General features: G+C 40.4%; 10 protein-coding genes and 1 pseudogene across 24 annotated transcripts; 4 read left to right on the top strand and 7 right to left on the bottom strand.

Annotated features, from left to right (window-relative positions):
• Window positions 1-7,560: 7,560 nt before the first annotated feature.
• On the bottom strand, window positions 7,561-20,898 carry LOC115782015 (zinc finger protein 536-like). Its single transcript, XM_030731984.1, has 4 exons — window positions 20,890-20,898; window positions 18,828-20,511; window positions 12,908-13,849; window positions 7,561-7,977 (listed from the first exon to the last, which is right to left on the bottom strand). The coding sequence occupies exons 1-4, from the start codon at window positions 20,896-20,898 to the stop codon at window positions 7,742-7,744; spliced, it is 2,871 nt and encodes a 956-aa protein (XP_030587844.1). The 3' UTR covers window positions 7,561-7,741.
• Window positions 20,899-32,272: 11,374 nt separating this feature from the next.
• On the bottom strand, window positions 32,273-42,574 carry uri1 (URI1 prefoldin like chaperone). 2 transcript variants are annotated; one of them, XM_030732523.1, is made up of 11 exons: window positions 42,222-42,293; window positions 41,501-41,535; window positions 36,723-36,801; window positions 36,397-36,532; window positions 35,226-35,317; window positions 35,066-35,129; window positions 34,728-34,920; window positions 34,363-34,606; window positions 34,086-34,237; window positions 33,434-33,674; window positions 32,273-33,132 (listed from the first exon to the last, which is right to left on the bottom strand). In XM_030732523.1, the coding sequence occupies exons 1-11, from the start codon at window positions 42,291-42,293 to the stop codon at window positions 32,944-32,946; spliced, it is 1,497 nt and encodes a 498-aa protein (XP_030588383.1). In that variant the 3' UTR covers window positions 32,273-32,943. The 2 variants fall into 2 exon arrangements, with proteins under 2 accessions (XP_030588383.1, XP_030588384.1); XM_030732524.1 differs by lacking the exon at window positions 42,222-42,293 and adding an exon at window positions 42,481-42,574 and having other exon boundaries at window positions 32,277-33,132.
• Window positions 42,575-45,425: 2,851 nt separating this feature from the next.
• Window positions 45,426-48,944, top strand: LOC115781842 (protein C19orf12 homolog). Its single transcript, XM_030731722.1, has 3 exons — window positions 45,426-45,542; window positions 46,896-47,056; window positions 47,187-48,944. The coding sequence occupies exons 2-3, from the start codon at window positions 46,897-46,899 to the stop codon at window positions 47,450-47,452; spliced, it is 426 nt and encodes a 141-aa protein (XP_030587582.1). The 5' UTR covers window positions 45,426-45,542; window position 46,896; the 3' UTR covers window positions 47,453-48,944.
• Window positions 48,945-49,787: 843 nt separating this feature from the next.
• On the bottom strand, window positions 49,788-52,263 carry LOC115781833 (cytochrome b-c1 complex subunit Rieske, mitochondrial-like). Its single transcript, XM_030731708.1, has 2 exons — window positions 52,054-52,263; window positions 49,788-50,506 (listed from the first exon to the last, which is right to left on the bottom strand). Exons 1-2 carry the CDS (start codon window positions 52,163-52,165, stop codon window positions 49,896-49,898), a joined length of 723 nt encoding a protein of 240 aa, XP_030587568.1. The 5' UTR covers window positions 52,166-52,263; the 3' UTR covers window positions 49,788-49,895.
• A 202-nt stretch (window positions 52,264-52,465) lies between these two features.
• rxylt1 (ribitol xylosyltransferase 1) lies at window positions 52,466-56,945 on the top strand. Its single transcript, XM_030731706.1, is given in 8 exon segments — window positions 52,466-52,711; window positions 52,822-53,004; window positions 53,184-53,286; window positions 53,801-54,115; window positions 54,230-54,400; window positions 56,047-56,125; window positions 56,127-56,289; window positions 56,292-56,945. Coding segments are annotated over 8 exon segments (1,395 nt in total). The 5' UTR covers window positions 52,466-52,563; the 3' UTR covers window positions 56,525-56,945.
• An 813-nt stretch (window positions 56,946-57,758) lies between these two features.
• Window positions 57,759-133,054, top strand: srgap1a (SLIT-ROBO Rho GTPase activating protein 1a). Of its 5 annotated transcripts, none has more exons than XM_030730916.1 (22): window positions 57,759-58,339; window positions 84,361-84,556; window positions 93,028-93,190; window positions 98,227-98,289; window positions 100,980-101,159; window positions 101,879-102,007; window positions 104,952-105,173; window positions 105,625-105,726; window positions 110,183-110,380; window positions 110,882-110,966; window positions 111,972-111,999; window positions 112,974-113,079; window positions 114,971-115,031; window positions 115,725-115,802; window positions 115,952-116,086; window positions 118,131-118,236; window positions 118,392-118,616; window positions 119,675-119,754; window positions 124,280-124,460; window positions 126,294-126,431; window positions 129,152-129,533; window positions 130,330-133,054. In XM_030730916.1, exons 1-22 carry the CDS (start codon window positions 58,276-58,278, stop codon window positions 130,735-130,737), a joined length of 3,330 nt encoding a protein of 1,109 aa, XP_030586776.1. In that variant the 5' UTR covers window positions 57,759-58,275; the 3' UTR covers window positions 130,738-133,054. The 5 variants fall into 5 exon arrangements, with proteins under 5 accessions (XP_030586776.1, XP_030586777.1, XP_030586778.1 ...); XM_030730917.1 differs by having other exon boundaries at window positions 129,155-129,533; XM_030730918.1 differs by lacking the exon at window positions 112,974-113,079 and adding an exon at window positions 113,772-113,805.
• A 120-nt stretch (window positions 133,055-133,174) lies between these two features.
• cfap263 (cilia and flagella associated protein 263) lies at window positions 133,175-136,606 on the bottom strand. Its single transcript, XM_030730922.1, has 9 exons — window positions 136,480-136,606; window positions 136,028-136,163; window positions 135,597-135,758; window positions 135,346-135,495; window positions 134,870-134,980; window positions 134,574-134,672; window positions 134,384-134,491; window positions 134,154-134,309; window positions 133,175-134,070 (listed from the first exon to the last, which is right to left on the bottom strand). The coding sequence occupies exons 1-9, from the start codon at window positions 136,569-136,571 to the stop codon at window positions 133,963-133,965; spliced, it is 1,122 nt and encodes a 373-aa protein (XP_030586782.1). The 5' UTR covers window positions 136,572-136,606; the 3' UTR covers window positions 133,175-133,962.
• Window positions 136,607-136,975: 369 nt separating this feature from the next.
• parp12a (poly (ADP-ribose) polymerase family, member 12a) lies at window positions 136,976-142,175 on the top strand. Its single transcript, XM_030731764.1, has 11 exons — window positions 136,976-137,359; window positions 138,325-138,460; window positions 138,560-138,824; window positions 138,918-139,079; window positions 139,204-139,393; window positions 139,529-139,703; window positions 139,822-140,048; window positions 140,171-140,258; window positions 140,375-140,505; window positions 140,808-140,956; window positions 141,175-142,175. The coding sequence occupies exons 1-11, from the start codon at window positions 137,046-137,048 to the stop codon at window positions 141,429-141,431; spliced, it is 2,094 nt and encodes a 697-aa protein (XP_030587624.1). The 5' UTR covers window positions 136,976-137,045; the 3' UTR covers window positions 141,432-142,175.
• Window positions 142,176-143,827: 1,652 nt separating this feature from the next.
• On the bottom strand, window positions 143,828-158,818 carry LOC115781236 (thromboxane-A synthase-like). Of its 3 annotated transcripts, none has more exons than XM_030730766.1 (14): window positions 158,548-158,818; window positions 157,760-157,898; window positions 153,324-153,417; window positions 153,035-153,087; window positions 152,428-152,524; window positions 152,189-152,305; window positions 149,921-150,009; window positions 149,663-149,811; window positions 149,174-149,304; window positions 148,701-149,054; window positions 148,520-148,608; window positions 146,479-146,616; window positions 145,310-145,472; window positions 143,828-144,910 (listed from the first exon to the last, which is right to left on the bottom strand). In XM_030730766.1, exons 2-14 carry the CDS (start codon window positions 157,858-157,860, stop codon window positions 144,800-144,802), a joined length of 1,686 nt encoding a protein of 561 aa, XP_030586626.1. In that variant the 5' UTR covers window positions 157,861-157,898; window positions 158,548-158,818; the 3' UTR covers window positions 143,828-144,799. The 3 variants fall into 3 exon arrangements, with proteins under 3 accessions (XP_030586626.1, XP_030586627.1, XP_030586628.1); XM_030730767.1 differs by lacking the exon at window positions 158,548-158,818 and adding an exon at window positions 158,400-158,418; XM_030730768.1 differs by lacking the exons at window positions 157,760-157,898; window positions 158,548-158,818 and having other exon boundaries at window positions 152,428-152,540; window positions 153,324-153,406.
• Window positions 158,819-158,940: 122 nt separating this feature from the next.
• Window positions 158,941-183,298, bottom strand: LOC115781235 (thromboxane-A synthase-like). 8 transcript variants are annotated; one of them, XM_030730765.1, is made up of 14 exons: window positions 183,172-183,298; window positions 165,867-166,016; window positions 165,557-165,650; window positions 165,101-165,153; window positions 164,846-164,942; window positions 164,569-164,685; window positions 163,545-163,633; window positions 163,303-163,451; window positions 162,872-162,999; window positions 162,408-162,767; window positions 162,226-162,314; window positions 161,512-161,649; window positions 160,178-160,340; window positions 158,941-159,901 (listed from the first exon to the last, which is right to left on the bottom strand). In XM_030730765.1, the coding sequence occupies exons 2-14, from the start codon at window positions 165,965-165,967 to the stop codon at window positions 159,788-159,790; spliced, it is 1,692 nt and encodes a 563-aa protein (XP_030586625.1). In that variant the 5' UTR covers window positions 165,968-166,016; window positions 183,172-183,298; the 3' UTR covers window positions 158,941-159,787. The 8 variants fall into 8 exon arrangements, with proteins under 8 accessions (XP_030586625.1, XP_030586617.1, XP_030586621.1 ...); XM_030730757.1 differs by having other exon boundaries at window positions 162,872-163,002; XM_030730761.1 differs by lacking the exon at window positions 183,172-183,298 and adding an exon at window positions 181,873-182,047 and having other exon boundaries at window positions 162,872-163,002.
• A 553-nt stretch (window positions 183,299-183,851) lies between these two features.
• On the bottom strand, window positions 183,852-192,728 carry LOC115781954 (thromboxane-A synthase-like; annotated as a pseudogene).
• Window positions 192,729-232,758: the final 40,030 nt, after the last annotated feature.

Genomic DNA, 232,758 nt, shown 5'->3' on the forward strand with positions numbered 1-232,758 from the left:
CCATTCAAGCACCGACAATAGAATGTGTTAATATATGACTATATATATATATATAGTCCTGATCTTTGACTCGTGGCAGTATGACACTGTCACTAGCTTTTGCTTGACTATGAATAACAATATTTTCCTTTGATGTTTCGCAGTTCTAACAAAAGAGAACAATAGCTAACTATAGTTGAATCTAATTGAGCAGATAAATCATATTTTGGAGAAAAGATGATTTGTTTGACTGAATAGCATTTGAATGCTGGTATTGTACAACATGTTTTCCTCTGCCACACATCTCATAGTATTCTGCCTAATCCTCTTTTCCAGTCTAGTATGAAAAAGGCCTTTCACTCTGTGGCCTAAGGGACATGAATAATGTTGATACAGAGGCTGTTTCATAAACTCCTAACACAGTAATCACACTCTGACAGATGTAGGCCCACTACATGCACACACACACACACACACACACAGTTAACCCCCTCTTTCTTTTCCCAGTGACTCACTGCTCACACTGTATCAGCATAATGTCCGCAGACTGATCCCGCCCACAGGGTCTGAGGGTTGCAGAAAAACTGGGTTCTGAATAAACAATGAATGACGTAGAGAGAAGGAGCTGCATGTGGTTATAAATGTGTATTTCACAACAAAAAAGGGACACTCATAGCCCACAGACACTCACCATACTGTTCTAATGTAAAAACAGCCCTGCTGCCGGTAACTAGAAAATTATTCACATGAAAAGCTTTCAGTGTTTTTGATAGTCCTAGCTCAGATCTGTTCTCCCGCCCCCTAAAACTCCATTTTTCTGTTATTGCTGTGGATTATAAGACGAATGACATGTGACCAAATGCAGAACAATAGCCTGCGATCTAACCTTTTGTCCCCTTGCTAAGTGGTAGTATCCTGGTATAGATTCTGCCACGATGAAGCATGAATAGTAATTGTTTACCTGCAGTTGGTACAATGTCAACAGACTAATCCATCACATGAACACTGTCAACTTATTTATAGACAAGGGGGAATAAATCAGGGAAGTGGATGAAAGTTGAAAAGACAAATACAAGGACACAAATAGGAGCCCCATAGATAATTCTTTAAACATTTTTAATCAAGATGTCAGCAACAGGAAAGATGAATGAAGCATCTATCCATCTTTAATTAACTTGTGCATCATCATAATGTAGATATAATGTGATAAACAGCCCAGCGGTGATATACTGATACTAACAGTGCGGTAAATTTCATCATCACTTGAAGTTTGCATTGTAATACTGAAGGTAAATGATTTGAGCTACATTGCCATTATGGGTTTACATTGTAAAACTTGGTCTTGAATGATATGAACTACTGTATATCTTAACTTGGGCATAATGCAGTGTTGTGGATTGAAAGATTTTAATTGTTATGGGAAAGCCAGAGAAAAAGGCTTCTATAAATAAGGCAGATAATATTTCAGATTTCAAATACATCTGGATTTTTTTTTTTTTTTGAAAGGGTGTTACTGACAGTTTGAAAATAGTAATCTTTCTTTGTCGTCTGACCAATGGGAATCAACGTTTCACTAGAAAAAAGATAAAAAACCATAAAACACCACAGGTTCTGGCAGAAACAATAATCTCCTGGAGAATCTGTGCGCAATCTGTTTATCCTGTGATCGCTCCTTTAACAATATTCCTTTCAATTTTCACCCACCAGACGGCTATCCATCATTTGCTGCAAAAATCCCCCTCATTTGTTTATACACAATAGATAAGGAAACACTGAGTCTACTTATGAGGAAATTGAGCAAGCATCAATATTTTCCACATGAGCCTCATTTGAAATTTCAGAGAAATGTTCTGTGTCACTCTTTTTTTTTTTACGTCTCCCACACACTTTGGGATGTGCTGTCAGGAGGTGTTCTCTCTCCAGTGTCTGTTTCATCAATTTGAAAAAAGAGGAGATGGCAGCACACCTTCAGACAGTCAGACATACAGTATGATGGCTGGAGGAGAAATACAAAGAGACAGGAAAAACAAAAGAAAGCAAAACAAAACAAAAAAAAAAGCCCGCTCTTAATCTCTGCCAAGTGTGTTTTCTTTACTGTGAGATAGCGCAGATTTAAGCTGATGGGCCGGATTCTATCTGCTCCAGAAACTCCTGCTACAATGCTAACTTTCAATGTCATTGGATTTGTCTGCATGTTAGTAGAAGGGTGGTGCAGGGGAAGGGTGGGGTGGCGTAGGTGGAGGGCTGAGATTACAGTGAATGTCACCCTACCTCCTCTCTCAATCATCCACTTTCAATCCATCGCCATCCCAGGGTTTGTGAGACAGCTTGGCGATGATGCCAGTAAAATGGGATCAATAGCATAGGGAAAAACGGACCAGACAATCTCTTACCCCCTTGAACTTCTGTACCCATGATTGATTTGTCCCCTGCCACAGCACAGGAGACATTAGAGACAAGAAACATGTGTGTGACCGCACTGTGTGTGTGTGTGCCTGTGCACCTGCATACGTGTGTTGAAAGCATGTTTTTGTAAAAGTGTGTGTGTGTGTGTGTGTGTGTGTGTGTGTGTGTGTGTGTGTGTGTGTGTGTGTGTGTGTGTGTGTGTGTGCTCAGTGATTGATGATGTGAAGCACACACACATCATCAGCAAGGCATTTGCGAGGTGTGTGAGTCAGGAGCTGTCATCCCCCTCAGTCTCCCCAAGCAGAGGCCTCGTCTGCTGATTTATAGTAAATCATTAAAATCTGCTTATTATTGCAGCAGCTCATCCCCCCCCCCCTCCCTCAGTCCCCCATAACCAGGCCCCCTCCCCACTTAAAACTTGCCACACCACTGCAGAGGCACATTGAAATAGGACTATACACATAGAGTGATGGTCAGCAGATTCTGGCACATTAAATCCATTCTGACGCCTATTTGAAAATAAATATCCCAGATGTCTTGTTTCATAAACATCGGCTGAAGAAGCCAATGAAAGAATCTGGCCGTGTTCCTGTACAACAGCTGGAGCCGAGTGGACATATCTCTCCGCAAAAAAGGAAAAAAAAAGGAAAAAAAAAGAGATGGAGAAACTTTCTTATGGGTTCTCATGCTCATTTGTGCATAAATACACACACACACACACACATACATACACACGCACAAATCTGCACACCTCTACTGTCTTCTGTCTTTGAAACTGAAAATGTGATGTGACTTGAACAATGACAGGTGTGTTTGTCAAGGATGTGGCTGTCACTTCAAATCAATGGACGGGCGCATCTTCCCAGGGAGACTTTCCACTTCTTGGGGTTTGACTGGTTACACTGCGCTTCGGTGCAGATTGGAGAACAGTAAGTTGTCAAAGTGGCATTCAGGGAGCCTTGCTTGGATGTCATCAAATCAAATCAAATCAAATAAATAAATAAATGAGCCATTTTAGCTTTTAGTTCATCAGGAAACTGTGTATAGGTTCCATTGGCCATTATGTACTGAGTCATGTAGAGAAAAGGAAAATCATTATGCGGGTGTCTATCCATCTGAAGATCGTTAGCATGAGCAAATCTGAGAATCACTGTTTTAAAGATGTACTATTCAAGGAAGTTGTGTAGGGCACCGAATAAAATGATGATAATCATTTCCACTGAATAACTCAAGTGAGAATCACAGCTTGTCTATTGTCGCTTTGCGGTGCGTGGTTTGTCAAATGCGTTTCAATTACAGCCTTTAACTTGAGGCACTATCACATCCCCATGAAGTGATTTTAATAGAGTTTGGTGCAATTGTTTGTTATGCGAGACAGGTCTTTTCAGCAGAAAGTGAAGAAAAGAGAGAGAGAGAGAAAGAGAGAGAGAAGAGGCTTGAAACTCAGATCAACTTTTGGTGATAGCATGACATGAGCAGGGGAGCATCTATGGACTCAAATCTAGTCACTTTCTGTCATTAGTATTTAATTAAACACGTGTACTGCAGAGGTTTTGCTCCCTTGCATGTAAGCCTGAAATCCAAAATATGGGTGCTGGCATCTGATTAGCCAAATACAGTATTCTAGGGCTGGATTGCTACCTCCAACACCCCCAATCAGTCTGTCCTGTCCCACTTTTTCTCCTCCAATTCCCCCTCCCTCCTCCCCATCTTTTTTTTTTCCTCCCTCCGTGATACAGTATAACAGCCTCCTCTCCATTCTGTCTCTAAAGCTCCTGGATCCTCAAAGCACAGGTGCAGGCCTGCCGGGCTACAGCCCACAGGCCCTGGATGCTGAAACAGGAGAGGCAGGCCGGCACACATGCAGAATTACAACGCCTCCATTTCTCACACTGACATAATCCCCATGTTTTATTTGTCCCCTTGTAATTCTTTTTATATCTTGGGCTTATGTTCTTTGGCATCCATTCAATCCCAGCCTCGGGACACAGGGCTCTACCAGGCCCATATGTGTGCCTTGCTCCACTTAACGCATATTAGTTCCTTTGTAACTGTGACTAAACTGGCATGTCTCAGCTGGGAGATGTGCCGGCTTTGACTGACAGTCCATGTCTGGAGCCTGTACTTTGAGTCTCACGCAGACTTGTCAAACACGGGCTCTGTCAAAGCATCCTTCACTCTGCTGTCAAGCACAGGAACCATGGAGAGCTGCAGAAGGTTCACAGCTCCGACCACATCTCTCTGATTTACCTTGCATTCTATATGTGTGCGTCTGTGTGTGTGTGTGTGTGTGTGTGTGTGTGTGTGTGTGTGTGTGTGTGTGTGTGTGTGTGTGTGTGTGTGTGTGTGTGTGTGTGTGTGTGTGTGTGTGTGTGTGTGTGTGAGTAAGGCAGAGAATGAATATATTTCTCAGTGTTACTTTTACTAGAGCTAAATTTTAGAAGCATGTTCTTGGCATGTTCCCTCTTTCCCTTGGTAGGAAAAATCTGAGGGGGGAAAAGCAAAGTGAAACATTTTTCATGCTTGCATTTTGGCAAGATTGCCTGAGAAGGGAGAAAAAAAAAGCGAGACGTGTATACCCCAATCAGATCAGTCACTAAAATTACATCTAGAAAGCTTTTCCAATAACAGCTTGATATTAGGACTTCAGCGTGGTGTTGATGTATGTTATCAGCGGAGAAAATCTGTTAAGTCTGTGCCATGTGATGCCAACAGTCTTAAATATTGTTTTCACAACTGTGCAAGCTAATTACCTTTAATTTTTCATCTGTGCTCCAAGGGTTGTAAGAGATTGTGATTAGTGATTCATTACTTCTCATTACCTGGCCTGTCAAACTGTTTCCTTTACTTATTCAAGCTGATTAGCTGTACATGGCCCGCCTCTCTCAATGAGGCTGAGAAAGAGACCTCAGAAATGATCTGCAGATAAGCAACAGTAACTAGTAGTAATAAAAGGGTGGATAATAATGAGGATATGAGCAAAAAATTAAAGGAAAGCTAGATGAGTAGGAGCTGTTGGTGATAATTTTCATTGTGGAAAGAGAAGGAATAGAAAGAACAAAAGATTTGTTAGATATGTTTAACCCTGTTAAACATGTTTTAAAAATTAACATTCAGTCCAACACTTTAATTAAAAATCTCATGATTCTAACTTGAGGCTTTTTTTTTTTTTAGACAAACCCCACATCAACAGTCTGTGGGATGGCATGTCTTCCTTTTCTCCAGAGAACGGTTATTTATAGGTGTCAGAGAATGAGGATTGATTTACTGCACGTAAACAGGATGTCATTCTCAGCAAAAGGTCAAGGTGAGCCAAAGCTTAGTCAAATAAAAATACAGGAATTTGGCATCTCCGTATTTCACTTGTCTGTCAAGCCAATCATATGCAAACAGCCCTTTCAGATCAAGTGACAGCGGGGTCTAAAAATTGAGTGCAAATGTAAATCAACACTAAAAAAAAAAAAGACAGGGTTGTACTCGAGAAAAACAAGTCCTTACAAAGCACAAAAAACCCGAGCATGGTAGTGACAACGGTAGTGTGACATTAACTAAAACATTCATCACCATTAAGAGTAATTAACAAACTTCTCCAGCATTAATTAAAGTTCCTGCTTTAAGGGAAACTGTGCCTAATTAGGAGGTTTGACAGGATGAGGCTTTAGGGATGAACTATATCCAGAGGGCTGTTAGAGGGGTACAAGTTACTGAATTTTGCAGAAAACGTCTAGAGTTTTCCCTCCTCTTGTCACAAAACTCTGTGCCCTTGGTCAACTCAAAAGATGGTCAGGTCTGGCTTGGCACAGCCCTGAAAAAGTATTGACAGGTATGACAGGCCTCCGATTAGCCAGTCAGCTGGAGGCCCAGACCTTGTCACCTGTCAGGTAGAGAGATGAAGGGTGAATGAGCAGGGGAGGTGGAGAAGGATGGTGCACTGACAAACTTTAAAAAAAAAAAAAAAAAAAAAACCCGGGACGGGGGGAGAAAAAATTGGTGACATTCAGAGTTAACTGGGTACATGCAAGAGGCAGCTATAAAAAAACAAAAAAGCAAACACATGTATATCAAGCCTGAGTCACCTGCAGAAGTGTTTGTGAAGCACTCTATTACAAAAACCAGAGGGTTTGAGGATGACAAATGTGTACCCAAAGAATCTGTGATTGGATCGGGGATTAAGGGGCTGCCATGTCTCTGATGGGAAACAGGCAGGAGACAGACAGACAGTGAGTGGAAGAAAGAGAAGGAGATGGAAGGAAAAGAAGGGTGGAAGGAGGACAGTAAACGAATGTCAGACTGCCCAGGCAGGGAGACAGAGTGGCAGAGTGGGTGGGCTTTGACAGACACATCTCACACAAGCTGACAGCTCCGTCAATAGCCCCAGGATGGCCGCCCTGATTGACAGCTAGCAGGTGGCGCATGAATGGAGTTGTCAGGCCGACTGTCAGTCAAAGTCACATCGCTGTGGCTACAAGGCCCCGGCTGAACAGGCACACAGCTGCCCAAGGTGATCTCTGGGTATACAAGCAGACTTTTGGCACGGGAGGCTGAGGCAGCTTAGATCACGCTAAAATTACCATACATGGCCATAGCAGCACACAATAGCTCAGTTGATTGTGCCTGTGTTCCACTAGTGGATAGATTTGGCATAAACACACACGATTGGTTTGACTGAATTGAAAAAAGTAGGGGGGGAAAAAAAAAAAATCATTTGAATGTACTATCGATGAATCTCTCCAGTTTTTCCATTTCTTTGGTTCCCCTTAATTGAGCATTGTTCCAGCACGAGGGCATGAAGCATAGGAGTTAATGGGCAATAATTATATGTGAGAGAGGCTTTCTCCCTGGAGTGGAATCCAGAACAAATGGAAGCTCCGATGTGCAACATTCTACTTCATTACATCTGCCGCGATTAAAGCCTGAACATCTGGCACCATATCCTGACAGATAGACAAGACTTCTGGACTGGAAGGGAAATCGAGCGATATTTACAAAAATGTAACACAGGGTATTTACTGGATGAAAGAACAAGTGCTTTGGGCAGGCACGGTACACTCTCCCTATCAGACAAGTGCTGGACTGATAGATGCATGTAAACACAAGTAAATCGTTTGGACACTTTAGACAAAATGAACGACACTAAATACCCTAGCTACACATTCACATCACAATGGACTTTATTATTATAGGCAGCTTCTTTTGCTACAGATAAATACATACTGTGGCTCTTCAAGTAAACACTGGAATGTACATCAAAGTTGGCTGTTAACTTCTTTTTAACAATCTCCATCATCCTAACCCTTTTGAGGTGAAGCTAAAACAATAATCATAACTGTCTGTATGTGCTGTTAATATGATAACATCAAGTCCCACAGAGGGATGTCACGCCGATCTGGTCTCTCCCTGGCGAACGGTTGTCTCCCGCGATGCTCAGAGGCAATCTGGAGGGCATCTGGGGCGTGTGTGAACGTCGAAGGCGGCGGTCAGGGTAGAGACTGTTGTCAAAGGGCTTACGGTGGACACAGAGGACATGAGTCTTCAGGTTGCCCTTCTGGGAGGCGCTGTAGGGGCAGTAGCGGCACTGGAATGGTTTCCGAGCTGGAAAAAAATACACAGAAATGGAGGGGAGGGGGGGGTTAATACCGACAACAAGAAAATCAATCACAATCCCACTGGGCAATTTTTGAGATTATAATACATCGAGTATGTGCAAGCTGAACACGACATACTCAGCCAATAAAATCAAAGAAAAACAATTTCTCTGACAAAAACACACTCACTGTGTGACACAGAATATAGCTCTATTTAAGAAAAAGCTTTGAAAAAAGAACAGGATCGCCCTGATTTCTGTAAAGAATGCATATGGTATGTTTTTAGTTCTGGATATCAAATATTAGTCTTGGCAGGTCATTTTTCCAGTGCTCTAGAACAGATGTGGCCAGGTGAGATGTGAGGGAAATGGTGATATTTGTTATTGTGCACTGAAGCTGTTGTAGGGTTGCAGAAAAAAAACATGTAAAAATTAAAAAAAAAAAAACATTGACCTGGCATCACAAATAATAATTAACACTTTGGCACACAACCTATATCCTATAACACTCTGACAGGTTTTTATAAAAAGGCATGCAAGTTCTCACTCATTATAACACACTTCCTGCTCACAGCTCACATGTGCGCGCACACACACACAAAAATAAATAAACACACACACAAGTGTTGAGTTGAGGAATGACAGATGTCTGCAGCTGGGAGGCAAGGCATGCCAAAACTTCCTGTCTGTCCACCTCTTTAGCGCCCGCTGCATAGTTTCCCCATAAACAATGTGAACATACATGACACAGCACACAATGTACCCTTAAGATACAAACAACAAAGCTTAACATTAGTAGCTTCCAGATGTTTATCTAACCTCAATAAAAAGTCAGTATGATACCAAAGCCTTAGGTTTTGCTAAGATCAAAGCAAAAATGACTCATTTACCTTTCTACCTAGACAGCCATGTGCCCTTGTTCACCGCTGTGCTATTTTTGAGATGTTACCTCATATAATGACTTTCTCTTTTCCCCTCTGTCTAACACTTCAATGTGTTTTTCTGTGATTCATGGTTACAGTAAACCATTATGTGCTGATGTCATTTGACATCACTTCCCAAAAAGTGAGGGCTGTCTCAGCCTTTTCACCCCGCCCTCGCCTCTTCCACTCTATCATGCTCCTCATCAGAGCTGGGACAAGCTGTACACAGCTCAACGCTCGCTTTCACATCTACATAAAAAAGGTGTTTTTTTGGAGGGAAAAGTGGGAAAACTCGCAGAAGGTGTGAGCAATAAAAGGTAATGCTCCATCTGTTGCTGTATAATAACCTGATGGCCGTAAAGGACACACACACACACACATTTACAAACTAGGCCTGACACATCTGAATATCATCAGGATAGCACAGAAGGGTCTGTGTGTGTGTGTGTGTGTGTGTGTGTGTGAAAGAGAGAGAGAGACAGAAAGATAAGCTTTGTCAGACCCAGGTAGAGAGCAGTTTGTGGTGCATCTGAAACGCTGCCTGTCTCACTTAAGCTTCTCCTTGCCTCAATCTAAAGTGGAAAGACGGGAAAATGGGGTGGATTCCAAAAAATAAACATTCTCATTTTCCTTACTTTCACTTTCTCAGATTTCACACATTCACCTGTAACTTGATAAACTCAACAGATTTTCCTCAGTCTTATCAAATTCTTGTAAATGCACTCAGGCGCTGTGAACAATTCTGTAGCCTATTACACTTTAATAAAGTCTGTTAATAATAAGCCAAAAGGTCTTGGGCCTACATTAGTCGCTTGGTGCCCAGCTTGTCTTCCCCCTCTCTGCCTCTATTGCCTTGCTTTCTGTCCCTCCTCGTCTTCCTCAGTCTGCCGTTCTTTCAGTCCTCCCACCAGAGGAGAGGGGAGGTCCAAGAGAGGGCAACCTCCAAATAAGTTCCATTAATCACAGGCCAGAGTCTAATGTAACTAATATTTTACAATTAGAGGAGACAGCAGTGGGCTCTGAGCCATCCATCTCGTCGCCACATGATCCTCCATTCACAGGCTGCTCAAGCCACAGCTTCAGACCAGCTACTCACTCACAGAAATACACACACACATACATGTACTCCTATACATGCATAACAATGCATGGAGAGACTCAACAGGAAATGAGAGGGGTGGGAGAGCATGGTGTTGAGAGAAAGAGTGGAGCTCTGCCAAAAGTACAGAAACAGACAGAGTGATTACTGACTTTGAATCTGTATAATGTTGACACTGATATTAAAGGATAATCCCAGTTTGTTACAACTTTAGTCTTATTTTTTTAGTTTTTATTAACAATTACATGTACAGCGAGAATCAACAGGACAATAAACTTGAGCTTTCAGAAATGAGTCAGATTATAAACAAACCGACAGTTTAACCAGATCATCAGAATCACTTTATTTATTGTAAAACTGAAAATGAGTGCACTTAAAATTTCATCACACAGAAAATTATACAACATACTATACGTCAAGACAGTATGTTTAGATGTGTGAACACTGTTTATTATAGGAAGTATAGTTTTATATAAAGTTTTATTTTTGTACTACTACTCCACAGAGACTAGTATCAGAACAGGATATCCTGCTTTACCTTTGCATATTTACATGAGATTGTACACATGTATACGTTTGCACCTGCATGCATGCATTGATGTGTTTGTGTGTGTACAGCGAGAGTGTGTTGTGTGTCACAGGCTGAGATAATGACCATGATGACAGTGGCGGGGCCAACGGGGGCCAGAGGAGCTGAATGGTGACGGATGACACAGGCCTGAGCTCTGATGGCACACAGACAGTGAGTGATGACTGCACATCCTTCCCAGTGTTCCACCCTTCATTATCTCTATGGGGAGAAGCACGGCACAAAGGCAGGCCGCGCTGCCCTCTCACTGCCCTCAAACGACATCTGCTCATAGAGACAGCCACACTACTGCTCCTCTTTCACCTCGCTGTCGCTCCATCTATCTCCATCTATGGTGATCTTTCTCGCTCCTTTTCTCTCGCTCTCTGTCACCCTCTCCGCGGAGGGTATGCAGAGGTCAGACAATGAGATAATGACTCACCCCTTTCAACCTTTCAAATCAGGGCCTTTTCTTTCTCTCTGTCCTCCATGTTCTTTCATTCTTAATCCTTTCTTTATCGATCTTCTCATATTCACTTGTTCTCATGAGTCTGAGAGGGCTGATCTGATATCATTGAAGGAACAGTTGGCGTGGTTAACTCGTTAACTCTTTTAAAATTACCTCAAGGCATCCATTTGGCAATATGACAGCATTCTCAAAAATAGTTGTCCTAATTGTGCCTCTGAAATATGAATTCATGTCACACTACTTGGGAGTGAGATATTTACCACAGCTTAAACTGTTAGAGTGGTAAATGTTGCCATCTAGTGGTTCAGTCTAAGCAGCGCAGCGGTAAGAGGGTGCTTAAAACACAAGGGAGGGCTCAGTGAGACTAATGAGCATGCAGACAGGTTCAACCAGAGGTCACCATCTGGCCAATTACCACTGCTGGCACATTGGAGCCGACCTGAACTGTCATCACAAACACATCACTCCATGTCCAAACTGCCCAGCAATATGTCACCATGCCACTCGACGTGCCATACAGTATGGAGAGGATGGGGTCAACAGAAGACAGCCCCATGACAAAGCCACCTGGTCAGCACTGCAGACAGGACAGACTGCTGGGCCACCTGCTTTGATCAGTTTTAGAGGACACTCAACGAACTCTCAATGTCAGCCCCCCCCATCTCACTGTCCAGTTTGACTGACAGGTGTTTATTGTGCCTTTGACATCAACTTCCTGGGAGAGAAAATACGGAGGATCAATCTGCAGCAAGCAAAAGGCGAGGGATGCTTGAAATAGCTGCTTGCATTGATCCGGGTCACAGTTACAGTACAGTATGCAGTATGTGAGGAAAAGCTGTTTAATGATATAATTTCTTTCAGCTTTTTTAAAAGAAAGTAAAACAAAAAAAGAAAGAAAAGAAGAAAATCTATGTTTTTTAAATCCAAATGGCATTATACATAATAAAAGCAAGAAAGAAACATGAACAGTGTGACGGCTATGACAGGAGGTGAAGGGGAGGGGTGCTTTTCGGCGTATTATAATAACCATCTGTACAATCAAATAGAAAACTACATCTTGCTGTTAGAATCATAAAGAAAGGGAACAGATGTTAATCCCTAATGGAGTTGACAGGCACTTTCCTGTCTTTCACATGAACATATTGAGTTTCTGAATAAGAGGGGGGATCAGAGGGAAGGTGTATCATGTTGCACTCATAATACATGCATATCAAAGACCCCAGCTGTTGGATTCCCTCTCCTGAGAGACAGCATTATTAAATCTGCACTCAGCAAGCATATCACACCAGCACAAGAGCTTAAGCCTCTCCATCAGTGGGCTTCATTGGCTTGGCGATTTGTAACCTATCACACTAGGAGATTATATCACCCTTTAAAGTGTAGGGGTAATCAGTGCCACACACCTGTGTCTTCTTTAGCCCTTATTTGAGATCAGAGATAAGATCTGCAAGAAAAAAAAACTCAAGTGCTATAAGTATAAGGGAAGTGTGTTGTTCATAATTGGTGTGATTCACTCACACACTCACACTTGATCTTCACACTTCCTCTGTCAGTTGACAAGGGCTGAGAAACTTTTTTTTGGATTTCTACGGCAGAATCCTCATGCCAGACAATGTACAAAACCTAAAGCTTGCACCCCAGTCACCCAGTTATATATAGAACTTAGTCAATAATAATAATAATAATTTTGTTCTATTTCCATTTGCAGTGGTCTGTCACATGCATGGCAATAGTGTGGTTCAAAATGTAAGATGAGGACCTGCCATTGTTTGCCCACTAGGTGGCATTATATACCTTCAAATCTGCAGACAGTTCTGGCTACATCTTGATAACAGTGACAGCCGCATTCAGTGTGTATGATATATAAGCTTATGCTCACCTGATGCAACATCTTTCTCAATGTTCCCGCCACCGTTAAGACTGGCTTTGTGGACGCTAGCAGGTGTGCTGTTTAGGTTCCCCTGGGAACTGAGGAAGGAGAGCAGGCCGCTCTGGTGCTGGAGTGGATCCGACTGTCCCGGAGTTAAGCTCTCCAGAGAGGAAATGGGAGATTCAGCCACAGCTCTGACCCATTGTCCTAGCTTGTCTTGCTTCTTCTCAAAAGCACCGTCAAAGTCAGCACTGGCCTGTCCCGACTGTTTTGACTCAAGGACATTGTTTTTCAGTATTTTCCACTTGGCAGGACTGTCATTTTTATCCTCCCTCCTTTGCTCAGATTTCTCAAATTCACCTTCACCATCATGAACTGTAGAGCCTGCATTCTGTGTGTTCATCTCCTCCTTTGCTCCATGCACCAAGAGGTCACACTGAAATGCGGGTTTCACACTGAGTTCAGCTGGTGCGTTAGAGTAACTTTGTAGCTGGCGGGTAATGGAGGAGGACAGTCCATTACTAAAAATGCTGGACATCTGTACCAGCACAGCAGGAGACATAGCTGAATGAGATGTGACAGTATCCGGCCTGACAGACAAATCCAAAGGCTCGTACTGGGACTTCCGAGTTTGACCAGACAAGGAGCCATCTAGACCTGCATCTTTGTCTGTGAGGTTGGGCTGCTTGCTAATGAGCAGGGAATTTTCACTGTGGCTCTCCAGACCAAGGTAAGGACCTGCAGCTGGGCTCCAGTCCTCCCTGGATCTGGGTCTGAGCTTGGAGCTGGGGTTGGGGCTGGAGCTGCTGCTGCTGCTAGGTGGCAAAGGAGACGAAAGATCCCGATTGTTCTGCCAGTGGGTGAAGTGGTAGTGATCCAGATGGAAGCCGAGGGAGGCTGTCTGTGCAGCGGTGTAGTCATTTGAAGGTGGACACCTGTAGACTTTCTCACCTAACACAGACAATAACAGCAAAAACATAATACAAACCAAATCAAATTAGGAAACCATGTGTATATGAGACATACAGAGCATTTGGTTCTGAGTATATACCAACAACAGTTGTCTAAACATGAAAAATGTTGCAATCCCACACCAGGCTGAGTTGAATGATTTAAGTGCTGCCCTGCAGTAAATCAAGCTTGTAATCAGCTTTCAGCTCCAGTGATCCATCATTTTACAGTATGGACGCCACCACCATGTGCAATAAATACACCCAAAGACGTTAACACCAAACAAGATTCTTCCAGAAATAATAAACAGTGAGATTGTAAAGCAACTAGAACAAGGCAGATGTTGCAGACAAGAACCTCATTCCATCAAAACCAGTAAGTGGGTTTCCCAGTCAGAAATAACGAAGTCCAACATGTGAGCAGTTCTGATTAACCACACCATGCACTGTAGCTGAGTTTATTTTTGCTTCACACTTGAAAAATGGTGCAATGGAAGCATAATTCAAAAAGTACAAAGTGTATTATTGTGGAGAATGACAAAGGGTGATTTTTCTCCTTTTAGCCAGTGAATAATATCCATCTGGATACAAGATTTGATCTTGCACACCATAACTTTTAATTAAAGGTAATTTAAATGTCTTCTTCCCTCTGTTTACCTTCAGTTTAATCCTTATAGCTATCACAGAAACACCCTTCAGGGTTAAACACACTCCCTGTGACCATTTTGAGTTAGTGATTGTCTGAGACCTCAGCCTTGCACTGTCTTTAAACAGCCCAGCTGTTTCGCTGCCATTCCAATTACAGTAAAAGTCATCCGATGCCATTAAGCCACAAATATTGGCAGTTTATTGCCCAACACTCTCCTGGCATTTGAAGGTCAGGTCATACATTATACTGTGTCTTTTAGGGATGAGTCTGGGATAGGGAGATAAACCCACCACCATTAATTTAATTCTATGCATATTGATGCCTTATTGTTCTTCTTTAATGGACTAATATCTGAGTTACAACAGTGATTCATCCCCGCCAGAGAAATATCAATTTCATACACCTCGAGATCTGACCCTGAGGTAATTCTCTGAGGTAAATCTAAATCTAATGATCTGTAGTAGTTACTTTACTTTGTTTCCAACTTTAATAGAAAAACCTGCATTATGAGCTGAATCGTAGTAAAAAGAACGCTGTTTCTTACTATTACAATTTACAAAACCGTAAAATAACACCCACATATTAATTAAATCGAGCCCTACCAAATGAAATTGAAAAGTCAGAGCTGAAATGGAAAATTCATGTCCTTGAACTGAAGTCGCCTCCTTTTGTTTGCACTGCACTGTAAGTGTTTATATGTGAGTGTGTGTGTGTGTGTGTATATATAGCATGTTTGATTTAAAGTCTGCATAAGATTACATGTGTGTGGAGTGTGCAAGAGCGGGAAAGAGACTTCAACAGTGCCACACCCTTGTCTCCAGTAACAGACCAAAAAAAAACCATCCAAACAGCTTAATGGAACTCTTTCAGACACGCTATATATCTCAATTATTCTGTGGCTTAAATTACGATGACATTACCGGTCAGCTCCAAATGCAGAAAACACATATATCTGACCTCATCTCTCAGTGTGGACCTTCCTAAACCCATTTGCCAGCCTTCATGAAAGTGGTTAAAAACAACACAAAGACTGAAGACTCTGCCTTTTTTTTTCCTCTTCCTTTGGATGGGTGCCATCTTTGTGATTGCCTGGTTCATGCTAACTTAATCAGTTTAAGATTTACTTACAGTGCAGAGGCGCACATTATGTGAGGGGAGTAATTTTAGAGCTTAGATTTATCAACCAAAACTCCAATTACTGCATCATTACAAACCCCAGCCTCTCTCACCTAACACAGAGCATCTAATGAAGTGATGCGTATGAGTTATCCGCCCTTACTGAATGTGCAAGGCGGAGGAAAAAGGTAAATAAATAAATAAATACCTCAAGTGAGCCGTGTCTATGGAAAAAGCATGCAGCTGGGCTTGGACGAGTGATTCATTTCATATGGAAATAGGCTTTAAGATTTACGTCCATATATCACCGTCAATGCAATCACACACACACACACACACACTATATGCTTACACATGCATTTGGCAGTTATATTGTAGGTATCAAACTCTATATACAGTGGGGCTTTGGCTCTTTCTATATATGTAATCAAGCAGTGAAATGCAAAACAGAGATACATAGTGGCTGGTTTGGTTTAAGATGAAACAGTGAGAGTGAGAGTCACACACAAGACTGGTGAGAAAAACAGGGGCACCAGATGTTCTTTGATGTTTATAATAGCATATATTATTAATATTAATTAGACCACATAGTCAATGACGCATTTGGGACGTTTCCAAGTCAATTAAGCCAAATGGCATTCAGGAGACGGTGGAACAATATTTCAAGGCAGGTGTTCAGAACTCCCTGGGTAAATCTTTTTATCTGCATGCTAGGAAAACAAGCATTTTGAGCTTAATTTGAGCCTCATATCTGCAATAATAATTAAAAAGAGGATTAAAAGACAGAAGTGAGAGGGAAACGGAAAAGCCAACAGGTAATCAGTTTAGACAAACCAGTCAGACTGACTCTGATCTGTGAATAAGGGCTGAATTTGTTAAGCCAGGACAGAGTTAGATAAGGACCTATTTAGTAAAAAAGATGCTTTTTTTTTTTTTTTAACTTTCAACAATCACAAAGAATAGACGGATGTAAGTGGAACAGCCAAAGGAAAAGTGATAGTCTGCACAGCAGCCTGCTCTATCTGTGTTTCTGGGTAAACCACTGCTCATATTACCATTCACAGTTTTATAGACAGTTATCACTTCAGGCTCTCTTGGCTGTAACACTTACAGTAAAAGCAGCATAAAAGCAGGGAATAAGGGACAAAACACATGTGGGGACAACATCATTACATGGTGCCTGCTCACTGACCTTGAGGTTAAGAGTATTGAATGGGACTAATTAATAACTGTCAGAGCATTTTATATTTGTTAGGCATGTTTTTTTTTTATTCAGATCTGGGATCTAACTGGTCCAATGTAGGTCAGAGGCCTGCAGCATGTACCCTTTGTGAGTTTTAAGAAGAGTCGTTATTCTTAATCTCAAATTATAATTAAAGTTAAAGTGCATTTTCAAATCTGTCCTGATTAGATATTGAAAGAAGCGATTCATAACACGCCTCCTATTCAAATCAAAGTCAGCTTGCTCATTTATGATGTTGGGTATTTGTAGTTAAAAATCTAAATCAGGCACTGTATCTGGATGTAGCAAGCAAAGAACCTGTCTCCCACTCTGACAGCCGTGACTGTACTATATTTGCTATCCATATTGGGAGCATCAATAACTTCATGACCACCATAGGCTGACTATGAATAATGCAGCCAGTAATTCTGGACTAATCAATGTTCCTCAAGCTGAACATCTGGCAGTGGTAATTCTTCCTCAGCATCTCCGCTCTCCTGAATTAGAAAACACTCACTCTCTCCCTCTCTCTTCCTCCATGTCCAAGCATCGAGACAGACAGACTTGATCAGTTACAACCCCCCACCTCCGAAAAAACTTATCCCTGTTATTAAACCCTCATCAAGTGGTGCGTGTTCTCCATATGTGTAGGATTTACCTATCTGTCCCGCAGCAGACCTGTGCGTTGAGCCAGGGCCAGCAGCGTGTGATTGTGTTAATTAATCTGTCATTGTGAGCACAGGGAGCAGCTGCAGAGGTCTCTGGGATATATTGTCAGAGCTAAACAATGCGGTGCTAAGCCCCCAGAGTGAGTCTACCATTACACAGGACTAAGAACAGAGAGGAGAGGAGGAGAAGGGGAGAGAGAGCCTGCCGGATCCATCATTGACTAAAGCAATGACGCCTGACCTTTACAATGAATTAGTTTCCATGCTTAATATTGACTGAAATTAGAGTCTGATACTGAATGTGCCATCCCAGAACTGTGCACACTCAAATCCTCAGCTAGCCAACTATCATAAATGTTTCTGGAAGTGACACCGTATGGTCTTGGAGATAGGGGAGAAGAGGGAAAGTAGAAACAACAGAGCCTGAATATGTTTCTTAAAGAGCAACCAGAGAGGGATTTGGCTGTAAACTGTGAGCATTTACATGTAAATATGCAGATGCCAGTATGTGTGTACAATATGGAAACAAAACATCTAATGAGATTAGACCTGATCCATTTATCTCTGCTATACGGCCATCATTTAAGAGGATACTGGCCCAAATCCCACAGGAGCGCATCAGACTTAGATGCACATAAGTAGTTCTCTAACACTGGAAGAAAATAACCATAAGTATAAGCTGTGAGGAAAGCGAACAAAGTTTGGATTTATCTTTTCTTCTCGTCTCTTAATAACGCCGTTACAGCAGTAATTTAGACTCATGATAACATGTTAGCAGGATGCCATGATAAAGAAGGCATTTACCCATAGAGCCGAATCATCTAAATCACCAGGTGGAACAGAAGACTATCAATAAAAATACCAGGTGGTAGATCAAATCATAAAAATCACTGGGTGGTATATATCAAATCATTAAAAACACCAGATGGCATGCATTAACATCTTGTGCCCCTGTAGGCAAGGGGTGGGGATGTGACGGATATAAAATAGAGGGTACTAATTATCCCTACAATTCAACATGACGCCATTATCTTTAAAAGGAAGACAAAGTCCTTGTGGATGATACTATCTGTAGTTGTGCTGCTGACCCTGTGCTTCAGATCCACCTACTCTAAATGGGCAGATAGATAATGACGCAAAATTTTATTTCTGAAAAAAGAAAAAAAAATTAAATCACAAGATGCATTCATATAAAATATAAAAATCTGTAATAATTTGATCAGCTTCCTACAAGTCCACAAAACCACAAAAACATTATCTAGAGGCTCCTCATCTTCAAATAATTTTTAGGAATTGGAAAATTTATATTCCTTCACTGAATTACCTGTAGCTGGAGAAGAAGATCGTGGTCGATGGTCCACAGCACTGCCAGAGCGGGAGTTCCCTGTCTCACTGATCATCTCTGCTGGCCCGTGATGACTCATGCTGCCTGGGCTCCCAGGTCTGCTTATGGCTTTGGTTTCTGGGTCACCAAAGCACAGTTTCCCATCATCTGCAGGGAGACATCTCTCAGGCAGGAAGGTGGAGCACTGCTTCTGCTGCTGCTGCTGCTGCTGCTGCTGCTGGTCTTTAGGGCTGAACATATGCTGTTCGGTAGGCAACCCTGGCGTTATGATCTGCCAACCCGCATAGCTGCTGCTGTTGGTGATAGCATCTCTGTTAGCAATGACTTTGTGCAGATATTCCATGCTGGAGGAGCTCAGCGGAGGGTGGAGATGATTTAGACCCAGCAAAGAAGCGCTCTCAGGTTCTGTAACTGGACCAGGCCCCGAGGAAATCATTCTCCCTAACATCTCTCTGACCTTCATGTCGACACCTGCTGCAGCTATCATCTGGTTATAATCTGAGTGGTCCAGTCTCTCAGCTGTAAGGAACCTGTTGTGAATGCGGGAGATGTACTGGGAGTAGAGGTTGCTCTGATGGTCCTGTGTTAGGTTACTCATCTCAGTGAGGGAATCACGCTCAGCAGGGAGATTAGTCTTAGCAGCAAGCTTATTGAGGTGCACCTTCATGTGGTTCTTGAGAAACCAGGGTTCCTTGAAACGACGGCCACAGATTTGACAGCAGTGCTCAAAAGAGTCTTTGTGTTTCCTCATGTGACCCTTTAGGAACCAGGCCTGGCTGAAGGTCTGGCCGCACACCTCACAGGGGAATTCACCAACGGGCTTTCCCTGATCACCAGCCCCAGTTGCGGGCTTTTGTCCTGAGCCTGAATCAGCTGTTATATGTGTCATTTCAACATGACTGATGAGCTCCTCCTCGTGTGAGGCAGCAAACTCACACAGAGTGCATTTGTAGGGTTTGTGGAGGATTCTGATGTGGCGCTCGAGCTCTTGCTGCTTCCTGAACTTTCCCTTACAGAAAGAGCAGCGGAAGCCAGCGGTTTGGGGCTGGATGGGCTCATCGTGAATTGCAGTCACCTTAGGCGAGGTGGATCCACATGGCTGGCTGTCTGCTGCACTGGAGTTGTTTAAGAACTGAGGCTGTGTTGGAAAAGTCTGCGGAAGAGGCTTTTGATGATGGTTTATATTAGCTGCTTGCGGTTGGCTAACATGACCGGCTCTCATCTGCCTGTCTCTTAGTATCGCCCTTTCCTCAAGCTCATGAAGCAACCTGTTCTCCTCCCTAATCCTCCCACGGCCTTTGCCCAGAATACCTTGTTTGTGTGTACGTAGGTGTATCTTCAGGTTGCCCTTCTGTGCAGCCCTGTGGTCGCAGTATGGGCACTTGAACGGCTTCTCACCTGTATGAGTGCGCATGTGAAGGGAAAGGATGCTGTTGAAGCGGAAGCGTTTTCCACATAACGGGCAGGGATACTTCCTGTTTTTGCGGTTGTCATCCTGGGCAGAATTTACCTGGGAGACGATGCTTTGATTGGTGACTCTCAGGAACTGGGAAAGCTCTACCCTCCCATTCATGCTGCTGAGAATTCGTGCATCCATGATTTGATTGGCCAGAAGCGCCATCTGGCTCCTAATTGGGTGGGTGGACGGGGTAATGAAGCTGTCCTTTCAAGAACTGGGTGATGTTACAGTATGGTGGTCAGGGTTGTATATCTGAGACAGTCTGAAGATTAGCAGTAAAATAAAGTGCGTGCACTTATTGAGCTGAAACAGGATGTGGATTCATGTTGTTTTAGATGACGTGTCTGTGCTGCTTCTCTGACCTAAAGAGAGAACAAAAGGCACATTAAGTTATTTCAAAGTCTGCTATAGAGTAAACATATTATTTACTTGTTTTTAGAAACAACAACAAGAGCAGCTAAGTAAACTCTATATATGGGCATGTGCTGTCAACAAGGTGTAAATCTGTACTTTTGCAACTGCTGTATAATGCCAGTGATGCACCACAAATAGGTCAGGAAATAGTGCAAAGTAGGTTCTGACTCTCCTCATCCTGTCTTAAGTATAACTGTGGTTTTAGATTATTGTTGGAGACTGCGAAAACGCTGATTACGTAAAACCACAAAGGCTTCCTCAACAAATATCTCATCTTTACTAAAGGGTAGGTTGAAAATCTTTGTCTCGATCTCATTTTGTTGGTGACAAACAATACTAAGGCAGCAGAAACATCAAAGCTCGTCTGCTTCTGCTTGCCTTTCCTTCACATTTCACAAATCTTTGATATGCTTTAAACAGAAGATTAAAGTAAATAGTTAAGCTTTTTCAGCAGGTCTGCTGCATATTTGAATAAAACCGTTACTAGGATAATTGTGTCACAGGAGTACTGAGGAAAATAAACAACTTAATGATGGATGCGAAAAATTAAACTAAAGTTAAAGGAAGCATATCTGAATAAAAAGCCTTCCCTTCCCATCTCCCTTTTTTTATTCATCTGTAGCAGCAAAACAAAGCTTCAAATTCACATCATGCTACAATGGTAGAGGTCACACAAGCGAGCCCTGCACAGCTCTAGTGCAGTACCAAAGGGCACTGAACAAAGCCTGCACTGTCCACACTGAATTAACACAGGCTTACATCATCCTGGACTGCAACCTCAGTCAGTCACAAAAATGATGTACACAAAACCACACAGATAAAGTGCTGGCAGGCAGGGAGCAATGGTTCGTGTGACTGGCGCGTCTGCGCTAAGTCGTAGATCAGAAATCAATGTGACCATTATGGTACTGACTTAATCATATCTGACGAGAAAAGGTCTGTAAATTATATCTTTATATCACAGATCCACTTTACAGCTCTTGACCTGGTATTTGTTAACAGTCATCCCACAAAAGGAAGTGAATGGGAGGTTAGCCCCACTTCCCACGCATTTTCAAGAATGGCCATCACTTAGACTGCTCTTGGATTTGCCTTAATTAATGTTATTACCGTGCTATTGCTTTTATTGTATGGTGTATTAAATAGGAAGTCTGCAGCCAATCAATAATGAATGATTGAACTTAACTCTAAATAGCTCTGTCTACAGCGTCTTCTGAAACTACTTTGACAGTAGTTTAGTTTAGCACATGTGCATCTCTTCTTTTCTTCAACATTGCACATGTGCACTACCTGGCTGTTACATTTAACCATTTAAAGAAAGAATGAGATAAATAAGAGAACAATAAGAACAATCCTTTTTCAAACAGGGGTGCAAAGGTGGCCTAATGGTTCAGACCAAACAGACTTTGCTGTCATGTCTCCACACTTTCTGTGCCCTGCCACCCTACCACCAAAATCAAAACACTAAATGTCTTGGAAAGCTATTATTTACATGACATTTAGTGTATATTGTCATTTACAGAGCTGGTGTCTGCATTTTTAGATTACATATGGGATCATTTTGTGTAGGTAAAGGATGACCCCCCCCAAGAAAAAACAAAAACATTTGCCTATCATTTGTCAGTCTCAAACACGGCTTATCATTTGAAACATGTAAGCAGCCTAACATTAGCCACTTAGCATGGCTGTTCATTTTACTGTTAGACAGATCTTGACTTCTTCTTTCTGGGAAAAAATTCAAAATTAATATTACTTTTGCTGTTGTCATTAACAGACAGCTTGCTTCCTGTGTGGCCTTGTATATTTTAAAAACTTGTTGTTATGGTTTTGTATTTTTCTGTCATGTAATACAGCACTGACAATATTACTTATACAAATCTTCCTTGGTCCCCTAAAATACATATATTTAAATAATTAAATTAATATAATAAATGTGCAACAGGTAGTCAACTAATTGCTTGAACTAACGACTACTAGTCGAGGAGAAAAATCGAGCCCTAGTCCAACGCAACCCCAAACATCCATAAAAATGTTGCACATAAAACCACACAGATAAAGAGCTGCCTGCAGCCATGGCTGGTGTGAGCAGTGTGTCTGCAATGAGCTCAGATCAATGTAAGGATACGGGCCTGACCTAATCACATCTGACAGGGAGAAAGTGAGCGAATGATATTAGCATACACTAGATCCACTTCATATTTACTAAAGTGATATTTCTCTGATTAACTACGGATAGCAAGGCAGAAAACCGTTATTACTTGTGCGTGTGCACCGGGTTTGGTAGGAATCTGTGGAGATGGGAGCGGGGCCATCAGGTGTTTTCTCTGTCAGAGTGGATTAGGCTCTTTTAGTACAGATTGAGAGAGTGCTTGATTGTTATGAAGCATTGTGTCACTGTAGCGCCTCTTAGGTGTGGACGCACATATACGAACAAGGAGCAGGTGTGATTTAGCACAGGCAATAAAAGGGAAACAAAAATGTGACACATACATTACAACCAGCCATGAGAGCTGTGCGTTTGGGATGATTTTAGATGTGACAATATCAAACACTGCTATATTTACTTTCACTGCTTTCAGGCAAAAGGGATTCTATAAAGGATTTGACCTACAAGAGAGTGGAAATACAATCTTTTTACCTTGTATTATATTGCCATGTAGGATGGATGGATAGCTGTGTAAAGGCATAGAGTGATGGAAGTGGAATGAAGCACGTGAATGAAATTTATAGTGCAGAAGTGCATGCCATATGTTTCTTTTTAACAGCGGTTAAAATTAATAAAAAATCATTAATAATTTATGTGGATTGTTGAGCTAAAAACTACAATAAATGCACCACAAATGGCTTTAAAAGCCTTCACCCAACAGCTATAGTGAGCCCTCTAAGAAGCAGTACTAAAGATCATCTGATGTTAACATGATTGATAACACAGTTATTTCATGTGCCAATATACTGTAGCCACATGATTTTGGATTCTATGATACTGTGTGAAAATCTACATGGAGCACTCTGTTGTGTTTGCTAAAGCAGCCTGGGAACAGTTGTGTGCATGATACATGATAATAGATGTAATGCATGATAATAAAAACTCCACTCAATAGTCATTCATGCAATTAAAAATGAAACACATATGTAATTATACAGTTGGTTGCATACACTCGCGCCTCATATGAACAAATAAGGATACAAATAAGTCTGACATTTAATATGTCTGTTGATGCCCCAGATTCTTTGCAAAATGGTTCAGCCTACTTCAAAATTCCTGGAATTCCTGACTTCCCAGGCTGCACAAGACAACTGTTTATCACACATGAGCTTATGTAAAGACAGTAAAAGCTCCATGCTATGCTTTATTTCCCTTGTATCTCACTTCATCCACGTGCCCACCCACCAAATCAGCCAGCCAACACTCCTGTGGACTGCAATGTCAGGGGATGAACAGCATGCTCAAGGAAGAGGGCAGTGGTAACACAGCTGCCCACCATGACCCATACAAAAGATAGCACACATATACTTTCTGACAGCCAGATTAATGAAACCCTATAGGAGCTCCTCTGTAGGCCCCCCAAAAGCCTGACGGAGACAGAATAGTCTAACCAGCACCATTCATTACTGCAGGAGTACAGAGCACAGAAAGAGCACACACAGCACTGACTAACTCCTTGTGAGTAATAGCTAAAGAACTCATAAAAGAATACATACACATTTGTTGCGGGTGTTGAACGTAAATCTATGCCACTCCTTCTGACATTATCAAAAAAAAAACGTGACTTGTGTCCTTTAAAAATAAGCCTGGCATTCACGTGATGTAGCAGTGATGAGCAGTGCTTTGGGAATTTTGGGAATCGGCTATTTCATGTGTTCAGTGAAAGGTGGCTTTCGATTAATTTTGCTCGTCTCAGTCAGCAATGCAGATTAGCGGCCTTGAATGCACAGCAAAGGGAAAATAAGTTCCTCTGGCAACATACTAAAAGCCACAGGATATAGCACCTGGAAGTCAGGTTGAAAACAGCAGGTTTGCTTAGAGGCGACCAGCTGTGTTTGTAACTGTACGAGCTGGTGGCGTGTAAGTCTTTTCAGATGACAAACAGTTTCAATTTATGTGGAAGGGAAACGACATGAAAATGACATCAAGTATCCATAGGTACTCTGGTGGTACTCTGTCTGTGCATGTGTGTGTGTGTGTGTGTGTGTGTGTGTGTGTGTGTGTGTGTGTGTGTGTGTGTGTGTGTGTGTGTGTTGCATTCTGGATTCATGAAATTCCTCCATTGTTTTCATTAGCTCTCACACACATCGGAGTGAGGAAATATAAACTTCACTCTTCTTTGTCAGGCATTTGCAAAGACACCCACTCTCACATGCTCCCTCTCGCTCTCTCTCTCCCAGTAATACACACACACACACACACACACACAGAGACACATGCATATAGAATGTATTTAAGATCACTAATGTGTAAACAGTTGCTCTTGTTTGCACAGACCACCTGTTCTTTCTGGACACAAACAAAGCTTTGGCTTACGATGGGGTGTGTTAACAGTGTGGGGCGAGTAGGGGATGCCTCACAGAAGAGAAGCCTATCCACATGGTGTAGGCTGCATCAGATGGTTGGGCCCTGCATGACAGCAGTCAGCTCCAACATAACTCACACAGATCTCAAAGAACACAGCTTCTTCAGTCTGCAACAGACTGACATGTTTTGCTTTCTCGACAACTTCCCCTGGTGAATGCAAACTCCTGCTCACGATATCATTTAAGTTAGCAGCACTCCTGACTGTGAAAGGATCGATTTGTTTTTGTACTGTCACATCGGCCAATATTTGCAAACGTGAAAGAGAGACAAGAAAAAACTAGATCTAGTCTATTTTCAGTTGCGGGGAAAAAATAAAAAATAAAGCACTTGAAGGCACTAAAACAAAAGTCATTAAACGAGTCATCACAAAATCACAGCAGGAGTCTGGTAATGCCACTTACAGTATCTCATTAAGCTATGGCATCCACAGGAAAAAAAAACCTGACAAACAAAGAGCATAATCCAAGGCACATTAACTGGGCTGATAATTCAATGAACTCTCATTTGGCAGCCATCTTGCCCTTGTGATGGTCTTTTTTCAGCCGCAGCAGCAGAGCACAGACCCCTCATGAAGTTCCTCTCTCTCTCTCTCTCTCCTTCTCCCTCTCCCCATCAATCTATCTATCGCACACATACTGTATATTCCTCCTCCTCCTCTCCCTCCCTCTCTCTTTCCCTCTCTTACACACTCACACACGCACACACACACACACATGCTCTCTAAAACAACAAAACATCCACCATTAGACAACGGGGTACCAGCGTAATTAGAAAATGACTTCCTTTGCAATCCTAGCTAAGTAGTTTACACACTGTAATTACAGGGACAAAATCATCTTTTCATCATTTCACTGATTGAGCCCATCAACCCAGTGGGATCCCAGGACTGTGCTCAGGCAACATCTGGGCTAAGAGAATTAGCCCTTAGTTTAGCAGGCCTTACACAGTGGCAAGCAACACAGCATGACCACCGGACACGGTCGTGTCACACATCTCTAATTAAGACTTTTTTTTTTTTTTTTTGATAGTGTATTAAATTGGGTGTTGGATCAAGACTTATCAAACAGTCATCATTCAGAAGTGCATTCAAAATTTACCTATGTAAACACAATAGGGGACATTAGAGAAGGAGAGCACATTTCCCACACTTCCAAAAATGCCTTATCAAACTTTTAGTCCCCTGCAACACACTCCTGCAGTTGTTAAGTGAAGCATTGGAGATCGACCTTGGTACACAACAACATGCCTTTTCATGGAGAGCTCTGTTTACTCTAATTCTCTGTGTAACTTGAGCCTTGACTTTCTAACAAACACATGTGGTTCCTGGAGTTGAAGGTGAAGTGCTTTCGTTCGTCTCTGTCCTGTGGAAGGGCTCTGCCTCTGTGTGTTGGCAACAGAGGCAAGTGTTTAATGTGGCAGCTGTTAGCCTCGTGGATTTTCACTAATCACTCTCTCCTGATTACTCTGATGAGTGTATGATGCTCTTAAATAATCAACCCGCAATGAAAAAAAAAGAAAAATAATTATCATCATCTCCCTAAGTAGTGCAGCTGCACCCGCCTGCAATAATTACAACTAGAACAGGGCGCCTTCTCTCGTCACTTACAACCACTTATTATTAGAGATAACGCTAATTGGTGCAGTGGTGGGCGACAATTCTTCATGGGGTTCATCATAAAAAGCCAAACCTTGAAAGTTATGGCACATTAGAGGTCTTAAAGCCAAGGTACGGTATTAAACACTGCATGCTGAGACACGCCGATAATCTGAGCCAGGGGAGTAGTAGACGTCCTATCACTAGCCCCCTGGTTGCCTCACTACCTTGCCCTCACTCCACCCTTCCCCCATTCGTGGTATCAGCCTGGCAGACACAATTAACATTTTCATAAAAACAATTCCCTGCCTCCAATAGTCCAATGTAATTTGTTTTCCATCTCTGTTCATTAATCATTGTTTAAATCGGTGAGCCATCCCCTCCACTCTGCCATCTGCACTCAGCTGTGTTACAGATATGACACCTTCCCCCTTAATGGGAGCTGACAGCCAAGAGAGGAGGCCTGTGGAAAATAGCTTCCTGCATGTGCACTTCCACCTCACATACTGCCAGCAGGTGAGAGAGGGGTATTTAATGGGTTCTGATTAATCTCAAAGGCAAACAGCATTACACTACAACATTATACAGCATGCAAACAGCGTGCAATCCTACATTATATACAAGTATGGCACAGCAGTATAGAAAGTGTGAAAAGCAACAGTGGCTGGAATAACTAGACCGAAACTCACGCAGACATGCTTTATAACAATGGCAGAGCATTCCACATTTTGTCGAACTTTTTTTTTTTTCTCTCCTCTAGTTAAATTAGTGCAGTGTTCCTACAATATGCTATTGTTTTCCTGGAATTGGGAGCAAGGTTATTAATTATTCACTGTTGTGTTCTCATATGAGGGGGCTATGCTTTTCACTGTATTGCCTCATAGCTCAAATACTTAGGGCCATAGTACTCGGGCAAATTTCATGAGGCAACATCACAGAGATATTATCACAGTGCAGACACTTAGGAGATTAAAAGTTTCCTGAAGAGTTTGAATGACTGAAAAGGTTCTGATACTCTTTCAAAGTTCTAGGATTTCCTCACACTGCATTGGGAAAGACGAAATAAATAACTTTTGCATTGCTTTTTTCCCACCCCTTGAAGTGATTTTAAGCCTAAGTCTAAATAGCTTAGGCATTTTTGGGGGGAGAAAATCCTACTCAGTGTGGTAGTAAGAAGGTGCCAAAAAGTTCATCTGGCCTGTTGATTTCAGCATGGATTACAGATATTCAAATCATGTGCCTCATGTTCAAACAAGTGCTTCTATCAGGGGAGAAAGTTGCCAAGCAGAGCTTTGTCATGTAAGCTGCATGAATTTACCACAGCATAATGAGAAAACGGCTGTGGCGCTAAATTTAATACAGTTTCATCCACTCACCCTCCCTCCCTCAAATTTTCTCTCAGTTATAATGATAATAATTTTTGATACCCCTCTGGTGTTAGTGCAGTCTATAGTTTACCATTTAAGAAAAAAAAAACAAAAAAAAAAAAACAGGGTGCCACCTGAATATACTCTGCCCCAATTTTTCATCAGGAACTGTGCCGCAGCTCACGCACACTCTCAGTTACAAAACGCTTTAGACAAGCGGCCCAACTATTTTTCAGGGTGTTTCTAACAAGGGGAGCAGCAGCAGTATTAGTAAATGATGTGTATATTCAAAGCTGAATATTTCATGTTGATTGATCGCACTGACTGCCACCCACCTGCTCCTCCTCCTGTCCCACCGGAGCTGGCATGAGGAGAATTCAGTAATTGAGAAGAGCAGAGCATGGTCTCTCTTTGCTCACATATGACAGATGGGGCATCATCGCTTCAAAGGAGAGCATTTGGAAACAGGAGGAAGGAGAAGGAGGGGGCAGAGGGTGAGGGCGGCTTTAAAAGTAGCTGTGCCACTCTGTACAGGTGATGGTTAAGAAAAAAAAAAAAGGTTACAAAACCTAAAACGTGGCCTCTGAAAACTGTTGGAGGTGTAAAAGCTACAACTTTAGAACTGTGAATTCTTTTAGGCTGCTGGTTTACAAGCAAATTAGGGACAGTAATCCACAGCCACCTTGCATCATTCTTATTCATAACTACACAACTTATAGTATAAAATCTTCTCTTTTTTATGTTTCTAAATTATAATTTATATTCTGTGAAATAATAAATAATAATCACATGATGGAAGGTTGCAGTGAAATATGTTAATAATATGATGCTTATGATCTATCTGTACACAAATTACAAGCACAGTAAACACCTGAGAAATACACACATTTGGTGTTTTTTGCATTCTGTTGGATGACTCTCGACAAATTTTTATGATGAGCTGTAAAGAATTCCTTAGTCACCTTTCAGCCCTCGCCATTACTTCCTTTATATCAAGAAAGAAAGCCAACAGTGGCATCCCTAGGAAACGCGTGTCTATCAGAATCCGACTCGTCAGAAACTTTTCACAAATAACTTGGGTAAATCTTTAAGAGCGGCAGTGATTTCTCTTACCTGGCCAGTTCGAAGAGTCGCGGAGGACACGACGTGACAGCTGGAGTTCAGTGGAGAGTGATGTTGAATTGGATGACTGACTGCTGACTGACGGACTGTACGCTTTCACACGCTTTATCATAAACGCCCAGCACACAGTAGCGCACTGATTTCCTCCAATAACTCTCTTCTCCAGCTCTGTCTAAAATAAGCGTTTACAAGCTTTAACCAGACGAAGCCAGCAGTGCGTTTTGCCCTGTAGTATTTCCAGTTGAAGAAAGAGGTAATGAAATCTTATAAAAAAAAAAAAAAAAAAAAATTACTCGGGATACTTCGACATGTCCCGAAGCCGTATGTCTCCCTCATCTGGCCGCTGGTATGTAAGTGTAACAGACTGGCACCATGCGTAAAATGGGCACCGGAGTCTCCAGGACGCAGACTTCAGACATTAATTCTTTTTCCTTTTTTTTTTTTTTTTTTAAATGCATGTTTTTGAAAGTATTATGTTATATCATGCATGTCACATCAGTCACGGGGGATTACCTGCAAGAGTGGTACTTTTGCTTTTGTTTTCTTGAAAACTTCTGTGAAAGCATGAGGGATTTGTATGTAATTCTCATCTTTAAAAATTATACACATTTATTTCGGGATGATGTTATGCTGCAGCGGCTGCTGCTTATAGGTGGCAAATGGCTCTATTAAGAATGCTTAATTGGACGCTTGTAACATCTTTCACACTTCTATTATCCGCCTATTTGAAACAAGATAAGCCATCTTGTTTCAAATACATTCCAAACATAAATTTTATACTTACCTTACCTATACACACACACACACACAAAACAACAACAACAACAACAAAAGCTAACACAGCAACAGGTTCTTGACTTATAAGCCTTTTAAAGCGCTTAGGCTTTTGTTTTTTTCACGAGGTCCTCAGATTTTGATAATGATTATGGCTGTAACCATTGTTTGTTTCATGGTTATTCATTCTATATGTGATTCTGGAAATCAGTTACTTGAACTTTACAGTTTAATATAGAAAATGACCGTTGCAGAGCCCAAGATTTTGTCTGATCAAAAGTGCAAAATTTAAAAGTACTGAATTTATTCATACAAGACAAGCTGACAATGGCAATTAGCTGACAGCAGGTCACAGGTTTTCTCATTTTCTGTCAGTCAATTTATAAATTCACTAACAAAGTGGTTCAGCATTAATGATTCTTTAATAGTCTGTTGTAATCCCAAGTGATTTTATATATAGGTTTTAATGGGGGAAAAAGGTGACATTTGAGAGAAGATTGAGGATGGAAAGAGCAGTGCAAAGATCATGCCACAAAGCTGTTCCTGAACATTTGTTTCTCTCCTGTGATTTCCACCTGAGCTTCATTAGCGGAAAAAGAGAAGAACAGAAACCGCTTGCTCTTATAGGCCACGAGTGTAAACGATCCAAGTACAAGACTGTTGGATATTTAATATCATATGTTCAAACAGCAGAGAGGCCGATACACTGGATGCTGTTTAATCCATTCTTCTGTCATTTGGAACTAAAAGCTCCCCCTCTCAGACCCAAGCACCTGTCTGGACAACAATACCTGCAGAATCCCTAATCACACAACTCTTAAAATCCCTCATAATCCCTGAAATGTAGATCTTGAGTGTGTGTTCCACCTCATTACATAGATTGTATGCAAGTTTTCTTTGAAATGTAGTTCTGCTATGTTCCAGCGTATACCTACGCAGCTTAACCTACATAAGACCATTGATCTATGTCTCACCAACACAACTCTAGCATGTTAAGCATTGCCTAATCTGTCTCATGCTACCTGGATTTTCATATTGGAGAAATAATCCTGGAGGGGAGGAGGGTGAGGGGTGTCACCTCTGGACCTGTTTCAAAGCTTCTTATCAGAGACGTACACTCCCGCTATTTAACTAAAAAGGGAGTGATAGACCTTTTAACTCATAAGTCACAACTTTAATTAAAGCTGCATTTGGGCACAGATGAAGTGCGTGTGCATCAGCTGCTGTGCTAATAATCAATAGGTGTGAAGTTCAGCATTTTGACCTTTCAGCCCACTAAAAAAAGAGAATATTTTCTCTCATCTAACTCTGGTTCAGCTACGCTGAGGGTGAAAATTAAATGGATTTTTTTCTATGATTGTGATTTGTTTTGCACCTGGTAGTACATTTGTAGCATCACCGGAAGCCCTTTGCTTGATTTGCTACTTTCTACTTATTCAGCACTACATTTCAAAGGAAAAAAAAAAAGAACACACTTTATACTGTATTTATTCAGCAGTTATTTTTCAGATCAGGTGTTTATATTAAAATGAAAACAAGAGTATAAACAATTTTTTTTAGAAAGCACTTACAGAAAATTTATTTACATTTTGAAATATTTCGATCACTGTTCTCAGAGCTGCAGATTTCCCAACATTCATGCAGTGGTTTTATATTTGATCCTTTTTCCTAAGCTCATTTACTGCAACCATGAACCTCTGACTTTGATCTCTAAAACTTGCTTCTGGTCTTTAGCAGTGAAATGTTGGTGTTGCACCCAAAACATCCTTGATTTGTTTGGCTTGGGAATTCTTTCTCTTCCTTTAAGATGGAGTTTTTATTAACGGGAGGAGCGATTTCGCTTTCAATTAGCTTCCAAATTCGATGAAGCGTTATTGCTGCCTCAGAAAGTTTAATGGCGGATGGTGCTTTCCTGAGCTCTTCTAATTTCAGGAAAAACAGGAAATTCACTAGGAGTAACAATAATTCATAAAAGTCTTATCTCAGTGTCTGGTAACAGCTCTTTAAAAACTGAAACTATTTACACTAAGCATCAGGCACAAAGACCTAAAATATTATTACCCATTATTACTGTGCTGTGTGCAACAACTGGAGAAAACCGTTTTGGCCTAAGATATTCAGAAACACAATAAAGCTCTGTCAGCAGAACATAAATGAAATATAGATCCATCTCCTTCTGTAAGAGAGGAAGAATTATTTTCTCCTTTCTGGAACAAAAAGGAACCAAGATTTATAGTCAAAATCATTTATTTTTCTTTTACTTTCCATCAATATTTTTTTCTGTTTTACATAAATCTTGCCACAAAGGAATGCATACATTCAGTAGGCAGGTCAACAGAAGGTCAAATGAGAACTAGAAAGACCTGATTTTGTTTAATGATCAATACAGGGCGAAAAGAAAAAAAAAAACAAACAAGGCAACTCATCCTATACGGCAAAGCCTACAGTCTGACTTAACCTGGCAATATCACAGATCAACAGAAAAGTAGGCAGGTAAACTTATGACAGACAGCAAACTGCTTAAACAAGCCTAAAAGGAGAATGCCTTTTGTAGCAGATAAGCAAAAGAGACTGCATTAACCCACGTCTGCGGCTTGTTAAAAAGCAGTGTTACGCACAAGGTTGATTTGTTAAGTGTTCTACCTTACAGACACAAACAGAAAAACCCCATCAGTGGATGAAAGACGTGCAAAGAAATGAGCGTATGCTTTGTTTTTCGTTCGGTTACTAGAGAGAAACAAAGGCTTCACAAAAGATGTTAATATAAAAGCAGATTATTTACTCCTTAACAGTCATTTCTGCTGCAATCTGGCAGCTTTGAACTTCGACACCCTTTTTGGGGCCTGCTGGGGTGGGGCAACGTCAGGCGCCACCTCCTCCTGTTTCCTCTCCAGTATTGTTGGCAGAGCTGGAGGAGAGATAGTCAGATGGGGGACAGCTGAGGGCATCGGATCCTTTTCGATCACTGTACCTGAAAAAGCCTGAGGAAGAGAGAAAGAAATAACAGTAAGGAAACTGATGTTGATGTTATATCAATTGCATCTGAAGCTCAAATTTGATACTTTCATACATTTGTGCTCAGGTATACTGCAGAATCCTTCACACCAAAATGTGATTAAGAACTATACAAAGAAACACGACTGTGCATTCTTCAGGTAACGAGTAGTAAACAAACTACAACCCCTCTTCCATAATAACACAAGTACAATAACTTCAAATCATATAGACCACATATTTAATCAATATTAGTACAAAATCAACATGCTAAAATGAATCTTTCACCTCAAATCTGCTGGGAGGTTGCAGCAGTACTGCTGTGGGACTGTCCTCCTCTGTGATGCCATCGCTGGTGTCGCTGTGCGTTGCCTCGTCGTGGCTGAAGCTGCGTCCCATCATTCTACGCTCTTCAAAGTCCGCGGCGCTGCTCTCGCTTGTGTCGCTGCACACGCTGTTCTCTCGACTGCGTGACTTCAGGATGGACTTCCTAGGAATGGGTTCCCCATTCTTCACATCCACAAATAACCTGATAAAAAAAAAAAAACAAGAGTCCATTTCCTCCCGTCAAATAGGAGCATCTAAACATACACTATATGGATTAAAGTAAAGCGTAGGGTGCCCAGTGCATCTACAGAAGCTGCTTGGCCTTGTAAACCAATGCCATCAAGTTCCCAGTGCACAGTTTTTGTGTTGATGTTAATGCAAAAGGAAGTTTGGAACTCTGCCGTTAAGTCAGCACAGGATTGGCGACTTTTACGCACGTCAGCACTCAGCAACCCCGCTCTGTAACTCTTTGTGGCTGAGTTGATGTGGCTCCAAAATGCTTCCACGTGTAGCGTACGTGAAACCAGAATCTGTTTATGGCCAAATTTAAATTTAAACACACAAGATTCATCCTGTTAAATTCAATAAATTTGGCCTGCTGCATGATTTTTACCTGTAAATGTCTGCTGGTGTTGTGATTTTGTGAAGTTCGTGATGAGCATGTCCATTGTTGTGGCCGTTTTTCTTTTTCCTCTTCGAGTGTTCCTTCTGCTCTTTCCTCTCGCTAAACTTCAGCGTGGTGTTTTTGCCTGTATTTATTCTCACCTGAAACAAAAGGCAGACGCAGCAGAAGGTGAAGAGAAAACTGCCAAAACAGAAATTTCAAAACAAAACACAAACAAAATGGTCCCAAATGCATACAGATGTTCTAAATTATTCATCACGCTAACCTTCTTGGGTTCAACTGTGTGAGAAAAGTAGATAGTCGGCAAACAGTTGGCTTCTTCTTCCTCCTCCTCAAAGTCTTCTTCCTCTTTCCTGTCCTGTCTAAGTGGCGCTGTGCTGGAAGGCAGTGAGCTCCATCCTGGCTTCAAACTCAGCCCATTTACTGGAGTCGTAGCATCTGCCTCCTTCTCCTCCTCTGAGGAAGAGGATGATGTGTCCTCCCCATTCATGTCTCCATTATCAGATAATCTGAAGAGAGAGAGAAAAAAACAAAAAACAAAGACGAAATATTAACATCCTTCTTGGGAAAGAGCAGGATTGTTGATGCTTAAACGAACAAAAAAAAAAAAAAAAAAGTATCTTCATATACCTGTCCTGCTCATCTTGTAGTTCCTCCAGTTTCTCGAGTTCATCCAGTCTAGCCCACAGCTCCTCCTCACTCATAATGCCTTTCCCTCTCCCACCATCTCTGTCTTCTTCTTCATCCTCCTCATTATCTTTAAAATCAAAAACCACATCCAGTTTGGGCTTCGAGTTTGGTTTGTGAGCTATTCTCTGCTTTCCTGTTAAAGCATACAGAAAAAGACACCTTTAAACTATTTACATCTAAATATGCATTTTATTCTGGTGCAGAATTAAGCAATGGGCCTTCTCAAAGGCCATAGTGTACAAGTGAAATGAGGTCAGGAGAAAGGCTGACAAAGATACCTTTGGTGACAACAGAGTCATTGTTTCCAACCTCCTCTCTGATGTCAACATAGTCGCCTTTACTCTAAAGAACAAGAACAATGCAGTTAAGATGTTTGCCCCCATTTTTGACTTGCACAATAACTTATGCGTGAGACAACTTGTTGGTCATGAAACATACAGCAGAGATGGTTTCCAAATCCTTTGCAAACCCAACTTTGGCTTCAAAGTTTTTCATTGTCTTGGACAGACCATCTAGTTCATTCTTCACATCTGTAGACAGCAGATGCATTTTCATTAAAATGTGCATTTATGAAGGCAAGCTGGCAGCATCATATTTACCAAAAAAAGAAAAAGAGACAGAGACAGCAGGCAGATTTCAATAAATCATTTAACAGAAAGAAAAAAAAGGCAACCGGCTCTTAAAGAGTTAAAATCCTAAACAAGTTGTGAAGAGAAAAAAAAATGAAAAATGATGACACAAACAGTTCATAATATCTTCTGCCCTGAATACTACTCCGGATCATTAAATCTTCACAACAATTAAGCCCTTTCACTAATAGCAGCAGAGGGCCCTTGTTTCCATGGCAATCGGGAGCCCCTCCAGTCAGTGCATCAACTGGAAGTGAGGAAAGGTCAAACACAGAAGGCCTGACAACTCAGCCACTGTCTGACACATTTCAGCTAGCTATGTTTGTATTACAGCACTTAGCTCTGTAATAGCAGGGTGGGCAGGGTCAGGAGATGGGGGAGGACGAGGGGAGGGGGCTGCGGATGGGGCTGTGGCAGCACATTTCTGCTTCACTAAACATTCTAATAATGTTCACATCAGAGATCGTTACTCGGGCCCATTTGACTTGATATGAGATTTTCAGACCTAGAAATGAGCAGCAGGGTTAACACTCAGGGACGCGAAGCTGCACACAACTGATGTGAGATCAAACAAAGCTGCAGCAATAACAGGGCCTGATCGGACTGCAGGAGAGAGGAACAGGTAGGAACTGCTATTGCACGGTTCACGCCCTAGGCAGCAACAGTGCTGACCTGAATGAATGCAAGAGCAGCATAGCCAATGAGCCCTGCAAACCCTGCAGTTTGAAATAAAGGCACTTTACATGTGTCAGCAGCAGCTTATTACAAACGTCAACAGTTGCAGCATTTCTGCATAGGTATAACGCCTGTGGTGAATCACTGCATAGTTTAAAGTTTGTCACTCCACACTCTGCTCAGACCAGCTATGGAGATGTGATGCACTCACGCCCTCTGCTGGATGAAATGCAGCACTACTAGTTTACATTCACATTATACAAGAGAGGAGAGAAAAAAAAAAAAAGGGTTTCAAAAACACTCACACTTCATCCTGTGATCGACAATTTTTTGAGCTTGCTTGGCAGAGCACTTGGTGAACCAGTTATCGCCCAGCAACACTGTGACTTCATTGGTGTGCACCAGTTTTCCTGGCATAAAGGCCAAAGGGCCAAATGGCACCTGCACGTATCACAGCGTACGGGGGGGAAAAAGTGAAACAGGTCAAATAAAGCAGGTGGATGTGAAAGTAGGACAAAAAAAAGAAAAAAAAAAATCTTTCTGTGAAAGGTGTAAAAAACAAACAAAAAAAAAAACCCATATACAGGTGAGTTTCTGTGTAGTTTATCCCTATTTTAAGGTCACCACTCACCATGATGTCATACGACAGCTGATCTGGCAGAGTTTTGAGGCGGTCATCCAGGGCTTCATAGTCACCTGACACCTTCTTCCTGCAAACAGATCCAACATCTGCTCAAAAAAAACATGTTTCTCCCTTGAAACCACAGTTCTCCTCTGAAGCCATTCCTGCCCGATTTGGTGTGTTTGTCATATCTTGGGATAAGTCAAAATTTAAACAATGGGAAGCAGACAATGGAGTAATAGAGAAGTGTCTGATTTCCCATCAGGGGAGAAGACAAATGTGGCACGGCAGCTGAAGTGGCCTCAAGATGTCACTGTTTTTTATTTGTATTTATTTGTCGGGGTAATATATAATGTGAGTAATTATAGAAAGTGTGACTGGCAAAAAAAAAGCAACCATCCATCCATCATTCTCTTCCGCTGATCCTGTTAAGGAACCAGCTAATTAAAATGTCATATTTATACAAAGGACACAGATTTAGTTACTCTAAAACATAAGTGATTCAGTCTCTTTTTAATCAGAATAACATTAATTATCAAAAAAAAAAAAAATAGCCCATTCCCCCCACAGGACCAGTTTGTAAATGGACCACAGCTAGGAAAGCTTTATGCCAGCATCCCTAACATAAACTATGGAGGCTGGCTCAACTTCCAATGCTTTTTGCAGCAAGTGTTATATAGCCAGTTGAAAGCACAGTGCAGCCCCAAAAGCCCTTCATACTGAGTAATAAATCTCTTGCTCCAGTCATCTGTTGGAAGAGTGCTCTTCCCCTTTACTCTCTCCTTGTACATTCAAATGTTTGAAACCCATCTTTTTAATGACCACTTTAAAATCCAATTAGTAAGCAGCTACATCAATGCAGGCAGTAATACTTTTTTTGTAGCTTTTGTAATGTACATTTCAGTAGGATTTATAAACTTGTGTACAGTTACATTTGTAAGTAAGACAATTACTTTTTGGGGTTTGTTTTTGTTTTTTTGGTAACTTTGCCTCTGTACACGACCAGTGGATTTTAAAGTGCAGACCTTCAGCTTTAATTCACAGATTTTAACAAGCATCAACTGTCCAGGATTTACAGCCGTTTTTATACACAGTCGTCCATTTTCAGAAGCTTAGAAGTAATTAAGAAAAGAAAATTAACTGACGAGCAGTTTTATGGTTAGGTGAAGGCTGTTCCCTTATTATTTCATAACAAATTAAGCAGATAAAAGAACTTGAGTCGACTCCAAGTTTTGAACTTGCGTTTGGTAGCTCTTTGCTGAAACTCTCCACATGCCACAGGCAGGTGAAAACACACAAATGCACTGACCAGCTCAGCAACACCAAAAAGCATAAAGACCATAAAAGACAACCAAAGTGAATAATCACAGATTCTTTCCTTTAGTTATGAAACACATTTACAACATCTGGCCAAGTCCAGAACACTCGTATCATTGTCAAAGTCTACAGTCAATGAAAGTAAATACAGACAGTTTAACAAGGTGCAAACCACCTAAGAATGGGAAAGCCATATTAGACTTTCCCCAAAAACATTTTAAAGAGCCTGCAGACTTTTGAGAAATGTTTTTTGGACGGGTGAAACCAAGATTAACTTCTACCACAATGATGGGAAGCAAAAATACAGAGAAAAAGACCTTGATCTGAAGCACAACATCATCTGTCAAACATGGTGAAAGCCATGTTATGGTAAGGTCTTCTATGGCTGTCAGTGAAACAGCGGTATATATTATTAAGTGTACAGGGCTATACTCTCTGCTCAGATTCAGCCAAACGGTGCAAAACTGACCCGACGGTGCTTCACGGGGCAAATAGATGAGCAAACTGCAAAAGCAACCCAAGAGTTTTTCCAAAGGAAAGAGGTGGGATATTCTTCAATGGCCAAGCCAGTCAAAATGTGTGAATTTTACAATAAATCTTCTTCTGGGTGGTGCCTCAAGGGGCCACCACACTGGATCCATATTCATATGCCACGTAGCGTTGTGGGCGGTGCAGGTTTGAGTCCCTACCTGTCACCTATTTCCCACGTGTATTCCCCTGTGTCTCTCCTCCCAAATTCCTGTCACTCTATACTGCTAATAAAGTTGCTGTGGCCAAAAAAAAAAAAACTTGCCTAGCTTCATCTCCAATCCCAAAATAAATGATAATGATTAGCATTCATGCTTCCAAAAACTTAACATCTTCAATTCTGCCACCTCTGCCTTCTGTCTTTTTTCAGTACCACCATCTCCAAACCGTGTATCATAGCAAGTCTCACAACCATTTTGTAAAGCTTCCCTTTCACTCTTGCTGCTATCCTGCTGTCACAAATTACCCCTGACACTCGTCTCCACCCACTCCACCCTGCCTGCAATCTCTTCTGGTTGGTTCGGCCCAGGTATTTAAACTCATCCACCTTCACTACCTCTACTTCACTGTTAGACCTTTCTCCCTCTCATTCACACATATGTATTCTATCTTGCGTCTACTGACTTTCTTCTCTCCGGTGCATACCTCCACCTCTCCAGATTCTCTTCCACCTGCTCCCTCTCTCCAAGGCATCTCCTTACCTCCACATGTATGTCACCTGGATCAACCGCCTCTCAATTCTTCACTGCTCCTTGTTAATCCTCTGCACTTCTTGATTCACTACCTTTCCTCCCTCCAGCCATCCACCTCCCTCACGTTCTTCATTCATCAGCTCCTCACAGCACTCCTTTCAGCTTCTGAACACACTCGTTAGTGAGTTGAGAAGATGGAAAGAGTATTTTGAGGAGAAGCGAATTTTACAATTAATAAGGAATTTAAAGAGACAAACTGGTAAATACTGGACTTTTAGATTTTTTTTGCAAACAGACACACCCACACAAACATCTGCCAATATTCTGCCAAGTCAGACTTTTGTGTGAGCAATGCTACACTGAAAAGCACGTAACCGGACTGGATTAATCTACCAATAATAACAAAAGGGTGATTTATCTCACGCTTAACCGCTCCAGGAACTCTAATAGGAGAATGAGGTCTACACACGGCCACATACTCTTTACGAGAGCTCCAGTCAATGGAAGTGAAATCACCTGTGTGAGTCTGTCAAGAACTGGAGGACAATGTTTACACATCTGTTCAAAAAAATGATTCTATTGCCCTTTTACTGACAAGTACTTGCTTTCATTTTACACATAACGTAAAGTAAATGCAATAAAATAAAACCTACAAGTACCTTTCCTGGGTTAATCAATACTACTTCAAACACTGATGCTAACACCCCTGTTTAAAAATCAATGGAAATGCACTTACTGTAACAAATTTACCCATAGTAAAGCCCCTACGCGATCATGGTCTACTCACACAGGTGTTTTTATCTGTCTGTTAAGAGCTCTGCTATCTCTAAATGTCTGCGCACAAGATACATTTCAAGTCCCTTAAATGCATCAATATTTCTATCACTTGTCAATTCATTTCTTCTGAAGATGCAAAGAGAGAAAAGCAAGGAAAGGAAAAGATGCGAGAAGAGAAATGAAGAATTTTTTTTTTTACAGCAATGAGGCCTCCTTTCCTCCTATCTGTAGTATAATAAGGACATAAAAATAGACTACTACCACTGAAACAATGCAGTGACTTCCTCAAACATGATAAATGCCTGTGTGAAATACCAATTTCACATAAATGCCTTTACAAACATTTGTGAAAGAATAGGTCGTTCTAAAGCGCTCACTCAATTTGAGTATAAAAGGATGCCACTGTTGTGACAAGTCTGTTCATTAAACGTCTTCCCTCCTGGATATTCCACAATCAAGTTATATTAATGCAGAGTGGAAGTATTTAGGAACCACAGCGACTCATGTAAAGTTACAGAGTGAGGTCACAGAGTGCTGAAGTGCTGAACATAAAAGTTTCCATCACCCAGCGGACTCAGGGACTCCAGGGTTCCAAACCTCCTCTGGTATTAATATCAGCACAAAACCTGTGCACCGGGTGCTTCATGGCATTGAGTTTCTCTGGCTGAATGAGCTCCCACAGGTGTAATATGTAGGTGGCACAGTATTTTTATCCATATAGTGTATCTCTGCATGTTTCCCTTTCATAAACAACTTGACCTGCATCGGCACAGTCATTGAAATAAGCTGGTTTCTTTTTTCTTTTAATCAGCTGTGCTGCTGCAACAGATCCAATAATTTGCGTTAACAGATACATTTTGTAACAAATCAAATCTAAATTTGAAGTTGAATCTGTTACTTGTCCTTACATAAAATCAGCTGGGTTTTTTTTTGTTTTTTTTTTTTAAATCAAATCTGAAACTGCAGGAGGCCTGGTGTATCTGCTCAAGAGATTCCTCCCTGCTCATTAAGAACCTCATTAATAGCCTCACCTTCTGCCTTGAAGATGATGGACCACAACAAGCAAAGGCTGATGACTGATGAGGATCAAACAAGAGAAATGGGATGTACCCACCCTCCCTGACACATTACTTCTCCAATAATATTGAAATCACTAACTGAATTCTGTTAAGGTGTTTCAGTGTCACTGACCTGCTGTTTTGCATCACCATTACCGTTTACGGTTAAATATTCCAGGATTGTTGACAACATTAACACCTGGTACTCTCCTACAGTGACAAGTCAAAATGTGAGCTGTGAAATTTATTTAGGATTTAGACAGCACCGATGACCCTTTAAATAAACAAACCAATAACTGTGACACTGAGGGAAAAACAAAACATGAAGAAGTTGTACAGGGTACTAAATAAATGCAAGCAAATTTTTAAAACTACCAACTTTGTGCAACTGTTGAACAAGTCTTTTAATGCTTACCAGTGTTGAATCCGACTTTCGTAGTCTTTCACCACCTGTTTCAGGACAAATAATATTAGAATGAATCAGGCTGATAAATCTATGCAACTTATATGTAACATTTATGTGGCAATCTCAGCAATCATCAGCTATCACTGCCACATACAAGGCAGTAGGTCAGCAACACCAAGGAAGCAGGACAGGAAGTAGAATATAAAAATAAATAAACAAAATAAAAACAGTGTTTCAAACTTTTTATATAATATATATATATATATATATATATATATATATATATATATATATATATATATATATATGTGTGTGTGTGTGTGTGTGTGTGTGTGTGTGTGTGTGTGTATGAGTGAAATTCACTTCCCAAAGTTTTGCAGCAAACAGCACAAGTTAAAAAATAAATAAATAAAAAAAGCAGGAGAGCACAAAACAGCAAAGAAACGAAACTTTGAGCACGCCCTCCTGTAACATTTAAACTTGAACACGTGAGTGTGCAGAAGGAGGAAGCTCCTCGAAAACTTAAAGTCAAAGCAACAAACTGTCATCATGTCATCTATGAAACAACAACTGCACAGAAGTCTATATTGGCTGTAAAATGCACTTCAGAAGGTCCCACTCGTGGCTCAAAAGACCTTTCCTGAAGCACCATGTGGCCAGTGGCTGACGGTGGCTTGGCTAGCGTTACATACTAGCCAACAAAATGTTTCGCGACAACTACTAATATTACCTTTTCGTGCTCCTCTCGGAGCCTGAAAACTCCGCCGAGATGTTCTATATTCACTTGAACCTTTTCAGCCATTGTCAACCCACTTGCACAAAATGAATTTCTGCTATTTGGTGACCCCAAAACAAAGCTCAGGGGTTGCTGTGAGTCCTAAAGAAGTGTTTATGAATGCAGCAGTAGCTATTCCTGAGACCCGTTCTGCTCGTATTCATCAATGGGGCAGTGATAGTTATCCACACTTTCGGAAGTGATATCATCTCACACTCTCATTTCAGGATTTCTGCATGATCTCCAAAAATATCCACTGAATATCCGAAGATTAGCCACTGCTCCCCGTCACTCTCGCTGCGCCATGCACGTCAATCCAACTCGGCGAAAACAACTGCTGTGACAAGGCGGCATCCGGTTGGAACTTTCACAATAAACGACTTCAGTCGCCCCAGCATGCGGAAGTTACTCCTGGGGCTAAAAAGTACATTTGGATTAACACAAGGAGTTAAACTCATGTGGAAATCCCGCCCCATTTCAAACAAATGAATCAACACCTTAAGTGATGAAGGTCTTAAGAAGTAGATTTTGAGAAAGAGCCCTTCTTGCAGACAGGACCTCAAGATATATCAAAGAACACAATCTTTATAGAGGAATTTATCAGTTTATCAGACAAGTGACATGAGCTGCATAACCCTAAAAGTGCACAATAGTCACAAAAATCTGTCAAAAGTGTATGAGAGAGAAAGACTACACCTTGCCAGAACTCCTCTTGCCTTCTTCATGGCATTGATTCAGCAAGCTGCTGTAGCAGCCTCATGCAGTTGCTGCAGATTTGTCAGCTGCACATCCATGATGTAAATCTCCCATTAAAGTTGTGAGTGTGATATGTGAACTGTGTTTAAATGTTATCTGTGTCTGTATTATATTTTTCTTTAATTTGCTTGATTATCATGTTATTATTATTGTATTGTGTTCCCATCAGGGTAAAAACTTTTCAAATTGTGTAGTTCATCAGGGTGGAGAGGATTAAAATTCAGTAAAATATTGAGGGGAGTTTTATCTCTAATATTGTGTTGCGTTTCATAAGCAAACTGTTTAATAGATGTAATATTGTAAAAGCAAAGTAAATGGAAATGATCAATTAAAAATACATATAAATCAAAACAGTATTTATGTAAAGTCATGGTGAAAAGAAATTACATCATCTTTCAGTTCTAAGGTTTTACATGTTAGGGCATAATAAAATATTATCTAGTCCACGCTAGGTCTTCAAATTATTTAAATACAACCAGTAACTTGCAGAATCACCTTTAGCAATAATAACTTGAAATAATGAGTTTCTTTATGACTTTATCAGTCTCTCATGTCATTGTGGAGAAATTTTGGCCCACTCTTCTTTACAATGTTGCTTCAGTTCATTGAGGTTTGTGGGCATTTGTTTATGAACAGTGCTCTTAAGTTCCTGTCCATAAGGTTGAGGTCCTGACTTTGACTGGGCCATTGCAACACCTTCATTCTTTTCTTTTTCAGCCATTCTGTTATAGATTTACTGCTGTATTTGGGATCACTGTCCTGTCGCATGACCCAGTTTTGGTCAGGCATTAGCTGTCAGACAAATGTCCTCACTTTTGACTCTAGAATACTTTGGTATACAGAAGAGTTCATGGTTGACTAAATGAATGCAAGGTACCAGGTCTTGTGGCTGCAAAACAAGCCCAAACCATCAGCCCTGCACCACTAATTTCTCTGAACATTGCACTGTCTGACCTTAGGCTAAATTTGCTGGGACATCCACTCCTGTCACTGTCGTCAGCGTTTTCCACTTGTGAATAACTTGTGTACTCTTTCTCACTGTAGAATGATGGACTTCAAACTGTTTGGAAATGGCCTTTTAACTTTTTCCATATTGGTGGGCAGCAACAATTGCTTCTATAAAATCACTGCTGATGTCTTTCCCCCTTGACATTGTTTTAACACACACTTGAATGCTCTAGCAAACTTCTGCTTTTATACAGGTGGCCACATTTGGTGATGATCAATTAAGCAAGTGCATCTGATTAGCAGCACCTGGCTACTACTCCTTCTTATCCGTATTGGAAGCAGTAAGGGTGCACTTAATTTTCCCACTGTTTTTGCATTTTTGTTTAGTTTTTACTTTCTTTTTACCATGTCTGCATGAGTACTTAAACTTAAATTTTACCATTTAACACATCAGTTCAATTTCCGTTCTCATTTGATGCTTTTATTTGAAAATAAAACGTAGCCCTTTCCATTTTGCTTCCAAATGAAGCCACCTTGATGCACCTGCTCCTCCCAGTGTACTCTGGGTAAATATGACCGTCTGCACAGATGTAAACAGTCTGTAGCGACCCCCCCCCCCCCCCCCCCCCCCCCCCCACACACACACACACACACACACACAGATTTACAGCTTCAGGCGCTAGAAAAGCCACAGTAGGCGTAACCCTCCCCATGTTGAGTTTCCTAATGCTGCAAAAAAAAAATTGATGTAAAAATATTTATTTAAAATATATAAACATACCTCACATAAAAGTCTATAAAATCATAAGAAGAAACGAATGAACAAAACAGAGTAGTTGAATGAGTTTGTTTTAAAAATAGAAAAATTTAAAACATTTAAAAATTATAATAATAATATGATGCATCCTCAATCTTCCCACCTTCCTGTGTGTTAGGAATTAATCGTCTATTTTTGTTGCTTTTAATTGGTGAAGACAGTTATAAGCAAGGTGTACGTGAAAAACAAAGACCAGTCTTCCAAAAACAGGTAATAATTCTGGGTTTGCCCCTTAAAACATACTGAATGCAGATTATTTGTTAAGACAACCAAAGATCCTATTCAACTGACCGCTGATCTGAAAACAACTGATATTAAAACTGAAGATAATTTTCACCAAGTTAAGAAGAATTTATAATAATTGTAACTTGTCATCATCATCGTGCTTTTGGACTTGCCTTACTGCTGAAACATGTCATATTTGAAAGACCACCATATTGTTAAAATGAACAATTTATAAGAAAAAAGAAAAATACTCATTTCATTTTTTTAGCTTAAAAAATACTGCACATCTCTCTAGGCTGTATTGGCATCATGCTAGTTGATTCTTATTTCAAATGAATGCGATGTATACGTTTATAGCTTTCGGACTTGAATGCAACATCAGAGTTGTTCCCATCAGGCATTGCGGCAAGAGTCACACAGCAAGCTCAGATGTCATGAGGCGCATGCGGAGCCCGACTGAACTGATAATAATGATGACATAGTGAAAATAGGACCAGTAAATATCGTTAAGGATTTTAATACACAACAAGGTATGTTCCCAGCGGTACCGCGGATATTGTAGCAGCCACGGCTTCACTTTGAATTGGCAGAATTTTGTAGCGATAAATGACAAAACTGTACAGTCTGTGTTATATTGCTTTGGATTGCTTGGTCGCGTTAAAAATATGAAAGTATGCGGCAAAATATTCATTATAAGCAGCTTTTTTTTTTGTCCCATAACACAATAATACACCATCCAGAATTTATTAGGTATTAACAGCCCAAATCACCAGTTAGCGCTGTTAATTATCTTATTACTCATTTTCCGATTTCCTAAACTTCCAGCGTAATTGTCGTTTATTTAACCATTTACGTGCTTTTATTGCGACAAGAATAGCTGGTGTCATAACTGAATTTAATTGTTAGAGGCCACATCCTGTAAAAATTACTGTAAAAATAGCTGACAATAAAAAATATTTTCGTTATTAGTAAGTCAGACTTAATCAAAATCGAGTTCACGACTCAACCTGAGGGCGCATGCTCAGTAAAAGTGGGCCTGAACGTCAGCCCACCTGTCTGAGGTGTACAAAAAGGCAAAGCATTTTCAAAACAAAGATCTTTTAGCCTGGCTTTTTGAGATACCCGTCATTCATTCATTTATTTATTTTACTTAATTTTATAATTATACTATACTTAGACTATACTTAATATACCTAATTTTTAAAAATTATACCGTGTTTTATTTTAAGCTTTATATGTGTGTGTGTGTGTGTGTGTGTGTGTGTGTGTGTGTGTGTTTTGTTTTTTGTTGTTTGGTTTTTTTTTTTGGTAATTGTTTCAATTTCATTACATTTGCTCTTTCTTATTTTAACAATTTAATTTTTTAAATTTTTACTAACATTTTTAACATTTCAGTGTTTTATTGTTAACATTTAGGAAAATTGTATTTACTGTTATCTACATATAATCATAATCATCATTCTCATCATTGTTATTATTATTGTTGTCTGTGAAGCCCTCTGGCCTGCATGTAAATGAAGAATGCTATATAGTTTCAGCTGAATTAAATTATGTTGCTTGTTTTTTCATTCATTAATTTTTACATTTATTTTTAAATTTTTAAATTATCAGCTGCTTAAATGTTTGCAACTCTCTCACTTTTGTACATATACTTGGATTCGGCTGCTGTAGGCAACCCTGTGACGCTGCAGGTGTTTAATAAATTCAGAGGAAACACTCCTAACATCAGCTGTAAGCCACAAACACAACTTGAAAACCTTTCAACCTTCATGGGCCTCTGTTGCTGAAACATTAGAAAAAGCCTTTTGCCCTGTGCAGAAAAAATAATTTCAGCCTAACATTTTTAAATGGTGTGTTTTATGAATTGCAAATCTGATCCACAGGATGTCTCCTCGAATTGATGATGTTATGAAGCTGTGCTGTGAGTTATCTGCCAATCAGCAAATTAAGACTGCAGTAAAGGGTTCGGGGAAGGGAGCAGCAGCAGCTGGGGCACTGGCCTTTGCTGGAGGATTGGTTGGGGGTCCTCTTGGTATAGCTGTAGGTGAGTGTAAAAATGCAACAGCTTTCTAGCTTGCAGAAAAACATTTATAATCATATTGATTCATTATAAATACTGATGTACTGGAATGTTTGTTTTGGAGTGATCGGTATAATTTCTTTGTCTCTTGTAGGCGGGGCTGCCGGAGGTCTTCTAGGCTGCTGGCTGACCAGCGATCAATTCAAACCACTTCCACAGATCATAATGGAGCTCAGCCCTCAGGAGAAGCAGAAGCTTTATGATAATCTCATGGAAATCCTGGGAGACGTTCAGTGGACTGATATGGCTCAACTGATTGCTCTAGTGATGGGCAATGCAACCCTGAAGCAGCAACTTACAGCTGCTCTTCTTGGATACATCACAAAGGAGCTCCAGGCAGAGGTGCACTATGTCGATTAGTTGACACCGAGGCCTGAGTGCTCAGGAGGATGCTCTCTTTAAGATGAGTGTCAACTGCTTTTTTGACACTTCCAAGACTCTCAATCAAAGGCACAGTCGGTAATTTTTTGAGGTTAATAGTGTAATTACATCATCCAACAAATTGGATGATGTAATTACTCATAGAATTAATCCATTAAAAATACAGTATATTGCCAAAACTATTCACTCAGCCATCCAAATCAATGAATTTGGGTGTTCTGATCACTTCCATCGCCACAGGTGTATAAAACCAAACACATATTTGATGATGATCATTTCAGTCCATAGTTTGAGTTTTGTAAGAGTCCATCACCCATTACACTGTTCAGATTTTCTTTTTTTTTTTTAAACAGAATCAACATTTTAAGAATGAAAGGATGAGGAAATACAGTATATAGGAACAGGCACTGGTTTATGGAAGCTGCCATGTTCCCCCACCATATTTACATAAAGGAGCCAAGAAGGACATCTCCCTTTTGATTAATCGCGCTTTATGTGTATCAGCTGATTTGACATGTGACTCTCCCATCTCTGGACAGCTTATGAGCCGGCTAAACAACAACAACAACAGCTGGTTAACATTATGCCAGCTAATGTTAGGCTCAGATATCCTAAAAATCACACTTTCCCTCTGATAAACAGTTTAATTACATTCTCACATTATATGAGTTTATTTGTTAAGCCTCAAAGTCCAAGAAAGTCGCATCCCCTTCAAAGACAGTTTCACTAATGCCAGCGAGCAGCAGTGCTTACAACAGAAAAGTTCAGCAAATCCTCAACAACTCACCTCAGTATCGCTGTCATCAGTCAGAAGTGAGCTTCACTGACCCATCGACCCGTACTGGACTCCTTTCAAAGTTTTACAGCCACTTCCAGAGTAAATAAAAGTGGACGCATCTCACATGTGAGGTAAACAGTGGACTGACAGCCTTCCACAAATAGGGGAAAATCTCCGGGGCAGATCTGGTCCAAATAGTAGTAGGAAAAAACGCTAGTCGGCTGCAGCTGTTATAAGGGAGAGTCTAAATTTAAATGTATAATCATATATAGTAAAAATGTGAAGACTCCACAACAAGGCTGGAAAGGAAATAAACTGGTTAACAGAGGTACATGTGTAAAATGTGTTGATGAAAAGAGCTGTGTAACTGGGTAATTTATTTAGGTAAGTGCACTTACTGCCTATTGATTGTATTTATTTATTCTGTTCTAAATGGTCATCAAGTCTGGCTTTAAGTTACAGTTTAGTGAATTTAAGGGTTAACTGAGTTGTGCGGCTACTCTGTTTTTATACTCTGTCTTATTTACATAAAGATTATGAACTGATTGAGCCAAATTGCTGTTATGTAATAATTAGATTTCATATGCTTTTATGAAGTACCAGCCTTTTTACATTTTAGCATAGATTTGCCACCAGCTGTATACAGCATATTGGAAACTTTGAATAAAAAATAAAACCAGTGCAGACTTCTCAGATTCAGCATAGTTATCTTTATTCCTTGGCATTAAATCCACTTGGGTATTAATATTATAGATTTGGGTTTATTAAACTTGGCACTGACACACTCAAGCTAGCACGCTGGGGGTGGCTCAGGAGGTAGAGCGGGTCTTCTGCTAACGAGGTCTATGATGTGATCCCAGCTCCAGTCTGCATGTTGAAGTGTCCTTGGGCAAGATACTGAACCCTAAGCTGCCCTCAGTGCATCCATGAGCATTTTTGTGAGTGCAAGTGTGTAGTACTCAGGTGAAAACTACCTAAAGGCATAGTATACTGTGATGTATGAATAGGTGAATATGACTTATGGAGTTGTGGTTCGAGTGCTCAAAAAGAAGTACCAGTCCATTTAGCTTCCATTTTATGGTGATTCTGCTCTAGTTTATGGACAAGTACCATCTCTGTTATCAGCCTGAATGAAGTCCAGTAACCTTTAGAAAGTGCCTCTAGATTCCATTAAGGGAACTGGCTGTCATAATTAAATGCATAGGCCTAAGTACATACAGGTTAAAATTCAGGCTGGTGTAACAAGTTATTTTTTGAAGCATGTGATACAGATTTTTAAATATAGTTTTGTTCACCTGTTGCGGTTGTTGTTTTGGTTCTGTATTTTACATGGTTTCACTCCTGTATCAGCCATTTGCTTTTCTACTTTGTGTTATTGGCTCAGTACTATAGTAGTGAGGAATGGTATATTTATTTAAATGGACTAAGACTTCATTAGATTCAGTAGAAAACTGCAATGTTTTAATGGCATCAACATAAATGATGAATTAAAAAGAACCCCACTTATGACTGAAAAAAAGTCCATTAACTCAAAAATGCAGTTGGGTATAATATTCTTTATTAGTAAATACAGAACCCCAACTCTCTCACAGAGCCATCAGAAAATACATATTACAGAGAGGAACTGAGACAGAGCTCCAGTATTTATCCCACCACTACTGTTTCATCATCTGGGAATTCATAGTTGGGAACCTCTAGATTAAGAGGAGCCGGTCCCTTCCTTATTCTTCCTGAAGCATCATAGTGAGAACCATGGCAAGGACAATAGTAGCCTCCAAAGTCTCCGGCATTTGCGATGGGCACACAACCCAGATGGGTGCAGACACCAAGAACGATGACCCACTTGGGGTTGACCACTCTATCCTTGTCATGCTCTGGGTGACGCAGCTCTGCAAGATTTACAGCCTGCTCTGTGGCGATTTCCTTCTCTGTACGGTGACGGACAAACAAAGGCTTTCCTCTCCACTTGAAGGTCATGTTTTTGCCTTCTGGGATATCACTCAGCTTGATCTCTATCTTGGATAAGGCCAGAACATCAGCAGAAGCGCTCATGGAGGAGACAAACTGGGTGACGACCGTCTTGGCTGAGTAAACTCCCACCACAGTGGTAGCTCCAGTCATCAGGTAAGAGAATGCCTTTCTTGCATCACCGCTCTCTTTGGAGGACTTGTTGGGGTCCATAACTTCAGGTCGACGGTAATCTGAAAAGTCTGGAATCTTGATGTCTGTATGGGCAAGACGAACTCCTCCAGGACCTGGAGAAATACAGAAAGGTTTCAAAGAGACAGGCAGCAGATAAGTAAAGTAAGATAGTAAACTATGCAGTCTGTCAAACCTCAGCTTCTTCAAAAAAACTGTTAGAATCCATCTATGTGTTTGCTACGAGTGTGGATTAAATGAAAAATCAGATGACTGGTTGAGCAAAAACAAGTCTTCTACTTTTGGGCTCATCCTGTAAATCTATAACCATTCCTCCTGTATATAACTAAATACAGAGAAACCATCAAAAAAAAAAAAAAGTCTTTTTTTTTCTTTTTTCATACAAATGAGTCATTTGTTACCACACACAAAATTTGCAAGCATTTTGCACTTTGAAGCTGGACTACTGTAATTCATTATTATCTGGTGTTCTAAAAGCTCCCTAAAAAGTGTCCTGTTAATCCAAATAACTTTTTGGTAAAGCTTATAGTTAGAGCTGGGTCTGGTGACCCTGAGCCATTCCTTAGTTATACTACTATAGGATCAGGCTGCTGGAGGCCTTTCCATGATGCGCTGAGTATTTCTTTACTTCAGTCTTGTAGTGTGTGCTTTGTCCCGTCTCCCGATTCTCACATTTTTTCCTCTCTTCCCTTTCCCCTCATCCCACAACTTGTTGGTTCTTAAAGAGATTTCTTCCATTAAAACTGAGATTTTCCCTTCTCACTGTCACCAAGTGCTTGCTCATAGGAGTAGTGTCTGATTGTTGGGGTTTTCCCTCTAATACTGTAGGGTCCTTACTTACCATATAAAGTGCCTTGCGGCCACTCTTGTTGTGAATTGGCACTAATATAAATAAAATTCAGCTAAATTGAAATGAAAGTGAGACATCAAATCAGGTAAAGTGATACACTGGTTATGAAAAATTTGAGATATTGGGGTAAAAATACCTGTTTATAACACACATGATCACATTATAACAAATCTTGCGTTAGTTTTGCTTTTGAACAGCTGTGGTTCCAGACTCTCTGCAGCTCTCTACTCTTTTGAGTTTCACTGAGAATCTGATAAGTATACTCTATTATCAAGTTGTTTGGTTTATCTAGAATAAATCATTAAATCCCAGGTTGAAGTCTTCAAATCAGTTGCTTTGTCTGCTCAAACAAACAAACATTTTGCTATAAAACCAAGACAGCATAGCTCACATTTGACAAAGTGGGAAAGTGGGAACTGTGAAAATATGATCATTAAAAAAAAAAAAAAAACAACAACAAAACTTATTCTTAGAGATAAGCAGGAATTTCACCTGCGTGCTGAAGGAAACCTTTAAATGCATCCATATAGCCATATATTTCGATTTAAACTGGGGGACAGCAATTATGTTTCCTTATTCCTTTAGTCAGGTCAAAGATTTCCTACAATTCCTGCTAGCTACAGCAAATTGTTAACACATACGAAGCATCCTGAAATACTTGGCTTTCACATTCTACAGCATTCAGATGTTAAATAATAGATTAAGATGCTGGTGTGGCAGGTTTAATCGTCACATCATGCAGCTCATGAGCAACTCCGGCTAACATTCATAACGTCCGTCATTGGGCCTTACCAACAACAACCGCCACCTCGTTGGCTCCAGGAGACATCAGCGTTTTTACTGCGTGTTTTGTTGCCTGGAGGAAAGGGGAAAGCGCCCCGGAGCGAGCAGTTATGGACATCATCTTTGCCCACAATAAGAAATCTCAACCCCACGGTTGGGGACGCGACCTTGCGTGTGCAAGCTCCAATATGAATCTTGCGTGCAGCACTCTAATCTCCTGTACCGGAAACTGCCTCTGCCTTTAGAAAGTTCCGTGTTACATAAAATCCTTACCTAATTGTCGCTCTTTTTATGATTAACAGATTGCTTTATTAAATACTGCGTCACTTCTTCAACTTAATGTCAGTATTAATACATTACGATAATTTGACCCCAAATCCTAAAACCACAAATGTTTTAGTACAGGCGTTTCTCCAAGTCAGCTGAATCCAGGGGTCCTTGTGATGTAAACAAGGGTCCTCGCACAGAAACGGAGACGAGCTACATCATGGTAACCTGAGGAAAAAAAAGAGGAGAAAAATGAAAATACCAAAAAGAAAGCTGTTCCTCTTGCTCGTTTTTGCATATGTGGCGTTTTCACTCTATGCTGCATATAATGTTTTCTTCAGCACCAAAGTACTCTCCCGCGTTCACAGGGTGGTGAAGAAAGAGACGGGGGCACAATCGGGTAATTTCACGGAGCAAGACGGCCGCCTGAAAACGGAAATTTATAGTTTAAATATATTGCGTGTAGAATAAAAGTCAATCAAACAAAAAGATGTGTGTTGGGTTTTGCAGGTGGTGTCAGGGATGGCGGTGCTCCATATGTTGCTGATGAGTGGAATCCATGGGAGGATGAACAGGTGGAGTACAACTCTGCTCTGAACAAAAAGAGAGAGGCCTTCAAACAGTACCTGGGTAAAATTGACAAGAACAAACCCAAAAGATACAAGGTCCAAATCTGGGGGAAAGCTGCAATAGGTAGGTCATGATTTAATGAGATTTCATTAATGTGTCACAGAGGAGGGGATGTTGTGCTGTTATCTCAAAATGGCAATGCATTGCCCAGTGGCAGGGTGTTAGGGTTTTGCAAGAGTATATTATAAGTTTGAAGGCCTACAGCATAGCCATCATTCATCTATCTGTTATTTTTTTCACAGGGCTTTATCTTTGGGAACATATCTTAGAAGGACCCCTCAACCCTACTGACAAGGTAGCACAATGGAGAGAGGGGGAGCTGCAGTCAGGGAAGATTGATTTCAGGTAACAGATCAAAAATGAAAAAGTTTAAAAGGCCAAACATATAAGAAGATAAGAAATCCCTTTATTAGTCCCATGATGGGGAAATTCAATATAGCAGCAGCAAAGGTATAGTACAGAGCACAAAAAATAACTAAGATACAATAAAAATAACACAAAGTATAAGATACAATAAAAATAAAAACACAAAGTATAAGATACAATAAAAATAAAAACAAAGTATAAGATACAATAAAAATAAAAACACAAAGTATAAGAGTTAAAGCAGAACGTTAAACGTTAAAGCAGAACAGATTAAAAAAATCTGTATAAGCAATATGTATCAGTATAAATAATTTGTACATAATGGAGGACAGAATATATGACAGATTGTTACAAATACATTTTAATATCACACCTGTTTATTGCACTAAATAAATACCTAACCTATTTAAAATGAAGTATGTTGCATTTGAGCCTTCATGAAATACTCACTGAAGCAAAGATAACCCATCATTTTTAATCACTCTCCCTTTAGTTTCTACACAGGTCCTGCTGTGGTGCAGGGTCATGTCCCTCTAGACATGAACAGCCTGGTTTTGGTTCTCAATGGCCGTGAGCAGCAAAAGGTCACTTACTCCACACGATGGCTGGAGCATGTCCAAGCTCTGGTTCAGTCCAATACAGTGTCTCATGTGGCTGTGGTTCTGCTGGGCAATGAGCACTGCAACAATGACTGGATTGCCCCACACCTGAAGAGAAATGGTGGCTTTGTGGACCTGCTGTTTGTAGTGTATGACAGCCCATGGGTCAACGACAAGGATGTCTTCCAGTGGCCTCTTGGCGTTGCTACGTATGTCATTGCTAAGTAGTCTAAATTGTGCATATGTGTGTATATTTCACACAAACAACTGTGATGTTGCCTCCTTGAATTAGTCACATATGTTGTGTTTTTGTCTCTGTGTAGATACAGGCAGTTTCCAGTGATCAGGCCTAATGCCCAGTTGATTACCTCCAACCGGCCATACCTCTGCAATTTCTTAGGAACTGTTTACAAAAATTCTTCCAGAGAAACACTCATGCATATTCTGACACAGTCTGGCTTGGAGAAGGACTGCATCTCCACTGGCAGGGAAAAGTAAGTGGTTATTTAATATTTGTTCCATTGCCTTATATGAAAGAATAAAACCTTTTTGCTTTTTGTTTTAATGGCTGGTTATGTCATATAACAGGAGGACAAAAAGTCCAGATGTTTTGAATAGTATTAAGAATGTCGTCACCAAGACCATGAGGCAACTGTTTTTGGGATTTGGTGCTATATAAATAAAATTGAATTGAATTGAGGTGTGTATGTTTGTGAAACTATTGACTACTATCAGTATCAAGGTCAGGTGGTTTCAAGTTATTAAGTCTTGTGCAGTGAAATTCAAATAATTATTTAAGCTTTAGGGACTGAAATGACTTTGGTTAAATTTAGACATTACGGAGGCCTAAGCTTTTAATCCACATGCAAAGTACAGTTTGCTGATTGTGCAGTCAAAATGTCCTTAAAGAAAAAAAAAATCAATAAGAAGCATTATGCTAAGGAATCTCAAGGAGAATAACTGCAATGAGTCTGTACTGCTATTTAACTTGATTCCACTGCAGTATGTTTCATCATTAACATGTGCAGTGGTGCACAGCAGACAACTGGCAAGATAAAGGCTAATTTAAATGTTGTTGAATAATTTATGTGTATTTTTTTAATGTTTGTAGTATTTGCATTGGGGGAAATAATTATTTGATCCCCTGCTGAATTTGTAAGTTGTAAGTTTGTAAGTCACTTTACAAAGAACTGAACCGTCTCTAATTTTTATAATAGTTTCATTTTAATGGGGAGCAACAGAATATTAACCAAAAATCCAGAAAAAAAACACATTGCATAAAAGTTATAAATTGATTTGCATGTCACTGAGTGAAATAAGTTTTTGATCCCCAAACAAAACATATTAGGCAACTCCAAGCTTCAGCTTCCTCCACAGATTCTCTATAGGATTGAGGTCTGGAGACTGGCCAGGCCACTCCATTACTCCATGACCTTCTTCATGACCTGCTTCTTCTTCAGCCACTCCTTTGTTAGTCTGACGGTATGTTTTGGGACACTGTCATGCTGGAAGACCCATCAATGACCCATCTTCAATGTTCTGGTTGAGGGAAGGAGGTTCTTGTCCAAAATTTATAATACATGGCCCTGTCTATTTTTTCCTCAGTGCTGTGAAATCGTCTTACACCCTTAGCAGGAAAAAAACGCCCCAAAGCATGTTTTCATCAAATTTCTACCCAGACACACTTCAGGGCAGCTTATTGAAAACTTTGTAATCTGTTCTGTGAAATATAGGACAGTGGATATTTCTTTTGCTGATAGATTATATTTCACTTCTTATCTGGTAAGTAGTAGTTTTCAGAATGTCTCCCATTTCAGGATTTTAAGTATGATTTATGGTCTGTTACTAGTAACTGTCATTGTACCACATGTTTTAACTAATAAAAATGTCAAGCACACGCAAAATTACAGTACCTGGTAAAAATTGACAAGTAGTAGCTATATTTCACTTAGCATAAATTTAAAGTTTATTCTTCTGACTTGTTTCACAATAAATGAAGCTGAGGTGAGACAGCTTTGACTTTGAAACATAAATCCCATGGAACAGTTGTATAATATATCTTGCATCTTATATATCTTCTTGTTTATTAGAGTAGCTTAAATTGTTGGCTGAAACATCCCTTTCTCCTTACTTGCCTCAGGTGGCTCCCTCAGGAGACAGCAGACAGTCTGAGACGCTATCAGACAGCTGTGGCCCAAAGTGAGCTCACTCTCTGCCCGGGTCGGGATCAACACAGAGTCTTACCGCATCTACGAGGCCTGCTCTTATGGCTCAGTACCTGTGGTGGAAGATGTGATGACACCTGGGAGCTGTGCAGCAGGGCCCAGCTCCCGCGTACGCCTCCTAAAAGCTGCAGGGGCACCCTTCATCTTCATCAGCGACTGGAAGAGCTGCCGGCAATCTTGGACAGGGAGAGAAGGATGAGCCAGGAGCAGAGGGTGGACAGGAGGAGGAGGCTACTGGAGTGGTACTCCAGCTTCCGTCAGCAGATGAAGGAAAGGTTCACCGAGGTCATCGAAGAGACCTTCTTCAAAATGGCTGACTGTGGTGCTTCTAAATATCAATGGGCGACAGCTGAGATCGATTTGATTTCTTTTATGATTTGTGGAGAAATGTGATGTACTACTGGCATAGTGAATCTGGTGATGTTCTTTTAATATTCTGGTGCAGATTATTATAAAATAATTTATGTATGTAGTGAAGTTGTAAAGTTGCCATTACTAGACAGAAAGGGGCCTCATGATATTATGTATATTCATCATCTAAATGTTTACAACTGTGGAATGTAAAGGCAATTAGAGATATAGAATTATAAGCTGCCTTTGCCTTTTAAAAATTCCTTAACTTTACTGTAAGTATGTTTTATGTGTTTTTACATAATTAATATTGTGATTTTTTAGGAAACGCTAAACATGTAGAATGAGATTGTAATCTGTTTGCATCATTTTAACACCCTAATATAATTTTTTTTTTTTTTTACTTTGAGCTAATTGCAATGGATGTTGGAATGCAACGTTTTGCTGTTCTGTTAAAAAAAAAAAAAATCAGCTGTGTTCTATTATTTCAGTGCTGTGCTGCATGTGTGTGTTTTTTAGACAGTGCAGTAAAATAAAATGGAGCGTTGTCCTGAACAGAAATGCTTTTATTGTTCCTGCAGATGGCACTGTGGGCCAGTTAAATGTGAGTGGCTGCAACGATCGCCACTGAAATGTAAAGCAGAAGCCTTTGTGAAGTTGAGAAATTTTAAATGTGGGGAAACTTACTTTTCACCTAATCTCATAGACAGGATCCATGCCATATAAATGAGCAGAAACTTGTGGATGTCTGCCAAAGTACTGTCTTTAAGATACATGTAAATTAGATATAGGGTACACAATTATTTAGCTAGTAATATATTGATGAGTGGGTGTCAACCAGGAATTATAGGGTTCCTGGATGTATTTCAGCTACACCTGTGCGACCACATGTTTAGTCTACCCTTTAGAGCGCTTCATGTCTGTAAATAATAATAAAAAAAGATATCCATTTGTTTTGATTAAGGAAAGAAAATACTGACTGTAAAAATAATATAATGTGGTATCCATTACAAGTTAGGTATAAGTAGTGTGTCCCTAATAAGGAGAAAAGGCCTTCAGGTTTGACAGCAGGGGTGTCCGTCAGAGGGCTGGTGTCCAGTCGTGTGTGCAGATCCCTCCCTCCCTCTCCTTCCTTTCCCTTCCTACCTCCAGCTGCTGCGTGCTGCAGTCGGCCTGCCCTGTCTGCCTCTCCGCCTGCTGGGAGCTGAGTTGTTGGGGGGTGGGGGGACGAGAACCCGTCGAGGGAGAGTGAGCATAGGGGGGGGGAATCGTGTTCATGTTCGGGTTTCAAACTGGAAACGAACACCGACTTGAATGGGGGCAGACTAACCATTCAAGTCGACTTCCAAGCCCTTCGGACTTGCTGTTGACATTACTTCTGTAAAACCCGCCGGGGAGACCCTAAACTTGCGCGATTGTTGGTTTTTTTTTTTTTCCCCCTCGTCTTCTTCTTCTGTGGTAGCAGCAGTGCTGTTGCGCCGTGCCGACTGCTCACATAGTTGAGGGGATTCATTGGTTGGAGCAGGATTGCGCATTGGCCCTGCCGCGTATCCGCCGCTTATCCCGAGGGAAGAGGAACAATGAAGCGATAAACGTTTCCTTCTTGCTCCAAGTCCTGCTGCAGAGTTAATCCCGCTACGGTCATTTTTATCTCGCGCTCCCTCTTCCTCTGGCTTTCATTTTTCTTGTCCTGTGTGGGATGCGTCGGTTGCTCTAGGATCCCGCTTGTTGACAGTTTTGTTTTTCTTTATACAAGAAGTTCACAAGAAGTTTCTGGCATAGGAAGACGGAAAATGTCCACACCGAGGTTCAAAAAGGATAAAGAAATCATCACAGAGTACGAGAGTCAAGTCAAAGGTAAGGAGGGGGGGTTGAAATGTTTCTCTGGGAAATGTGCTTGTGGGAGCTGCTGGGAGCACTGAGAAAATACTAATTGGGACCAGGCTGGTTGAGTGAGTCGTAGGCCAGTGATGATTGTGCGGTTGATTTAAAAAAAAAAAAAAAAAAGTTGATATAAATGACCTCCTTTAGGGCTAGTCAAACGACGGACGTGTTTTTTTTTTTTTTTAAAGGCATCCAGTCCTCATGTAACTCGGATATCTGTAAAATGATTTAGAGCCTGCCACAGCTCAGTAATATTATGCCAGCATGACAAAGTGATGAATGTAATCAACAAAATAAAACATTAATAGCTGAGTTCAGTAAGGGCTTTTAGCCTTGTATAGATTTGAATGTCAAAAACCACTGAGAACGCTCAGCACATTGACCACTGGTCTAAAGAGCGATCGCTATCTTTCACATGGCTGCAGGCCTGTAGCCTTTTTAAACACTCTGTTATTTCAGACTGTGTGGCCACTCATAGTCTTTAACCACTGAGATGCTTTTAAACTATTCATACTTGGTCTGTTGCATTTTTAGTCGTGTTTGTGTGTTTTTAACAACCTGTTACTGTCAGAGCTCTTTTCCGCTCTAGTCGGTGTGAGACTTTTGCAGTTACTGCATTGTTCCCATAACATCACAGCAAGATTGTGCAACTGGAGAGTAGGGGTGAAAGCACAGGTTCAGGCATCACATACACATTAAGTTTCAGTGCGTCTAAGTGTTGCTCAGGGGCGCTTAAGAAGTACTGAATGCTCGTGCTTGGGATCTTTTTAGTATTCTGTGCCCTCTTTGCTTCCCGCTTAATGCCACACACACTTTAAAGCATAAAACTGCTTAGTACCCTGATGGAGGTATGTGATTTTTTAAAGGTGTGAAGGACACTTCACTGATGCCACCCTTAGCTTATCTTGTCTCCTTCCCCTGTTGGTTTATTCCCAGACAGGAAAAGAGGCAGTTGCTGCTCCAGGGTAACTATGGGGATTTGGTCCCCAGCCAACCAGCTCTGCTGTTCAGTGCTATTAGTTTGCAGAAATGCCACCTATTCATGTCCCGTATCCAGGCTTAATGTGGAGAAAAGGGGGACGTTAGTGGTGGTTGGTGGGGTTTTAAGAGGGGGTATAAAGAAAAAGAAGTGTCCAGTGCTGGTTGAGGAATTACAAGATTGCATGTGGCTGAAAACAAGCTCCCATTTGCTAAGGGTTATTCGGACCCCCCCCTCCCCCTGCAAGGATGACTAAGGGCTTTCAGCCAATAATAGAAAATGATGCACAGTCATAAGCAATGTCGAACAAGACATGCCTTCGCCTCCCATTTGTCGTGAGGAACTTAGTGTGTTAATAAAAAAGCACCTGATGCTGAGAATAGCTGCTGCATGACAGCACCACAGGAGCCTCAGTAAATCAAAGTTTAAGTGTATTGTTTTGTTGAATCTAATTCTGAGACTAATGCGCTGAAGCTGTCATGCATTGTAATATCCTCTAGATAGGATATTTTTTCTTCGGGGGTGTTAACATCACCGGCGGTGCTCAGCTATTTGCATAAAGTACTGTTCTGGTTCTTTTTGCATTGTAAATAACCCTTGGGTATTTCATATGTGATATGTATTATTTGTTCATCTTTCAAATGTATCTTCTGAAAAGAATGATTAAGTTTATCGTTAACTATAATTAACCACAGGTAAATATATATATATATATATATATATATATATATATATATATATATATATATATATATATATATATATATATATATATATATAATATAAAATTTTTTTTTTTCATTTTCAGAAGTACTGTCATCTTTCTAAGATGCATGTGTTTATGTTTCTGTCACACAAAGGAGTCTTTATTAGGTCACTGCTCTCCTGCAAAGGAAGACTGTTTTTTTTTTTTTTTTTTTGTTTGTTTTTTTTTTCTTTTCTTTTCTAGGTACCTGCTGGGCTCATTGGGATATAAGTAATTAGTATGAGAAGAAAATGCTTTGTATATATTAACATGGTATCTGCATTCAGAAGAGCAGCTCCTGATTCAGCGGTTGTAAAACCTTTTATATGTTAAGAGTTTGCGGTGGTAATGAGTAGGATCTCATCTGCAGTAGACCAGTGACAGCCAGAGGCAGAATCTGGTGAACAGACATTGATTACTCTAGAAGTAGAACAACAAGCATCCTAAAAATAAAAAAAAAAATCACAACTGGAGCCAGTGCTTTATCTTCTGGCCAGCATTCTCCCTGTCTCATGGCTTTAAAAAACGTGTCTAATTTTCACAATATTTTGACAGAGATCTGGCAACCACTTCTGCTGCATCTTACATAAGCGCACTGATCTGTAGACTCAAACCCTCTGCCCTGGATTTTGACAGGAGACTTGCATAGTTACACCAACAATACATTTTTTTTTTTTTTTTTTCCCCCTGAGAATCATCATTTTCATATTTGTGCTCAGCACTCTTGTGCTTAGTGGGATTGCTATTCAAGTCGATAAATGTGATGTATTTAAAGGAGCTTTCCATAGTGACTGAAATTTTTCCTACAATGGCTAACGCTATGTTCCCGGGCCTGACTTGTCATTCAACTGACATTCATTTCTTAAGTGTACTCCAATAGCATTTTTAAAAAAATCTCCTACAAGAAAGGTAAAGGAAGTCATTTTGGCAATTGAAGGCAATTATCTTTTTATTGACAATGCTCTGTTGCATGGGGATTTAATTTTTTCTAATTGCTAAGAGCTGGCATGTACATCAAGACTCAGCTTGATCTGGGAAAACAGAAACATTAAGGATATTAGGTTAAGACAGTAGAATTTGTTTGAACCTTATAACGTGCATCAGTTGCAGTCAATTAAGGTAATTGTAAACCAGCAAGGGAAGGTGATGGGCACATTTGCATTCTCTGTATGCCTCTGTTTCCGTGGACTGGTGGAACAGGGTAAAAGCAGCACTGCCTGCCATGTTTTCTTGTGGGCGAAGTGTTGGTTTGATGTCAGGCTCGAGCTTGCTGTTTGTGTCCTGGGGGTTGTGACTCAGATGGCAGAACCCTTTAAAACCTCCGACAGGGGTCCTCTCTGGATCATTATAAAGGCTGACCCTTGACCTGCCTTCACTGCTGTTTGAAATCAGAGCTCTGCCCCTCTGCATACAAAGAGAACGGTCCTTCCGTGTTTGTATGCAGGGGGGTTAAAGACAGGAACCTGTTGGGAGGTGGTATGGTGTTAATTATCTTTCAAATAGCTAAGTTTTGTCTTGTTATTTACAGTACAATTAGTTAATTTATTTTACTGTCAGCAGGAGTTAAAACTCTCCAAATGCATGTGGATGCTGATGATTGTCTATCATACATACCAGATGATGATCATGTGATATCAGGTTGTCATTTGGAGTGAAAAATTATTATTTTTTGCTTTAAATCTGCCTGACACCAAGTTTTAGCTTTAGCTTGTGATTTAATGGAGAGTCTGGTCAGGCAGAGGCTGCTTTTTTTTTTATTTAGAAAGATGCTTGAAGAAATATGGTAAGAAATAAAATGCTGGGAATGCTTCACAATACTTCAGAGTAGAGTGATTTCACGATGAACCCGAAATGTCTCCATGACTTTCTCACTTACTGACAAGTTATATTCATTATATTTTTGCAAGTTATATTTGCACAATGGAAGACAGCCAATAGCCAATTTTACGTCCTCAGGTAATTCATGTTTCCAGTATTAGTTATTATCAGTAACATAAGAATTTAATTTGATATGTAACTTAAGAAATGGATTACATTTGATCTAGTCTCTGATAGATTGATTGAACTGGTTAATTGACTGAACTTCAGGTTAATCCAAATAGAGCAGCTGTCTGAGCAGACTTCTATATCCCAGTGTCACCCTTGCCTCCTCCTTCAGTAAATATCGAGTTTGAAGGTGTGAATGGATCTGGGGCCAGCTGTCAGTATAACATGACTTTTTTTTTTTTTCTGCACTGGTCAGATTTTGTCCCATTAACACCGAGCTGGAGTCATGCCATTAAGGCTCTGATTCATCTCAACTTTCCTCTACATCACTTTTTGCCCACAGCCGATCAATTAACATAAAGAGCTATTTTACTAACAATTATGCAATTCCCACAGCAGTCAAGTTGTAACCAATACCGTGGTGTACATCAGTGGATCTGTAACACTCCGTCTTAGCAGAATCACAGAGGTGTTGATGGAGTTTAGAGGCTGAAAGACTAATGGAATTCTAACCCCTCCTGGAGCACTTCTTCACACTATCACACATCCATTCACACACTTATCATCTGTTTTTACTCCCCTCCCCAACTTCTATAATTCTGTGTGTGTAGTTGTAATGTTCTCGCATGCAGTGGTATGGTGCTGGGTGTTGTCTTTGTGCATGGGCGTGTGTTTGCATGGCTGGGTGAATTGTTATTGACAGCACCATCTGTGGCCATTCACCCTTTTTGTAGTTTTAATAGACTCTGCTGAGCACAAGCAGGGTTTCACATTCCTTGCTGTGCTCTTTATTGTAGCCACAAAGAGTACCAGGACATTACTGCAGCCCCCCATGCTGATCATCCAAAAAAAAAAGAGCCGAGCCAAACCAACCCTCATTCATATCTCTGTATTCCCAAAACTAAACAAACATATCGCCTGGTGTATTGCCTTCAGATCTATCCAACACTAGTTAATTCAGTTTCTTCCTAGAAATCCACCTTACTGCAGCGTGACTGTGACCGAGGCTGTTAAGACTGAATAGATTGAAAAGTAAAGTTTTTGACTAAATTGCTGCCTACGCCTTTTAATTTTTCTTTTTGCCTACTAGTTTTCCTGTCTCTGTTGGTGATGTTGGTGCATAAAGAAGAATCCATGTAAGCACCTAGTAATGAGCTGGATGAGATTCCGTGTGCTGCTGCATTGGATTACGCAGTATGAGGTGCAGGGTGTAAATGGAATAGGACCGTGATTGAAGAAAGTAAAGCAGCAATTAAAACTGAAAGGGGAAAGTTTAAAGTAAAAAAAAAAAAAAGGGGGTTAGTGGGGGATTTGGAGAGATTTTGGTTACTCTCTGGACAACTTTAATTTCTTTGAACCATGGCTGAGGTCCAACAGATGGACAGACAGGAAGGCAAAGAGACACAGTTTGACTGTCAGGCCACGCTGCTGTCTGCCACCCAGTAGGCCTGGATTAGGGTAAGAAGATTGGGGGATGGGAGAGGACAGTATAAGGCCAGGGCAGGAATAAGTGAAGGCGGAGGTCACAAGCTCTGACTTAGATGACTTGTTTTAAACTGTGTCTGTGTGTTCATCCGATTCATCTGTCGGCTGTAAGCTGTTTATGTGGTTAGCAGTTGTGAAACCTTTTTAGGATGAGTGCAAACATTCTATAAGTGAAGTCTTTCGTCGGCTCTTGTTCTGGGTTCCCTTAAATAATATGACATCTGCCACTTTGGCTACTTTTTTCTGTGTCAGTGGTTTGGCTGATGAGGACGAGGAAAGCTGTAGCTTCTTTGCTGAGGTAGTTTACTCATCAGCCACAGAGGGTGCCGCACTGAAAACCTCCTTGTTGGTTGCTAGCAGATTGTAGCAGTCCATTTGCATAGATGACACTGACTTGTCTGCAAATGCTCACCATTTATTTACACTCTAAGCTGTATTAAAACTTGAAAAAGTGCAATGCAAACCAGAGATGAAGAATGTTTGCCTTCAAAATAAAAGTTATGTTTTTTTTGCTGCAGTCAGCACATTTCAGAAGGTGCACCTTTTTATCATGAAGGCAAACATTCTTCATTTACCATTTGTCACCCTTTTGACTGTTTCACAGCTGGTTGGCGAATTGTTTGAGTGTTTGCAGGCAACTCAGCAACCTCCAAGCAAACTACTCATGACTGTGGCAATCTGCTAGTGATCAAAGGAATTGCAAGGAGGTTTTCAGTGCAGTAACGTATACCTCTTTGCAACCAATTTCACATTAGAGCCTACCAGCAACCACTTGCCAACCGGTTGTGGAATGCACGCTTTTCCCTCGCAACTGGTGGTTGCCAGATGGTCACTGACTTGTGTATAGGCCTGTGTGACTGGGGCCAGAAGGCCTGGACTTATTAAATAAAGTTATCTATCTTTCTTTCTCTAAGAAAGAGAAACTAAAAGCTTTTCTACTTTGTTGCACCCTTTGGCCTAAATATAGAATGTTTGTATAATATTTTGATTTAATTAAAACACTGAATCATAAACAGGCCAAGCCCAGAGTGATAAAAGATGTATTATTTAAAAAGTAAATGATATACAGTCTCTTATTGTGCTCACTTCTACTGATTCTGAGCCTTCATTTGTGCCTATTTGCTTATTTTTTTTTACCTGTCATTGCCTTTGGTTGTCAGCCTTCCTGAAATAATACAATTCAAAATGATCAAATGTGTGACAAGATTGACAAATAATAATTTGCTGGCATGTCGAGCCTTGTTGGTGTTCTTCACATAGTGAGTCATATTCCAAGCACCTGACAAAGTATAAATTACATTAGTGATTAACTGTATTGAAGAAATGTTTTTTTTTTTTTTTTTTATATATATAGTTCTTACAGTGTGCTTAAGTGAAGCATTTGTGTTTGAATGTTTGCATAATTTAAGACATGCCGAATCCTTGAACTCAACAGTCAAACTTCTTTGCTGACACCTCACATCATCTGGAACGTCCTCTTGCATAATGCTGTCTTAGTCAGTCAGACTGTGCATAACCTGGAAGAAAAAGAGGCATGCAAATCCTATAACTTTCTGCTGCTGCTGGGTCACAAAAAGAAATCTTGATGACAGGAAAATTCCTCATATAACCCCCCCATGTGTAACCTCCATTTTATTATGTTTTTAGCAATTTTCACACTTTTTGTGATACACGAGAAAATTAAGTTACAACCTTGGCAAAAACACCTTTTAAAATCCTGCTCTCTGTAATCACAAATAACCCAAATGCAAAAGTTTCTTTGGGTCTGATAAATGGGAGGCATGAAATGTAATTTGCATACAGTATAAATCTTTACCTCTCTCCAAAACAACTTTTTACTTCACCCTCTGCCATAAGCTCCCTTTCCCATTTTTACCCTTGACACTGATGAACAGAAATTTAATTTAGTGTTCCAATGGGTCCTCCTTGTCCCCTCCCTTATTTTTGCTTTGTTCTGCTTTGACCTCATGACCTGAGGAAAGCGAGCTCTGAGCCTGCTTCCCTCCTGATGTATAGCCAGAGACCACCCCTTGAGGTATGACTGCCATGTTGGGCTGCTGCCCTGAGGAGATGTTTGTAGGGGGTACGGTTATAAAATCTGGTCAATAAAATGTCAACTAAACCTTTCATCATCTTTGTATTTGTAGGGTCGATTGACTATCTTTCATTTGTCTATTATTTAAAAAATATAATGGCATACTGCTCTGCTCGGTGTTGGCTTTTATTAATGCGGGGAGGAACTGAAGAGAATTTCCCATGGTCTCAGCTCTCAGCTTATCAGCCTTACAATAAAGGATCATTGTTGGTTTGCAGCAGGAGGAGGTCCGAACTGAGTGTACAGCAGCCATCGCTAGTGTTTGAGCAGCCTCAGGCTGGTCTTATGAGCTCTAGCCTGAACTCTCCTCCACCCTCCCTAGGGATGGAAACTGGAGCAAAAGCTGTGGTTCCAGCCACAGATATGTGGGGTGCTTGGAAGGGGAGGGGAAAAAAAAAAAGCGCCATTTAGGGATAAAGGTCTGTCAGCCATGTTCCTCCCCTCCTCTTAGAGTCCTGCTTCCTGCAGTCACATGTGGACCAAGTACAAGTCAGTCCTCTTCAGGTTGTGTTTATATCCTTTTTCATTCACTCTGTTTCTAAGCCTCAAAGAGAGTTTCTCTCTAGATAACAGCTAGAATTAAACAGTTAAACACACTTAAGGGAATAGATGAAGCTGTGTATTTATCATCATAATCACCACAGAAAATTTTACTTTGCCTAAAAAACTTTCCTTGCTTCTGTTCAACACTGGTCAGCTTCCAGTTTCCAGAAATAACACAATTATTTTGTTGTTATGAGGCCTCATATCATGTGGTTATTATTATGCAATAGATGAAATGCCCAGTATTTCTTTGTAATTTCTTGCTTGCGTGTGGCTTAAAGTCAGATGAAAGTGAAAAAAAAAAAATCAGGCTGACTCATCAACTGTTTGCACATTTACTACTTCTCACCCAGAGAGCTGACTAATTCATTGTAAAAAATTATAATTGATATGTTTGGAACATGCTACTTACTGGTATTCAGTTTCTGTCGGTCTCCGTCTTGCCGTTTGTACTCACTGACCCTCTACTGGAAGCCTTCTGCCCGAGACAGCTTTGCCCTTTGCTCTCTGACCTGTATCCTTAAATCTCAGCTCTGCCACCTCTGTTCACTTGGTTGAGTGTATCTTTTGTGTAGATGATTATGGATTGTGGATCATCACTGGCCATTCGGAAGAATAATCAACAAATTTTAAGTCAGAGTTTTAATTTTGTGCAACTTAACTGCTCAGTTACGGGGCAAGTGACAAATTTAATCACAACACAAAGAGCAACTGAACCCCATTTACTGTGTCAAAATGCAGGTAAAATTCCTGAAAAGGTTTGTTGGTCAGTGAAAATTTCATTAATGAGCTATTGAGCCATGAGTTAGACTATTCTTTAGGCTAATAAGGCTATTTAAACCTTTTTCTACTTCATTTCTAATTGTTTTAATGTCTATATGAAAAAATGGTGCTGAATTGCAGGTAGCTGATTCTCAGTTCTTGAAAAACTCTCCTATATATTTCTTTTCTGGTGTATTTGAATTTATTTATTTAAGGTTATGGTGAAGTAGAGCATATTGCTATCTGCAAGACGTCCCTGCAAATTTCTGACATCCCACTTTATTACAGTTTAATAGGAATGGCGTGAGCCAAAGAAAAGTTAGTTTTTTAGATCAGTCTTAGTCTGTCCTGATGTGCCCTGTTTCTCTCAACCCAAAGTGGAACATGACACCAATCGTCGTGAAGAAAATAGTACACAGAACACTTTAAAAATAAATACACAAATAAATAAATAAAATATCCTCCTAAATTATAGATGGTGATATGCTAGAGCAGGATGACAGAATCTGCCAAAGCACCAGTATAGCTGAGGAATAAGATGGTTTAAGAAAAAGAAATTAAAAAATGTCAACACACTGTGTGTGTGTGTGTGTGTGTCTACATGCATGTGTGTAGACACTCACAGCAGGATCTCAAACACTGTGGACATGCCTCATATATCTTACTTTTTAATCAGGCAGTGTAGAGGAAGCTCCCATCTACCCTGGGGTTCTGTGATTTGTCCTGGTTAATGATGTGTCAGAGGGTAGTGATGCATCGTAACCTGGCTGGGTGTGTGTCACATGCATGGCTGTGCTGTGGTGTCTCATACAAAAAAAAAAGGGTGCCCTCCACGTTCTGACCCTGTGGGGAACAGAAAGAAAAATACCCAGTTTTGTTCACCATACTGTAAAAAAGACAAAGAGCAGTGAAACCTGATCTGTTTGTTCTTTTCTTCTTCCTCCCTCTTTGGCCTTTACTGGTGCACTCTTAGCAGCTGCCCTAAGGTAGATCACATTCTCTGGTATGTCTTTTGTTAATCCAAAAGTGCTCGGCTGATCCTGTTGGGGTCGCTTTCTGCAGGTAAACCTGGCGTTTGATTTGTCCAATCTTGACAAGTTTGTTTTCCACCATGGTAAAGGCTTTAATGAGATATTCTGATGGCCATTTTTCTGTACAAGATTGTGTCATCTTGGCCCCTGAGAGCAAGACTAAGAGCCTGCTCAGTCAGCCACGGGTGCTTTAAAAAGGACCGGCAGTTAATGCCTCCCTGAGGGTAGGTCTGAGGAGATAACAGAACGTAACTCTGTCACTTCCTCCATATTGGCTTCCACTATAATTATCTGGAAAAGAGGTCTTTGCGAAGCCTCCTCATTCTTTTGTTTTCTCTCCATGTATGCGTGCACAATTGGAGCCGATAGCGTTAGCCTGTCTTGCCCTCTGGTGCCCTTTGAGGTGTGGGTTGGGGGCATTGTGGACTTTTTTCCATTCTTGACAGATTTGCTTTCACCACCAGATGCCTTGTGAGAAATCAATCCCTGCTGCTCGTGACTGGGACTGTGACAAGGGGAGTGATTGGGCCTCAGGCTACAGTGAGGGCACTCTGTCTGAAACCTGAGTGAGGGCCAAGATTAGGATGTGATTTGAGCTACAGCAAATACTTTTTATTTATTTATTAAAGCCATGGTAGGATCAGAGAAAACACCTACACGGAGACCATCTTGTGACAGATTTACACCAGCTGTGACACCACTGAGTGCTCGGGCCACGCCCATTTTAAAACTCAGCTTTCGGTTTGCTACACAGCTGAGGTTGTAGTGCTACGATGTTGATGAAACCATCATTGTGATAGTTCCCGCTATCCTTAAGGTCTCTTTAGGATCACATTTTACCCCAATGACACTGACACACATTCGCCCCCCCTCGGGCATAGCTAACTTTGTCATCATGGATCTGACTATCTTGCAGGTGTTGAGTCGTAAATTCATAAGTTTCTGCCCTGATCAGGACACGAGCATGCCTCACTAAAATGAATGTCATTGTAATCATGCTGCATGAGGGAAAGCCATGGCATCACCAAATTCCCCGTCTGAGTACCATGGAGGAATGAACTGGCATAACAGATTTTCTCTTTATTAATTTGCTTGGTTCCATGTTTTATTGTCTTGTCGTCATTCCAACTGTTTCTTCCCAGTCTTTTTCTTTGTCAGGTGATGATCGCTTATAATTTAGGATGGGGGAATGTGTAGGAAATGTTTCTCTGATCCTCTAAATATCCTAACTCAGCTCTGCTGCAGGGAGATGTTTGAATCAAAGCAGCCTCATTATTATACCCTCACAGTGCAGTTTGGCCTTACACATTTTTGTTGCATCAGGCTGCAAGCAAAAAAATGAAATTCCTCTAGTATAGCATTCAGTTTCTTTTTACCCTCATAGTTTGCTTTTATCTGTCAGTTTGGTTAGCTACAGCTTGAGAAGGATCTGGTTCTACTGAATGCCTCTGAATTCTGGGAATGTTTTGAATCATTCATGATAAAATGATAATGATTGTAGGCTTCAGATGGACCTCTTTCTGCAGCTCTGATGATTCATTCACAGCCCTTTAAACAGCCTTTAAAAATACGTGTGTGTGTGTGTATTTGGTTGAAAATGAAAGTGCATCATATCAGCATAATTATCTCTTTGATTTTAGATTATGCTTTGCTTTGAAGTTTGGCTCTTGGCAAAAGTTCTCTGGCTTCAGGGAAGACCTCCCCCAAAAGCGTTCTGTTGGTGGGAACTGGCTTCAATATGCAATTCAGCTGGTTTCTTGGTTTTCATTCACTGTCATCGTCAACTGGGCTAGTTATAATACCTTCAAAGTTAACACTTATGTGTTTACTGCAGCCACTGTATTTCCTTAAATTAAAAAAAAAAAATTTATGCTGTCAACTATTTCAGGGGGTGTGGTCTATAAATGTAGGTATGGGGGAAAAACTATTTTGTCTTGTTACATTTGTTTTCCCTGCAAATGTTTGACAATAAGGCCAGTTAAGAAATTGAGTTTGCTTTTTTTTTTTTTTTACTGATTTGGAGTGATTATGAGGGTGACTGTGGCTCAGGTGGCAGAGTAGGTCATTTACTAATTGAAAGACTCCTCCAGTCCCCACATTGAAATATAGTTGGGCAAGATACTGAACCCCGAGTTGCCCCCAATGCATCCATCTGATTGAGTCTGTGTGTGAATTTTAGGAAAAGTGCTTTTTTTTTTTTTTTTTTTTTTTTTTTTTTTTTTTTTGGAGAAAAGCACTGTTTGTGAGTGAGTGTGTGTGAGAAATTTCAGTGTCTGCAGTAGCAAAATTTGTGGACATTAGCAAAGATTTTGTGCATATCCACCCTTTTCTCCACCCTTATCCAGGTCTGGGTCGTAGGGGCAGCAGTCTAAGCAAAGATGCCTCGGTCTCCCTCTTCCAAGCCACCGTTTTCCCCCTCTTCTGGGAGGACACTGTGATATTTCCAAGCCAACCAAGAAACATGATTTCTCCAACATGTCCTGGGGCTGCCCTGGGTCTCTTCCCAGTTGGTCACTGGGGAGGGGTTCAAAGGCAGTTGAGGTCATTCTAGCATCTGAGTAGGATGCCTTCTGGATGCCTCCTAGGTGAGGTGTTTCAAGCACGTCCAATTTAAGGAGATCCCGAGGCTTCTTACTGCGATATGACTTTTAATATTTAAGAGAATTAGAAATAGAAACCCGCCTCTAATATAAACCTATTTCAATAGAGATCTCTTAGCTTCTGCAGTCAAGGTAACTATGTGCCCAGAGTAATTGAGAAAAAAATGGGTGTATTTAAGGTTTGAGATCCTGTAATATTTTTTATTACGAGAAATCAGAGATCATTTAGGTCTGTGATGAAGTGGATTCTGTAGCAGAGGAGCCGTTTCCTTTTGTGTGGTGTCTGACATCATTCTTCTCCCAGTTTAAGCCCTATTTCTTAGGCAGAGTCACTATCTCACTATCCTCCACCTGCCCTTAAAATCTACCCCTCAGTGCCAGCTTTAGTGCACCCATGCATCTTATTACTCTAACCCCAACCTGCAGTCCTCAGCACCAACCCCTGTGCCCTCGATCCTCAGCCTGTGACCAGGCAATCTAAAGGTCATCAAACGGTGGTTTGATACAGTGCCAAGGGATTTGTTGTTGATTAGAAATAAATTCTAACGATTCAAGTTTGCTCTCCACAAATCACATGCAGCGTGGCAGCCTGGTTGGGGATTTGTTAATACTGCCCAAACTCTAGGGTTCTTTCTTCAAACATGCTGAAACATTGCATAGAATATCTGTAAACTTCTTAGACTATTTTGTTAGCTTGTCAAACCAAGGCAAATCTTCCCAAACTAATTTCTTGTCTTGTTAAAGAATGAATTGTACTAATGCAATGTAATATATTTCTGTATTCTAAAATACGTGAGATATTGTGTCATAACTGAGAATACCCTCAAGAGAGTGAAATGCATAGAGAGACAGACTTCATCTGACTCATGTGGTTTCCAGGACATCATCTCTCTAATCCTCCTCATGGGATGGCAGCTGTCCTGACATGTCAGATGTTTGATCTGCCCCTGCTCCCCATGCCCCACTGATGTGAAGTCATCCAGTGTGCACAGAAATCACCCCATAACCTGTAATTCATGTGTCCTTCCTGGGAAACAGTGTAGAAATATTCAGATTAGTACTTATGTTAGCTGCGCTCTTCTTCTTATGGCCAATATTTGTAGTTCTCTGAAGTACAGTTTGACACATTTTTAAAGTGTTCTCAGTTTCACTGTGACTCAGTAACAAAATAGGCATTCAAACACTCTGAGGAGTGTAATGCTTGAATGCGTGTATTTTAGCACTGCTGAAAGATAGCTCTTAAAATCTCTTAAATCACTCTACCCTCAATACATGACATCGGGCTCCACGCTCAAAGGAAGGCAGAATGTTAACGTTGAGCAGAAGGTGTCTGTGAAAAGATTGTTTCCACCTGGTGCTCGTGACACCCGAAAGATTTTTTTTTTTTTTTTTGTCAAGGGGGAAAACATTTACACTTTTTACTACTAAATATTAGTAGACTGTATATGTGTTCATATGCAGTGTACTTTCCCACTATAGAACTTCAGTCATGCTTTTTGACCAAATGTCCTCTCATTTGCTCACACAGAAGGGCTGAAAAGATGAAAGTTGCAGACAAATGGCACATAGACACAGAGCACATCACTACACAAACTTTCATACATCCCTGTTAGCACACAAGGAAGCTCTGTGCTACTTAGAGTCTAATTTAAAGGCATTACCCTAGTAATCAATACTGCCTGTGTGTAGACACAGAGGGGTTTGTAATAGTATTTTTAGAAAAGGCTGAATGGGCTTGTGTGTCTCTTCATCGTGTGTGTCTGTGCGCATATACAAACTTTTATTTGTGCTTTGTCCCAGCCAGCTGCTCATTTGCAGATAAGGCATGCTATCTGTTGTCTTTGACCTTGAAACTGGTTTTGTTTGTTACCCCATGAAGGTCTGAATAGGAAATTGAAGCTGATTATACTTCCAAAAGTATCCTTCATGGGATCCATCTTTGTGTTTTTGTTTAAATGTATACAGGGAGCACAGGGATATTAAAAACTTTTATTTTTAAGTAGGCATTTGGAGGACAAAAAGTCTACTCAACTGTTTTCAGATGAATTAAAAAGAGGACAACCGATGGATTGATTATGTGTAGTCATACAAACTGGCAAACATGCATTGATTTTTATTGTGGGTGTACATATAGGTAGTGCTAGGGCATCAGGTTCAGGGAAGTTAAAGCGCAGGAAGAGGAGGGGTGCTGGTTTTGTATTTAAATATAGCAACATGTAAAATTTATATTCCTGCCTTTTTGTCATATAGCAAGCTTTTCCAGTACTGCCTATCATTTGTACAGTTCCCTCTTATTTTTACTAAAATCACAAAAAAAAAAAAAAAAAAAACTGGCCTCATACCATTTTTGCCTTCCTTCTCCATTTCTTTTACTCTCTCCCCAGCAGACTTGCCACACATGTCCTTTCCTATGGAATTACAGGCCTAGTCATGAATAGCAGGGTTGTTGCTCCTCGGCCCCTCCAGCTCCTCTGCTGGCTTAACCCTACCAAAGGCCCAGAAACTGCACATCCTGCAAGGTGCTGTTTTTTTTTTTTTTTGTTTTTTTTTTGTAGTGGAGCAAAGGGAGGAGTGGAGGAAGGGTAGAAGGGAAATGGAGTGGAGGAAGACAGCGGTTTTTTTTTGTTTGTTTGTTTTTGTTTTTTAGTGTGTACTGTACAAACAATGATTTGGTTTAATTTTAGAATTTTTTTTTTTTTTTTTTTTTTTTTTGCTCACTGCCTAACATTTCTGAAATGGAGACAGAATCCACAATGCTTCATCCATGGCTGTATTGGGGTTTTGTCTGCTGTGTTTTCATTTAACTGAAAGATGAAATATTTGAACATGAGATGAAAAGGCAAGTCTGGTACAATTAAATAGATGTCCACAAAAAATTTCAGGAGGACCGCAGCCTTTCTTAAAAACCTGAAGGGGCACACTGAGGCAGGTGTTTGCAGAGATGTAGTTTGGAGCAAGTGGGGCCGAATGCTTTTAAGAGAGATCTCTGTGAGACAGGGACTAATCCAATCTCTGGATGCAGTTGGTAGTTTTTTTTCTGCAGCTTTTTATTTCCCAGCAGCATTCCCTTTTTGTTTTTTTGTTTTTATGGTTGATATATTGGCTGGGTAACCCACCTTGATCAGTGACAAAATAGCTCTTGCTGTGTACAGTCATCTCCTCTTCCACCCCATGCTTTCTTCTGGTGTCGTGGTGCCACACTGTCCTGACTGTGTTGTCAGCCTGAGCTGGCTGGCTTAAATACTTGGATCTGCTGCCCCTGTCCACCTCTGATGTCTCCACATTGCAAAAGCAACATCTCAAAAGAACAGGTCTTTAAAATTGGATTGCACGATCTATGAAGGAAGGCAGATGTACAAACACAGCGGGTGAATAGACAGCTGGACAGGAGGGAAAGACAGAGGGACAGATGGCTTGGGAAGCCAGCTATGTAGCTCATCTGAAACAAAAAAACAGATGGATGGACAACAGAGGCTAACCGTGTGAAGACAAACATTCACACAATCAGGGAAGCTCCACTTAAAGGTGGATATTAAGGCTGATGATAGTGTTGTAATGTGTTAACAATTTAACACTAACTAGAAGCCCACCATGTAACATTTTAGTAATTTATTAGTTGATACATTCACCATCAGTAAACATACTTTTACAATTTAGTAATTAATTTATTATTTGTAGGGTCTTCAGAGAGTCATCTGTCCCACTGAAAATTTCCTTGTAGTCTTATATCTATACCTGCGGTATAATTGACCAAACCCCATACAGGTGCAAGTCCTCACCTTCTCCTCCCCACCTCCTTGGGGCCCAAGAGAGGGAAATCTCCTTTAAAAACAATCCCTCCTTCATCACCGTAGGCCACATAACTGCCCTGCCATTCTTTAGGTTCATCTTACAGACATTGTATTATTAAAGTCTTTGCCAGCATGCTAAAGTTTACTGTTCACTGTGAATTAGAGCAAATACTCCAGTAGATAAAAGCTTATGCACATCCGTTCCAGCTGTTCCTCATGCTGCACCCTCTTCAGCCGTCCAACCACACAATTTTCATAGTATTGTTGCCCCAAACAAACATCCAAACTGTAAGAGTTGTAGGCATGCCCAGCCAAGTTTTTACCCCCTTAAGGCAGCTTTGTTAAAAATGACTGTTTGCCTTGACATATGAGCTTTAGCCCCTTCATCTCTACCTCCACTAATTATACCAAGACAAAAGCTCAAAGACATACCAAATGCAAGGTGAGGAGGAGGTTTTTTTTTTTTTTGTTTGTTTTTGTCTTGACAAAATGTAAAAAGTTAGAACTTGTGACATATATATTTTGTGTCCAATGCAGTTTTCCTTTAAATTTAAATTAGCCTCTTTTTTTCCTGTGTATATACAGATTATCTACATACCTCTTTCTTTCACACAAAAGAGCCCACACTGGTCGCTTTAGGGCAGCAGCGAGAACAGCTGGGTATATTCAAGAGATGAATGAGGAAAAAGTGGGCGAGTGCAGGCCAAGATACGGAAGAGATTCTTATTTGTCTGATGTTGAGCCACACAGATGAAACGGTTCTTCTCCTTTTCTTGCTTTAGTTTAACATGTCATGTCAAAGCATGTCCTAATCAACCTTCAGTTTGGGATACTTCACAGAAAGGTTTTGACTATCACATAGTTACCCACCTCCAAACCCCACCACCACCACCGCCGCCACCCCCGAAGGCTTGAAAGGTCCCTCTGAAAAGTTTGTAGCTTGTTTCTTTGCAGAGTGTCGCAACGGCAGTGAGCTCTGATTCACAGCAGTTACAAAAGGATTCCAATGGTACAATAGTGACCAGAGTCACAGCAAAAACAAAATGCCCATAGAAAGCTTTCAAACAGCTTCTGTATGGAGGTCTAGTTATACCAGCATCTAAGACTGTGGAATCTGGAAAATCTGTGGAGTCATTCAGGGAGGAAAATATGTTTGCACACTTTATTCAGACCAAGGTAAACTATGGTGAACTTTTTTTTTTTTTTTTTTTTTTTTTTTTAATTGGGCCACTGACTTTAGAGATGGGTAATTAATGCTTATCAACTGTGTGGCATCATGCGCTTTTATTTAATTTTCCAATACAGTGCAGCTATAGTAGATGGACACAACAGGAGTTATTAGCATTAATGCATCTTTTGAATTAAGCAACCACACTCATTTAATAGTTTGCTGACGGTGACAGTATCTGTAACATTTCCCTGCAAGTAATCCCTGCATCAACAAGCAATTTAAAAAAAAAACAAAAAAAAAACCTCTCATACTTTGTGGTTTGAGACATGCAGGTGAATTTCACCACAGCCCTTTTTGGCTTGAGCAGGCTCCAATCCATTTCTCTGCCTTTGATCCAGAGGATTAATATGTGATAAAATATGCTCTGATAATAAATTACAAATTATGAGAGAGCCATAACCCAACAAGGCATGTATAGTACGATGACGACGATAAAACTTTATAACTTTGCTGTTAAAGATGATACATGAATAAAGTGGTCTAAAACATAAAACAAGATTAATAAGAAGCACAACTTCAGACAAAATAATTTATAGAATAACTACCTTTTTAGTTAAGAAAACGCGTTATGATAAAACTTAGTTTAAAGAAGAGATTCAAAAGAGGACACTGTAGAATGAAAACAAATAAAGCTAGGCATTTATTATATCATATTACCTTCAGCTGTTACTTGTACACTGAATAGTCACGGATTATGGAAGGCTAAAGCATTGTTTATAACTGCGGTAATGCCTGACTTTGATCATGCTAGATGTGGACGAGGTCTCAGTTCAGCCTACTGTTTTACACTGGTGATGTCATGTGTTCCCATGATTATTTGACACTTTTTGTTGTCACTCTGGTTTGCCATTGCAGTCCGTCGTTAAACAAAACATTCTCAAGCACAAAATGCCACAAGCAGGCATTCACAATTTCATCTGACACACTGACACACCAGACCGGTGTCCAGATCAGTGTCTGGATGTTAACCAGCAGCTGAACAAATATCTTTGGCTCTAAAATAGGCTCACTTCATTCATTCAGTATTTGTATCCTTGCACTCTTATTTTATTTTTTTGGATGATAATGATGATCCTCGAAGGCCACCATAAAGTCAGCAGTGATTGATCTCTTGCCTGCCTGCTGTAAGCCTCTAGTCTGTAAAGGTGTTGCCTTAGCAACTGTGCCTTTTGACTCATGAGCCACTTAGCAGAGCTGAATCTAATTAGCATAGATTATTAGATTTCAGTTATTGAGATTACACATTTAAATATTACCTTGTTGAATGGATCTGACATAGATTGAAGTGTTTATTTTGTGCAGTTAGAATCTTCTAGCTTTTTTTTTTTTTTTTTTTTTTAAAGCTCCTAGTGTGTTTTGTTTGAACAGTACACAGAGCTATCCACCATGACTGAGCGGTTTCTGAGTCAGACTGTAAAAACCAGAGTGCAGGAAGGAACCTGAACTCTTTGAGTCTGCTGCCCACAATAATCCTGGGCCCAAGAGGAAAACACAAGAATTCATATCACAGTTACTACTGAATTTCCTGTGTGTGTGTGTGTGTGTTGGAGTTATAAAGTAAAGTAGCTGGTTTGTTGGTCACTGCTGCCAATGTGAAGAAGCTGCTGTAAGTCCCCTTAAATGAAGACAGTTCATGCTCGATGACAAAATATCTCAAAGGAAGTAGTTTGAGCTTGCAGTGTTTGAAAGAATTGGAGGATTATAGGCTAGGCTCTTTTTCCATTCTAATTTAGCAGCCATTCTCTGGATCACAGTAGCCTACAGTACTTGCACTGGAAGCCTCTCTGCGGTTTTGGAAGCTGTTAACATGTCAGTCAGATGTTGTAATGTGGACCGCGTTGCCAGTTCTGCAATATTTTGAGATAAAATCCTTTAGCAAAGCTGCCAGTGCGCTGTGTGTAATTTGGCTGTGCTTTAGGCAAATGGAGGGAATCCGTTCAGCCTTTTTGGCAAGCCTCTGTGACTTTAGACCAACATGACTACTCTTCAAGTTAAAACGGTCTCCCTGACAGGCTTATGTCATCCAAAAAATTGCCTTGGTGCCTTTTCAGTTCTTTCTTTTATCTCAGACAGAGGATATATGACACATGTAGAGGAGGCTTGCATATTAGTAATGCGATCTAGGGAGTGATGCAATCTTAGATAACACATTAACATACTCCAGCTGTATGCCCAGATGTAAGATAGATCTTTGCTTGGTCTGGCATACCAAGCAAAGTTTCACCAACATAATCAAGTAATTTCTCACATTACCACATGACCTGTAGATTTAGTGACCACACAAGATTTTTTTTAGGGATATTGTGTGTAACACTGTGGGTTATGAGCTTTTGTCCTGATGAGTCAGGATGTGAAATACAGAAATCTCTGCCATTTTTTAAAGACTTTTAAATATGCTCGTGTGGCTCAAGTGACCGGTGGGCTTCTTTGGGTTTCTTTTTCACAGCAAAGCTCTTCTGTTCTACTGAAATATCATATTCTTTGCAGCCAGTAATGTAATTGAGTACCTGGAAAAGCAAAATGTGTTTAATTATTAGAAGGTAAAAGACATTTAAATGAAAAGTCACAGCTTCTGACAACTCGCAGCATAGTGAGTCAAGCTTGGTCAAAATTAGCACATTGATAGACACATCTTTTATCAGTCTGATTGCTTGGATAGAACTACTTGTGTATAATTTTAGAGACATGGTATGTGTTTATTGAGGCAGCAGCAACATGATAGTACTGTTACAATCAAATATGGCAGCGTGCTCTTGTTGGATTATCCAAATAATGAAAAATGTGAGAAACACGAGGCATAGATGGGGTTTTCTAGAATGTGATCCCATCCCAGTTGTAATTGAAAGCCTGTTCTCTGTTAAAAACTGATCGGCCATTTTGTAATTACCTTTGATGATATTTATCCTGTCTTGTATCCAGCCTCTAGAAGAAGCATGGACAACTCCCCCAGTCCCATAACCCTAGATCTGAAGCAGATGGTGGGGCCGAGCACACTCCTTTATAGTCCCTCCCCAGGCCTTGGCCGCTATTTCAGGTGCTGCTGATGAGCCACTCTGCATGTGAAAATGCAGCCATGGGACTGATGTGGTACAGCATGTCCCAGATAGCTGCTGGTGGAAACTGTAATCAACTTGGAGCAACTGTAGAAACTCTCTAAAAGTTTAAAGTCTTTTATAGTTCCCACAGAGGAGAAAAATGTTGCACTCATAAGTAACAGATGTATTACAGAAAGATTGATTCACAACAAAGTTAATTGGCAGCATCATGGGAGAGCATATTGTTGAGAGGGAGAGAGAAAGAAAGAAAAGTTATCTCTGTGGCCACCTGACAGTAGCTGAGTTGTTTTTACTGGAGCCCAGTTTTTCTCTCAGAGGGTCAGCACTGTGGGTCAGTACCCATCCTGCTTACAGGGCACTATCTGTGACAATAGAACAAGCCTATCTGGCAAATCAGATCAGCTATTCTGAACTGCAACTTTGGAGATATTTGTTGCCATGAATGGGGTTATGTGAAGTATGTGATGTGCTCTCCAAAGAGCAATTGGATAACGTCCAGTTCAGAAACAAAAGGGCCTTGGTCCTACTGATCACCACAAAGACCAAACGGCATTCTCTCATTGTCCATATCAACACCATCAACACCATGTGCATTCTGGGTAACACTGACTGGATGTCCATCAGTGAGCTGGATTTGTTGCTGACATATTTATATATGTGCTTTAATTCTGCAAGCTACTACTCCCTCCTGCCCAAATACACCCAGATATGGCTGTGAAAGCTTGCGTAGCTCTCATTTCAACTGAACTCTTTATCTTGTGTGTGTGTTTGTGTTAGGTTAGGGATGAGGTGCACCCCCCCCCCCCCCACACACACACACACATACACACACGCAAACACACAAACACAGACCTCTACACGTTTACCATACAGATGAGCTTAGAGTGGCAGAAAGGAATGCACCATGTAATAGTAGATCAGCACTCCTTACCCCAGTAAGATGGTCCCAGCTTGAGGAAAAACTTTGGATTACAGTGGCGTGACTTTGAAAGCATTCAAGGTCCCAAGTGAGAGCCTCTGTTGGTTGTTAGCTTTTTAAGAAATGAGTCAGACAGCAGATGCTGTCCTTAGTACGGGCTTCAGATAAAGCATCAGTATGATCAAAGGAAGACTGACCTCAAACACCAAAGTAATTGAGTGTTTCATTTCAAATATTTACACATGGGGTTAGATACCTTTCTCCCTTTTTATATAAATGTAAAATCATAACTTGACTTTGTGCCCTCTAAATGGTACATAAACATGAAAACTTTTACAAGTGGTGAAACACTTTTCCTGTCACTCGTTTTGTGGGTTTGCAGATACTTGCTTTACTCTGCTTTATTCTGTTTGGTTTCTGACACCTCCACTGATAGTTACTGTATTATTAGACACACAGTTTAGTTGTCCTGAGTGGTACACTGCAGTTTAGTCTTTACATAACTGGACGAGTATATATTCTCGTTTGATCATGGCTCATAAATAACTAGTTGCTGTAATAAAAGATAACTAGAATCACTGCATCAGTATTAAGTCATCTGAGAAAATGCATTCATTACACCTACGAGAGCTGCTTGGCCATGAAAACTCGTGGTGCCTAGTTTTTGTGCTGATGCAAATGCCAGAGAAGGTTTGGAACTAACTGCAGTCACCAAGTCAGCGGAGTTCGGGCACTCTAGCTTGCGACATACATGTTGGGTTTATTGGTGATTCCAAATTGACCATGGCTGGATGGATGGCTGTCTGTCTCTGTGTCGGCTCTGAGATAGACCGGAGACATGTCTGAGGTGTAACCCGCCGAATAGGCTCTGAATTGGATAACCAGATGAGAAAATGCATGGATGGCTGGACTATACTGAAATGGAAAATCAGCAGTTGGAGTTATGTAGTTATTAAAATGTTTCCTTCTTAACATGTGGGTGGCCAGTATTTGGAAAGTAAATTTGAAGGATATGACTTTAGGCTGGGAAAACAGCAGTTACGTGTGGCCAAAACTGAGGAAAAACATATGTATTTTCTGATTTATTATGACGATAGACTTTCCATGACTTTGTTTTCACTGCTGACTTTTTTTTAATTTATTTATTTATTTTTTTTAGCTAAAATCTCAATTTGCAAAGCAGGTCCTAGTTTTTAGGCAGCACCTGACCTATAGTCTTGTCTGACAGGTGGGTTGCTTTATAGCATTAATTTCCCAATTTGTCATTTTGGTCCTACAGCATCAGTGGCCAATACTTGACTTGGAAAATGAATGATTTAATGAGTTTCTGTGTGCAGTCATGAGTGTAATTGTGTTAAATGATCCAGTACAGTCCTTTGTGTAAATGCCATGGTAGCTTTGTTTTAATCCCCACGCCCTCTGGAGATGGAGGCAAATGCAAGGTTTACCCATTCATCAGAAAGCCTGGTGTACTTTATTAAAGTCACATTCAAACGTAAACCTTTTCTTAGTGCTCACTGCTGGCCTGCCATGTTTGTTGATGGCCTGATGTTCTTTACGTCGAAGTTAAGAGTTCTCGATTGTGGTCAAACCTCCTCTTTGTTCTTAAAATGCCAGTGTCTGCATTAATGTTGTTTCTGGTTCACAAGAGTTTAACAGCCGTGGTAAGCATTCATTCAGATTTAGTATCGATGTGTCCCATCTGCCTCTGAGTGGCTTATTTGCTCATGAGTGCCAGAAGGAAGTAGATGTGAGAATGCAAAAATAATCAGTTTTTAGACCCAGTGTAAATGTTTAATTTATCAGGATTGTGAGCATATTTAGCGTTGATGAGTGGAGCAGAGCCCAGGAGTTAGAGCGGGAACTCTTCTGATCCGAAGGTTGGTGTTTCAATCCCTGGCTGCTCCTGCCTGCATAACAAAGTATCCTTGGGCAAGATGCTGAACCCCAAGTTGCTTCTGATGCACTCATGGGCAAATGTTAGATAGAAAGCACTTAGATGTAGAAGTGTAGAAAGAAGTGCTGTATGAATGTGTGTGTGTGTGAATGGGTGAATAAACGTGTTGTATAAAGCGCTTTGCGTGCTCGAGTAGAAAAGCGCTAAATAAGAACCAGTCCATTTGCCATTTAATTGATTACTGCATCATAGGCATCTGTCTGTGTACACACACACACACACACACACCTCTCACCCATCTTTTGACTAGAGGCTTTCTAAATTAGTCAGCAGCTGATTGGCCATTAATTGAACTATTGATTTATTTCTGTAAAGATTCTAGCTCTTAGGGATCTTTTGTCTTCTTTGCCAAGATATGTATTCCTGTGTAATTGTATCATCAAATACTTATCTTTTAAGATTTTGTGTGCTTTCTTTCCACATTAATTACTGTATTCACTAAGCAGCAGTTTGGCCAGATTCAAACTCCATTCAGTATTGCTGCTCCTTTAGGTCTGGGTTATGTTGGTTTCTGGTTCATGGGATGAGTCCTGCAACAAATAAGCTGCAAAAATGCAGAAAATTTTCTCTTCTGACTTATTTGTTGTCATTGAGCATTGCACCGGGACAATTAAATAGCTTCATGAACAACTGTTTTTAAAGCTGCATTTAATTCAGTGAATCACAATTTCAGACACTGATACACAAACATGTACAGTCAGTTGGAAATAAATCGGGTAGCTAAATAATGTTCCGGAAAAACAGTCCAATATGAAAAAGCCAAAACTTTTCAACAGGAACTGACACACACTAAACATGACTAATAGAAAAGAAACTGATTCACTGTGAGATTCAGAAAGAAGATGTTGCTTAAGTGCTGTTCTGGTATTCATAATGGGCAGAACTGTATAATCTGCAAGACTGTTCCACAGTGATTCCCACCCAGGTGTGCTTATGCTTTCCCTTGAATATAGTAAAATACAGTAAAAGAAGCTGCCTAGTGTGCAGTATAGCACATAACTTCCATTCCTGAACAGAAAACTTACTATTAGTGGTTGAATGTTATGCTTAATTCATTTCTGACTTCTCAGAGAAGTCCATTATGCAGCAAATTTTGACCTAGATCATTGTACACATTGTTCATGGCTTCATTAAATATGCTAAAGTTAGGGTGCAAAAAATATCAGCTGATTCTGTCAGGTTCAAGCTTGTTTTAGATTTGACTATTTTTTTTTTATGCCTAATAATCCAGAATGATCGCAATTTTTTTTAAACCACCCAGGCTGGATTGTATTTTTATTTGTTGTCCAATATCAGGGGGGGTTTAAAACCACCATCTGGTTGGGGGCTTTCTGTGTGTTCTCCCCATGTCTGCGTGGGTTCTCTGAGTACTCTGGCTTCCTCACACAGTCCAAAGACATGCAATTAGTGGGGTTAGGTTAATTGGTGATTCTAAATTCCCCATAGGTGTGAATATGAAAGTGAATGGTTGCTGTGTTAGCCCTGTGACAGCCTGGCGACCTGTCCAGAGTGTACCCCGCCTTTTGCACAGTGGTAGCTGGGATAGGCTCCAGCCCCCCCCAGAACCCTGAATTGGATAAGCAGCAGAAAATGGATGGATGGGCCATTATCATATTACATGTTTCAGAACAAGTAACGTACTGGGGAATAAACTCATCCTGACACAATTCTTCGTTTAGGTGTCCAGTATATTTTCTTTTTTTTTTTTTTTTTTTTTTAAGTGTACCAAGACACTTGTAAGGCATTATAATTTGTCAACTATTGCAGTGAAGTTTTGTTGCAGCTTAGTGTCTTCTGCCCTTAAAATTAGGGATCATTCCATACCTCTCTCCGGTGGTGTCTGCTTTAAATCACCTCATTAATCTGTTTCCTCTGCTGAAGATGTCTGGCCAGGCTACCTTCCATTAGGCTAAATCCATTATACACGGCCCTGGTGAGATGGAGAACACAGAGGAAACAATTTGTGTGAGGATGTGTTCATGTAAGTGTGTGTGTGTGTGTGTGTGCGCACACACAGTCACCCTGTTGGGCATTTAAATTTAAATGAGGGGCGCTCTGACAGACATGATTCCTCAGAAAAGACCTTAGAGGGTCATTTACCTGCATGTACAACTTGCTTATGTGAGGCCTGCTGTTGTCCCTCTGCTTTCTTAAGTGGATTTTCACTCACGAGCACTGATGAGCATGAATGCATCTGTGTTTGTGTGTGTGTGTGTGTGTGTGTGCACGCTTGCATTCTCAGGTCTGTGCTATAACCTGCGTATGACGTAAATCAGGTTCCATTCATCCTGGAGTTATTTTCAGCCTTAATGAAACACCTGAGACCAGTGCCAACCTCATATTGTTACAAGCATTCATAAAATCCATAACTAAGGGATAATAAGCTTCACTGGGCCATTCTGTTGCGCTCCTGTGCACATGTAGTGTAATGTAATTGCTCGCATTGCTGATCATTTGTCGTCCCCCCCCCCATCAATACATTTCAGATGCATTATGTTTACTTACCCAGTTGTAAAACCTGGCCGTGCACCTTCAAAGTTGATGTTTTTCAAGATTTTAATGATTTAAGAGTGTGTAGCTTTAAAAATAAAAGAGCAAACACATGTGATTGCTGCAGTAATAACAGCAGCAAAACAAAATTTAATCACGTAGCTAGTTTATCTTAATGACTTCACAAGGCTAAAACAGTCTTGAATAGTCTTCTTTGATTGGCTTCGTATAATAGCGTCTTCATTAGAGTACCAATGTTTGTGTGGTTCTTTCTCATCCTTTCAAACTGTGGCTCCTAATCTGCTTTTTTGTGTGTCTTTTTAGAGATCAGGGCCCAGTTGGTGGAGCAGCAGAAATGTCTGGACCAGCAGACAGAAATGCGGGTCCAGCTGCTGCAGGACCTCCAGGATTTCTTCAGGAAGAAGGCAGAGATTGAGATGGAATACTCCAGAAACCTAGAGAAACTGGCTGAACGCTTCATGGCAAAGACTCGCAGCACTAAAGATCACCAGCAATACAAGTGAGAGGAAACTGTCTTGATGTTTGTCTGTACTCAATGTTTTTCTTATGTACTATGGGCCCAATAATGGTCTTCAGCTGTTGCACTGCAGCTCAAAACTTTTCTAGACTTTAGCTGACAGATATGCATAGGAGAACACAACTGTCTGAAGCAATCAGATCTTTTCCCCCGCTAGCTCTAACTAGGCAGCTCAGTCACTTCAACCAAGTAGAGTATTTCCAGTAGTGCCAGCAGGCTTCATTCACTATTTTGTGTCTAGAAATGTTTATATAAAAGAAGTCCAAAATAATCAGGTATGTACTGGCCAATTTTGTTCCTACCACTTTGCATATATTGGCAAATCAGACTCATTCTAAATTGACAGGCTGATAAACATTTACCTTAAGGTGCAGTAGTGAGGTTGTTTTAAGAGAGAAATCTAAGCTGTTAAAGCAAAAAAAGTAAGCGAAAGTCTGACTGAAGAAAAGGAAACCATAGTGTCTGAGGAGGAATCATGAAAAGGTGTGTCTTTGCAGTGTGTGATGATTTAAATAAAAAAAAAAAAAAAATTTATTAGGTTCAGGTTGCAATGATGGTGGTGAATGCTGTGTCCCTGAGACAGGAATATGGCTCAGGTAAAAAGAGAAAAATTGATGTGAAAAAGAATAGCAGGAGATGGTGGGAGAAATGGATGGAGGTCAAGGAGCACCTGATCTTTCAGCCCAAGATGAGAAACTTACTAGAGTTATCGGGGGAAAAAGTATCTTTAATATGTGGATATGTTAAGTTCACAAGGAGTGTTTTTGTTTGGTATCTACCCTTTAAGAAAAATGCCAAATAATCGCAGGAAGAAAAACTGTTTGCTTCTTCCACTGTATTCACCGTGCAGCAGTTTGTCTGAGTTATTTAATCGATTTTGACACAGTTAAGTATGGTGCCGTTTTTAGCCTTATTACATCGTAGGAGTCTGCTCATGGAAAAAGCAGACATTAGCATATTGTTTGAACTTGTGGTGGAACAAAAATAAAATGTATGTTTGTCCTCGCTGTCTGCAAATAGCCCCTGCTCTCTGTCTGAAGCTCCAATGGCTCTAGCAGCTGTGTGTGCCCAAGTTTGTAACTGGTAAGAAGACTCTGGTATGGCGCTCTGTGGTTTTCATTGTATGATGTACAGTCTGGTCACTTCATTCACAGGGTAAACATTTGGCAACTGCCTAGGAGCATATTTCTTAAGTAAATAAAAGACGTTTGAATAACATTAAAAATCCTCCTGTGGGTTTTAAATCATGTGGCCCATATTTTTGTATTCACATAAACACACGTAGAGTAAGGCCCCAGTGTTCTCCAGGCTGTTTTCATTGGACAAATTTGTCTGTGGTGTGAAAATGTGTTTTTGTTCTCTCTGTAGCTTTAAGCCAGTTTTTATTAGAAATGCACTGGTCCAGTTTCTCCAAGTTCTGTTATCCATAGTCAAGGTATTGATACTGTATCTGCCAACACTGACATCGGTGTTAATCCATAAGCCCTATCCCTTATTCTGAGGAAGGAACTGGGGATCATTGTTCATATGTCAGGCAACATCAGGCTCAACTTAAACACTGCTAACTTTGTAACAAATAAATGCATCCAAAAACAACTAATTTACTGAATTAGTATTAGTTGTTCTGATTAAATAAAATAAAAATTAATATTTATGTAATTTACCTAAATTATTTGCACTACTCACATTTCAGTTCAGTGTGAGAGTCATTGGGCTGCTGCATGCTACTGTCTTTTACAGCTGTGCTAGTTTTATATTGTCCTGCTTTCAGTGTGAGTGCAGATTTTCTGTCTCGGTAACTCACTTGACCACCATTTGCGCTAATTTAAAAAAAATAAAACTCTTGCAGACATACAAAGTAAAGCTGTGGTTGTCAAGTGTGAAATGTTTCCAAACTGCTGTCCCTTTGCTGTTTGCTTCCTCCATGTTGTTAGCTCTACTGCACAAAATGACATAGAAATGAACTGATGGCCCCATAGATTTGACCTTTTGTTATGGATACCCAATCCAGCTCTTTGAGTCAGGATCGTACAGATATCCAAATATTGGTTTGGTGCTACCTAGTTTTAAAACGTGGTCTTCTTGGGCAGGCAGAAAAATGGTAAAACTGAGCAGTGACTTAGTCAAGGCCTTACAGGCTGGTTAGTGAAACCAGAAATGGAGACTGTTTGCTTTCAGAAAAGTTACACCTTTTGAAATGTGCTGATTGCAGCGGTACGGCACAATCTTTAATTTGAAAGCGAACCTTGTCCATTTTCAGTTTGTGCTTCATTTGTCACAGTTTCACTACAGCTCAGAGCATAAATGCAAGTGTTTGCAGACAAATTGGCATCTTTTGTGCAAACTACAGGTGACCTCGGCAACCCGCTAGTGACCACAGCAATCGCAGGGATGTTTTTGGTCCAACATCTTTGTTACCAGTCTTACCTAGTTCAGGTTGACACAGCCCACGGCTATTGTAATTGGCCTGTTCAGGACTGTAGATTCCTACTGTGCATTTCTGGCTACTTTTTTTTTGCAACAGATTTTGAATTTATCAGAGTGAGAATAACAATCATCATCTATTTAGAAGAAATAATAATCATAGCCTCAATATGAAGACTCACAAATGTCAGCAAACTCCTGGATGGAGATTACTGAAACTATTGGAATGGACATGAGGGAATGTATAAACAAGTGGAAAAACTAGAGGGACAAATAATGTTTACTCCTGAAAACAAAAATAAATAAATAAAATTGACCACAACAAAAAGTGAGGACCTAAGAGGGGGTAAAAAGTCAGAGCATTTTATTTGTTTATTGGCATCGCATGTAAAACACAAGCGCATGACTACAAGTTAACACACAACGCACAAGCATAAATGTTGGCAAAAGTGTCAGCCACTTATGCACTTACGTAGGTTAGGTCCTAGGCTCTATATTCAAAAGTTTAAATCAGGCCTAAGGCAGGCTATGAAGTGGAGCTCAGCCACAATGGCATATCAGCTGATCTACACATATACTTTGCAAATCTCATACAGGGTGCAGTATTTAAGTTACTTTAGCTTCCCTACAGTTTCTGCAAACCAGCAAACCACTTCATAAGTCAACTCGGCTCCACCTCTTATGCTGTGTATGACATAATCAGTACCATGTCTTTATCTGCCTCTCCTTTCTGAGCTGCTGATCCCATGAATCCTGCTTCTTGAGATGGAAATGACAGTCTTACTGACAATATTGCTCCTCTTTTTTTTTTTTTTTAATCAGCAGTTAAATCTAGTAACTGGTAAGGACCAGCTATATTTACAAATGGGCTGGCAATGAAGCGGCATTGCTGAGTCTGGTTTGCGTGACTGATTTTGAGATAAGCTGACAAGATGCCATTCTTTTTAGTTAAAAGTGCATTAATATGCAGCATTTTTGACATATTCAGTTTGTTGGGAAAGTTCCCTTGTAGATGGCTTCATGCTTTATCTCATGGGTATTTGTTTTAGCTGCCTCTAGGAAATGGGGCAAAGCACAGGTGGAGGTTGACGCCATCCTTCTGCGATCCCATACCCTCTTCATATAAACCATGTTTCTAGTGAAGCTACAAAGACGTGATGTCACAGTTTCCTTCCACCAGTCTGCAAACATTGCCATGTGTGATTGTGTTTGACAAGGCTAAACCTAGTTTTCTGCTGTTGGAAGACAGATATGTTGTTCTTGAACCATTCATGTGTTACCATAAAGTTCTTAAGCTATTCCAAGCTAGGAAAAAGTTTTGACACTGTAGGAGTTCAGTCTTTCTCAGGGGGGGGTGAAATGAAGCTTGCGTGCATCTGAAAGCGCAGACTTTTGTGCGACCTGTGGGAGGATTGCGGTTGCTCACTGCGGGAGAGGAATGCTTCTTGCTTCAGGGGTGCCCTGCGCTGAGCTGAGCTGTACCTGTGGAGTCTGGAGAGACTTGAAGTAGAGGTCTGCTGAACTCTAAAGTAAAGGTTTTCTTAAGATTGTAGCTGCATTTTAAAACAACCTAACACAAAATAAGTCATATTTTTAAAGTAATTGTGCTTGTTTCTGAATGGTGACTGTAGCTCCATCTGGGAGCTTAAAACACTTCACTATAATAGAGAGGTAAACATCCTGCTTGTCACATAAGAGGTAATAATAAACGTGTAAATGCAATTTCTTATAGGCATCATCACTTTTGAGGAGTCTATAGTTTAGTGTCTTTGTAAGCTACTGCCTGTTCTGCTGCAGGGTTGGTTTGTGTACAGAGACTCTTGTTGCGCCTTCCTTTAAGTTAGTTTTTTCCTTTTGTTTCACACTTAACTGTAAAGAGAACCTTGTGTAGTTTTTGTTTTAGGTTTTGTTCTTTATCCTTTCATTACAGAAGTAAATGCAGTGCACAGTAATGGAAAAAGCTGTCCCAATTAAATGTAATGATTAGCTGCTATAAAGTCAAATTAGGAAACTGTAGAGAACACATGCTGTTCAGCATGTTGTTTTTATGTTGGTCTAAGCAAAAATGTAAAAGATCCAAAAACTCTCAGAGCTTTAAGCGTTCAGGATGCTGCAGCGAAACAGACAGCAGCAACTTCTGATTGTGGCGGACGCATCAGTACCGAGACTAAGCGGTCATTAAGAGAGTTCAGAGCCACCAGTGTGTTTCTTTTTTCCTCCTTGAAAGAAAACAAAACAGGCCAACTTTCCAGTGTTCAATCCACAGAGGCGCTCTGTGGGAGAGCCATCCATTTGTGTTTCAGTGGCTGTTTGCAGAACACACACAAATGAACAAATATGGGCAAACACACTCTCCTCTCCCCCTCGCTCTCTTTCTCTCACTCCTTCTTAAACACGCACACATGCAAACAACCAGATACTGTATTATGCAGAGTTTGTTCAGGGAGGGACAAGGAAATGGAGAGCAAAAGAACAACTGAAATATTTATGCTGCACAAGCCACAACTGGGATTGTCTTAAATATGCTGCTTTTATCTAGAATTAAGCTGCTGGTTAAAGGACTTCCTCACTTTTTTCTCAGAGGATTTGCACAAGGTGTGGGGAAAAAAAAAAAATGTTGTCTGCTTGGTGTGTGTATAATGCCGCGTGTAACTACCCGCTGTCTCGGGAAAATTGCTGACACATTCTCATTTGATTAAACTCAACTTTGTTAGGACTCTTACAGCACCAGTGATGCACGGATGGAAGAAAATTGTGCATTTCCGCTGGTCATTGAGTCTTTGGCATAATGTTGCTTCCTTTGAAAATGTAAATGTGTACTGGAAGTGATCACATTGCTCCAGTAACAGCTGTAAGGCCACACAGCATGTCCTCTTCAGCTGGTACTGCAGTTTATAAGTGAAAGGTTTTATCAGCGTGCCACTATAGGACTTTGCTATTTTGCCTTTCCTTTGATAAGACCTTCTGTTTGAACACTGTGCGCACCAAAATTGGTATCCTTAACTTTTTAGCATCATCTTACTGTATGAGTGCAAGTATGGTGAGATTATGCCTCTGTTCTTCCTTCTTGTTTATACCTGTGTTTGGGGTCCTGTCATTTAGTCTGTCTGACCCAGTTCCTGCCCTGACTGAGAGGGAAATGATGACAGTGAGAGATTTTCCTGCTATTATATGTGGGGTAAGCAACTCCCAGAGGGGGTTATGTTGTCATGGCCTGTGTAGGTCTCCCACTTGTTTTCTAGTCTGTCCTCTTTATGCTGTGATTTAGTAGGTCAACCCTTTCACAAAAAATTTAACTTTTTCTTTAACTATTTCAAGATGTTTTTATAATTTGACAGCATATGCTACACTGTGTATTATTCTTTGACTAATTCTTGGATTTCATGTGAAAGAGTGGTGCTTTAGTAGTTGGATGCCCTGAATTTTATAAGCCATGTGCACATGCCTTATCAATTTATTTTTGGGATTGAATTAGGTTAAACTTTTCATGGGTAGGAGTGCTGCTGCCCTACTTGGGACAGTAGGGTAATTTTTTATTTTTTTTGTCTTTTCAGGCTAAGGACTACATTTTTGTATGTTAAAGTTAATGTAAATGTTTACTGTAAGCTTCCTGTCAAAAGGCTGCTCTTAATTGAGCTGTTTGGCATTGGGAAAAAAAGGGGTCACACATGGGATGAGTGTTGTAAACTGATTCTTTAGTAGCTTATGGCGTTTTATGCCCCGCTTCTTGTCAGTGACCTGCAGCACTGCATTTACTTCTGTAACGAAGGATGCAGAACAAAACCTAAAACAGAACTACACCTGGTTCTCTTTATAGTCTTTTCCATTGTTCATGGACCTGAAAACATGAGAATGAATTTAAGAAAGACAATTATGTGCTGTTCCTGCATTTCTAGATTGAGTGCTGTTGAATGGCTCTGATAAATACTATAGAAATCATTTCTGCATTAATTGCTCTTTGACAGAGTGAGTGATGGCGCCCAGCAGAGTTGCTCCTGGAATATATTTTGTTTTATTTTATTTTTCCTTGCAATAAGTTGTTGATACACAAGAACAGAATATTAACTTTTTTTTTTTTATTAAAACATGCAGACATGCTAAATGGCTAATTTGACTCAACAGACACCACTCCATAGCTTCACATAATGCTCTTAAGTGAAGGAGGGTAAAGTGAACTAAAGTCAACCAGCATGCGATGAAGGGCACATTCACAGGGCGAACAGCCGAGACGGCCGAGGGAAGTTAAATCAGAGCTCTAATGTATTAAAATGATATGTCACTGCATTGTGATGTCACCATTATCACAGGAAATGTATTGTGACATGGTAGTCTTGTGATTTCCCATCCATACTGGACATGTGTCATCAGTATACTGATTACTGGTAGTTTATTTTATTCAGTTTATCCGCTTTCTTTGAAAAATGAATCCTCTTAGATGTTTTTCATGTCTGCGTGCTTGTCTTCCTGTTTTTGCTTAGCCTCAGGAAACATTTCAGCTGTTTGGAATGTTTGCATCAGTTACGCATTTGCTTAATTTTTGCTCACCCAGCAGATGTGGTGCCGGTGCTGAAGGGTAGGTCAGGGCTGGGTCACTTGCCAAGTGCAGAGTTTTACCTGTTGCGTTGACAAGTGTTGCCTGGCTTTGCAAACTGAGAGGGGTGCAGAGGCGAGTCTCCATATGGTTCCTGAAAGACTTGACCAAGACCCAGCTGTCAAACCTTTTCAAAACACACGCACGTGCACAGGCACGCACACTTATTCTGTGCCACTTTTTTTGCAGGCAAGAGGAATGTTATAGATTAACCCAGAGGAAGTCTGCTTGCAGGCCAGTGCTTACACAGGGCCCCAGCTCACTCTGGCCTGGACAATGTCCTACAGTTAGTCTGGTTGTAGCCGGCACACAGTGCAGGAAACACCTCTCCGACTCCTGTATTTTTACTTTAATTCTTTTCTATTCTTATCCTTTATTCCGCAGTTTCTCTTCCCTTCTTCTTGTTCTTTAACAGTTTGATTCTACTCTTTAAGTTCACCCACAATATATACATGGCTTCTTTAACACCAGTCCACAGTGTGTATTTATAGTGTTAAGCACACTCTTCTCTGGTTGTAGAAAATCATCTTTGCTCAGAGCATTGTAGCTCTGCCCTAGAAATGTCACTGATATTTCCAAGTTAACTGTGTAGTCCTTGTAATATTTGGAGGAGCTTTTAGGCCCAGAGCCAGAGGTACATGGGACGTTTAACACCATGGGACGTCTATGATGAGTCTGTCTTCTGCTTTAGTGACAAGCACCGGTGCTCTTGAGGTTTTTATGGGTGCACTTGAGGTTTTTGTAAACATCCTGCTTGTCTCGATCTCCTGGATTTTAATAAAAAGGGAAATACTGTCTAAATCAGCTCTCAACAGGAAAATGTTCACATGAATGCATACAGGTATTTTATACAGGCCTGCAAGACTGTTTTTAAAATACTGCTGAACTATGAAATTGGTTTAAAGGGAACATATAGCTTTTTTTTTTTTTTAAACAAATAATTGTCCCTTTTAGCCCCTGAATTTTAACTTAATGCTCAAAATGCCACACAGATAATCACTTGCACCATGCTCATGGTTTTAGCTCTGCTGTTTCAGTGCTAGTAACTTTAAGTCCAGATGACCTTTTGCTGCTCGTTCACCTCTCGGGAAGAAGTGGAATGAGTGACAGTGACAATGGAAGCAGCACAGCACATGCAGTTTTGTGCACTTGCAGGGTGACAGATGCAGAAGAGAGAGACAGTCTTTGTTTCTAAATTAACATTTTATATATTAAAAATGGCAATTTCGTTGCACTGTGGGCAAAAAAAAGTTTAAGTTGCACTAATTGTATTTAAAAACAATGGAAAAGTACAAATAATACATCCTATCCAATTCTATGAAATGTTGAATTTTACTGCATGATACATACAGTCTGAAACAAAATCTGTCCAAGAAATGCCTCCTCGAAACATTACTTTTTGTTCCCTAACTCATCTGACACCTGTTTCCACTTTCAGAAAAGACCAGAATCTGCTGTCACCGGTCAACTGTTGGTATCTGCTGCTGAACCAGGTGAGGAGGGAGAGTAAGGACCATGCAACTCTGAGTGACATCTACCTCAACAACGTCATCATGAGGTTCATGCAGATCAGCGAGGACTCCACGCGGCTACTGAAGAAGGTGAGGGCTGAAAATACAATGTAGATTTTTGGACTGCAGCTAATTAAGTGTTGAGGTGGTGTACACACACACACACACACACACACACACACACACACTACAGAATGAAATAAAGTGGCAACTCCACAACTAAAAATTACTTTGTTAATGGAACAATTATTCTTTTCATTTGTCCCATGAGAATCACAGCAGGGACTGTTCATTTTGCTTTCATTCATTTCCTTTATGGTTTAACACTCATGTGCCTAATGTTTAATACAGAATTCCTTTTATAAGTGCATAAATTAGCTACCTTCATGGTGTCAACATTTCCTTGTCTAAACTCCTGAAGTCTCATTTTGATTGCTTTTAAAGTCCCCCCCCCCCCCCCCCCACACACACACACACACACACACACACACACACACAGTACTGATGTTTGACCTCTGCTAAAAAATTGGTCACATGTGCTTTTTTGTCTTTGATCAACAAAACACTCAAAGTCACCACTAACGCGATCCAGATTTTTCATAGCGGTCACATTGGGCAGCAGTATCTCCATGGCCCTCATGTTATATAAACAATCTTTCACTTTTAATGCATCCATTCATTTGACAACAGTGTATATTTAGTTGCATGATATGCGGGATATATATTCAGCATTGCGTTTGATGGTATGATGCGGTGTGGGGCTCCTGTGGTTTAGTTTTCTGAATTAAGAGTAATGCACTGGGAACCTGGTCACCACTCTTTTAGATTCAGTATGCCTTCAGTCTCCCATGGTTTTATGACCAAAACCAATCTGCTGCCTTTTCCACCACAAAGCTGACGACTCCCTAACAGATTATGAGCTCCTATGTTGCAGGAGTCACATGAAGTCACCGCAGACCTAAATTACAAAGTGTCTTTTCTTTAGAGGAGTGCCTTTGTGTCAATTTAGCTTGCACAACCTTTGCTCCACTTTCCTGCAAACTTATTTAACATCATATTGATATAAAAAGTAAAAGTGTTTTCTATTTTTTTTTTTTTTTTTTTTTTTTAATTTGTTCTTTAGAGTACCATTGCTTGGGCTTTTGAATGCTTGTCTCAAACCCCCAGCACACAAACAGGAAGCTGCAACAGTCCATTTCCTTTTAAAGGATTACTAACGAGGGCAGATGTGAAGCAGACGCTTGGTTCTCAGAGTTTAGTCTTGTTGCTTCTCCTGACTTAACATACTTTCATGAGCGTAATGATAGACTACTTTCAATCCTGATTTATATTTTTAGTTCAGGTCAGAAGGCAATAGTATAGTCCTGTCATTACTCCACCTGCACCCCCATTACTGCTGTGGAATCTGCAGTATCTAACCACTTTTATAGACTGTCCTTTTAAAGTTGGCATTTACTTTGTGTATCCAGGTGACATTGTGCAGACAAACAGCAGTCTGATGGGAGGTCCCTGCTCATCGGAGACCCGAGACACAGCTCACACTCTAATTAAAGCTTCCCTGAGCCTTTGATCTCTGCAGAGCTTCAATAATGAGGCACAAACAACAGAGAAGTCCCCTATGTTACGTGGGCTCCCTCACAGCTTTGAGGAGACAGCTGTACTGTTGTCATCCTTCCACCACATCAAAGACCCATGTTTATATTTCCTTGTATGTTCAGGTTTCATGCTGCGAGGTGCAGCGGCAGAGAAGGGACCCCATAGTGGTCGTATTGTCTCGGTCAACATCCTCCGGTTGAATGGTTTTGCTGTTTTGGTGCACGCATTTATTTCTTTAGTTCTGCACTGCGGTCACTTAAAAAGAAGCCACAACTTTCTTTAGAAGCACCACATACTTCCCCTTTTTGTTTGAATGCAAGAGTCGAGAAGCGGGACTCTCCTTCTCTCTTTATGCTTGGAAAGATCTTCTCACATGTATCCAGTTTTCATTATTCATACAACTGGCTCTTTGTTTTGCTCTGCCCTGTTTTATTCATGAAAGTCATATTCTGTGGCAGCAGCTACACGGTGGATTTCCTAGAGCTGGAGGCAGGTTTGAACTTTCCCAGCAGTGAAAGGTCATTTAAAAAAGGCACAGGTGTAAATATTAAATGTAATTTAAAGCTGAATCTATTTAACTGCACATTATTTTTGATAAATAAAAATAACAAATTACAGTTGTACTGCAAAATACATTACTTGCATTCCTGAACAGAAAAAGTTTTCAGTGGTAAAAGTAGTTTTAGTGGTTGAACGTTATGAATGATTAATTTCTGACTTCTCAGAGAAGTTCAATGTGCTGGTTCAAATATGGGTATAAAAATGTTAATTCAGCTTATTGCCCTAATAAATAACAATAGAATTTTTAGTTTGAAACACATTTTAAAACTTTTTTTTTTTTTTTTGGTGGCCTAATTAATTTGTTAAGCACTGTGGTGTTCCTGTTCTGCTATAATACTGCTAAATTTTGATGCTCCCTCAAAATGGGTTTTGGTTAAATTCCAAGTTAAAGTGGCAAGGCACTCTGATCTACACACGGGCCCTGCAGGATATGCAACTGCCATCTCTATACCATGATTAATGTCAGTGGCAATATGAGACCCACCACTCCCTAAATGCCGCCATGGTTTCTCCTCTCTGGGTTTGTTTCATCTTTCTAATGTGGTTGGAATACAGATGGTATGAAGTTAAAAGGGAAAACCCATTTGTAGGATCCTTTTAATGAATTAGACTGAATTGGAAACCCCCCAGCTGAGATTCCTGTAAGCAGAAAGGGGAAAAAGTTGTGCAAATTAAATCAGCAACATGGGTTACACAGCACAGCATTTGGTAAACAACCATTGTTGCTTTGAATTTAGGTTTGAAAGGCCTGATCATTTCCAAAATACAAAACCTCGTGCTACATGTAGCTTTTTCTGATAAAAAGCACTCTTGAATGTAATAGCCATTTACTGTCACCTCAGTATTTGTCTCTGTCTCACATGTGTACACACACGCGCACACACATGCACACACATTCTTTCTTGCAGATCTTGTGATCTCTGAGAAGGCTTTTCATTGCGCTCTGGATCACTTCCCAGCCTTCTCAATGGGGAAGAACTGATGTGTGTTAGATCTGACAGATAGTCAAAGGTCCTGTCCACTGACCTGATGCTTGCTAATGGATTTTCCCACAGGGCAAAGTCTGTGTCTTTACGAGCTTGTGAATCTACATTTAAGAGGCAGTTTACTCAGGATTGATAAACCCAAGGACTAGGTCATCCTTTAACTCACCAAAAACTCAAGAGTGCTTAATAACTCCCTTATCTACATTCAAGTGTCAAACATGCCTCAGGTTACCTCTTGCTCAGTCTGTTGCTTCTGGTTATCTGGCCTCAGCGGCCAATTGCTCTTGATTAAGTAAAGAGATACAAACCAAGGAAATGACAGAGCAGGTGGCGATTAGGTAGGTGTTGCTGATCGGCCATGCCACCTAGCGTGACTCTCTAATTTCAGACACCAGCCTGGCAGCCAGTGACTGAGAGTGTAATCCTCTTTGCTGTCTGTTCATATCCTTGGATACTGTACAGCCTTTACCTGTGTGCAACTTGTAAAGAACAAGAGTGAGAGACTGTGAAAACCTGTGTACAAGTACAAGTCAGGTCAGTTGCATATGCAGAGTTCAGCAGATGCCCTTTTTATAGCCAAAAACTGGTGTTATTTTGTGGAAGGATGATCATATCTGAGAACTCACTTGGATCATTGAGGTGTTTAACCACAACGGGTCACTTGAGTCATTAGTAATAAACAACTGCAATGCAATACATTTCAGTGTAGCAAATTAATTGGCACCGTTAGTTTGCTACAGCTTATCTCTTTATGAATTGGATCTTGCAGCTAAAACTGGCTGATTGGCTACTTTCAATTTCTTATGTTGTAGAATATAAAAACAGTGCTTTAAGATGATTTACAATCTCTTGTGCTTAGAAACACACATCCATGATTTCTGTCAAACAGGTTTAGCTATGTAGCTACAGTACTTTGCTTGGCAACAGCTGTTGCCACTGCAACAGTCTGAAGCCAGTGGCAGGAATGTGCATTTTGTTGCTCGTGTACTCATAAAAAATGCAGCTGCACTCCTAAAAACATTGCTCCACAGTGCTACATAGTGTCAAAAATTCCACAAGGCACCTTTTAAAAAAATACTGGCTGCACATTTAAATAAAATTTTGTGTTTACTTGATCATTATGGCTCTGCATCTTTATCAGAAGTGAATCACTAGTCAGTCCTACTACAGGAGGTGACTTGATTCCCGCTCAGAAAGCATGTGCGTCCTATCGCTGTGAGCGGCTCCCAGAATGAGTTTTGTCTGAGGATAATTGGGTTAGACATAGACCTGGTGCGCAGGCCAAGGCTGTAACATCATCCAGGTAGCAGCGCTATAGTGGGGAGATCAAAAATTCATTGTCATGACTCATAATCTTATAAACATCTGATACAGTATATGAGTCAATGTGAAAGAAATATGGAAGCTCCACTGTTAAATTAATAGTAAAGGCCTCTCTAAATCCATCACACTAGCACTGTTAAGCTGTATCCCACAACCATGAGATACATTAATGTGGGTGTGTGAATGATAGTATTACTAAGTCAGCCTTGTGGCATGGCTGATTGAGTTAACATATTTGGAAGAAATCTTTTACATTCAGGCGTAGAGGCCAGCTAATATGTTAAGCATGTGGACGGTGAAACTCTAGCTGTGTTCGATCATTTAAGTGGAAAAGCTAGACGTATGACACTGACACCACTTTCACACACAAAACCCTGTATTTGACACAGGATTATAAATGCACTCCTCCGTTTTTGTGTGCGTGCCATTAAAAGTAGGGAACAGTGTCTGGTCACTTATATTAAACTTGATATAGAGTGAACGGTCAGCATTTGCTGAAGAGATTTGTGAAGTTGCAGTTTATTAATGGTGGTTCCCACAGTGATTATAATGTGTTGCTTTGAAAGGGGTACTTACTAGATAGAACATGCATTTCTTGTGTCATAATGGTGATTTCTTTGTATTGCTCTTATTGTTTTTCCTTCTGTGTTTCTTTTACAGAGTAAAGAAATAGCCTTTCAGCTCCAGGAAGACTTAATGAAAGTCCTCAATGAGCTATACACAGTAAGTAGTAATGACTGCCTTTTCTCACTAATGCATTTTTCACTAGTACATTCATCTTGACTGTGGTTGAGACTGTTATAGTACTGAGCGCAGTCATTCCTTCCTATCTGTAACAACCTGACATCTTTGACCCTGAAACCGGGAGATGTCTGAGGGATTCTAAATTAAACATTCAAGCAAATGCATTGCAAACAAAGTACAGGAAAAGTCAAATTTCTTTGCACCACAGAAGCATAAAACTGTCCCCTTTACTCTCGTAAATCAGCTATTCAAAGCTGCAAAGTTTCGTCTTCATGTTTGCTTGACTCATTACAGTTCATATTCTGTTTTTTAATGGCTTTCTTCAGCTGTGTTTTCTTGCTCTTGAGAACAACTCATGCAAAGCCGCACTGGGAGGTCGGAGCCAAACAGCAACTTGCTCTACAGATTTTCTTTATTTCTTTCAATAGCTGACATCAGAGAGAGACAGAAAACTCAGGAAAAGCCCAGGTTTCATTACATGCATCAAAGGTCTGCAGTCAAAATAAGAGCCATTGTTATTATGCTGTATATGCCCAAGACTACTAGTTTACAGGTTGGCACTCTGTATGTATTTTAATTTGGTTACTTAAGCCATGAATCAATAGCCAGCTCCACTGCCTCAACTACCACATCAGCTCTGCTCGACTATTATGCTTAATGCCTCACACAAGCCATGGATTTGCAGACTCCAACAAATTCTTAAAAAATAAGATGAAAGGATGCAGTTAAGGTTTGATTTTTAAGTATTGTGTAGCTCATATAATGTACCATGTGGTTTGTATATCTATGGTGTCACATAATCTTGATGGGCTTTATAGGCAGTGGGATTTCAAAAATAACAAACCTGAAGTTTAAAAGAATGTAACGAAATGGAATTCAGCCATACTGTTCATGTCCCTCTATAGTAAGTCTTCAGTTACTCACTATAAAAGGGACGTTACACTCTCCCCGTCACTGCCCTTGCTGCTCCAAACACAACGTGTTACTCCAAAACCCTAATGTGTGTCACTCTCACCACAGTCCACGCTCTAGATTTGACCTGCTTTAACTCGACTGGGAGGAGACGACACACACACACACACACACACACACACACACACACACACACACACACACACACACACACACACACACAGGGTAGCTATTGCATCAGACAGCCACAGTCCCAATGTCAGCCACCACCAATGAAATAACAGGTCTCATCCATCTCTAAATGTGTCCCTCTAAAAAAAGCGGTAAAGTAAACACAGCAGTAGCAGACTCCAGACCATTAAGTGAGGAGTACACGGCCCAAGGTCAGTCACCCATCTCTAAACTGGTTCCAGTTAAGCCAAACCCCACCAAAGACGAAGGGCTCCAGACAAACCAGGCTTTGCTCTGTTGTTCCACTTGTACAGAAATAACTCACTTTGGGGGAAAGATGTTTAGACTTTGAATGGGTGAGTCTCTATTTGTACTGAAGCTGAGGTTTTGTGCAGACAAGTGTATTTCATACACAGGTTCCGGAGCTGTAATTTGCTGGAGTCGGTTCATTCCAGGTTAAGCCACTCTATGCTGTATATCGCCGCCTTCTCCTGGGCGTTTGAATGCAATTTTTGCCCTTCTACTTAGTTCAGTACATTTGGCCTACTGCCACGAACCATCAGCTCAGATCTCATTTCCTTTCCTCTTCATTTTCACCTGTTTTGGTTCTTCTTCAGCCCTCTTTCCTCCCTCTGCTTTCCTCCCCTAATTTCTTCATTTTCATGGATCTGTGGCGATGAGTAGCCTCTTCTACTTTTAGAGTAGTTGCATGTTGACATCATGAATTAGCTTTAATTTTCCTCTCACAGCCAGTGATTCATCAGTATTTTCCTATGAGCCCCATTTCTGTTTATCATCTGCTTTAATAAGACTTTTATCATTTCTCAGCTCTCTTGTAGAGCTCATTATTTGTATTTTGTAGTTCACCTGCTACTTGTAACTGAGTCACTGCCTAATGGATCCATGGAGTAGTATGAGTAACGCATGGCTTCTTCTGAGGAGGATGATTCAGGCTTTAGGAAGTGGCTCTAATGAGCAGCTCACTGTCAGTGTAATAAAATTCTGCTGCATTAGGTAGTTACAGCAAACTGGTAGGTGGGTTCCTCTTATATTTGATTGTGGCTTTTAGAAGTTTATGCTACATGTTAAATGGACATGAAAAAAAGCCAAATACCAGCTCAGTAAAAAGAAGACGAGCTGAACAGTCAAAGCTTAAAAGGAGTTGGCTTCCCTCTGGATAACTTCCTGAGTACATCTTTTTTCCCCCAAACATTAAGCAGTGAAGGCAGCCTGTTGGACACGAGATTAGACATGTGATTTATGGTTGTTGTAGTTATATAAGCGCCTCATTAAAACAAGCAAACAAAAAAAGACTGTCTTTGATTTGTGGTTTAGCGAGAGATGAACTGTGTGAGATGAGTGCTTTTGACCTGAGTTGAATCAATGGGTGATAAATGAACGAGTCAGAAGATGGAAGCCTTAGTTGTGGGTTATAAAAGGTCAGGTCATGATCACAAAGATGGATTATTCTGACCTTTGACCCCACCGGAACTAATCCAGCACCCAACATGTTTTACCTAATGATGGCACAGATTCAGACTATGGTCTTGAAATAAAAATAATGACCGACTTTTCTTTGTATCCAGGTGATGAAGACGTATCACATGTACCACTCGGAGAGCATCAGCGCCGAGAGCAAGCTGAAAGAGGCTGAGAAACAAGAGGAGAAGCAGATTGGCAGGGGTGATCCTGTCTTCAGCATTCGAATGGAGGAAAAATACCAGAGGCGCAGCTCTGTGAAGAAAATTGAGAAGATGAAAGAGAAGGTGAGATGCCAGGTGTTTGGATTCATTTAATTTATTTTAAACTAGGAGTCAGTAGTCACGCCTTTGGTCTAAAGACACCACATAGTTCAGAGAGTTCCCACATTTACATTTTATAATGATGCCGTCACAAAAACATGCGTGGTTTAGGCTTTTCCAGTTGAGGCTCTGGAAGTATTGTCACAGTCAGGAGAACAAGCTTTGTATTCCCAGAACGGGCCTGCTGTCATCTGTTAAATTTCTGTGGCAAATGATTAAATTCCAGGGAATGGATTTTTCTGACACAAATTTTCCAGGAATGCATTTGGGAAGTGTTAAAATGTGGATGATCTGGAGTGTGTGAATCAGAGCCCAGTGCAGTGATCAGTACATGTTGACTAACAGCCTCATGGTTTTCTGCTGAAGAGGAAGTGTAAGTTCAAATCTTATGGCTCACACTGAGGTGTCTGGGGGGGTGGGGGGGGGTTAGTTTTTTCCATACTTGTTCCCTTTTTTTTAAAAATGTTGTTTATAACGGAATTTAACTTATTTCTCCTCTGAAGTGTTTCCTGAAAATGTTGTTTTGACACTAATCCGGTCCCAGCAATGTGACTCGCAGTGCGTGCAGAGACATGAAAACATAATCATTTGTCAAACGGCAACTCTCCACTCATTAAATTCAGCCTCTCTTGCTTGCTCTGTTGTTGTCTGTCTCTCATTCTTGCTTCTAATTCTCTCATCAGCGTCAAGCCAAGTACTCGGAGAACAAGCTGAAGTCGATCAAAGCGCGAAACGAGTACCTGCTGACGCTGGAAGCGTCAAACTCATCCGTTTACAAATACTACATCCACGACTTGTCGGACTTAATTGATGTAAGTATGAAACAACAGGATTTTGTTGCTTGTGTTGTGAGACAGCTTCTTCTTCAGCACAGACTTGTTTGCCTGAGGTGCGACTGGGTAAAGTTTTTTTTTTTTTTCCTGAGGACCTTAAATAAGCAGAATATTGACACTTTTTTTAAAAACACGGGTTTTTTGAATCTCCAGTGTAGATTTTTTTTTTTTTTTTTTTTTTTTAAAAGAGATTGATATTGGTTGGTACACAATACATTATATATTATATTATTAATCATAAAGCATTGTTCCACAACAATAGGGTGGGTCTCTTCACAATTAACTTTGCATTTTGGCTTGTCAACCAAGGCTGAGGGATATGATGGTTAAAAAAAAATCCTTTTAAGATGTTACCTGTAAATGTAGCTCAAATTGTAGTGAGACCCATTTTTTTATGTGTTTATTTGTTTTTTTTACTGCCCTCCTGAAATATTCTTTGGCTGATGCTGATTAAAATGCTACAGTGACATTTAGCCTATTGATTTATTGTCCAACCAATCTTTTGGTTGTGCTGATAGACACTGTCAGGAATTGATAGTGGTCAGAGGGATTGACATTAGCTTGCCAATCAAGGCAGCGCAATGCTTCTTTTTTTTTTTTTTTTTTTTTTTTTTTTCCAATAAAGCATCAAATCAGTATTATCATCAAATTAGTAATAAATGTGCTTCATTACAGTAAACACTGTGTGCACTTTAGTGTCATTTTATGGCTTTACATGACACTTACATTCACAATACATGCCTGCTGTTATGTTATTTTATGATACCAGGCTGCAGTAGGACAATTAGACTATGGAGACAATCTCCCAACCCTAATCACTGCCCCCCCCCCCCCCCCCCCCCCCCCCAATCCAAAAAGAGATTTTCTTATATTTCGTTGTGCTTCTTATGCAGAAGACCAATTACCAATTACTCTGACCTTTAGAAGAGATTTAAAATTATAATCAGCAGAGAGACTGATGACTTTAGCAGCTGTGCTTAATACAAGTGTTTTGGACACCAGACTGTAGGATGGAAATTACAGTGCAGGACAGAATTAAAGCAGCTTTATTAACTTTGGTCACGAAAGCTATTCTTTCCTTCTACCATACTCTGTGCCTTTATTGAAATCCTATTTAAAATATTCAGTTATACATTATGTAACAGTGTTTTGTTTTTTGTTTTTTTCACATTTCAGATTGGTTGAATGAAAGAGGGAATAGCCCTGACCCTGAAAATACTTTTTTATATTAAATTTGATTGCCTTGTAAGCAGATCATGTTTTGGTTTTTGTTTTTTTTAGCCATACTGATATACATGACCTCCAATCTCATTGTACATCCTGTATAATGACAATAAAGGCATTCTATTCTATGACTTATTCACAGTATATCATGGCTCACCTGGGTCCTTATTTCTTTTTTTGAGAGATAAACTTACTGCACCACTTTCTGTCGCGTTTCTAAGGAAACAGGAGAAGACTGGGATTTTGGCAAGTGTTTGGGTTTTTATATTCCAGACAGGGCTGAAGGAGAGCAAGAGAGAGAGGGAGAAATGCAACCTCTTTTCAGCGGCATGCTGTGCACTGAAATTACCCCTCTCCCAGTTTTGCTCAGAAGCCTTCACATCTCACCAGGGCGTGTGTGTGTGCATGTGATTGTGTGAGAGATGCTCTCTGCATGAGCTTTATGTGCAGGCTCACACACATTTGTTTTATTGATGAAGATACCTTTTTATAGTTAAAAACAGGGTACAAGCAGACTGGTTGTAGCATCGTGTCTGATAATTATTCGTGCCGTTTTGGGGTTTTTCCATGTGTAACTCTAGGTGGGTGGTGGTGTTGGGAGTGACCTTGGCACATCAGATCCCAGAGGTATCATTCAAGTTGTGCAACACAGAGGCAATACTTCTGGCTCAGAAAGTGCTGGGATGTCATTTAGTCTTTTTTTTTTTTTTTTTTTTTTTTTTTTTTTTTTTTTTTAACCATAAAATGTACTCGCTTTTTGTCACTTGATTATAAAGTGAAAGTTTTCATTTAGAAATTGAAAGTTGGTCCTGGTTTCTAACAAAAAAATTTTTTTAATTATGTTGTTGGCTTTTTGCTGTTGGGTTTACAAACTAACATCTATAAATAAAGGTTGCACACTAAATTAATATTACTCATGAATTCACTCTTTGTCTTTAGCTAAAACATTAAGTCCATTGTTTTGTTTTTGGGGGTTTTTTTGACATAGTGATCCTCTGTTTACATGTGTCAGAATGGGTTTGGGCAAGTAAACTACTTTCTGTTCTCATCACTGGTTTTCTCCTTAGAGCGTAACCCCCTGTGCTTTCATGAAGTCTTCTCTTTATGACAGACTTCAGGATGTTGCTACATCGATGTGTGTTTTTTAAAAGACTACAGGTTCTGAGGTAGAATTTTCTTTACCATGGAAAGGATGCTGTGATCATCCACCACTCTTACCTTCACTTGATGCCCAGCTTACCAGTGTATTTTTTTTTCTTTTTTTAACTTGTTTGACTGATTCAGAAAGAAAAGAACAAATTCTTGATTTTGGCCACTCATTGTTGCTGCTATTGCTGCTGTCACTAAGGATATCTTGTTTCACTTGCACTGAGTGCTCCTTTGACCCATTTTTTTGGATTTACAGAAACCACTTTGAAATGCAAATGTCACACTTGGAATCAACTACAGGCCTGTATCTGTTTAGCTTCTGAAGAAGCGATGACAAAATAACCAATATACCTGAACAGATTTTGAGCTAATTGTTCACTTACTTTTTTTTGCCAATATACTGGGGTGGGGACAGAGTGTATATATACACATGCACACACACACACACACACTTTCTTCTTCTCATTGCTCTATAATTGGTAAAGTCCATCTAATGAGCTGTTTTTTTGTTTGTTTTTTTTTTTGTTTCTTTTTTCTGTTCTCCATTCAGTGCTGTGATTTGGGTTACCATGCCAGTCTGAATCGTGCCCTGAGGACTTACCTGTCTGCAGAATACAACTTGGAGACGTCACGCCACGAGGGCCTTGATATCATTGAAAATGCAGTGGACAGTCTGGATCCACGAAGTGACCGACAGAGGTTCATGGAGATGTACCCTACGGCCTTCTGCCCACCGGCAAAATTTGAGTTCCAGCCTCACATGGGAGATGAAGTATGCAGTGCAGTTGGATTATATCTAATAAGTAGTGCAAATACACTGGATAACTTAAAATTTAGAATTCATTAAAAAAAAAAAAAACGGAAGGAAAAAAGAAAAAAAAAGGGAACTTTTTATTATGTCTGGGGTGCCGGATCAGGTTTTATGGGGCACTGAAATTAACAAATCATGTGTTATTACTTCCCCCAAAGTCATGTAGCTCAACATGTGTTAAGAGTTTTACTGTTTGGATGGCCCTCTGCTGATACAGTTTCTATTTACTAGCTGTTGCTCTGAGGTTGTCTGCATTCATCTGGCAGAAGTCACTGTGGTTTGCTTTGCAACTGAAAAAGAATTTGAATGCCTACATCCTGTTTAAATTTACAGCTTGTGTGACCTTGTTCCTACAATAGGTTGAAATTTCAGCTTCTTGGTCAGTGATGATATAATTTGTCTCTTTTTGCAGGTGTGTCAGATCTCAGTGCAGCCACCAGTAAATGGGGAACTCATCCTGAGGTTCCAGCAGCTTCAGTCTCGTCTTGCAACTCTGAAGATTGAAAATGAAGAGGTAAAACGGGGGCACAAAAAATGAAAATCGCATGTCTGGGTATGTGTGGTGCAGCGGGTTTAGTTATGTCAAACCTGTCTCTGTTTTGTTGTCTGCCAGAGATTCGGTGGCTCTTTTTTTGTGTGTGCAAAATGCAAGATGCTGACAGAGACTTAGAGATACTAACCAAAGTTAACTTTAGGCAGAAGTCATCCAAGGTGAGACAGAACATAGCTGCTGATGAGCTGACAAACCATAGACACACTTACAGACTATGTATTTTCCTCTTGCGCACGCCCTGCAGGTAGCCATCAAACCCTGTGTTAAGCCTCAGTCTTCATGTTCCCACTAGTAGACTTGATTCTCAAGCTAGTACTTCATTGCTCTTTTTGACATTGTAGGTGCATCTTTGCTTCTCACGCTCTTTTGTTTTAATGCAACTGCAGCACGCTTGAATAACTTGACTTTTTAAAAAAAATAAAAAAAAAGAGGGAAGAAAGACTGACTCTGTGCTAGTTCACAGAGTGCAATCACCTCCATCAGGCTGTTTTTTGTATCATGTCTGACCTGCTTCTCCTCTCTCTCTCTGTCCCTCCACATTGCTACACTTTCTCCTTTTATCCTTCTACAAAGACGCACACAGGAGCAGGCCTCAGAACTTCATCTATATTCACTTCATTTTCATATTCCCTTTGATCCCGTTGACTCTTTAGTTAAACTGACTGAAAATGCATCTACAGGAATGAACGGTAATGAGCATAGAATAGCCGTATGTGCAGCTTATTTCACTGTGCTAAAGTTCTGATTAATGAGCGAACACCTGTGAGTGGCTGGTAGTAATTGCAAGTTTAGCGTATTACAGCAGGTCCCAGAATATCGGAAGTGTTTGGCTCGAATTTAATTATTTTAATTTTTAAATGATCCTCATTCAGAATCATAGGAGCTTCTTTAGGTATGTGCTGTCAGCACAGACCTCGGTGACAAATACACTTTTTTTTTTTTTTTATCGACTGAATGGTCTTAATATGGTGTATTTCATGCAACTCCAGTACAGCTGTAGAAGACCAATGAGTGAGATAAATTTAACAGCGAAAAACCGGATCAGGCACAAATTAAACCCTCTCAAAGATGAAATGACTAACATTGATCATGTTGTGACAATGGACTTTTCTTCTGGGAAACCAGCCCCCCCCACCCCCCACCCCAGTGCATATGTTATGTCTTTGTAATTAACATCTTTAGATTTTTCAGCTAAAAGAAGAGTTATAGAAATCTTAGAGTCAGAAATTATAATGGTATATTTTTCTTACAATTTGACATTTTTTTCAGACCATTAGTGAAAATGATCCTCAGTTGCAGCCTGTTTAATTGGATTCACAGTGTGTTGTTTTATGGAGTATATTCAGACCAGTCTGAGTCCTGTTGGTGTTATCACAGTATACCTGCAGTATGTAAAGCATTTAACCAACTATGCATATACGCGTGCACGAACACGCGTGTGCGTATGAGAGCGCGCTTGAGCCGAAAAGCCCCGGTTGCTTCATGTCCTTGTCCGCCTGCCTCGCTGAAGCGGATGTCCTGGTGGGTCAAAATTGGAGGGCGCCGCTGCCTCATGTTAGGATCACCAGATGGCCTCTTTTCCTGGGTATGACGTGCCAGATACATCCTTGGAAAATGAACTTTCTAAGCACTGTGGCGACCTACAAGCTTGACTGTCAAATGTACAAGGGAGAAGGAGAGTCTGTCTTTATCTGGACAGGAAAAACTACAGGGCAGTGCTAAATAGAAGTGCAGCTGCTTCCTCGAACATCTTTGCCTCCCGTGAAGTGGTGAAAGAAAACATCGCTGAATAATTTACTCTGCATCAGTGCTGGATAGAGTGCAACACAAGGAGGAGGATTTTTTTGACTTTTATTTAGGCGTGGGGCTTAACATAATCCTGCTGGATTTTTTTCCATTAAAAAAAAAAGTAATTTCTCTAAGGACACAATTTAATTTCTCCTCATCAGTCAGTCATTGTGATTTGTCTTTTCTTGCAGACTTAATAATCTGCCTATTTAGATCTCATTTTCCCCTGTATGACCCTGTGCTCATACAGACTAGTTTTCCTCCTCTGATTTCTGTCGTCTTCTCCTGCAAATACACAAGCACACTTAATGGTTATTCTCAAGATGTTTCACACTAAACCCTGGCAATCTTAATAGCATCATCTTTGCAGGGAGTGTTTGTTTTTTCCAAGATAAATATCAGGGAAGCACATCAAAGCCTGTGTGTGTGTGTGTGTGTGTGTGTGTGTGTGTGTGTGTGTGTGTGTGTGTGTGTGTGTGTGTGTGTGTGTGTGTGTGTGTGTGTGTGTGTGTGTGTGTGTGTGTGTGTGTGTGTGCATGCTCACAGCGGAAGATCAGCAAATTACACACTTACTGTACTGCAGGGTCTGTTGAAAGCTGTGGACAGCAGTCTGACTTCTGAGATATGATGACAGATGTATGAATAACTGAGTGGATAAACTGCTCTGCAGAATAACACTTATTTCAAATTTTGGTGATTGGAATTATGTTTGGCTTTTGACAGTGCCGAAGTTAAGTTCAGCTCAGTTAATGAGGGCAGTAACTAAACCGATACTGTGCTTACTTGTGAAATGTTCATATGAAACTATAGGAAACGCTTGATTTATGGTTTTGGATTTAGAAAACAGTAACTCTATCCCAGAGACTTTCTTCAAATCTGTTGTGCAGCTGCAGGGGACTAATGCACACATCCACCAAGTCTCTCCAAGAACTCTGTTGTAATTGAGCCCTGCACTGAACACTGGTAACTATTCGTCTGCTGAATAATTGATAAACTCGGCAACTTTTTCACTGGGAGCGGTTCTATCACTCATGCGTGGCTCCCGTCTCCATGATGACAGCAGGGCCTCTTGCCTTTATGGTGCCACCCTGGATTAGGCTGCCAGGGACACAGAGAGGGAACCCAAACACACCCAGAAAGTGTAACTAATGACTGGATGTCATAAGAAGTTGCCTGTCAGTGTGCACACTTGCCTTTAGTGTACTATTGTAGATTTTTTGTCATACTTTAAAAAGTTTACTTTTTTGAATCTACCATTTATTTTTCCAACCTGTCGTTAGGTGTGTGTGTGTGTGTGTGTGTGTGTGTGTGTGTGTGTGTGTGTGTGTGTGTGTGTGTGTGTGTGTGTGTGTGTGTGTGTGTGTGTGTGTGTGTGTGTTCTTTTCCTTCATGACAGGCTGGATAACTCTGTAACTACATCCATGCCCAAGCATGTGTGTCAGTGCTGTAATTCATCACAGCAACACATGAAAGCTGAAAAGGCGTCTTTGGTTTTCAGGACACCCTTTTCTTTTCTTTTCTTCTCCTTTGAAGGTGAAGTGAGTCACGGGCCAAGCAGTTGAAAAGAAACAAGCCGTAGTCCACAGTTGTCATTGTGTGTATAACTGTCCACCTTGTTCTTCCACTAGCACTGAGGTTGTACTCACTAAATAACTGACAAATGGGGTCACTACCTTTTGAGTTGGGGTTATCCTGATCATTAAGAATAATCAAGAGGAATGCATTTCATTCAGGGTCCCATTGGCCTGTGGGTTCGCCACCTTTTAAAATCGCAACAATTGATCAGAGCCTCCATGACACTCTAACAAAGGTTTTGCTGGACTTTTCCAGGGAAGTGGTTGTTGGTGTTTTTTGCATCAGCTCTGCAGTTTTTCCACATCAGTGATTCATGCTCACACCTGACTGTCTCTTGACTCTTCCTCCCCGTCTGTCTCCTTTTACATTTTCTCTGGTTATATTCTCTGTTTCTCTGTCATTGCTGCATACCCTGCAAATGCTTTGATCCCATATATATATTAAAATTTAGGATGACTTTAAAGGCTTAAACATGAGACAGACGGGTCACAGTCTTGTTTTGTATCCTTTGTGTATCGTTAACTTTTATGGGGCTGTTATCTACCTTCTTATTTGGATGTCACATGCTGTGTCATCTTATGTCATAATATTATGCGTACAGTCATGGCCTGCAGGTCTTGCAGTGGTTGAACATCTTTCGCACTAAGTGATGGGGCACGCTTGATCAAGTCCTGCTGTTTATAAGCTCTCGGGGAAGAACTGTTGACAGTGAAAAGGTGGTTATGAAAATGAATTTTAAAAGCCTACAACTGAATATCCCATCTCCAGCAGACACTGTCCACCTCTGGTCCTGGTGAGTGTATACAAAAAGATTGGGAGTCACTTTGAACCATCAGTGTATTTTTTATTTATTTAGTTAAGGAGCATTCATCTTGCCATAAACCCCCTGAATTTTAAAGTCTGTCATGGGAGAGTGGTTTTTAGAGTGTGTGATGAAACGAGCTGCTGCATACACTGAGATTGTAACATGGTGATAGTGAAGAGATGACATCAAGCTTTTATGCAGGCAGCTTTTTTGCTCATAACAAATTCTCATCTTCTCTTCTTTTCACAGATCAAAAAGACATCAGAGGCAACCCTGACCACCATACAGGACATGGTGACCATTGAAGACTATGATGTGTCTGAGTGCTTCCATCACAGCCGGTCCACCGAATCAGTCAAGTCCACAGTGTCAGAGACGTACCTCAGCAAGCCCAGCATTGCCAAGAGGAGGGCCAACCAGCAAGAGACGGAGCAGTTCTACTTCATGGTGAGCACAGAGAAAAGGTCTGCTGTGAGTTAGCAAAAATTATGACTTCAAAGATGCTGTTTTTGTAGAAAACAGAAATATCAAATGCATATTCTTTAATGCCTCTTTACTTTTTATGGTTGATTTTTATTTTTGTAAAGAAGAGAAAACAGCAGATTTTATCCTGTCTTATCATAAACTCCAGGATTAGGGTTGCATAAAATCAAAGCCTTTATCTGCATTTGAATATACTTGATATTCTGTGTGACTTATGCACATTGTCCCTATGAAATCTTTGATCAGCTAGCAGAGGAGTAACCATCCCAAAATATTTCCATTTTTGGAAAGCTAGCTACAGTCTTGTTGCAATCTGAGGATGGACATGCTCTGATAAGGGCTTTTAAAGGCGCTCTTAGTACGTCCTTTTGCCTTTGGCTGCTTCATCGTAGATTGGCGTCTTAAAGAGTGGGTGCTCCGGCTGGCACTCAGGGCTTTTGTGTAATTACTCTCAATTCTTCACAGAAATTCCGTGAGTTTTTGGAAGGCAGTAATCTCATCTCCAAACTACAAGCCAAGCACGACTTGCTGAAGAGAGCACTCGGTGAAGGTACATTCATAACCTCTTACCCTTAAAATCTACATTGTATTGTACTTGCACTTGAATCATACCTTCAAATGGGAAATTTTCTCCCAGCCAAAATGACTTATTAGCCCAAATCAATATCCAAACATCTAGCATAACAAGTTATTGTGTATTTTACTGAATTTCTTTCTTTTCTGCAGTCGGCCTTGAGCAGTTTCAGCCTGTTCTGTGGCAAACGTCCCATTGTTTGTTTTTGCCAGCAGTCAAAGCTCATAGATTGTAATCTGGTTTTAAACCAGGCAAGTCAGAGCTGAGGGGGGGGGGTTGTGAACCTGTATTATCCATCTTAGTGATTGATTCGCTCCAAACTTAATGGCCTGCCATGTATTAGAACAGACTCCCTTTGTTCTACATTGGTAGGATCTCCTAAAGGGCTCAGCTCGTGTTTGTCAGTTCATTGCTCCCAGTGGTCTCCTTCAAACTCGACACTTAATGAGTAATGGAGCCTTACGTTAAGAGGAAGAAAAAAAGCCTCCTGCTTCTCCCACATGCTACTTAGTCATTTTGTTGTCTATATGAAGTACAGTTTGAATCACCCAAAAATTTGAGATTTTTCCTGTTATCCAAAACCATTTGGTAGTTATTTTTGCTTCTTCCTTTACTTGGTTAAACTTGTAGCTGTGTGTGCGCATGCGTGCGTGTGCCCACAAACCTTTAGAAGTGCATCTGTGTCCTGTTAGATGTTTGAACTATAATTTAATGTAACTAAAGTGGTCTCAGTGCAAGTTATAATATGGTGTGTGTGTGTGTGTGTGTGTGTGTGTGTGTGTGTGTGTGTGTGTGTGTGTGCGTAAAACTGTGTGCATGGGTTTCTTCTGGATTGCTCAAGAGACCAGTGGTTGTGGACAGATGGCAAATGCTTCAATAGCCATATGCACAATTCACTACAGGGACCACAGAGATGGCTCTTGGCATGTCCACCCAACTAACTTCTTGTCATTTCTTGTCTCTTCTCTCTCCTTACTGCAGGCCACAGAGCTGAATACATGACCACAAGGTAAAATACACACATCAGCACCTGTGCATATTCGTACTACGATTCTTTCCTTTCAACAATGACAGAAACTTCAGTGACTGTTTCAGCTCATGGTTTGCTTTGGTTTGGATGGTTTGCCTTAGAAATTCTCATGTGAAATCCAAAATGACCACAAAAAAGTTTTTTTTTTTTTTTTAATTCTTTTTATCACTAATTTAAACATTTTTATTGAAAATACCTAAGTTATATTTCAGTCAGGACCACTGAGGATCAGGGAAGGGGAAAAAAACCCCGGCAATCATAGAACCATACATGAACCATTACTAGTAACCCTGCCCTCATATTTTAGCAGGTGGAAGGGTCACACTTTCAAACTCAAATGTTTTAGGTGTGCTGTTGACCAAAAAGAAGTAATTTTTGATCTTTCAGTTTTGATCTACTCTAAGGTCCTAAGACATTAGAGTATGTCACCATGTGCTCTGCAAAGTCTGATGGGGTTGTCACAATTTTTAAAATCTTCAGGACTTTTCACTAAAAAGGATTTGTCACTATGATTGAGCAGCAAAGGCAACCAAAGTCCTGGATTCATTTCATCTCAGTCCTCCAGGTCACAAGAAAGACATTATATCTCACACACACACACACACACGCACACACACACACACGCTAACTAAAAAGCGTTGTCACCTGCAGGCTCTGTTACGAACTGTATGCTGACACATACAACGCTCCCAGTGGGTCTGACATTTCTCTGGCCTGAGGGGGGAAAAAAAGAAGATTATAAAGGAAACGTTATTTCATGGGTTTCAGCTGTGTTTGAAAAAAATACCCTTATCCATCTGTCCATCATCTGGACTTGAAAGGTTTTAAAAATTAGTCATGCTCCTCTTTAGTTCGGGTTTTTAAAGGATAGAAAGGTGAAGGGAGAATGCATGGAAAGAGAGAAACCATAAAATGCATTGTTTGCTTTTTCTGACTCATTCTTTGTATTCTAGACATCCCAATGGCCCATTCAGAACCCACACTGGCACCCGGCGGGCTAGACCCCGCTCTGTTTTTAATGTTAGGTTATTTAATGGCAATTTGGAGTCATTTATCAAGGTACTGATTGCCAGTCTGCTGCTTGACTTTTTTTTTTTTTTCCCTTCTCCTATCTGTTTTCTGTTTCGCTCTGGCTTTCTGGCCATTTTGGTGGGTTCCCCCGCAAGCGTCTTAGCTTTGATTTATCATTTACCAACAACAAAACAAGAACATATTTGTGCTAAGATGGATTCTGGAAACCTTCCTCATGAGTCAGTGAGCTCTGGCGGTCTGCTTCCGAGGTGTGGGGGGTGGCATTGATAGATTTGGAGGGCCGCGGGAGGAGAGGAACAGCAGTTGGAAGGATAAATGTTTGTCTCCATCAGCTCCCCTGACTCACTGCTGACCTGGCATCACTGAGCTGCTCTGGCAGAGATATTTACTCCTCTTCCAGCGTGAGAGCAGAGGCCAGTGAAAACAGCAGGATAGATGGCAGTCAGGGGGCGGATGCCAGACTGATAAGGTGTGCTGCTCCCCTCCTCCGGCCTCTTCACCACCTCTCACTGGTGGCCGTGTCGAGTCCTGCCTGGTCCTGTCCAGTTCCTGCTGTTTTGTTATGGGTTTGATGCCAGCACAGAGTGGAATGCAGCACTCTCGTAGTAAAAGCTTTGGTGGGAATCTGCTGAGGTGCTAATCTGGATCTTGCTTTTTTTTTTTCTTCTCTTTTTTCCATCTCTCTCTCCATCTCTGACTCTTGCGATATTTCTCTTTAGCCGTGGACGACGGAACTCACACACTCGACATCAGGTAGACACTCTGAGGCATCTTGGGGGGGGGCCCGTGCTGCTTACCTTTTCTCATTTTCTGTATCTGTTCTGCATTAACAACATTTTCACTTGTATTATTTACCTACGACTTGGACAGACTGAGTTGAAGGTCACAGCTGTAATTCCAGTTGTCTGTGAAAATTGATAACAAAACCTCCCGATTTAAAATCAGAATTCAATTTATCTGCTAAAGAGCAGTCATCCCAGCCTCTCATATCCAAAGAGCTTGCATTACATAATCTAGCTGCACCCAGACCTGTGCCTCAACCCTCACTGCTACACTCCAATAATAGCTAGTCGATTTCAGTATGGCTGTTGTGTTTGGGTTCGCTGTATACCCCTGAGGGCTGTAAACAGATCCACTGTATCATTAAAGGCATGTACAGTGATTCACAAGAGCAGCCGGCACAGAAGCAGAACAAGAGTTCAGTCCACATCTAAGTGCTCTCATCTCACCATTTCTGCCCCGAACCCCGTGTTGAGTGTGTGCCCCTTCGGATAAGCTCTTGTTGATTTAAGCACAGCTCTTGATTGTTAGCCTAAAAAGACAGAAGGTATGTTTAGCGAGACTGGAGGGCAGTTGCAATCTGCTTATTCTAGCTAGTCAGTGATTTTTGTGTACTTTGTGATAATCCATAACCGTGAGTTATAATGGGAGACTGGGCCATGAGCAAACAAATAGCTGTGAGGTCAAGTCAGTCTGTCTTAATAAGATCTCAACGCCCGCTTTGTATCTAAACTCACCAGCTTCACTTACACTGGGTGTGCATGATTATATACTTTTAGCATGATATTGACCAGTTCCTGTTAGACTGCAACCCATACATTGAACTGGTCAGCAATATTAGTCCGCATGTACCAGATATGCATTAAGAGAGTAATAGTATGATATATTTTTTTTGATTTTGTTTTAATTGATTAGATTTTGGTTATATTGGCTCCTCAAAATGTGCTATAACCCTATTTTTTTTAATTGTGGCACAAAATCTATTCATTACAGAATTTTTATTTTCTGTGTTTATGTAGAAAAACAAGGGCATTATACACCAGAGATTTTATTATTGTATCACTTTGAGAAATTTAGTATTGGTTAGACTCTTGTACATGTCACAAAAAGCCCCTCATTGTCTGACTTTTCTTCAAAGGACTCTGGTCAAGCTATCCCTCGTGTGGTTGAAAGTTGTATTCGCTACATAAATTTGTATGGTGAGTACGCTGTCGACGCTTAAAGTGTTAAAATCGTTGCTGTATTTATATCTTCTTGAAGTCTTCTTATAACCCAACCTGTTTAGGTTTATCTAGTGTGGTGCAAAGTAACACTTCAGCAGTTTCCAGATGGTAATTGTTTGGGTGCGGTCATAGTGTTATATGTCGAGGTTTCAGTTTATTCCAATGCAGTCACTGTTATGGGAAAATGCAGATTCCATCCTGTTTACCTCTGTGCAGCCTTTTCTGCTGACATTCCCATGCATGTTGGGCGACAGAAAGCTCCAACTTGTATGAATGATGGGTTTAAATGTTACTTTCTACACCAGATTCATAAAGACTCAAAGAATCTTGATTTTTAAGCATCTGAAGATGACAGCAGATGTCATCAGATGGCTGCATCTTATCTGGCAGCCAGCTGATGACATTCAGAGATGAATCTTGGAGGAAGACACCCCTCCCCCCCAAAAAACAAAAAACAAATTAAAGACTAATTACACTTAGTATTTTTAATTATCAAAGTGAAGGAACTTAATGAACAGGATGTGCCCCTTTGGTCTAACTACAGCAGCTTTATTTTATTTTTTATTTGAATGACCACCATTTGGGGTGGATTTAAGCTCTTAATTTTGTCTTGTGCTTTTCTTTGCTTCATCACCCTGTTTCTTTGGGGGTTTTTTTTTCCCCGTACAGGCCTCCAACACCAAGGAATATTTCGTGTATCTGGATCCCAGCTGGAAGTCAATGACATCAAGAACTCATTTGAGAGAGGTATAGGGCTTAATAAAAGATATAAAAGATGTTGATAACACCTTGATCTTTGTTTAGCCAGTCTGCAATTATGTACATTACATAAATTAATACAAGTTATTTAATCATTAAAAATATCCAGCTGACCTGCTCACTGCTCTGTGTTTTAGGAAACGACCCTCTGGCAGATGATGAGAATAACCATGACATTAATTCAGTGGCTGGTGTTCTCAAACTGTACTTCCGGGGTCTGGAGAACCCTCTTTTCCCCAAAGAGAGGTTCAACGAGCTGCTCTCATGCATCAGTAAGAACTTATTTTTGCATAGTTTCAATCAGGCACTTTTTATGAGTTACCTTTTTGCTCTTAATTGTAAAAAGTGCCGTCGTGTTCAGTCTTTATTTATTGCACTGTAGTGAAAGAGCATATTTGTCTAATTTAGATGGATTTAGATCCTCATGATTTTAATGTTTTCCGGTAATTTAAGTATAAAAACAGAGTAAACTTAATGTAATATACACTAAAATAAGTTTCTCCAAACTGTGTGCAGTTTTGTTTTTTGAGCAAATTAAATAAATTGTGGCATTTTTTTCTATCATATGTACCATGCTTTATTTTTAATTTTGCCTTGAAAGCAGAATCAGTATGTGATGATATCACACCTGTGCGTCCTGCAGTATTATCCTAAAGTATAACTTAAAATTTCAGTTGGCTCTCAGATCCTCTGTCTTCACACTGTAGACCTGTTTTCTTTTGTTTGTTTTTTGTGTGCCATAGTTGGGAAAACACTGAAGCTTTACAGATTCTGTAATGAAAATTTTCAAATTTGGAGACGCTGCTTTTTTGTGATGAAGCACAGTTCTTGTTTAAATACTTTGCTATTCTGAAGTCTCTTCTTAAAAGACTGAGTTACCTTTTGTGGGTACTGCTCTGCTGTACTGGGTTGAGTACTGAGTGTTGTGAGTGGCACAAAGCTGGCCATAGAGTTTTTGTGGAATGTTAAATGTCCACAGCGCTGGGCCGAATCTGTAGTGGAGTCCTCACAAGAATGGTCACATTGTCACTTGGACTGAATCAGTTCACAGTTCAGTCAGCTCTTTGTATTGCTTATTCTGATCTTTAATGACACTGGATTACATTACATCAGCTTTGTTAAAGAACAATTGAATACGCACAAAGTCACATGGACGTGCGCTGTGATGCCTTGTGCGACTCTTTGTGTGAGTACGTGTGTAGCGCGTGTGCTTGTGTTTTTATGTTCATGCAGGCTTTGTGTGCTCACAAGTGGGTGAAGTGTGCCTTCGTGAGTTTCCTGGGTCTACCATCGTTTACACGTTTGTGCTGGATGAGTGATGGGGATTCCCTGTTTACATTTCCTAGACATGCCAGTGATTGCAGTGTGGGCTGAGCGCCCAGCAGGCTCCATATATAAACCTTATTCCCATATGGAGCAGCTCAGACCAGCTACGAGATCATTTAACTGCTCTCAGCCGACTGTTTCATTTTCACCGCAGCGGCGTCCTGTGGCGTGTGATATCTTTCATTTTGGAAATTGCGCTGGGAATGTTTTGTGGGGATGTGTATACGCACATGATGTATAAGTCTGCATTCAAACAGATCTTTAAATAGGAGCTTCTGAAGCGCTCGCGAGCCTCACAGAATCCTAGTTGGATATTCATGAAAAATGAAATGCATCACAAGTATCCCAGAAGCTCAAATCCCAGATGGCACAGAGTGGCTGGAGGGTGACATGGCTATTTTTAGCAGCCAGCACAGCTCCTGCTCAGCCGAGTAAAACAGCCTGCTTCAGGTGCCACACCGGGGCAAACGTAATAGTAACAAAGGACAGAGAGGTTGACATCCTCTGGCTACATCTTGGTAAAGCACAAATGTTTAGTCTCTGTAAAAATTATGAATAAAGGCTTTAGTGAAGTTTGCCACATATCGCTGATATTTCTGGAAGGCTGAAAAACAAAATATGTAAGTGACAGCATTTAGTTTAGGTTCTAATATAGAGTACATCCAAGTACTTCCTTCGTGGTGTCAGGGGAGAAATGTAAGTTGTGATGACGGTAACTACCACAGAGTAAATAGATTTCCTGTGGCCACACAGACTTTATATAAGTAAACCTTTTGTTGTTCAAAGTTTTAATGATTCTGATAAGTATTTGGCTGAATTTAGATCTTTAGACGTGTGAATATGTGGACACTGTCAGATAGATGAGTGCACAGAAATGAGCCCCAGGCATCTACTTCATGGCCTGAATCAGAAGTCCTGGTATATATATATTTTTTCTTGCATTATAGCATTGTATTTTGTTAACATCAGACTCTTTTCTTACTTTTATAGGAATAGACAACCTGTATGAGAGAGCTCTGTACATCCGTAAGATCCTCCTGACCATTCCCAGATCTGTCCTCATTGTGATGCGCTACCTCTTTGCCTTCCTTAACCAGTGAGTTTAACAAAAAGAACATCCTGTATTTCCTGTCTGACCTTGCTTACTGAGCAATACCTCTAGTTTATGAATTGCTACTAATGTTGGTCATGATTTGTCTGAAATGCTTTATACTAAATACTGTTTTTTCCCCCCTTCCATCACTATTTCAGTTTGTCCCAGTACAGTGATGAGAACATGATGGACCCGTACAACCTGGCCATATGTTTTGGCCCCACACTCATGCCCACACCAGACAGCCAGGACCAGGTCTCATGCCAGGCCCACGTCAACGAGATCATCAAGACGATCATCATCCACCATGAGACCATCTTTCCTGATGTCAAAGAACTGGATGGGCCCATCTATGAGAAGTGTATGGCGGGTGGAGACTACTGGTGAGAAATAAGAAAATATGTCAACAATGACATGCATAAATCAAGTTGAGTTCTGCTTTTGCAGGACTGGCATCTTCATACGATATGGGAGCATTGAAATACAGTCTCTCTCTCTTTAAACATCCAGACATGCTCTCAGTAATATAACCATGTTAGTAGTATGCTGTGGAATTGATGTGAGTAATAACGCATAACAATTCAGTGTGTGTGGCTAAGGAACATGACAGGGTAGATCATATTTCAGGACTGAATTTAAGGGGTGGGGGGGGCTCCTTTCTTTGTGAGACAGACTGAAACAATCACTTTAATTTTTACATTAATGGCAGAAGAAAAAAATGAGGTCACCTGGCAGGAAAGGGGTGATTAGTTGAAATGCAGAGCAAACTGCATTCAGGCAAGCCAACCCTGAGCTTACTTGCCAGCTCTACATGCTGTAAGCAGGGCTTATCACTTGTTTTCTTCCTGTCTTTATCTATCTCTCTTTCTCTGTGCTGCCCCCACACACACACCAAAGCCTGACAGCGATATATCTCTGGCCAGAATAAATCACCTGTCTCAGCCTGGCATTGTTTGCCCAAGCAAGGCAAACAATGCTAGGGAGTATTGGTTGTTTCTGGGTACCTCCCTTTTTCGCTGAAGAGGAGGTTGCTACTGACATGTTAGCTTGGGAGCAGATACTGATTTCTTGGCAGGAGTAATCTGTGGTTATGTGTGGCATTCCTGTTAGCACTCTCTCTCTCTCTCTTAATTTCCAGAAGATGATTTAGAAAGGGAGACCTCACTTCCGAGGATTAAATCCTCTGGGGAAAATACAGATAATAGATGTTGTTTGAACTTCCTTCCTGTGGTATTAATTGTAAAACTTTACTGCTTGTCATCTTGTCTGGAATGACGTTTTAGATTTTCATCTCTGAGTGTGTGTGTGTGTGTGTGTGTGTGTGTGTGTGTGTGTGTGTGTGTGTGTGTGTGTGTGTGTGTGTGTGTGTGTGTGTGTGTGTGGTCTTGAACTGTACCTTGACTGACCGTGACCCTGATAATTTGTATATTGTCTCCAACAGTGAGAGCCCCTACAGTGAGCATGGAGCCCTGGAGGAGGTAGACAATGAAGGCGGAGCAGAGACGCACACCAGCGAGGACGGTGAGTGACTGTACATCAATCAACAATCATACAAGTGTGTAAACGTGCCCATACATACCTTTATGTCCTTCTAGATTCCAAGCAAATTGTATTTTAAGCCGTATCAATCACTGAATGTATAATTGTACATGTGATGTGCATAGAATTTAAGCCCCCCCCCCCCCCCCCCCATCTGTGGTGTATAGAGGGTTAAATTCAGCTCTCTGCAGCTCAGGGTGGCAAATCTTGCCTTTCAGCCCGATAAATGCATTAACCTCAAAGGGCCAGGGAACTGGGCTCAGAGTGACAGACAACCATTCATATTCTAATGATTCTACTTTCCTTGGAGCCTCGGACCCCCCACCCCCACCCCCATTTTTATAAATTCCTTGGTGGTCTGCACCCTTTTGCCCTCTTGGGAATGGAAACTTGTTTCTTAAAGGTCGTAACCTTGGATTAAATTTTCAACTCCCTTTGTGAAAAATCAGCGAAATGGTAATTTATGAAAGAATAGCAGATATATGAAGTGTTTTAAAAGTGTTACTACATTTTTACCAGTGCTAAAATAATAAAGTCTACATTTAATTACATTTCCATTTGTCCCAGAGAAATATGAAGACTTGAGGAAGAGGGGGGAAAAAAAAACAAAACACTAGGCTTTTGTAAACACTGCAGAATATTAAGGGCTTCTCTTAGACGTGATGAGACACATTGAAGTTGTGTGATCAGACATGTGGTCCTTTGTTTCCATGAAATGGATACCAATCGGTCACGTCCAAATCAAACATTTAGTGAGTTACTCGAGACCAAAAGATCAGACGTGGTGAGGCTTTGCTGTTTAACTTGCAGTAAAAAGCAGAAAAGGACAATAAAAATCACAGCTCATTAAAAAGTGAAAGATAACTTTGACAGAGAACTGACTAGATGTAGACAGAATGGGGCAAAAAAAAAAAAAAAAAATACTTGAACTACAGCTGAACCTAATTTTAGTGTCTTACCTTAGTAACAGACTTTCCTAAACTTTTTCTGCTGACAGCAGTCACCCAAATCCTTCCACATTATCACCAAACTACAGGTTTTAGGGGCACTGTCAGTCTCCACAGGGAGACTTTGGAAACCATAGTTGATCTCTTCTCATGACATTAGGTTTTAGTTACTCTGTTTCCAAATAACTTACTGTTCAGTCTAACTAAAGGAAATATCTGATTAGACAAGGAAACTTATTCCTACTGTAAAACAGATGGCAGCTATCAACTCTTTGAGTAATTACAAGAAGATTATGGTTTCCAGAAAGCCCTCGCTACCATGGTTTTGTTCCAAAATCTTCTCTGAACACACTGGGAGGGTGTCCTTACTGACTGAGTTCCTCCCTGTAGAGTCTTGAACTGTGGTCAAGTTATTGTCATCAGCTATTTTTAAATTCCCGTGACCTCATTTGGATTTCAGACACAAAAGCAAAGCTTGTTTCCTGTTAGTTACCCGCACTGGATTTCTGCACTTAAATCATTATCATTTTTTTTCCTCCTTCCTTATCAAGACTCCAAATGTGTTTACTTGTCTTGGCCCTTAAAGTGAATACAAGGCAGGCAGAGCTAGAGGAATAAGAGTCACCTCATGTCTCAGCACAGGTTGAGAAATCCCTTCGACTCATTGGAGCAGATGAGTTTGCAGCTGATTACTTACACAGTCGCACGTAGAAAGTTAATGCTGCTCGGAATAAGGTTTGTGGAAAAAATGAAGAGGAGTGGATGTCTGATTAAGATGTAGTTGTTGTTCTGGTTGTGATCTTTCAGAAAGCATGGTCACAGTTTGCACATTTTTTTCTGAGGCACGCAGCTGACAGTTTTCTGAAAGATGTAATGCCAGCATCCCTAGAATCCCCCAGAAGCTTGTTTACTGAAATGCTGTCCAAGATGTACCAGAATAGTGAAGGTTAACTGACTTCTGTGCTTACCTGTGTCTTTCAGAAGTAATGATACCTCCACCGTGTTTTATGATAGCTGTATTCCTGACCACCTCTGTACATAGTCATGATAATTAGAACCAGAAATTTCAAATTTGGATTCATTACTCCATAAGACCTGTTGCCACCCCCCCACCCCCCCCCCCCCCCCACCCCAGTCCAGTTCTTGTATAATTTGGCATACATCAGCCTTTTCACCCCATTTCCCTTCCTTGATAATGGCTTCTTGGCAGCCGCCCTTCCACTGAGACCTCTTCTGATCGGGCTTCGGCAAACAGTAGATGGATCAACTAAAGGGCGAGATGCTTCTCTCAGGTCCTCTGTCAGATGTTGGATTCTTTCCTGTTAAGAATGTGACTTTCAGATACTGTTCATCTGCTGTAGATATATTTTTTTTAAAGCCTGCCGCTTCTTTTGTCCTTCACTTGTCCAGTTTCCTCACACATTTTTCAGACACGCTGCACACCATGCAGAGATGGGCCAAGATAGTAACAAAGTGCCCAGAAATACAATATAAAATTGGTTCTTTGCTAAGTTGTCTATGTGTAGACACAACACTGGCTCATCCTTGGAGAACCACTCAAGACAGTTTTAAAAAGTGGCAATAAAGTCTGGCTCCTTTATAAAGAAATGAGAAATGGCTCAAGACTTTTCCACAGTAATGTACATGTAAACGAAAGGCACTCCTTTTAGCCACTGCTATATCTTTGCTATATCTGACACATACGACGCTCTAGTGACTATGGCTGTCATGCAGGGAGATTAACAGTTTTTAGAGTGGCAACATTAATGTTGTGTCTGCTGGTAAATTCCCCATAAGGTCAGAAATGAACTAACTAAATCACTGATTCTGCCACTTACAGGCATATATGAGGATGTCCTTGTTATCTAGTGGACCTGCAGGCTGGATTATACATATTGGATTGTACATGTTAAAGGGGAGTGTGTTGTTTTACCTTGTTTTACTTTGCGATTTTATGCCGTCTTTTGTTGTATTGATCCTAAGCACGTCAAACCAGGCTTCTGCTGTCCTATTTCTCTCTATGAACACTGATATAGAGAACCATCCACACCAACTGCGCTCCACTGGCTTGTGCAAGACATCTGACAGTTCATCTCTTAGACCACAGGCCTCCAACTCTCATTGTTCAACATTTCTTTAACTCTGTAAATCAGTGTGGGAGGGTGTGTGTGTCTGCAACCTTGGTCGGTTGGTTCTGAAGCGATTCTCAGTTATAATTGTACAACATGACAAAGGGAGTCCGTTACCCGCGCTGAGATTTGAGTTTATAGCCTGCTGCTTCCAGCCGCAGTCATATCCCTCATGTGCCTTGATGTGCAGATCACAGGATCAGCACATTGAAGTGAATGACAGAGATGAAGAAAATAGAGGAAGAAAGAGAAATCCCGTGCACCGACCAGCACACTGTTTGCTTTATTAACAGCCTTGTCCACTGTACTGCAGTCCAGTTAATTCCAACAGTAAATTCCTGCTTGTCACATTTCATTGGAACCACGCCACAATGCACTCTTGTCAAACCTGACAACCCAGTAAAGCAAAGATAGTAGCAAGTTAAAGGTGGAATGATGGTAACACAGGACACTGAAAGAAAGGCAGAACCCACCCAGCACTCTTCTCAGAACCAGCCCCATATTTCCTTTAACACTTGGGACTCTCATCTGGAAATTAGTCTCACACTCTCGTGCAAGATGCAGCAGATCATGATGGCTTGTCAGAACTGAGACAGGCTTTAGACATTTATGCGGTTGCCTTCCTACCAGTGTATATATAGAGCCTGTGTTACGTCTGTCCAGGGACCCCCTGTCTGACTTGAAGTGAGAAAGTGAGTTGGGAGGAAAGCAGAGGTAGGAGCAAGGGAGGAATAAAGAAGCTATTTTTAGACCTGTGTTGCTGTAGTGCGTGCATATTGGCTTGGAGACATGTACCTTTTGAAAAGTAAAGTCGACTCTAGCTGTTTTCTCCAGATTGTAGTTCGGGAGCACAAATAATGGAGAAATTTGTAGAAATAAATTAAAATAAGGTGTAATAATAATTGTTCAGTCTACCTCTGGTTAGTACTGGATGTAGTAACTTTTCATAGCCTTCCTCACGTTCCTTTCTCTTGTCGGTGATCCAGGGCTCTATTTGTACAGTTATTGAGTAGTAATCAGCCCAGTGTAATGTGACTGACATGCTCCTGAGTCATATAGATCTCCTCTCAAAAATGTCTATAGATGTCCTGCTAAAGCTCCTCAGGGCACATAGTGACTGTGGCCTGGTGTTGTAAAGCTGGGTTACTATTGACTTTAAAAAAAAAAAAAAATATGCTGGCTCAGCTTACATGCACTCCACGTGCACTTGCACCAACGTGAACAAACATGTTAGTATTAGACTCCCTTGAATTTTAGCCAGCATGCATTTGTAAATGCACGTTTCTAAAATTAGATTTTTATTTCCTAAGATTACAGCACTTTTATCAGTCATTAAAAATGTCTGCACGTGTGATAACAACCGATCTGTATTTGATGACTTTGCCATATCTGACATGTACTTGACCTGACTAATCCTCTTTCTGTTGGCAGAGAGTGAGCCTATTGAAGCTATTGCCAAGTTTGACTACGTTGGGCGCTCTTCTCGAGAGCTGTCTTTCAAGAAGGGTGCCTCCCTGCTGCTGTATCAGCGAGCATCTGAAGACTGGTGGGAGGGACGGCACAATGGCATCGACGGCCTGGTGCCACACCAATACATTGTAGTCCAAGACATGTGAGTGTTGTACATGTATAAACATAGAAATATAAATGTCTTGTTTTGAATGCAAGCAAAAGAAGTGCATCATGCATGGATCCACAGTGAATGCTAACTAGTTAGGTTACCTCTAACAACTTAACTTCAAACTGTGGGCAGTTTTAAAGGAATAATCAGATATTTGCAATATGTTATCCATATCTTGGCAAGAAAGTACATGAGAACATCCATCCATTTTCTGAACCACTTATCTAATTCAGGGTTGTAAAACACGAGCGGGCGGGGCTGGAGCTTATCTGAGCTGTCTTGGGGTGAGAGCCAGGGTTAGACTGGGAGATAGTGTTTTTCTGCTGTATCTGTACAGTAAATATGAACCCACTGCCAGCATCTGTTCATCTGAGCTTAACAACAAGATTGGAGACAAGGGAAAACTTTCACCTTGAGAGAGGTTTTAACAGAAGATGGCTATTTTTAAAAAAGCTATAAAAAAAGCAATACATCTATTCATTTACCACTGTGGGAATGCTTTGGCAAAATGTGATTGTGTATTTAATCATATCATTAAAATTCTGCAGGTGGTAGAAGAACCAATATTTTCTGCCCCCTTTCTGCTCGATTATTTTGCCAAAGGCTACTTAACTACTTCCACTTCCACTTAGAGCCTGAGAGCTAATATCCTTAGCATAATATCCCTGTGGGTTAAACAACACACTTCTCCTTGTTGACTTTGCTCCGCAAAAGGCTGCTGGGCCGTCAGGCTACTGTAGGGTCATGCACAGGGGACCTTCAGGCTCATTTGTCTTGTCCTCCACTGTCATTCCTGCTCAGCTGTGGTGCATTCTCCATCTCCAGGGCCCTTAAACAACCCTTCTGTCACTGTCTCGTGCTCTCAGCGCTAACAAGCATACACTCTGCCCTAGCAACTGTTGGTGCCTAATGGACTGGAGTCACTGTCTTATTAGGACTGGAACAGAATCACTCCGATCACTTAGTAGCTGGCTGACAAAATGGTTATTTAGAATGCCTTCATACTTTTTCCGTTTCTCCTACTTCCCCTGCTGCTGCTGCTGTCCTGTCAAAGGACCCCTATCAATAATTCAATAGGAGGGAGCACTGCTGATGGGGTGTCTTAGTTAATGAAAGAGCATGGGAATTTACAGCTGTACAGGTTGTCCCCAAGGGTAGTAACATCCTGCTCTCTACTTAAACTGAGCAGGCTGAGGAGAGTAAAAGCACACAAGATTGTGATCTTCACTTGTCCCATAAAAGAGTAAAACGAGCAGAGAGATGCCCCTGAAAGCACCTCCTGCACAAGACGTCGCCTCTCAAGAGTTGACTGTCAAAATTTGTAATTTTTTTGTTCGTAGCTGCCTCTGCTTTGGATGACTGCTTGTCTGTGCTCTGACCCTGTGCATTCATGTGGATTTGCTAATTAAGTGACTTGTGTTTTATGTTGCCATCAGAGGCAACACTGCAGCTCAGTAGGTCTGATTACTGCCACCTGACAGGCACCAACTGTACTCAGTATCCAGTGACACAGCTCACTGAAACCCATACAGCTGGTTTGTGTGTGAGTGTTGGTGCGCGTCGCCACCACACTGCATCACCAGAATGCTGAGAAGTTCAAGACTATGACTCATCTGGCTCTCCAGACCTTTTTTGGGGAGGGGAGTGAGCGAACAATACATGCTGACTCTCAGGAAACAAATATCAAATACTGATACTGAAGAGCAGTACAAATATGAAAGATTGACTGATATGCTGATTTCTCCCTTTTTTCTTTTTTCTTTTTTTTTCCTGTCACTTCTTGCTCTTTTCATGTCTCAATGTCACACTGTCTCTGTGTCCCAGAGATGACAACTTCTCAGACACTCTGAGTCAAAAGGCTGACAGCGAGGCCAGCAGCGGCCACGCTGGAGAGGATAAATGCTCAGGAAAAGACATCGGTTCACCCAATGACACCAGGATCTCCGAGGCATTCATCACCAGGTAGATGTACTGCTATAAAACAATGGTAGCAATGTTGAGGCCCTTTTAAACAGTTTCTGTCATGTACCTTAATTAGGAACCAAGATTTGCAGTTCTAACCAGAAGTAACATAATTTATCGACCTGAATATCAAAAAGAAAAGAAATTTCAGTGTGTTTTTAAATTTTAGAGTAATTTTTCATTATAAAAATCTGTAACTATATGTATTTATTTGACTTTTACTATATTAAATAAAACTGCAAATTACTTGTAATGTTTTCATTTTACCTAAAACGGGGCAGTTTGATGCCAGTGCTTTAGTTTTACATTTATATTAAAAGGACTGAAGGAAGCAGTAACAAATTGTACCACATCCTCCGTGTACTGCCTTCCTCTGACATTGTGTTTCGTAAGCTCAACCCTCTGTCTAATTGGAAGTGGAGGACTCAGCTTCGCCCACACTGTTTCGTCCCGAGTGACCAGACAGTTCCTGTAAGAAAGTATGAGTATTAAATAACTATTTCAGTCATGCACATGGAGGAGTGGCACACACACTGAGGAAATGCACACAAATCCAATCACACCTCAGTCTTTTTGGCAGCCTCTCTGCTGGTTGCGTGCCAGTATTTTGTCTCCTGCTTCTTCTTTCATTGGTGGAGGATAAGCGACCTTGAAGTATCTCTTACTGGGTTTTGCCAGACACATGCTATTTTATTCAGAGCCATACTCACTCCCTCTACTTCAGTGTTGATGATTCATACTAGAAGCAATATTTACACCACTGCAGGTATTGGTATGCAGCTGAACGTATCTGAATGAATCATCCCTTTAACATCAGCCTTAAGAAATGTCCTCATAGTCCTTAAACCACAACCCGCCACACTCTTCCTGTCACTGGCACCCAGGTGATCCCCACCTCTCTCCTCTTTCTTCTCCTATCCACTCCCCCACCCTCCTCCTGCTCAATCTTCCATTCAAACAGCAAGTGTTGAATCATTTATACCTTGGGCTTTTTTTTTTCTTTTTTTTTTTTTAAAAGATATTTTCCACTCTTGGCGTTCTCAGTCAATAACATGCTCACCAGACAGACTTCTGTGGTAATCACAGTAAGCAGTAGTAAACAAGACAACTGTGTTAGAGCCTCTTTTAGTGGTGAAGACACACATTGAAGGGACCAGAGCGAGCACTACACTTGGCCTGTTTTCTGTTTTAATGAAGGGGGGCATGTACGGTGTCTTGTGATTTATGTTGCATTATTAGTCAAAGCCATAATAAGCAAAGGATGAGCTGTCAGTGTGGTGACAGCTTGCAGACTAAGTTGCTTTGCCTGTTGTAGTACACACTGTCCCAGAGGGAGATTGGCATTATGAATGCAGACTGCTCCACCTGCCGTTTATGAGCAGTTCCTGCAGCTGTTTTGCTATTCGAGAAATCTCAATGCAGTTTAAAAAAATATATATATTTTCTCACCAGGCATGTCTGCACCACTCCACCACTGGTCCTTTTATTATTCACTGGCTGAACTTTTAACAGTAGATGTTAGTGCATTCATAAGTTTTCACTGTGCACATTAATTTCTATTTTTACATTCAGCCATGTCAGTGGTGTAAGTGTTACATAATCAAAGGTCTGTTTGGATTTACCTGGCATTGCTCAAATTATATTCACCAAAAACTTACAGACCTTCTCATCATACTCGTTACTGCTTTTTGTTTAGCACAGTAATGAAGCTGCCTGGAAATCTTAATGATAATGGCTGAGAGCCCGTTTACTGGGCTGATGTAAACTCTCCACTTGATGCCATTTGTTTCTGAAAAGCAACTGAGGAAGCGTAATTACTGACGATGATTAACTCTAATAGCTGGCCTGATGTGGATCAGTTCCCAGATATCACCAATTTAATATTTCAAGTTGTCATCATTTCAGTAAATGTAATAGCAACTAAAAAAAGCAACCAAGTGATAATAAAATTGGTCACCGTGCTGCTTGACTGCAAGTGATGATAGCAGCTTTGATTAATCATTATAGCGCTTGATTCTGTAGTGGTTCTCATAAATATGCAGAACTTGATCCTTTTAGAGCCATACAAAGGAGGATGTGCTCCTTTATTGGCCATTTTATGCTGTAACAGAAATACTTCAGTGAAAAAGATGTTGGTGTGGAGCAGCATCGTGTACAGTCTGTGGGAATGTAAAGCGATGCATGTGTGATTAGACAGAAGTGCATGCCTACTCAGCTCTGTCTCTGTGTGTCATATTAGGTGTGTGTGTGTGTGTGTGTGTGTGTGTGTGTGTGTGTGTGTGTGTGTGTGTACTGGTCCAGGTTCAGACAGAGGACAGGCGTACTGCTGAGGCAGCTGCAGCTTCTCCCAGGGAGTCTGTTTTGGTGCTCTGATGAACAGCAGACTTCCCTCCTCTGGCTGACAGTCAGATCCACTCTACCTGCTCTCCAGAATAACCTTAACTGATGCACGACATCAGGGTTCCCCTCACAAAGCTAATATGCCCCAACTAATTCTGTTTTTAGAAGCTTTGGAACTGAACAATTTAAACCATTGAATTTATCACAGCTTTTTTTTTTTTTTTTTTTTTTTCTAATGTGATGAAATGGCTGTAATTAAAAAAAACAAAAAAAAACTGCTCAACTGCATGATGGTTAAGAGATTTTTTTCAGTTAAAAAGCTGTAAAGTCATTAATTGATGCCTGCCTATCGTTTCCTCTTTCTTACACTTGTATTGCAGCAGACACAGGAAAAGATCAGATCCACCATCTCGGCGACCGCCTGCCCGTCCCAGTGATGTCCACTGCATGGTGCATACCTCCCAGCAAAGTCATGGCGGGACTCCAGAGATGGGCTCTCCAGTTCTGGGCCACTTCAGCCCACGGGACATGCTTCGAAGTCGCAACCACATTCCCATGGACAGCCCGGAGCGACGGCGCCGCGCTGGCCACGGTAGTCTCACTAATATCAGTCGTCACGAGTCCCTGAAGAAGATGGAGAGCCCACCAATTCGCCGCTCCACCTCCTCGGGCCAGTACACTGGCTTTACTGACGCCCATCATCACCACCACCACCACCACCATCATGGTGGCAAGCCCCTGGACCCGGAGACCATCGCACAGGTCAGCGCGGGACGAGCGGCGACCCGACCGCAGCTCCCTCCACCATCAAAGCCCTGCCCTGCCCTGTAAAAACATAGTCAGTCCCTGTCTTCTGCTTCCTCTGGCTGCAAATATGTCTGTGTGCTAAATACACGCAAAAGACTAGCTTCACAGGCAGACGGCAGGGAGCATAGCTTGACATTGGGACTCATCACAGTGTATTCCTACATACAAGATTCCAATAAATTCTTAATTTGTGAGAAAATAACAGGCTATTACAAAATATTCTAAAGTCTGATCTTGAGTTTTGTCATCGTCGGTCACATCTAATTGAATAATGGAGCCATACAATGTCTTATGTAGAAAAGCAGGGCTTACAGAGAGCACTTTAAACTGTGCTAGGTTGTCTGTCTGCCTACTAGGAGCATGCTCAGATGAACACGTCATCTCTGCATCTCCTTCATAATCCAGAGCATTAGTATGGTGAGGGAGAAGTGCCAGTGTAAAATAATATTATCTACTAACTTTGCATGTATAATGCATGCCCTGTGTTTTCTTGAATAATCTCTCCTTGTGGACCTTTGTTAACATCTGTATATTTTTTTTTTATGTTTCCCACCTGTCTCTGTTCTCCCACATCTTTGCTGTTCATTGTCTTTTTCACTCTTATAATTCCTCTATCCAATCCTGCCTTTCTTTTTTTTTTTCTCCCCTAAATCTTGACCCTCCTGATTTTCGACTCATGTCTTACCAATGCCATTATCGTCCTCCCATACTCCCTGTCTCTCTCACACACATTTTTCCTTCTCTCCTGCAGGACATAGAGGAAACTATGAACACTGCTCTGAATGAGCTGCGCGAGCTGGAGCGGCAGAGCTCAGCCAAGCACGCCCCTGACGTAGTGCTGGACACCCTGGAGCAGCGGCAGACCTCCGGCAGCAGCGGTGGAGGTCCAACGCCGGCAAGCTCCAGCGAGTCCCTCAGCCCCATCCACGGCGTCATGCTGAGGTCAACTGCCAATACTGAGCCACCCATCCGTCGCAGCACCAGTTCCTCCAGTGATTCCATGAGCACATTCAAGCCTGTGGTAGCACCACGTATGGGGGTGCAGCTCAAGCCCCCGGCTTTGAGGCCCAAGCCCATGGTCTTGCCAAAATCCAATCAGGCCCCTCAGCCTCCCACTACATCTTCTCAGGACCCTCTGGATAAGTCCTGCACCATGTAACCTCTGAGACAGGAATCGGAATATGTAAAGCAAAAACGCTCAATCTAGTTCCAAGGGACTGTGAAAAGCTACCAGTGGCTACAGTTCTCAGAGACAGTACAAATAATATTCAAGAGTGTGTATAAATACTTGGGACTTGTATAGGAGAAGACATTTCCTTTTGGTGGTTTGAAGCTGAAAACAAGAATGTAAAGAGGATTAGATCTGAGAGACTGATGTAGGAGTTAGAGTTTAGACAGATTTGTCAGCCAGATAAGTCTGCTGTCTCAATGACATGCAGATTTGTGTGTTAATATGCTTAGGTTAATATTACATAACGGATATCTTTTAAAAAAAAATCAATTTAAACAACAAATCACAAAGGCTTCCTGAAAGTTTTAGAAAATGTAGTTTACAGATGATGATGAAGAACTGTAACTCTGAACAACATATGGTGCATGCAGCTCTTCGGTTTACTGCTGAACCTGTGGTGAGGACTGTAGTGAACACGGTGGTTAGGAACTAGATCCCCCCCCTCCCCCCCACTTTATCTAGAATGGTTTTTGGGGGTGTTGTGAATCAGTACAAAGGCCTTTCCGACTTTGAGATGTAACTGATTTTAAAATGTTCATTCATATAAAAGGTGCTGTGACGTGCTGGGCAGAAATGGTTTGAAGGTCAGACTAAAAAAAAAAAAAAAAAAGAGTCTTAAAGAGCTCTTTACAAATAATTTATTAACGGTGTTAATAAATTAATAGTACTGACACCAGTGTGCTTCTTTTTCACACGCATGTAAACTGCAGCTTTCTATGGCGAGGCATGACATCTGTTGTGTTTCATAAATACAAAAATCACCTCTGTGTTGGTTTCACTCAGATTTATTTAAACATGCTGCCTGGAATGAGAGATGATTGGATAAAACCACTACTGCTTTATGACCTTTGACTGAACGTTTTTGATGCATTCTTAAATTCCTGCAACATTATCTCAGGTTGCAGGGAGAAAAACGCCTAATATGTCTTTTGCCTTTGTGTCTGTATAACCTATAGGGAGAAGTTTGGGAAAATTATGATGAAAAACATGTTGTTATACTGCGTGGACCACATGCCATAGCTTCTTTTTATGCCTTGTTTGGCTTTATCTACCCAAAGATATGAGTTTATAAGTTAAAGCATGGATAATGATCCTTCATGTTTAGACTCAAGGCGGTGCCCTGTGGTTAGTGCTGCCAGTAGCCATGGACCTGATGACTGTTAGTGTAAAAATCTCCTAATATGCCCCCCCTGCTTCCTGTTCTTTTTTTTTTTTTTTTTTTTTTTTTTATTGCAAATGAACAGCAGCTTGCTTTGAGTCCCTGTAGTCTGTTTTTATGTTTGGGAAAGAATGTCAATAATGTTTGCACATTCGTCTCAGATTGACATCGAGGCTCTCTGTGCGTTTACCGATTTGTGTGGATGATATTTACAAGTGCATGAAAGGAAATGGGCTCTGTGGGACAAGAGGAAGCAGACCATGTCAGTCAGCTCCTATGTAATAACTTCAAAAATGCAATAGCCTCATAAAACTGTATGTGCCAGACTTCCAGTTTTGTGGCTGCAGCCCTGTATGTGTCTTTTTCTTTCTTTTTTACCTCTGTACTGTAGAAATAACAGACCTGGGTGCATGTCCTTGGAGTGTTTGGCTGGCATAATTGCATATAGAAGAGTTGGGTTGCAGTGCATCAGCAATGCTCTCTAAAAGCAGGTTTACACTATCTTTGACTTGACAAATATTGTGTGTATAAATAATCAAAGGTTAATTTCTGAATTACTAACTTTCATTATTTTTATAATCTTTTTTTTTTTGTTATATCTGTTGTGTTTCTGGGTAGAAATCACTTAGAAGATATGATGTAGAATAAATATCCAGAGATACAGGTGTCCCACCTATAGTGTGAAGCCAGTTGTATATAAAAATAAAAATGTGTTTTTGTCACTATGTAACATCAGCAACAGTAGGACTCAGTTATGCCGTCTGTAGGCTTTAAGCTACTCTGTGGTGTTATGTACATCTGTATTATGTGAAAGTGCCTTTGAAAATGTTTTAGAGGAATTTCAGATATTCTGTCCAGTCGCATATTAGATGCCGTGTTTTTGAGAAAATGCAGTGCAGGAAGAAGATGTGTGTAAGTAATTATGCCATTTTCCAAACAGTTATATGGCAGAATTAATAATAAATAAACAGCTTACTCAATGTGACATTGCACTTTTATGTATATAACTGTATATATGGCATGTAATATCATAACGTTTAGAGTTCATTCGAGGATTTCTTTCTAATAAAGGAAATAGTTTGTCGAGCCTGAGGTCCTTTTTTTTTTTTTTTTTTCCTCCCCTCATATATTATATTGAGTATATTCAACTGCAATTTATTTACAGTCCAACATCAATTTATGCTTTAAAACATAAATAAATAAGCATACAAATATAGGTACTTACAGGCACTAGATTAACTACACTTGTGTACAGGTTTTGCTGCATAGATTAATTTTTAGTGGTCCTCACAGAAGTTTTAGCCACAACAGTAAAATCACCAGTGTTGTAGTAAAACCTTTCAACCAGTGTTGTAAAGTATAACACAAAAGGCAGAAAGGCCATGAACAGAAACACAGTGAGTGAGTAGTTTGCACTCACAATCACAGGTTCTTGTAGTGAACCCAGGGCAGGGCCCTTCTGTGTGATGTTTGCTTTAATTCCCTTGTCACTGTGCCCTTGAACAAGGCAGAGGCTTACAGCTGCAGTTGGTCCCTGGGTACCACTTTACATGGGTTACATGCAGAGAATGAACACTTTTCCCAATAAAAGTCATCTTAAATGAAATAACCAAGTCTGCACAAATTAAGAAATTAAAGAAATACATTATTACATCATTTTGAATAGCAACTTCCAAGGACACAGGATGGTACATTGTTTTAATGTTTCCCAACAAGTATTACAAGAATGCAGACAGTAAAAATGGCGCCGGCCACAACAAACCCGGCCCCTAGCAGACGATTTGAACGCTGTTCATCTCACAAATGCGTCGCTCTCCAAACACTGAATGACCAAGATAACACGAGTCCTATTGTCCACGCCCATAATTTTCCTTTGGCCTTTACCATGAAGTTAAGGTCACCAAGATTCAAACTCATCCAAGATTTTTAGTAGATGCACACCAAAAACAATTGCCCCCCCACCAACGGGGGGGGGCATTTCTGATTTTTTTTGTCTATGAGTTATGCTCTGCTATATATGGAAGCTTTACTGGGCTTTGGTGTTCTCCAGACCTAGTTCCAGCCTGTTTGCTCCATATTTTAGCGTGGGTCTTCAATGCCATCTGGTGAAAACAGAGGTTGGATTGTTTTGAATACTTTAATAGCTTCATGATAATTCAGGGGAGACAAAATAAAAATATTTTACCTCAGCAATCCCAACCTTCCTCTCCCACGTGTGAATAGTCTGCTTAAGCTTCTTGTGTTTGTCCTTGATGTGCATGTACTCGGTGATATCAGGAGCCTGATAATCGCTGAGCTGCCGCCTGAGTTTTTGGTTGAGGGCTTCAGCCTTTAAACAATCCTGAAGGGAGAAAAATGAAGTATTAAAATTGGGGGATTTAGGTTCTTGAAGTTTTAATAATTTCAACAACAAACCTCCTCAGCTTGCTGCAGCTCTTCCTCTATTTTTGCCAGCATCTGCCTCACTTTGGTGATGTCACTGTTCAGCTGTGTAGACACTAATGTCACACTCTGCAGCTTTTCCTGCTCACACAGATACAACAGATTGGAGCTAAGATGAAGTTTATACTGCAAATAACACTAAGAACACCATCTGACAAATTACCTTGTGTACGTTGAGAAGACGATGAACTTTCAAACTGCTGATCTGAACTTCTTCCAAGTTTTTGTCAGGTTTTGGCTCATCATACATGTGGAAAAATTCCTAGATGCAATACACAGTATTATGCACTTACATACTAGCAAAATGAGAAAGTAAGTAAATGGTTACAAACATGTAAGTAGTTGACAAACCCTGGCAACAGAAAGCAGGCAGTAGACTTACTTCCTGCCCTCTTGTGTAACAGTCTGACCCACAGCCTACACAGCAGTCATCTCAGCAACACATCTTTCATTCTCTACCTCATACTCAGCTTTTCCCATCTCTTTTTTCTGCTGGAGCTGCTGCAGGAGCTTCTTCTCTTGGAGCTTCAGTGCCTGGTTCTTTAGATCAAACCTCTCCAGCTGGGTGACCTGTATGCATGTGTGAGCAGAACACAGGATGAGGAGGAAGGGAGGTTACAACAGTACTGCAGAAAACTAATATGTCATAAAAGTGAATAAAAGTCCTTTAAACTGCCTGCTTAAAGCTTCAGATTTATCTTATATGGAATGCTACGGATGCTTATGATGGCATTTTAGGGTGTGGAAGCTAATGCAGGACTATGGATACTAATAATGTGACACTATATCAAGTAATTTTATCGATTTATATTAAATATTTGGGTAAAGAGTAAAAGGTGTTTGACCTTTGGAAATGTACACCGCTTTAAACATCTAGTCAAATCTATTAAAATACTGCCGTGCACATGTTGATGCCAGTATCCTTTTTTCATTACCTTTAACTTGTCTTCAATGTACTGCAGCACCTTCTCAGGCTCTTTTATCTCTAGCCTGTTGTCCTTCATCAGTTTGAGCAGTCTGCGCTCAAAATCGCTCTTGGCCTTCCTGATATCAGCTAGACGCAATTCTGCTTCCTTCATAGAGGCCTGGAAAGACCAACATAATCCAGGAGGAAATGTACATGAGGAGTGTGTGTGTGCATGTGTTATGTTTGATTTTTTTTTTTTTTGTAAGTATGTGTTGTAACCTTGTAGTTGTCCTTGATTTGCTCAGATTTCAGTTTGAGTTTCTCCTCTTCCTGTTGTGTAGCTCTTATTTCTCTCTGTGCTACATACAGTTTTTGTTCTAAAGTCAGCGGCTGAAAACGATCCGGTATGTTGGCCCGGGACTTTCGCCTCCATCTGGCACCCTGAAGGCAAGAAGATTCAAAATATCAGGACTCATTTGTTTCTAAAATTACAAATCCTTAAACTGCAGCTGGGATGCAGCCGTAAAAAGGACCTCAGTTTGTTCTTCGCTGTTTTGAAATCTAATTCACAAATTCCGAAAAATAAAATTTATTTAGCTGTGTGTTGAGTGTGTGGCATCAATCTGCAATGTTTATTTTTAGCAAGAGACATACAATCACAAGTAAGGAGCTGCATTCGAGGTTAGTAAATAAACCTATGTAGCACTTACTCCACCCTCCAACACAGAGCTTCCTGCTGCCCCTGCACCCTCTCCCCCACCCTGGGCCAGCAGGTCCTGTGGATCCAGGCGGCAAATGAAGCTTTCAAACATGTCATTCTCTGCCAGGAGGGCTGCATTGGAATGCCTTGGGGGAGAATGAATAAAAAATAAAAAATAAATCACCTAAAATGTTTGGAGAAAGAAGACTGCTCACTTTCAAAAAAAAAAAAAAAGTATATTTAAAGTATTTATCACCCAGCTCTGCTTAAAGCTAATGCAGGAAATAACGATATAAAGGATATAGGATATAAAGTTAGTACTACTTAAATTCAATAACATAACTTCCCTTAGCATTAGCAAGTAACTTTGGTGGGTTGTAAAAAAAAAAAAAAAAGTTTGCTGTAGACTTCCAACCTACAGGATTGAGCTATTTTATTTTAGTAAATATGAAATATCATTACTTTAGTTCTTCGACCCGCTTGTAAAGGAGTTCTTTTTGTTCTAGCGTGACCTCCTCGTCGTTTTCCTCGACGAAGTAAAGCTCGTCCTCCATGGTTGCTAAGGTAAACTGAACCTCTGCTGCGGTTTCTATGGGCTGGTGTTGCCTTCACGTACTTCTGTAAACGTTTTACTCAGTAAGTTTTGCAGTGAATAGAAAGTAATAAGAGATTAATACATTCTGTCGCCTTCTCGGGTATACTGTTTTTTAAGTTGATAAAATTTAATTTAACCCTATGAAAACTCACCCCTACAAACTAAAAAAAACCCAAATCTTTATTTTCTGATTTTCTAGGCTACGTAATCTCGCTGTCTTTATGCCTGATTACTTATGTATTTAAAAAAAAAAAACAAAAACAAAAAAACATCTTGTTATGATAACTTTTCGTTCTGGGGCAGGGCAACCACAATAAAAGCATTTTCACGTTGAAGTTTCAGTTTCATTTCCCAGTAACCAGGCGTAGCTAGAACGGTGGGGATCTAGGTCACAGCTCTAAATCTTGGCTAAACGAGCTGAAGTCGTTGCAGGATGACATCGGCTCTCTCTAAATTCATTATCAAGACCCTGTGCGACAACCAGGGGTGTTTGGACTTCGGGAAATTAGAAGAGAAACTCGCACAGAAATTCACGGTTGCGGAAACGGTCCTGCGCGCTGTCCTCTTTGACGACGGTAAAATTGCCATTAAAGAAAGCAGAAAGAGAGCCAGTAAAATCATCAGCCCGGATAGTCTGGTAGTGGCTAAAACCAACCTGCGGCTCTGCCAGAAAAGACCCGGAGAGTGTCCGCAGTGCGATGGCTTACACCTGTGCAAGTATTTTGTTTGCGGAGAGTGCACTTTCGGGTAAGTAACCTAGGTTTTATAGATCTGTCCACTTATAATAAAGACTTGGTAATGGTTATTACAGCCATAAATAGGTAGTTAAGTTGATCTAAGTGCTTAAGCATTCTCGATGAGGCTGCATCAACAAACTATGCAGACAAAAGATTGAGGAAAATGCTTTAAACTTTAAAGCTCCGCAGCCACTCACAGATTCAGATTTGTTTTCCTGATATTAGTCATCACCGCGCTCGTGATATGCGGTTGCGAAGTGTAACACCGTCAATTTGTTGTTGCATTTCGGTGACCTCGCGTAGAAAAATCACAGAGCAGCTGCAGCTCGTCAGTGGAGGCAGCAAGAATAACAAAAAACAAAAGAAAACAGTGGCGAGTGAATATCCAATGGAAATGGCGAACGGGGATGCTGAAATCAGCCCCACGAACTGGTAAGAAATCGGGACTATTTATGACTTTATGTAAAAACTACCAGGGTGAATTTCATGAAACATGGTGGAAATCACTACCATTAAAGTTGTGAAATGTGGCATTGGCGGAGGACTGTGCTCTGTTGCTGTTATTAGGAACTTTACAAATGTTCACCCCCCCTCCTTTTTTTTTTTTTTTTTTTTTTTTTTGCATTATTGTAGTTCAGTATTTTGACCAGAAGATGGCAGCAATTTGATCATTGTTTTCCCAGCTGCACCGTAAGTAAACGATAAGGAAAGAGTTGAGTAACTTGCTGCTCGTACCGTAAGGGGAGGACATGACTTATATAACTCTAAATGGATCAGCATGTGTAAGGAAAAATAAGACAACGATACACATTACTACACTAGGTTTTGTCTATGTAGGAACACATGCGCACACACCAAACAGCAACTCAGAAGCATTATTACAAAATATGAGTAGTAATAGTTTATAAGCCCTTTTAAAATTGGTACATCAAGTAAAACATAAAGTTTTAACTGAGACCATGTTGTCATTTACAGAGGCAAGTGTAAAAATCCGCACAGCTTGGCTTCCCCATACAATGCAGAGCTTTTGAAGAGGTACAATCTTCATGATTTCACAGAGAAACAGCTGTTCCAACTGTTACTGCAGAATGATCCTTTTCTGCTTCCTGAGGTATGTTTTACTGTTTTACAGTGGGAGGCAGTAAATGAGAGTCTCCTGTTATTCTGTAGAAAATATGTAAACTTCACCCTCCTCTATGGTTCCCCGTAGATATGCCCGCATTACAACAAGGGCAACGGTCAGCATGGCTCCTGTAAATTCACCACCTCCTGCACCAAGCTCCATGTCTGCCAGCACTTTTTCCAGGGTGACTGCAAGTTCGGCTCTTCATGTAAAAGAAACCATGGCTTAGATGAGCACGCAATGAAGCTCTTCAGAGGATTCAGTCAGGAGAATATTGGAAACCTTCCCAAGATCTACAGAAATAAACTCATCATCACGGGCCAACAGGAGAAAGTAGCTACTGGTGTCACTGGTAAAGAAGCCTTTATAAAAACATTTCTCGCTCAAATTTTTGTCAACTTACAAGACCAATAATCTACACAATGTAAATATTTGTCTTCTGTAGCACTAACAGAGGTGAGAACCTCAGCTCAGCAGCATTCCCAGCAGCCTTCCAGCATCAATCCTGGATCCCCAACCAGTTCTGCTTGTCCACCTAAGCCACTGAGCAATGCTGACATGAATGAAATCTGCCTCTATTTCATTCGCAGGCACTGCAGCTTCAAAGGTATTAATCATAATGGTGGAACTGACCTTTCATATCTACAGTAACACCTCAAGACACACAAGAGAAGAAATGATGCCCATGTGTATCAGTAAGTGAGTGCCTGGTGTTTTCTTTTTTTCAATAGATAAGTGTGCTCGTGTCCACTGGCACCTGCCTTACAGATGGCAGGTCTTAGACACTGATGGAGTAACCTGGAAGGATTTGCCCACTATGGAGGAAATTGAGAAGGCATACTGTGACCCAGCACGAGACACAAGCTGCACAGATCAGCCATCGTCTGCTTTAGGAATTTTCAGATATCTGTCTCTTCAGAGGTACATTAAAAAAAACAAAAAAACACAGGTGCACATCTGCCCTCAAACAACAAATACTGTACATTTAACTATTATTCACATGAGCTCAGGTCTATAAATTTCCATCCATTTAAATGGAATTTACTTTCCTCTTAGCCATTCATCCCCTCTTGAGCAGTCAGTGGACTTCAGGACCATGAGATATGGAGGATCTCTAGTTCGTCGCCTGTCCACTGCCTCCTCTGTCTCGAAACCCCCTCACTACATTCTCACAACACAGTGGGCCTGGTACTGGAAGGATGACAGCGGGAAATGGCTTGAATATGGACAGGTGAGTTATACATGTACACTATCTGGTTTTGTTCAGTGATGACTGAATGTTACTCTGGAGAGCCTGCCTTGTTTGTGCTATCTAAACTTTGGTGGATTGCCTGTTGTGTTCTCTTTAGGGTGAGGAATCATCAGTGACTTCAGAAACCCTGGAGAATATATACCTGGCAGACAGAGATACAGAGATTCCTTTTAGTGCTGGCAAACAGCAATATGTTTTCCGCTTCAAAGATGAAGCAGGAAACCAGCTTATGTGTCAGCAGAATATAAAATACAAAACTAAGAGAGAGGTCAGAAGGAGGCCTCGCTTTGTATCTGCTCAAGACGTGGAGGACAAGCTGAAGTGGTATGTTGACTTCCACTTATGCATATTGATTCATGCTATTCAAATATTTATATGGTTTTGGTAGCTTACTGTCTCAAATGACTTTACCAAGAAAATGAATGCTGTATGTGTGTTCTCTGTAGTACATCATCAAAGAGCTCCAGCTCCTCCACAGCTGAAAGTCTACCACCCCACTGGGACAAAAACGCCATACCTGAGTTTGGATATAAGGTATCTTTGAAAATTTAAAAAAATATATATATCACTGTGCTCCATATATTACCAAACACTAAATGCATATTTTTGCTTTTATTGTTGACTTGTGTTTCTGCACTCTCTTCTTTCAGCTCATATGTCTCCCCCAGTCTGCACCAGATTATAATCTGATTGAGTCACTGTTTAGACGCACCATGCCTCAGAGTAAAATTAACAGCATCCAGAGGATTCAGAACCCCTCTCTGTGGAAAGTCTTTCAGTGGTAAATCACTCACAGGGATTTCTGGCTTTATTAAATAAATTGTTTACAGTTTTAGAGGAATCAGGTGATACAAGAATGCAGCACCTGCATAATGTAGCTTAGCTTAGCAGAAACACTGGAAACAGCTCTTCTGACTGTCCACGGCACGTAGCTGAATTCTTTACTAGCTGCCAAATGGAGGTATAAATTTTTTCCTCTTATCCAGCGTTGATGCTAAACTAAGCAGTTGATGGCTGCAGACAGAAATGTTTTATCCCCCAAAACATTTGTTTTCTCTTAAATCACATACATTGTGTGTTCAGGCAGAAAGAGCAGATGAAGGAGAGGAACGGAGGAGAACCTGCAATGCTGTACTTGTTCCATGGGACTGATGAGCCTCTGATAGAGGCCATCTGTGAGCAGAACTTTGACTGGAGGATGTGTGGCGTCCATGGCACAGCCTATGGCAAAGGTACAGCAAAGCAACCTTTTCATCACTTCTTGCAGTATAATGAATGCACTGTGTCTAACATTTGATACTAGTAAGCCATAAAGGGCATGTGTCTTCCTCAAAATTAATATACTGTGATTTGGTATGGACCAGAGTAACTTTTTTTATATAGCAGGAGAAAAAAAAACTATCTCATTTTCCTTTGGACTACATTAACAGTAACACTTTTTTATTTTTAGGGAGCTACTTTGCCAAAGATGCATCTTACTCAGACAGATATGCCAGTGTCAAAGGAGGGCCAAGGAAGATCATGTTTGTTGCACTGGTCCTGGTAGGCCAGTACACCAAGGGGAGAAGCAGCTACGTTCGCCCGCCGCTTAAACCGAACGGCAGAACTCTCTATGATAGTTGCGTTGACTCTGCGGACAACCCTGGTATTTATGTCGTCTTTGAAAAACAGCAGATTTATCCAGAGTACATTATCAAATACTCATAAGTCCCGATGGTGCGTTTCCTTTTTCTGGATGTTCTTTTGTTTAGTGGTGGATTTTTAAGTTTTGCATTTGTAGAATGATTTCAAACTTTTATTAGTTAATAGGGACAAGCTTAAATTTTACATTTTAATTAATCAGAGCACATATTCATGTATGGTTTTTTACTTTTCAAGTTAGCTTCTTACTGCTGTGACACAATGTTTTCAGCGATAGTGACAGGAATTTCTAGTGTCCGTTTTACATGCAGTGGCACTTAAAGGCCTGAACATCATGGCGATTCAATAAAGGGCCGTATCCATGATTGTGGTGATTTCTCCAAATCCTGTAACTCTTTTAATCATACTGTGTCTGAAGCTAAATTCTTTCCACAGTGAGAAAGGTTGTCATAATACTGGTAAACTATTTGATTATAGTATGCAGTATTTTTTGCTTTTGATATGAAACAGCTTCTCTGGGGTGTTCGTTTTATATACAGAACCAGTCAAAATTTGGACACACCTTCTCATTCAATGTTTTTCTTTCTTTTTTTTTTTTTTTTCCTACATTGTAAATTAATACTGAAGTCTTCCAGACCATAAAGGAACACATAAGGAATCATATACTAAACTTATAAGTGTTAAACCAAAACATGTCTTAGATTTTAGATTCTTCAAAGTAGGCACCTTTTACTTTGATTACAGCTTTGCTCACTCTTGGCATTCTCTCAATCAGCTTCATGAGGTCATCACCTGAAATGGTTTTCCAACAGTCTTGAAGGAGTTCCCAGAGCTGCTGAGCATTTGTTGGCTGCTTTGCCTTCACTCTGCAGTCCAACTCATCCCAAACCATCTCAGCTGGGTTTAGATCAGGTGATTGTGGTGATGTCTTTCTTGGTCAAATAGCCCTTATGTAGCTGGAGGTGTGTTTGGGGTCATTGTCCTGTTGAAAAACAAATGATGGCTCCATCAAGTGCAAACCAGATAAGATGGCATACAGAATGCTATTGTAGCCATGCTGGTTCAGTGTGCCTCGGATTTTAAATAAATCGCCAACAGTGTCACCATCAAAATACCCCCATACCATCACACTTCCTCCTCCATACTTCATGGTGGGAACTACACATGTAGCCGCGTGCTCACCTTTTCTGCGTTTTACAAAGGCAAGGTGTTTGGAACCAAAAATCTCAAATTTGGACTCATCAGACCAAAGGACAGATTTCCTCAGGGTCTAATGTCCATTCCTTGTGTTCCTTGGCCCAAACCATTCTTGTTCTTCCTCAGAAGTGGCTTCTTTGCAGCAATTTGACCATAAAGTCCAGATTCACGCAGTCTTGTCTGAACAGTTGATGCTGAGATGAGTGCGCTACTTGAACTCTGTGAAGCATTTAGGTGGTGCTGCTAACTTGTGGTTTCTTTGGCTGGAACTTATCCTGTGTAACAGAGGAAACTCTTGGTCTTCCTTTCCTGGGGCAATCCTGATGAGAGCCAGTTTCATCATAATCAGTTTTGTTCAGTTAGACCAGTTTAATCAGTTCTTGCCATAATATGGATTAGAACATTACTCAAATAGGACTATTCACTGTACACCAACTCTATCTCGTCACAACACAACTGATGGTCTCAAACGCATTAAGAGGGCAAGAAATTCAAGAAAGTAACTCTTGCCAAGAAACAGCTGTTACCTGAAAGCCATTCCAGGTGACGACCTCATGAAGCTGACTGAGAAAATGCAGAGATGTGAAAAGCTGTCGTCTAAGCAAGAGGTGCCTACTTTGAAGAATCTAAAATATAAAACATATTCTGGTTTGTTTAACCCCTTTTTTTTTGTTTATTAAATAATTTCATATGTATTTCTTAATAGTTTGGATGACTTTAGTATTAATCTAAAATGCAGACATTTTTCACTATATGACAATATGTTTTCACTATTGCTTGTCTTTTTAATGGCAGCGCCTCCAGAAGGGGGCAGCATGGCCACAGCTCACCTATCTCCCCATGTTTGTTTGTTTGTCTTCTTGGATTGGTGTTCTGTTAACAGTAATTTCCCCACTGTGGGAGCAATAAAGTATCATCATCAAATAATGAAAACCCACTGAATTAGAAGGTGTGTCCAAACTTTTGACTGGTACTTATATGTGTTGCCTTTCTTGAAAAGGAAAAAAAAAAAATAACTGTTTTCCTTGGAATGTATTAGAAAATAGTTATTTTACACTTGGGACTGTAGATACATTGTTTTCCTGAAAAAATGTCTACTTTCGTGCTTGTGGTGTATCACTTGACAGGAATGTTCAGCAAAGTTAATTAATGCAAGCCTGGGCAAGGGCAACATGATCTGGTGTTAAGAAATGGAACAAAGTCACTAACTGTTGGAAAATAAACACATTACAAAACTGCAAAAAGTAGTAACTTTATCACTTTATTTATGTATGTGCATCAAAAAAAAGAAATTATGGTCAAATAACATTTTTATGTGGCATTTCTCCCATTTTAAATGTAAATCACTGAAACCGTCCCAGTCACTAAATTATGTTTTATACATTTTTTAGTAACATTCAAATAAATCATGAGTAAATCGCTTTTATTATACACACAAATAGCAGCACTGCATTTCTCAAGCATCTCCCAAGTGCTGGCTAAAAATCAAACTAGGACACATTGGATATGGATATAGGAAATTATTATGCTCCAATAAGGTGCAAATAATCTACTTTAAGAATAAAGAATGAGCTCATCAAGAGAGGTAATGAAAGGCTTCTAATGCTTTGCCTCACAGATTTAATACGCGGTGAGACGGCTCAGTAACAAAGAGTTTCCTGTTCTGACACGTAATAAACAGTGACAGAGATCACCGGGAACAAGAAAACAGTGAGGATTTTCTTTCCTTTTACAAAACCACGTGTTTGACCCTCAAATAGCAGCTCTGGTGGTGCATATTCATGACCACTTCCTGTTCCATCAAAGATTTCAGTATATTCAGATTTTATCAGTAACACTAAACACAACCTTTTTACCGAAATTGCACCTTTCTTTTATAAATTTGACTCATTTACAGAGGAATTCTGTGTCACTGAGAAGTGCCATCCAAAGCTGTGTTGTAGCACGCTGATAATTGATATTCCAATATCATAATAATTATATTCACCACAATAACCCACACAGTGAACCCATCAGCAGGGAGTTCAGAAGGATCTAAACTGTATCCAAAAGAGAAAGACAGGTAAAGAGCACTTGGATCAACAGTACTTTTGTGCCCTAGTGTTTATCATTAGTGCAGCAACATTATCATTCACTCAATGAGCTGAATGACTGAGTGTGCTGAGTTTCATTAACTATGGAAATATTTTGATATAAATCAAAAGGAAAGGCTTGAAGCACTGAGACACTGACAGTGTTTAATCTGACGGAGAATTCGACAGACCACCTCTTTGGTCCCTTCTCGTGATTTTCACAAAAACACCATTTTTAGGTCCAAGAGTGCTTGATGACTTCAACTCAAGAGGAACCTGAAGATAAAGAGTGCCCTTAGTAAAACAGATATCTTCCACGTATTTATATAAATATCATAGCAGATATGGAAGTAGCTGGCAAATGCATATGTAAGCATTAGAAACATAAGTAAATTTTTTTTGCAAGTTATGTCAGTTTCTAATGTCCAATAAACTCCACTGCAGGTATTATTGATAATCAACAATACTGACAGTTTAAATATTTACATTACATACACAGTACAGTACAGGCAAATTAATTAAAGGAAATGTTGGAACAGCCTTTGGCCATGCCTACATTACGCTTGAACTTTAATGACAAACCACTGAAATGCAGACCCACTGCTTCTCTTCAACAAATGTATATTCATGGTGGGACCAACTCACTTTTTCTGAGCAGCTCTAACTTCAACCTACCTTCGTCTCAGAGCAGGCCACGATGCTGAAACTGTGGAACAGACGCACTAAAGCCATTTTGATTTCAAGCTGGGCGAGCCTCATTCCTACACAGTTACGGGGGCCAGCCCCAAATGGTAGGTATACAAATGGATGTCGACTGGCCTTAGCCTCTGGTGTAAACCTGCGGATGTTTTTAGGGAGAATTAAAAGTAGTGAACATAAAAAAAACAATAATTCTGTCAATATAAAAACATCGGTTTAACCCTTGTAATATCCTGTAGTCATTTTTGACCCCAAATGAAATCTGTTGCCATCAAAATATGTTTTATATTCATCAAAGGATCTGAAAATAAGAGGAATCATTTGATACTAGACTGAATTTTAAGTAATTTGATTGAATTTTGCATTTTTATTGAATTTAATAACATCTGCTGTCCTGTGTGGTCAAAAAAGACAGTCAAACCATGCGAGGTTATTTTGACCCCAGAGGACAAAAGGTGTATGGCAAACAGGAGGACATTACGAGGGCTGAATAAAAATTTAAAAACATAAACCTTGCTACTTTATATCCTGGCATACAAATAATATTAGCATTAGAGCAAGAATTGAAATACCTTCATGTACTCGTGTAAAAAATTTACATCATGACAGATGTGTTCAACACTGAAAAACTGATAAATTATACTTCATTTAGGTAGAGTTGAGTTTACACAACTCTACCTATTTGTATACAAATAGGGGATGAACATAGGTGAGTTCCTTCAATGTGTGCAGAAAAATCATGGAGATTATCTATCACTCAGTTGTGGTGAGCGCAGTTTACTTTACTGTGCAAGGGGAGCAAGAGACCACAGCTGTGGTAAATAGTCATTATCTTTACTGTATTAAATGTATCATTTAGTAAACTATACTTTGACTTCTATCAGAGACATGCAGCCATATCTATACTGATAAGGATTGGGTAAAGTGTTTAGGGGGCTACACATGGTGTACTTTCATCAGACAGAAGAATCTACCACACCTTAGATGTGATTATGCCATGGTATGAAGCCAATTCACAAATATCTGATTTTGAGTTGTTATCTAGCTTGTATTAATGTTATTACACCAACATTTGATGGCTTCAAAGTTAGTTGTCAGTAAATACATGTCAATGTTTTTACTGGATTTAGACAGAACTGAAGCACCTCTCAGGGATGAACTTCTCAGGCTCTGGCCAGTGCTCCGGGTCATAATGGAGGAACCCTGCAGGAATCTCCAGCGTTATTCCTTTAGGCAGGAACTGGCCGTTCACCACGCAGTCATGGTCTACCTCTCGTGCAAACCTTAGTGGGACAAAATATCATGGAAATTACTGAAAAAAATTAGAGGAACACTTTGAAAACACATCAGATCTCAATGAGAAAAACATCATCCTGAATATCTATACTGATAAGGATTGGGTAAAGTGTTAGGAACAAAATGATGGAAATATCTCTTGCAATTAATGAAAAATATTAAATAAATTTAGAAGTCTGGATAACACTACAGCCCCATTTCACATTAGAAAACCCTTGCACAAACATCTTATTACCATCTGCAAAACTATTTTGCCCTGATTTGGAGACCTTGCCCTAAACCTTTGTCCAAATACTTTCAGGCACTCCTGGGTTAGAAAAGATATAATACCAGCAAAAATATGTTTCGATATTAACAATACTCATTAAATCAAAACAATTTTAAGCATGCTTTAAGAGATTGATATTCTGTGATTATCGCTGACATTTCTACAAATACTTTTTGGTAACCACATCCTAGAACAGACAAAAAATTTCCATGGTAAACAAATTAGAGAAAGTACATAATGCACTCTTGTACAAGGGTGTATACTACATAATGTGTTTCTATTTATATAATCTATAACAATAACCTAGTGCATACTTACAAGGTAATGACATCATATTATACTTGTATGTGTACAGGAATGTTACTATATAATGCACCCATATTACATAATCTGTTATCAGTGCATTATGTATATTACTATAATCATAAAGCAACGATGTACAAAATCAGGGTTCTACAGAGGGGTTGATCGCCCGGCTCCAGCCTATATTTCCTGTTTTTAGCTGACAGGAGTGGCAAGTGGAATGGTCTTCTTCAAAGATGCTCTTCTGCATACCTCAACTGTAAACAAGTGGTTATTTCAGGTACTCTTTCCTTCCTATCAGCTCAAAGCAATTAAATCTGGATACTCTCCTCAGACTTCAGCATCAAGTCATTTTTCACCCAGAGAACTGCTGCTTACTGAATATTGTCTTTTTTGGATGTGCATGAAAATCCCATTAGATCAGCAGTTTCTGAAATGTTCAGACAAGCCTTCCTGGCACCAACAACCATGCTGCATTCAAAATCACTTAATGTTTCACTGTGACTGTATATGTGCAGCAGTGCAAAAGAAATACAGCTAAAGTTTTAAGTGGATGGCAACTTGTTCCATTACTTTTAGACTAAATGTAACAAAAGTTATCAAAAATCGAATCCCTGGGGCGCCTGGGTGGCTCGGTGGTGGGGCCAGCGACCGCGTGCATGTGCCGTGCTGCGGTGCGGGTGGCGCGGGTTTGAGTCCCAGCCCGTTGCCGGTTTGCCCGCGTGTCTTCCCCTGAGTCATTCCCCCATTTCATGTCTCTCTCCACTGCTAAAGGGCTGCTGTAGCCAAAAATGCAAAAAGAAAAAAGAAAAAAATCGAATCCCTCTACAGTTAAAGATGGAGAGTCTCCAAATGACAGAAAAAAATAAATAAAAAATCTGCGTCTTTAAAAGACACCCACATTAAATCTGCCAACAGTGGTTAGGGTTCAGTGGGTCATGGAACCCCCTTCCTACTCCACTGCGGCTGATCCACTCTTGCAAAGCAGTATACCCAAGAGAAAAACTGACATGTATCCTTTAACCCCAGTGTGTAGCACGGTAGTTAGCATTGTTGCTGCTATTACACCTTGCAGGGGCCTTTCTGTGTGGAGTTTGCATGTTCTCCCTGTGCCTTCCTTCCACAGTCCAAAGACATGCATGTTTGTTTATTGGTGAGTCTAATTTGGCTATGGGTGTGAAGTAGATTAAGTGCTTAATATGTACAGAATAGTGCTATATGCATGTATGATGTATGGTATGCATGTTTGGTTAACTATGGCCTGTACTCTAAAGTGCTATAAAAATGCCAGTCCATTTCCACTTAACATCCTTCTTTACCTGAATCCAGGAGGGTAGAGGCGTAATGCTTCACATATAACCATGTCCAAATACTTCAACTCCTGGACATTTGTGTAATCAGCTGACTCCTACAAAAATGAGTTGACAATAATCAACTGTCCACAGCTACTTGCAGGTAAAAAGATTAAAAACAAAAAACACTACAATGCAAAAGACTCACATATCTAGTGTAGAAATCATCCACCTCTTCCTGTACTTTGAGTTGACATTCAGAGTGGAGGGCCAGGAGGTAGCAGGTGAAGGCTAGTGTGTTGCTACTGGTTTCATAGCCTGCCAGGAGGAAGACGAAAGCCTGACCCACAATCTCATCCTCAGTCATCATCTTTTTCTGTGGACGCCTGACAGACGGCTCCTGTGGATGAGGGCCGTTTTCCTGACCGGAGACCGAAGGCTGGGTCTGCTGGCTCCCGTCATCGATCTCAACATCATTATTTGACGTGTCAAAGTGCTCCAAAGACACACACTCCTTGGTAGTTCGAGCATCTAACATCAGCTGAAGGAAATCTCTGCGCCTCTAGTTGTAAAAGAAAAAAAAAAAAAAGTAATGTAAAAAAAAACTGTACATGGCATAAAGAATTATTTCAAACAAATGATCAAGGAAGAAACCCCCTTTGTTAAAGGTCTGAGATTCACCTGCTCAGGAGGCTGCTCCTCTCGCTGTTTGATGATCTTCTGAATGCTGTTAATAAAGAAATGATTCATCTTGTCTCGTCGTTTGTTGGGGATAAATCTTGACAAAGAAGCCATAATGAAAGGAAAAGCCACTGAAGACAAAAAAACGCACAAATTTGCAGATTTAATCCATTATGAAATACCTTAAAATCACTTTATACTTAATTTCCTTAAAATTTAAAGTGCCATTACAATTTTATCAATAATTCCAGATAAGACTGTGTCAAAGTTAAAATTTAAACTTAGCACAGAAAGTAAAGAAATTTGTGTTTGGTTGATTATTTCTTTGTTGCAACAATGCCTCCTGGCAATAAATTACCGCTGGAGAGCCTGTTTATATAACATTTCTGATCTATACATTAAAAACATCCAATTTGTTGGCCAATGTTTTCCTCTCTAAATGTCCTAAGTAAAGCTCTCAAATTAATTTAAGTAATAATAAGGACTAACTGAAAAATAACAAAATGGGCCGGAAGAAAGAAAAAGTGAAGAACATCTGAGCATGGTGGACAAATGGGTCGTCTGGGTTGTTCTGTGAGTCCACCTGAGTTGCAAATGCCACACTGGCAATAACATCCATGGTAAAGCAGCCAAAGCATCTGTGAGAAGACATATACAAAGAAAAATAAGTGTGAAGACAGAAAAATACAGAAATAACTCTTTAAGCATTTCATTATTTATTCATTTGTTTTCTGCTTATTCATCCACCTGTGGATGTCAAAGGCCTCTCTTGACTCAGCACAAACATTCAAGTTCTTCATCAGGGCATCGATGGCTGTGTTAATGAGCGGAGCCATCTATACCCGAAAAGAGAGATAATGAAAGCTGCATGAATGGGACATTGAAGAATGCAGACACAAAGAAGGTAAAAGGTGAATTCAGAGTATGTGTCGTGGTCCCTGAGTTTGGTCGCAGGTCTTTGAGTTACTTTGGAGTTTTTGGATTCATGCTGGTTTATAACTGCTGCTCTAGTGCTCAAAGTTTTTGATTCCCTGTGTTTCTGTTTGGGCCTCCTTCTATATTATTTCTATGTTTATACCTTGCTCCCCAGTTGTGCTTCCTGTTCCCCTGCTCTCCCCAGCTGTCCTGATTGACTTCATCTGCTTCTGATTACTTTCTCCTCAGTCTTGTTCCACTCCAGTTTGTCCTGTCCAAATCAGCTCTACTGTGTATAAATAGTCCGGTCTTCCACTTAATCTTTGTCACAGCATCTGTTGTGGCTTCTTATGTGTTAGTATCCATGAGCTCTGGTTTCTTTGGATTTCTGTTGTTACATTGGAAAAGTACAAATGTACTATTAATTTAAGGCACCTTGAAAAAGGAACAGCAGTTTGGTGATGTTATGGAACAAGATTGTTGGCTCAATGCAATTCTGACATAAGTGAGGCCACTCAGTAAAGATAAAAGTAGAGGAAAAAAACATTTTCCTGTCCACAAAGTATATGCTGGGGATTGAGTTCTGCTGACCTTAAAGCTATTAAAGATATTTTGAGGAACTTCTGAATAACCGCTGATACATCTTTCATAGAGGAAGCGGATTCTCTTTGTCGACATGCTTCTGCAACATACTGTAGAAGTCAGGGACAAAAAACTAGTAGTCTCATTTTTGAAGAAATGGAAAGGAAGGGTGTGTTCCAACTTAAGGTGGATTAAACTCCCCAGGGACAACTGAACAATTAAATGATTGCTCAGTGGTCATGGAACACTAGATTAGCTTTTTATTTTCTCAAGGATATCTGTGGGTGTGAGGGAGTTTGCCCAACCAGTCTGTTTTCTGGATTTGGAGATGGCATTTGACCACATCCCTCTGTGTTTCCTGTGGGAATTCCTAGGGACTATGGCATATCAGGCTTGTTGTTTTGAGCTATTTGGTCTCTGTGCAGCTGTAGTGTGAGATTGGTTCACATTGTTCAGACTCTTTCACAGTGGATATTGGATTCCATGTGCATTTTGTCACACAGTCTGTTCATAGTTTTTATGAACAGAATTTCAAGATACAGCCAATGAGGGGAGGGTATCAGTCTCAGGATCTCCTCTCTGCTTTTTGTAAATTATGTAGTTCGGCTTCATCACCAGCACTGGGGAGGTTTGAGGCTGAGTGTGAAGCAGCTGGGAACTAGCACCTCCAAGTCTGAAGCCATTTTTCTAAGATAGAAAAGGGTTGAGTGTTCACTTCAGGTTGGCAATAAATTATTGCCCCAAATGGAGGAGTTTAAGTATCTCATGGCCTTGGTCATGAGTGAGGGAATAATGAAGGGGGAGACTGACAGATTGATGGAGTGTCTACAGTAATATCGATGCCGTAGAGGTCTGCTGTGTTAAAGACAGAGCTGGGTGTGAAAGCAAAGTTCTCAATTTACTGATCAGCCTATCTTTCTAATCTCTTTCTAATCTGTGGGTACAGACCAAAAGATTGAGATTACAGATATAAGCAGTGAAAATGAGCATTCCCAAAAAAATGTGTCTGGACTCTCCCTTGCAGATAAGATAAGGAGCTCAATCATTTGGGAGGGTCTCAGAGTAGAACCTTTAATCCTTCAGATTGAAAGGCACCAGACGAGGTGGCTTGAATATTTTCCTAGGATGCCTCCTGGACGCATCCTAGGTTAGGTGTTTCAGACATGTCCAACTGGGAGGAGGCACTGGGGCAGGCCCAGGACATACTGAAGAGATTATGTTGCTTGGCTAGCTTGGGAACAATTCAGTGTCCCTCCAAGAGAGCTAGAAGAAATTTCTGGGCATCTCTGCTTAGACTGCTGCCCCAGAGACCCTGATAAGCAACAGAAAATGGATGGATGGATGGTAATAACTAAAGTTAAAAGAGAACTGTGTCGTCAAAACTTCCCCAGGATGCCAAAAATATAATGCTTACCTCAGCTTTAATATTTGACATTTTAATGAGCATTCATCAAACAGAAAATTTTAATGTTTTGCAATACAGTTCTCTCTCAAGTAAGAGGAATGTTATTTTCTCACTTCTTTCAACTTGGCAGCGCTGAAGGATGGGGTCAGGATGCTCCGCACTCGCTTCCACTGTTCATTCCTCAACATGAGTAGGCAGTCAGTCATGGGCTTAGTGGCAAAGCGAAAAGCCTGCAAAAATGAGACAGGAGAGCACAAGCACAAAAATCCATTATAACCTATGAATAAAGCTTGTGTGCCAATAATGAATAAATGCATATTGTGCATCTGAATGCTCCATCAAATGTCCTCACCATTCTGTTAGGGAAGCTACTGAAATCCTTCACCATCACCTGTCTAAGCATATCAGGGTCTGCGATCACCACCACTGGTCTGCGGCCCAAATAATACCTGAAATATGACATGTCTGCCATATGATTGGAGTATCAGCCAAAAGAAACAAAAACCTTTAATCCTGAATATAGTTTTCATCTCATTTCAAAATGTAGAAGAATTAAAATATTCAGAATATCACTGTATTGGAAAATTGGTGTTTTAACTTATTACCCTTGATGTACTATTCCTATGTGATATAAACTTTATCTTACAAAGGGTATGTATGAAGATAAAAGGAAAAACAGCCAGTAATCAGAATCCAAGGTAATGGGGCACTTTTGTGCCTATTTTATCAGCAGATTCTTTGGGAAGAATACTCCTACAGCTGCAGAGAAAACAGCTGTAGGAGCACAATATTAAAAGTTATGTATCAATGCTGATATGAAAACTTTTCTTTTTGTTCTGATCCCTTTGCAAAGGTTTTGTTTAATACATCTCAGGAAGACAATTTGATTTCAAAGTTCAGTTTACTTTTCCATGGCGATCATTTCCGTAGATGCTGCCATACAAAATATTTTTACTTACCCACAAAGTCTACCGTGTGTTTCTATAAGATTATTCATAGGTTTGAAAAAACCCTGAAAAGAATGTAACAAAACAAAACAAGTATTACTATTTGGGCTCTCGTCTGAGTGAACTTGCAGAAAAAGGTAACAGAATGGCAGAATATCACAGTCATGACTTTATAAGAGCTGCAGACATAATGGGTAATAAAAATGTCAAATAAAAAGTTAAGGGCTTAATCCCAGTTTGATGAAAAATGGACCAAATTTTGCAAATTATTCGGGTGTTTATTTGTTACACTGTATCTTACCTGTTGAAACATGAATAAGTTGCCAAAGAAAGGTATTGGCTTTGGGTGTTTGATGCCATATCGTGAGAGGACTGAGAATGGGTAGACTGAATACCTACAGGCAAAAGTGTTGAAATGTGCTGATGAGAATTCAATTCAATTTTATTTATTTAGCGCCAAATCACAACAGTCGCATTATATTATATGGTAAAGACCAAACAATAATGACAGAGAAAATCCAACAGTCAAAACGACCCCCTATGAGCAAGCACTTGGCGACAGATACTCGTATTGTAGGAACCACAAGTAAACCAACAGTCTGAGAGCGAAGTGCTCTGCTGGGGTGATATGGTACTATGAGGTCTTTAAGATATGATGGGATAAGATGATTATTCAAGACCTTGTCTGAGAGAAGAAGATTTTTAAATTCAATTCTGGATTTAACAGGGAACCAATGAAGAGAAGACAATAAGAAGCCAATATGGGAGAAATCTGCTCTCTCTTTCTAGTCCCTGGTAGTACTCTAGCTGCAGCATTTTGGATCAACTGAAAGCTTTTCAGGGAGCTTTTAGGACAGCCTGATAGTAATGAATTACAATATTCCAGCCTAGAAGTAATAAATGTATGAATTAGCTTTTCACCATAACTCTGAGAAAGGATGTTTCCATCCATCCATCCATCCATCCATCCATCCATCCATTTTCTTCCGCTTATCCGGGGCCGGGTCGCGGGGCCAGAAGCCTAAGCAGAGAAGCCCAGGCTTCCCTCTCCCCAGCCACCTCCTCCAGCTCATCCGGAGGGACCCCAAGGCGTTCCCAGGCCAGCCGAGATACATAATCTCTCTCATAAAATCTAAGATACATAATGTTTCTAATTTTGGAAATATTACGCAAATGCAAAAAAGCAGTCCTAAATATTTCCATGATATGTGCATTGTTATTGGAGGCCAAGGTAATGCCATTCAGAGTAAGGATCTGGTTAGACACCATGTTTCTAAGATTTGTGGGGCTGAATACAATAACTTCAATTTGATCTAAATTTAGACGCAGGAAATAAGAGGTCATCCAATCTATTATGTTTTCCTGCAGTTTAACTAATGATGGGTGTCATTTGGCTTCATGGACAGGTAAAGCTGGGTATCATCTGCATAACAATGAAATGCTTTCTAATAATACTGCCTAAGAGAAGCATGTATAATGTAAATAAAATTGGTCCTAGCACAAAACCCTGTGGAACTCCCTAATTAACCTTAGTTAAGAAGACTCGCCATTTACGTGAACAAATTGGAGTCCATTAGATAAATATGATTCAAACCACTGCAGCACAGTAACTTTAATACCTATGGCATGCTCTAATCTCTGTAATAAAATGTTATGGTCAACAGTATTGAAAGCTGCACTGAGGTCTAGCAGGGCAATCATAGAGATGAGTCCACTGTCAGAGGCTGTAAGAAGATCATTTGTAACCTTCACTAATGCTGTTTCTGTACTGCGATGAATTCTGAAACTCTTCAAATAAACTGTTCCTCTGCAGATGATCAGTTAGCTGTTTTACAACTACTCTTTCAAAAACTTTTGAGAGAAAAGGAAGGTTGGAGATTGGCCTATAATTAAGACAGCTGGGTCAAGTGATGGCTTTTTAAGTAATGGTTTAATTACTGTCACCTTAAAAGCCTGTGGTACAAAGCCAACTAATAAAGACAGATTGATCATATTTAAGATTGAAACATTAGGAATGGGGTCTAATAGACATGTTGATGGTTTGGAGGAAGTAACTACTGAAGTTAACTCAGAAAGATCAAGGAAGAGTCTAAACCAGGGCTCTTCAACTCCAGGCCTCGAGAGTCCCTGTCCTGCAGGTTTTAGATGCGGCTCTGCTTCAACACACCTGAGTCAAATATAGAAGTCATTAGCAGGACTCTGGAGAACTCGACTGCATACTGAGGAGGTAATTCAGCCATTTGATTCAGGTGTGTTGGATCAGGAATACATCTAAAACCTGCAGGACAGGGGCTCTTGAGGCCTGGAGTTGAAGAGCCCTGGTCTAAACAAATGAGTAGTAATAAAAGCAGCTGATCATAAAGATATGTCTGTGAGATAGTTATGAATAATTTTTCTCTAATGGTTAAAATTTTATTTGTGAAGAAATTTATGAAGTCATTACTAGTTAAAGTTAAAGGAATACTCGATTCAGCAGAGCTCCAGCCTAGGTTCAGTGCTAAAAAGAAACCTGAGGTTGTTCTTATTTTCTTCAATTAATGATGAATAGTTAGCTGTCCTACCCTTTACGGAGGGCTTTTTTTTTTTAATAGAGCAACAAACTCTTTTTCCAGGCTAAATGAAAATCTTATTAGTGAGACACTGGTTCCTCTCCAGCTTACAGGTTATCTGCTTTAAGCTGCACATTTGTGAGTTATACCACGGAGTCAGGCACTTCTGATTCGAGGCTTTATTTTTCAGAGGAGCCACAGTATCCAAAGTTGTACGCAGTGCGGATGTAAAACTAGTGACGAAATAATCGACCTCTCTGGGAGCAGAGTTTAGGTAGCTACTCTGCACTGTGTTGGCACATGGCATTGAAGAGCATAATAATGGAAGAATTTTATCCTTAAACTTAGTTACAGCATTTTCAGAAAGACTTTTATTGTAATAAGACATTCCCCACTGCTGTGTAATTCATTAAAGTAAATGTAAATGTTATTAAGAAATGATCAGACAGGAGGGGGTTTTCAGGGAATACTGTTAAGTCTTCAGTTTCTATGCCATATATCAGGACAAGATCCAGAGTGTGATTAAAGTGGTGGGTGCGCTCCTTTACATTTTGAAAGAAGCCAACTGAATCTATCCATCCATCCATCCATTCGCTTCCGCTCATCCTGTTCAGGGTCGCGGGGGGGCTGGAGCCTATCCCAGCTGTCATAGGGCGAGAGGCGGGGTACACCCTGAACAGGTCGCCAGCCTGTTGCAGGGCCAACACAGAGACAAACAACCTTTCACACACACATTCACGCCGTCATTCACACCTATGGGCAATTTAGTGTAGCCAATTAACCTAACCCCAGTAAGTGCATGTCTTTGGAATGTGGGAGGAAACCGGAGTACCCGGAGGAAACCCACACAAGCACGGGGAGAACATGCAAACTCCACACAGAGAGAGGGAGAGGCCTGGGCCAAGGTGGAATCGAACCCAGGCCTTCCAGATGTTATTCTAACTGTGAGGCAGCAGTGCTAACCACTGCGCCACCGTGCTGCCCGCCAACTGAATCTAATAATAGATAAAATGCAGTGTTGAGGCTGTCATTTTCAGCATCTACATGGATGTTAAAATCACCCACTATAATTATTTTATCTGAACTGAGCACTAAATAAAAAGTCTGAGAAATCAGAAAGAAATGGAGTAAAGGCCAGGTGGACGATAGGTAACAAATAAAACAGGTTTTTGAATTTTCCAATTTGGGTGGACAAGACTAAGAGTCAGGCTTTCAAATAGATTAAAACTCTATCTGGGTCTTTGGTTAATTAATAAGCCAGAGTGGAACATTGCTGCAACTCCTCAGCCTTGACCTGTGCTTCAAGCATTCTGACAGTTAGTGTGACTCAGGTGTGTTGATTAATTTAAACTAACAAAACTTTAAACTGAATGGAAAGACTGAACATCTAATATATTAAAGAACACAGATCCAACATTCACCTAAATTCTATCCATAGCATTCTTACTGACGTTTGATCTATAAATTTTGAATGTGTGTATTTTATAGCATAAGCAGATTACATAAGTGGCTTCATTTCCACAGAAAAAAAAAAGAGTATAGTTAGTAGTTAGACCCAGAGGTTTTTGTACAATGACACATTTTTTTGTAATTTTGTCTCTGCACAGATCCATAATCATCAAAGAATTTAACAAAAGTATTGTATTAAATAACTAAGGAATTACAGTGATTTTAGTCCCCCATTTTCAGAGGCTCAAAAGTAATTGGACAAAATAACAATTTTAAATATATGGATTGCTTTTAATACTTGAATTTAAATTCCTTGTAGTCGGCGACTGCCTGAAGTACAGAACACATAGACATCATTAGATGCTCTACTAGGCCTTTACTATAGCTGCCTTCAGTTTATGTGTGGGTCTTTCTGCCGTTGGTTTGTATTTAATAACTGAAAAGCATGATCTATTGGGTTAAGATCAGGCAAGTGACCTGGCCATTGAAGAATATCCCATTTCTCAGTCAACTGTCCAATTACTTTCAAGCTTATGAAAATGGGGCCTATGAATATTATAGTATTTATTTATAAATATATATATGGTCCCATTTTCACAGCAGAACAATAAGCCTACTGACATTTTATTTAAAGTCTACTGTGGAGGCAAAATTACATTTTAAAAAAACGCATCATTGTCCAAAAACTTAATGCCCTAACTGTCCATCACAAACAAACCTACTGACATTTTTTACTCACCAGTAGAGGAGACAAAGAAAAATGAGGAAGAGGCTGAGTGTCACAGATAATCTGCTGCACTCAATGTTGAAAACACTTAGAAAGTCACCTACAGCCTGCATGCTGGAAAAACTCTGTCACCAGTATGAGATGAAGACTCCTGCACAGAAAAATAAGAGGAAAGGCTTTATTTTACTAAGATGAATACTGAATACATGTTTATGATAAATCTGCTGTCACTAAAGTATCTTAAGCATCAAAACATTTAAAGGTATTCAATAGTAGCAGAAAGAAGGCTCTATCATACTTCTTCAAGGGAAGAAAACACAAGACAGTGATCATGCAGCTGGATAATCTCAGGCTGGTTTGTCTGCAACAGACTAGCTTGTCAGTTCTTGTGGCATCTTTCTTTGGAGCCCTGAGCTTTCTTAAGAGTCTGTTCGCCTCTTGTTCACCGTGCACAAATGCTGCACTTATGGCAAATAAATAAATATGTAACACCTTGTACCCTATGAATGTGACCGCAGTGTCCTGGAGCAGAGGAAACACACGTTATATAGCAGGGTACTTTTTGTTGTTGTTGTTTTTAAGAAACACTTCTGTAGCAAGCATTACCCTCAGGACTCAGGTTCACCTTTTTTCCTTTACTAGCTATTCTTACCTGTTGCGTATAACTCAGCTATATCACATGACGCTAAAGCAGCTAGCTAAGCTAAACGCTGTGTAACAGTCATTCAGTGACAGCCCTATAATTACGTCTTTGAAATATTTACACTGCAATGTTCAGTATTTGGCAAATATACGCTCACCTCGCGCCACAGTCTTCGCCCTTCCAAGCAGGTTTTGTAAATATTATGGTCAAGTCTTCCTCTTTTTGCCAACAGCTCGTCACTCAATAGAAAGCTGTGATGTCTACTGCCTCCATCTGTCCCGGAGTGCAAAAGCCCTTCTTGCTTTTACCAGAGAAGGCCGCTGTTTATGACATTTTTATTTTAAACAGACCCATGTATTTGTTATGGAAGGACAAGGTGAAGCTCTTCTTTTGGCTACCTGCATCCACCAGGGCAAGCTGGCCTTCCCCACCCTTCACGAGTACTTCTTTATCATAGAAACCAGGAAAAAGACAATGTAGCCAAAGTTTTGTTTTTCCTCTTTCGAATGCAAATGCAATTAGCTTTAAAAATGACACGTTTAATTTCAGTTAATAATTTATTTTACTGAGTAACAGTAAATGGGAGATAATTTGTAAGACACTGAACAGCAATTGCATATGGCTATAATATTCAGTTATTTTAGAACACAGAGTGCTGATTACAATGATCTGAGTTCATCTTAACAGTGATACAAGTACAAGGAAATATTCAATGTGAAAGGGACACTGTGAAGTGAAAAAAATTACCTTTACAAAAAAAAAAAGAACAACTTTGACAATATCTTCTAATCAAAGAGGCTCACCTACTTCAAATCTCCCATGAAAGAGGACACTAATACAAATGTGAAGACCAAAAATGACAGATCTGGCTTGTTGTGCATGTAAGTTATTGAGCTGTTTCAACTGTCCCTCTGTCCCAGCATTCTAGTATGCATGAACAACATGTCTTTGCAAACTAACTCCATAGTTTCTGTGAACACCATGCTTTTAAATAACTCTTTTTCTCCAGTCATTTCCCTTTTAACCATGTGGAGATCCTGAACCATGTGATTCACTGGATGTTATAAATAAACACAGTATAAAACTACACAAAGTAGTCATTTTACCACGTTATTTATGTGCATCAAGAAAAAAAAATGAATGTGGAAATATGTTCTCATGTGGCATTTCTCCTGGTGTAGATGTAAATCAAACAGTTCAAAGAGTCACTATAGTATGATTAATGTGTCTCTTAGGAACATTTGAATTAATCAGTAAATCCCTTATTATATTCAAGCCTGAAGCATTTCAGTGCTGCAATTTTTCAAGCATCTACCCAAGGACTGGCTCAAACTAAACTAGGGAAGCTGAACTTATGGACTTGGGAGATTGTTGTGTTACAGTATGGTGTAAATGCTCTAATCATCTGATGGAGAATTCAACAGACCACCTCCTTGGTTCCTTCTTACGATTTTCACAAAAATACCATTTTTAGGTTCAAGAGTGTGTTTTGAATTCAACTCAGGAGGAACCTGAAGATAAAACAAACAAACAGAAAACTCACCTCAGCAAAACAAACATTTTCCATATATTTATGCAACTATCATAGCCAAAAATGAAAGTAGCTGACAAATGCATATCTAACGGTTAGTCATATAAATTTTGGATGTAATCCATAGTAAACAACGCTTGCAGGAGTCCACGTTTATACATATAAATACAGACCCACTGCATTTCTTCAACTGATGTATTCATTGTGGTATCAACTCCCAATGAATATTTATCAGTTTTCTTCAACTCCAACCTACCTTCGTCTCAGGACAGGCCAGAATGCTGAAACCATGGAACAGCCGCACTAAAGCCATTTTGATTTCGAGCTGGGCGAGCTTCATTCCCACACAGTTACGGGGGCCAGCCCCAAATGGTAGGTATACAAATGGATGTCGATTGGCTTTAGCCTCTGGTGTAAACCTGGGGACCAACAGTAAGTTCTTTATCAACAGTAAAAGCAGTGGAGAAAGAGATCACACTTTTAGTGGTAAAACACTGGTTTAAATACAACATTGAAAACAAACAACCCTTGCTACATTAGCTCTAGTAAAACTTCATTATATATTAATGTAAAACTGTTAAAATATGACAGATGTGCCTTGGTCTGAAAGATTGAGGTAAAGGAATAAGTAACCTTAGACTAGTTATAAATGGTTAAATCACACCAACAAAAACTGACTGAAGTACAAATTCCAGAAGTTTAAAAATTAACTGTTATAGACGGAGATAGATGCAACACCAGTCATAGGACAATCCCAGTTACGAAACATTCCAAAACAAACAAACCAAAGCTGCATCTACAAAGTGAAGCACAGTTTCAGAATATTGCTCCTCAATGTAACATTGCAAAGACTTTGAACATGTCATCATCTACAGTACATAATATCAAGATATTCAGAGAATCTGGAGCAATTTTTGAGTGCAAGGGACAAGGTTGACAATCAATATAGGATGCTCATGATCTTTGGGGTATCAGGCAGAGCTGCATTAAAGATAAGCTAGAATCCTATTTCAGACAAGAATGAGGCAACATTCCTTTCCCAACAGTCCAGGAACAGTTCCCAGTTAAGAAGACGGGATGCTACAAGGTGGTAACATGGCCCTGTCCCAACTTTGTTGCTGCTATTAAATTCAAAATGAGCTACTATTTTCCATGAAATAATGTGTCTCAGTTTAAATGTTTGATATGTTTTCTATGTTCTATTGTAAATAAAATAAGGGTTTATGAGATATGCAATTCCTTGTGATATTTCAATTTTACAAAACATAGCAACCTTTTTGGAACTGGGGTCGTATTTGTGGGCTGAACGTAGTATAACTTCAATAGACAGAAGGGTCTACCACACCTTAAAAACATGTATTTTTACCATGGTAATTTACTGCCATAATATAATGCCAATTCACAAATATTTGATGTTCGCGTGGTTAATACATAACTTATTAATGTTATAAGTCAGCATTTGATTGGTTGTCGCTCACTTCAAAGTTAACTGCAAGTGGTGATATTTGTAAATGTGAATTTGTCACGTCAAGTCATTTTTCATTAAATACAAGTCAGTCTTTTTACTAGATTCAGACAGAACTGAAGCACCTCTCAGGAATGAATTTCTCAGGCTCTGGCCAATGTTCTGGGTCACGATGGAGGAAGCCTGCAGGAATCTCCAGTATTGCTCCTTTAGGAAGCTGCTGACCATTCACCACACAGTCATGTTCTATTTCTCGTGCAAACCTTAGTGGGACAAAATATCATGAACAAGATTGTTTGATTTTTAAAACTCAAATATTTTTGTTTATTCCAGACAATTACAGAATCAAACTCTTGGTCAGTCTAATCACAAGAGTTACAACAGCTATAACCTTTTGTGAACATGAAGTGTTTCCCCTACCATTGCTATCAACCAGAGAAGATAAAGAGAACAAAATAATGAAAAATAAATTTAATTATTTCCTAATTTATTTGCAGCTTTTTGCTCCTTCTGCTGTCCTCTTAGCTGCAGTAGTTTCCCTTTCCTCTTCTGCTTTCTGTTGCACGTTACATGCGTCCATTCAGAGCGGAGAAGTCCGACTGTGATGAAAGTCACTGAAAAAGTGCATTCTTAAAATGCATCCACCTTGGATTTTGCAACATTATCAACAATGCTCCAGGTAGGTTTTTCTGATTATAACATTACAGCTATACCCCATTATAAGCTCATGAATGTTAACAAAAGACAAATATGGAAGTTCTTTCAGCAGGTGTGGGTAGGTCACATCATATCACTCCCTACTGCAGCCAGCCTTTTTCCCAATTATCATCCTTCTTTACCTGAATCCAGGAGGGTAGAGGCGTAAAGCTTCACATATAACCATGTCTAAATACTTCAACTCCTGGACATTTGTGTAATCAGCTGACTCCTACAAAAACAAGCAGCATGAAAAAATTCAGTAATGGCCCACAACTACTTGCAGCTAAAAAACTCAAAACACACTACAATGCAAAAGACTCACATATCTAGTGTAGAAATCATCCACCTCTGCCTGTACTTTGATTTGACATTCAGGGTGGAGGGCCAACACGTAACAGGTGAAGGCTAATGTGCTGCTACTGGTTTTATAGCCTGCCAGGAAGAAGACGAAAGCCTGACCCACAATCTCATCGTCACTCAAAATCTTTTTCTGTGGACGGCGGACAGAGGACTCCTGTAGATGAGGATAGTGATTTCCCTGAATCAAACCCAAAGGCTGGGTCTGCTGGTTCCTGTGATCAATCTCATTATCATCATTGTTTGATGTGTCAAAATGCTCCAAAGACACACTCTCCTTGGTAGCTCGAGCATCTAACATCAGCTGAAGGAAGTCTCTACGCCTCTACATGTAAAAAATAATAAATGAATAAATAAAAATGAAGGGGAAAGGCTCTTTCAAAGCTGTTATACATGGAGATAGATTGATTAGAACAGTTAAAGACTCACTTGCTCAGGAGGCTGCTCCTCTCTCTGTTTGATGATCTTCTGAATGCTGTTAATAAAGAAATTGTTCATCTTGTCTTGTGTTTTGTCGCATATGAATCTTGACAGAGGAGCCATGAGGAAGGGAAAAGCTACTGAAGACAGAAACACAAATCTTTAGAGAAATGCCAACAATATACACAGGCATATGCACAATATCCTAACAAAAATGTTTAAATACTTAATACACAAAATGCTTTTTATGCTTAATTTCTGTAAGAGTTGTAAAAATATTAAAAATGTTTTAAATAATTCCGGATTTTTCTGTGTCATAGTAGAAATCAATTAAACATTCCTGATATGCATAAATATATATACTTTCTTTGCCATCATCTTCCTGTTTTAATGTCCAATATAATTCTCCAAAATTCAATGAAGGTAAAACAATTACTGACAAAAAAGTAACAGAATGGGCTTGAAGAAAGAAGGTGGAGCGGCCATCTGAGCATGTTGGACAAATGGGTCGTCTGGGTTGTTCTGTGAGTCCACCTGAGTTCCAAATGCCACACTGGCAACAACATCCATGGTAAAGCCCCCAAAGCATCTGCAAGAAAACATATACAAAGGAGAATATGAGTGACAACAAAAACATACTAAATTAATTCTTTCAGCTTTTGCTTCTTGTTGTTGTAGTTACCTGTGGATGTCAAAAGCCTCTCCTGACTCAACATGGGCATTTAAATTCTTCATCAGGGCATCAGTGGCTGTGCTGATGAGTGGAACCATCTACACTCAAGCAGAGACATGATGACAAATGCAAACTTTAAGGGCACTCAGTAGCGTGCATAAATCCACAACCCCAAATTCTTTATATGCCAATATTGTAGTCTAGATATCCTGTGCTCAGTTTATGTATATTGGGAAAAAAAACCTGAAGGAAAAAAAGGAAAAACAAGATACATGAATTGTATACATGTGTGTGATTTTGTGCAGGGTTTGTAGTTTGCATTGTTGTTAGTGTTTTAATTTCAAATATCAGACAATGAGTTGTCAACAGCAACTGTTCATATCTAAGTACCAAATTTCATTGCAATAGATTAAATATTCATTGAGATATGAATTTTAAAATTTTGCCAGTGATGAGATAAGAGATAAGTTTTAAAATTTTTGGTGACCTTGATCTTTGACCTTGGGCCCTTAAGGAATATTTCCACAAAGTTTAATCCATTTGAAAACATAATCTCCCTCCACCTATTAGTGGATGAGGTAACCAGTCCTCTAAAGTCTTCAGTGAATCATTACAGAACCATAAACATAAAAACAAAGGGGGAAAGGTCCATGTTGTTCCATGAACACGACTAGCACAGATATTTAAACTATGCATACTGTGAAAGATGAGCATGAAGGTACAATATGAATATGTAAAATATGGCTACTAAGCTTAAACTATAGATACACCAAATTCAGAAATTTAATCAGAAACATAAATTAAAATAAATTTAAGAAACACTGAAAATCTTCCATTCTTGCACCTACATGGCAGCTTTCTCTAAAATGATACAGATTTTGCATTAACTTAAATTTAATAAATTTAAAAAAAAAAACACATTCATCTTTTTACAGGAAACTTTGAATTTCATTATTTTCAGTGGACACATTGTGTCAAAATGTGGCCACATCTTATCTTATTGTCCCAGTTAATGAGAACTTTATTTCCTCACTTCTTTCATCTTGGCAGCACTGAAAGATGGGTTCAGGACACTCCGTACTCGCTTCCACTGGTCATTCTTTAACTGGGTCAAAGAATCAGTCACCGGCTTTTTGACAAACAAATATGTCTGCACAGACAACAGGAGAGGACAGGCACAACAATTTGTGTGGGAATAAGGAATAAACAAATATTATGTGTGAATACGTCAGGGGATTTCATTTTTGTTATAGTGGCACCATTCCTGGGGCTTGTAACGTGCATCAACATCCTCTACACAGTGTCCTCACCTTTCTGTTAGGGAAGCTACTGAAGTCCTTAACCAACACCTGTCTGAGGATATTAAGGTCTGCTACCACCACGACAGGTGTGCGGCCCAAATAAAATCTGAAATATGCCATTTATAACATATGAGTGGCGTCCCAGCCAAAACAAGGAAAAACTCGAATGCTGACAGTAAAGTATTCATCACATTGTAGATAAACTCTGTAAAATATGCAGAATATTGTTTCAGTATGTGAGCTGTAGGACATCTTTTTACTTACCCACATACTTTACCATGTGTTTTTATGAGGTCGTTCAGAGGTTTCAAAAAACCCTGAAAAGAATGTTAAAAAAACAAAGAAACTTGACATCAGTCTAAAAATATCAACATTGCAGACAAATTATTATTTTAACCGTGTTAGAACAGATAAACGTTTAACTGTTTTTCTATGTATCACAATGTGTTCATCATAAACATGCACATGACCAGATCAACTACGGGTTTCTGTGTCTTTCTTTATTCAACGGTGGTCCGAACCTAACAAACCGAAAGTGTAGAAAACTGAACAGCATAGCAGCTTATCACCGTGACTTTATAGAAGCTGGGGCTATACGTGTCAAATGACAACCTGTTAATAATGACAATAAGTCAGAACAAGGATTTCCTCCCAGTTTGATGCAAAATGAAGCAGATGTTGCAGAAAATTCCAGTCGTTCTTTATTACATTGCATCTTACCTGCTGAAACATGAAAACGTTACCAAAGAAAGGTACTGGCTTTGGATGGTTGATGCCACATCGTGAAAGGACTGAGAAGGGGTAGACTGAATACCTACAAGTAAAGGCATTGAAATATAGTTTGCTGAAATTTCACAGATCTAACTTTTACCCAGATTCTGCCTACAGATTTATTATTGCATTTGTTTGCACTCCTCTATAAAATGTCAGTGTGTGTGCTCTATGGCACTACCAGATTATATAAGTGGACTCATTAACACTGCAAAAAGTATATCACAAATAAGCCTATTGACATTTGTTATTTGCTCACCAGTAGAGGAGACCAAGAAAAATGAGGAAGAGGCTGAGTGTCACGGATATTCCGCTGGCCTCAGTGTTGAATACATTTAGAAAGTCGACTGCAGCCTGCATGTTGGAAGAACTCCTTTCAGTTTTCTACCAGCAGTAGGAGATAAAGACTCTGGAGAGAAAAATGACAGACAAGAATTAGTTTTACTAAAATTATTGCTGAATGATGACTTCTATCACTAAAAGTATCTTAAACACCAAAATATTAAAACGCACTGTGCAGCAACCATCAAGATAGTGGTTTTTCTGGTAATTATCATTACACTGTCATATATTTTCATCACGAGAATGTATTCCACTGGTAGCAGTTGTCACATTGTCGTACACCCATGTGTTATAAAACTAGTACATAAAGTAGCTGGTATTTTTTGTGTTTCCCAGCCACCCGAGCAGCAGGCGTCTCATCAGTAGGGTCTGCAGAGACAAATTCATTATGGCAAAAAGTCCTTCACTGCTGATGCTGCCATACCCACTGATGTGTTGAGCTGTGCATCCTACCCTCCACAGCAAAAGAAACAGTGATTAATGTAGGAACTGTGGTGGCTGCCAGATGCTCAGCAGGACTTACGGAGGTCACTGGCCTGAGCACTCTGGGGACTTGTTCACTGTTCCCTCACCACCTGAAGAACTGTAAAGAGGAAGATGTTTCCTTGAGTTCCAGTCTAGTTTTGTAATGGCCAGAGGTGGGAAGTAAACGATTGAAAGCCTATTTGAAGATGTACTACGTTTTATTTCAAAATCGTAGAATAAAATCACAGTTTTTTCATTGTCATACCATTAAAATGTATTAACAACTTGCCCCAAAATTTGCTGGATTAAAATCCCTCTAGAATGTGAACCCCGGTCCGATTTCCAAAAACTAAAGTGTTCTGTAATCTGTGGGAAGAGTTCTATCAATTTAGCTCAGAACTGAAATCAAACGGACAACTTTAAAAATTTATCCAAGTACCTACAATATGTGGAAGTAGAAAGGACATTTTCTAAGAGATGGTTCATTTACTGAATTATTTTATTTAAGGAATTAAGAGTTGCTTGCATGTTGTGTGCAGGCTGGGTTTTTTTTTTTTTTTTGATAGAAACTGCTTCTAATGACTGAGCTGGGATGCCTGAGGAATGGAATCTGGAGAGTTCTACTCGGGGCATCTCGTACCACACAGAGCAGTAAACCTCAGAGCAGCAGCAGCAGGTCAGGTAATCACAGCCTGCACACCACCATCATTTACTGGAGCTCACAATAGAAAGCTGTGATTCTTCTCCCCATGCAGAGCCACTACAACTGATCTTAGGGTTTATTGCGGCGTATATTATCCGACCTTTTACCAAACGCCGCAGCAGGCTAAGACGTGAGTGTATATACTAAAGACGCGTTCTTCCTTATCCTTTTTACAGACTTTATTTGCTCAATCTCACAGCTTTAAGAAGGCAAACACTTACTTTGTTGTTGCATTTCACATCACCGTACAATGGCATTTTGAATAAAGGCGTTAAACGGTCAACAGAAAAGTCAATCACTCACGCTCACCCCGCACAAGATCCTGCTCTGCTGTGCACCTGCAAGCACTCAAATTAGTACCACCACCACACCTCGAAGTGCCATCCACAAATCAAATTTAACCACGCCCACACCTGGCAGCACAACAGAGTAAATAATCGGGAAAGAAAAAACAATATGGCTCCCACATTCCGGCCCCAAATTATTTCATAGAAATAATTCATCACTACAAATATAAAAAGACAAAACAAAGTACAAATGAATTATTGATTCTCTGCAGTTCAAAAGTCCATAAAATACATCACCGAAAGTGTCAAAAACAATCCAAGTTTATGTCCACATGCAACATATCTTCAGTCTTCATTATCCCTCTGCTTCCTGCAAAAGGCAGACCTTGGTTACTGGCCGGTCCAAACAACTGGTCTTCGTTTTAATTCAAACACTTCGCACAAGTCCACCTTTATCCTGAACAGTATCCACAATTCGCCCTGTAATCCAAGTGTTGCGTGGCGCCGCATCATCCACCAGAACCACGAGATCTCCTACAACAAAGTTTCTTTTTGCAGTATTCCACTTTTGCCGCTCCTGCAGCCCAGGAAGATATTCTCTCACCCACCGTTTCCAGAACAAATCTGACATGTACTGCACTTGCTTACAACGACGTCGTGCATAAACATCTTCCTTCTGGAACAAACCTGGGGGCAATGATGGCTGTGATTTCAACAAAAGCAGAAGGTTAGGAGTCAAAGCCTCCAGATCTTGAGGATCTGTTGATGCCTTTGTTATTGGATGACTATTAACAATTGCTTCAGCCTCACAAAACACTGTCATCAAACCTTCTTCATCCAGGGTCTGAGTCCTTAAAACAGAGTTTAACACTTTACGGACTGACCGAATCAACCTCTCCCAAACACCTCCATGGTGTGATGCAGCTGGAGGATTAAAAACCCATTTCACACCCCTTTGCAGCAGCATGTCATTAATGAGGTTGTTGTTTAGTCTCTCAATAGCCATTCTCAATTCACGTTCAGCACCCACAAAGTTGGTACCATTATCTGAACGGATCTCAAGAACTTGACCACATCTTGCTATGAACCTTCGGAGGCCGTTAATAAAAGAATCTGTGTCCAAAGATGACAAAACTTCAAGGTGTATGGCTCGTATCGCTAAGCATGTAAAAATGAGCCCATACCTCTTGACCACAGCTCGCCCACGCTTAACTTCAAATGGTCCAAAACAATCCAAACCAACTCGAGTGAAGGGTGGTTCATCTGGTGTTATTCTACTTTGTGGAAGATCAGCCATCTTTTGCTGCCCAGGTGCAGCCGATAATCTACGACAGGTGACACATTTTGACAAAACTTTCCTAATGGCAACACAAGCACCAGGTATCCAATATTTCTGACGCAAGTGAGAAAGCATATGGTTTCGTCCACCATGGCCTGTTTCTTGATGTACATGATGGAGAATTAGACTGGAGACGTGTAGATCTTTAGCTAATATAACTGGATGTTTTATTTCAAATGGCATAGCCACTCCACTAAGTCGCCCCCAACCCTAATAACACCATCATTCAGGATTGGGTTAAGCTTGTAGAGATGACTTGTCTTCCTTACATATTCTCCTCTTTCTAAGCTGGCCAATTCTTCAGGAAATCTTGTTTTCTGGCAAACCTTGATAATTGTAGACTCAGCCAAAACCATATCCTCCACGCGCAGAACATCCTTTGGCACTTGAGCCTTAACATCTTTCATTTTAAACTCTAGTTCTTTCTCCAGCTGCTCAGCACTCAGATCCAATCCAGAAAGTGTTTCTCTCAACAACTTTCGATGTCGTACCAAGGACAACAACAAGGTCTTAAACTTGAGAAGCCAACCAACGGCCCTTTTAAGGCTAAGCCAGGAAGAAAAATAGCCCATAAGCCTCTCTACTGGATTGACCTGGCCAACTTGAGTAGCATTCACCGCCGCTACTTTGACCTCAGGATCTTCATCAGAAAGGTCTTTCAAGACCTCAGGGTTTTGCGGCCACCTATTCTCAGGTTCACGCAAAAAGTCTGGACCACAGAGCCATTCCCTAGTCTTTAACAATGTCTGAACCTTCACACCTCTGGAGGCTAAATCCGCAGGATTGGTTGATGTATTTACATGCCTCCATTGGAATACATCTGACAGTTTCAGTATCTCCGACACTCTGTTTGCTACAAAGATTTTAAATCTCGACGTCTCATTTCTAACATACTTCAGAACAGAAGTACTGTCTGTCCAGAAGACAGACTCTTGAAGATCCATTTGTAACTCTTTCCTCAATAACCTGTCCATCCTACTAGCAACCACTGCAGCAGTCAGCAACTTAGGAGGAATAGTGACAGGTTTCAGAGGAGCTACCCGCGCCTTGCTCACCACAAACGAACAATGAGAATGTCCTCTGTTATGAAGTAGCAAGTAGGACACTGTTCCAAATCCCTCTTCACTTGCATCTGCAAAGTGGTGAAGCTGAGCAAAAACAACATCACCAAAGTCATCGGGCTTAAAACACCTACTGACTTCCCAGGTCTCAAGATGACGAAGGTCTTCTAACCAAGACATCCAGTCTCTGGCAACACGAGAGGGTAGAGGATCATCCCAACCCAAACCCCTTTTACAAAGATCTTGGAGGATTATCTTCGCAGACAACACAACAGGAGCCAGGAAACCAAGAGGGTCATAAACCGAACTAACCACAGACAAAATGCCTCTTTTTGTAAGTGGACGGTTTTTGAGTATAATCTTAAACTTGAATGAATCAGACTGGACACACCACTGCACACCCAAGGCACGCTCCACAGGTAAGACATCATTGTCCAAGTCTAGATCCTTAACTTCTTTGGCTCGCTCCTCCTGAGGGATAGCAGCGAGAACTGCGCGTCTGTTGCTTATCCATTTTGTGAGCTTGAACCCACCTTCAGCACACAAAGCGCCAAGCTCTTGATATAAAGTCACTGCTTCCTGTTCAGAGCCAACAGACACCAGACAGTCATCCACATAAAAATGATGCAGAATGGTGTTAACTGCCAAGGGACTAAAGTGCTTTTCATTATCCACAGCACACTTCCTCAAAGCAAAGCATGCACAACTAGGAGAGGAAGTAGCACCAAACAATTGCACCGTCATTCTATACTCAACAGGCTCCTGGCTGCAGTCGCCGTCGGGCCACCATAAGAATCTCAGTAAGTCGGAGTCTTCCACTGGCACCTTAACCTGATGGAACATGGCCTTGATATCTGCCATGAGCACTACAGGCTCCTTGCGAAACCTTGTTAGTACTCCTACCAGTGAACTTGTGAGATCAGGTCCTTGAAGCAGTTGTGAATTCAAAGATATCCCCTGAAACATGGCCCCACAATCAAAAACCACCCGCAGTTTTTTCTTTTTGGGATGATACACCCCATGGTGCGGTATATACCACACCCTTCTATCAGGACGAGTCAACTGTTCAGTTGGAACTTTCTCAGCATAGCCATCAGTCAACATCTCAGACATGAACGCAACATAATCTAAATAATATGATGAATCTTTATTCAAACGCTTTCTTAGGCTCAACATACGTTGTTCCACCACTGCCTTGTTGTTTGGCATTTTGGTGCAACTTTGTCTCAATGGCAAACCAATACTATAATGACCATCGACAAGCTGAGCAGACCCTGAAACAGACTCAATAAAATGCTCATCCTCCTTAGATAAGCCAGATTGTTCATCCTGTGGGGTTTCAGGAAAATCCACCTTGAGCTGCTTCACCCAAAGCTCATCAAGCCTCGCCACAGAAATTCGGTTCACTCTAATGTCTGGTCGTAAACAACGATCCTTGATCTGACAGTCTCCTCGGAGGGGACCATTTACCGTCCAACCCAGGATAGTTTTGACTGCATAGGGACCACCACCCCCGCGAATCACTTCCCATGGCTCTAAAGCTCGAGGTACATTCATGCCAATCAGAAGGTCCACATCTGCATCAACTTCTGGTATTTTTATGTGCCTCAAGTGCGGCCATCTTTGGAGATCCTTTGTGCATGGAATATTACCTCTATTAACAGGCATACTTCTTTGTGTAAAAATCTGAGGTAAGCTACAAAAGTTGTCGGAATTAAACCCAGCAATTTCCAAATCCGACAACATATAACTATCCACCACTTTCTCATGTCCCATAGTTCGAAGAAGAATCCCCATTTTCTTTCCTGTAACCTTAAGCCGATTCATTAGCCACTCTGTACAAAATGAAGCAGTGCTTCCTGGATCCAAGAATGCATATGTGACAAATATCTAATTTCCCTTTTTAGATTTCAACTGCACAGGGAGCACAGAAAGCGCACAATCCTCATCACCAGCTCCAGACAGACCACTGGACTGTACTGACACCACAGCACCTTCTATTGCCATTTCTGGTCCATCATTTACCTGATTTGATCTCTTTTGCAACAACGTAGGATGTTTAAGATTACATACTTTACATATCAAACGTTTTCTACAATCCTTACTCATATGCCCAATGCACAGACATCCAAAACACATTCTCTTTTCCTTCAAAAAGGATAAGTTTTCGTTTTGTGTCCTTTTATCCAAAAGATGACAAACATCCAAAGAATGTCCAGCTCCACAAAACCAACACACTTTAACTGCTGAGCTCACCCTTTTGTCTGCAGGTGTTGCAGTAGTAGCAAAAGTACTGCTTCTAGCCTTCCTGGTAGTTTGAAATTTGACTATTTCAGCTTCCTTCCCCTTTGTAACAGGTACGTCCTGTATACTTCCAAAAAGTGGGTCTGTTAGGTTCGGACCACCGTTAAATAAAGAAAGACACAGAAACCCGTAGTTGATCTTTTAACCTGCAGGGAGAGTCTCAGTCAGCCAACACGCGTGTGTGTGTATGTCTGAGGGAGAGTCTGAACCTTCTTCCTGCTTGGCTCTTTTATTTTAGCATCATGTGAGTTTACACAAAGCTCAGGTAACAACATCACTCACTTCACATGATGAAATCACATATGTTTACACAAAGCTCAGGTAACAACATCACTCACATCACATGATGTAATCATGTATGTGTATGTGTACTGTATGTGGGTGTGTGTGTGTGTGTGTGTGTGACGTCAGGAAACAGGCGTTACCTGCTTTCCTCACCTGGAGGGTCCAGGTGTGTATGAGTATGTTTTGTGCTTACAATCTGATGGTCATGTGCATGTTTATGATAAACACATTGTGATACATAGAAAAACAGTTAAGCGTTTATCTATTCTAACATTTCCTCCCTGTTTATCATGAACATAGCACATACTACCCTGAATGAGGTTGAGGCGAAAAACCTGTCATGCGGCTGTCTATCCTTCTTTTGACCCAAAGTCACTCTCTATTCTTTCAAGACAGGAAAATTCCTCAACGGCCCCGCCGCTCACGGCAGCCACTGCTAGTCAGTCTCACTCGGGGAAACACCTACATACATATGCAAATTTTAAACATTAGTTTGAAAACTAGTTTACATCCACCCCCATCACTTGGTCTCCCATTTTCAATGGGGGTTTCATATTCGGTCTTCTATTTCACCCTCCTGCCCACCCTGCACAAGGGTATACTGGTAGAAAGCTACTCCTCCTTGCGGGGCAGCCAGCAAGTCCAAAACCACTCTATTCTGCATCACCATTGCACGCAAGGCGCTCAACTCCTGTGTTGCAGTCACGATGGTCATCAGTGCGCCCAGGGTGCAGATCCAGTTCCACGTGGTCATTGCACGTGAATGAGCCATCCCTATTTAGTGGGGGATTCAGTTGTTTTCTTCACGGGTTTGAGACGAAGGTGGCCTAGGGCTCACCCCCCCCTTTGCACCCCGACTTCCATCCCCTACTCAGCGTTGGTTGGCTCAATCCTTTTGCAATGGCTGAGGTGTATCCACGTGGATCTATCTGCTATTTTGACTGCAGTTGGTGTAGTCAGTAGTACTTTGTAGGGTCCGTCCCACCGGGGTTGGTTCCAGCACTTCTTCTTGATCACTCTGACCAGGACCTAGTCTCCCACAGCCACCGGATGTTCCTGTTGAGAAGCAGAAAAGCCTTCCTGGCCGTTTATTTGTGGCAACAACCTTTTTGCTTTGGAACAACTTTCTCATCCAATCACTCAAGTCTGTCTCTTCCTCTGCTTGTTGTTCTGTGCACACCAGGAGTCTAAAAGGTTGGCCGAACAATGCCTCATAGGGGGTTATCCCTGTGTCGTTGGGGGTCACATGCATGTATGTTTTTACTAAGTCTATGTATTCTACCCAGGGCCTTCCCGTTTCTGCCATACATTTCCTTAGTCTGTTTTTACTTATAGGTCTTACTCACCATCCCCCCCTGTTGATACATGTGTTAAACCATGTGTCAATATGGCTGCTGTTTTGAACAGTGACCTAGGAAGTACAGGTTTTCCTTTTATGTGGTACTTTAAGTGGAAGTGAGTGGAAAAGCACCAGTTCTCTGGAGGCCTCAACAGCGAGTGCTGCTGCACATACTGCTTGCACGCAATGTGGTAATGCTCCTGAGACTGCATTTAGGCATTTGGAGTAATAAGCAATTGGCCTCAATTTATCTGCAAAAGACTTTAACAGAGCTGAGGTCATAAACCCATCCTTGCAATCTACAGTCTGGACAAAATCTGTTTTGTAATTTGGAAGAGGCAGCACTAAGTCTGTTATCAGTGCTTCTTTTACTTTTGTGAAAGCTTCTCCAGCCTCTCATCCATTGTATGACATCTGTCATTGCCATGGGGTTGTTGTATGTGTGCTAGGCTGCGTGTGTGTGTTAAGCGCTATACGTCATTAATGAGTGTGAGTTGTGTGTGTGTGTTTGTAGGTGATATCTCACTTCCCTTCTCTGCTGATCAGGCAACTCGCCCTCATCTGATTTGTCTGGAGTCCTCCTCTCCGATCAGTGTGACACAGTCTGGTTAGTCCATGTTCCCTTCACCATTCATGGGCATTCATTTCGCCAATGACCCGTCAGGCCGCAGTTGTTATTTGTCATCTCGGACAGCACATCCGAGAGAAGTCACCCCGCTCTTTCCTTGCCCTCGTCCACGTCCTCTCCCATGGGCAACACTTTGCCCAGTGGCGACTGCTGAATACAGAGTCAATGTTGCTTTCCTCTATCAGCATCTTGTCTTCTTCTTCTTCTTCTTCTGAGTAACCATCTCCTGCACATGTCGCACATGACGCTCACTTCAGCGTGACGACTGTCACACTTCAGGTCTCTGCTCTGAGCAGCCGATCTCGTCTGTCCCCACACGGGGGAGAGCAGCGTTGAGGGTTCTTCTGGGGTGGAGCTGTCTGCTTGTCTGCAGGTTGTAGTGCGGCAGCGGCTCACTAAAAAGGTGTAGGTGGTGGGTCCCGTATTTGGCCACGATGATTCTGGTGCGGATGATGTGTGATCGGAGGGCAGGAGTCCAGATCTGGGTCAGAGATTTTCAGCTCTTATAAATTTGCCTGCAAAAAGGGCATAGAAAGATGAGGTATCACAAGTAACAACAAATGGAGGTGGCCCCAAAACCACCACTCCATTAATTAGGGCATCAGCTGTTCTGCTGCTCTAAACTCTGCTAAGATCTCGCTCTCCGCCGAGTTCTTTCACTATTAATTTTCTACTCCTGAGTTCCCCTCTCCATTTTTTCCTAGTGAGACGACTCTCACAGGTTCTTCTTTTAAATCAAACTTTTTCCCATCCATCCATCCATCCATCCATCCATCCATCCATCCATCCATCCAACCATTCGCTTCCGCACATCCTGTTAAGGGTCGCGGGGGGGGCTGGAGTCTATCCCAGCTGTCATAGGGCGAGAGGCAGGGTACACCCTGAACAGGTCGCCAGCCTGTTGCAGGGCCAACACGGAGTGACAGACAACCTTTCACACTCACATTCACACACTCAGTCACACCTATGGGCAATTTAGATTAGCCAATTAACCTAACCCCAGTAAGTGCATGTCTTTGGAATGTGGGAGGAAACTGGAGTACCCGGAGGAAACCCACGCAAGCACGGGGAGAACATGCAAACTCCACACAGAGAGAGGGAGAGGCCTGGGCCAAGGTGGAATTGAACCCAGGCCTTCCAGATGGTATTCTAACTGTGAGGCAGCAGTGCTAACCACTGCACCACTGTGCTGCCCAAACTTTTTCCCATTTTAAATTATTTGGAATCTTTCTCACTCGATATGTGTTATGGCCGTGCCTCTAAGGCAGGGTCCTTGAATCCAGGCAGCTGTCCAGCAAAGGGTGAAAATTCAAGTTCCTCCATAATTTGCAAATGCAGGAGGACTGAAGCATTTTTTTTCCTTCAGCTTGGCCAGAGACTCGTCACTTCTTTGTGGAAGAACTCACTGGATCCTACCAACAATCACCAAAATTGTCATGGAAATTTATCAAATGAGAGAGACAAGATTCCTGTCGCCCCATCCTTCCTGCTGTTTAACTCCCCCTCCTCCTCAACCTGTGAACCACCAACTGCCCCCTGTAGCTGCGGAGGAGGTGGTTGAGCTGGAAAAGGTGGTTGAGGTGGGGGTTGCTTGGTTCTGCACTTTCAGGAATGCCGCTGTGGGCTTTAAACACTGCTTCCAGGCGACCTTGGTACTCGTATACATCTTCGCCCTCTTTTTGTCTGCATTGGTTAATTTTGTCATAATTTAGGGGTGGCACTAGGGTCTGTTTTGTTCTCCAAATTACCCCTTCCATCCCTTGCTGTAAGATTTCTGAATTATGCCTTAAAATGTTGCCTCCCTCATCTCTTCCTGTGAAGGTGTCCCTTACTCTTCCCCACTCGTGTTTGAAATGGTTGCGGAACACACCAAACATTTCATCCCCATTCAGGTTAAACGAGGTTTGTAATCCCCTTACATCTGTCGCCCATTGTTCTATGTCAATTTTGTGTGGGGTTAAGCCTCTAACGGCCTCTTGCATTTCAGTTTCAGTCCAAGGTCGGTAAACCAAAATAGTGGGAGGTTGAGGGGCGCTTGCTGTCCCTATGTTTGGGTTCGCGACTTGGAGCATGGGGAAGGTTTGTGCCACTGGTTCCAGTGCAGGTGGGGGCCCTCCACAATTGAAACAATCCCTTTCATGCCCGTACTCTGATAAACCGGGATAACCTGCTGGCTTAGGTGTGGCATGCACATCTATGTGCGCCAGTGTTTTAAGTTCCCCATTTCTGGTGCGGCTCGCAATGGGAGAGAAAGCTGCGGGAGAAACAGCTGTTAAGCCTTCCCTTGCTTGGGTCTCATGTTGTTTTGTCCCACTAGCCCCTCCCCCCTCTAAACATGGCGCGGCTTGTTTTACGCCGTTAGCTCCTCCCCCCTCTAAACATGGCGCGGCTCCGGGTGCCGCAGGGTCAGGCCCGCTACGGTCTTGCTGGGATCTACATACAATGTGAGTTTCCTCATCTGCCTTTATTCCAGCTGCATGCACGTGTGTGGGTGGTTTTGCTGCTGTGGCTTTAGCCTTCCGCTGTTACTGTCTGCGTTTAGCTTGTAACAGCCACAACTTAGCACACTGCAGTTCCAACTGCACCTTTTTGCAAAATGCTGTTTTTTGTTGCAGCTGTGTTACTAAGTTTTCCCATTCTGTCACTACCAACTTTCCCGTAAACCCATATTTTTTCTTCCATGTCTTTATATATTGAGTTGACCCTTGTTTATGCCATTCCATAAATTTTACATCGCCCTCTAATACGGCAGCCTCGCATTTCGAGGAGGACTTACCCATTGTTTCCGACCTACAATCAGCTTTTGCTTTGTCTCATACAGACCACGGGTCTTTATTGAGACCTAAACCCAAATCCGCCCTTCACTGTGTACTCCAACAGACCATGAAGTTGAAAACCGTTAGATTTTCTTCATGCTGCTGCTTCCACTTCAATGGCGGCTTTCACGCTCTCAGTCACTCACATTCACACACACATACGAGTATTTATGGCGCCTATTTTAAATATTTTTTTACGGCGAGAACACCAAAATTCCAAATTAAGGCCAAATTAAAATTTCTCCGTTGGGCGGGAGTTACCAATTTACTTTCTCCTTTCGGCGAGAACACCTACGGTACCGTTTTATACTTTATTTGCTTTTCCCTGAAAAGCGAACTTTCCCTGAAAGTTACAACGGCCGGTTACCTCACGAACCCGGTTCGGAGGACGTATACTACAGTTTTCCCTGAAAAGCCAACTTTCCCTGAAAGTTATCCTGGCAATCGGACCCGGTCCGACTCAGTAGTGTACGATTTGTTTGTGCTTTTCCCTGAAAAGCTCCGGCCGGTTACCTCACGAACCCGGTTCGGAGGACGTAGACTACAGTTTTCCCTGAAAAGCCAACTTTCGATTAAAGTTATAATGGCAATCGGACCCGGTCCGACTCAGTAGTCTACGATTTGTCCTACCTGGTTTCTGTCGTCTTCACGTTGGTGGATCGGGTCTCGAGGAAAGCGTTCCCAGCGACCGCGGAGAAACCTATGAAGCCGGGCCTGGCGACAAACGTCATGCCCCAGGTCTTTTGTGCAGCGCCTCTATTGCAGCTGGCTGTCTGGACAGTCTGCCGGCATCCCTCCGTAGTCGTTGGAAAAACGTCCTCACTGCCCGCCCGGCTCTCGAAGGACCAAAAAATGTTAGGTTCGGACCACCGTTAAATAAAGAAAGACACAGAAACCCGTAGTTGATCTTTTAACCTGCAGGGAGAGTCTCAGTCAGCCAACACGCGTGTGTGTGTATGTCTGAGGGAGAGTCTGAACCTTCTTCCTGCTTGGCTCTTTTATTTTAGCATCATGTGAGTTTACACAAAGCTCAGGTAACAACATCACTCACTTCACATGATGAAATCACATATGTTTACACAAAGCTCAGGTAACAACATCACTCACGTCACATGATGTAATCATGTATGTGTATGTGGGTGTGTGTGTGTGACGTCAGGAAACAGGCGTTACCTGCTTTCCTCACCTGGAGGGTCCAGGTGTGTATGAGTATGTTTTGTGCTTACAATCTGATGGTCATATGCATGTTTATGATAAACACATTGTGATACATAGAAAAACAGTTAAACGTTTATCTATTCTAACAGGGTCACTCGCTATCTTGACTTGCCTCTCAATGAATTCCACAATATCAAAAAATGTGACTCTATGACCAGCCTTCTCCTGAACATCACATGCCACACTCCTCCACTGATCTCGCAGCTTATAAGGGAGTTTTTTCACAATGGTTTGCATATTTGCAGGCACATCCAAGTCACTTACACCCGGCCCCATAGCATTACAACATTCTCGCAAGAATAGACTATAGGCCTGTAAAGCTTTGAGGTCTTCAGATTTAACCATCGGCCATATAATCACCTTATTCATGTAAGCAGAGGCTACTTTGTATGGATCACCAAAGTGCTCTTCTAGCAATGACTTTGCCTTATTGTAGCCATGTGAAGCAGGCAGGTGATGGCAGTTTCGGACCAAATCTCTAGGCTGACCTCTTGTATATTGCTCTAGAAAATACAAACAGTCCTCATGACTTTGTGTTCTTCCTTCAACATTATGTTCAAATCCCCTTATAAAAGTTTGATACTGGAGTGGATCTCCATCAAAAACCTGTAGATCTAACTTAGGTAAGAGAAAAAGTGACTGTTGTTCAACCAATAAAGACGTAATTTGATTTTGCTTTTCCAAGACTGTGAGAAAACGCTGATCAAGACTATCATCCATTACAGGCACAGTAGGTTCAGACTGCAAGCAACAAACTGGCTGAGCACCTTCCTGCAGGCCGGCCCCAGTCACAAGAGTATGCAGGGTGGGAGCAGGAGCCAGAGCTGTTTTTCTAATTGTCTTAGGCCTCACTGCTGCATAATCTATAGACAAAGCATCACATGCCACCTCAGTTGATGGCTGAATAGTAACTTCAGGCACAAAGGTTACAGCATCCATATTTAACTTTGTTCTCTTACTTTCCTTTAAATACGAGTTCATTCCATCAGTTTTAGCAGAAATGTGAGACTCACAAGACCTTAACACACTAATTTTAGCCCTAGATGCTGCCAGATCCATGTCTAAATCCAACTCCTCCTTTTTTCTCCTTAACCTTTCTTGCTGCTCCTCCAGAGCGTGTTTCTCCTTCAACAGCTTCTGACGAGCCATGAGAGCAGCTGTTTCAGCCTCAGCTCTCAATCTAGCTGATGATGTTGTAGACAATGACTTGCTCAGAGCTGAACTGCCCTTTTTTGATCTTCTGGACACATTAGACACACTATCACCTGGCTTTATGTCATCTTCTAATACATTCATTATTGCCTTTGATGTATTCTCATTATCCTTAGGAACAGATGAATATGGGTCCATAGTGCCCTGTATTATTGAAGCTTGGCCATGTGGCACCTCCAGCAGCCATTCCTTTGTGGCTTCTAAAACGACAATTTTATGTTTCTCCACACTATCAAACCACGCTATTTGTTTCTCTTGTTCATCATGAGGAAGCATAGAAATGACACCATCATTTAATTCCTTTGCTTCTTTAAACAAGCAAGATACATTTTCAACACATGATTGCACCTTTTCAGCATTATCAGTACTCTGCATTAAATCTTTAATTTCTTTAATTAGACCTTTTATCTTTTTCACCTTTGTCTGACGTTGCTCTTGGAGTCGATCTAATTTATGTTCAAAAGCCTTTTGTGTAAGCTTTATTTGCCTTTTTTCCTCTGTTTCATTCACAACATTCAACCTGATATCTGGCTCCATTCCAGCTACAGCATAATCTGATTATCACAATTATTTGATACTTTTATCCAGTTCTCAGCGCCTCATTCCAAAATAACACAATTGTCATTTATTCCCCCATTAAACTATCCAGCAGACTAAGCTAAACTCAACCCTAGTCTTCTGTGCGTACTAGCGGTGGGTACTTATGTACCTCCATACCGATAGTCTCGAACCAGACCAACTGTCTAGAGCCAGAACTACGGCGGTACTCCCAAGCGCAAGGCTTCAGCCGCTTGACACACGAACAAAAACGCTTTCAAAAATACAAAACAAACCAAAACAGCACACTCACCTTATGTGAATGTACCGCTAAACCTAGCAGGGGAATACGATCACTTAAGTGACAATCAATCCATTAGCTTATAAACAAGCAGTAAAATCAATAAAGGCACCTGAGACAGTATCATAACAGACAATTTGTGAATGAATGGGCTTTTACGTTTACACGGCTAGCTTGTACAATGCGAGCTCAGTCATCCAAACAATACCAACAGTACATTTAAAACCTACGTTCCATTTAACACAGACAACCACACTACACAATGACCATGTACATTTTTCTGTTGACAAAATATTGCGGCGTATATTATCCGACCTTTTACCAAACGCCTCAGCAGGCTAAGACGTGAGTGTATATACTGAAGACGCGTTCTTCCTTATCCTTTTTACAGACTTTATTTGCTCAATCTCACAGCTTTAAGAAAGCAAACACTTACTTTGTTGTTGCATTTCACATCATCGTGCAATGGCATTTTGAATAAAGGTGTTAAACGGTCAACAGAAAAGTCAATCACTCACGCTCACCCCGCACAAGATCCTGCTCTGCTGTGCACCTGCAAGCACTCAAATTAGTACCCACACCACACCTCGAAGTGCCACCCACAAATCAAATTTAACCACGCCCACACCTGGCAGCACAACAGAGTAAATAATCGGGAAAGAAAAAACAATATGGCTCCCACAGGGTTCCTCCACCTTCTGAATCCCACTGTAACCCCTGAGTATCCTCAGTGTTAGGTGTGGACGCACAGTCACCCTCTGCTATGGAGGACACAAAGAATAGAACTGTGTTTAAATTCCCTTTCACGGTTTGTGTCCTACATACTGTAACAGATTCAAGCTGAGTGCATTAATTAGAATTAAAATTTAGATTGGAATAATGTTTCTATTCTCATGTATTATTTTATATTATTACAGTAATGTATAATGAGGTTCAGTTAGCTTTACAGAAAAATAGCAGGTAGAAATGTCCTCCAAAGAGCTATTTTTACTTTCTTACTTTGAGTACATTTCAGAGCATGTACTTTTTTACTTTTACTGAAGTATACTGAAGTAAACGTAAAAAAGAAGTTGAACCAGTACTTGGACTTTTACCAAAGTAGTTTTTAACACAAATTCTTGTACTTCTACCTAAGTATAGGACGTCAGTACTTTTTCCACCTCTGGTAATGGCTAACAACATTCGCACCATTTACAGTCAAGGAGAAGAGAACAAGTTCCCTCAGTGCTCCCCAGTTTATTCACGTCCCGTCAACGCCTTGTGTGGTCAGTTCAGAAAGAGAAAGGTGTGTGTGGTTCCAAACAGGAAAGCTCTTCGCATAGTTTTGCAATAAAAATGCCACTGCTGCAGCCAGGTGTAAAGCAAAGTATGTTCAGGAAAATCAGAATGCACAGGTCAGTTTTTCACGCGTTGAGGGTGCAGCTGTACCAGTTTTGAACTTCAGTCCCTTGGACCCCTTGGCTGTCAGGGTGGAAGAGTGGTTCGCATGTGCAGTCCATCCATGGGTGTTGACAACTGTTGCCAGGGGTTACAGACTTTCCAGTGGTTATGGGAGATACTGTGAAATTTCCTCCCACTTAAGCCGAGGAACAATAAGAGTTGTACTGGGAGAAGAAAGGAATCTATGCTTAAATTCTAGATATTTCCTCATCCCAAAAAAAGGGTATCATTACATCCCATACTGGATTTACTTTCTCTCAAATCTCACATTAGGAAATACAAATTCTGAATTTTAACACAAAACATGCTGTTCCAAACTATTCAACAGGTTGACTGGTTCACATGAATAGAGCTACAGGATATTTATTTCCACATAAGTATCCTGTAGATTCCACATTCATCCAGCAGACAGGAAATTCCTCAGGTGAGGAAGGTGTTTTCATGGGCATGTGGAAAAAATAGTGTAGGGCCAGGAGCTGTTATAACGGGGGTTGGGGGACCCTTGAAGTGATTAGTTTGTCTTGGACAGACATGGTGATAGTGAAGTTTCAGTGATTGGGAACACCAGAGTATTTATACATCTCCCATAGAGAGATGCCTCACACAGTTTTCAGAGAACTTCTGTTATGCTAGTAACCAAATGCAGATTTTCCTGATTCAGAGAATCTGGAGAAATCTCTTATGTGCAAGGGACAAGGTCGAAAATTAATATTGAATGTCTGTGATATTCAGGCTCTCAGGCAACACTGCATTAAAGACAGGCATGATTCTGAAATGTAAATCCCTGCATGGGCTCCAGAATACTTCCAAAAATCATTGGCTTTTAGCACAGTTTGCCATGCCATCCATCAATGTTCTATCATGCAAAGAAGAAGGCATGTATTCTGTCCTTGCACAAGCGTTCTGGACCATGCTAGACAGATAGCTGACAAAAAAGACTTCAGGCGTTGATAACGTTTTCATCTTTTATGTAAAACTGAAAAAATAAATATAAAAAAGATATGCATCAACATTTTGCACACTTTACATGCATATTTTGCCTTTTAAATAAACACACGAATTAAAGAAAGAATGTGTGAACCTTGTCGACCCATTTCTGATCACACAATTGGCTACAGAAGTCTGTTAGCAATCAAAGTATCTCTTATTAGCATTAGCTTGCATGTATAGCTGTTAAGGCAGCTAGAAACACATTTAGCTACTTTATGGCTAACATAACATAACATAACAGCTCGGTTATTTCTCATCAAAACAATGTTCAGATACAATAACATTTAGTTAACTTACGGACAAAGATACTCCAAGGCTTAAAAACACTGTCTCTCTGCCATGCTGTGAGAGTCCATGCTCGACTGACTGACTTTCTGACAAAAACGAAACCTAACTCAAATCCGGCCACAAGCGGGTAGTAAATCAACAGAATACAGGCTTTTCTATATAAACATTTCTCAGTATCACAATACAGCATGTGTGAACATGATTCAAAAACAGCTCCATCTTCTCGGGACCAAAGCTCATTAAAAATGGATCTAGGCCAAATGGAAAAATTGTTCTGTGGTCAGAGGAATTGAAATTTGCAATTATTTTTGGAAAACTAGATGCCACGTGCTGTGGACTAAAGAGGAGAGTGATGTTAGTGCCTATAGAATTGACAATTTGAACTCCAGGAAAGGCACCATCAGTGCTGAAAGGTACAGTATGTAGAGGTTTTAGAGGTTTTTCACATGTGGCATTTCCCCCACTGTAGGTGTAAATCATTCAAACAGTTCAAACAATCAATATATTACAATTGATATGTCTCTTCGAAACATTTGAATTAATCAGTAAATCCCTTAATTATATTCAAGCCTGAAACATTTCAGTGCTGCAGTTTCTCAAGCATCTCCTAAGGACTGGCTAAAATTAAGCTAGGACAGCTGAACTTATGGACTCCAAAGATTGTTATGTTACAGTATGGTGTAAATACTCTAATCATCTGATGGAGAATTCAACAGACCACCTCCTTGGTGCCTTTTTCTGATTTTCACAAAAACACCATTTTTAGGTCCAAGAGTGCTTGTTGCTTTCAACTCAATAGGAACCTGAAGATTAAAAAAAAATAGAGTCCCCTCAGCAAAACAAACATTTCCCACATATTTATGTAACTATCATAGCCAAAAATGGAAGTAGCTGACAAATACATATCTAACCATTAGTGATATAAGCACATTTTCCTGCAATGGAATACAGTTTCTTATGTTCAATAAACTCCACTGTAGTTATTATTGGCAATGGGCAATTCTGGCACTCTAAACACTTATATTGCGTACATAGTATAATACAAGAAAATAAATTAAGGGACATGCAGGAGCAGATTTTAGTCACGCCAGCACTAACCCTTAAAATTTAAGCATATAATATTTATTTACACCATTTACAGTACCCGTGAAAATGGGTGTGTATGTCGAAACTTTTGACTGGTACTGTATACAAAAACAACATAGGTTTTCCTACAGGTGGTTACTTTATGGTATATTATATAAATATGTTGATGTTTTAATTCTTTAATATACTGTAATGCACAGTAAACAGTGTTTGTAGGAGTCCATGTTTATACATATAAATGCAGACTGACTGTGTTTCTTCAACTGATGTATTCATTGTAGGACCAGCTCTTAATGAATATTTATCAGCCTTCTTCAACTCCAACCTACCTTCGTCTCAGGACAGGCCAGAATGCTGAAACCGTGGAACAGCTGCACTAAAGCCATTTTGATTTCGAGCAGGGCGAGCTTCATTCCCACACAGTTACGGGGGCCAGCCCCAAATGGTAGGTATACAAATGGATGTCGACTGGCTTTAGCCTCTGGTGTAAACCTGGGGACCAACAGCAAGTTTTATTTTTTTTTGAGGAGAATGAAAGAGAGTGGGGAAAAAAGATCACACTGTTAGTGGGAAAACACTAAATACAACATTGAAAAAACAAATTACCCTTGTATGTTATACAGTGGCATGCAACGATTGTTAGCTCGAGTAGAACTTATAAATTCATGTAAAACTGTTACAGTATGACAGATGTGCTTTGGTCTGAAAGACTGTTAAACAATGTTTCACTACAATGGAGGTAAAGGAATAAGTAACCCAGACTGGTTATGAATGGTTAAATAACAAGACCAAAAACTGACTTAAGTACAAATTTCATAAGGTTTAAAAATGAAGTGTTATAGGAAAGGCACTTTTCTCAACAGTCCGTCGACTGTTCCCAGTTAAGAAGAGGGATGCTACAAGGTGGCAATATGGCCCTGTCCCAACTTTGCTGCTGCTATCAAATTCAATATGAGCTACTATTTTTCATGAAATAATAAAATGTTTACATTTAAACGTGTGATATATTTTTATGTTCTATTGCGAATAAAATATGACTTTATGAAATTCCTTTATGAGCAAATCATTCTTTTTATTTCAATTTTTCACAGGAACTTTTTTGGAATTGGGGTCGTATTTGTGGGCTGAACGTAGTATAACTTCAATAGACAGAAGGGGCTACCACACCGTAAAAACCTGTATTTTTACCATGGTAATTTACTGCCATAATATAATGCCAATTCACAAATATTTGATGTTCGCGTGGTTAATACATAACTTATTAATGTTATAAGTCAGCATTTGATTGGTTGTCGCTCACTTCAAAGTTAACTGCAAGTGGTGATATTTGTAAATGTGAATTTGTCACGTCAAGTCATTTTTCATTAAATACAAGTCAGTCTTTTTACTAGATTCAGACAGAACTGAAGCACCTCTCAGGAATGAATTTCTCAGGCTCTGGCCAATGTTCTGGGTCACGATGGAGGAAGTCTGCAGGAATCTCCAGTATTGCTCCTTTAGGAAGCTGCTGACCATTCACCACACAGTCATGTTCTATTTCTCGTGCAAACTTTAGTGGGACAAAATATCATGAACAAGATTGTTTGATTTTTAAAACTCAAATATTTTTGTTTATTCCAGACAATTACAGAATCAAACTCTTGGTCAGTCTAATCACAAGAGTTACAACAGCTATAACCTTTTGTGAACATGAAGTGTTTCCCCTACCATTGCTATCAACCAGAGAAGATAAAGAGAACAAAATAATGAAAAATAAATTTAATTATTTCCTAATTTATTTGCAGCTTTTTGCTCCTTCTGCTGTCCTCTTAGCTGCAGTAGTTTCCCTTTCCTCTTCTGCTTTCTGTTGCACGTTACATGCGTCCATTCAGAGCGGAGAAGTCCGACTGTGATGAAAGTCACTGAAAAAGTGCATTCTTAAAATGCATCCACCTTGGATTTTGCAACATTATCAACAATGCTCCAGGTAGGTTTTTCTGATTATAACATTACAGCTATACCCCATTATAAGCTCATGAATGTTAACAAAAGACAAATATGGAAGTTCTTTCAGCAGGTGTGGGTAGGTCACATCATATCACTCCCTACTGCAGCCAGCCTTTTTCCCAATTATCATCCTTCTTTACCTGAATCCAGGAGGGTAGAGGCGTAAAGCTTCACATATAACCATGTCCAAATACTTCAACCCCTGGACATTTGTGTAATCAGCTGACTCCTACAAAAACAAGCAGCATGAAAAAATTCAGTAATGGCCCACAACTACTTGCAGCTAAAAAACTCAAAACACACTACAATGCAAAAGACTCACATATCTAGTGTAGAAATCATCCACCTCTGCCTGTACTTTGATTTGACATTCAGGGTGGAGGGCCAACACGTAACAGGTGAAGGCTAATGTGCTGCTACTGGTTTTATAGCCTGCCAGGAAGAAGACGAAAGCCTGACCCACAATCTCATCGTCACTCAAAATCTTTTTCTGTGGACGGCGGACAGAGGACTCCTGTAGATGAGGATAGTGATTTCCCTGAATCAAACCCAAAGGCTGGGTCTGCTGGTTCCTGTGATCAATCTCATTATCATCATTGTTTGATGTGTCAAAATGCTCCAAAGACACACTCTCCTTGGTAGCTCGAGCATCTAACATCAGCTGAAGGAAGTCTCTACGCCTCTACATGTAAAAAATAATAAATGAATAAATAAAAATGAAGGGGAAAGGCTCTTTCAAAGCTGTTATACATGGAGATTGATTGATTAGAACAGTTAAAGACTCACTTGCTCAGGAGGCTGCTCCTCTCTCTGTTTGATGATCTTCTGAATGCTGTTAATAAAGAAATTGTTCATCTTGTCTTGTGTTTTGTCGTATATGAATCTTGACAGAGGAGCCATGAGGAAGGGAAAAGCTACTGAAGACAGAAACACAAATCTTTAGAGAAATCCCAACAATATACACAGGCATATGCACAATATCCTAACAAAAATGTTTAAATACTTAATACACAAAATGCTTTTTATGCTTAATTTCTGTAAGAGTTGTAAAAATATTAAAAATGTTTTAAATAATTCCGGATTTTTCTGTGTCATAGTATAAATCAATTAAACATTCCTGATATGCATAAATATATATACTTTCTTTGCCATCATCTTCCTGTTTTAATGTCCAATATAATTCTCCAAAATTCAATGAAGGTAAAACAATTACTGACAAAAAAGTAACAGAATGGGCTTGAAGAAAGAAGGTGGAGCGGCCATCTGAGCATGTTGGACAAATGGGTCGTCTGGGTTGTTCTGTGAGTCCACCTGAGTTCCAAATGCCACACTGGCAACAACATCCATGGTAAAGCCCCCAAAGCATCTGCAAGAAAACATATACAAAGGAGAATATGAGTGACAACAAAAACATACTAAATTAATTCTTTCAGCTTTTGCTTCTTGTTGTTGTAGTTACCTGTGGATGTCAAAAGCCTCTCCTGACTCAGCAGGGGCATTTAAATTCTTCATCAGGGCATCAGTGGCTGTGTTGATGAGCGGAATCATCTACACTCAAGCAGAGACATGATGACAAATGCAAACTTTAAGGGCACTCAGTAGCGTGCATAAATCCCCAACCCCAAATTTTCTGTGTGCCATTACTACACTGCAATTGATACCACCTGATGCTGTCATACTGCATCACAAAGACAAGAAATGTATCTTATTGGTTTTTAAAGACTGTAAAATATGATTTTATTTAAAAAATGAGAGCCTTATGAACAGATAATGGCATACATATAGACAGCACGAGTCAAAATTTTGGACACACTCACTATTCATATGAATGGGTGAGTGTGTCCAAACTTTTGACTGGTACTGTAGTCAGTTTATGTAACCTAACAGCATCCTGTAAAAAAAATCTAAATGAAAAAAAGAACAAGAAATATGAATTGTATATGTGTATGTGATTTTTGTGTGGGGTTTGCAGTTCACTTTGCGTCATTCTGAGTGTTTTAATTTAAGATAGAAAACGACAATAATTTATCAACAGCAACTGTTTATACCTCAGTACCAAATGTCATTGCAATAGATTAAATATGAATTTTATGAGATAACGAGTTTTAAAATGTAAAAATTTCTTCATGTTCTTGACCTTGAAAATGAAATCATATGTCCTAAGGATTATGTCCATAAAGTTCAAATTTTTGAGTTACGTGGCTAACAGACAAACAAACAAACAGTAGTGAAAACATAACCTCTCTTCACCCTGCCCAGAGCACTAAGGAAAAGCATGGCTTTTCGGATAGTAAGCTAGCTGTGACAATCCTACATAGTGCCAGAGAGCCAGCAAATACTGTCTCCTCACCACACAAGGAGACTTCAGCCAAGAAGACAGCCAAGAGACAAAGTGAACCGGTTGCTTTCTTGACTCATCAAGCAGCTCAGTGCACCTTATAGAAACAATGCCACCTCTCTCATGGGAAACATCTCCTAGCTAGATATAAATACCAGATCAGAGCAGGGCAACAAGGAGGTAGAAGTAGAGAAGAGAGTTGCCTAACTGGTTCAGCCTCCGAGGCCATCTACCTCATCCGCCTTCGGTTAGAGAATGGGGTCATGTTGAAAGTTGTCCCAGTAACTGTGAAGTATGAGGGTAGAACCATAGGCACCTTTGCCATTTTGGATGACTGGTCTGAGAGAACCATGCTTCTGCTGAATGCAGCTGAGTCCCTTGGCCTGAAGGGTGTTCCTGAAGACCTCCCCCTGAGCACCATCAAGATATCCAGGTCCTTCATGGACACACCCTGTCATTCTGGGTTTCCCCTGCCATCAATCTGCAAACCAGCTATAGAATCAAAAGTGCCTTCACCACTAGTTGCCGCAACCTAGCTCAACATTCCTTTCACTGTTGACCACCTACAGAAGAAGTTCCAACATCTGCATGGCATTCCCCTACCTACTCTAGAAGCCAAGCCTTTGCTTCTCACAGGATCTAATCAGCCTCATGTCATTACCCCTATTGTGTCATTCATTTATCAGTATTCAATTGTACATAAAATTGTTTAAATTTCCACATACATTGTACATACACTATATACATTGTACATACACTTATACATTGTACAAAAAGGACTGTGCATATATATATATAATGACACCTATTTAAAAATTTTTTTTTTTTTGCACTCACAAGTTTCATATGTGTATAGATTTAGATGTGTTTATAGTCAAATTATCTCTTTAGTCTTTATATTTTTATGCCTTAGTGTATGTTATTGTGTTTTTGGTTTACTCGTTTAAATGAAACGGTTGCAGCTGTAACAACAGAAATTTCCCTCTGGGATCAATAAAGTATTCTGATTCTGATTCTGATTCTGATTGAGCCAGTCAGACTTGGTCTACCTGGTGGTCATGTGGCAGTTCACACCAGGCTTAGATGGACCCTCCAATCTCCAACCCAGCTGATGCTGCAGCCAACCCACTCTACCCAGTGCCTGTTCACTTCATCACCACCATAAGTGGACAAGCTACTCCGAAATGTTGAAAGACTCTGGCAGGTAGACGTCATCTCTCATTGGTCAGAGAAGTTACTCGCTCAAAGGAGGTTGTAGCTCTGCTTGAAGCCAAGATAGTCTGACCAGAAGTCGATGGAATCCTCAGGTTTTGCACTCCATTGCTACAGCACTCAAATATACCTCCACTACACACAACCAAAGAGTCAGTAATGCCTCTCCTGCGTAGCACAGAAATATGACTTGTGAAGATCCTCAGCGAGCCAACTCCTACAAAGCAGCGGTGCAGAAGCTTATTGACTTGTGTGCTGTGAAGGAAGTCCAGGATAAGACCCCACCTCAAGAAGTTTGGTATATGCCTCATCACCTTGTCACACACAATGGTAAGGATCACATTATTTTTAACTGCTCTCACCAGTACCTCTGTCAGACTCTGAATCAGCATCTTCTGCTGGGGCCCACCCTAGGTGCCCCCTTGCTGGAAGTCATGGTGAGGTTCCACAAACATCCCATCGCAATTAATGGTGACATCAAGGGGATGTTACATCAAGTGCACCTACTTCCTGATGACCATTCTCTGCTGAAGTCCCAATATTCAAGAACCTCCAAGAATCTATTAGTGGCAGGTCTTGCTCTTTGGCACTATTTGTTGCCCCTGCTGCACAACATATGCCGTGCAGCGCCATGTTGCTGACCACAGCCCACCTGGAAATGACCTGAGGTTCTCAGTCAAGAACTGCCTCTACGTTGACAACTGACTGTGTGTGCACAGCCAGTTGTCAACTGGTGGATCATCTTAGGAACCTTCTAGACTCAGGAAGCTTTGACCTGTGCCAGTGGACTTGCAACAATTCAGAAGTACTGAGTCATCTAACTCAAGATCCCAGATCTGCAAGCCTGGAGCTGTGACAAGAAAACATGATGTCTTCCCCCCAACTTTAAAATTTGACATTGTTAAAAAACAGTGATCAACTATAATTGTCAATATTTTACAAAATGGTTGTTGATTGAATTCAGCTTGAATGAATACACTGTTTGAATTCCTCAACTTCAGATGTGTTGAATGGCTATGTATATAATTGGATATCCTGGACATCTTATCGTGTCCGTCTTGTACCAGATAATGAAAACTTTTTTTCTCACTTTTTTCATCTTGGCAGCACTGAGAGATGGGGTCAGGATACTCCGCACTCGCTTCTACCGTTCGTCCCTCAACTGAAGCAAACAATCAGTCACAGGCTTTTTGGCAGACACAAACAGCTGGATAGAGAAACATAAGAGCACATGTGCAAAAATCTATAATAGCCCATCATTAACACTTGTGTAAAAATCAGGAACGTACACATATTATGCACGTACATCTATGGTTTGCATAATGTCCTCACCTTTCTGTTAGGGAAGCTACTGAAGTCCTTGACCATCACTTGTCTGAGCATATCAGGGTCTGCTACCACCACGACTGGTGTGCGGCCCAAATAATACCTGAAATATGCCATATATTGTCATGTAGTGCTGTGTGGCAGACAGGACAGGACCCCAAAATGCAGACTCTGGACATGGAATGTAAACTCAAAAGTAGCTACAGCCTTTTTGCTGGAAAATAAATTATAGACAAGGAACAGACCAGGAGCTAAATACACTGGGAGCACCAACTGGGAAGAGGAACATCGGAGACAAACACACAGTGAGTAAGGCTAACGACAACAAACAACATGACAAGGAGTGGGGGAAACTCACGGCTTAAATACACCACAGGAGTATTTAAGCCGAGGAACAGGAACAGGTGGAGACACAGCTGGGAATAATTAATCAAGAGAAGCCAAAGCAAAACACAAGGACATAGGAACAGGAAGAGGGTAAAAGGTAAACAAATGCAGATGTAACACAACATCGGGAGCAAAACTAAATGCAAAACACACAAAACAAGGGACCAGGACACAGAGGGATAAAATAGGCATTGGAAAACAGGGAAACAGGAGCTCCATACAATAATTATAACTAAGAACAGGACTCAAAACAGATAGTGAACTGAGAATCAAAACCAAAGGGAAACTCAGAAACACAGAAGAATATCAGTGTTAACAGAACTTAAGAACAAAACACAAAACACTGGGCAAAAGGCTCAGGACCCTGACATATATAACATATGAGTGCATTTCCAGCCAAAACAAGGTTTCATCTCACTTTACATTTTAACTCTGTAAAATATTCAGAATATAGTATATTCAGTAGGTGCTGCTGTAGGACATCTTTATACTTACCCACATACTTTACCATGTGTTTTTATGGGGTCATTAAGAGGTTTCAAAAAACCCTGAAAAAATATTTAAAAAACATGACACCAGTCTGAAAATATCCACATTGCAGACAAATTATTATTTTAACTGAAACTGTAGAAAACCTAACAGCATGGTGCCTTATTACACACACACAACTTTATAAGAACTGGATATATGTCAAATGACAGTCTTTTAATGATGACAAAAAGTCAGAACAAGGATTTGATGCAAAATGAAGCAGATGTTGGAGAAAATTCCAGTCGTCCTTTATTACATTGCATCTTACCTGCTGAAACATGAAAGGTACTGGCTTTGGATGGTTGATGCCACATCGTGAGAGGATTGAGAAGGGGTAGACTGAATACCTACAAGTGTTGAAATGTGCTTTGTTGGTTGCGTTTTGAATGAAAAGAATTAGAATCAAATGCAATCAAGATCACAGACCTTAACCTTTACCCAGATTCTGCCTACAGATTTATTATTGCATTCTTTTGCACTATCTCTTCTATAAAATGTCAGTGTATGTGCTCTGTGGCACTAGCAGATTATGTAAGTGGACTCATTTCCACTGCAAAAAGTATATCACCTATAAGCCTACTGATATTTTTTTTACTCACCAGTAGAGGAGACCAAGAAAAATGAGGAAGAGGCTGAGTGTCACAGATGTTCTGCTGGCCTCAGTGTTGAATACATGTAGAAAGTCAACTACAGCCTGCATGTTGGATGAACTCCTTTCAGTTTTCTGCCATCAATAAGAGATAAAGGCTCCTGGACAGAAAACTGACACAGAAGAATTAGTTTTACTAAGATTATTGCTGAATACATGTTTATGATGACTTTGCTATCACTAAATGTATGTTAAACACCAAAATATTTAAAGGTGATGATGAATAATAAATGATGCCAGGCTGCTGGTTGGTTTCTTTTGAGACTTGTCAGTTGTTGATGCTTTGTTTGAAGTCTTGACCACTCACCTTTTGGTTTACGTCCTTAACAGCAGAGATATATCTGTTTCTCTGCTGTGTCCACCTCTGTATAGTGTGTGCAAATGTTAAAGCTCAGGTAAATTAGTAACTATAGATAAATATTACCTTGCCACCTGCACAATTTGACATAAACCACTCCTACTTGTGTAGAAATGTGACAGAGAGCTACTTTTGCTCGGATTTGTAGGGAAGGTACTGGTAGGAGTCCAGGGTTCAGCTTTTGTTTTCCTTTGTCAGCTGGCTGAACCTGTAATACCTTAGTACCTGTGATGCATTCTGGAGTGTCAAAGCATCTTTACAAATTTCTTTCATCTTAAGTTGGATAGAAATAACAGTAATGTTGCAGTTATATATTACATTTAAATATGTTCAAGGCAATGAAGCCTCAAGTTTAGATGGTATTAGGTAGATATTTTTAAACTTATTTTTAGTGACAAACATAACTTAAAAAAAATAAATGTGGAACAGTATACATGCATGTAAAACTGCACAGGGACAGCGTTTCAGACACAGAGCATGTAGTCTGCACAGTCTTTTATTTTGAAAATTGACCGGCTTCTCTTTGCCTGATATCCTGGCCTGCCATGTGACACTTGCTGTTCTATGAAACAACTTTAAATACAGTAATCCAGATCTGCGACAAAACTTAGCGGGTCCTTCCTTTACCCATGCTCCACCTCTTTGTCAAGTTTCATGAAATGCATCCATTTGGTAATTTGCACAATTTTGCAAACAATCAGCACTGAAAAACTCAGCATCTGGAATAATTTTTAAAAAAGGCTCCCTGTTGCAATTCCTTACATTGTCTGTAGAGAGCACTCCCACACAATGTTATCCACAGTATCTGTCTACCAGCCAGCTGACAATAAAAATACAGTTCCAGTGTCTTCTTCTTGTCAGAGCTTAACAGGGTAAAAAACAGCCCTGTGATAAACACTTCAATCAAAATTACAGTTTTCCCAAAAAATAAAGCTTAATGGCTTAAAACTGTGATTGAAACCTTTTCAATCTGTTCAATCTTTTCAACAAAGTTTCTTTCAGATTTCAAATAGGAGGCTGTTTTTGGGAGACACATAACACCCCCCCCCCCCCCTATTTACTAAATGCAAAGTGCAAAACTCTTCTTCTCCACAGCATGTCTTTTGTCCTGTCTCCCTCCCCTCTACCCCCAAGATGACAGATGACTGCCCCTCCCTGAGCCTGGATCTGCTGGAGGTTTCTTCCTGTTAAAAGGGAGTTTCTCCTTCCCACTGTCACCAAGTGCTGCTCAGAGGGGGTCGTTTTGATTGGTGGGTTCTCTCTATAATTATGGTCTTTATCTTGCAATAAAAAGCACCTTGAGGTGACTGTTTGTTGTGATTTGGTGCTAAATAAATAAAATTGAAATGACCTGAACTGAAAAAAGGTAACATGTCAGAATGTTTCACACCTGGTACAGGTGATAAATCATTTTTTTTACTCTAAAAACCGAAACAGAATCGAGTCTAAAGAAGATTAAATGATTTCATGCATTGCCTTATTTCTTGATAAAAGTGCCACTAAGAAAAATATAATTAATGTCATGTTATTTTCTTTATTGATTTATTTATTGATAGAGCATTGATTCACATTGAGGTGAGAAGAAAATGTGTTTTTAATGAAAGACAAAGTCAAAAATGTGATGCTAGTGTGCGATTTTCATGAGTTTGACTCCCAGGAAAAGTAACAAATCATTAGGGCAAGCTGGCCATTTGAATTCAGATGACATAGTGTCCTTATTATGCAGACTCAATGACAATTGCTTATCCAAATCCTTTGAGGTTTTAAACAAAGCTGACTCTACAAGTTCAAAGTGTTTATGTGTGTGTGTGTACGCATGCAACGACATGCGAGTAATCAATTTCAGCATAAAGCAGCATATCACAAATGTGCAAAGGACCGATAGATCTGTGTGCTGTATTTTGCAAGTCAGCTCTTTAACTGACAAATTAATCCACACATGCAGTCGCTTTCAAAGGCACCACCTCCACCAGATCTAGAAGAATCACTAAAATCTTTTCAACCATGTCTCTGGCCCAAGAGTGCAAATCTTTGGCCTAAATGGTCCAGCCTTTTAGAGAGATGTAGGGAAAAGGTCAAAGAGATTGCTCAAGACAAAGTTATAGAACACAAGAGGATGACATCTGGAGTCAGAAGACGTGTCCTTTCAGCATTCATTCTCACAAGGCAGAGATGCACAATATTTCTGGTCTGATAAACATGCAACATCCTTAGTGCAAGATGCAGCCAGGCAGGAATAACAGTGGAGCTGGAGCAGCACTAAGCTATTAATGGAGAGACTAGCTCAGGAAGAAATGAGGAGTTGGTTGGGTACTGCCTGCTCTGATGACCGCCAGAGGGCACTGGGAGGCTGAAATGAGACATGATGAAGGCTCCCTTTCCCCCCCTCCTCTGCTTGTCTACTACAACTCCAACTGCCTAAAGCCACGCAGTGTCAAAGTTTGGTATATGGCTGAATGCAGCAGGAAAGAAATACTGCAGAGATAATAGTGCATAATATATAGGTTTACCTATAGGCAAGTATATGGAATGTCATCTTTTTCAGTAAGGGCTGACTTAATTATTAAAAACTCATTATGCATGCACCCTTTCCCATGGTTTCTTGAAAATGCATAATTTTTTACCCACAGATCTTTGTAAAACATTCAAAATCTTTACATAATCCATCAGGGCTCAGTCTGTAGGGCAACCTTTAAAAGGGCAGAACCCCTAAGGAGGGTTTCTATCATATAGTGAATTGTAGCCTGCTGTTATTGTTGTTGCTGCTCCTTCTATTCTCCTTCTTCTGTTGTGGTCCCTTTTGTCTGATTGAAAAAAAAAACAAGATTATAAAAAGAAACCGTGAAATTGGAATAGAAATGTATTTCATTTGCAATTCAGACTATGCATTTCCAAGTTTCTTCTATACAAGACAGACAAATAATCACTGAAGTCCAAACATTTCAGAGTTCCTGAAAACATGCGAAAATATCTGTTCAACGGAGCACACAGTTAATTTCATAAAATTTGTATGTCAGAGTTGATATGAAACATCATGAGTGTCCAAATTTATAATTCAAGATAGAGAGTAGCCCCAGGGATATTTGTGTGTTTTTACCATAATCCCATGGCCCTACATGTTCATAAATATTGACTGATTGCAGACCACTTGAATCAAGACCACAAGTGCATCTCAAGTCTATTTTAAGGTGGAATATCCTTGAGGGTGAAACAGAAGGAAAACGGATTTCAGACCATTTGAACCCTTCAGATATTTATCAAAGCAATGCAAAAAATTGTAATGGCTCAGCATTTGTGTTCTCAAGAAAAAAAAAAAAATCATTTTCACCTCTTGAATTCACTAGGTAACTCTGCGTTGCCATCGCTTCAACTAAATCCTCAGTTTAAAAACAAATGTGCACCACCAAAAGGGGAAGAAAACATTTCAGGCACAAGGGAAGCGAAGTTCTCAGCTTTGGCAGGTTATTCCAAGAGGGCAGACCTTGGCATAGTAACAGCCTGAATGCTGGCAGAGCAGTGTCTCTGAAGTGTCATGTCTGATGCTTAATGAGTCCAGGTAAAATGTTTGCTGTGAGACAGGGGCAAGGGAACTAATGAAATCCCTTCCACCCTGCCTTCAGAAGCAATTACTTCAAAATAAACGCTAAACACCAGACGACATGTCAAATAATGTCTAACAGCTCAAAGCATGAATGCAACATTCCCTTAAAAATTTACTGAGATTCCCTGAATGTATTCAACGGGGAACCCCCCAAAACTTCCAGTGAGATTCCAGCAGTGCAAGGCAAGGGGCATTAAATGAGCTCTGTATGCTTACATGAACCTCGCTTCTGCAAAATGAGGTTAATTAATGCAGCCATTAAAAAGGGGGGGGGGGGGGGGGGAGGGGGGGCACATGCAGAGCAGTCTCTTTTTAGTGCCATGCTACCCAAAGAGTCAGGGCGCCCTTATTTCTATTTTATTTCGAATGCATTCTTTAACAGGTCGCATTTGATGGAGACAAAAACAACCAATTACTGTGCAAATAATGTCAGCTGTTGTGGCTCTCCCTTTCATGCCTGATTTGTCTTTGTGTTTGGGCCTTTATGTTCCTTTGTCCAGCCTCCCTTTCCAGTCAGTGCCTGCCAGGCTTCCTGGCCTTGGCCGCTCGCACTGTAGCTGCATTCTGGCTTATTTACATTATATTACATCCAATTTGAATGAGGTCTGCTGAGAGAAGAAAACACACAGACAGAGGCTGGAAACAGTGCAGAGTAAAGCAGAGCACAGAAAACTTGTAGCATCAGTGGTCTCCTTAGGTGCCATATCTACACATTTTTGTAGAGTTCCCAAGAACTGTTATTAGCATAGATGCATATATGTGGAAATAATCTGAGAGCTTTTGGGTTTGCAGTCTGCATTTTGTGTAAGTCAGAAACAATAGACAGAGATTATGATCAGAGAAAAAACCCTGTTACTGCAAAGAATGGGTCAAATAAGCACAATGTGATGTGAATGTGATAACAAAAATAATGATACGTGTGTAAAAAGAAAGCTAACAGATGCAATAATCTGCATTTTTACAATCCCGAGAGATTAAAGGACTATGGTATGTGAAATTTAGAAGATGTCTATCAGTGCGATACAGCCATCTGTATTTGTATCTTTTTACTTTAGCTGTAATATTTTGTTTAGGCTCACTGCACTAAACAGCAGAAAATTTAGGGGAAAAAAACCCTCTAAAAACATGACTACATGCCCAATGCCAGACAATGTTTGCAACACAATGGCAAGCATGACTGAATATTGAATAGTACTGGATAGAAAATGAATTCCAACATTTCTCTGCTGGATGTTGAAGTGGGCATTTGTTTTCCACGTGGAGCAGTGGAGACCAGCTGTGAACACAGTGGCCAAAGCAATCACATAGGCCACATTCATTTTCAGTTTCACTGTAATAAACATGATTCTAAAATATGTCATCAGGAGTTTAAGAAACAATTATCACTTAGTTATTTATTATTACAAGTCCTTATATTATCTTTTTGTGTCACTCTATGTTGAGAAAAGGTCATTGTCTGTACATCCAGCTGAAACATGTCTATGGGTCAAAAATAACCAAGATGAAAGTTTAACAGACACTTACAGTACTGTGCAAAACTCTCGAGGCACCCTGGATTTACTTCAAAGGAGCCAGATTTTCTTGTCTTGAGCAATAATTCTCCAGGATTTCTTAAGGTATTTCAAAATTTTTCTTTGGACATTGGCTGCTTTTTCACTCATTTCAGTCCTGTGCTTGTACCTGACCATTTTCAGAGGAATGTTTTTTTTTCCTGATCTACCTACACCAGTGATTCTCAATTATTTTATGTTATGCCCCCCCTAGGAAGAAGAAAACCTTTTGCGCCCCCCTCCCGCCGCTGTGAGTCAGCAAAAAAAAAAAAAGTACACCATACAGTTATTACTTACTTATTCTAGTACGGCAAAACGTGTCAAAACACACCTGTCAGTTACATGTTTCAGTACTTTTACTCACAAAAAATGGGTGGCTTCAGACAAAGGGTAAAATAAAGGGAATGGCCTCACTGTTCCACTACTTTTGGAGGGGAGTGTACATTGTCAAACAACTATGAACTATTACAACTATGAAACAGGACGTTTGGAGTTATGTGGAAACAAAGCATCATAGTTAAAATTTTTCAAAGGATCCACTGTGTGCTTTGATAAAAGCTTTGCACAGTATTGGAATGTTTGTGTTAATAGGGGAACAATGTCAAAACTAATTGGTAGAACTTTTTTTTTTTTTCTTGTTGTTGACCTTCGCTTTTGTTGTACCATGGTAGTACTGGTATGCAGACAATTCAGTGATTGTTGTAGCCTACATTATGGCACAACCCACTAACCCAAGTAAATAAAAAAAAAAAACAACATAAAATAACTGGGGAGAAAGGAAAAAAGCAGAATGCTGGAATTGAATACAGCATGTCAATTTTGAATATCTCCAAAGGAGAAGAAATACTTAAAAAAAAAAAAAGTTAAAATATATTAAATCAAATAAAACAAGATTTTGTAATGTTAAAGCATACCATATGAATTCCTATATTATGAGGTATTAAAATATTATATTAAATATATATTTAATATTATATTAAAATATGATGATAATGAAGAAAATATTTTTGCTTTCAATGTTTTGCATTAAGATTAATGATTTCAGAGGTCCTGTAGTCTTGAGAAAGAGGAGAGGTTAGATTTATTTGATGATAAAATATGAAGGAAAAATGGTTTGACCTCACCAGCCAGTCCCAATTACCAGAGAAAAATTAGGATCTGGCCAACCCAGCACGCCTCTCTACTTTGCAGACAATTATTCCAATGCCTAAACTCTTAATTAGTTTAAGCAAGTGCTAAAGGTGTAAATATGTGTGCACACACTGATGTGTTTAGAGCTTTTGGTGAAGGGATTGATTATGTTATTGTCTGGTTTAAAAAAAAATAAAGAAATAAAAAATGGTCTCTATGTTCACTAGCTAGCCACCCTCAGGCCATCAAAGCAATGGAAAGCAATTAAGATAGTGATTTGAATGACAAAAACACAAAGTTACCTGTCTGGTATACAGTACAAATAGCACCACATTTGCTATCAGGCCATATGCCATACAGATGGAGGGAAACAAAGAAGAGGGGAGCAGAGTTGCTCTGGGAAAATAAATTAATTAAAAAAAAATGAGGGAAAACAAGGTTCCGGTGAAACTCATTTATGTAAAGCTATTCATGGACAGTCACCACTACAAATGTACACTCATATTCACCTAGACATAATGTCCTCATGAAGGCATGCATAGTGAATTGTTTGAAATGTTTTTATTAGCATATCAGAGCTGAGTATTTCTTCCGACATGGAATGGAAAAGAGAAAAAAAGAAGAAAACTAAATTCACACTGGCTGAAGGATACACACATAAAGTCTAGCCATACGCACCACACTCAGCACACTCAGTGAGTTCGCCAGTGAGTTTTGATGGTGCAAGTCTCTCCTTGTTCATTGCTCAATAAGACCTGGAATTTCTGGCTAAACACAGGTCAGCATCCCGAATCATAAAAAATACCATTTCAATTATGGGGAGGCAGCAGATGGCTGCTGGATACATAAAAAATCATCCTTTCTTCTCAACCCCACAATTATGTATATACAATAAGCTAAGGATCAAGGGTAGAGGTAAGGGGAGGAATAAGCTGAATAATAAATAACTATTACCTGAAAGCTGAAAAAGAGAGTCATTTCCATCCTGTTTAGGACATTACAGAAAAATCTGCACTGTAAAAGTCAGTGCAGATTGTAATATGGTGCTGATGGTAATGATGGAAAGTATTACCTTCATTATATTAGCAGAAAGCCAAAAAAATTAACTGTTGTAGATCTCAGACACTAGTGTAGTGAGTCACATGAAAGCGTGTAGGAGGAAGTCATTGGGGTTTGCCTGACAGCGGGGAGTCTTGTAGTGAGGAGCTCACATGCAGGTAGTTGGACTGGCATTAGAAAAAAAAAACAGCACCAGACTTACAGAGCTGTTATACAGATATGAATGGAGAACAAAGAGGAACTGTTTTGACATTATCAGGTTATATGTACATTTTAAAAGGGCAATTACTACTGTATAGTGGGGTTTTGGAAAATGTCTTTGCTTCTAGCTTCTTGCTTTGTTTGGTTTTAAGAACAGAAAGAAAGATGTTTTTGGCTTAAAAGCTGCAAAAAGACACTACATGAAACACTGAACATGAACACAGTGAAGCATTCAACATCTGTAGAGCTTGATAATCCCCCCCAGAGCAGAAGGGACAAGCTGATGTAAAAGATTAATGAATATATTACCTGACTGCAAGACACAGACCTCAAATTATTGCTAATAAGTAAAGATGAACTTAGGAATGTGATATGTGATATATTAATGGTGTTTTTACAGCTTCTTGCTGTGCTGCTGAATGGATGTTAAACTATGGTAAGACCTTGTTATGCTTATTTAAAATAGTAACAATAAAAAAGATTTTTCTTTAGGCATGGCTTTTCATTATTTGGTAGCATATTTGCAGACTTGATTTCTCAGTTTCTTTATAATATGCCCTCGTTTGTGATGATGTTACAATGAAAAGAATAGAAAACAAGTTTTCCTCTTTCTCTTCCCACTGAATGAAAATTAAATAAATTATAGCACATCTCCAGAACTATGATGTTCTTATAGTGGATGAAGAATTCAAATGTAGGGTTTTAAAAACAGCAATATGAACCATTCCTGATGCTGATGTTTTGGTGCATCTTTCAATAAAGAGATGGCTTCAGATTAAAAAAAGAAAATCTGCCACTTTAACTAACTTACCTCTAACTCTGCCTCCCACTGAGCATTGCAAGAGATCTGTTGTGTTTGAGAAGGAAACAGTTTGATCTGAGAGAGAGAGAGAAGATAGCAGTCTTCTGTCTCTCCAGAACTCAAGCTCAAGCTGAAAACAAGTCATTTTGTGACAATATGAATCTGCATCAATGATTTCCCACCTTCAGCTGTTCACAAGGTGTAGCTTGGCATGTTTGATTTGGCAGATTTTAACACCAGAGGCCCTTCTTGACACAGTCCCAAAAGGATTTGTTTCTCCTTCCAGGACTGGACCATGGATCTCTCACTTATTAAGTGAATGTGTAAACCATGTCACTATGGTGCCACATGTTAATATCACAACAGCACCCATTTTTTTTGTGTTTTAAAACCTTGTATTTCAAATGTGACAACACACACGCACATTTTGAAATGTCAGCTTTCACCTCAGTAATCAGCTCAATACTTGTCTAAGTCCCCTTTCTCCATCAGAATATATCCCTGCACTTTTCCCTCAGTCACTGATATGACAGGAAGAGAAGAAAGTACAGATAATAAAATAACCTAGCAATCAACCATGCGGTGATTAAAAACAACGAGCACACCAACAAAACAAGAGATTAGGGGTCATTTTCCAATAATACTCTAAATGCCAATTGCATTTGATTGCAGAAATTAAAATAATGTGTTTTACTCTGTATTCATTAAATATGTGCATGTGTGGTTCAGCATTTTGTGGACTTGCTGAAGAAAAGCAAGCTTATCTAACAAGGTGTGCAGCACAACGGCTGTTGACATTCAAAACATCAGTCTGAAATCCACCGCTGAATAACCTGACATTGTTTGTAGGGCCATTTAGGATATCAAAACTCAAAAGACCATATGTTTCCCACAAGTCCTTTCTTTTCTTGAGAATTCCTTCTGTGAGTATTTGTGAAAAACAGTGAAGTCAGAGGCTTTTGTGTTTATGCAGCCAGTGTGCCAGGGGGTGATGGTTGCTTTGCCCTATTGAGATAAGATCTGTCTAGGTTGATGCCGCCGGTGTGAATAATGCATTTGAGATGATGACCCCTCCCTGACCAAGAGATGGACAGAAATAACACTGACGTCAGACCTGAGCCTCATGGCACCAGACGGCACAAGGAGAGGATATAGAGGGGATATTAAGCCTGCAGTGCTTCTTGGGGATCAGCTACACCTCTCAGTCTGCCTGTCTCTCAGTCAGGGGGGATGCATCTGTGTCATGCTCTCCCTTTCTCTTGTCTTTTCACAATGACGTGACAGGCATCTGTGAACACCAGGGAACAAAGAGGGAAGGCTACTCGCTGATATGAAATGGAGCTGCTGAAAGATATTTTTTGACACACATCTATAGAGGCAATATATTTTCTACTAGTGTAGGTTACTAATGGCAACATAGTGACCTTTCACAATTCTTCTGTCAACCAGTATCAGTATACCTGATACAATTTAGACCAAGTGTATAATAAATGTGAGCTTCCTTTAGAATTGCTTTATCTGAAAGTTTATTTCTATCACTAGCAACTGCCTCTTTTAGAGATTCCCATCTTTACACCACGTTTCATCCCTGCTCCCTCGTGGTTTCTTTCCCCGCTGTTAGCACAAGGATATTTTTCAGTTTAATCGGAGACTCAATAAAAGGTGGACACAGTCACCATGATGTTACCATCAGTTATCTTGAGTAGCCAAGTCAGTCTGCTGTTTTCCTTTTTCTCTGTTTTATGCCATGTCCTGCTTTGACATAGGGTTAGGTATTCAATAAACAGTGATTTTCATATATTCTCAGATATTTTAAAATCCGAGACCAGAGGTCAAAGACAGGGGCTGTAGAGGGGCGCAAGATTCAGCCAGACTCACTAGAGGCTCAATAAAGTTAAAGAGTTGCTTCATATGTATTTAATTGATATCACTGAGAGTCCCCAAAGTGTCCTTTAGTCTGGCCTGTCAGGATATGAATACATAATTTCAATAGAACAGATTAGATGACGCAGTGAAACTAAGAGGTTGGAAATTTGTAAATTTTTTCCTCTTGATCTCTCGCTCTTTCTCTCTGGTATAAAATTTATTCATTCATTTCCCTGGCCAAATTTCTCCAAGTGAAAGATACTTTCCATTTTGATTGAACATTCAAATTTTACACATCTTCTTCTTGGCTGCTAATTCAGCATAATTAAATCCAGTATGTCTGCAGATCTGAAAGAGCAAACTCAGGCTAAATTTACTCAAGGCAATTTGATATGAAGAAATTTGCTTGCCTTGCTACTCCAGTGTAAATCTATATGATATAAATGATTGGTATTTATCCTAATAAGAAGCAGTAAATTGAATAGTCTCAGATTTCTGTGACATCTTTCATCTCGCAAGGTTTGTTTTATTAGCCTGCGTGTTCAGATTTTCTGTTTTAATCTCAGTCTTTATTGCTTTCCTTTTGGTCCCCCATAGTTAATAGATTTCCACTAAGACAGATCAAATACATAACATACATAACAACTCAGTTTCATTTCTGAAAGGCTGTGAAATGGAGAGCAATGGGAGGCAAACACTACTCGAGTAGGTAAAGAGAGACTGACCTTTACACATATAGAAACATTTCATTCAAGTGACCTTGAAGGTGGTTATTATCCACAGTGGTTGCGTGTAGCTAATAACGTTTCATGTAAAAAAAAAAACAAAAAAACAAGCAAACAAAAAAACATTAAACAAAATAACACTTTGGAAACCAATTAATTTAATCCCATTTCTATTGACATATATCTCAAGTAGCTGCTAATTCTATATGTTCCAAATATTGCACCAAAAGAAATTACTGTAGCCTCATTTCCTCAATAGTCCATTCAGACAAAACCATTCAGTGGTAGTGCAGTGTGCAAGAGCTCTGGACTCTCTTGAGAGGAAAAGCAGAAATAAACACATATTTACTCTTTTCTGCATCAGGGGGAAGAGATGCATATAAAATTGGAGCGCATAACTAAGTCTATTTTGATCTGTATTTCTATCAGGGATGAACCAGTTAAAGCAGAATTGAAAAAGAGAGATAGACACAGAGTGAGTTTGCTTAGAAAGCTCCCTTTGTGGAGACTCCCTCCCCTGTGCGTGGGGAAAATGAAGCATTAGAGTGTGTGCTGGCATGGCAGAGAAGAGATGAAAGAGCATCTGACTGCAGTCGCTGAGATCTCCTCCTCCAGTGTTTGATCCCGTCTTCTGGTCGGCTGGCTGCCTGAGTACAGAGTAGAAAGCCAAGGCCTTGGTTGAGGCATTAGCATGAAGGAGAGGACGGAATAGCTTTCATAAGCTAAACATGTCACTGAAGACACACAGAAGGCACAATCACTCATGTCTGCAAAGACAGTATTATAGCACTTGGTCTGAACCAATGGATACAAGACAAACTAAATAATTCCAATCTTTGAATCTATTACAGATTATACAGAACAACTGGCACTCAAAACTGCAGTTTCTATGATTAAACCTTGCTACAGTAGACAGTTTAGCCAAGCCAAAACCAGAAGTCAGATAAATTTTATGTTTATTTAAATTAACTGTTGAAGGTATTATGATTTATAATAGCAGATTCAATGTCAAGTTATTCATAGTGTTTGGAAATATATTTTAATTTGTTACAGAATCCCAAATCATTCAGAGAAGGATTAAATAAAGACAGCACTCTTATAACCACTCTGATCCTGACAAGCTACTCTACAGGAACTCTCCACAGAAAGTAATTTCAAATAATGGAAATAATGGACAAAAGGGTTTAGTTGAACATCACCACAATGGACCAGTAATTCTATTTTTATCTTTAACATGTCAAATAGACCCAAGAGTGTGCAAGTGCACACATGCACACTGTGTAACCACTTCACCTCTGTGGTCAGCAGGGTGATGAGACAGGAGAGCACAACCAAGAGGAGGTTATAACAGTTCAGCCGCAGTGTAATGCATTTTATTTATGACAGGCGCCTCAGGACTGCAACCTATCTGCACTCAGAAGCTTATCAGCACAGGCTCCTGGACTAATGACATATGGACAACAACCACATAACTGTCACGGGCAATTATAAAGGAAATGGTGAGAATGTAATGAGTTTTTATGTCAAAGTGAATGTGGGTGCCTATTCAGGCTTACAGTAATTCCAGCATTATAAAACATCATCACAAATTTGGGATTTACACAGTGAATGTCTGATTTATGAAATATTTGAACTGGGTACAAAAAACACAAGTTGTTTTTTGTACCCTTTTTTTTGCATTTTTTCTTCATAAAATAATAAAAAACAATGTATACTGAACATTAGCCATTAAAGTGCAAAGTCTCAACACTTGAATGAGCTGTGTGCAAGATGCGGTCATTTAACTACAAATGGCAAAGGCTCAAAAATATTTAAACAGATACGCATGAAGAAGAACAAAGTCATCATATTTAATATTTTGTGAAAAATCCTTTGCAGCCAACCTTATCAAATAAATAAGGAGCATTAAATATGGCAGAATTGGCAGAATGGCAGCAGTGAATGCATTTCCTCTTTGCTCCAAACTCTTATTGCCCAAGAAAATTACAGAGAAGTTTCCTTGTGATCTATTTTCAGCCACTGAATGGTACCAAAGTGGAGATCATAGCTACACTTTGATTTTACTACTGCTAAAATACACAATACTTTGTTCATGTAAACAAAGAGCATTCTCCAAACACAAAAGTCATGTAGTTCTAGAGGCACTGATTTTTTTTTTTTTTTGGTTAGAGATGCTTCTCAGAGAGTGCACCCTGGACAGGTTATCAGTCTGTCACAGGGCTAAGACAGACCGACACCAATTCACACTCACATTCACACCTACGGCCGATTTAGAATCACCAATTAACCTAAAGGTCCCAGCTGCCTTGTGGATTCATACCCAGAATCTTCTCGCTGTGAAGCAACAGTGCTAACCACTGCACCGCTGTGCTGCCAGAGCACAGCGGAGCGATGCTGCAAAACTGGTTTGTGCATTTGCTACTATTGCAATTCTTGATTCTATCTCCCCCTTCCAAGTCATGTCTTAAAGACCTTTCAGTATCATATTATGCCAATAAAGCACTTTGCTGTCAGAGTGCAGGCTTACTTACGAGAGTTTGCAAAAGTAGAACGGGAGGCAGAGCCTTCAGACATCAGGCCCCTCTTTTGTGGATGCAGCTCCCAGTTTTGATTTAGGAAACTGACACCTGTTTACAATTAGGCTTAAAACATTTCTTTTATGATAAAGCTTCTAGTTAGGGCTGGATCAGGTAACCCTGCTGGAGAACTTCCCATGATGCACTTATTGCACAATGCATTTATTCTCCACTCGCCTTCTTTTTTCAGATCTGATGGATTTATATGCCACTAATACATATAACTTTTGTCATCTCTCTCCCATAATTTGAGTTTTGTCCTTGGTCCCTCTCTGTGCTCTCCCTTTCTCTCTTCTCATCCCCCAAAATTGTCAAACTGAACTTGATCTCTCATAACCCAGTGTGCTTTCATATCCTTAAAAAAATAATTACTGTCAACTTTCTAGAATGCATTCCAATGTTGTATGTTGTGTTTGTGGACCCTGTTCCTGTTGTGTACCTGATAAATAATCTATTTCTTCTCTACAACAATGTAGGTGAAGGAAATCACAAGTGAACAATAAATAATAAATGTGCATGTCCTAGCTTTATAATAGACTTTAAGTTCCTGCTCCTGGTTTCCAAATTACCTGCTGGATAACTGCCTCAATGCATGTCAGGTGATGCCCCTCTTCCTGTAACACTGGGCTCTAATAAGACCTATGGAGAGGCAGGTTTGCTGTGTTTGGCCCTCACCAAGCAGCTCGCCAGAGGGCCTGAGGGTATCAGAATCTGTGAGCAGTTTCAAATAGCATCGTGTGAAAAAAGCATTTCAGCCTGAGATTTATATATTCAGTCAAATCAGAATTCATTTTCCATGCAGTTTTATCTAAATGGTGATACATAAAAAGATCCACTTACTTTGATTTTATGTTTGACTGTTTAGAAATATGTAGAAAAAACAGGATACGATAGGAAAGGTTTTAGGCATTTAAGTAACAGCTACTCTGCTCACCTTTGTCTGAACAGCGCAGGACACAGACACACCAGAAAACTAAAGCAGCTAAATCAATTAAAATCCTATTAAAGTCAGCACCATTATTGAGGTCATTACCAAGGGGGAGAGACGCCTGATGATGATGGTGGATCAAACAAGATCTAATTAATTCATTTATTCATTAACACGCTGCTCTCATGCAAGCATGGTTAGTGCAATGTAATGAAAATGGAGAGAGAGAGTCAGACATCAAGTGCAGCGTCTCAGCAGAAACATCAAAACTTGACATGAGAAGGAAAATATGAATATGAAATATGAAACACAACATCAAAGGCAAGTTATTGCCAGTATAGGCCATTGGCTGCTTTTCAAAGGACACTGAAACACATGAACATTTTTTGGCACTGCAGTGAATGCAGGCTTTCAGCTCTGTTATGCACACACACACTAGGTGTCAGTCTGGTTGCAGCAAGAGACAGAGAGAGGAAAGACAAAGAGGAAACTGCAAGACCAGTAAAAGGAGGAAACTAGACAGCCTGTTTCTCTGCTTCATCTCACACCAGTGGAGCTGTGATTAGGGAGCAGCAGACGACGGTGGGTATTGATCCTTTCTCAGATGGCCCAGGGACCAGAGGCCAAGAAAATGACAGAAACATGCTGTGTTGCTTCCTCAGCCTGGAGATGTGGGTCTGAGCGGGGTTGTCCATATATAAGTGGGGTTTAAAAGAGATAATAAGATAAAAAAAAAAAAAAAGAAAGATTAGAAGGCACAAAAATAATTTGCATGTGTGTTTTAAGATGTTTGGTTTTGGCTATTTCATTTTGAAATGAAGACAAAAACTGTAAGATATTGTTTCAGCTTTCTCTCCACTTCCCATCTTTTACTACCTCCCCTCTTCTCTCCTTGCACACACCGCACTCCCCAGCAATCAATACACGTTGGATTAAATGAAATATGAAATCTTTACACTGGTGAGCAAGATAAGATACCATGAGATTTTTTTTTTTTTTCCTGGAGTTTGCTTTGCCTCAGTCATGTCTTCAACTGGATGACTTTCATTGCTGTGATCTGAAACATTACCATTCCTCAACATCAAGTAGCATTTGATTCACAGTTAAGCTGAGATGTAGAGGTTCGACTACAGCTGTGTGGAGTACGGATGCCAGGTCAGAGGGTGAGGCAGACAGAAACAGAGCTTAGATGAAGAAGAACAGATGAGCTGATTGGATGTGACAAGAGCAGTGTCCTCCTTCACTGCAGCACAAAGTGCCCCAAATGAAAATCTATATGGCACAATGCTGCCAGCAGACCTTCACGGTCTGGAAGAGACCAGTGGACAGTCAAAACGTTAGTGGAGTTAAAGTTAGTGCAGTAACACACATGCAAAAGATGATGGTATTTCTGTGATGAGATAACACTGAAAATAAAACAAACGCTGATAGTCATCACCCCCTGTGGTCCCATCTGATCTATCTTTGTCATCCTCATCACTGATTTGTGTATGAATTGCAGTGTACTTTAATTCAGCCTGTGGCAGCTGCTGACAGTGCTTAAAATTGGTTGCTTTATTTTAGGGAACTAGTCTCTCTCAGTTGGTGTCAAAGTCATTTTCCTCTTTGGGCAGACCTCAGTCTCTGTTTCTGAAAATGTTCCTTCCTCTCCGGTTGTTGGAATTCAAAAATCGACACTTAGACTTCAGCTGACATTCCAGTTGTCCTTTCATCAAAATCTTACGTTCATGGCACATGGATGATTGGGGTTACTCAGAGATTTTGATTTAAGGTCATCTGGAGTTTAATATTAAATATTTAATTTGTCCCTTTGAGTCTCTACCCTTTTCTGTCTTGGCAGTTTCCAACCCCTCCGGGGAATTTGGCTGGATTTACTAACCCCTCAGGTTCATTCTTTCCAACTCTTTCCCTCAGCGATGTCACAACACAGTTCATCAGATCAAAGCAGCAGATCGGAGCAATGGGTTACATATCACATGCTTTTACTGCTGTTTCCATTCCATCTTTAAGACTGAAATTCTCATCTCCAGCCAAATCTCACAGCAAAATGTGTGGTACTGACACTGGTCCACGGTGCAAAATGTGTTAGTTTCACAATAAAAGCTCTAAAATCATAAGATGCCTGGCCTTATTCAACCTATTCAATTTTATTGTCCCGTGCCATGAATACACACAAAGTCTGAATTAGGAGTTAGTAGGGGTGGGTGTGTCCGATAAACATTTATAAGTACACAACATTTAGAGCAGGTCACATTGTCTATTTAAGTTATACAAACTTTCCTCATAGATGGATTTTCATGCATTTCATCTTACGATGGCCCCAACCATAAGGTTATTGTGGCGGTGTTGCCTGCTGTGAGGTACTGTACAAGTCCTGATAAATGTCCAACAAGACTGGCTATTCAACCTTCACACACAAAATGAGTGTAAGCGATAAATCCTGAAAAGAGAATTAAAAAAAAAAAAGACTAAAGAAACATCAGAACTAATGTTACTCCAAAATCATATCATTAATCATTCATATCATTTTAGTACATTCCTTGTGCAGTCACAGGAAGAAACTTGGGAACTCTCATAGGAGTCATGCTTAGTGCTTCATTAAACTTTTTTCTTTTGTATTATTTTTAAATTCAAATTTGAATGAACAAGTGAGATTATTTTTTCTATCCATGATGCATTTAATCAAAGCCACTAAAAAAAATGAATGATCTCTTTTAGATTTATTATTTGTTTCTGTTCATTTGAATCTGCTCAGATGTGCATGGATATAATGCTTTGTTCTGATCTCTACACAGACTTTTGTACTTTTTCTTTAGTCGCTGTTTGCATTCCCTTTCATTTTATCCCCTCCAAGCTACAGCTTCAGTATCTTCAGGTCAGACTTTGCATTGGTTCTTTGTCTGCTCTTTTCCGAACCCTTTCCAACTTTCAGCCCGCAAAAAAAAAAGGGTCTGTTTCTTCATTTTTTAAAAATGATCCTTGCAAAATTAATTTCTCTTCCAAGATTATTCATGACATTTGTTCTGGATTGACTTCTCTGCCTCAACTGCTGGGCAAAGTGTTTCTTCCATCAGGCGCCAAAAAAGTGAGACACTGCCGATCTCTCATTCTTCTGGGCACACTGCATTTTTCTTTGCCCAAAAAGGTCTCTTAATCTGGAACAGTAGTGACCAAATCAAGACAGTAACAGTGCACATTACGATGCATATTTTTTATTTTCAGCTTTACTTGTTGGCCTTCATCTAATGGCATGTATTATTAAGTTGCGAGCTGGCTTAGTTTATGATCCCATGTCTTTAATTAATCACTAGTTTGATATGTCTTATTAAGAGACCATTCAGTTAAACTGAGGAATAAAAATGTGCCAGAAAGCTGTTTAAAGTTTCTACTTTCCCTTTAATTGCAACCCTGGTAGTACAAGTTCAGATTGCGGGGGGTGCCTTTTTACATGTCTGTCAGGAAGGCTTTCATCTTCCAGTTTATACTATTGAGAAGATGATGGAGTTATCTTAATGTGTCCATTTGCTGGACTACAATAACGAATAACAGCTCACAAAAATCTTTTAATTGGAGCTTCCCATTTAGTCTCTCCTCTGTTGTTACAATGCTATTGTATTTTGGGACATGATACTTTTAAATAGATGGGGTAATCAACACATTTTCCAGTTTGAAAGTCACTGCTGACTCTTGCTTCTTGTATCTGATTGCTAAATATTACAAGCATGCTGCCACAGTGTCAGCACAGAGAATATTTACATTCAGCCAAGTACCAGAAGTCACAATTTGTTCGTCACTGGAAACCTCAGTTCTAACCACTGGCCAAACCATCTTGCACTGCAAACACACCGTGCAGGCATAACGCAATAAACAGAGACAGAGAGATAGCATTTGTCTGACTCAAATCTGTTTGTTTGGCAGTGTTAAAACGTTTTTTATAAGCACACCACATTACTGATACTGAAGTCAGTCTCCCATGTTAAAACTTGGATCAGTGTTTGCGTAGGTGTGTGTGTGCATGCATGCGTGTGTGTGTGTGGGATGCTTGCTCACAGTACTAGTGGTGTAATTGTTGCACTGGTCGGTGTGTTAAGTGAACAAACATCATCATCCTGTTTACAGCACAGAGCATATAACACGCACACTGGTTCAGACACATTACGTTACCTACACCTTTGTCTCCAGCTAAACTAAATCAAGAATCAAGAATCAAGAATCAAGAATCAAGAATGCCTTTATTAGTCCCACAAATGGGGAAATTGCAGTTAACAGAACATCCATCCAAAACAAAAACATAACACAGACAGGGGGGGACAGATGTCTGAGGTCATGCAACCGTTTCTCAACGGCGCTACCTTTAGCAGAGAGACAGAAAGAGATACATTGGGATAGTTAGGTTCAAAAAAATCATCTCATACTGTGTTCATAAAGAACACCTTACGGGCATTTTAATATTGGTCTGTGTTTTGAAACAAATAATATCATAATAAGAAAAGAAAGGTTTGTAAAAAAATAAAATAAAATAGTTGTTTCAGTGATTTATTCTCTCTCTGACTCATTATTTTTTATGTCCACTTCAATGTATTGAGCATAACTTCCTTAAAAAAGTTAGCAAAAAAGGTCTAAAGTATGTGTTAGATGCATACTTTTTCACCTCACATTCTTCTAAATACCAATTTGTGTGTGTGGGGGGAAAGTATGCACATGTTTTTTTTTGTGTTTTTTTGTTTACACATCCAGCCCCTGGTGTTGAGCAGAGCCCTCTGCATGCCTTATTTCCTCTACAAGCTATTTTTGCCAGACGTGAATCGCAGGTACAGCTGTTAAAGCAAAGGCCTTCTCCCTGCACGCCCAACCACACACACACACACACACACACACACACACACACACAGCTACTTACACTGTGGAAAATGGAGGAGCCTTTGGTTAATATGCCGTAAACAGAAAATAAGTAAGTACACTCTATCTGAACTACTTGATTAACAGCTGACATGAGAGGAGGAAGCAGCAGAGTAAAAAGTTAAATATCAGTGCATGAGTGTGTGGCAACTGGAGGGAAAAAAAGAAGGAAATGGATGGGAGGAGAAGGTGAAGGAGCTACATGAGAGTGAGGGGAGAGTAAGAGATGTAAAATAGAGGGCACAGAACCAAGAGGGACAGGAGACACATCAAGGAGGGAGGATATAGCAGAGTTAGGGAGGGATGTGTGCCTTAAAGAACTGGATATTGAAAATGGACTTTGAGTGGCACTACTGTTTATGGACATCTCATGTCTCCCCTTTGTTACACACATACTCCTCTACACACATACACACACACAGCCTCCATGGTCAAGCCAAGTCCAATGGTGGCTAAGGTTGCTATGGCAACATTCCACAGGAACGGTAATTACAATTAACATCCCATCTAAATGACCACCTCTCTCTCTTCACCCCCTTCCGTCTCTTGGGTAATTATAGACTTCAGCTCAGCTCACCCAAGCACTCTGGTTGGCCTCTTTTTATTTTACTGCTAAATAATCCTGTCGGGAAACAATAGAGGCAAAAAGAATTATTTTCTTCAAGGCTAAAAGGCTGTTTCATTACAATAATGTAGCAATCTTATCACGGCATTAAAAATCAATATGCGCTGCACATTTGTGCAGTGAACTGGTCAGGAGACCAACTTTTCTATTCATGCAGCAGCAGAGGACTGCGAGAGAGAGAGAGAGTATGTTTAGAAGCTACATTATATTAACATGAACTTTCATTACATAAATATTACCTGAAGGATGCAGTGCACTCTATCTGCAGACTGAAGTAGCAGTTAAAGTACTCGGTTACAAAGGTGTGTGGTACTGCTGCCTCTTATCTCTGTATCATGGGACAAAGAAAGAGAAATACGACGTGAAGAAAAAAGGCTGTAAGTGCTAGAAAAAGCACAGAAAGCAATAGACTCTCGCTAGGCTGAAAGGGAGCGTTGTCAAATAGCACTCTGTCATGGTGTCACAGCCCATGCAGAGGGAGACGGAGACAGAAGGAGTGAGAGTGAAACTGTGGTAGAGAAGAGAGAAGGGAAACACAGCAGAGTGGCAAATGAAATCACTACTTTATGGCTCGCTTGTGTCGCAATTTTAAAGACGTACGTAACACTTTGCAGTTTTTTTGTTTTTCTTTTTAATTCACACCATCAAAATGAATGAAATGAAACCAATCAAGCCGATCCAAGAGTAATCCAAGCATTATTTTTCATTGTTTAAAAAAAAATTACAGAAAACACATAAATTGAAAATTAGAAAATCAAGTAATTCATTTGATCTTCAAAAATCAAATTCTGAAGCAGTAACATATCAACTAAAGCACTGTGAGCGATTTGAAAATTTAAATCAGAAAAAAAAACATTTATTGGTAAAGTAATCACAACCCATAAATAATTACATTCCCTTTATTTATTTATTTTTTTGATTCCATTAATTTGACAAACTGAACAAAGAACTGCAAAGCATTACTATTAACAGCAACTGAATCTACATGTAACTCTGGTCTTTTGACTCTTGTGCATTTACATTTTGGTCGCAGATGACACAAGGAAATCAGATTGTCATGCATCCCAGTCCCACTGGGAATATGTTACTGCTCCAAGAAGTCTCACAGCAACAGTGCAGATCCACCTCCATAGTGGGAGACTTCTGCAAAGATGGAATTTTGAAGACATAATCAAAGCATAAATGGACATGAATGAGTGCACGATGACCCTTTGAATCTGGACATGCATTTAAAAATTGCATAATTAAAATAAATAGTGGGAAGGTTAATATGTCTGGGTGGGTGATGAAAGAAATGTATATGTTGGTTAATGATGTAAGGTTAATGACTCTGCATGGCAGACAAAATAGGTGAAAATAAAAGTCTTGAGCAAGGACAAGGGTGTAAAGAAAGAACAGGATGAGAGCTTAGAAAATAGGAAATAAAAGGGGGAAGTGCAAAGAAAAAGGCACTGCTGGTTAAGGAAGTCACTCTCATCTCTTTAATCCGTCTCTAGACACTCTTCTTAATTGTGTCCACATTACCCGAGGGAATCAGGTGTCTGAGAAACAGAAAAAGTGCTATCCTGGCCATACTTCCATCCACCCACCTCTGCTGCCCACTCTGTCACCCCATCCTCCACCAGCAATTCTCTGGGTCATTATTTCCTCCCCCAGCCCCAGCATCCCAGACGGTCAAATCATCTCAACAATAGATGGAGGAGTCAGGGAGCCTGTCCTGTTGTGTTATTCCGGTCCAGTCCAGTAAGTCTGATCATCGCTAAATCCTCAATCCCTCCATCTTTCCATCTCTGGGCATCCGAGAGAGAAATACAAGAGGAGAGCAGGACTCTGGAGGAATACATACCAAATGGTTGTCTATTGGCACAGCAATAATTTTCACTGAATGTACTACAAGGTTTTGCAAAATGGTGCAGTAGGGCATTCGTCTTCCCAGCTGGTCTGTCTACTTCAGTTCCATCCTATTAAACAATAAAGCAAAAACAAACAAACAAAAAAAATGATGGAAAAAATGGAAAACGACAGATGAAATGAAAGAGTTCTGCTGTCATCCTTTTATGCAAAAAAAAAAAAAAAAAAAAGAAAACAGTACAGCATGTACCACGCAAGCAGCCACAAGCTAAACTGGAATCCTCATCCTCAGCTACTAAGGTCATCCAGTCAGAACAGAAATAACAGGTAGCTGAAATCTGTTGCAGTGCCAGTGTCATAATATTAACTCAGAGCTAATGGACACATGTGCATGAACACACACACATAAATACATACATACTACTAATGTGCATGAACACACACACATAAATACATACATACTACTACCAGAGCAGATCTTTACTTTAGTGTATGACACTCATCACATTTGGACATTCTGTAAAACACAGGAGGGGCTTTCAGCTTTAATACCACATAAAGTTGCTCGTCTGCTAATGTCCATGTCTGTGTAGCACAAGCTGGATTTGACAGAAAGAATGGATAGAGCTAATATATTTTTAGTAATTCTGGAATCTCTTCATGAGTTACTTAGTGCCGCTGACTGTTTCAGACACAAGGAAACAAAACAAAACAAAAGCACTGTGGGACTATTTAGTCAGAAATGTCAAATGTCCTATGCGTAGCCTTTTACATGACGCTTAAGTGAATACAGGCTGGAAACCCCTGAGCCTCTTGAGGAAGTGGGAAATGTTTCACAGTTTCCTTTGTAGACAATGGTCCTGTTGTTTTTAAGACTTCTTGTCCGTAATTGATTATAAAGCCAGATGAATTTCAAAAGCCAAATTCTCCTTAGATGAGAGCTCTGGTTTCAAGATTACAATGTCAAATGCAATCTCTCTTTTGCTTGCCACATGATCATTTTTCCAGAGTCTGCTCAAGCATGACTGGTCAATTCGGCCGGAGCAAGTGGAAGGATACCAGAAAGCTTCCAGTACCTGAAACCCTTTGCTATGCCTTCAGATTCTACATTTCCATATACAGATATTTCTTTATGGAGATAAAACTTGATAGGACCTTTTAAACTTGGACTTGGACATGCTTAGACTTCAGACCAGGCACTGCACAGTCAGCACTGCTAACAAATATTATTGATTGTTTGTTAAAAGGAAGAAGGAAGAAAATACCTAGAATTTTCAAATACAAATTAAGTAAACACCATTTTTATTGAACTCTAAATAAAACTGTGATATTATCAGCTAAATATAACATTGGTTACCACAAGGTTAATATGCTTATATGTGTGCAAGTTGTGTACAGAAATGTGATATAACAAATTAAAGTCAGTGTCTCCCACTATACCAGATAAAAGTAAAGTTCATACCAATTTATTTCAGGTAAAATGTCAAAACAGGTGTGTGTCATAGTTTTTGATGTTGTGTGTTTGTGCTTGTGTGCACTGAAAACAAAGCAGAGGAGCCAACAGTGTTTCCAAAGAGCATTTATTTTTTTTTTTTTTTCTCCAGCCTGCTTCAGCCTCCTTTGACATTTCACAGACACTGTACAGCCCAGAGCCAATACACAGCGTGATGAAAGCCAGAGTGGCCTTGTGACCTCTGAACTCTGTGTGCTGAATGTCTCAGCAGTGATTGCAGTATCATGGGATACTGCTCTGCTCTGATATCTCAGTAACTGCTCTATTCGATCTATTCTTGATTTTGATTTTCATCTCATCTGCTCTTCTTTCCCCCTTAGTGTGTAGAGACTATGCTGTTTGACTCGCCACTCTTTTCAGTTCTCTTCTGTTCTGCTGTATACTCCAGCTCTCCCATTCTTCCATTGTGCTCTCCTCCACCCCGAACTGCTCCGCTTTGCTCCTTCACGCTCTGCTCCCTGCCCTCTTCCCTTCATACAACACTCTCCTGAATTAGGTTCAGCTGCAGGATCTGAGGATGAGGACACCAAAGCCCCAAAGACTGTTCAAAAATCACAGAGCGTGAACTTGTAGAGAAAACACACACCATCCTCTCACAGTAGAGTTACACACATACGTGCACCATCGGTGTCATTCTGGGTTTGTATTAGAAACTAAGGCTTTGATACTTCAGGGCTTCAGGATGAAAATTCTTTCTGAGACTATTATTCTTTTGCAGCTTTAGTGAATCTGATCACTCCAAATAATTTAGAATGGGACTCATGTCTGTGTATGTGCAATACACCAGCAGTCTGTGGTTGCAGCTTGCTGACAAAGCTTGTTTTGTTACTTAACACCATCTAAATATCACTTATTGCTCCAATAGCCAAATGCCAGTGGTCAAAATACAAAGGCTTCAGTCTGCAAGTTCACAAAACAGCTGGTGATGTCATGGTGGTTATGCCCATCTTTTATATATAATCCATGCTGCAACTAAACTAATGGGTTTTTTTTGTTGTTTTTTTTTTTTTAGATCATTTAAAACTTCCAAAAACAAGTTGTATTACTGCAGTATCAGGATCAGTCAAAACACCATTTATCTGGTCAGAATTGTACCTGAAAACATGCACCCAGCTCAATCTGAGAATTTTGCAGACCCAAGTTGATTTGACCCATGAGGTTCCTGAAATGTTTTTTTTTTTCTTTTACTAAAACTGCTGAGAGCAGATATTTTGTGCTGATATTCAGTTTTTGTCAGCCTGACATTTTTCAGCCGAGAACTTTCAAGCATTCACAGTCATGGTGACAACTTTCTGAAATAGCACTTTGACCTTCACTGAGCTTGTAGGTTTAAACGAAACCCAAGCATATGAAACGATTTTAGGGGTGACACCCTTTTCAGCCAGGAAATTAATACACACATTCATGTACTGGATAAACTGACAGACCAGAAAATCTGAGAGAAACTTTCAGCTTTGGTATAGCCAGCCTAATAATGACAGACCAACATTTTCAATATAAGAGATATTAGTTCTCCAACTGCACATAGTACTTAAATATAGTCTTAAACAATAGCGAAGAATGTGCAGTTATTTTCTTTCCTTATTTTAATTGTGATTAAACTAATTTAAAGATGTCATGGAGGCAAAAAAATATTAAAGACGGTTCTTTAAAGGTGCATCCAAACGTCTCCCTCCAAAGATCCTCTTCCATGCAGAGACTGAGAACAGCGTGTGGGAAAGGAGTGTGGGAAAGTCGTAGTGTGAAGACGCTGGTTTGGACTCAGAAACAATCACTACCTTCCTTGGAAAGATAAAAACAATCATTTTCTTTTGGTGAGCACATTTGACATGATTCACGATTCAGCTCAGTGAATTTAAAGAAGAGGAGACTAAACTAAACTAATGTTTAATGCTGTAAATATGTACATTAATGCATAACTTTGAGGGGTTCTTTTTACATGATTTTTATATTTATTTTGAAAATCATTTTCAATACATCAGTCTAAAGCCTGTTTGTGATCTTTTTTATATTACACAAAATATGAATCTTCCAAATCCAGTGTATTGTTTTCAACATTTAAACTTGTCTATAGTTGAGTAAGTTTGGACACACTCTGTGTCCAAACTTTATCCTGGCGATGCTTTTCTTTATCCTGGTACAATTAAAAGTGTTAACAAATGGAAAATTTTAGTCAGCTGGCATAACGACGTCGTCTTATGACTCTTAACTACATAAGTCATAAATATAATGAGTCTTTCAGAGGCCATTAATAAATCTGGATATTAAACAATGTTAAGTATTCCAATAAGTCATTTTATGATCATAAGGTATCTTATTCAGTATAAGTTATTGGTTCAACTGGCAAGTTTGCAACATGGTTTGAAAAAGCAGTAAATATTAAAAAACGGCTCATTACTGTGAACTTTTGGAGAGTTAGGCCAAGAAAAAAAAAAACTTAGTTTTTCTCATCCGTGTTCTCTCAGCTTTGGGCTTAACAGGGAGGCAAAAGCCTCACCATCAGGAAGGCAGCACAGAGGTTCTTCTGAGCTCCACCAGTGTTTTGGAGATCATTTTTCTCAGAAGGTTTGCTAGCACAATACGACTTCCAAAAAGTACTATAAGCAAACTATTTGTATTCAAAACCCAAATTAAACACAACAGAACTAACAATAAATTGTTCTTATTACCTGTGAATGCTTTTTTATTTGTACAGTTTAATTATCTCTTTGCTTTCTTTTTCCTTTTTCTTCTGCTGCTCTTCTTCTTTATGTTCTTTTTTTTCTTCTTGTCTTTTGTTTTGTGAAACTTCATGTTAATAACTGTCATCGGTGGAGCAGATATCTGACAGCACAGAATGAAAGTCCTCTTAAAGCCTAGGTAGATCCCCATCTCTAGAGGAAAGAATAGCAGCTCCACTGACCTCTCAGACATAGCAGTCCACCTGCCTGGACTTGTTTTAGAAGGGGCTGAAACGGTAGTCATAAAAGAGAAGCCTAGAGACAGAAACTTCTGCTAATGTGCAAAGATCTGCCAGAGGAAGAAGAAAACAACTAATCACATCTGAAAGAACTGCAGGATCAGCTCAAAACATGTCCAGAGACAATCTAGTGTGAAGCCTGGACTTGGAGCTCTGTTATATGAGGCTGTAGAAGAAGAAAAGTAAAAAGAAACAAGAAAATAATCCTTAGAAGAACACTGCGCTGGCTGGATAAATGAATTCATGACCACTTCCAAAAGAGACTGATACATGAGAGAAGAAGAGCCACCGAGGTTTACATAAGAGCATCCATAAAAACACTTTTCTCACCTCATCTCAGCCCAGGTACTGCATATGTGAAGTGTAAAAATGAAGGTTAAAAGATAACCCATTGTTCCTTTTGGGGAGACTTTTAAAAATTAGAATCAATTTCACATTGAAAATTAAGTTGAGAGTAATAAAAAAAAAAAAAAAACAGAAATATGGAGGTAATTTGGATTCTTTTATCACAGAAGTGATAATTGGATATTAATCTTTTAGGCAAATTAGGGCAGCAATTAATTGAGAGTGGTGGCGTTAAAAACCTTAATTTTCACGGCTGAGGTGTGAAGATTCAGCGGCTTCTCCAGAGATTTTAGAAAATGCTTTCTTTGAGGAGACGCGATACACTGACTGCGGAAGCCTTCGCAGGCTAAGCCGATCTTGAGTTGTCTGCGCATGGTTTGCATTCACACTTAGAGAAGAGCAGTGAGGCTGTCAGTACTGATTTAGACAACCATGTTCATCCACAGGCCCCCCTGCAGACACTGCCCTCTAACTGCTGGTGGGCCTCACACACTCACACCCACACGAATTATGAATCAAGAGCTCTACTTCTGCAAAGAACTGACAGTTTGAGAAGCATCATGTTCATGTTACAATTACAGGTTATTCTTTCAGGTCCTGTGGAGATAGCGAAATTGCCTTGTGTTTATATTCTCAATGCGATCCAGCAGCTTTTCAGCAGCAGGGTTATAACAAGCTATTAGTTTCAAGGAGAACTGGGCCTTTATTAGATGTGATGTAAGGTCATTAAAATTGCATGCATCTATTTATGATTACAAGTATCATTCCACCTTATTTTTTCTCCTGCACTCAAAACACATTTGCTTTATGCAGTGCTGAACTGATTTTCTCATGCAGTGATTTCCTTTTCTTTTAGGTGTAGTAGTACAGACTGATTATATTGGAATTAATATAAATTTCACTTCCATGCTTATTATTAATCTTTCTGAGACATAAACTTTTTCGAAAGGCTAAAAATCAGTGACTGTTTTATACTTGTACAGCTTATACTCTATGCACTCATAAGCGTTCAACAATGAAGCCACAAGCCTCTCATGCTGTGAGAAAAAAAAAAAGGGAAATACACAGTGAAGTAGTGGATTACATTCACTGAAAGCTGTAGTAATATCTTTTGGCATATATCCCTGAATTCTGACTCATTTCATCCGGTCTTGGCATCAATTCCAGCCATGGTAAACCCAATTTGTTTCGCCTATTTCTCCCTAACTTGCTTCCTTTCTTGTTTGTATTCTTCAGCCTCAGCAGAGGGTAGAAGTAGGGAAGTGAGCAGGCCTGGTTGCTTTGATGTATTCTTAAGAAAGAAATCTGCCTTTCATAAGAACTCCTTCTTATCAACCCCAGGACTGATCAGGCAGAGCATCGGAGAGTGTGGCGCTTTAATACCAGTGTCCCCATTGGGAGGCTGTCACGGTGGGGTGCTGCTCATAAATACACTCTGATACCTGTAGTCTGTGTTCCCAGAGAAAACAGAAGACTATGTGTACATACAACTTAGGCAAATATTATTCCTTGGTTGGATGTCTAGATGAGACTGTCACATAACCCAATTTGGAATAAATGTCTTTCTTTTACTGAAAGTATTTATTTAAAGAATCAATGTGCTGCCAGCAGTCAGCAGTTTCTCATCTCACATATATTTCTCTCACCTTATTCTGTGACACAAATGAAATCAAGACAATGTTTATGAAACTGTGTTTTAAAGCTTGTAGACAGATTGATGCAAGAATCTCATTTGTTTATTCACACACGCTGTGGCGTGTTTTTATGAGATCATCGATGGAGTTGAAAAACCCCGTTCTTAAGCAACGACTGCAGGATTGGGGACACACACACACACACACACACACACACACACACACACACACACACACAACAAAAACAAAATAAAAACACAAGATCAGACAGAAATGTGGGACAATTTGTGTCACAATTTTAAATTTCCTGAGTGATACACTGACCATTAGGCAGAACCTTTTATATTCATGTGAAATGCAGAGCATTAAACAGTTGAAGTTATCTTCAGAAGCTGTCTTTGTAAGTCTGTACTCTTTTACTTTTTCTATGCCAGCTGTACACAACAGCTGATAACGGTTATTTGGTTATTCACACATCACAGTAACACTTCTATAAATCTGACTGAAATCATTTTGTGTGTGAGTATTTCTGTGTGCATATTTTTGCATGTCTTCCAAACTTTGTCAAGGTGAAAATGTGTAAACAGCACATTTTCACCAAAAATATGCTTTTAATGTGGCCCTGTAACTGCATGAAATGCTTTAATTGCATTTTATTCCACCCTACCTTTTCATCAGACCTTTAAACCACTTAAAACAAACAAAAAAAACACTAAACTGGTGATGAATTGGTTTGTCAGATGCTGGTCTTAAAATTAAGCACTTGCCACTTAGAAGTATTTTGGGCATTACGTTTATATGATAGACTAAACAATCTTTCTGCACACAATGATTAAATACTCCATAAATTAAATATTTGAGACTGCAGGTCATTAACTAATACATTATTTAATTAAGTTAATTATTTTCCTCATGACTGGCATTCAAAACCTGTATATTCAATTAATAGATGTGTTTCTTCATCTTGTAATTCATTCAAAAGAAGAGCAACTGGTGTCCATAAAATATATATATCATATGCTTCGGAGTAAATGCCTCTGACCCCGGAATATTATCTGTGAGGTATACATGCTAAAATTGGATATAAGAAGCACAAAGAATTACTTTGTCCATCTGCACTCTTGACACATGGAGCAATTTGTGGGATCATAAAGGTGCGCTGGCTGAGTGGCAGTAGAACTGTCTTTGAAATGACAGCCAATAAAATATAGAGTAGAAGGCATCTATCCAGCCAGCCAGCAAGCAAGCTAGTCAGTGAACTTGCATGCAGTCAGTCAGCTTGCAGGCTTAAAGGCTTGGCAGCTATTTGGACACCCTGACACCAACAAACCAGCAGCTTATCAACCAGCCTCCCAGACAGTCAGTTAAACAGGCTTGTAGCCAGCCTGCCAGATTTCCCTGCAGACATGCAGTGTAGTCAATAAGACTGCCGACAGGCCTAGCACCACAAACGCAGTCCGTCATCGCCACCAGCCAGCAACTCAAGGTCAGCCAGCAAACCAGCCTGAAGGAGGCAGCGGGTCCAAATTTAATAATCCCACTTGCTCTCGTCACAGATCATGGTGAGCTCTCAGCAGAATATATCAGGTCTGACCTCTGCCACTGCTGTTCTGTGAGAGATGTCTGTGTTTGAATGATTATGCATGTGTGTGCACATGTGTTTGTGTTTGTGTGTGTGTGTGTGTGCAATAAGTAACACAAAATCTCTTACTGCAGGGTGGCATCTAGCATCCCTCACATACAAACTCATATTTACAAATTGCAGGCAGAAAAGAGGCAAAAAAAAAAATACAAATTGGACTTGTGAATGAACATAATAGAAAATGCTGTGCTCTATTTATCCTCAGTAATGATTGACCTTAAATGGCAAATGCAAGTCCCCTTGACCATCACCTTCATTTTCATTCTAATTAGAACAAGCTTAATTAATTTTAGAGCACTGATTAATCCCACCTTATGCCACTAGAGGTCAGTGGCTAGTTGAGTAGATGCCAGTAGTGAAGCGGGGAGGACTGCTGCACTTAAGTACAGAAAGCTTTGTCTAAGAAGGCAGTGATTTGACCTTCTCAAAGATAAGAACTGATGACATGCTGTGCCTGCAAAGACTTTATTTCTTTATTTAATCTGATTTGGATCGGAATACAATTAGGAACCTGGCGACTACCTGTAATTAAGACAGGACAACCACAAGCACAGTTGCAGCATTATGAATACATATGTCAAGCATAATTCTTTCTGTTAGCTTTTTGTTGTTGTTGTTGCTGCTGCTGTCCTGTTCTGGCACATAAAACAGTAACCTTAGGTTTCTACTCTCCTTTTCAACTGTTTATGTGAAGAAACTAGTACATGTCCATCACAGAGAGCAGAGACAAGAGAGGAGCTCCTCTGGCTCCACTGGCCTCAGCTGAATAGAGTCCTCTGGCTCACAAAGAAGGGCTTTTCTGCTAAGGTGCTTAGAAAGCGCTCAGGTCGTTGATATGCAAGGCAACGGGGCAGCCCACAGCTCGCCTGCTTTAGAGTTAATTAAGCTGCAGACCCAGTTGGCAGGATGCCCCCCACCCTATCCCTTTATTCTGCACTGCTGAGCTCTGACACCAGCACTCCTACAGGATGAACCCCACCAACCTGCATCCCCCACAGTCCATAAGTGGTGGGCACTTCCAAGCGGGTGTCACATAAAGCCCTATACTGTCATCATCCAAGGCAATGCTTTTATTTCTTTTCTTTCTAGGGGTCAATAGTAGTATTTCCTGTTGGTTCCCTTCATTTCCATCTTCAATTGGCTATTTTCCTTTTTCTTTTGATTCCCAAGAGGTATGTACCCGCCACCCAAATCCTTTCATAGGACTACATCAGCCAAAAGGAATCCCTCCTTCAACCCTTTCCTTGTCTAGAATGTCAGCGAGCACCTTGACAATCCATCTCTTCTGTCTTTATTTCTGCTTCATCTTTGCCCTTTTCCTTCTTCTTGTGTACACACAAGTAGTAGCTCCGGTGTGCCACAGTTTTCACATGCATACAGCTTCTTTGTCCTACTCAATGTAGTCATGAAGGTAAAGAGGGCAGGCTCAATCAGACAGAGGACAGACTCCCCAGTGGTCTGCCATGGGTTTAATTGTGAATTCATCACAGACAGAGCAGATCAATACAGTACTCTTGACTCCACGCATAGCAGAATGACGTGAAGTTTGTCCTATTGGAATTTTTTCCGGGGAGTGGGGGTGGGATGACACTTCCACTCGTGTTTGAAGACAGCAAGACCTCAATCACATTTAGAGAGAGAACTGAAGATAGATAGGAAGAGAGGAAACCTCACCCCCTTTTTTGCTGTTTCCCACCTAATGACTGTCTGCCTTTGGAGTAACAGGCACATACACACAAACACACATATACACACAGATGCACGCACACACATACACATGCTGAGACTGCTGTGTCCTCCGTTTTAATGCGACCTTGGTGCTCCTGGGGAGGGCTGGCTATGAACTGGCAAGGTACTGAGAACAGTCTGCGCCATTAAACCTGTGGGGGCTTACTGTAACATGCGGCTTCCCATGGCTGCTCTCTGGCACTGGAACTCTGTAATAGTAGCTCTCTGGCTAATGCACTGCTGGGTATTCAGGGGAACAGAGGGGTTGGTGAAGGGATAGCGGCAATGTGAACCAACACTACCCCCCCCCCCCCCCCCCCAAAAAAAAAATCCACCTTAGTTCAAACATCTGGTTATTCCAAATGGGATGATGTAAACTGCATGAACTCTATGCTGAACTGTATTTCCTGAGAGAGTGTTCAAACCAGCGTCCCTTCCATAAAGACCAGATAGACAGGTTACATTTTTCCTCTGAGTGATAGACTTAGAAATTGCAGAGGAGCAGCAACAACACCTTCTCAGTCTGTCACAGCCGCAGCTTTTCCTTGCCATCACACAGCAAGAGGGCTCCACTGCTGTTTTTTTTTTTTTTTTTTGCCAACCCACAGCCAGCACAACTCCTCCATTCATTCCCTTTTCTTCAGTTTGTTCTGGACAGACCAAAGATGCTTATTTACATTTTATATTTGCACGTTCCTGCGCAGGGGTATGTCACAGAGATAAAAACGCCTTCCATATGGGTGCAGACACAGGCTGGCTTGAGGCTGCATATAAAAAAAAAAAAACACAAACATTGTTTATTTAGGTTGTGACTGTATGAAAACTCATTAGCAGCTGTCGCATCAGCGTTTGTCAGTTTTTGTCTTTTATCTGCACAAAGCATAAAAAAGGCCCAATCTTCATCCTACTAAAGTATAAACACACGCTGTGTCTACAAGTTAAAATTAAAACAAAATCATTTTTAAAAATAAAAGATATAGTTATTTATATATGCATCGTTGGGCTGCATCAGTCCTAATTCTGGCTTTCACACCCACTTCATTTAAATTCAAGTCATTCATTTCTGGCCAAATTCCTACTTTCCTTTTAGAATATTTTGTGTGACCATGCACTGGAATTAAAAAAAAATATATATATTTTTCCTCAAACAGGAGACAAAAACATAATAGATGCAAAAGGCAAGATTCACATATACTGTAAAAGCAAACCTGTCTCAAATATAAAAGAGGTCCTCAGAGACTGTCTTAAAGACCAAAATTGCAGAGGATGAGGGTGGAAATTCATTGATGCCATAACCAAGCAGGTTCAAATGCATTCAGTAAAACTACAGCGAGGTCATGCCCACTTTGTCTGGCCCCTTAAGTATTGATCCCTGAATTGCAGCTGGATTTGCTCTGCAGAATTTTGTGGCGCCTTAGTATCCAAATATATACATACATAAGAGTGTACATCTCTCTCATCTCAACTCCCTTTGTTATTGCTTTATATTTTTCATTCAGTGGAGGCATATTTTGCAGATCCAAGCTGATAATGGCGTCAGTGAAACTGAACAAATCTTTAAGGGATTGAAACCGAGACGAAAAGAAAAGCTTATTAATTCTTCAATATTAAACACACCCACCCTCCTTTTCTACTTTTTACATATTCATCATAGCACTAATGCAATTATCAATACTGTAATCTATTTGGCGGTCACATGGTGCTAAAAAGTCATTACTTGTGAGCCTTTTTTAATGAACAAATCTAATGAAGTGCAGTAATACGTTAGAGGCAAGATTTCTCTCACCTTAGGGGGTGATGTGCATGTGTATGTGTGTGTAAGTGTGTGTGTATGCGTATGCATGTGTGTGCAAGAAGGGTGGGATAGTGAGGGTGGGGGTAACTTCAGGACTTAAGTAGTTTCGACATGGTTAAAATGCTTTGCTAAAGACAAAAGAAGAGACAGCCAGAGAAAAAACTTGGATGGAAAAGTTGGATGAAAATGTACGGCAGATGCTACAGATTATATCAAACCTTCCCCTGTCTAAGCCTACCTGCTGAAACATGGATATGCTGCCAAGAAATGGTGATGGTTTGGGAAATTTTGATATCACACTAAGAGGGGGCTGAAAAAGAGGAGTACCTCGAAGTGTGCAGAGGTGTCCTGATGCGTGGTGCATAAAAGGGAAAAATTCCAACCAACATTGCTAGCAACTAATCTGCTAGACATAGACTTTCTTCACTTAAACACATAACATTGTGATACTTGATGGATTTATTTGCTCAGGGGAATGTAAACCTCCTCATTTCCACACCCCACTATAAGACTCCTCAAGCCTACTCCATGCATTATTCATTTACACGGGCACAGTTTTTGCTGACGTGAAAGTCCTTGGACAAGCATGCAGGACTTCTGCACAGGACTCTGTTTGAGAGGCATCGTGGGATGTGGCAGGACATTATTCAGTCATGTAATATGCCTCGTCTGTCTGGTGTCTGCTCTGCAGTTTTCTTATGAATTCCACAGAGAGAAAGGAAGAAAAAAGAAAGACGGGTTTTGGCTGTGGTGCGCAGCAGCAGCAGCAGCAGCAGCGCTGGATGTCTTGACCGATGAAAGGCCAATTACTGGATGGGTTTCCTCACTGTGTGCTGGGAGGAACAGCGTTCTGATGGCATTTACAGACAACAAATAAAGCTGTTAGACTGAAGACACCATTTCTGCGGGAGTTCGCTTCATTCATACTGGCTGCTGTTTACATCCCGCCGGACGCGGACGTGCACGAGGCCCAGTGCGCGCTCACAGAGCAGATTCTGTGCATGGAGCGGACATACCCGGACTCTCTTATCATCGTACTTGGGGACTTTAATAAAGCCAGCCTGAGACAGGAACTTCCCAAATATAAACAATATATCACATGTCCGACCAGAGAGGAGAAGACACTAGACCACTGCTACAGCACGATAAGCGGGGCTTATCACGCAGTGCCCCGCGCTGCACTCGGCCTCTCTGACCACGACATGATCCACCTGATCCCCGCGTACAGACAGAGGCTGAAGCTCTCAAAACCTGTGGTGAGGACAACAAAGCAGTGGACCCGTGAGGCTGTGGAGGAGCTCCGCACATGCTTCGAAACTACAGACTGGGACTCAATGAGGGCTGCCTGTGACAGTCTGGATGACTACACGGACACTGTAACCTCGTATATCCACTTCTGCGAGGACAGCATTGTGCCATCACGCACCAGGGTGTGTTATAACAGTGACAAACCCTGGTTTACTCCCAAACTGAAGCAGCTGTGGATAGAGAAGAGGGAGGCTTTTAAAAGTGGGGACAAAGACTGCTACAAAGAGGCCAAGTACAGGTTTAGCAAGGAAGTGGCCACTGCTAGATCACATCACTCTGAGAATATACAGCAGCAGATCTCAGAGAACGACGCGGCCTCTGTATGGAAAGGTTTTAGGCAGATTACCAACTACAAGCCTAAAACCCCCCACTCCACAGACGACCTACAAACTGCAAATAGACTGAACGAGTTCTATTGTCATTTTGATGGTCAGTTCAGCAGCCTTCACACCTCCACCAGTCCCAACTACAATACAGCCAACACAAATATTCACCCCCCAACCTCCCCCACTCCCCACACCTCAGAGAAGCCCACATCATCAAGGACTCCCACCCCAGAGTCCCCCTCCTCCCCCACCCCCACAGTCTTTTGTATTCAGGAGGACCAGGTGCTAAAGCAGTTCAGGAGTGTCAAAGCTCGCAAAGCTCCAGGTCCAGATGGTGTCTCACCTGCCACACTGAGACACTGTGCTAACGAGCTTGCCCCATTGTTCACGAACATCTTCAACTCCTCACTGGAGGCTTGCCACGTGCCTGTCTGCTTTAAAACCGCTACCATTGTTCCTGTCCCCAAGAAGCCAAGGATCACTGGACTAAATGACTACAGACCTGTGGCACTGACTTCTGTGGTCATGAAGTCATTTGAGCGTCTGGTGCTGTCCCACCTCAAGTCCCTCACAGCCCCCCTTCTGGACCCCCTGCAGTTTGCCTACAGAGCCAACAGGTCTGTGGACGACGCCATCAACCTGACTCTGCACTTCATCCTACAGCATCTGGACTCCCAGGGAACCTACGCCAGGATCCTGTTTGTGGACTTCAGCTCTGCCTTCAACACCATCATCCCTGATCTCCTCCAAGACAAGCTGTCCCAGATGAACGTGCCTGATCCCATCTGCAGGTGGATCATTGACTTCCTGACGAACAGGAAGCAGCACGTGAGGCTGGGGAAGAATGTCTCGGACTCCCGGACCATCAGCACTGGCACTCCTCAGGGCTGTGTCCTCTCTCCTCTGCTCTTCTCCCTGTATACCAACTGCTGCACCTCTGACCACCAGTCTGTCAAGCTTATTAAGTTTGCAGACGACATGACTCTCATCGGACTTATCTCAGACGGGGACGAGTCGGCCTACAGGATGGAGGTCAAACGTCTGGCGTCCTGGTGCAGCCACAATAACCTGGTACTGAACGCCCAGAAGACAGTGGAGATTATAGTGGACTTTAGGAAGCACACAGCCCCTCTACCCTCCATCATCCTGACTGACACCCCCATCACCACAGTGGACTCTTCTCGCTTCCTGGGAACTACCATCACCCAGGACCTCAAGTGGGAGCCCACCATCACCTCTGTCATCAAAAAGGCCCAGCAGAGGATGTACTTCCTGCGGCAGTTGAAGAAATTCAACTTGCCAGCAAGGACCATGGTGCAGTTCTATACTGCCATCATTGAGTCCATCCTCACCTCCTCCATCACTGTGTGGTACGCTGGAGCCACCACTAGGGACAAACAGAGACTACAGCGCGTTGTGCACTCTGCTGAGAAGGTGATTGGCTGTAACCTCCCATCTCTCCAGGACCTGTACACCTCCAGGACACTGGGGCGTGCAGGTCGGATCACAGCCGACCACTCTCACCCTGGGCACAGACTTTTTGACCCTCTCCCCTCAGGCAGGAGGCTACGGTCCATACGGACCAGAACCTCCCGCCATAAGAACAGTTTCTTCCCCTCTGCTGTTGGACTCATGAACAATTACCCTAAGACTGTTACTACCACCCTCCACAAACGCTGATGACCCTATGTCTATGCACCTGTCTGACTGCACTGATGTACATATTAGTGGAATATAGTCTACATTCTTCTATCTTTTAATTAGTCTCTGCACTGTATATTTTGTAATTTTGTAATATTGTGCTATAGTTATAGCTCTAATATCTCTGTATATTTGCAATTTGTATACTTGTATATTGTCTTATAGTTTTTATACTTATTTGTTTCTTTCTGTAAGCACGAAGTACCGCAGCAATTTCCTAATGCTGTGAACCTGTTCACCCATATGGCAATAAAAACCTTCTGATTCTGATTCTGATTCTGATTCTGCACAGTTAACACTGTAAAAACTGTGAGATTCAAATATTTTTTTTTTAACAAGCCACATTCCCATATCACACACAAGTATTTAAAAGTACAGAAAAAGAGCACAGCAACTATGAAACAAACCACTCTACATTATGCAACAGCACTCAAAAACCAAACCACTTTATATTAAGCAACAGCACTCATCTGCAACAGCCGCCTCCCCCACCTCCCAAGCCCTCGCCGATTCTAAAATCTAAAATAGCTTTTACTGTCACCACCAACCACTCCATCTTTTAATCTCTTCAAGGAGATCCATTACCATATTAATAATGCGATGTGAACCGGTCATAGATTAAACTTGGCAATAAAGAAGCCTGCCAGGCACTCACACTGAGTCATTTTAATGACAGTGTGATAATTATAACTGCATGTGTCAGAATTGACAGACAGGGCCCCTGCATATATCAAACACGCACACTGTCACACACTCTTTCTCTGTCTCTCACACACTCACTTTGTCCTCCTCTACTTCTTCTCCCACAAGCTAAATATAGACACAGTTCATAATCAGCTTGCGTTTATTATAAATAGATGTGACAGTGACGAACTGGGATATTCACCTGCTAAATAGCACCAAGACATGGGCCAGTGTCTCAGGACAAGTGGAGGGGAGGCTGATGCTATTGCTAGATTAAATCTTCAGAACATCGTGGGGGTATTGAACTCAAATAACAGCATTTCCCCTGAAGTCTTTTTGACTTCATGACAAAAATGCAGTTTTTTTAACTCAAAAAAAAAAAATGTTTGGGTTTTTTTTGTGTTTCTTGTTGTTCTGCATCTCAGGAGGTACCCAGTACTACAAATAACCCCAGAACCTGTGAGAAACTGCAAACAAAATGGTCTGAATAATGTAAAAAAAAAGAAAAAAAAAACACAGAAGGTTGTGTTGATGTAAACAGTATTTGGTGTGGGATACTCTCAGCAGGAGCGCTCATTAAGCTGAAAAATCCCAGATATATTAGAGCGTACACAGTTTACTGTTGCTCTGTGTCTGACACTAAGCTGCTATTGTGTTCAATAGATTGTATTCTGTGGCTCTGAGTGACACACTGGTTGGCGTCTAATGTGAACGTAAGCGCTGCAGACTGGCTGAGAAATGATGTTTGTTTCCCTTGTTGCTGTAGTGTAGAGTGTGTGTGTTTGCATGAGTGTGCTGCAGAGAAAAGTGTGCGTGTGTGTGTGTGTGTGTGTGTGTGTGTGTGTGTGTGTGTGTGTGTGTGTGTGTGTGTGTGTGTGTGTGTGTGGGCGTGCGCGTATGCGTGTGTGTGAGAGATGTTTTGTTTTCTCAATTCCAGCAGCACACATTCCATGCTACACATAAATTTGAAAAAAAAAAATCAGCAAATGTGCGGCTGTACATACAGCTGAGTTAAAACAAAAAACAAATGAGATTCTGTGTGTGGCATGAAACTACCAGTTGTAAATAGAGATAAGGGGGGGAAAAAAGCAGCACTTACTGAGTGCACTATTTAATGCACACAATCACAGTTTAAGTCAGGTTCAGTCAGAACAGGAACAGATGGTAGTGTTGTAGTCAAGATTGTCTCGTGGAAAGATTTGTGTGCGGGGTGCCTGTGTGAACCAGGACTGCACAGTTTTGAATGAGAGAGCCAACACGTGAATAATCTTGGCTACATGTGAGATACAGTGATATACTGGAGTTATATGTACACACAGTAATATGAATGTTTTTTGGGATTTTTTTTTTTCCCCTGATGCACACATCATGTGCCAAATAAAACAGTTTGTCACTGTAATGATTATGATCACTGTCATTATCATCATCATCAGAAGCAGCAGCAGTTCAATGAAATAATATTAGGCAGATGGAGAAAAGTGAGAGGAAAAAGCTAAAAGACCATGAGATAAAGAATCTGGAATAACTGCCAAGGGACACTGTATCTGATTCACATAGCTCACTGTTTTAAAATGTAGTATGGCAATTTAAAAAAAAAATGCAATGTATTTTCTATGAAACAAAGAAACACAATGTAATGACTTGTAATGTGAGTGCATGCTTCAGTGTTTTGCTTGTTTGCAACATGTTAGAAGTGAAAATCAATAATATCTATAACATGACATTTAGTAAAATTATCATACAGGGCATTGCAATTTCTACCATTGTAAACATGATTTAATCTCAGCTGCTCTTTTATACTGGCTTAAAATATTCAGAGGTTCTTTTTATTTACATTCAAACTACAAATTGCTGCGTGATGTTGGATTCGTTTTTGCAAGTTTGAATATCTTCTCAGTTCTAATTCATCTCTCTGAGTTAATGTCGGGTTCATTGAGACACAAACCTGTTAGACTGAAGAGCAAAGATTATGTTTCTACTGAGTATAAAGCATTAAAATGTAATTGTGAATTAGATAATTTCATCAAGACCACTTCCAATTCATTCAAGCCAAATGCAAAACGCATATGTCTTGGTATTTTTTAGCCTGTATGTAGCAGAGGATGTAGTAAGGGCAACAGATCATCTCATTAACACCCTCATGCCTGCAGCACTACACTTACTTTGCACTGCTCTTGGAATGTCATGCATATAATGTAATGTCCCATTATAAACAGTGGAAATTATGATTAGCTGTGACTCTGTCCCTGTATTAACTATCCACATCTCCATTTA

This window comes from Archocentrus centrarchus, chromosome 6, assembly GCF_007364275.1.
Source record: "Archocentrus centrarchus isolate MPI-CPG fArcCen1 chromosome 6, fArcCen1, whole genome shotgun sequence".
Classification (NCBI taxonomy): Eukaryota; Metazoa; Chordata; class Actinopteri; order Cichliformes; family Cichlidae; genus Archocentrus; species Archocentrus centrarchus.

Excerpts from the sequence above, each read along its gene's own strand:
- LOC115782015 (XM_030731984.1), bottom strand. Across the intron at positions 13,850-18,827 it reads ATCTTCTTCTCCAGCTACAG|GTGAGAAAGTCTACAGGTGT; the intron begins GTAATTCAGTGA and ends TGTCTGTGTTAG. Across the intron at positions 7,978-12,907 it reads TGAGAAAGATGTTGCATCAG|CTCGGAAACCATTCCAGTGC; the intron begins GTGAGCATAAGC and ends ATTTTTTTCCAG.
- uri1 (XM_030732523.1), bottom strand. The coding sequence starts at position 42,293 with ATGGCTGAAAAGGTTCAAGTGAATATAGAACATCTCGGCGGAGTTTTC. Across the intron at positions 35,318-36,396 it reads TGTCGATCACAGGATGAAGT|ATGTGAAGAATGAACTAGAT; the intron begins GTGAGTGTTTTT and ends TGCTGTCTACAG. Across the intron at positions 33,675-34,085 it reads ACACCAGCAGACATTTACAG|GTTATTTGTGGATGTGAAGA; the intron begins GTAAAAATCATG and ends TTTTTTTATCAG.
- LOC115781842 (XM_030731722.1), top strand. The coding sequence starts at position 46,897 with ATGTCTCCTCGAATTGATGATGTTATGAAGCTGTGCTGTGAGTTATCT. Across the intron at positions 47,057-47,186 it reads TCCTCTTGGTATAGCTGTAG|GCGGGGCTGCCGGAGGTCTT; the intron begins GTGAGTGTAAAA and ends TGTCTCTTGTAG.
- LOC115781833 (XM_030731708.1), bottom strand. The coding sequence starts at position 52,165 with ATGATGTCCATAACTGCTCGCTCCGGGGCGCTTTCCCCTTTCCTCCAG. Across the intron at positions 50,507-52,053 it reads CGAGGTGGCGGTTGTTGTTG|GTCCTGGAGGAGTTCGTCTT; the intron begins GTAAGGCCCAAT and ends GTATTTCTCCAG.
- srgap1a (XM_030730916.1), top strand. The coding sequence starts at position 58,276 with ATGTCCACACCGAGGTTCAAAAAGGATAAAGAAATCATCACAGAGTAC. Across the intron at positions 105,174-105,624 it reads AGCCTCACATGGGAGATGAA|GTGTGTCAGATCTCAGTGCA; the intron begins GTATGCAGTGCA and ends CTCTTTTTGCAG. Across the intron at positions 118,617-119,674 it reads ATGGCGGGTGGAGACTACTG|TGAGAGCCCCTACAGTGAGC; the intron begins GTGAGAAATAAG and ends TGTCTCCAACAG.
- cfap263 (XM_030730922.1), bottom strand. The coding sequence starts at position 136,571 with ATGGAGGACGAGCTTTACTTCGTCGAGGAAAACGACGAGGAGGTCACG. Across the intron at positions 134,492-134,573 it reads GTCTTCTCAACGTACACAAG|GAAAAGCTGCAGAGTGTGAC; the intron begins GTAATTTGTCAG and ends CTGTGTGAGCAG. Across the intron at positions 134,071-134,153 it reads GGAAGGTTGGGATTGCTGAG|ATGGCATTGAAGACCCACGC; the intron begins GTAAAATATTTT and ends TGTTTTCACCAG.
- parp12a (XM_030731764.1), top strand. The coding sequence starts at position 137,046 with ATGACATCGGCTCTCTCTAAATTCATTATCAAGACCCTGTGCGACAAC. Across the intron at positions 138,825-138,917 it reads AGTAGCTACTGGTGTCACTG|CACTAACAGAGGTGAGAACC; the intron begins GTAAAGAAGCCT and ends TGTCTTCTGTAG. Across the intron at positions 140,957-141,174 it reads TGGCACAGCCTATGGCAAAG|GGAGCTACTTTGCCAAAGAT; the intron begins GTACAGCAAAGC and ends TTTTATTTTTAG.
- LOC115781236 (XM_030730766.1), bottom strand. The coding sequence starts at position 157,860 with ATGCAGGCTGTAGGTGACTTTCTAAGTGTTTTCAACATTGAGTGCAGC. Across the intron at positions 153,088-153,323 it reads ACTTATTCATGTTTCAACAG|GGTTTTTTCAAACCTATGAA; the intron begins GTAAGATACAGT and ends CATTCTTTTCAG. Across the intron at positions 152,525-153,034 it reads ACACACGGTAGACTTTGTGG|GTATTATTTGGGCCGCAGAC; the intron begins GTAAGTAAAAAT and ends GTCATATTTCAG.
- LOC115781235 (XM_030730757.1), bottom strand. The coding sequence starts at position 165,967 with ATGCAGGCTGCAGTCGACTTTCTAAATGTATTCAACACTGAGGCCAGC. Across the intron at positions 165,651-165,866 it reads TTTCTTGGTCTCCTCTACTG|GTATTCAGTCTACCCCTTCT; the intron begins GTGAGCAAATAA and ends CTTTACTTGTAG. Across the intron at positions 163,634-164,568 it reads GTGCTGCCAAGATGAAAGAA|ATGGTTCCACTCATCAGCAC; the intron begins GTGAGGAAATAA and ends GCTTGAGTGTAG.